The sequence below is a fragment of the Schistocerca serialis genome, chromosome 1 (assembly GCF_023864345.2).
Source record: "Schistocerca serialis cubense isolate TAMUIC-IGC-003099 chromosome 1, iqSchSeri2.2, whole genome shotgun sequence".
Lineage (NCBI taxonomy): Eukaryota > Metazoa > Arthropoda > Insecta > Orthoptera > Acrididae > Schistocerca > Schistocerca serialis.
The window spans coordinates 120,809,996-121,026,393 of record NC_064638.1 but is presented as its reverse complement, the minus strand read 5'-3'; the positions used below and the strand labels follow the sequence as shown (position 1 = coordinate 121,026,393).

The following is a 216,398-nucleotide window of genomic DNA, read 5'->3' as shown; positions in this document are numbered from 1 at the left end:
TAAGCTCCGTATAGTCAAGCCCACAACGCGTGTGTGGTGTACTTCCTTTCAGCCCCATCGACGGGACGAGGTTCTCCTCACTCGGCTTCGAATAGGCCACAGCCCTAGGACGCACGGCTTCCTGCTCCGGCGAGAGGACCCTCCAATTTGTGGTGCTTGCGGCGTCCAGGTCACTGTGCGCCACGTTTTATTGGATTGCGTTTTATTTTCTGACCAGCGGGTCGCGGCTGACTTGCCAGAGGACCTGCCATCTCTTTTAGGCAACACTCGGACGAATGTGGTTAAAGTTTTAAAGTTCTGTGCCCTGTCAAATGTTTTTACAAAGATTTTAGGGAGAGGATTTTAATTTGCTCACTGTGTGACAAGCTCGCCCATATTTTATGTAAGTGGCTAGCCAATAACAATTTCCTGTGACATTCTTGTTGCTATGTTTCCCCTTTCCTTAGGTTTTACTTTCTTATGTAGCATTTTCCTTCTTTTCCTGCTTTCTTTGAGTGTGTACTATAGTTTTCTTAGGTCTGTCCACATTCGTTCCTTTTAATGTGTGTCAGGGCGCTGATGACCTCGATGTTGAGCGCCCATAAGCCCCAACACACCACCACCACACCACCAAAGGTGTCACTTCGGATGCAGAGGAAGGTGCTGAACATTTTAAGCATTAAGTACATTCGTCAGAGATTTCTATACATTTGATAATAAATTTGAGCGCTCTTTACATGAGAGAGTTAAAATGCGGAAATGAAGGACAAATTTATTTTTGTTGTATGTATCAGAAATTCAGCAGTTTTTGTTCTTTGGCATTCAAGAATCTTTGCTGTGTGCATTTTCTTTGCATGTGTCCATATCTTTGTGTATTCTGTTGTATGTATCTGGCCTGAAATGATACATCAAATGATCAACCTGTATATGTTTTGTATTATAAATGCTATCAGGAATATGTAATTGAATGACCTGTTATACACAACTAGAGAAGGCAAACTTAATATACGTCAGTAATTGTGATAATAATCAGTAAAATGTTATCTCTGAATTTTTGTAAGTTGTTCATCACTTGCTTTTAGTCAGTCTTCTTTTTCTTCTTCTTCAACTAGCCTACTCTCTCCTGCCTTGACAATTGTTTTTGTAATCATTTGTAGTACTTAGTTAACAATAATTGCAGTAATCGTAAATGGCGTACATGTCGTTACTTTAAGAGTAATAATCACCATTTTCACAGCTGATGAACCAGAGATTCCGGTTTCTTAAAGAACTTGTGATGCTTTCTGGAAAAACTGCTTGCCGATAAACTATCAGTAACCATTTTCTACATCTAACAATGGAGAATCCAGGATGGAATGTAAGAATACGAGAGAAAGAAAATTGCTAGTTACCATACAGCGGAGATGCTGAGTCGCGATAGGCACAATAAAAAGACTCACACAATCATAGCTTTCGGCCATTAAGGCCTTTGTCAGCAGTAGACACAGACGCACGCACACACACATCAACGAAAGTGCAACTTGCACACACATCTGCAGTCTCAGAGAGCTGAAACTGCACAATAAAAAGACTCACACAATCATAGCTTTCGGCCGTTAAGGCCATTGTCAGCAGTAGACACACATAGACAAAAGCACACACATACTCATCCTAGCGCAACTTCCACACACGTCTGCAGTCTCAGAGAGCTGAAATGGCAGTGTAGTTTCAACTCCCTGAGACTTCAGACGTGTGTGCAAGTTGCGCTTGCATGAGTGTGTGTGTATGTGTGTCTACTGCTGACAAAGCTATGATTGTGTGAGTTTTTTTATTGTGCCTATTGTGACTCAGCATCTTTGCTGTATGGTGAGTAGCAACTTTCCTTCTCTCGTATTGTTACATTTTCTATATCTCATACAGATTGCTGCTAACGGTAGTAAACTTCTTCAGGGCCTGCAACTATCATTTTATTATGAAGTCCAATGTCTAAGTGTGAGTAAAATTAATGTTCCTGTAATAATTAATACTCACACAGTTCTAAATTAAGAATTATCCCAGCAGCAGAGTATAAGTCTACATATCTTCAGTCTCAAGTAATTTCCTTTGTTAATGTAACTCTTCTTCTTGGTTGGAGAGGGAGAGCTATAGACCTTTTGAGTGTTGTGTGTGTAACTGTGTGTTACAGTAGAAAGCAAGTTCATTGTGATGCATTATTTATTAACCCTGAAATAATCAGCTCCTCCATCATCATAGAGAGGAACTTTTAATGTCAGAAGCACACATGGACCAAATGCAGCGCACCAACTAACGAATAAGAAGTTCATAACAGTACAGGCAAAAGGATTAAAGCATTTTATTTAACTTTAGACATATAAGATTGTGATAAAGTCGAGCTGGTGTGTTCAAAAACATAAAGGAGAAAGAATAGGCGAAATTCCACCTTAAATTTGACTGAAGAGAGATTTATGTACAGGAATGCAAACAAATGTAGGCGAGGAAGAAATTGTGATCGGCCCTTGGAGACCTCCAGTCACTTTGCCTCTGTTGGGCTTAATCTGGCAGCAGCAGGAAACATGAGAGACCAGAGAACGAATACGTCTGCGAAGCTCATATATGCAGATATAAAAGAAAGGTGATAGTGCAATGGATACATGAGTTAGAAAATAAGTTAGGGTTACATAGAACAGTAGCAGAGACTGAATTCATTTCCGCAGTTAGCTTCTAACAAATTTAATTCTTGGTCTCCCCTCGTCAACTTCCACACAATATTTATTAATTTTAATAGAACTATTTACTACGCATAGGACGAAATGTTGTTGCAGTGTTACTCAGTTACAAGCTGCTGTTTCTAAACTCCAGTTATTGTAAGCTGAAGTTTCTCCATTTTCAGCAATTACAGTTTAATAAAATTTAGATCATCTCCCCTTTCCCCCCTTCTTTACAGTATTTACTATTTTTAATAACATTTTTTACTACATGCTCGGTGTAATATCATTGCAGTCTTACTCTGCTATAGGAATGTTTTCCAGATTCCATTTTTACTCGCACTAATATTTCTGTTTAGTTTTACGTGCGGCGTTAAATAAGTAATGCAACACATTTTTTCTCAGCCAGTTTCGTTTAAAAAATTCAGAATTTTTTGTTGGGCATCTTGGATGTTGCCACTTCAAACCCGATAATTTCATTGAGTTCTGATAGGTGGCGGCGCATACATAGCCTTCAAAGTGGCTTCTGTAACTGAGGTGTGTTCCAAGCAGAGAGCAGTCATTGAGCTTCCTTTAATGGAAAACCAGAGTGTCGCACTTATTCATAGGCGCTCGCAGAATGTCTACGGAGATCTGACAGTGAACAAAAGCAAGGTGAGTTGGACGTCATCGCAAACAAGGCCCTGCAAACCTGTCCAATCTCCCACGAGCCAGTCAGGCGCACACAGCTGTGAGTCCTGCATTATTGGAATGTGGGGACACACTCATTCAAGGTGATCAACAGATCACAATGAAACATCTCGGTGCCCAACTGTGCATCTATGTTGCTAGTGCTGACACACTTGTCCACCAGTTGGATTACTCAAAGACGTGTGCCCACAGAGTTCCTCGCCGCCTAACAGAAGACCATAAGGAGCAACGAAGGACCATCAGTGCGGAACTGCTTGCATGTTACAAGGCTGATTGTGACTGTTTTTTGTTGAACATTGTCACAGGCATGGAGTGGCGCCAAACCAGCTCTCCTCTGAAGAATAAGCTGAAAGTCGACTCTCAGCCAGTAAAGTCACAGTGATGGTCTTCTGGGACTGTGTAGGCGTTACTCTGTAGAATGTCCTCCCTCATGGTGCAGCGTTCAACTCTGAAGCATACTGTGCTACCGATAGCAAATTGAAGAAACAGCTTCTGCATGTTCGTCACCACAAATATGCAAACAAACTTCTCCTTCTCTATGACATAGCAAAGCCCTATTCAAGCCTGCACAGCCAATACGAGCTCACAAAACTGGACTGTTCTTCCTCATCTACCTTATAGCCTGGATCGCACATCTTCTGACTTCCATCTGGTTGGTCCAATGAAGGACCTATTCCGCAGGAAGCAATACAGTAAGGCAGTATAAGGTCGTCGTGTTGAACGGAGATAAAGTTGAGAAATAGGGTTTTGTAGCAAAAAGAGTGGGTAACAACATCGTGTATTGGAATCCCAAATAAAACTAACTTCAGAAAAAAAAGCTTGTTGGATTACTTACTGAACACCCCTCACATATCGTTTTAGATTAACAATCGTCTTATAGCACACACGATTTTCTTTCCTATTTTAATTTACATAAGGTACTTAATGCACTCTAGGTGCATTTCTCATGCACATGTTTAGCGTCCTCTGCATGAAGCTTTCCTTGGTACTAGAGCCTGCACATTTGGGCAGTTGACTTTTTTCATTTGTCATATGCACACTCTTATTATCCAGATGCCATCACTGTGTTTTAATGTATGTAGGTCAACTTTTATGTCGACAAAAGTCTCTTCCTAACTTGCCACTACACTTTGCATTTAATCTACGAGAGTGAGTCAAATGAAAACCTTAAATATTTTTTAAATATTATTTGTTTTGCAGAAGTGGTACAAAGCTGTATCACTTTTCAACATAATCTCCCCCACGCTCAATGCAAGTCCTCCAGCGCTTACAAAGTGTATAAATTCTTTTACAAAAAAAATTCTTTTGGTAGTCCACGCAACCACTCATGCACCGTGTGGCGTACCTCTTCATCAGAATGGAACTTCTTTCCTCCCATTGCGTCTTTGACTGGTCCAAACATGGAAATCACTTGGGGGGCAATGTCTGATGAGTATGGTGGATGAGGAAGACACTCAAAATGCAGGTCTGTGATTGTTGCAACTGTTGTATGGGCAGTCTGGGGCCTCGCATTGTCATGCTGCAAAAGGACACCTGCTGACAGCAATCCACATCGCTTTGATTTGATTGCATGGCGCAGATGAGAATGGTCTCTCTAGGCATGTAATGCTCCAAAATGACGCCTTTTTGGTCCCAAAATAGAGTCAGCATAACCTTCCCTGCTGATGGTTCTGTTCGAAACTTCTTCGGTTTTGGGGACGAGGAATGGTGCTTTCTTCATTTCTGGTTGGTGGAAGTGAACCCAGGTTTCGCCCCCAGTAACGATTCTTGCAAGGAAGCCATCACCTTCTCGTTCAAAGTGCAGAAGAAGTTCTTCACAGGCATCAACACGTCGATCTCTCATTTCAGGAGTCAGCTGCTGTGGCACCCATCTTGAAGACACTTTGTGAAAATGGATCACATCATGCACAATGTGGTGTGCTGACTCATGACTAATCTGCAAACATGCTGCAGTGTCATTCAGTGTCACTTGGCGGTTTTCTCTCACTATGGCTTCAACTGCTGCAATGTTCTGCAGAGTCACAACTCGTTGTGCCTGACCTGGAGAAGGAGCATCTTCCACTGAAGTCACACCATTTGCGAACTTCCTACTCCATCTGTAGACTTGCTGCTGTGACAAAAATGCATCACCATACTGAATTTCAATAGGTTTCACACCTTCACAACGCAAAAACCGAATAACAGAACGCTGTTCTTCCCTGGTGCAAATCGCAAGTGAGGCGGTCCTCTTTATATTGATACTGCGACGGTAGGTGTGTATCTGCACTGTGCTGCCACCTACAGGCCATTCTGCACGCTGTTTGTAGCATGCTCACCAACTTACAGGATAACAGCGCGAAATTTCGATTTGTTATTACAAATTTAAGGTTTTCATTTGACTCACCCTCGTATATTGTCGCAGTCTTAAGCGATGATTTGTGATTATTTGTGTTTGTAAGATGAATGTTTCATATGACAAGAGCTATTAGAATATGACGTAACAAGTTAGTATGCTTACCTTATAATTTTTGTCTACAGCTGTTACTTCCTTGTTTCATTTGAAACATTTTTATAACCAGTAATGTAAATGTAATTTTTAGGGTCCATTATACCTTCTGAAGAAGACAATTTTAAAATTGCCGAAATCTAGGTCAAGGTTCAAATAAATCTTCATTTTCAATGGGTGGCTGATTCTTTTGAACCATCTCAGGTTACTGGATCCGTTATACAAAAAGTCAGAGTATAGTATCAAAATTGAGGAACTAACAACGATAAAGTTTACTAATAGCCACAGTAAACTTCACAACATACGTTCATTGTCATTTTTTATGATAAAGTGCTGAGAAGTGAAGCAGCATTTCAAAACATCAACACTTGTGTGCTAGCAGGAATATACGCAAAGAAACACATCAAGCAATACTTATAAGGAAATAAATAGAGCCTGTCTATCTTTTCTATTATGTTTTTCTTTCTTACGCAACTAGAAACGTCATAGACAACTATATTTTTCTCCTTTATTAGAGCTGACTTTTTCACTTATAGCTGTTATTTAATAAAAATTACTTCAACTTTCTTATTTACACACATTATAGGTGTCAGCTGTGTTCTTTTATTGTAAAACATAAACCATTTTTCGTTTTCAGGTATCTGACCTTGCTTGCAGAAGAATGCTCATTGAAAAAAAATCCGAGTTGTTATGGAACATGTGCAATTTGTCACAAAAAGAATGCGAAATAATAAATCAAAGCTTAAGAAGAAATAAAGTAACAAAATTCACTGGCCCTACATCAGCGAGTATGGCAAAAATGTTAGCAGACAAAGACATTGTCAAAACCATCCTGAGAAACCTTAATGGTGACATGTGACGTGAGGGTCGGCTGGCCTGTGTGAATGCCGCCATTTGACGTAGAATGAGTCTGATTGCACCATAGAGGTAAGAGTATATCTGCATAGACTGCACGCAGGTAAGGTCAGGTGTGATTATGATGGTTCTAAGTGCAAACTGTTCTTGCAGACGAATTAAAGGAGCAGCTTATTATATCTTTACTTGATATATTCGTTGTTATATTGGACACTACTTGTGTCATTGGTTTGTTTGAAAGTGTGTACCTGCCAACTTAACATAAACATTACCTACTGCCCTTGGATGAAATCTAAGTTCTGTGCAAATATTGAAATGTGTAGAAAATGTCAGATAAGTAGTGTCAACACAACTTTGCATTTTACTGATATAAAGAATCGTTTGTAAATATCGACCATTCACTACTGTAATTTGAAACTGGTATTCGAGAAAAAAAAACTCTTTGCTCACCTATTTTCAACAAAAATGCTGTACACAGAAACTAAATGAGAAGTAAATTTTAGTATTATGATATGACCTCCCTGGTGTCTCTGAGAAAATAAGCAAGACTGAAATGTGTCTTTCACCCCAATGAGATAGAAAGCCTCGAAAGTGTGTTTGAAGGTCAGATTCAACAATCCTTACTAATAAACTGCTATGACAACCTAGAGAACTGCTGATGCAGTTCTTCAATGATATGTGCAATTGGTTGCCGATGTGAAGGGTATCTGTCATATTACACATTGGCATTAGATATTGCAGTCTTCAATGTTAACAACAGAATCATTTCTGAAGATAATTCCGTATGAGCATTGATTTTAACGTCTATTCCATGTCACACTTTGGGGTATTTTTCGCATAAACAAAAGAAAAATCAAATTCACAGTAGGTTTGAACACAGCGCCTCTATCAGTTGAGCCACACTGTCATCGCTTTAGAAGTTCCTAGTTTGATGTTCACAAACCATATTGTGATGTCATTTTTCGAATAATTGGCAGGTTAACACTCTCAAAGAAAGAAAAGACGTCAACAGCTTTCGAAATTGCAATGAATATACAAATTGAAGATATAATGAGCTGTTCCTTCAGTTCATCTGCCAGAGTGGTTACTGCAGCTTAGAGTCTCAAACAATCCCCAAAACCTACACACAGCCTCTATCGTCTTAGATACAGCATGTACCGGCACACATCATAATGATCATGCCTGACTTTATCTGTGTGCAATTTACTGAAATGCATTCTTGAATGTTTTGAAATGATTTGGCTTGATGTGATAGCAAATGTGAATTGGCCTCAACTGATCCTCATTACAATAAATAGAAGCCAGAAGTGTTGCGCAGTCCAACCACAAACAAATTTTCTTTTACAACCAAACTGAAAACACATTTTTACATACTGACATCTTGTGGTGTGCTGTATATGTGAAGATGTTTGTGGCTCGGTATCATATAGTTTTTTACAGTAAATCTTCAGGCTGTTACAGTTTTAGTTTCTATGTCTCAACTGAACGGGCATGAAATGATACAAAATATCTTTCATCATTGTTGTTGTCTCCTGGATATTGACTCCAATCATCCCTTTCAGAGATTATGAAGCTGATTTAGGAATGAATGAAATTCACATACACCATATTTCTGGGCACACAGATTACAGTACCAAAATTATTTTGTTCTTCGATAATTACAATACTAGATTGAAGGTGAAAAAGAAGAAACCATTATGTACAAGGTGTCTGCAATGAAAATATATAGTTGTTTCAACAAACCCCCCCAATTTCTCGAGATGGCGATTTGTGAAGTCTGAGAGCCCCACAGCTTGGAAGGACCACTGATGCTTAATCTTTGGCAGTTCATTTGTTAAAAAATCAGCTTGCTTCTTGTCAGTCCTGAGCGACTTGACACTGAACTTTCCAGCAATCATGATCTCACGAATACAGTAGTACCTCATGTTGTTGATATTTTTTTGAGTATGATGCATAGTGTTGTGACTCAGTGCAAGAAAACACTTATTGGTTTTTCACTGTGTTCAGAAAACAATTCATGGACAAATCCTTGAAGATATATTGCTTCTTGCGCTGCTGCTGTTAAGGGCTACCTATCTTGCTTCTGTAAGTGATAGAGAAACCATTTGTTCCATTTTGAATTACATGAAATTGCTCCCCCCCCCCCCCCCCAGCTAAGTTAAAAATAGTGCCCATCATCGATCAACATCTGGTGTATAATTGGCATCACAGAAGTCTTCATTTTCGGTTGCTCCAATTTTTCAGAAACTTAGTTCTACACTAACTGTGTCTTCCATATCCATCATACTCATTGGATTGTGTAATAAATCAGGATCTGACAAACCTTTTGCTCAGTTAACGAAATATGTGATACCACAAAAATTATAGAAATATTCGTATTCATTTTCATCTATAAATTACATAATCCATAACAGTGGATGTTCACAGAGTTTTCAGGTCATTGGGCGTAATTTTGCCATAAATATATTTTTTCGATTTTGCACTGATATGGTCACAAACTGCATGGATACATGATACACATTAATTTGCAAATAATTAACAGAAAATACTCTAAATACAAAACTACATTATTTGATATTATATTCACCAAACGGTTTTAAATGCAGACAAAAGGAATGTTACTAGTTATTTTTTATTATTTTTACAGTATCGACATGACTGACATCTCAGTATGACAGGAAGTTTGCAGGATGAACAGTGTCTATAGTCTATAAATATTATCAATAAATCTCATTCTTTAAAAGCTTTAAAGAAACACATATTCACAAGAAATGTTTAATAAATTAAATCTCATGTATAATTTACAATCTGAAGTCACACCAGCATTTTATTCACTTACCGAATATTTCTCTATTATTGTTCCTCAGCGCTGATTGCGTCAGATCGATTTCGAAGCTTGTCGCATATTCACCACCACACATCCCTTTTACTTTATATGCAGTTTATATGGCATAATATTTTAATTAATTTTATATTGCTTATTGTTGCGAGCACGACAGATAAAATACGATTTTCACTATTGGTTTCTGCAGTTGAAAATATTTTAACTTTATCCACTTTGACCTATTATGTGGGAATACGCACAACACTGAAAGATTTCCTGCTGTGGACGTACAATCTTTAATTTGCCAGCTATTTTTATATAACACTGATCTGGCTTGTTAGATATGGAACGTGGTATCATTACTGTAAGTAATTATGAAAAAAATGCCTTTCGCTACTTTCATCTCTTGAATGCACAGAAAATTATTCTTATTGCCTGTACAGAAGTTACAGTATGTTATGTTCACTAAACGTAAACGCTGCAATAGATTTTTTTAAATATATGAAGACTATTAACTGCCATGACTAACATGAGAGTATGGAACAAAAAAATGAAATTTAATTATTATGTTATTAGCTAGAACAGGTTTTGCACAGTAGTCTTTGATCACACACAAGTAAAGCTTTATCACTCATGAATTACTTACGAAACTGATGACATAATAGCAGCTGCCCAGTCCACCTGAAAATGACGTAATAAAATCCACAATTTCCCTCTGAAGTCTTCGGGAAGCTGAAAGAGATAATTTTAATGTACCGTTACCTGCCTGCTATATTGCGGGAAAACTGCTTTCATTCAGTTTAATTTGAATTTGCCGCGGCAGCGGCTCCCGCGACCGCTGCACAGGTCTGCATCATGAAAAGTTCCTAATATTCTGAAAAATGCTAAGAATACGGAATGAAATCTTGGGCAAGCTAGCAATAAATTATTACAGGTAATAATTTTAACAATTTCTATATTGAAAAAATCAACATAAATTGGAAGTACACGCGTTTTACAAATATCAAACTCCAATGGCGTCTTTCTCGATCAAAGGACAAACGAAGGCTACCTACGTATTCCAGCGAGCGTCACAGGCTCTTACAACTTTAACGACTACAAGAAGACAGAGAGAGTAATGTTTTAACCTCCACTATTTATAGGCAATTTAATATGCAACTTTGTTCTCTTTGAATTATCATTGTCTGATTTGATACATACATTCGCCGACCACAGTCGTTATTTGTGAAATACAAATACATAAGTATTGCACAAACACAAAACTGAAAAATTGTTATTTCCTTTTATTCATAATCTACAAACATTTATACAGTAATGAAATAATTATAATAATACAGATAAATGTTTATTTTTATTATTTTTTATGTATTATAACGATTTTGTAAGTGTCTTGCCAGGAGATGTCACAAGCTGTGAGCGTAAAGATGCATGAAGCTCTCTGTGATATGGAACAATGTATATGGTTAAGGTGTATATATTGTTTTTCTGTTTTGAAACTGTGGAAATGAATGTGGATCAACCTTTTTTTTGTATAATGGAAACTATTTACTTCGCATCTTTCCACTAAATACCCCAGACATAACAACTGATATTAAAACTACACACTACAAAAGAACCTTTAATTGCCAACGCCATTTTGATGTTAAGGAAGACCTTTAATATACTATGTAACGCAGTGGTGGATACAGAAAAACTTCAAGGAGAGGGGCTAAAAATATCTTGAGCTACCTTTACTTTTACCATAATAAAAAATAATAAAGCTACATGTAAAGTTTAACAAAGTTTTATTTAAACTGATTATACACATATACAAGACAATGACATATTATGATATAAAAAAGTAACAATTGTCGTTCTCTTCCTTAAATGATGATTTCTATATGCCTATTCTTCATGGCAAATTGGTTAATTGTATCATCAATAGGACAATCAATGCCAGGTTGAGTGTTCAACAGAGCTAACCCATTAAGTCAATCCTCCTCCATTGTCGACCCGAGCCATGTCTTTGTACTCCGCAATGTTGAAAAACTTCTTTCTACTATAGCAATAGATGCAGGTAGACAAGCAAATATTTTGTACAGCGTGTGAAAAGTAGGATAGTCAGATCTAGGACAAACAGACAACGCTTGCATGCCAGAATCGCGAACATTATGGGCGTTTATGCTCGTTTGCTTGTATTGGAGAGTCGAGTCAACTGGCGAAAGAAACGAATGAAGAGCATGCGGGCTGAGTGGCGGGGGGCGGCGTGGGAGGCAATGCGAGTGGCGATGCAAGGGGCACTGATATGATGTTAGCTTCTTCAAAATTGGAAATACATTACTATAAAATGACACATATTGCTTTGTAATGTAATGCGGGGCATTACAACTGCTTCCTGGTATATTTCTATAACTGGTGATTGGTCTTGTGCCTTGAGACAAATACAAGAGTGATTCAGTGGCTTGCTGATAAGAATTGCGATGTAATATATGTTATTCCTCATCTGTCAATTTTCTTCCTATTTTTGACGCCTCAAACCAGAGCTAAGTCGATTACGGCCGAACTGCTGTGTTCCATACCAAATTTGTTGAGTGTGTCTGTCATGTATTTGCTGTTGTAGGGGTCACTGAGTCCTGGGCTAGAATCACCTATTGTTTCAGTAGGATGGAGGTTGAGGAACCTCTGTGCCATCGTCACAATAAAACAAGACCCAGTTTTACTTAATTTATTCCTCAGAATACACCTTGTCACCATGTCTTCAGCACTGGCTGGTGGTTTTTAAGCTAGAGCGGAATTTGCTGAATCCAGAGGCGGGCTCAGTGCTGCCAAATATCACTGCATCAGCCTCAAGTGCTGGTTGGTAACTCGAAGTGTGATGGGCTGAAGACCTGTTGGACCAGAGGACACTTCTCATCATCTGGTCTGCTGTGAATGAGGCTGTGACCGTGGTGTGTTTGTCCATCCTGAGACTATCCTGTCCCTCTTTGGTCATTGGCCATGTTGTCCCATCAGATGGATTGTAATGTTTGATGCTGTGATGTTTTGTTGAATGCTAATCCTGGCCCACATGTTCAGTATGCCATCTAACCCAAATGATGCTGGTGTTTCAGAGCAGAAGTGGAATGGTGTTGGTAGACTCATGCTATCCAACAGTGACAGGTTCAGTCTTCGATGCTGGTTCATAATCATTCATAATCATGGATCAGTGATCATTACATCAGACAGAAAGAGTTTGACCAATACTGGAACAATCGTATAAAAGATGTTGCAATATAATAATGAGAGAATCAAGTGCAAATGACATTGATCCTACTGATCGACTGCCTCTACGCTAGTGGGGTGGACTATTTATGGCGTCTTTCCCTTACTATCTTGGTTGTATAACATGCTACTACACTTTAATAATTCTGAATTTTACTCTTTCCTTATCTGCAAGTTAATTATCTTACATAATTACATTCCCCCCCTCCCCCCATGAACCATGGACGTTGCCGTTGATGGGGAGGCTTGTGTGCCTCAGCGATACAGATAGCCATACCGTAGCTGCAACCACAACGGAGGGTATCTGTTGAGAGGCCAGACAACGTGTGGTTCCTGAAGAGGGGCAGCAGCCTTTTCAGTAGTTGCAGGGGCAACAGTCTGGATGATTGACTGATCTGGCCTTGTAACACTAACCAAAACGGACTTGCTGTGCTGGTACTGCGAACGGCTGAAAGCAAGGGGAAACTACAGCCGTAATTTTTCCCGAGGGCATGTAGCTTTACTGTATGGTTAAATGATGATGGCATCCTCTTGGGTAAAACATTCCAGATGTAAAATAGTCCCCCATTTGGATCTCCGGGTGGGGACTACTCAAGAGGATGTCATTATCAGAAGAAAGAAAACTGGCGTTCTACGGATTTGAGCGTGGAATGTCAGAACCCTTAATCGGGCAGGTAGCTTAGAAAATTTAAAAAAGGAAATGGTTAGGTTAAAGTTAGATATAGTGGGAATTATAGAAGTTCGGTGGCAGGAGGAATGAGACTTCTGGTCAGGGGACTACAGGGTTATAAACACAAAATCAAACAGGGGTAATGCAGGAGTAGGTTTAATAATGAATAGGAAAATAGGAATGCGGGTAAGCTACTACAAACAGCATAGTGAACGCATTATTGTGGCCAAGATACATACGAAGCCCACGCCCACCACAGTAGTACAAGTTTATATGGCTACTAGCTCTGCAGATGACGAAGAAATTGAAGAAATGTATGAAGAAATAAAAGAAATTATTCAGATAGTGAAGGGAGATGAAAATTTAATAGTCATGGGTGACTGGAATTCGTCAGTAGGCAAAGACAAGGAAACGTAGTAGATGAATATGGATTGGGGGAAAGAAATGCAAGAGGAAGCTGCCTGGTAGAATTTTGCACAGAGCACAACTTAATCATAGCTAACACTTGGTTCAAGAATCATAAAAGAAGATTGTATACATGGAAGAAGCCTGGAGATACTAACGGGTTTCAGGTAGATTATATAATGGTAAGACAGAGATTTAGGAACCAGGTTTTAAATTGTAAGACATTTCCAGGGGCAGATGCGGACTCTGACCACAATCTATTGGTTATGAACTGTAGATTAAAACTGAAGAAACTGCAAAAAGGTGGGAATTTAAGGAGATGGGACCTGGATAAACTGACTAAACCAGAGGTTGTACAGAGTTTAAGGGAGAGCATAAGGGAACAATTGGCAGGAATGGGGGAAAGAAGTACAGTACAAGAAGAATGGGTAGCTCTGAAGGATGAAGTAGTGAAGGTAGCAGAGGATCAAGTAGGTAAAAAGACGAGGGCTAGTAAAAATCCTTGGGTAACAGAAGAAATATTGAATTTAATTGATGAAAGGAGAAAATATAAAAATGCAGTAAATGAAGCAAGCAAAAAGGAATACAAACGTCTCAAAAATGAGATCGACAGGAAGTGCAAAATGGCTAAGCAGGGATGGCTAGAGGACAAATGTAAGGATGTAGAGGCCTACAGGAAAATTAAAGAGACCTTTGGAGAAAAGAGAACCACTTGTATGAATATCAAGAGCTCTGATTAAAACCCAGTTCTAAGCAAAGAAGGGAAAGCAGAAAGGTGGAAGGAGTATATAGAGGGTCTATACAAGGGCGATGTACTTGAGGACAATATTATGGAAATGGAAGAGGATGTAGATGAAGATGAAATGGGAGATACGATACTGTGTGAAAAGCACAGAGCACTGAAGGACCTGAGTCGAAACAAGGCCCCGGGAGTAGACAACATTCCATTAGAACTACTGACGGCCTTGGGAGAGCCATTCCTGACAAAACTCTACCATCTGGTGAGCAAGATGTATGAGACAGGCGAAATACCCTCAGACTTCAAGAAGAATATAATAATTCCAATCCCAAAGAAAGCAGGCGTTGACAGATGTGAAAATTACCGAACTATCAGTTTAATAAGTCACAGCTGCAAAATACTAATGCGAATTCTTTATAGACGATTGGAAAAACTGGTGGAAGCCGGCCTCGGGGAATATCAGTTTGGATTCCGTAGCAATGTTGGAACACGTGAGGCAATACTGACCTTACGACTTATCTTAGAAGAAAGATTAAGGAAAGGCAAACCTACGTTTGTACCATTTGTAGACTTAGAGAAAGCTTTTGACAATGTTGACTGGAATACCGTCTAAAGGTGGCAAGGGTAAAATACAGGGAGCGAAAGGCTATTTACAATTTGTACAAAAACCAGATGGCAGTTATAAGAGTCGAGGGGCATGAAAGGGAGGCAATGGTTGGGAAGGGAGTGAGACAGGGTTGTAGCCTCTCCCCGATGTTATTCAATCTGTATATTGAGCAAGCAGTAAAGGAAACAAAAGAAAAATTCGGAGTAGGCATTAAAATCCATGGAGAAGAAATAAAAACTTTGAGGTTCGCTGATGACATTGTAATTCTATCAGAGACAGCAAAGGACTTGGAAGAGCAGTTGAACGGAATGGACAGTGTCTTGAAAGGAGGATATAAGATGAACATCAACAAAAGCAAAACGAGGATAATAGAATGTGGTCGGGTGATGCTGAGGGAATTAGATTAGGAAATGAGACACTTAAAGTAGCAAAGGAGTTTTGCTATTTGGGGAGCAAAATAACTGATGATGGTCGAAGTAGAGAGGATATCAAGGGATCACCAATTTAGCATTGGAGGGCAGCGTGGAGGGTAAAAATCGTAGAGGGAGACCAAGAGCAGCTTCAGAAGGATGTGGGTTGCAGTAAGTACTGGGAGATAAAGAAGCATGCACAGGATAGGATAGCATGGAGAGCTGCATCAAACCAGTCTCAGGACTGAAGACCACAACAACAACAAAAGCTAGAAATGTAGGTTTGCCTTTCCTTAATCTAGCTTCTAAGATAAGTCGTAGGGTCAATATTGCCTCACGTGTTCCGATATTTCTATGGAATCCAAACTGATCTTCCCCGAGGTCGGATTCTACTAGCTTTTCCATTCGTCTGTAAAGAATTCGCGTTAGTATTTTCCAGCTGTGACTTATTAAACTATTAGTTCGGTAATTTTCACATCTGTGGGGTCAACGCCTGCTTTCTTTGGGATTGGAATTATTATATTCTTCTTGAAGTCTGAGGGTACTTCGCCTGTATCATACATCTTGCTCACCAGATGGTAGAGTTTTTTCAGGACTGGCTCTCCCAAGGCTATCAGTAGTTCTAATGGAATGTTGTCTACTCCCGGAGCTTTGTTTCTACTCAGGTCTTTCAGTGAACTGTCTAACTCTGAATATGCTTAGTGTATTCATCTCTTGGTCTCCCTCTACGATTTTTACCCTCCACGCTGCCCTCCAATGCTAAATTTGTGATCCCCTGATGCCTCAGAACATGTCCTACTAACCGGTCCCTTCTTTTTGTCGAGTTGTGCCACATACTCCTCTTCTCCCCAATTCTAATCAATACTTCATCATTAGTTATGTGATCTACCCATCTAATCTTCAGCATTCTTCTGTAGCACCCCATTTCGAACACTTCTATTCTCTTCTTGTCCAAACTATTTATCGTCCATGTTTCACTTCCATCAATGGCTACACTCCATACAAATACTTTCAGAAATGACTTCCTGACACTTAAATCTATACTCAATGTTAACAAATTTCTCTTCTTCAGAAATGCTTTCCTTGCCATTGCCAGTCTACATTTTATATCCTCTCTACTTCGATCGTCATCAGTTATTTTGCTCCCCAAATAGCAAAATTCCTTTACTACATTAAGTGTCTCATTTCCTAATCTAATTCCGTCAGCATCACCCGACTTAATTCGACCACATTCCATTATCCTCGTTTTTCTTTTGTTAATGTTCATCTTATATCCTCCTTTCAGGACACTGTCCATTCCGTTCAACTGCTCTTCCAAGTCTTTTGCTGTCTCTGATAGAATTACAATGTCATCAGCCAACCTCAAAGTTTTTATTTCTTCTCCATGGATTTTAATACCTGCTCCGAATTTTTCTTTTGTTTCCTTTAGTGCTTGCTCAATATACAGATTGAATAACATCGGGGAGAGGCTGCAACCCTGTCTTACTCCCTTCCCAACCATTGCCTCCCTTTCATGCCCCTCGACTCTTATAACTGCCATCTGGTTTCTGTACAAATTGTAAATAGCCTTTCGCTCCCTGTATTTTACCCCTGCCACCTTTAGAATTTGAAAGAGAGTATTCCAGTCAACATTGTCAAAAGCTTTCTCTAAGTCTACAAATGGTACAAACGTAGGTTTGCCTTTCCTTAATCTTTCTTCTAAGATAAGTCGTAAGGTCAGTATTGCCTCATGTGTTCCAACATTTCTATCTATCTATATCCGAATCCCGCTCCAGCTACTGCCGGTCTGGGTGCTGACGAGTCCTCTCCATTTGGCTCGGTCCTCCCACCACTTTTCTTCCTCCACTTGCTGCCAGGTCACACCTCTCCTTTCAACAGATATTCTCAAGCCCTTTTTCCACCGTGTTCTTGGGCGCCCTCTAGGTCTTTTCCCATCCAGCTTTAGTTCTTCCATAATTTTGGGGAGTCTCTGCCCATGCATCCTCTTAACATGCCCATACCATCTTAATCTCTTTCTTTCAATTTCTTCTCTCATACTTTTTTGTTTGAGGTCCTTTCTAATCTCTACATTCCTTACTCTGTCCATTCTTGTTTTTCCCGTAACTGCTCTGAGAAATTTCATTTCCCCTGCTTGCGGTCTGCTCCAGTCCCTTTCTGTCATTGTCCATGTTTCTCCACCATAGGTGACAATAGGGATGTAATAATTCTTATACATAAAGAGTTTTGCTCTTTCTGAAACTTCATTATTCCAAATCAGATATTTTATTGTTTGGTAGAAATTGTCTCCCTTCTGTAACCTCCTATTAATTTCGTTAGTTATTCTTCCATCCCTAGATATTTCACTCCCTAAATAAGTCAAACTTTCTACCACTTTGAGGGGTTCTCCATTCAAGGTAATATTTCCGTTGATTCCTTTCTCCCTTCCAAATACCATTACTTCACTCTTATCTTTATTTATTTTTAATCCATACCTTTTCATTATTTCCTTCCACGCATCAAGCTGTAACTGTACATCTACCTCTTTATCACCCCGTATTACCATATCATCTGCAAAAATCATCTTTTTATCTTTTTCTTTTACTATATCTTTAACTGCCCTATTCATTCCCTCCATCACAACATTACAAAGCGCAGGAGATAGAATACTTCCTTGCTTAAGTCCTTGTCTTATTTCGAAGTATTCAGAGTTCCCCAATGGTGTTCTAATTCTACAATTGTGACCTCTGTACATTGTCTTTATAACATTAATGTATCCATGTTCTATATCTATCTTCTTCAGTTCGTCCCAGAGTCTTTCCCTGTTAACTGGGTCATATGCCTTTTCTATGTCTATAAAAACCATTATCACCCTCTTGTTATACTCCCAACTTTTTTCCATCAGTTGACGGATAGAAAATATCAGGTCGATCGTGCTCCTTCCTTTCCTAAACCCATGCTGTTCTTCACTCAGCTCCTTTTCTATCTTTTCACTTATTCGATTTAGTAAAATCCTTTCAAAAAACTTGGCTGTATGGCTCATGAGGGTTATTCCTCTGTAGTTTTTACAAAGTCTTTTATTGCCTTTCTTGAAAGTGGGGTCAAATCCTGAGTGGGTCGTTCCGAGGATCGTCTGTGTTTTAAAAGCAATATATGAAGACTTTCCTACGGGCTTGCTAGGCCTAACGCAAGGAAGTATTTTCTGTTGGGGTTGTCTCCCTTAGCCTTTGGAGTTTCTCCTCCACCACAAGGCAGTGGTTCCCTTCTCATTTAATCCCCAGAAAGGAGGGTTGCCTCATCTGCCACCTACGCCATTCCGAAGTCTTCCTTCTCCGCCATGGCTGCCATTAAGGTCTTCACCCGTAACCCTGGGCATGGGTTCCGTGTTATACCCCACGGGATTGGGTCCCTGCCTGAACTCAGCCATCCTAGCACTCTGGCCTACTGAAGTGTAGGATGCCCACCCCCGCGACGTGGACGCGCCAGGCAGGAATTACCTCAGTGGAGGAATAGGGAAGGGCACCCTACCTCCCTGGAGCCAAGTTAATGATTGTGTATGGTGCCACAATCAAAGGGCTACGGAATCCAAACTGATCTTCCCCAAGGTCGGCTTCCACCAGTTTTTCCATTCGTCTGTAAAGAATTCGCGTTAGTATTTTGCAGCTGTGACTTATTAAACTGATAGTTCGGTAATTTTCACATCTGTCAACGCCTGCTTTCTTTGGGATTGGAATTATTATATTCTTCTTGAAGTCTGAGGGTATTTCGCCTGTCTCATACATCTTGCTCACCAGATGGTAGAGTTTTGTCAGGAATGGCTCTCCCAAGGCCGTCAGTAGTTCTAATGGAATGTTGTCTACTCCCGGGGCCTTGTTTCGACTCAGGTCCTTCAGTGCTCTGTGCTTTTCACACAGTATCGTATCTCCCATTTCATCTTCATCTACATCCTCTTCCATTTCCATAATATTGTCCTCAAGTACATCGCCCTTGTATAGACCCTCTATATACTCCTTCCACCTTTCTGCTTTCCCTTCTTTGCTTAGAACTGGGTTTCCATCAGAGCTCTTGATATTCATACAAGTGGTTCTCTTTTCTCCAAAGGTCTCTTTAATTTTCCTGTAGGCCTCTACATCCTTACATTTGTCCTCTAGCCATCCCTGCTTAGCCATTTTGCACTTCCTGTCTATCTCATTTTTGAGACGTTTGTATTCCTTTTTGCCTGCTTCATTTACTGCATTTTTATATTTTCTCCTTTCATCAATTAAATTCAATATTTCTTCTGTTACCCATGGAGTTCTACTAGCCCTCGTCTTTTTACCTACTTGATCCTTTACTGCCTTCACTACTTCATCCCTCAGAGCTACCCATTCTTCTTCTACTATACTTCTTTCCCCCATTCCTGTCAATTGTTCCCTTATGCTCTCCCTTAAACTCTGTACAACCTATGGTTTAGTCAGTTTATCCAGGTCCCATCTCCTTAAATTCCCACCTTTTTGCAGTTTCTTCAGTTTTAATCTACAGTTCATAACCAATAGATTGTGGTCAGAGTCCACATTGTAGCGGGACTTGGAATTTTGTCGCGCTGCACTCGTTCCCTCAGACATGAATTGTGCCATTGCAGCGGTATGAGCACTCGACGGCAGAGAAAATACTAAAATTGTAACTCTTTTTTGTTTTTCTATCCGTTTCTTGATTGTCTCTTGATAGCCGAAGCTTAAGGCAGACGTGATCTGATGAAGACGTTAAAAAAAAAAAACAATTTATTAGCTAGTCTTGATCTGATTTTAATGTGTAGACATATTGTGGAAGTTGTTAAGAAATTCGGAGGATGGAAGTAGCAAAGTAAATTAAATTGCATACAGTATCAAGATGATTTTAATTGGTATAAATTAATGATTCCTGGACGATTGCAAGGTTTCGGAGCAGACTTCTCACCCATAAATAAGGGAGATTTTTGAAGACCTGGACGCCTCACGAAAGAAGACAAGTTAACCTGGTAAAGGATGAACTCTTATCTACACCACTTCCCCCTGTCAGCTACATTTTGTTATTCTCTGTTTCTTTTCAATAATTTTTGTAGAGGAAATTGGTTTAACTTTTGCTCAAAAGCGCCACAAGGACCACCACAACAGTAGCTTTTCTGTAATACGAAGTCCGATCTGCATTTCTTTCTTTCTTTCCCTTTTTTCACGGTCATTAACGATTTAAAAAACAAAAAAAAACATTTTCCCTTACAATTTCTTCCCACATTTTAAACCCTTTTCTTTTTCTTTTCTTCTCTCTTTTCTTTTTTTGATTAACCTCTACAACATCTGCCCCTGGAAATGTCTTAGAATTTAAAACCTGGTTCCTAAATCTCTGTCTTACCATTATATAATCTATCTGATACCTTCTAGTATCTCCAGGATTCTTCCATGTATATAACCTTCTTTCATGATTCTTGAACCAAGTGTTAGCTATGATTAAGTTATGCTCTGTGCAAAACTCTACCAGGCGACTTCCTCTTTCATTTCTTAGCCCCAATCCATATTCACCTATGTTTCCTTCTCTCCCTTTTCCTACTCTCGAATTCCAGTCACCCATGACTATTAAATTTTCGTCTCCCTTCACTACCTGAATAATTTCTTTTATCTCATCATACATTTCTTCAATTTCTTCATCATCTGCAGAGCTAGTTGGCATATAAACTTCTACTACTGTAGTAGGCGTGGGCTTCGTGTCTATCTTGGCCACAATAATGCGTTCACTATGCTGTTTGTAGTAGCTTACCTGCAAACCTATTTTTTATGCATTATTAATCCTACTCCTGCATTACCCCTATTTGATTTTGTGTTTATAACCCTGTATTCACCTGACCAGAAGTCTTGTTCCTCCTGCCACTGAACTTCACTAATTCCCACTATATCAAACTTTAACCTATCCATTTCCCTTTTTAAATTTTCTAATCTACCTGCCTGGTTAAGGGATCTGACATTCCACACTCCGATCCATAGAATGCCAGTTTTCTTTCTCCTGATAACGACGTCCTCTTGTGTAGTCCCCACCCAGAGATCCAAATTGGGGGACTATTTTACCTCCGGAATATTTTACCCAAGAGGACGCCATCATCATTTATCCATACAGTAAAGCTGCATGCCCACGGGAAAAATTACAGCCGTAGTTTCCCCTTGCTTTCAGCCATTAGCAGTACCAGCACAGCAAGTCCGTTTTGGCTAGTGTTACAAGGCCAGATCAGTCAATCATCCAGACTGTTGCCCCTGCAACTACTGAAAAGGCTGCCGCCCCTCTTCAGGAACCACACGCTTGTCTGGCCTCTCAACAGATACCCCTCCGTTGTGGTTGCAGCTACGGTACGGCCATCTGTATCGGTGCGGCACGTAAGCCTCCCCACCAACAGCAAGGTCCATGATTCATGGGTGAGGCTAGCTTTTGTAGACTTAGAGAAAGCTTTTGACAATGTTAACTGGAATACTCTCTTTCAAATTCTGAAGGTGGCAGGGGTAAAATACAGGGAGCGAAAAGCTATTTACAATTTGTGCAGAAACCAGATGGCAGTTATAAGAGCAAGGGGACATGAAAGGGAAGCAGTGGTTGGGAATGGAGTGAGACAGGGTTGTAGCCTCTCCCCGATGTTATTCAATCTCTATATTGAGCAAGCAGTGAAGGAAACAAAAGAAAAATTTGGAGTAGGTATTAAAATCTATGGAGAAGAAATAAAAACTTTGAGGTTCGCCGATGACATTGTAATTCTGTCAGAGACAGCAAAGGACCTGCAAGAGCAGTTGAACGGAATGGATAGTGTCTTGAAACGAGGATATAAGTTGAACATCAACAAAAGCAAAACAAGGATAATGGAATGTAGTCGAATTAAGTCGGGTGATGCTGAGGGAATTAGATTAGGAAATGAGACACTTAAAGTAGTAAAGGAGTTTTGCTGTTTGGGGAGCAAAATAACTGATGATGGTCGAAGTAGAGAGGATATAAAATGTAGACTGGTAATGGCAAGGAAAGGATTTCTGAAGAAGAGAAATTTGTTAACATCGAGTATAGGTTTAAGTTTCAGGAAGTCGTTTCTGAAAGTATTTGTATGGAGTGTAGCCATGTATGGAAGTGAAACATGGACGATAAATAGTTTGGACGGGAAGAGAATAGAAACTTTCGAAATGTGGTGCTACAGAAGAATGCTGAAGATTAGATGGGTAGATCACATAACTAATGAGGAGGTATTGAATAGGATTGGGGAGAAGAGAAGTTTGTGGCACAACTTGACTAGAAGAAGGGATCGGTTGGTAGGACGTGTTCTGAGGCATCAAGGGATCACCAATTCAGTATTGGAGTGCAGCGTGGAGGGTAAAAATCGTTGAGGGAGACCAAGAGATGAATACACTAAGCAGATTCAGAAGGATGTAGGTTGCAGTAGGTACTGGGAGATGAAGAAACTTGCACAGGATAGAGTAGCATGGAGAGCTGCATCAAACCAGTCTCTGGACTGAAGACCACAACTACAACAACAATTACATTCCCTCTGAATCTTTGGTTCTTTTGATCACAACATAAATCTTACTGTATGTTCATATTATCTTCCTCCTTTGCTTGTTTATACATTATGTCCTCTAGGAACTCTGACTTGTTGATCTGAATCTAGCCCATTGGTACCTCATGGATTATTGCTTCTTCTGCATGAGTGATTTTCTGTCTCAGACAAAAGCAGACTGCACAAATGAATGCTAATATCCCAATAATACTAGTGGTTGATATACTGATCTTAATGATATTCTGTCTACATTTGTCTTCATATTGCTGTACATGTTGTAACATAAGATTAACCGAAATTTGTCATTGCTCTGAAAAGATTAATTCAACAATTTTTCATAGTAAAATGGGTTCCTAGGTACTCTTCACGGAAGGTAGGTTTTAAGTGAGTAACACATTTGAGGTTGCTCCAGCCAATGCAACATTGGTCGAGTTCCTGTAATTATTGTGGTACCAGAACTGCTGCATGAAGGTGAAATAATGTCACACTTGGTTCCTTTAATCAATAACCTACTCTGTCACAATTTTAATTTTATAATACCAATAATCTATCGTTATAGCAGTTAACTACTACTGTCTCTGGTGAGAACACGGAATAGATCCAATGATTGCCCACATCCTGAAAGTATGGTTGTGGTACTGATACTATCCATTCTCATTATGGTGTTCCCATTTTCCCTACGAATAACTGAATTTCACCCAATCGCTTATCGGTTCACACCTCTTGAGCTGGAAAAATGGTGACTGATTCCTTGATACAGTTGCTAATACCTCTTATTGACGTAACGGTGTTCATATACCGTTCTTCTGAAACAAATAATACATCGCTAGTTTGAACCTGTTTCCACTTATTAATAAGCTTTCATTTGACTAGATACGGATGAATTGCAGAACACTGCTATCAAGGGTTTAAATCCACTACTGGAAATTCTGAATTAATGTATACCCTAATCTAATCTAACTAAAACTTAATCGAAGAAATGTGATAGAAAAGTGCTGTGTTACTTTTCACTAAAGATAAAACATGTCGTAACTGTATTGGAAATTCTTCTTCTGCTTGCTGCAATCCTAAATAAAACTGCTGTGATGTCAGTAGTGTTGTACTTACTGTCCACGTGTTGCATGGTGAACTGCTTCCTACACCCTTTCAGTTTCTGTTCTCACATCTTCCAAGCTATTACCTAGTTTGCATAGTACTCTCGCTACTAGTAGTTCCTCGTCTAATGTCTTTTAATGATTTCGTATTAAAATCTTTGTTTAGCGTTTCCATCGTTCCTCTCGCAAACTGCTGTAAGTCGATTGTTACTATGTGCATAGTTTTTGTAATGTTCAGCATTCCCTGTTTCATAGTCGTGACCTGTCTCGTATGCTAACATAAAGTTGTTTCTGTGCTCTTAGTTATTTCCTGTATTGTTTAAATTCACAATATTCTAGTTATATCTCGTCCCACATAGTGTTTTCAATAGCTTTCCACCAGCATCTAACCAACTGCTCTTCTTTTTCTCGCCCTAGCGACTCAGGAATTATCTCTGTCAGTTGTTGCAATTAGGGCTGTAGCCTCTCGTAGGAAAACTTCAATTGCTGGTTTTCACTCTGTATATCCGTTAGCGTTTTCCCTTTGACTGCTTCAGTAAATAAGTCTATGAACAATTCTTGTAATCATGGTACTTCATTTCTCACCTCCCAGATGTCAAATGTGAGTTTTAACGACCACCTGTGATTTGTAAGGCGAATGTCCAGTAGCAATGAGAAGAAGTTTTCATTTTCCAAGAGCTGATTCTATTTCATCTCTGCTTCACATAAGTGTGCATATGTGTAAGATCACTACACTCATAATAACATATTTCAATATCATCTTCAATATCATCTAGGAGAAAGTCATTAAAATGTATCTCCTCCGTCCTCAGGATGAAGGTGTATCTCAATGAAAACTACATATAATACAGCAAATTAAATCAAATAACTTTACCCTAGGTAATCAATATAAAATTAAACACACATAACCCAAGACTATATTACTTTCCCCTAGACCTAAGCCTATGGTTTCGTTTTGTGTGGTTACTTCTTCTTCTTCTACAGTAACAGTGATGGTAACTGCAGTAACACATCAGCAGTACCCTTGAAAGGCGTTATGCAACTAACATCACTTTTGACATTTTCATCAGCAACTGCGACTTGATAACGACTTAAAGCGTTTATGAATGATTATGTTAACAGTTGCAATACTGCAGATGCTCCACCTCCAGTCTTAAGCTCCAAACTTTTAACTGATTTGCACAACATAGGATGGTGTTGAAGACGAAAATAACGAAGCAAAATCAACTGTGACGTCATTGCCTACCTTACTTTAAATGTTGGAGAAGGTTTTAGTAAGGATATCGGTACATCATATCATTATTCTATGATGCGATTTGTAGTGGGACCTGTGGACGTTGCTAGATGGATCAAGACGAAGATATTTATATGTTGTCTGAAGGATCCGGTGTTCGTAAAAATGTAAAACTTGTTGGTGATTTGACTGCATATTATAATAAAGAACCCTGATTCCCAAAATAAAACTACACGTTGATCTTGCCAAAAGCCGAGAAGCGACATCCTGGGATGCTCTCTGTGTGAATCACACATGTGCATCTCTGTGAGTCGCAGCACGGTTGCGTAACACAACAGAGAGCTGTGTCTTTCCCCCAGTTGCAACTGTTTACAGAGTCGTTAATAGATGCTTTAACGCATTTTAAAAAATTGCTGTTCCCTGTCAATAAAATGTTGAAACTGAAGAGTTGACAATGACAGAATGATTAATAAACGCTTTAAGGCATTAAAAAAATTGTTGTTCCCTGTCAATAAAATGTTGAAACTGAAGAACTGACAATGACTGGTGAATCATTTCCACTACCTAATACTGTCCTTGAATCTTCACAAGAATTCCTTAGTTTTATCCTTCGGTGTGTAAGGCTACACCAGTTAGACCCAGTACCGTATTCTGTACTGAGATAGCCTAGTTGCACGAAGTACAACGCGTTCTTGTTGCTCCAGTGCCTTTCTATTACCACTTTTTACTTTTTGCCGCAGCTCTTTCAACGTTTTTGCAAATTGCTTCATATGTTCGCCCTCTGTGCCTAAACTGCGTTTAAAATTAGTCGCGACTGTTGACAGTTCAGCATGGAGCGAGTGGAGGTGACGGTAATGCCAGGCCTGCTCACCACAGAACCTATCAGGCTCTCCTGCCTGCGTGAACGAACAGCAAGCTGCGCAAGCCGGCCAATCCGCAAGGTTTCTCAAACGATTTTAGAGAAACTATTCGGTAATAAACTCTGATTCTCGCACATCTTATAGCTTACTTTGCCAGCTTCGTGATGAACTGCCTATCATATCGCTAATGGGCGTAGTTATTGTGATATTTCGATATTACATAAACTACTGCGAGATATTTTTAAAGTTTGCCATTAAAAATAAGGGTCGCTATGAATCTGCCTTTGGTGCATGTTACATCATATGTTGCTGCATATGAAATGTAGATAAAATATTGAATTATTCTTTAAACCTGAAAGGATATCGCTATTTCTCTCCAGTTTCGATAAAATGGAGTTTATGTAAAGAGTGCTCTGTCACGAACGAATGCGCCGCTGAAGAAGCCAGAATGAAATAGTCACAAATCCCTTGTATCTCATGAATGGTATGAGATATCGAAACAATATTTTGGCAAATGGCAGCACGCAGACAGGAGAGTGTTTTGCCATATGATTAACATCTGAAACTTCCATAAGTACTGCGATATTCAAGCACCTACTGATATTTTAAATGGAATAATGTAACTTTTAAGGACCATAAATAGATGGTGGAACGAAAATTGCTGTGGGTTTTGCAAAAAAAATAAGCGAAGAGGTTACACATTGATTTTTATACTGAGAATGAGGTTTTTCATAAACTGTTTATCTGTCTTGCCCTCAGATACTGTTTCAGGAGTTCCTCGCAATTTCTTTTTTAAATGTATTAGAATGTTAGAGACATTGCTGTGTTTTGGCAAAAGAAGCAGATTTTAACGAGAGAAGTTGCGTATTAGTCAAAACTCGTCACAATCGTTCATGAATCCCTCTTCGCAAGTACGGTACCTTTTTGGTATGGCTGGCAACTCGAGATCAGGCCTGTGGTGCAACATTTGCAATGGCATCTTTTGTCAGCATTTGAACCTCACTGAGCGTAAATTTCTTGTTGTTTTTTGGCACTTTACTTTTCACCTAGGCCCCCTTAGTCGGATTTAAATGATTGTGATATGGAGTAAGCCTGATTAGACTATCCACTTTAGTGTTAGTTACTTCGTCGCCCAGGTAGTATGGAGTGTGTGGCTTGTACAGCCCTGCAAGTTCCATTAACTATACATTATACATGCTGTGATCAACTTTATTCTGTGGACCATTCCTTTCTCCCCAGAGCAAAGTATCCACACTTCTCCACTGCATTGTTGGTCCTTTATCCATCTCAGCAGAGTGGTATGCGCATTACTCATTATTATTGTCGAAATCGAAGGAACGTTATCTTCACAGCCAGTGAACGTGTTCTTTGACGACAACTTTTAACGCGAACTTTGTGTTCAAATACGCTACACTGTTACTACGAGGGCAGTTCAATAAGTAATGCAACACATTTTTTTCTCGGCCAATTTTGGTTGAAAAAACCGGAAATTTCTTGTGGAATATTTTCAAACATTCCCGCTTCGTCTCGTATAGTTTCATTGACTTCCGACAGGTGGCAGCGTTGTACAGAGCTGTTAAAATGGCGTCTGTAACGGATGTGCGTTGCAAACAACGGGCAGTGATCGAGTTTCTTTTGGCGGAAAACCGGGGCATCTCAGATATTCATAGGCGCTTGCAGAATGTCTACGGTGATCTGGCAGTGGACAAAAGCACGGTGAGTCGTTGGGCAAAGCGTGTGTCATCATCGCCGCAAGGTCAAGCAAGACTGTCTGATCTCCCGCGTGCGGGCCGGCCGTGCACAGCTGTGACTCCTGCAATGGCGGAGCGTGCGAACACACTCGTTCGAGATGATCGACGGATCACCAGCAAACAACTCAGTGCTCAACTTGACATCTCTGTTGGTAGTGCTGTCACCAGTTGGGATATTCAAAGGTTTGTTCCTGCTGGGTCCCTCGTTGTCTAACCGAACACCATAAAGAGCAAAGGAGAACCATCTGTGCGGAATTGCTTGCTCGTCATGTGGCTGAGGGTGACAATTTCTTGTCAAACATTGTTACAGGCGATGAAACATGGGTTCATCACTTCGAACCTGAAACAAAACGGCAATCAATGGAGTGGCGCCACACCCACTCCCCTACCAAGAAAAAGTTTAAAGCCATACCCTCAGCCGGTAAAGTCATGGTTGCAGTCTTCTGGGACGCTGAAGGGGTTATTCTGTTCGATGTCCTTCCCCATGGTCAAACGATCAACTCTGAAGTGTATTGTGCTACTCTTCAGAAATTGAAGAAACGACTTCAGCGTGTTCGTAGGCACAAAAATCTGAACGAACTTCTCCTTCTTCATGACAACGCAAGACCTCACACAAGTCTTCGCACCCGAGAGGAGCTCACAAAACTTCAGTAGACTGTTCTTCCTCATGCACCCTACAGCCCTGATCTCGCACCGTCGGATTTCCATATGTTTGGCCCAATGAAGGACGCAATCCGTGGGAGGCACTACGCGGATGATGAAGGAGTTATTGATGCAGTACGACGTTGGCTCCGACATCGACCAGTGGAATGGTACCGTGCAGGCATACAGGCCCTCATTTCAAGGTGGCGTAAGGCCGTAGCATTGAACGGAGATTACGTTGAAAAATAGTGTTGTGTAGCTAAAAGATTGGGGAATAACCTGATGTATTTCAATGCTGAATAAAACAACCCCTGTTTCAGAAAAAAAATGTGTTGCATTACTTATTGAACTGCCCTCATATTAACACAACGCCAACACAAAACACTTGTCCACAATACCTGATTGCTTCAAAACACTTGCGGGCTTTCAAAAATAAATGTGACGTGGTGTGGCCCTTAACTATGTACCCTCAGATACAAAGTTGAAACGTTAAAGTTTTGGCTGGTTTCGTTGTCTAGGGGCTGGGATACACATTTGTCGCATTGCAAGCCAAATACTGCTGAGTGTACAGTATACAATATGAACATACACATGAATCGAATAGTCGAAGGTTCCTATCACTTGAGATCGCGAGTGTAATGTAGAAATTTATAAATAAAAGATTGCAATGAATAAAATCTGCAGGTACTATCTTAATGACTTTAAATGATAAGTACGATAGTAGAAGTACTTTTGAGAATGTGGTATATTTCTGCAAAACACTTATCGGTGTCGATGATCCAGCAATTAAATAAATAACAGGGAAACAATAGATTCCTACTGCACGTAATTAGATGAACGACAACATAGCTCGCGAGATATTCACTTCTAAACGCATACTAAGCCTTACTGTAGAAACCTCGGAAATCTCACAAGTTCACAAGTCCGCATTCCGAAGTATTTCTACCTCTCGCGACCACGCCCAAACCGCTCCACACCCCAAGTCTCTCTCGCGATCGTGCGTCCCTTGCGCTGTCTCGTCCAGCACTTCCCGTGTCCTGTGCCGTCCCTTGCATGGCACTGTTCCTCTCCCCATTCACGAGTGCTGTGATGGTCTAGAGCGCTCCCACCATGTCTTCAACCCAACGCACATTCACAAACGCAATGAAACACATTCGAAATACTGGATTTACATTTAAATAACTTGAAATTTAATAGGTATTCCTACGGATGGACCATAAACACGCTCAAACATTATTAAATACATAAACAAGTTAAATAAACGTATATCAAAGGAATAGGAAGCAAAAGTAGGCCAGTAGCCTAATGTTTCTGTGCTTTCTAAAACACAGTAAATATTTGACCAATTTCTTCATGAATAGTATGTATCGGATATAAACAAAGACATTGATGAATAAATATATTTATAAGCATACCGTTTTCTCGTGTAATTGTGGAGTATTTATGGCCTGGCGCAATCGATAGTGATCGGCCACTTTGACCTTCAATAACTCATGTACTATTCAAGTTACATGCCTGTAATTTATACCAATTTAGGTTTACACTAATAGCTTTCCAAAAACATGTCGATTGACGCAATCGGATGAATCGTTTAGATTTTGGAAATTCGTTGCTGGGTGTTACTCGTATAATTTATCATCAAATACTAAACTTTAAACTAATAAAGATATTGAAAATCTGATTACAGCATCAGAATCGTCGTACAAATAATAGTAATGTAGATGTTTCTTTCTGAAGTATCATGATACATCTGGCTACTATTAATTCCTATACGAACTGTGAAATGTCTGCCATTAAGGTTTCAAGAAGTCCACTATCTTTGGCACTCTCGGCATACAAGTCTCTTTCATCGACACAGCGTCACTGTGTAATTCCCAGCCACGCGGCCGCTGGACCCCTCTTGCTTCAGCCAACGTCCGGCACCACGTGGTCGGCCCAACTTGGAACGTAGAATATTTCCAGGACACCACAACTCGCCCGTTACCTCGCACACTTCAACAGCAGAAAACACCATCTTGCAACAAGAGCTGATGAATGTAGATGTGCATCTAATGCACAATACTACATGGTACTGTTTAACCTTGGCATGGCAATCGGGGTGCTTTCACCCATATACTACTTTTTATGGCGATACACCTGTTCCTGTGCAAATGTTAGAGTTTTACACACCCACCAAATAACTTAAGTATATATCCCTATAAAAGTGTTGGCTATTCACATAATAACAACATATTTGCCGTGGTGGGCCCACTCTGTATTACCATTTGCTCATAGGGGAAATGAACTAAAACGCAACTTCTTCACTTTTAACGAACAATGTAACTGCCTCATCAGGTCAGACATAAATTTGTTCCTTGATCTGTGATTATAGTTTCTGGTGTTCCATATTTAATTAACCAATTGTTCACCATGGGTTGAGCTACAGTGCCTGCTTTCTGATCTGGTACCACTTTCATTAGTAGGTATCTCGACAAATGGTCGATAGTAGTTAGCATATACTTATTAGCCGCAAAGCTCATGTTAAGTGGTCCTTGAATGTCAATTTCACCTTTTTAAATGGCTTCTCTGATTCTGGTAACCTCTGTAGCAGTATTTTCTCGCGACTCTGGTCTCTTGTGTTGAGCACATGGGGTGCAATGTCTAACATATTGCTCCACATTACCAATCATATTCTCCACCAAAATCTCTCTGCATTTCATCTGCAAGCAGGTATTTTACCTCCATGTGCCGACAGTACATGGTCATGTGCATGTTGTAACACTTTGATTCTAATTTCTGCAGGCATGACAACGTGTCATCCACGTATTGTTGATCTACGCCATAAACATTTATGCACAAGAAACAGTAGTTGCTTGCAGTACAGTTGTTACTCTTTGATCATCGTTCTGCCTTCTTCCAGTCTGTTACACTTAATCCAGGTACACTATGTGATCAAAAGTATCTGGACACCCCCAAATACATACGTTTTTATTAGGTGCATTTTGGTGCCACCTGCTGCCAGGTACTCCATAACTACGACCTCAGTAGTCATTAGACATCGTGATAGTGCAGAATGGGGTGCTCTGCGGAACTCACGGCCTTCGAATGTAGTCAGGTGATTGGGTGTCACTTGTGTCATATGTCTGTAAGTGAGATTTCCACACTCCTAAACATCGCTAAGTCCACTGTTTCCGACGTGATAGTGAAATGGAAACGTGAAGGAACACGTACAGCACAAAAGCGTACAGGCCGACCTCATCTGTCGACTGACAGAGACCGCTGACAGTTGAAGAGGGTCATAAAGTGTAATAGGCAGACATCTATCCAGTCTATCACACAGGAATGCCAAACTGCATCAGGATCAGACTGCAAGTACTATGACAGTTAGGCGCGAGGTGAGAAAACGTGGACTTCATGGTCGAGCAGCTGCTCATAAGCCACACATCACGCCGGTAAATGCCAAACGATGCCTCACTTGTAAACATTGGACGACTGAACCGTGGAAAAACGTTGTGTGGAGTGACGAATCACGGTACACAATGTGGCAATCCGATGGTAGGGTGTAGGTATGGTGAATGCCCGGTGATTGTCATCTGTCAGAGTGTGTAGTGCCAATACTAAAATTCAGAGGTGGTGGTGTTATGGTGTGGTCGTGTTTTTCAAGGTGATGGCTTGCACCCCTTGTTGTAGTGCATGACGCTATCACAGCACAGGCCCACTTTGATATTTTAAGCATCTTCTTGCTTCCCACTGTTGAAGAGCAATTTGGGGACGGCGATTGCATCTTTAAACACGATCAAACACCTGTTCATTATGCACGGCCTGTGGTGGAGTGGTTACACTACAATAACATCCCTGTAATAGACTGGCTTGCACAGAGTCCTGACCTGAATTCTATAGAACACCTTTGGGATGTTTTGGAACGCTGACTTCATGCCAAGCCTAACCGACCGACATCGATACCTCTCCTGAGAGCAGCATTCCGTGAAGAATGGGCTGCCATTCCCCAAGAAACCTTCCAGCACCTGACTGAGCGTATACCTGCTAGAGTGGAAGCTTATATCAAGGCTAAGGGTGGGCTAGCACCATACTGAATTCCAGCATTACCGATGGAGGTTGCCACGAACTTGTAAGTCATTTTCAGTCAGGTGTCTGGATGCTTTTGATCACATAGTGTACCTCTACCACTGCAATTTTCCTACCAACTGTGTCCACATTTGTGTTCACAGCACCAGTGCTGCGAACTAACTCATACTGAAGTCACTTAACTTCAGCGTCCATCTTGTTAGTCGACTTCAAGGGTCTTTCAGTGCCAATAACCACTTCCAGGATGCATGATCCTTAACAATTTTAAATTTATGACTATGTAGCCAGCAATGAGAATAAAAAATACTGTATATTAATGCTGTCATATTTTTTGTGTCAAATAGTTGCACTCAGATTTATTTATCTGATGAGATGCATATGTCACTAGATGATCCCTTCCATCTATATTTTGACTTAATACGCCATCTAAAGCAGTACTATTTGCATTACACGATAGTATAAATTTTTTGGTAAAAGCAGGAAAAACTAATACAGGATCTGACGTTAGTATCTCCTTTAAATTTTGAGATGATGTTTGACATTGTGATACACACTGAAACGTAACCCATTTTTAGTAACGTAGTCAGTGGCTGTGCAATATGTAAAAACACTTTGACAAATTTTCAGAAATAATTTTGTAACCCAAGAAATGGTTGTAACTGTTTTACCTCACTTCGTGTTGGCTATTAATATGTCCAAGGTAATTAACTTCTGAATGCACAAAATCACATTTGTTAGTGCATAGCGTGAGACGAGCTGTCCTTAACCTATCAAATACTTCTCAGGCACTTTACATGTTCATCTCAATCTTTAGAAAAAAACTAAGCTATCATCGAAATAGATCACGCATTGTTTAGTTTTCAGACCCTGAAGCACCCCATCCACGTTTTTTTTAAACAAAAAGGCATTCTGTTATATTGGCAGTGACCCAACAACACTGTAAACACTGTCCTTTCGTCTATCATTTGGACATACTTTAATTTACTGGTAACCACTCCTCAATCTAACGTAGAAAAGAACTTACATTGTTCCAACTTATCCCAAGTTTCAGTTATATTATGAATCAGATATGTGTCAGTCACTGTACATTCATTTAAATATCTGTAATCACAACAGAATCAATATTTTTCGTTCCATCAGGTGACTTTTTTGGTACAAATACCATAACTGCTGAGCAAGGCCTATGCCTGTCTTCCACTAAGCCTTCCTCCAATTGCTGATATACGAACTGTTCTATCAGTGGATGGAGATGTGTCAGTAACCTATACTGCTTATGGTACAATGGAATCCAATGCTGTGTTACAGATGTGGCTGGCAATGGACTCTGAATCAAATAAATCTTTCAGTAGCACTAACGATGATTTCATGCCCAGCTAATCATTACCTTTTAAATGACTAACTTTGACACACAACACAGGTGTACTGACAATTTACTTGACTTCATGCTAATGCAGGGGCAACAGTCTGGATGATTGACTGATCTGGCCTTGTAACACTAACCAAAACGGCCTTGCTGTGCTGGTACTGTGAACGGCTGAAAGTAAGGAGAAACTACAGCCGCAATTTTTCATGAGGGCATGCAGCTTTACTGTATGATTAAATGATGATGGCGTCCTCTTGGGTAAAATATTCCGGAGGTAAAATAGTCCCCCATTCAGATCTCCGGGCGGGGACTAATCAAGAGGATGTCGTTATCAGGAGAAAGAAAACTGGCGTTCTACGGATCGGAGCATGGAATGTTAGATCCCTTAACCGGGCAGGTAGGTTAGAAAATTTAAAAAGGGGAATAGATAGGTTAAAGTTAGATATAGTGGGAGTTAGTGAAGTTCGGTGGCAGGATGAACAACACTTCTGGTCAGGTGACTACAGGGTTATAAACACAAAATCAAATAGGGGTAATGCAGGAGTAGGTTTAATAATGAATAGGAAAACAGGAATGCGGGTAAGCTACTACAAACAGCATAGTGAATCCATTATTGTGGCCAAGATAGATATGAAGCCCACACCTACCACAGTAGTAGAAGTTTATATGCCAACTAGCTCTGCAGATGATGAAGAAATTGAAGAAATGTATGATGAAATAAAAGAAATTATTCAGATAGTGAAAGGAGACGAAAATAGTCATGGGTGACTGGAATTCGTCAGTAGGAAAAGGGAGAGAAGGAAAAGTTGCAGGTGAATATGGATTGGGGGTAAGAAACGAAAGAGGAAGCCACCTGGTAGAATTTTGCACAGAGCACAACTTAATCATAGCTAACACTTGGTTCAACAATCATAAAAGAAGATTGTATACATGGAAGAATCCTGGAGATACTGACAGGTTTCAGATAGATTATATAATGGTAAGACAGAGATTTAGGAATCAGGTTTTAAACTGTACGACATTTCCAGGGGCAGATGTGGACTCTGACCACAGCCTAAAATTGAAGTAACTGCAAAAAGGTGGGAATTTAAGGAGATGGGACCTGGGTAAACTGAAAGAACCGGAGGTTGTAGAGAGTTTCAGGGAGAGCATAAGGGAACAATTCACAAGAATGGGGGAAAGCAATACAGTAGAAGAAGAATGGGTAGCTTTGAGGGATGAAGTAGTGAAGGCAGCAGAGGATCAAGTAGGTAAAAAGACGAGGGCTAGTAGAAATCCTTGGGTAACAGAAGAAATACTGAATTTAATTGATGAAAGGAGAAAATATAAAAATGCAGTAAATGAAGCAGGCAAAAAGGAATACAAATGCCTCAAAAATGAGATCGACAGAAAGTGCAAAATGGCAAATCGTATATGGCTAGAGGAAAAATGTAACGATGTAGAGGCTTATCTCACCAGGGGTAGTATAGATACTGCCTACAGGAAAATTAAAGAGACCTTTGGAGAAAAGAGAACCACTTGTATGAATATCAAGAGCTCAGATGGAAACCCAGTTCTAAGCAAAGAGGGGAAAGCAGAAAGGTGGAAGGAGTATATAGAGGGTCTATACAAGGGCGATGTAGTTGAGGACAATATTTTGAAAATGGAAGAGGATGTAGATGAAGATGAAGATGAAATGGGAGATATGATACTGCGTGAAGAGTTTGACAGAGCACTGAAAGACCTGAGTCGAAATAAAACCCCGGGAGTAGACAACATTCCATTAGAACTACTGACAGCCTTGGGAGAGCCAGTCCTGACAAAACTCTACCATCTGGTGAGCAAGATGTATGAGACAGACGAAATACCCTCAGATGTCAAGAAGAATATAATAATTCCAATCCCAAAGAAAGCAGGTGTTGACAGGTGTGAAAATTACCGAACGATCAGTTTAATAAGTCACGGCTGCAAAATACTAACGCGAATTCTTTACAGACGAATGGAAAAAACTAGTAGAAGCCGAGCTCTGGGAAGATCAGTTTGGATTCCGTAGAAATATCGGAACACGTGAAGCAATACTGACCCTATGACTTGTGTTAGATGCTAGATTAAGGAAAGGCAAACCTACGTTTGTAGCATTTGTAGACTTAGAGAAAGCTTTTGACAATGTTGATTGGAATACTCTATTTCAAATTCTGAAGGTGGCAGGGGTAAAATACAGGGAGCGAAAGGCTATTTACAATTTGTACAGAAACCAGATGGCAGTTATAAGAGTCGAGGGACATGAAAGGGAAGCAGTGGTTGGGAAGGGAGTGAGACAGGGTTGTAGCCTCTCCCCAATGTTATTCAATCTGTATACTGAGCAAGCAATAAAGGAAACAAAAGAAAAGTTCGGAGTAGGTATTAAAATCCATGGAGAAGAAATAAAAACTTTGAGGTTCGCCGATGATATTGTAATTCTGTCAGAGACAGCAAAGGAGTTGGAAGAGCAGTTGAACGGAATGGACAGTGTCTTGAAAGGAGGATATAAGATGAACATCAACAAAAGCTAAACGAGGATAATGGAATGTAGTCGAATTAAGTCGGGTGATGCTGAGGGAATTAGATCAGGAAATGAGACACTTAAAGTAGTAAAGGAGTTTTGCTATTTGGGGAGTAAAATAACTGATGATGGTCGAAGTAGGGAGGATATAAAATGTAGACTGGCAATGGCAAGGAAAGGATTTATGAAGAAGAGAAATTTGTTAACATCGAGTAAAGATTTAAGTGTCAGGAAGTCGTTTCTGAAAGTATTTGTATGGAGTGTAGCTATGTATGGAAGTGAAACAGGGATGATAAATATTTTGGACAAGAAGAGAATAGAAGCTTTCGAAATGTGGTGTTACAGAAGAATGCTGAAGATTAGATGGGTAGATCACATAACTAATGAGGAAGTATTGAATATGATTGGGGAGAAGAGAAGTTTGTGGCACAACTTGACTAGAAGAAGGGATCGGTTGGTAGGACATGTTTTGAGGCATCAAGGGATCACCGGTTTAGTATTGGAGGGCAGCGTAGAGGGTAAAAATCGTAGAGGGAGACCAAGAGATAAATACACTAAGCAGATTCAGAAGGATGTAGCTTGCAGTAGGTACTGGGAGATGAAGAAGCTTGCACAGGATAGAGTAGCTTGGAGAGCTGCATCAAACCAGTCTCTGGACTGAAGACCACAACAACAACAACAACATGCTAATCATTGACCTACTGATGTCTTCTTCACTGAGTACTTCTATGCAGCCTCACTTCTTCAATTGCGAAATTGTCAAGTCTTATTTGTACCATAATCTAATCATCTACGTTCCTGCTATAGTCCTTCATATAATACAAAGCTGTTCATATAAAATGTTCTATCAAACATACATCTTGCTCTGGTACATCGACATTTAGCGTAACCAAAGTTAGCTTCCCTGTACTTGCTGGTAGCCTGTCATGTGGAACAACTTTTAATGCACTTGTAACAGTTCATTTTGTACTACCTTAGCAATGGGTGTACCCTGTGACACACTAACATTTGCAACTGCTGTACCCATCAGAAACGAATTTCCGTTAGGTACACCTGTTTGTTGCCAAAGGTCGATTTTAGTATAATGCGTAATTGGATAGTCTACACCAAGTATTGCAGAAAATTCCTGTCCCACATTTGGCAACAGATCCTTCTGCTGATGAAAAATTGAGCTGTGTTGTCACTACTGAGTTTATCCTATTATTGCTATTCAGCACGATCTGTATCTCGGAGTTTTCAGTCTCCTCTTGTCCACATGGTCCAGACCCACAACCAATACCTGTGCCCCAATATACACTAGAAATCTATACTTTTTTTTAAATTCATACACGCAAACAAACAACAATCCGACTCTGTGTATGTTTTTACTGTACTGCAGTTTATTGGGAACGCTTCCCGATAGAAGGAACATTCCTGTTGGCGTTTAACATCTACATCTACGTGATTACTCTGCTATTCACAATAAAGTGCCTGTCAGAGTGTTCAATGAACAACCTCCAAGCTGTCTCTCTACCGTTCCGCTCTCAAACGGCGCGCGGGAAAAACGAGCACTTAAATTATTCTGTGCGAGCCCTGATTTCAATTATTTTATCGTGATGATCATTTCTCCCTATGTAAGTGGGTGCCAGCAGAATGTTTTCGCAATCGGAGGAGAAAACTGGTGATTGAAATTTCGTGAGAAGGTCCCGTCGCAACGAAAAACGTCTTTGTTTTAATGATTGCTACTCCAATTCACACATCATGTTTGTGGCACTATCTCCCCTATCTCGCGATAAATCAAAACGAGCTGCCCTTCTTTGAATTTTTTCAGTGTCATCCATCATCCATCACTCCCACCTGATGCAGATCCACACCACACAGCAATATTCCAGAATAGGGCTGACAAGTGTGGTGTAAGCAGTCTCATTAGTAGACCTGTTGCACCTTCTACGCGTTCTGCCAATGAATCGCAGTCTTTGGATTGTTCTACCCGGCAACATTATCTATGTGATCGTTCCAATTTGAGTTGACTTTACAGCCTTCAGATTTGTGTGATTTATCGTGTAATCGAAATTTTGCAGATTTCTTTTAGTACTCATGTGAATAACTTCGCACTTTTCTTTATTCGGGGTCAGTTGCCACTTTTCGCGTAACACAGATGTCTTATCTAAATCATTTTGCAATTCGTTTTGGTCATCTGATGATGGCGGTAAATGACAGCATCATCTGAAAACAATCTAAGGAGGCTACTCAAATTGTCTCCTATGTCGTCACCGTAGATCAGGAACAATAGAGGGCCTATACCACTTCCTTGGGGAACGCCGGATATTACTTCTGTTTAACTCGATGACTTTCCTTCTATTACTGTGACTGTGACCTTTATGATAGGAAATCACCAAACCAGTCGCAAAACTGAGGCGATATTTCATAGTTACACAGTTTGGTTAGAAGACACTTGCGAAGAATGGTGTCGAAAGCCTTCTGGAAATCTAAAAATATGGAATCAGTTTGACATTCCCTGTCGATAGCGTTCATTATTTCATGAGTATAAAGAGCTAGTCGTCTCTCACAAGAATGATATTTTCTGAATCTGTGCTGACTATGTGTCAATAAATCGTTTTCTTCGAGGTAATTCATAGCTTTCGAACACAGTACATGATCTAAAACCCTACAGCAAATCGACGTTCGTGATATGGGCCTGTAATTCAGCAGATTACTCCTATTTCCCTTTTTGAGTACTGGTGTGACTTGAGGAATTTTCCAGTCTTTAGGTACAGATCTTTCTGCGAGCGAGCGGTCGTATATAATTGCTAAATATGAAGCTATTGTATCAGCATACTCCAAAAGGAACCTGACTGGTATACAATCTGGACCAGAGGCCTTGCCTTTATTAAGTGATTTAAACTGCTTTGCTACACCGTGGGATCTACTTCTATGTCTCTCATCTTGGCAGTTGTTCTTGATTGAATTTCAGGAGTATTTATTTCGTCTTCTTTGGTGAAGGAGTTTCGGAAAACTGTGTTTAATAACTTTGCTTTAATGGCACTCTTGCTGGTGACTTCAACGTTGTTATCGCGCAGTGAAGGTATTGATTGCATCTTGCTACTTGTGTGCTTTATGTATGACCAGAATCTCTTTGGGTTTTCTGCCAGATTCTGAGACAGAATTTCGTTGTGGAATCTATTAAAAGCACCTCGCAATGAAGTAGGCGCTATATTTCAAATTTTGCAAAACTTTGCCAATCTTGGGGATTTGGCATTCTTTTAAATTTGGCATGCTTTTTTCGTCGCTCCTTCAACAGCGATCTGACCGATTTTGTGTACCATGGGGGATCAGTACCATCACTTATTAATTTATTTGGTATATATCTCTCAACTGCCTTCAGTATTATCTCCTACTATTTCCCTTTCCCATTGTATTTGCCATGCTTTTTGGATCCACAATCCCTAACCTGATACCAAAACCATTGGCAATTGTAGCATTGTGGTTGGCGCCCCTGTGGCCTTCAAATGCTCCTGCTGACCACAACGTTAACATTCCTTACGAGACATAGATATCTTCCGTTCATTGTGCGTTTTTGTTGCTCTCTATGTTTCTAGCAAGTGTATGGCAACGTAAAGTGTTGCTACTAAATCCTCAAGGCTTTCCATTCGCGTCTACTGTGAAAAATCTGAGGGAATCACTCTCAGGGAAACAGCTAATGGCCTATTCTCTGCTTCTTTAAGCATGACCCTGTCAGTATCTGGCTTTTATGTCAGCCTGTAAGTCAGTGAATTCAGTTTGTTTATCGTGTCAGAAAACAACTTCCTGTATCAAGCTACTGAATTTTTCCCTAAAAAACTTATTTGCTTTCTACACCTTTGCCTTTAACTTCCGTTAATTCTGCATATTTGGACGCCTTATTAAGAACTTCTTGATGCAAGATATAGGTCTCAGCCTCACCTGTTAAGTAATTTAGCCATCTGCAAGCAAGTTTCATCTGACCAGCTGCTTAACTTGGCCATGGCTAATACATCATTGCTAGTACATCATTTATGCTATGGTTGCAAGCTCAACGAATGAGGAAGCAACATTTATTTTATTTTTAATTCCTCCCAGACCAGATTGTGGCTGCCATATTTTAGTAAAGCCTTAACTGCTAATTTGACTGTTCATTATGGGCTGTCTGCTTTTCAGTGTCCTCTAACAATTAAGAGGTGTTATCTTATCATCAGTATTTGCTGCTTAGATCTGTCCATGTCTGAGCGGTTTACTTCTCCCTTTGTTCACGAATAAATTAGTACCACTTCCAAACACTAACTCAATAACTACAGTTGGACCAAGGCAATTAAATTTAATTCTTATGCCTAATCATTTCCAACAACACTCTGAGCAGTCATCTGCTGTGTGCCTGTATCTTCTCAATGTAGCGCATATCACAGGTATAAATTTATCACAAGTTGCACTAAAAGCCATGAAATTTAAAATTTAACAACATGTCAGAGCAAGATACGTTTACCGAGTATTACCTGTAAATTGAGATAAATCAGCTGGCACACTTGTCCTACTAAAAGTAACTTCCCCGTCTTTAAGTCCTATTCTCTGCATGGCAAAAAATACAGTTTCCCCAAAAACAAGTACAATGTTTCTCTCTGACCCCACCCCAGGTGACTGTTGCAGACATTGGTCCACTGGATGAGAACCACTTCCAGAATCATTGTCCTCCTTAGGGTTGACCACTATTCCTCCCCCCCCCCCACCACACATACACATTTCAATTGGGACTGGGCTTGAGCACTTCTAGCATCCGTTTTGTTGGTGCCAACCACAAACTGGAAATTCCTACTATTTTGCTTCAATGGAGGCCGAGAAACTTGTGTGGTGTCATCAGAAACAATGAAACAAGATTAAATATTACTTATTTTATTCCTCAGAATACATCTTGTAGCCATCTTTTCATTCGCTTCGTAAGACAGAATAGAATCTGCTGAATCAATAGGCAGATTCAGGGCTGCGAAAGATCGCTGTGTCAGCCCCAAGTGCAGGCTAGTGACCCAGAATGTGGTGGGTTGCCTGCCCATTGGTTCAGAAGATGCTTCCTTTCAGTTCGTATGCTGTGGATGAGGCTGGACTGCAGCATATGTGTGTTTGTCTCATACACCATCCTGAGACTACTCTGTCCCTCTCAAGTCACTGCCTATGTTGCCCCATCATAATGACTGGAATGCTGGATGCTGTGATGTCATGCTGAATGCTGATCCTGCCAGCTCAGTAGGCCATCTGGCCTGAATGATACTGAGGTTTCTGACTAGAACTTGAATGGTGTTGGTAGACTCGTGGATTACCCATCAATGGTAGCTTCAGTACTGGATGCAGGTTAACAATCATCTGCAGCAAGAGTATACGAATACTGGAACAATCTCACACAAGATGTTACACTGTAATAATCAGGGAATCAACTGTGAACGACATAAACGCCATTGATCCTACTGATCGACTGCCTCTAGACTAGCAGGGTGGAGTATTTATGGCATTGAAGAACAGCTATGGTATATGCCATAATTTGTTATGACTGAATCAGTCTCGCTCATTATAAGTCATCAGCGGTCTTCACTTTTGCTGTATTGGCTTAATCAATTTGTTTCAGTTTCATAACTGCTTCTTCAAGTGTGTGATAGGTGTTATTGCGTCCTACCTAGCGCTTCTTACATAACGTCATGAGATTAATGGAGGCAGATTTGTCTGCACTTGTCTTAATACTTTTCCACTGAGCCCTCTCACGCTCACACAGAAGCGTTGATGTTGCATTCTTGGTGACCAACTTACCATGTGGAAATCTTCATGTCTAGCAACTGGCCCATGCTGTTACTTTCATGAGCTTGCGCAACACTGTACCGTAGGGACTCCTGTTCCCATAACACTATGATCACTGCATCCTTTATTTTTCTGTCTCATTTTACATAACACTATGATCACTGCTAATCATCCTTTATTTTTCTGTCTCATTTTACTCCCAAGTCAAGATGCCTGCTGTGTTCAGCAAGATCTCTCATCTGAAACTGATTCATTAATTTTTCTTCCAGCTGTTATTTCTGTTAGAGAAGATAGTTAAGCTTTCTGCACAAATGGTCAGAATTTGTATACTTTTCATGCATGGCTCATATTCTTACTTCTTTAGGTTTATTTTACATGATGCTGAATCCCATTTCTTATACCAAACACATGACGCCTATTTCAGATCATAAATAGCTTTCTTTAATTTGCAAACCATCCTCTCCTCTTCACTTAGCATTCAGTTTGAGGAATGTAATCTTTTTTGATATCATCATGTGGGAATGTAGTTCATACATCCACGTGTTCAGTCTCAAAATTAAATTCAGCTACTATAGTTAACAGGGTTTGAATTGAAGAATGACAAACAACAGGGAAGAATGTTTTGTCGGAATCCACTCCTAGTATCTGGGACTAACTTTTGTGACAAAATGAGCCTTATTAAGTTCGGTTTCACCATCTCAACCTGAATAACCATTTCAAATAGACTGCCTTTCTGCCTGGTCGTAAGCTGGTCTCGTTTTCAAGGCACGACTTAATTCATCAATGAAAGCTTCCCTCCATTTTTTGCAGTCATTATGACTCATAGCTTCTTCAACTAATTTGTCCAAGAAACACTAGCAAACCAAACAAAACCCTAATTGATATATTTGGGATTCAGTTTTCTTTGATGATTTTCTAATTTATGACTGCATAGTTTCTGTATCTGATTGCTCTGTGCCTCTATGTTGTCATTCACTATCTGATCAGTGATGCTTTGTGCCAATTCAAGACAAACTGCATTTTTTTGAACTTCAGAAGGTTGTGTTGGTTCTACTACTTTTTCATGTACTGCTGCGATTTGAGCATTGGTCACGCCATTATCAACTATTGCATTAAGGCCAATTAACACTGGCCATCATGACACCATGATGTCACAGCACCATCATGTCAAGATGTATTCACACTGTCTGTCACAGCATGGCCCATCAAGTATATTCAAGTCACATGATCTCAGCTCACATAGATGCAATCAACTCTTTTTTCGCAGGAATTCTGATCTTCAAGAGATGATTATCAACGGTTTTTACGTGCAAAATGTATGTACACAGCATGGTAGCTTATATAGGCAGATATTTGAGTCCACATTTATTGGAATGGGAATTTCGCACACTGTACAAGTAATTCGAGGAAGAGTAATCTTCATTTTATATTTCAGAAAGTTGAAGCATCAGTTTTTTTCATTTCTTACATCAAACTGTACCCAGAATTACTAAGAGAAAATCAGTATTACGAGCTACAATCATATCCCATGAAAAATTCTTTGATTTGAGGTAAAGTTTCGTTGGTAGTTCACTGCAAATTATCATACAATATTCATATCTCTCTCAATACCTTTCCCTTTGAGGTTTATAGGTTTTCTTTACATTTTGTATTTGGCTTTTAACAGCTCAAGTGCCTTATTTGTACTGAGGTTAGCTAGTAAAGCCATATAAATATTGACCATAGATGCCTGCAATACTGCTTCACACACAATCCAGAGCGCTACTTAACAATAAATAAGCCTGTCACAAACACATATTTAAACAAACAACTTGCCATGCTTGAAGGTTTCAGTATATTTCTTCATGAAACGCTACAAATGCCTGACAATGTAAAAATAAGTTTCACATACTAATCAATCTGATTCCACCAACAGTACTTCTTTCTTACTTCTAGTTGTAGTCGCATTGCATGCATTTCATTGTAAAATATCAAATACCATATGAGTATGTATAAAAATCCAATTTATAAATATAGTAGAAGGCAAGTAATTTTGTACATTCATGTCATACAATTCAGACTGCTGCCTCACTGTTTCAATTAATCTTTAGCCATCTATTACTAATTTTAACAAAAGAAATAACGAAACAAAGCAACTTGATAAGAAATAACAAACAAAAACAATTTATATTAACCATTAAAACCACAATGAAATGAAACATGGAGATATGCACGTACCCATGTATTGGGAGGAAAAGAGCATGGGGGTTATATGACAACAGATGGATGACATCGGCCATCAAACCTTGTCCAGAAAACTTGATGGTGCTGTGACGTGATGTGATATGATGACACAGGACAGCGAGTTTGGATGCTGCCATTTGAAATACATTGTGGTATGTTTTGACAGGATGGGACATGACGTGACAGCCAGTGTGAAATGGTCTTTACTGTTCGTGATGCTGTTTCCATAGTTGTATTTTGGATTTTTGATCAACTGTACATCACAGATCTTCATCGTTGTTTTTTGTGAACATGTATCAGTTAGACAGTACGCTTTAGAATTGTCACAACATCCAACAAAGATAGGTTTTTCGGATTTGCCTTCTGACATCGTTTTTCCTCCAGTGCTTACACAAGTACTCAACATCAAAAATTCGTAAGTGACTCAGATTTATTTGATGACTGTTCTATAATTCTTCAGAAGTAACATTTTGAACAGCTTTTGCTGGATCTCGATTCTACAGTTAAACCACTATGTTAAAGGCTTCAGCCCCAAACTGTTTGCTCAGTCCTGCAACTATCAACATCAATCTTGTCTTTTCAGTAATCATCTGATTCACGCATTCTGCAACTCTGTTTTGTTCTGATGTGTTGGGAATTGTCGTTTCAGGTCGCATTACTTTCGCCTTTAAGAATGACTACATACGCTCTTTAACAAATTCTTTCTGATTATCTATTTGAATTTATCAAAATATTTCAATTTTTTGGTAGGTTTCATTTTCTGCTTGTGCTCTGAACCCAATGAAATTGTTACAGACTATGCTTGTCTATTGCACATGCAACCAAATGATTCTTGATATATCATCTGCAAAAGCGAAAAAATAATGTGTTGTTCCCTACAAAGCTATGCTCATTGGTCCAGAAACATCAGAACATACTGCATCAAGTAGATCTTGTACTCCTCTACTTGATGTTTTAAGAGATATTTGCCCAAACTGGTTTTTTTAATCAAGAAATAGATGAATCTAAATTGATGGTCGTCCAGCTCAGCACATAAGCCATTGTTTCCTTTAATAAATGTATACTTACACAATTCAGATGTCCCAGTCTTCGGCGCCATATTTGTAACTGTTGATTTGTACAGCATATGCATTATGACCAACTTCATTTAATCGATACATGCCACCTACTTGAGTTGCAGCTGCAACTTGTTTTCCAGAGATGATTACATCACTTTTGTTGTGTACATTACTCTATACATCACAGACAATATGCACAATCCACATCTTGTCGTCTGAATGGACAGCAAATAGTATCCAAGGTGTGGAACATAAATAACGTAATTAATAGTTATTTGCTTATTTTTGTCATCAGCAGCATATTACAGATGAATGTTGTCCCATGTAACTGCCTCAATATTGCCATTATCTGACACTTAACTTCTACAATTGTGGCTGACTGGAAATTTTTGTACAGGTGTCTTATATGTATCACCGCCAGACACCACACTTGCTAGGTGGTAGCTTTAAATCGGCCGCGGTCCATTAGTACATGTCGGACCCGCGTGTCGCCACTGTCAGGGATTGCAGACCGAGCGCCACCACAAGGCAGGTCTCGAGATACGGATTAGCTCTCGCCCCAGTTGTACGGACGACGTAGCTAGCGATGCACACTGACGAAGCCTCGCTCATTTGCAGAGCAGATAGTTAGAATAGCCTCCAGCTAAGTCAATGGCTACGACCTAGCAAGGCGCCACTAGTAGTTTATTGCCTGAATCTACAGAGTCTCACTTGTATCGTCAATAGCGATGTATCAAGGATGGATTAAAGTTAAGTATTCCAGCAGCTACGTACTTTTCTTTATAGCATTCATTACTTCTCCTGTTACAGACCTATCTCTTGCCTGCGTGAACTAAGCGCGTGCCTTTCGGCTACTTCCGTGGCGTGGCTGTCTTGCTACGCCACAACATATAGCATTTAAATGACTTGTGATTTCGTCCATCACAGTGATGTTCGACTTCTGGTGTTCACTATTCTGCTTCGTAGTTGCCAATGCCGAATCTTTCATTTCCTTTGTTGAAGCAAATTAACATTACATGGATCCTTGCATAAACCACTGATTTATTAAAACAATAGGAATTTTGACACCAGAATTCTCAATCTGTACAATCAGGGGCTGCTAATCTGCTGGATGTCCTTTTAGCTGTGATCGTAGACAACAAATCGTCGTCCATTTTCTTAATGTAACGACAAAGGTCGTAAGCAGCTGCGTTTACATGAGCTGCCAAAGAGTTCGTGCACCAGCACAAGAGATGCCGGTTTTGTTTTCTTTCCCCTGTGTTCAGTGCAGTTTTCCATGAATACCATCTAGAAAGATAGTTTCTTGACACTCACTGACAGTTCTTGTCAGATTCTTCTCTAGCACTAACTAGTCTCAGGTCTCAACAAGTAACTATTCTGTGTTTACTGGGTAATAAATCTTTATTTGTTCCTGTTTCATGGGAATTTATATTTCATATAACTGGTTGAGAATCTCAGAACATGCTGTTATAGTCACTCAGACAGTTAACACCTAGTTGCGCTGACATTAGAGACCCTGACACCATCTTAGCCTACATGATCAGTCTAAATTATCAGAAGAATCATAACTGACTTTCAAGAGTGAAAAAGAATTTTCACGAAATTCAAGATATACCAGCCACTAAAGCATCCATAGTATCGCGACTCTCTGTGAGATTGCCTCCATTCTGGCCACGTAATTCAGCATTATGGTTCGCAAAGGTAGAAGCAAGCCTTCAATTCGACAGAATAATTATGGATTTGAGCAAATCTGACTTGATGGATAGCCAGCCCAATCATTATTATTTCAGCTGAAAATGATGATGTAATAACTGCACCTCCTCAGCGAGATTCCTACGACAAACACAAAGCCAAATTAATTTGCAGGGTTTCCACCTCACAAGAAGAGCGGGTGTGACAAGTCCTAATGTGAGAAGATATTGGTGACAGAAAACCGTCACAATGTATCAGGCACTTACACAGTAAAGTCAACTGAGGCACTTTACTTGATACCTTACTATGTCCATTGTGGAGTAACCGTCTTTCAAGCCTGCTGAAAGCTTTAATAACATCTGAGACAGAAATGCCATTAGACGCTGTTACAGATCTGACCAGTAGGAGACAAGACGCAGTGATGCTGACTGATCAGCTCAGTGGTAGCACCATGCAACAGTGCTTCGTCATCAGCAGTGAACATGCAGATTTGACTGCCTCACAGATAAGGTTGACACTCTGACTGGACAGATTATTGAACTGCTGTCTCACTGCAACTCCAGCAACAGCAGGGGACATTGTCAAAAGAGAGTACATTGTCATTCGTCTACGAATTCCTCGGTCCTGAATGGCACAGAGTAGCTGTCTTCTGTTTCCTGGTATTATAGGATGTTTGGAGGCCAGACACACAAGTGCACTTCGTCTTGTGCTTCCCCAAATGCCAGAAGCAGTTGGATGTAGGCACATATGATTATCAGTCACAGTCTTAGCATCTCCTTATTGGCGATCAGAAGATGATGCAAAATTTTTTTGTAGATACTGGTCAGACTTGTATATTTATCCACGTACCTTACGGTACAATTGCTAGCCATTAAGTTCATTCCGTATTTCCACATCAAACTATTCATCCACTGTGACATACAGCACTCAACTTAATGAGCTAGACTTTTTACAGTGATATGCCTACTACTGGAATTTCACCGTCACCAACGTCATGGTTATAAGTACGCCGAGCTGTTTGAACAGTTTCCAGTAATAATGGCTGTTGAAAAGGCAGAATTCGACTCTATGCTCATTCTTCTAGCTGTCCATGGTCTACCGAATTCCCAAGAAATATGGCACAAGGCGCATGGCACCTGTGTGGTAATTATCAACCGCTTAATGCATGGACAGTACTAGACAGATATTCAGCACCCCTGTTAAGAAATTACAACTATGATCTGCATGGTGGGACCATATTTAGAGTGCTAGACTGAGCAAAGGCCTTCACCCAAATTCCCCTAGCAGATGAGAACATTGCGAAAACAGCCATGTCGTAACATTTGACTTGTCTGAAATGCTTTTTATGATATTTGGTTGACCTACTGCTGCACAATCTTGACAAAGGGTTATTGACATCATGCTGCAAGGACTGTTTCTCTGTTTTGCCTGCCTAGATGATATTCTCGCTTTTTCATCCACTGCAGAACAGCACCAGCAACACTTGGTGGAAGTCCTTAAATGCCCATAGGAAAACCCACATTGCACGGAATACTGCCAAGCCTTTATTTGGTCAACACAGATTACCTTCTTGGGCAATCTGATTTCGTCAGCAAGATCACTACTGCTTCCTGAGAAAGTAAAATTCAGACTGGAAACTCTGCGACCTCAAACCATCAGGAACTATGCCATTTCTTTGCAATGTTAAATTTTTACTGGCGTCATCTGCCCCACTCAAGCAAGGCTTTCTAGACCTGATACTAAGGGGAACTCTCTGGCCCAATGGACAGATGCGATGAACTCTACCTTCGAAACAGCAAAATGAAGCATTCTAAATGCCACACTCTTGGCATACCTCAGATTAAACACGTTTCTTGTGCTGGTGGTAGATGCTATCCAGACTGTTATGGGTGCAGCATTACAACAGCTAGTGGATGGTGCTTTTCACTCGAGCTCTCACGTTTGCAGCAAAAATAGAATGCTTCCACATGTAAACTTCTCGCAGTTTATGAAATAATCAAGTACTTTCACTCCCAGTTGGAAACCTGGAAACCTGAGAGTTCACAATGTTTAATAATTACATGTCTCTTGTTAACACTTTTAGAGAGAGTGACAAAAAATGCTCAGCACATCATTACCCAATTCATCACGGATATTCACCACGTTTCAGGCACTGTAAATGTGGTAGTCAACTGTCTTTCTCAAATTAAAAGTGTAACAAATGCACTTGATTTGGTAGAACTTTCAAAGGCACAGGAATCTGACCAGGAACTCCAGAATCTACTGAAAGATGAATTGTTCACGACTCAGTTACACAGCAGTCTGCAGATGTGCATTTGACAGCCTGCACAACCTGTGCCACACTGGCATTATATCATCAACTCATCTGGTTTCAAAACTTTTTGTTTGGCCCTGCCATGCAAAAGGGTTGTCATGAGTGGACTCATGCATGCTTTCACTGTCAGTGCAGCAAGATATCCTGTCACATGCATGCACCAGTGGGAGACTTTCCAGATGCAAGAAAAAGATTTGCACTTCAACTTAGTAGATCATCTACCTATGTCAAACGGTCAGCGTCATTTGTTACCGGCAATCCACTTTTCCATTTGTTGGCCGGAAGCTATACCAGTTAACAACATTTCGGCAGAAACCTTAGTTTTCGGGATTGTGCTGAATTGGATTTCACTCTTCAGTTGTCTGTTGCACATCACCACATATTGTAGCCGATAACTTGAAACAGAGATATTTGTACAACTTAGCAAATTCTGTGGCACTATTCACCAGAGGACAGCACACAACTACACAGTGAGCAACGACATGCTTGAATGTTAGCGCTTCCCTGAAAGCTGCACTGACCTGTCATGACAGTAGTAGGACGACACCCTTATTCATGGTGCTACTTGGCCGTCGCAAAACATATAAACCAGACTTGGATTCTTCATCAGTGGATCTCTGAAAGTGGCTGGTCCTGGCGGAGGTTCGAGTCTTCCCTCAGGCATGGGTGTGTGTGTTTGTCCTTAGGATAATTTAGGTTGAGTAGTATGTAAACTTAGGGACTGATGACCTTAGCAGTTAAGTCCCATAAGATTTCACACACATTTGAACACATTTTTGATCTCTGATAGGGTGAAGCACTATGACTACCTGGCAAATTCTTTGACCCAAGTTCCGTCCGGCTTCCTTAACACAACCAGACAGATTTCATTCATCACCTGAAGGGAAATTCACCCTCGTGAAGGATCCAAACTTGGCAGAAGACCCACTGTTGAACATGTTGGTTTACAAACATGCACACATCATGTTATGAAGAGCCTGTGTCAGACCAGCACTATAACCACCTTACACAGACCTTCATTGTGACATTGATAGAGGAGCATGAACTCTGGACATTCTACTGAATGGCAAAGTCACCACAGTCTCGACTGACAAGTTAAACGCAGCTTCCGTGCTCCCAGAAGTAGGACCTATCGTCAGCACACTTACGGCTCAACAAACCTCACCCTCAATTACAACCGCATCCATCCAAAGCATATCCGCTACCTAGTGAAGAACACGCTCCAGCCATTGAGTGCACTTCCCAGCAAGAGTTTTGGATAAAGCTTCGCTCACACTAAGGGGCTGGCAAAGCGAACAAGATCGTCAGCTGCCAAAGAGCCTATGCACCAGCCACCAGAGGCACAGTTGTTTTTTCCACTCTTAGGTCCAGAGCGACGTTCCATGAATGGTTATAGAACAATAGTTTCTTCGCAGTGATAGACAGTTCTTATCAAACTCTTCTCTAGCACTAAAGAGCACTACACACGCACCATCCGACCGATCGGAAGACAAACTGGATGTGTGTAGGCGTTTTCGCCAACCGACCTACCGTCCTTTTTCGTCAAGCTGTCGGACGGGTTTGACCACCCGACAGCTGACCCCTCACCACTTCACCCGATAAAGTGATGCATGTGTAGTGGACTACCTAGTACCTCTGGTCTCATCAGGTATCTATTCTGTGTTCAGTGGGTAATGTTTATTCGTTCCTGGTGCCCGGAGGTCGTAATTCTTCCAATATGCTGAGAATTCAGAACGCGGATTACAGTTGTGCGGACAGCTAACACCTACTTGCACCGACATCCACCAGTACTTCGAATTTGTTGAGCATATGGTATAATTTTTGGCGAATACTCTTCCATATATTTCTCAAAAGTCAATCGTACATTCATTAAGCATTGCAGCAGCCGAATACAACTAGATAAAATCTTATTTTTGAATGCAGAGCGTAATTTTCCCTCAGCAGCGGTTACTCCACAAAGTTTTAGACATGCAGATGAATTTGCAGTTAAATGTATATTTTGGATAATGGTCTCTGTACAGTCTTCGGATCTTCATCACCGCCAGTAATTATTTCCTATAGACATTAATGTTTTAGGTATCGCACATTTTGGTTGTAAATTTCTAGTCTCTGTAGTTCAGCCATGATCCAACGTTTCAAAATTGAACAGTGATTGTTCACCCAAAACCACCTTAGATGCGTTCACCTAATAAATCTTTAATTTTTTTCCCCCAAAAGTATCATAGCAACATATCGAATACACGCGAAATACGACAACTCGTGAGTATAAGTACCGTAGCGACAGTTTATGCCACGGCGATCCTTGCAATCTTGGTCTATCAGTTTCTGTGCATATATTACATTATACATCTGTTAACTTCTCTGATCTCCTGGACACATTACCTACTGGATACAGACTCCAGTCAGTCCTTTAAGGGATTATAAAGTTGACTTGTGCTCGATTAAATTGAAACACATCATATTGCCAGGAACACAGATTATCAAACAACTAATTATTCCATGATAATTCGTAAGATAGATCAATGATGAAAAACAACTAACTACTACTGTACGAGGTGTCACCAAAGAAAAAGCATAAATGTTCCCACCACTGTCACAATTCCATACTTCAGCTCCTTTAAAGCCGAACAGCCACACAAATCAACAGCAGGATGTATGCTACAGGTCCGTAGTATGCTTTATTGTAATCGTGTGTAATATGTACTTCGTTGATACGCAGAAAATAATGGATTCTTCGTTACAAAACACACACTACTTTCTTCGGAACACCACTGCCTTCTGAAAATTTTATTTGTGAGTTTCAATTCAACCGATATTGCCAACGTTACGATAACCGAGGTAAATGCAGTACGAGGTAATGATGGTTGGAAGCCATTTTGTTAGTATATCCAATTTTTTTTCTACGGTTAAAAGAAAATACACCTAGTGACCTACTGAAGCAAAGGCTAGAGTGACTTGTTTCTAGATAGGATAAGAACTTATGAAAATTCATAAAATTTGGGAAACAAAGACTCATTTTGCTCCAAATTGTGTTATTTACTTCGTCCAAAGATTGTAACTGATGATTCGTAAATTGTAAAAGTCTTCATAAATATCAAGCAAAAACTAATATGAAATGGTCAGTTGGTCAGAAGCTCACTGTACAAATAATTCAACTCAAGGTTTCAAATTTTATAGATTTCCAAAAGATCCCATTAATTTAACGAAATGGTTAAGAAACTGTGGTCGATTCAACTGGCTGCCGACGCCAGTTTCGTGTTTATGTGAGGTATGGGAAGGTTTGTAATAACTCGAAGGTACTGTCGTCGATGTGATGGATTGTTTTGAAAGTGTGCGGATTGTAGGTTAAGAGTCCTTCAGTATTAAGGAGTGCTTGAAACGAAGAGAGTTTCATAACTCAGGCTTTGCTGCTTCTAATACGATAACTCGGCACATCATACGTGTTTATTAGGAAATAAAGTGCAGTTTATTTCTACCTTTAATGATTGCAAAATACCCAGCGATGACATGACAAGTATTGTTGGACATGCCTTATACCGTAACTACACTTTTAAAGACCTGTAACATGAAAGTCAGCTGGAGCATACAAGAGCGACTCCATACGTAATGGTACCTTAAAATCTCTGTTGATGCTATTTATTTTGCGTAGACTTTCATGTAGTTTAGTTATAACAAAGAGTAATTTTCCACGTAAGACCAGAAAAGAAAGTTCTTATTAAATTTATGACCTAGCTCTGCAAGATTGTTTGTGTACAAATCGCAAATTTGTGTTGTGATCCCTGTCGTGTTTTCATTTAACGAAATTATTTTAGGTTCACTTCGATGACAATCAGTTTGAAAACCATCGAGCAGATGGTTACAGGAGACTAAAACCTACTGCTGTGCCCACTTTGTTTACTCTGGAGAGAGGCCCCACATCATATGGCAGACTACAGAGGACAGATAATATTAATAATGTAAGTGCTTTTGGTATCGAAACCTTCAAAGTTATTAATACAACTAAGATTTGTTCCCATCATCTGTACAATGATGCGAAAAAGCATAACCACCTTATGTCACACTTGTATTAAATTTACAGGAGCCATTGTGCTATGAAGATAGCATAACCATCTTTGAGTCAGATGATGATCACGCAGAGATGGTCGAGGTAAAAATTGTATATATTTTTCTCTCTCTCTCTCTTAACTGGATGTTGATGACAGACCATGAAATGGTACCATTGTTGCATACAGTGAAGACAGACCTACAATGGAGAATTTGTTTGGTGTTACCATGTTACACTTTGAAATTGTGTGTTCTCCTATGAAATTGTTTAATCTGACTCCTTTCTTTTTATCTCACCAATTAGGAATACATGTTATTTTTCTTGTACAGTGTGTGCAGTATTATGAATGTTTTTGCAGTGGTAATGAAGATATTCTAATTAATGTCCCTGTAAATTTTGTGCTTCCCATTACAGAGTCTTCTCTAACATATTTATAACTGCATTAAAATTCAAGGAACTGAGGGATGTAGTTGTGAACATATTAATTGCAGTTAATGTATAGTTTGATACCACACCATCTTCTTTTTTTTTTACAGACTGAAGATCTGTGAGAGAGGTGCTCGTTGTGTGATATTATCTGTGTATAACTGTCTTATGTCCTACATAAGTGTCAAATATAGGTAAAAATTATGTACTGGACTCACCTTACATATTTCAATATAGCAAGGATATAAACATTCTTGCCTTTGATAATTCAAATTGTCAAATTTCAGTCTAACATAGACATTGGGCTGTGTTACCAATCAATCTATCACCACAACCAAGCCAAATGGTTGTACTTTATTTTAATTAAGTGTTTTAGTCTCCTCACACAAAATAGTATCATTATCAGTTCTTTCTTTCTTCAAAGTCATCACTACATAATCTTTTCAAAAAGAAGATAGGAAAACACTTCGAAACTAAATTATAAATCAAAGTAACTTTAATAAAGAACTAGATATACATGAATTGTCACATAGTAACTTATCAACTGACCAAGTCTGGAGAAGCGCCCACAGTGTACACACAACAGCGCTAAAATTTTTGAAATTGGTGCCCACGGTTAAGAGTGTATCAGTAGCCAACAAAGTCTTAACTAACTGGTTCAAAGTTAGAAATATTCAGAATAGTACGTAAACACTTACCTGTATAACTGGGCGAGCACTAGAAGCAGGATACGTGATCCTTCATCTGCAGGCGTAATCTCGATTTGCATACTGATAGCTGGCTGTCTCGCAACTGGACACTAAAGAATGAGACTGAAACCCTTTAGTGTACACTACCAACTGCTAGCTACTAGTTCGTTACTAAAGGATCCTATGTGTGAGCGAGCATCATGTAACCTGCTTCTAGTGCATGCCTAGCTTAGACTCTCTCTGTTTTATGTTCTAAATATTTTCAAATTTCTGGTTGCTGTTAGTTATGTAGTTAACGGTAGCCTTCAGTTTCAACAATCAGAGTGCAGACATGTTTGCGTTGTGAGTGCCTTTGTGCGCCTGTTCAGTTGACAAGTTGATGTGTGACATATTCAAGTGTATATAGAAGTTAAATTTGTAACTTAGTTTTTAGTATGAGGAGGAAAAATTTTAGGAATGTTTGGGTGGCTGTGAAATTTTTGAGCAGTAAGAGGTTGCACATGTTGGACAGGATTCATGATGGAAACATTAGACAAGAATTTGATATATTTGCAGTGAATAACAAAATAGAACAACATAAAAAATTGGAGGCAACATCTGGAAGAGATGAAAGCAACAAGGATTCCAAAGACAGCCTTAAAATACAAACCTAAAGGAAAGAGGGATAGAGAATGGCCAATTAAAAGACGAAACGGAGGCCAGAACAGGTTGATAGGCCTAACCTGTGAAAGGCAGAGGGAGATGAAGTAGTTTACTATCCCCCATTTTTTTCTGTTTAATCATGATGTGAAGACTTTGTAAAAAGTCAGAACCGAGAGTGATTCTGTTGGTGTGATCTGTGGCTGAAATACTCATTGCAGATAATAACCATACTCAATTACCAATGTTGAATGCTTTAACATATTGCAACTTCTCTAACATAGTACAGTAAAAGATTTAAGTATGTATTGTTTGTGCTTTTAAGCCTTCTTTTTTTCTGAATTTAGCTGGCTGTAAGAGACCCAGTCAGTGTGTGTGTGTGTGTGTGTGTGTGTGTGTGTGTGTGTGTGTGTGTGTGTGCTTTTTTTTTAAAAGCAATTGTGGTGATGATATTGGCACATAGGCTAATTGAATGATAAAGAAACATTTTTTTTTTTTAAACATATTATGTCCTTAGGAACTGTGAGTGTAATAAATATATTTGGTCTGCACTTTCTGTTGACACATTGACCCCTTAGTTGTCAGTCAGTCGAAATTAAAGTACTTGAGACAAACATGTCACATCACCCACCAATTTTTATATTCGGACAAAAATTCATCATATGACTGACAGCACCACAGTTGTTAACCATTTCTTCTTGCACTCCTGTTCTGTTGTGGCAACAGCTGGTTATCAGGCAACAGTAGATATTATTTAGCATATTTATTACTCTACACAGCACTTTAAAGTTTTAACTATGTGAAACATTTAACGATTCATTGCCTATATTGTTTTAACTCATTGGTAATATTACAAGAAAAGGTAGGTGGAGCTTACTCCCTTCTCATTCTTTCTTTCCTCCACAGCTCCCTATTAGTGGATTTGAGCTTTATTCATTGGATCCTTGAAACACACTAATTGGTCAGTTAGGTGTGCACACTGTATACATCTTCATTTATTCAGGCTCACAGATGGGTGTTTTTTAATTATTCCTTCTTAAGCTTCTGAAGAGACATTTCAAAAATGTGAAAGTTAAAGAAACTGACATCTCTCTTCACTGCGACTTTGTGTGAAATTTGTAGCCACACCATTTATAACACACAAAATAAGGGAAAGGCAACCACTCACCTACAGCAGATTGATGCATGGAGCAAGGTAACACACAACAAAAGATGACATTCACACTAGCTTTTGAGCATTAGATCTTTTTCCAGCATTAGTAACACACACACTCACACTCCCATTTCCATGGCAAGCCTGACATAGATGATCTGAATTTCTGAGTGCTAGTGCTTAATATAAATTGAAACTCAGTCTCATGTATTAAAGCTGATATATAATTGTTTCTTTCTTTATATCTACAGCAGCAGAGGATGACATTTGTACAAGCTCGTATTGATGAAGTGAGAGACACATTTCGAGGACGCCAGACATCAACACGTGGGCGGAGACGTGGACGGCCGAGGAAACGTCCAAATGATGATCTTGACGAGTGGACTCCTGACAGACCACGTGCTGTGCGGGGCCGCAAACGTGGCAGACCACCTGCCGGAGGTGGAAGGGGAAGGCAGGCAGCGTCAGTGTCCCCAGTTCGAAAGGCTCCACGAGGCCGTGGTAGAGTGGCTAATGAAAGACAACGACCGGGTCCAAAACCCAAGGTAGGTTTTACTAGAACACAGCATTTAAAATGAGCAGTACTCTGTTTACAGAAATTTTATTGTACATTGAAGTCAGAGCTGCAGAATTCATTTCTTGAGACATAGTTGGATCTTAGAAATTGTCAGAAAAACTGTACATACCTCCAGAATGACTCTTTTCTGCAATGGAGTGTGCAACAATTTAAATTTCCTGGTAGATTAAAATGTATGCTGGACTGGAACTGGGGCCTTTGCCTTATGCCTTTGCAGGTCAAGAGTCGTGCTTGGATAGATTACTCAGTAGAGCACTTGCACCTGAAAGGCAAGGTCCCAGGTTTTAGTTGTTGTCAGATACATAGTTTATATCTGCCAGGAAGTTTCAATATGTGCCTCATTTAAGACCTCTTGGATGACGGTTAATGAATATGTGAATAGACACTGTAAAGGCAATGTCAAGCTTGACAGGATGTAAGGGAAAGGGATTGTTTAAGGTGACATACATTATAAGATTTACTATCTGTAACAGGCTGTAATGTTGAATGTAAAAATGTGTTCACTGTGATTTTTTTTTTTTTTTTTTTTTTTTTTGTGACAGTTTCACTGTAGCCGCACAAAAAAAGAAACTATTCTACTCCATATAAAGGCTCTCTCTTTTGGATAGAAATGCTCACTACATCCAAAGCATCCAGTTAGCTACCAAAGACTTCTATGTCGTTCTAAATGTGAAGCTCATTGGATTGCTCAGTCTTCAATGTCTGAAATAGTTTGGTGAATCGGGAGTTCCTGAGCTGTGATCCTGCAGTCTTATAAAAGCACAAGTGCTGGGAATACTTCAGTGACCACCATGTAGCATGCTGATGAAAAAAGTTAACTTCTCAAATGATGAGAGTGGTTACAACTGCTATAAAAGTCCCTCAACCAATAAGTCTGTAAATGCTGAGGAGTTAAACAGCTGTTAGGGTAAAAGTCATTAGCAAGCAAAACAGATACAGGGATCTGTGAACACGGGGTTGTCATAGCGAGATTGAATATTGTAACCCCAAATCCTCCAAAAACAAGCAAAAAGTATATCTTTCCAAGAAAGCAGATAAAAATTCACTCGACGCTATCCTGAGAGGCAATCTCCAGTCCTTCCAAATTAACAATGTAGGTGCAGACCAAATGTGGCTTGAATTCAAAGAAATAGTATTGGCAGTAATTGAGAGATTTGTACCAAATAAATTGACAAGTGATGGAGCTGATCCTCCTTGGTACACAAAAGGGTAAGAACACTGTTGCAGATACAATGAAAAAAAAAAAAAGCCAAATTTAAAAAGATGCAAAATCTCCAAGATTGGCAATCTTTTACAGAAGCTCGAAATTTAGTGTGGACTTCAATGCGAGATGCTTGTAATAGTTTCCACAGTGTAACAATCTCGAAACCTGGCAGAAAATCCAGAGAGATTCTGGTCATATGTGAAGTATGCTAGCGGCAAGACACAATCAATGCCTTATCTATATGATAGCAACAGAGATACTATTGAAAACAGTGCTGCCAAAGCAGAGTAGCTAAACACAGCCTTCCAAAATGTCTTCACAATAAAAGTAAATATTCCAGAATTCAAATCAAGAACAGCTGCCAACATGCGTAACATAGAAGTAAATATCCTCGGAGTAGTGAAGCAACTTAAATCACCTAATAAAAAGCAAGTCTTCTGGTCCAGGCTGAATATCAATTAGGTTCCTTTCAGATGCTGATGCAATAGCTCCATACTTAAGTCACATACAACTGTTTGCTCGACCGAAGATCTGTACCCAAAGACTGGAAAGCTGCACAGGTCACACCAATATTCAAGAAAGGTAATAGGAGTAATCCACTAAATTACAGGCCCTTATCATTAACATCAATATGCAGCAGGATTTTGGAACATGTTACGTTCGAACATTACAAATTATCTTGAAGGAAACATCATGCTTGTGAAACACAACTAGCTTTTTAGTCACACAGTGTTGAGTGTTATCGACAAGCGATTTCAAATTGATTCCGTATTTCTGGATTTCTGGAAGACTTTTGACACTGTACCACACAAGTGGCTTGTAGTGAAATTGTGAGCCTATAGAATATGGTCCCAGTTATGTAACTGGATTTGTGGTTTCCTGTGAGAGAGGTCACAGTTCATAGTAATTGATGGAAAGTCATAGAGTAAAACAGAAGAGACTTCTGGCTTTCCCCAAGGTTGTGTTATAGGCCCTTTGCTGTTCCTTATCTATACAAACAGATTTCGGAGACAATCTGAGCAGCCGTCTTATGTTGTTTGCAGATGATACTGTCATTTATCGATTAGTAAAGTCACCAGAAGATCAAAACAAATTGCAAAATGATTTAGGAAAGATATATGTATGGTTCGAAAATTGGCAATTGACCCTAAATAACGAAAAGTGTGAGGCCATCTGAGCGCTAAAAGGAATCCATTTAACTTCGGGTATATGATGAATCAGTCAAATCTAAATGCTGTAAATTCGACTAAATATCAAGCAATTACAATTACAAACAACTTAAATTGGAAGGAACACACAGAAATTGTTGTGGGGAAAGCTAACCAAAGACTGTGTTTTATTGGCAGTACACTTTGGAAATGTAACAGATCTATTAAAAAGACTGCCTACACTTTCTCTTACTTCTACCCCATGGTAGCTGTTTTTGATGTTTCTGGGTACCACTTTCATTCATTTATACCTGTATCCATTTATTTTACATAATTTTCTGGCTGAAGTAATTTTTGGTCCCCTTTTGGGTTTGACCTACAATTTTTTTTATTTTTTATTTTATTGTGTACTGACTGGAGAATAATGCTACATTGTTGAAGATCATTTGCGCACAATCACTGTGTAAACTCGTGCACTTAAAAGCCGACGTAGTAGCCAGTCTGACAAGGTGGCGGTTGTTGTTTATTTTTTCAATAGAGCACACCTTACCTCATAATGGCTGAAGGATCACACTTTCAATGCCTGAGCTGCTAGCTCCCCAGACTTGCCACAGAGTAGATGCCCTTTGTCTTAGGATATCAGGATTTCTGGCAATCACTATCGTGCTGAATAATGTTTCCTGTGGTTAGCTGATGCCTATGAGGAGAAACCTTGATCCGAATAAGTGGCATCTCCATAGTCATTTGACATATGAAACACATCATTCTAAAGCAATACAATGGCTGTTCTGATCTGGCTATCTCAACAGATATGTATCAGAATTTCAAAGCAGGTAACAATCCAACTGCCTTCCCTACCCTGGCTACCCTATGGGAAGACAGACAAGCCATAAGACTGGTAATGAAACAGTTTATTCAATACCTCGAGCTGTGCTAGAAGAGATGGATGTAGATGGCAATACTTTTTCAGTAATGAAACCATTATTTGGAGAAGTAGACGAATTGTAAAAAAAAAAAGTGAAATGGGTCGTAATGATTAAAGCCTCCTGTGCTGCACAATCTCAAGTGCTGCAGACATACCAGTGAGTATTACTCCACATAAAACTTTGAGTGAATATGGTACAGGGAGTTACTTTTTAGAAAGATCGTAAACTCCATACAGGAGAGGAGCTATGGGCTAATCTAAAAAGGTGAGAAATAAATTTTGTCTGTCTGGTACAGAAAGGTTCAAAAGATAACAGAATAGTTACTGGTGCTTTCGTCTTAGGTTTTGAAGGTAGTGTCATCCCAGAAGAGTTTTTTGATGCTTATGTTTTGGACACACATCATCCCGCGACACGGCAGACCCAAAATGTGTAAATTTCATTAGATCACTACACAGAGGTTGACTTTACGAACAAATTTTTTGTGTAAACTATACGGAATACAATTCCTGACAATATTTCAACTGGACCCCTTTCAGTCACCTTTACGTGTGCCATATGAGACAGACAAAGATGTCTTCTGTTCCACAATATATAGTGTACTGTGGGAATTCCTTGCATGCATCAAAATAAAGTTGACAGCCGCACTACATTAACCAGTGGCAATGCCCTCACTGGTGTAACATGGAACTTGGCTGTCGTAAGCATAGCTGCTCGCCACAGCCATCTGTGCATTTGTAGTTTCGAGCAAATTGTGGATGTGACAGGATTCCACTCATTACCAGATGGTAGCCACTACCATGGTCGCCAGATTTGCCGTCGTGCATATTTCCATGGATTCGTTGACAGTAGAGTCCAGAGAGATGTTGCTGTGGACATACTCCATTAAATAGCTGCTTGAGGTGCAAAGTTTGGCAACAGCAGACTTACTTGGCTGCAAAAGGCAAGTGTGGCATTGATGTTCAGTGCAGTGGGCTTCCACATTGGTACCACCCCTCTACAAAACATTTAGATTTATTTTAAACACCAAGGGCAAAAGAACATACGTAAAATCAAAGATGAAAGAATGCTGGGAACTACATGTTTCTTCAGTGACAGTACATACCGCAGTTTCACAAGTGTGGTCCAAGTTACTGCAGATTTGTGGATTTCAAACCACTGATAGTATCCAGGGAATACTGAAATTAACACCAGTTCCTCTGACATTGCTGAACTTTTAGCAGTTTTTTTTCCTCAGTCTTCTGACTGGTTTGATGTGGCCTGCCAGGAATTCCTCGCCTGTGCCAGCCGCCTCATCTCAGAGTAGCACTTGCAATCTATCCCCTTAACTATTTGCTGGATTTATTCAAATCTCTGTGTTCCTCTACAGTTTTTGCCTGGTCCAGCTCCCTCCAGTAGCATGAATGATGTCTTAACAGATCTACTATCATCCTGTTCCTTCTCCTTGTCAGTGTTTTCCACATAGTCCTTTCTCTCTGATTCTGTGCAGAACCTCCTCGTACTTTACGCTATCAGTCCCCCTAATTTTCCTGGTTTTCCCCACAGTCCATGTTTCACTACCATAAATGCTGTGCTCCAAACATACATTCTCAGAAATTTCTTCCTCAAATTAAGGCCTATGTTTGATACTAGTAGACTTCTTCTGGCCAGGAATGCCCTTTTTGGCCAGGCATGCCCTTTTTGTCTCTGCTAGTCTGTTTTTGATGTTCTCCTTGCTTCATCTGTCATTGGTTATTTTGCTGTCTAGGTAGCAGAATTTTTTAACTTCGTCTAATTCATGACTGTCAATCCTGATGTCACGTTTCTTGTTGTTCTCTTTCTGCTACTTCTTAATTTTTCTGTACTTATTAGACTGTTCATTCCATTCAGCAGATACCGTAATTCTTCTTCACTTTCACTCAAGATAGCAATGTCATCAGCCAGTTGTATCCTAGATATCCATTCACCTTGAATTTTAATTCCTCTCCTGAACCTTTCTTTTATTTCCTTCATTGCTTCTTTGATGTACAGATTCAACAGTAGGGGTGAAAGACTACATCCCCATCTTACACCCTTTTTAATCCGAGCACTTTGTTCCTGGTCATCCACTCTTACTATTATCTCATGGCTGTTGTACATATTGTATATTACCTCACTCTTCCTATAGCTTACCCCTGTTTTTCTCAGAATTTCGAACATCTTGTACCATAATACATTTTCGAATGCTTTTTCCAGGTTGACAAATCCTATGGACATGTCTTGATTTTTCGTTAGTCGTGCTTCTGTTATCAACTTCAATGTCAGAATTGCCTCTCTGGTGCCTTTACCTTTCCTAAAGCCAAACTGATCATCTAACAATCCTCAATTTTCTTCTCTGTTCTTCTGTATATTATTCTTGTCAGCACCTTCGATCAATTAGCTGTCAAGCTGATTGTGTGATAATCCTCACGCCTGTCAGCTCTTACAGTCTTCGGAATTGTGTGGGAGATATTTGATGGTATGTCATCTGACTCGTACATTCTAGACACCTGTGTGAATGGTCATTTTGTTTCCATTTCCTCCAATGACTTCAGAAATTCTGAGGGAATGTTATCCATCCCTTCTGCCTTATTTGTTCTTAAGTCCTCCGAAGCTCTCTTAAATTATCATTCTAATATTCAATCCCCTATCTTCTCTAAATGGTATCCTGTTTCTTCTGCCACGTCAGACAGATCTTCTCCCTCATAGAGGCCTTCAAGTTACTGTTTCCATCTATCCGCTCTCTCCTCTGAATTTAATGATGGCTTTCCCGTTGCACTCTTAAAGTTACCACCCTTGCTTGTAATTTCACAGAAGGTTGTTTCGACTTTCCTATATGCTGAGTCAGTCCTCCAGACAATCATTTCTTTTTCAATTTCTTCACATTTTTCATACAGCCATTTCGTCTTAGCTTCCCTGCATTTCCTGTTTTTCATTCCTCAACAAATTGTATTCTGTGTTCCTGAATTTCCCTGAACATTTTTGTTCTTCCTTTCATTGCTCAGCTAAAGTATTTCTTCTGTTACCCATGGTTTCTTCACAGTTACTTTCTTTGTACATATGTTTTTCTTTCCAACTTCTGTGATTGCACTTTTCAGAGGTGTCCACTTCTCTTCAACAGTGTTGCCTACTGAGCTATTCCTTATTGCTGTATCTATAGCCTTAGAGAACTTAGTGTATCTTGTCATTTCTTAGTACTTCCATATCCCACTTCTTTGCATGTGAGCTGAGTCTACATTTGCTCCTGGATACGCCTTACAATCCAGTATCTGATTTTGGAATTTCTGTGTGACCATGATGTAATCTAACTGAAATCTTCCCGTATCACTCAGCCTTTTCCAAGTATACCACCTCCTGTTGTGATTCTTGAAGAGAGTATTCGCTATTACTAGCTGAGATTTATTACAGAACTCATTTAGTCTTTCTTCTCTCTCATTCTGTGTCCCAAGCCCATATTCTGCTGTAACCTTTTCTTCTACTCCTTCCCCTATAACTGCATTCCAGTCCCCCATGACTGTTAATTTTTTTTTTGTCTCCCTTCATGTACAGTATGACCTTCTCAATATCCTCATAGATTTTCTCCATTTCTTCATCTTCAGCTTCTGACGTCAGCGTGTGTACCTAAACTATTATTGTCAGTGTTAGTTTGCTGTCGATTCTGATGAAAATGACCCTATCTCTGAACTGTTCACAGTAACTCAGTCTGTGCCCTACCCTCCTATTCATAATGGATCCTACTCCCGTTATACCATTTTCCGCTACTGTTGATATTCCCCTGTACCCATCTGACCAAAAATCCTTGTCTTCTGTCCATTTCACCTCACTGACCCCTACTGTATGTAGACTGAGCCTTTGTATTTCCCTTTTCAGATATTCTACCTTTCCTACCACGTTCAAGCTTCTGACATTCCACATCCTGACCCGTAGAACGTTATTCTTCCATTTGTTATTCAGTCCTTTTCTCATGGTCAACTCCCCATTGGCAGGCCCTTTTGGAGGTCAGAATGGGGGACTATTCCAGAATCTTTTGCCAGTGGAGAGATAATCATGACACTTTTTTACTTACAGGCCACATGTCCTGTGGATACACATTGTGTATTTAATGCAGTGGTTTCCATTGCCTTCTGCATCCTCATGCTGTTTATCATTGCTGACTCTTCCGCATTTAGGGGCAGTTCCACACCCCAAGGACAAGAGTTCCCTGAACCTCTGTCCATTCCTCCGTCCTCTTTGACAGTGCTGTTGACAAAATGAGGGAGACTTCTTAGGCTGGAAGTCTTTGGCTGCCAGTGCTGATTATCAATCAAAATTCAAGTGGGGGTGGGTGTCGAACCCAGGACTGAGGATGTTTTGATTACTATTCAAAGATGCTACCCCTAAACCACAGGTGTAATGTGCAGATATGTCGACATCTTAGAATTATCATTGTACTTTTGCCCAGCGTCACCTTTTAATGGTATGTAACGCCATATCTTTCATCTCAATGGACATGGTGACCTACAAAGCGCCATTTACAGCATGGGAACTAAATACTGGTGTAAATCCCCAGGGCCAGATAGCACCCATAATCAAATGCTTAAATGTCTTGGTGCCAGTAGTAGAAACTGCCTCAAATTTTTTTAACAAGATGTGGCAAGACGGTGAATTTCCATCCCAATGGAGAGAGGATATCACAATAACTATACCAAAACCAGAACAAGACCTAAAAAATAGAAATAGCTGCAGACCGATCAACCAAACAATCACACCAGCATTGTATGTTGATGATATTTGTTTGTATTTGCATGGGACTGAAATTTATTTTTAATAACACACATTAATAGTATCATCAATACATAGTCTGATGACTGCAAATGAGAACTCGGTAATTTACCTTAGTTTATTCATATATGAAGTAACTTGTGTGCAATGATTATTTCACATCATGTCAATTCTGCAAATCGGTGGATGATAATGCTGCTTTACTCTGTAAGTATTACAATAATGGGATCAAATTAGTTTGATCACATTTTTAGCTTCAAGCAATGCTACCAATATACATTGTCCCCCCTCTTGCCCCTCAGTGCAGACCATTATCCATCAATTAAAGTTTGTTGACTTCACGAACCCTCTTAGATGTCAATTCCAATTTGGTGGAACAGTGCTGCTGCAAGTGGGTTTGGTACTGGATGCCTCAAAGGTAATTGCAGCATATGCTTCCATCATCGACATTTGTTACAGTGGATCGGTAGAGACCTGGCCAGTGATACCTATTTCAATCTTGAATCTTCACAAATCCCAAGTGATCAGATGTTGAATTGTCTAGGAAATACTTCATGGCTGCTGGCTGCAGATGAGCTAGGATGACGAGCAACCATTCCTGACCATTGGATGATAGTTGCTCTTATTTAACGTTCCCTTTATTAATTGGAATCTTCCTTTGGTCAGTTCCTCATTCTTCAAGGCTTCTGTGGTTTTAAGCAATGCTGGATCTTACCAGCTGGTCAGCAGCAGTTTCACTTAATGCAATGATGACTGAAATTTCGTTCACGCTGTTGTGTTCCGCCAAAGGATTCCTTGATAGGCAGTCAGTATCCTTTTCTTTGCATCTATTTTTGTATTCCATTGTGATGAAATACTGCTGAAGTCTCAGTGCCCATCTTGCCAGCTGAACCAATGAGTCCTAGAGGCTGTTCAACCAGCATAGGGAATGGTGAGCCATCACAGCTGTGAATGGTTTGCCAAACAAATGTGGATGAACTTTTCAGCCCAAACAACTCGGACACTCTTTCAGTGCTCCTCTTGAACTTGGAGAGCACTCTGGAATTTGTGCTAGAACTACCTCTATCCCAAAACCATTAGAATCAGTGTGAAGTACTGTGTAGACATTCTTGTCCTCCAATCCTAGACTGGAGATGATGATAGTGTCTCCATAAGGACAGTGAAAGACTACTTTCATTGCAACTCGTTCCAGAAAAATTAGGCATTTCCCTGCAGTAGTTCTTGAAAGTGAATGGTCTTAGTACAGAAGTTCTTTATGAATTGCCAGTTGTAGAAGCACATTATGAGAGAACTTCTCACATCACAAATGTGTTGAGCAGTCAGAAAATCTGTGATTGCTCTAATTTTCTCCTGATCAGGACAGACTCCAACACTATTCACTTGATGCCACAAGATTTTTATTTCTTGGGTGACAGAGGCACTGTTCTGGACTCAGCTGGAGGACCTGCGTTCTGAAATACTTTAACTTGCTTGTCATTGAAAAAACAATAATGTCATCCAGACAGCAAAGAAAGGCAGACTGTCCATCATACCTTCAAAACGGCTGGAATGTTACATATCCAAAATGGCATAACTTTAAACTTGGAGACCATCAGGAGTAATGAAGGCTTTCTTTTTCTCTGTCAGCCTCATCTTTCCAGTAGCCTGCCTGTATGTTCATAGTTGAGAAATACTCCTTCCAAGCAGTCCATGATCATCATTGCTCAGCAATGGACAAGACAGCTTTCTTAACGATTTTGTTCAGCCTTTGGCAGTTAATGCAAAAATGGCTTGTCATGCTTTTTCTTCAGGAGGACTGACAGAGAGGACCATTGACACTCTGAAGTTTCAATCATGTCATCTTGCAACATCTTCTCTACTTCCTCCTGGATTATCTGTCATTCAGCCAGCAACACACTATATGAGCACTGCCTAATTTGTGGATGATCCCCAGTGTTGACAAGGCATTTTATCGTGTGCCACTTAGTGTGTCGTTTCTTCACTTCAGATCTGGAAACATTGATGCAGAATGGCTGTTACTCGCTGACATTGTTCCTCAGTCAATCAGGTCCTATTGGCAGTTCTACTGTAGTTTCCTCCTCTACATTGTTTGTTGCGGTAGCAGAGCACAGTTCTTCATTGATGACACTATGCTGTCCTTTCTGGATGGGTACAGATGTCCCTCTGCACATAATTGTAGGGATGAGTGGTTGCTGCTAGTGACAGTTAGTGATGAAAAGATTTCCATGACCATCCACAATGCTTACGATCCTAGTTGGTATGTAGATTTCTTTGAGAGCCAGAGTAGCTGTTTTTAACTTGACAGAAGATTCCCAGTTCAACTGTGCATCTTGACTGGCAACTGGAATTCGTCTTGATGACGATGACAAGGACGATGATGATGATGATGATGATGATGATGATGATAGGATAATACCACCTTCAGTGGTAAACAACAGCACAAACCAATCTTTGTTATTGTGCTTACTGGAATAGCTTCATCAGTCTGGAACTGTGATCTTCCACAGTCTGACTGCTTTCGATGCCTGCAAGAAGTCACATACGAGATAACATCATCACTATATTATGTTAAAATGACAAATTCAAGTGGCTGTGTTCTGTCACTGATAGTTATTCTTGAAATACATGTTCCTGTCACCTGGACATATTCCTCATTTGCAACTCCAGTACAATCACTTTTGTATATTGGAACATAGTTTTCCTTAGTGACAATAAACATTAGGTATTACAGGAACAGACGCCTGTGACTCGCCTAGAGCCTTGATGACTTGGCCGAAGATAATGTCAACGAGATTTCCTGTCATCTTGGTAACTCATCCATGGAAGATTTTTGTCTGTGGCAATGTCACCTCCATAGATGGCCAACTTTTTTAGTTTTCTTGAATTCTGTAATAGGGAATGGGTATGGCGTGTTGAGTGGCCTCTTACAGGGTTCAGTGATGAACTCCGGTCAGCAAGTAGATTATGATTGACTGCAGTTGACTGATGTGAATAGGACTGTTGTGATGGTTGCCGTCTTGTGGCATTATAGTTGTCGAGCACTCATAATCTTTCTCTGTGGTAATGTGCAATGTACCCAGGGTGCCCACAATGGAAACAGATTGGCACGATTCCTCGATTTTACTTATTGTTGTTGATTATAACTGCGTTGGTTCTAAGCTAGGTTGGTGTTTGGTGGTGGCAGTTTATATCCTAGTTGACAGTCCATTCTTCATAGCGATTTTGATTGATTGTGGAAACTGGTGCAAAGGATCAATTCACTTCATCTTCAATATTCTCTATTACCTCCTGATGTGTTAGCTGCCACACACAGCTGTCTCTCTTCTCTTATTATCTGGGATGTGAAAAAGGCAAGCTCATGGTGGTCTTCCCCTTCTGCTGTAGGGATCACATTTGACAGTCAATCATACCTCTTTTGTGTGACTCTTTTCTGTTGGAGTTCAATTCGCTGTCACCACTCGATAACTTCCTCTGTCATTGTGATATCATTTACCAGAAGAGTTTGGTACATGTCTTCTGACTCCTATCATCAATTGTGAGATTTTGTTGGGATCTTTCATGTTGGGATTCACAAACATGGCAAAACATTCTGTATGTATGATTGTGACGCTTATCCATGACTTTGGGACCTGTTATTCAGTGGTTGTTCTGATAAGTGGACTTGCTGTTGATTGTCGCAAAATGTTTTCTTCAGTTCCGCTGGAATTTATCCCAGCTAATGCGCTTTTCTTCATTGTTCTTGAATCATTGCTGGGCTGTGCTATCCAAGTAAAAGTATGCATTTGCCAGACATGTCATATCATACCAACTGTGCTCTTCTGTATGGGGTTTGTTGACAGATATTGCCACCTGATTTGAAGCACTGAATGGGGTCAGTGCTCCAGCATAGGTCAGCCACATCACCGTATGCATGTGCCTAGTCACGACTGGTAGTGCAGCCCAGCTAGCAGTGTTTGCCGCAATGGAGGGGAGTGAGCAAGCTCACCCTGCACATCACAGATTTGATGTCCGGCTCTGGCGCAGCTTGCTGCGTTTTAGCAGGGTACAGCCCTGCTCTGCACTGGCACAGATTGTCATTCAGTTTTACTGGCACTGTTGCCGACAACTCTCGGCACATTGGAGACATGAAATAAAAATATATTGCACCTGAGTGTCTGCTACATATTCATCCACTTATACCTAAATTAGGGAACAAACTCTAAAGTGTTTTTGGGTCCCTGTCGTACTACTTTCTTTAAACTCAGTCACTTTTGGCCTAGCATAGCTGCTTACTGAAATATGCTCTAAGAAGAGTATGTGGAATTTTAATATTTTTGTTACAGTACTTCACTGCCACTTTCATCCTCCACTACTTCATTAGCTCCTCTGGCACAGTATTTCATGATGTTTTCTACATATTGCTTCTCATTCTTTTTCTTTTTCTCTCTTGGCTGATGTGCCTCCTGCTCTTTTTTTCTCTTGCAATATTAAACCCATTAATGCACTGAGTTGATTCTGTAGTCCCAGTTAACAACTAGTAGTTCCTTCCTATTGTTGATCAATAAGCAACCCTGAGCAAGGTGTGCTACTTTGTGTGTAAGGTTTTCTCCCACTCTTCTGTACTTTCTAAAGGTCCTGAATCTTTAGATTCATCCCCTTGTTCCATTTTGTTGTCACCATGGTGCTTGTTGATCCCACTAAATACTTCCGTTGTTTCTGCCACCATGATAATTTATAATAGTGCAAGGTTAACAATCACCACTCAGCTCGAACACGGATAATTTCATGCAATGTGGTCTAGAGGTTCCCACATGACCATCATGGATTTTGCTAAAATTTTATGTGTACGTTTGCACATGTTCCCAGTAAACATTGGTATAGTTTCATGATCACTAATTCAGTACTTCCAGAGAGATAATCATCTGTTTGATCCCAAATCACAAATATCAACAGTGATCCCCTGAGTTTTCAGCAATTTTGAGACATACTATCTCCAGAAACAAAACTGGGTCTTCTGGTACAACTGTTTATGCTCTCTTAAATCAAATAATAATAATAATAATAATAATAATAATAAAAAATCCCGTGGAGGCCCGGGAAAAGAATAGGCCTCCGGTATGTTCTGCCAGTCGTAAAAGGCGACGAAAAGAACAAACCACTAATAGGGCTAACCCCCCTTTCAGTGTGATTACTTGGTTCAGGACAGAACTAAAGAAGCCTCGGACAAGCGCCGTCATGGTCGGGGACGACGCTTGAACCCTATGCCCGCCCACAATGGTAACGACACTGCTAGCCAACTGGAAAATGATTTAAATCCAAATAGAGGTGTTTTGCAGGATATGCTTCCTGCAACCAGCCTAGAAGGAAAACAAAGACAGAGGATGAGATGGTCAGATGAAGTTAATCGATACCTCATGTTCTGTTATTACCAAGCAACAAACCTAGGAACCAACACAACTGGATACAGATCACAAGTATACACAACATTTATTACCAGATACCCGGAATTAAAATTTTTAACAGAACAACGACTAGCTGATCAGATCCGTGTAATAATAAAAAATAACAGGATACCCCAGTCAGAATTAGAAAACATCAAACAACAAATACAACAAATACTAGAACAAAATAATGTGCAATCAGAAGAAGAAGAAGAAGAAGAAGAAGAAGAAAATACAGTAATGGACTCAAAACATCCCAGAGCAAACAAACAAAGAACAACACGCACCAATTAAACAATCAGGGGAAAACGAAATTTTAAGTCAGCCACCAGAACAAGCACAAATAGAACACAAAGTGACACAGGTGTTAGGTATAGAAGAAAAATTTCAGCTAACATATATAGAATACAAAGACACAAATACAGACATTAGACCATTCTTGCATAGACCACCAAATAACCCACAAGTCGAAACAACAATAAAAACTATCAACACAACCATACACAACAAAATAAATGAAAAAACAACTATGGAAGAGTTACAACTACTGGTTTATATAGGAGCACTCACTACACTAAATATACACACTAGGTAGAGATCGGAACCAACCAACACACAGAAGAAACCCACAAAACCAGCATGGCAACACAGGCTACAGATCAAAATAGAAAAACTGAGAAAAGACATCGGACAGCTAACACAATTTATAAGAAATGAAATCTCGGAAAAAAAACAAAAAAGTTTAGGTAAAATCTCACAACAAGAAGCGACAGAGCAATTAGACGAAAAGAAGCAGAAATTACAAGCATTCGCCAAACGACTCAGAAGATACAAAAAAAGTGAAAATAGAAGGAAACAAAACCAAACATTCAACACAAACCAAAAGAAATTTTACCAGACAATAGATAACACACACATTAAAATAAACAATCCACCAAACATAACAGACATGGAACACTTCTGGAGCAACATATGGTCAAACCCGGTACAACATAAAAGGCATGCACGGTGGATACAAGCAGAAACACGCATACAAGATGATACCACAAATGCCTGAAGTGATAATTTTGCAACATGAAGTCACCCAAGCAATTAATTCTACTCACAATTGGAAAGCCCCTGGAAATGATAAAATAGCAAATTTCTGGTTAAAGTAGTTCACCTCAACACATTCACATCTAACTAAATTATTTAACAGTTACATTGCAGACCCATACACATTCCCTGATACACTTACACATGGAATAACTTATCTGAAACCTAAAGATCAAGCAGACACAGCGAACCCAGCTAAATATCGCCCCATAACATGCCTACCAACAATATACAAAATATTAACTTCAGTCATTAAACAGAAATTAATGACACATACAACACAGAACAAAATTATAAATGAAGAGCAAAAAGGCTGTTGCAAAGGAGCACGAGGATGTAAAGAGCAACTGATAATAGATGCAGAGGTGACATATCAAGCTAAAACTAAACAAAGGTCGCTACACTACGCATACATTGATTACCAAAAAGCTTTTGATAGTGTACCCCACTCATGGTTACTACAAATATTGGAAATATACAAAGTAGATCCTAAATTGATACAGTTCCTAAACATAGTAATGAAAAATTGGAAAACCACACTTAATATCCAAACAAATTCAAATAATTTCACATCACAGCCAATACAGATTAAGCGTGGAATGCCAAGGATACTCATTAAGTCCTTTCTGGTTCTGCCTTGCTCTGAACCCACTATCCAACATGCTAAATAATACAAATTATGGATACAATATTACTGGAACATACCCACACAAAATCACACATTTGCTGTACATGAATGATCTAAAACTACTGGCAGCAACAAATCAACAACTCAACCAATTACTAAAGATAACAGAAGTATTCAGCAATGATACAAGTATGGCTTTTGGAACAGACAAATGTAAGAAAAATAGCATAGTCAAGGGAAAACACACTAAACAAGAAGATTACATATTGGATAACCACAGCGACTGCATAGAAGCGATGGAAAAAACGGATGCCTATAAGTATCTAGGATACAGACAAAAAATAGGAATAGATAATACAAATATTAAAGAAGACCTAAAAGAAAAATATAGACAAAGACTAACAAAAATACTGAAAACAGAATTGACAGCAAGAAACAAGACAAAAGCTATAAATACTTATGCCATACCAATATTGACCTACTCATTTGGAGTAGTGAAATGGAGTAACACAGACCTAGAAGCACTCAATACACTTACACGTTCACAATGCCACAAATATAGAATACATCACATACATTCAGCAACAGAAAGATTCACATTAAGCAGAAAGGAAGGAGGAAGGGGATTTATCGACATAAAAAACCTACATTATGGACAGGTAGACAATTTAAGAAAAATCTTTCTAGAACGAGCAGAAACTAGCAAAATACACAAGGCAATCACTCATATAAATACATCGGCTACACCACTGCAATTTCATAACCATTCTACAACCCTTTAGATCACATAACATCAACAGATACGAAGAAAGTAAATTGGAAAAAGAAAACACTTCATGGCAAGCACCCGTATCATCTAACACAGCCACACATCGATCAAGACGCATCCAACACATGGCTAAGAAAAGGTAATATATACAGTGAGACAGAAGGATTCATGATTGCAATACAGGATCAAACAATAAACACCAGGTATTACAGCAAGCATATTATTAAAGATCCCAATACCACAACAGATAAATGCAGACTTCGTAAACAACAAATAGAAACAGTAGATCACATAACAAGCGGATGTACAATACTAGCAAATACAGAATACCCCAGAAGACATGACAATGTCGCAAAAATAATACATCAACAGCTTGCCTTACAACATAAACTTTTAAAACAACACGTTCCTACATACAAGTATGCACCACAAAATGTACTGGAGAATGATGAATACAAATTATACAGGAACAGAACCATTATAACAGATAAAACAACGCCACATAACAAACCTGACACCATACTCACCAATAAAAAGAAGAAATTAACACAACTAATCGAAATATCCATACCCAATACTACAAATATACAAAAGAAAACAGGAGAAAAAATTGAAAAATACATCAACTGGCTGAGGAAGTCAAAGACATGTGGCATCAGGATAAAGTTGACATCATACTAATTATACTATCAACTACAGGAGTCGTACCACACAATATCCACCAGTACATCAATGCAATACAGCTACATCCAAACATATATATATAACTACAGAAATCCGTAATTATTGATACATGTTCAATTACCCGAAAGTTCCTAAATGCAATATAACATATACCGTACAGTTAAAAGGAAGTGACGCTTGATCAAGGTCCGCGTCACTCCATTTTTAACCGGACTTAACGTCTGAGAAAGTGAAGGAAATAATAATAATAATAATAATCTGAGCAATTATCATATGAATAATTTGAAGCAATGTCAGTTGAAAAAACATAGACTTGAAAAAAGTTTGAAGTTTAGCTTATTGCATATCCGGGAGTAATTGCAGGATAAAACTGAAACTTGACATGTAATAACTTACTTATATAAGGTCTTAGAACATAAAATTTCATCCTCATATGCTTTCCAGTAGTTTAAAAATTGAGGGCAAAGATGATGATTTTTCTGTTGAAGCCATTTTCATTAGAAAGACCATTTTATAAATCACCTAAATACTAGATTTGGTTTTGCAAAGTGAGTACATAAGGCTCTAAAAACAATAAGGTGAAGGTGCATTCAAATTAGGCCCATATTCCACTGTTACTCAAATCTGACATCTTTTGTTATGAAGTACTTTGAGTTAGTTGGACTTTAACTCGTATGGTACATTCTGGGAGAGGCAGTATCATAAGTGGGATAAAGTCCAAATAACTCAAAGAACTTCATAAGAGGAGTGTGTTTTTGTCATGACTCATCATGACATACTTGTCTGTTTTTCGGCTCTAACTACAGAATCAGACTGGTTATGAACTACACAATTTAACTTATCATTGCCAAGGCAATGGAAACCATGACAGTAAGATTGTTGCATAACAGCTGCCGCACACAACTTATAAGTAGCCTTCAGGTTTTACACCATTGTCACATTGTGTAAATTTTGGTGATGTTCATAGCAATCTGCCTGACATCTTTTGGAATTGTTTTCGTGTTACAGAGAATTATTAGTGTCTCAATTTATTATGTAATGCTGTTGATGTGCTAGTTTAATTCAGATTTAATGTATAGTGTACTTTGTGTTACGATTTATGTGGAACATTAGTGTACTGATGAAAAATTGTATAAATGTGTTGCTGTGGTCCGTGGTTGCTTAGCTACTGGTGTTTCTTTTTAAAGTGAGAAAACCAGCACCCTCATCATCATAGGGGCCATTCCCAATAGCTGTACAACAGCAGCCTTGGGTGAGTTTCTTTACCACAGGTTCCCAAACCTCATTCTGGGTTTCTTTACACAGAATCCCATGCTGATGATACGTTTATGTATGTGTCGAGCCAAAGCTATAAGAGGTCTCTTTTAGGATCCTAAGCTTATGTTTACTTCAAGCTACTTGAATTTTCATAGGTTTCATTAATTTTCTGTAGAATGTCATGATACTGCCGGCTAGGTGAAGTGACTGATGGGATTGTCTGGGAAGAAATTTTAGTAAGGCAAGACTCAAAAAATTACTCTTTTTCAAATGTGATTACCTCAAATTTTTAGTTGCAAAAAGAGGAAACAATTATTTCTATTGGATTTCTTATTCCAGAACCAAATATAGTTTTAGGTGGTTTAGAATGTGGTCTTTCAAATGAAAATGGTTTAAGAGTGTTCAGAAGATTCTATTTTGTAAAAGTGGGCCAAAAATAGCCATTTTTGGCATTTTTAGAAAAATCATAAACTTTGCCCTCAATTTGTGAGCAACTGGAAATCAGCCAGAGAATGAAATTTTGTATTAGAAGACTTCATATTGGTAAGTTATTATACGACAGGTTTCGTGTTTATCCCGCGATTATTTCTACAAATATAAAAGGTAAACTTCACATTTTTTCGATAGTTTTTCGGCTGACTATGGTACAATTTATCTATGTGAGAATTGCTCAGAAAATTTATTATTATTTATTCCCATGGAGGCCCGGGAAAAGAATAGGCCTCCGCTATTATTATTATTATTATTATTATTATTATTATTATTATTATTATTTTGCTCAAGAGTGCAAGAAGTTGTAAGAGATGGCCTAGGTTTGTTTCTTTCAAGAAAATATGCAGAAATATTATGTCTGAAAGTTGCCAAAAATTCAGGGGTACACAGTTGATAACTGCACTATGAGGTCAAACAAATGATTATATCTCCAGAAGAATTGAATTAGTGATCATAAAACATTGCTAGTGCTTATTGGGGCATGTGTGAATGTTCCCACAATATTTCAGCAAAATCCATGATGATGATGTGGGAACATTGTCCAAAATTAGACCACTCAGCATGGGATGCCCCATAAATATGTATATTAAAATTACATCACAATTAGCTCTAAATCTTAATGTACTATTTCAGACCCAAAAAAACATCTGTTACCCCCAAAAATTCTACTGCAACAATGCTAGGCAAAACTGCAGCATTTGCTTCATGCGACATTTACTTTTCACTACATTGATCTGCTGGGGCTGCATGGTGTACTCTATGGCAATGTTAGAAACTGCACCACAGCATCCTTTTGATGGCTGTAGTTGGGAATTTATTTTTTGACTTCATAGTTAATGTTGCTACACTAGTTCCTACTCATTGTCAAATGATGTGAACAGGCCCACCTATTGCTGGCTCCTTTGTTGGTATATAACTTTAGGCTCTTCAACACTACTCACAACTTCAATATTAAGAGTTCAGTTTCTTCTTCCCTTTGTTCATGAAATACTGTCCTGATCACTCATCGTCACTTGTAAGGCATCGATGCGAGAGAGCAGGAACTGAATTGTCACATGCTAGGTCACTCATTACTACTTGAAAGATTTGAACCATTAAACTTTTAGTTAAATCAGAAGTTTTTAGTGCACTGGAATGTGTATTACCGATGACAAATGATTAATCACTCTGGCTACTTCTCTCACTTCAGTCATACTCTTACTCCACTTACCATTCTAACTACAGACCCACTCACCATGATTAAAGTATCTCCAAAGTCAAAATGCTTTTAATATAACGTTACACTGTTTTATTGAAGCAGAGGTTTTTCCAAAGTGTATTCCATGAGGATAAAACAAAGATCTACTCCCTTTGATAACTGGCGTAATTACAGAGGTGTGGTGGAATTTCCATTTCTATAATACTGATGCTTAAATTGCACCTTTCCATGTTGGGACCGTATTGTGTATTGTCTGAGGCCCAGAAAACTGCATCAGTCAGAGACTGAATCTGGTACTGCAGCTGGTGATATCTTAAAAGGCAGACAAGAGAATTCCTCGTGCATTTTTAATAAAATTTGACTGACTGGAGACTTGCTGGGATTAGGAAGGGAGGAAATCTTGTTCTTCCTACTTGAAATCCTAGGAGGCGCATATATTACCACCTAGTCATTATAATGTGGAACTCATCAGCTATGTGTGTTCATTTTCTGACAAGTCTTCCCAGCAAACAACTTGCTCCTGTGTAGGTTCGAGTGATGTATTCTTAAACTCAGTCACTACCGGTATGCTGAAAGTGACAATAAAACCATCTTTCCTCTGCAGGCAACACCTCATTAAAGTATTCTCCAGTACTGAGAGTCCCTATGAACACTAAGAGGGTCTTTGAATATGTATTGAAAAGACATGTTAGACTCTAGACTAGGGGGATTATTCATTGCAATCAATAAAAATATTGTCTGTTGAGGTTGAAATGGAGTCTACTTTTGAAGTTATCTAGATGCAAGTAACTAGCTCAGGTGAGCTTGTGGAGATAACATAGATAATGTTGTGGTGAAAGCAAACCAAAGACAGTGATTTATTGGCAGAACTCTTAGAAAATGTAACAGCTAAAGAGACTGCTTGCACTACACTTGTCTGCCTTCTTCTGAAGTATTACTGTGCGGTGTAGGTTCCGCATCGGATCGAAGTGATGGAGGATATCAAAGTTCAGATGAGGGCAGCTCGTTTTGTATTATTGTGGAATGAGGGAAAGAGTGTCATGGGTATGATACATGAACAGGGGTGGCAGTTATTAAAACAAAGACAGTTTTTCAATGTGGCGGGACCTTCTCATGAAATTTCAATCACCAGCTTTATGCTGAGTGTGTGAAAATATTTGGTTGCTGCCTGTGTACATAGGGAGAAATGACCATCATAATAAGATAAGAGAAATCAGAGCTCACACGGAAAGATTCAGGTGTTCGTTTTCTCGCACACTGGTAGTGTGGAATGGTAGAGAAGCAGCGTAAAGGTGGTGCGATGAACCTTCTGCTGGGCACTTAATTGTGAATTGCAGAGTAATCTTACAAGAAGCAATCTTGCTGTTGATGCACAGGATTACTCATCAGTAAGTAGGAGGATGGGTAGGGTTGCGATTGGAAAGTTGCAGTTTCTGAAGTCATTAGTTTGGCTATACTTCTCGACCTACCAGACACTGATAGAGATGAAGTGAGTTTATCTTGCCTCTAGATGGGACCCCATCCTATGGTGTCTTGGTTCCTTATTCAGCAAGAGAACCCACGTGTTCATAGTTCTTGGAGTTTAAGATATCCATACACCACATTTTAATTGAATATATTTTATATCACGAGTAGAGGGCAACAACCAATCTACAGGATAACTATCTTCTATTTTAGGCGGTAATGAAACCAGTGTCTCATAGACTTTGTAAATGCCTTTGATAATATAAACATGGAATAGATTTAAAAGTGGATAATCACCTGAAAGTTGATAGGACTCTAATCTCTTCCAATGCCACAACAGAAGTTTAAGAATCGGTTAAGAGAACCTAGTTCATTTTGCCGCACAGAATTTATTCAACAAAAATGATTGTAAATGGAGTGCCCGCAACAAAATCTAACAGGACTGTTGATGTTCTCAATAGGCATAAACAGTTTATTAGGTATAGTTGGCAATACTATCAGATTATTCATTTCATTTCTGCAGGAAAGTATCATTGGTGTTTGAACGTAAGAAAACTTGGAACAGCTTGGACAATATTTCCAATAGGTGCAATGAATGATAGCTGTGTTTAACAGTGAATGAATTCAAGAATACATCCATAGCAAAGAGAAAGAGCCAGCTAGTGTCCAGTTACAATATTAGTGACGAACATTAGGGGTCCTTCATATCATAACAGAGTAGTATTAAATGGGGCAAATGCAGAAAAATTGGAAGTAGAGAAAGTAGATGGGAGACTTCAATTTGCTGGAGGGGTCATCGGAAAGTGTGGTGCATCGGTGAAAGAAATGGCATAAAAGATGCTAGTAGTCAGTTATTTCAGGAGTTGAGTAGGCATTATAGCACACATCAAATGTATTAGGAGATACTGCTAGAATTGTAACAGGTCAGTATAGCTTATACAAAAGTGTGGCAGAGATTCTTGGTGAACTTAAATAGGAATACTGAAAGAAAAGTGACATCACGAAACCTTGTGGGGTAAAGTCGGAGAACTGGCGTTCAAGAAAGACTGTAGGAGAATCATGTTCAGATGTCAGTGTAACTTTGTATAGATACTAGTCGTCGGCCGTGTGCGTAAATGGTTAGCGTTGCAATTCTCTGTGACAGGTAGAATGGCCACCAGACAGTATTGTTGTTTGTTTGTTTGTTTGTTTGTTTGTAGTGTTGTTACCAGGCCAGGGGTGTGAACAGTATCGGATGCTGAGTGATCACTGTGAAGGACACAGTAATACTGCGTACTCATGAAGACAGCAGTATCAATACCTGACAGGTTGAAAGGGGTCTTATTGTGGGTCTCCATTTTGCAAGCTAGTCTAATTGTACAGTATCCAGATTTGTGGGCATTTCAGATGTGACAGCGACTCTGATAGTGGGCCACAAGGGAATATGAGGCCAGGCATGTCATCATTAGGGTTCTGGCAGACCACGTCTGACCACTGCAAGGAAGTATCACCATATTATGCACCTAACCTCTTGGCATCATCCATGAACAATTGTTGCACTCCCTGTAACATTCTGTGTTGTCTTGTACCATTGATTGGAGACTAGCAGCTGCTGGTTTAGACTGTTACAGACTGATTAACCTAACAACTAATTTTGGTAAACTATTAGAAAGGTTTGGTAATAGATGGCTTTGTTGGTATTGGGAATCTAGAAATCTCCTTTCCTGATTCCACCATGGATTCCAAAGATCCTGAGCTAGAAACTGTCATATGATTAGAGATGCCTTTGTGCACAATCGACATTTGATTGCAGTATTTATTTTATGTACAAAGACCTATGATACAGCAAGATGACATCACATTTTATCAACATTGTGAGACATGTTTATGAGGAAATTTGCAGTTCTCTGTATAAACTTTGACTTAGGTTGTTTAGAGTAAGGGTGGGCATGACCCTCAGTAGCTTAAATGTGCAGGAAAGTTATGTTTCTTAGGGAACACTCTTTTTGCAATTGCAATAAACAAGCAGTTCACCCTATAGTCACAGCAGCACGATATGTTGGAGATCTTTAAAACTTCCTGGCAGATTAAATCTGTGTGCTGGACTCGGGACATTTAGTCTCACAGGCAAGTGCTTTACCACCTGAGCTACCCAAGCACAAATCATGACCTGTGCTCATAGCTTTACTTCCAGCAGTACCTCATCTCTCCTCCTACTTTCCAAACTCCACAGACGTTCGTGAGGACAGGTCATGAGTCATGCTTGGGTAGCTCAGTTTGTAAAGCACTTGGTCGCAAGAGGCGAAGGTCCTGAGTTTGAGTGTCGGTCCGGCACACAATTTTAATCTGCCAGAAAGTTTCATATCAGCACATACTCCAATGCAAGAATGAAAATTTCATTCTTGATTATCATTACTTATTTTATAGTGACATATCCTTATGCACAGCAGAACACCAACTTCAGGTAGCTATGTGGGAGACACAAAACACTGCTTTTCGTCAATTAGATCACATGTTATGCACTTACGGAGAATACAGTCCAAAGCTTTATATGGACATCCAACTGCTGGAACTACTGCACAGTATAGTATTTTTTAATTTCTTTTTGATAATAAATGTTTATACAGGGTGTCCTATTTATCTTGAACACACTAAATAACTGTTTGTCCAGATGCAAATTACAAAATGTTTCAAGCAAATGTACATTAGCCATCTGGGGGACATCAATTAGCACGATTGCCTTCTTGGTAGCTTTGTTTTTTACAAAGATACAAACAGCGGTATGACTTTTTTAAATGGCACCCTGTATTTTTTATTTGGTAATTCATTTCCTCTCCTAAAGACCTATTCCAAAATATGTCACAGTGTGCCATTCACTGAAACACAAGCTAAAGAACATTTGCTTGAAACAGTTTGTAATTTGCATCTGGATAAACAGTTATTTAGGGTGGTCAAGATAAATGGGACACCTTGTATGTGATGACTCAAGATAACCAGCATGACAAAACATAGCAACACTTTCTGGGAAACAGATTGAACAGTTTTACCAAAATATTACAAAGCATTAATTTTATTGTATTTGGACTATAGGAGTGTTGTTTACTGGTCAGTTGCATTGTCCAGCCTAGTTGTATTAGATCTCATCCACCACTGCGGAATACATTTGTCAACTGGAGTTAGCTGCAAAAACTTTGTCACTAGCCTGAAGTTCCACTGATAACCTGTATGTATGACTGTTTTGCTGCCTCCCTTACCCTTGTGCGGTCCCTTGGCTCACTCGGTCATCCTAACAGCAGCAATGGTGTGTTCCCTGACATGTAAGCAGCAATGGTGTGTTCCCTGACATGTAGTAAAGATGGAAGGTATAGTACCAGGGTGAACAGGACTTTACAGTTAACTTGGTACAACACAAAATCAAATAGGGTTAATTCAAGAGTAGGCATAACAATTAAGAAGAAAGTAGGAATTTGGGTAAGCTATCCAGAATAGTACAGTGAATGCATTATCATAGACCAGACAGTCATGAAGCCAGTAGCTTCCATAATAGTAAAAGTTTATATGCCACCTAGCTTTGCAAATGATGAAGAAATTGGAAGCATGTATGACAAGATAAAGGAAGTTATTCGTGTAGATAAGGAAGATGACAATTTAACTGTGATAGGCGACTGGAATAGGAAAAGGAAGTAAATTAAAAAAGTAAGAGAACATGGACAGGCTGAGGGAAATGTAAGAGGAAGCTGTGTGATAGAATTCTGCACAGTGCTTAATTTAATCATTGCTGATACTTGGTTTAATAACAGTGACAGAAGTTTGTATGTGTGCAAGAGTCCTGTGGCACTGCAGGGTCAGATTGATCATATAGTGGTATGACATGTTTCAGAATAACCAAATTTTAAACTGTAAGGCATTTTCTTCCAGGGGCATATGTAGACTTTCGCGACAATTTATGAACTGCACATCGAAAGTGAAGAAATTGCAGCAAAGTGGAAAATTAAGGAGTTACGAACTGCATAAATTGAAGAAACTAGGTGTTGATAGCTTCAGAGGGAGCCAAAGGCAATGTTGAACCGAAATAGGAAAAGCAGACAAAGAAACTGGATGACTTACTTTGGGAGATGAAATGGGGAAGAGCAGCATAGGTTCACAAAGGTAAAAAAGAAAGGGTCTAGTAGAATTCCCTAGAGAACACAGTAGATATTTAATTTGACAAAAGGCAAAAATATAAAAATGTACCACATGAAGCAGATGAAATGGAATACAAACCTGTAAAAAAAAAAAATAAAAAATAAAAAAAATAAAAAAAAATTTACAGAAAGTGCAAAATTGCTAAGTGGGAATTGCTAGAGAATAAATGTAAACCAGTAGAACCATGTTTAATTAGGGGAAAGATAGATGCTGCCCATAGGAAAGTTAAAGAGACATCCAGAGAAACGAAGATCAGCTCTATGAATATAGAGTTCAGATTGCAAGCCAGGACTAAGCAAAGAAGGGAAAGGGGGGGGGGGGGGGGGAGGCACTGCAGTCTCATGGCAGTTGCCAACTTTTAAAAGTGTAGCAGTATAGTGTGATATTATTAGTACACAAAAACAACTGGAATAACTATTGATGGGGAATGATTGAGTAGAGTGGAGAGTTTGAAGTACCTAGGAAGCTTGATACAGGAAGATGGAAAAAAGGACAGAGAAATAAACAAGTGGGGGAGAAAAACAAGAAAAACAGAAGCATTTCGGAAGAAGTGTCAGAAGCCTGATATAGAGCAACGACGTACCCCAAATCAGTAAAAAGGTTATATACTGGTCGTACTATGACCCTATCCTGACGTATGCATCCGAAACCTGGGTTATGAAAGGAAGAGAGAAAAGCAAAGTACAAGCTAGTGAGATGATATTTGTGAGGAACAGTATTGGAGTGACAAAGATACAGGTTAAGAAACGAGAGGATCAGAGAGTTAATGAAGATGGAACCATTACAAGAGGTGATGGAGAAGTTAAGGCTGAGATTGTATGGGCATGTTAAGTGAATGGAGGAGAAGAGGATACTCAGGAGGATACACGAGATGAAACCGGAAGGAAAGAGATCAAGAGTAAGACTGAGAGACAGATGGCTGAAAGGAGTGGAGGAACGCATCTAGAAGAAAGGAGAAGACTGGATTGAGGTGAAGAGGGAGAGATGATGGCAAGACAGAAGACGATGGAGAGGCTTATGTTCCAAACAGACCCAGCCAGAGGCTGAAAACTGTCAAAGATAAAGATGATGATGATGATGATGATGATGATGATGATGATGATGATGATGATGATGACCACCACATTTCTCCCCCATAACTCCTTGCCGTTGTTGTAAACTGGTCATGCCAGAGATGATGCTTGGGGGGGGGGGGGGGGGGGGGGAGTGAGGTCTGAGTGCATGTGCCACTGAAGAGGCAAGAGCTGGAACTTCAGCACATGAGAAGCTGTTGCCCAGATCATGACATTCATCTTGCAAATGGCTGGAAACATCAGCTGAAAGACCAGCCTTAGGGTTGCACACCATTGCCCAGGGGCAGATCATCATCTTCTATCAGCAGAGGCACAGCAGTAACTGGAGGGTTTAAGGCAGCCCACTGGCAGTGCGAGAGGGACCCAACTCCTGTGACTGGGGTGACTGGCACTGCTGCCGCTTCAGTGTTCATTTTCTCTCTGTGTGCACAGGCAGTTCAGGAGCCAAAGGGATGTTATTGTGCCTGCATCAAACTGGCAAATTACTTAGGTCAGTGACTCAGTTGTGGTACTACTCGCAGTTAGTTTGCGTGTTTTTATATTAGAAGACACCACCAACAAACAACATTCCTGATGTATAACTGCAGTTGTTGTTAAAATTGATTTTTTGTAGATTATTTTTACTTTTGTGAAAGTGCAAGGCTAAGGAGATTCTTGCAATTCTGTTAAGCGAGGATCGAAAAAATTTTTACTGAACTCAGTTTACTCAAATATGATTCAATATTGGAAATATTGATTACTTTTATTGTTTCAATGGAAGAACCACTAATCAAGAGAAATCTCCTACATTTACATTTATTTTTTATTTGTCAAAATTACAGAATATTAAGATGTATTACAACCCTGGGCCGTTATCATTTAGGATGACAACACTGACCTCAGCACCAATGTTCCCCTATAAAATTTTAATAAAGAAGTTAATTTGACCACTTCATGAATATAGAAGATGGTACTGATAAACATTGACAACTCTTTTAAGTAATATTTGATTATATTTAGGCTAAGTATTACATGAAACTTGCACGTTTTTGGGCCTTGCCACAAAATGGCTTCTTACACTATGAAGAAACAAAAGGGAAGAGCAAGTGATCTGAAAAAAACGAAAAAAAAACAGAGATGGGAATTACATTTGCAGATTGTATTAATTTTTGCAGTGTCTTTATTTTCCTGAGGTAATGTTCACGATTAGTTAAGATGTCAGTTTTGGTATATTTGCGAAGTTATTCAATATCATTTTTATCACATTATGTGGTGTACCACCACAGTGTGAAGGGTCTTCCAGTGATTTGCCGTTGCATGGGTTATAACCCTACCACTACTATTGTAATTTAGTATGCTTTTACGTAAATAACAGAAACCCTTCGTCTATGTTGCCACGTATAATCCTCTTACTAAAATTTAGTTTAGCTTCCAAATAAAGTACCCTACAAGATCATAGTCCAGCTTATAGGAAAAGATAGTCAATAGAGTTACCCTTTTTACAGGCTTGGACCGTATGTTGTGTCTAATTGTTAAGTAAATCGGACTATTCAATTCTTTTCCTAAGATCTTACCCAGCGGTTAGATAGAAATGAAGAATGAATAATATTATAGTGAAGCTAGAACAACTCAGTTCAAAGTCCATTTAGTGGTTTAAAACATGTACTAATGGTCGCTAGCTTATCCGGGCAGTGAAACAGTGAGGTATTGGAAAAGCAGAAGTATGAATTTGGCCTATCTTGCTGCTGTTTAATTTGGTTCTTCAAATAAATTTTAGTCCATGTAAACAATGTTGGACTACACCCTTATACAATATGTTTTTAAAAGAGGAAAAAGCCCAGTAGATAACTTCAAGGAAGCTAAAAAAATTTGGCCAGGTGGACCTTAGAAAATAACTTTCCATAATCAACAAACTTAAACACTAAAATACTTAGATACTAAAGCGCACACTTTTTATACTGAACATTTCACTTCAAGGAAACCTCTTTCTTGCTGGAATTTACTTTCAAAAGCTATTATTCTTTGAACTAACTCTGTATACTCATTTAACATATTCTAGTAACTTGCCTACACTCTGATTGAATTTTACATAAACAGACTTTTACTATAACACTTTGCAGTAGTTAAGAAAACAAAAAAAAAATTAAATGGTGCCTCTTCATATTAAGTTGGCCCTTCATAAATCTGTAAAGCAGGATACTCAGGTTAATCACACACCAGGAAGGAACCCTATAGAGGTGTATGATTAGGATGAAATAACAGGGTGAACCAGTTCCTTTAAAGTTAAAGAATGGTCATTAAAACACAGTTTAAATTAATGGTTCACGCTGTACAAAAGAAAAAACAAAAAAATCTTATCCAGTGGCTTTAGGTTTGGGTATGGCAACCAATTATGACAGCTACACTACCCACAGTATGGCCTGCAAGTATCTTGCTGTATGGGCTCAACTTCTCTTCTTGGGGGGTCATTCAATTTTACATACTTTAGCCCAACACCTTGCAGGTATGCCATAGAAGCCATTTGCAGTCTTCATCTGAGGCCATTTTGTGCAAATTTGCAGGCAAAGCTGCTTCTGCTCCACAAAGGTGTGGGCTCAATCATTGCTGCCTACACGCTGTGTGACTTACTTCCAGCACTTGCTCTATGTAGCACACCAGTTCGCCCTTGCCTCCTTTTCCACTCACCAGAGCGACTTTCATTTCAAACAAAAGCACACTGGCTTTTACATAATACCTGTTTCTTACATTGTTCCTAAGCGTGTCCATTTCTTAAATTGTCTAATTTACATTAACATGAACAATTTATACACACAAATATTTTAAATACAAAAGTCATCAGAAAATTATTTAATATACTAAACAATGTACACAGTATTTTACATACATTAATCACATACAATGCAAAAAACTTCAAACTCCAGTATAGCACACTTTACTTTACATCTACAGAAAATATAGTGCCAAGATGTGGAAATTTTAAAGCAAAAAAGTTATAAAAATTTTAATGAACCATAAACAAATAATGTTATAGGCTGAGAACAGTAGGAAGGTAGAAAGAACTCTAAAGCTTGTTCCGATGTATGGGAGGTGTAGAACTTGGTCATGTGTTATTTGAAAATTCTGACGAAATGTTCCATTTCACCATTGGTTTGGGGGTGGAACAATGTACTCATGACATGCTTGATGCTCTTGGCATCACAAAACTGCTGAAATTCTGCCGATCTGAACTGTGGTCCATTCTCCGAAACCAACTCTTCTGGTAACCTTAGATGCAAAAGATTGATGTCAGGGTCTTGATGGTGCTAGCTGTCATGGAGGAGTGCATGGCCACCAAGAACAAAACTTGCCGAAGGCATTTACTACAATAAGCCAATGAGAGTTCCAGCAGGGACCCTCAGAGTCTATATGGAATCATTGCCAAGGGCACAGAGTGTGGGCCAGTTGAAAAATTTTTGCGGTGGAGCAGCCTGATGTTGAACATAGTGAGGTTAATTGTTCTATTTGAGTATCCTTGCTGACTCGTGTGCAGTGCTTAGTGCATACGATTCCCCAATGGTGAAGAATTTCTTTCTAAAGCAAACTTAGCACAACAACGCAGGACTGGTCATTGTTTGTATGTGAGAGGATGATACTCCACTGGGATGATAAGCTGTGCCAAAGCGTAAAATAAGTGTATAATTGGATTGCTGATTTGGTTAATTGAGTGTGACCAACCAGTGCAGAGGCACTGCAACAGAATGTTGAGACTGGGTTTCACAGTCCTGGCTGAGGAATCCATCAGTGGTGGATGGGAAAACCATAAAGGGTTCCATTGTCTTGGACAGAAGTGTGAAAACAAGAATCTTCTGTGGTGTTGAAAGCCAAATCAGTGCTAACTGGTAAGAGAAAAAGTGTCAGCATTTGAATGCTTAGCCGTTGGCCTGAACACGGTTTCATACTGGTAGTTGGAGAGAAACAGGGACCAACGCTGCAACATTTGCACCATGTATAGAGGACTAGCTTTGAAGGGCTGAACAATAAGGTAAGAGGCTTGTGATCAACATAAAATAGAATTCTCAGCCTAAAACTGTTGGTGGAATTTAGTCATCCTATATGTGACAGCAACAGCTACCTTCTCAGTTTGCAAATAGTTGCATTGTGCTTTAAGAGTTTGCATGTGAAGGCAGTTGGCCTCCAGTGATGACACTCGGTACAAGAGAACAGCACCCATCCTACAAAGAATGCATCAACCGCCAGTACAATTTGCTTGATGGGATCAAAATGAACCATACAGAGATTGCTCAGTCAGGTGTCATTCAGTTTCTGAAATCCAAGTTGATACTCGAAAGACCATTCAAATAGAATGTTCTTTCATCAAAGACAATGCAGTGGAGCTGCAGTGTGCACAGCAGGTGAAATGAACTGAATGTAATAAGTGAGTTTACCCAATACAGCTGGCAGTTCACTGACAGAGAAGCTGGGAGGTCCCAGATGGCAGTATAGTAAGTATGACAGCATGTGATGGATACCCTGAATGTTGATAATGTGTCCTAAATTTTCAACCGTCGTCTGGAAGAAGGAACGTTTGTCTTTATTACATTTTCACCCAGCATCTGAATGCGCTTGAAACAATTTCCTGAGATGGGAAAGATGTTTATCACGAGTATGACCCGAAAGTACTTTGTCGTCCAAATAATTTGAAAATAAGGAACTGTAGCAGTCAGCTCTGATAAGTACTGTTGAAAAATTGCAGCTGCAAACACACTATCTAAGGGCAATCGTAAGAACTTAAATAACCCCATGTCAGTGTCAAAAACTCGTTGAGACTGTTTATCTGAGGGAAGCTGGAAATAATCATGTGAAGATAATCTTGGAAAAGAACTGAACTACATCAAACTTGGCCACAAGTTCCTCAGGTAGCGGGGAAAGGAAAAGTTGGTCACAGTCTGTGAATTTATCACTGCCTTGAAGACTGCACATAAGCATAAGTTACCTGAAGGTTCTTTACCACCACCAATGGGGATGCCCACTGACTGGCTGCTACAGGGGAAATAGCGCTATTGTCCTGCCAAGATAAGAGTTTCTGTGTTACTGGGTCTCTGGTAGTGAAGGGCAGGCTGTGATCGGCAAAACTGTGATTGTGCCTTGTCCTTCATGGTAATATGAGCCTAAAAATTATTAGCTTTTAGACCATCTTGAAAAAGTCACAGAATTCGTCACAAAGTTCAGCTAACCTGTCAGAAGGCACAGAGGAGTTCAGAGAGAAAATATTGCCTTGAATGTACAGACCAAACAGATCAAGAGTCAGTGCCGGTATCATTTCCACATGAGCACAAAATTGGGAACGAGTGTGTTTCACAATACGAAACGTGGCAGGTATGCCGTAAATACCTAGTAAAGAAATGTCTGTTGTAAGCAGAAAGAGTTGTCTGTGCCTAACAGTTTGTATGTGCTTCTATTCAGAAGACTCGTGGACACTCATATCCAGTTGCATATAAATTTTGCATTTGATAGTCTGCAAAGTGCAAACAATTTGCTAGCCTGACAGTGGATGGAAGTAGGCTGACTACTTTGCGTTTGTGCAGACAGGCAGATTGAATGTGGTCATGCTTGCCACTATAACAACACTTAGTGTCACAGCAGGGGCACGTCTGTTGCTTGTGTGCAGTGAAACACTGAGGGCAGGACTTAAATCATCTAGCCTACTACCTAGCACACAGGTTTTGTTTATGATACAGCCCTTGCTGAGACTTTGTGTGCTATGGGGCTTGAGCAAAGGGCACAACCCGTTTACCATTACTCTGAACTGCACCAATAGGAGTGGAATCAGTCTACTGCTGCACTATCATAAGAGTCCCAATTCCACTAATTCCAAAACCTGTTGCCAGCAAGGATGAGAGTATTTGGTGCCAGCAAGGATGAGGGTACTTATGAATCTGTTCATATATCTATGGATCAGACACATTTCGAGTAGGGCATCCCTGATCATAATGTCCACATTCAAACTTGAATTGCAATGACGTGTAAGTCCTTGCAGTTCAGACACCCATTGCTTGTGTGCCTGATTAGGTTTACTACACAAATTAAAGAATTTGTAATGCAGCTACCACATTAATCTGTGCAGCTGCCACATTAATCTGTTAATCAGAGTACTTGTCTAGTGCAACAATTAGTTCACTGTAAGGAACACTTTGAGAGTGGGTGGTGGGAAGGGAATTTGCAGAGTAACTGGTAAATGGACAATTTGGTTCTACACTCAGTGTGATGTGCCATGAAGAGAGAGTTGAGTTGTGTGCGATAATTGAATCATTCCTCTTGTTGAGAACCAATGCACAGAATGGCAGTACAGGGGCTGCTTGCTGTGGTGGTGCTGGGGGCAGTGTCTCTGTTTGCTTGTGCAGCGAGCAGTCTGGTCATCGTTTCCATGAGTTGTTGTATTTGCTGTGCCTGAAAGTTCTTGCGGGGTCTGGCCATGATCTAAACACACACACACACACACACACACACACACACACACACACACCACACACACACACACATTATACTTGAAGAGAAATAGTGCAACCTTTAAGCTAAGATGAAAGAAAGTATAAATTAGGGTCACTAGAAATATCAGCTTCTGAAAAGTGCGAAAATACAGTATTGCAGGGTAAATGTTCTGTGTTCAGTGTTGCAGGCGGCTAATGGCCACGATTCTGTAAGAAAACTCGCACAGCTGTTACAGAAACAAAGTAATAAAATGCACATGTAGTGTTGGATAAACTTCCTTATTTGATTTTCAATGCAAGTCCATTGCAATATCCAATATGAGTGTGAGGTAGGAAGAGTATGATATCCACTTGGGACTTTTGGGACTTTTGGTTACATCAGAGATAAGTTATGATTCCTGAGAACTGTTGGGACAAATGAGGCAATACAGACCCTCCAACGTATCTCAGAAGATATGTTAACAAAAGGCAAACCTGCATTAATAGTATGTGGAGATTTAAAGGATGATTTGACAGTTGTAATGTGTCTACCCTCTTTAAAATTTTGAAGGTATCAGGTATAAAATACAGGTAACAAAAGTTTACTTACAACTTGTGCAAAAACCAGACTGCAGTTATGAGTTGGATATGAAAGGGAAGCAGTGGTTGAGAAGAGGAGGAGATAGGGTTGTAGCCGATCCCTAATGTTGTTAAATTTGTACATTGAAGAAGCAATAAAGAATACCAAGCAGAAAATGGCAAAGGGAATTGTTGCCAGAAAGAAGAAATAAAAGCTTTCAGGTTTGCTGAAGATACTGTAGTTCCATCAGATACAGCAAAGGATTTTGAAGAGCAGTTGGCCAGAATGGACATTGTCTTAAGAATGGATTGTAATATGAACATCAACAAAAGTAGAAGAAGATAAATTTATATCATTGAATTAAATCTGGAGTGCTGAGGGAATTAGGTTAGGAAATGAGGCACTAAAAATATGGGTTTTCCTATTTTGGCCACAATATAACCAATGATTCTTAACCAGTGATTCGTCTTCTTCTTCTTCTTCTTCTTCTTATTCTTCTTCTTCTTCTTCTATACACTTATAAATTGAATTCCCTCCACATTTGTGTCTGTATGTTTGTGCTAATCTCTGGAATGATTGTAGGGATCTTGATACAGTTTTCACTACTCAGTGGATTGACTTACCAGGAAGGTTTGTGTATATAAATTATAAATATTTCATATAAATTGAGTGAATTGTAACGAATGAAGTCCCTGACAGTGTGAGAACAGTGACATTGAGGTCAAGCAGTAAATGGCAACTCTCCTTGGAATCGCCCACATATATTATTGCATGGCATGGGGTACTTTGTACCAATGCTACACACCAGAGGGCACTCTGCACCAGCATCGCTTTGGCAAGTACAAGAAAGCTCACACAGGAGCTTGCAGCTTCCATCATTGCCATGAGATGTCATTCTAAATGCCAATTAAATATGGAATAGGTAACATTTGTGCCTCACAAGAAGTTTCTGAGCATGAACTACCAATATTGTTTGTTGTATGAAAGTTATGATATTGTGGTACCTAACATTGTTCACTGACTTTAAATCATAACATGATGCAGAGCCCCATAATCAATATTACCATTATGGCAGACAAGTCGCCTTGCCGTAGACGCTTAGTGCTGCACAAATCTGGGGCATGTCACTAATCTGATACAAATTTAAGTGTTAGACACATGTTGGTGTTTTTTCTTTGGTAGTGATAGTCTGGAGTGTAGCCTTGTACGGAAGTGAAACTTGGACAATAGACAAGTCAGACAAGAAGAAGGTAGCTTTGAATTTGTAGTGGAAGTAAGGGTGAGAGGGCAAAAAATGTAGATGGAGTCCAAGGCAAGAATACGGAGTCCAAGGCAAGAATACAGTAAGCATGTTCAATGGATGCAGGTTGTGGTACTTGTGCAGAGATGAAGATATTTGCACAGGATTGACTAGTATGGAGAACTTCACCAAACATATCTTCAGAGTTAAGATCATAACAACAATATTAGTGGAGATTCTGTGCACTGAAAGACAGCAAGTGCTACCACATAAAATCAGTATTATTTACAGTGTTTAGATTGAAACTTCCTGTTCAGATTTTTTCTCCTGCCAAGTCTCAAGTATCTCTTGAGCCTCTCTGTACATGTCCCATCCCCCCCCCCCCCCCCTCCAATCTCTAATCACCCCCATCTCTTTCCTGGGTTCTGATTCTACTCTGTGATAGCCTTGTACTGTCTGACCAAATTTACCCCATCATTAATTGCCCCCCCCCCCCCCACACACACACACACACACAGGGGGTGGGGGGGGGGGGGGGACTTAAATTGGTTGCTGCAGCTGACCAACTTGGTGCTAAATTGTTTCTCATGTAAAATATTTGTCTACAAAATGAGCCCCGGGTAGTTGAATACTGTCCCATTAAAGGATAAAATCATGACATACTGCTCAAGCAGAAACTTTTGAGGAGACATTGTTGTCTTCCTAGATGCTGAGTTTCACTAAAGTGATTAAAATACAGCAGAATACAAGAGCTTGTTCCAAAGATCACTGTGGCTTTTAATATTTCCTGCTGCAGTGGGCACTTACTGAAAATTATGCAACTGTCCATGTGTTGCCTTGGCAGGGACGTCTTCTGTCCCATTATCCTGTTTTAATCACTTCATTGAAACTCCACATTTATATTTTGATGGCAAAAAAGGGAGGAACATATGACGACACAGCAACTTCTATTTTGGAAAGTACCCCTATGTACGGGGTGTCCAATTAGTATGTTTCCTTATTTTATAAGAACATAGACACAGTTGTCATGTTAAAATAATTTTAACATTTTACAATGTTCTGTTAATTTTCTACATAGGTGCCATGTTTTTTCAAACCTTTTCGATAATGCGAGACAAGTTCTGTTCCAACCAGTGTTATACCTGTGCTTGTGTTGAGGAATCTGTGAGGTGTTGTCAAAAGAAGATGACTTCAATTTTTGCCTCACAAAGTTCTCTTCATTCATCACATTCAGCTTGAATGACCCAGATGGAGCTCAGAAGATAAACACTGGAAAATGTTCCCATATACTCTGTATTCCCCTGACCTTTTCAGATGTTCCAGTTCAAAGGGCATATGTGAGGTAAGGCCTTAACATCAATGGTGAACTGGTTACGAGCACAAGACCTGGCCTGGTGCAGTATTGGTTTGGAAAAATGTGTTGGTTTACCAAACCTGCATGGAAAAAACATGGCAGCTAAGTAAAAAAGTAACAGAAGCCATGTGCAATATCAATAAAATTATTTCAACCTGATAAATTGTGTGTAATGTTTTTTACAAAATAGGGAAGTGCCCCCCCCCCCCCCCCCCAATACATGCTGCATGTGTTAACACATATTGTTCATGGTGATGTTAAGCTTTTTCCCAAATAGTACCATATTTATGACTCATGTGAATCTACTGGTCACAATACTTTGCTACATGGCATTCTTTCTTTAGCGACATGTTTCTGTAGTGCTTGGAGTCATTGATCTTCAAACACTGATTGTACACAAATTCAAAGTTTCTAAGGTAAGTGATAATGGTGAGTGATAGAACGGACCCATCTCATTATTTCCAAAACATTTTTATTTGTATTTAGACTTTTGAACAGGGGTACCTCTCAACTTGGTAAACTTTAACTGATCACCTTCCATTTGACAACGAACCTCCATTGCAGTGCATTAAGTAAATGACATCTTTGTGTCGTTCGACCAAGTGAGTATTTATTCCATGTGTCTGCCTTGACAACGCCAAATACAATCCTACTCTCAACTTCACAGATGGCTGCTGTGCATGTATATTGTTGGCAAATGACAGTGACTAGATTATGTGGGCTAGTGTTCCTCTACTCCGATATCGACATAAACAACTTTCGTATTAGCTGTTTTCCTAATTTATTGCTGTTTGTGATTCCCTGTGGTTTCTAAAAGTCTATCCTTTTGGATGGCCCATTTAATTGGCATTCACAGATATTAGTTTGGTAGCTTGACTCAATAGAAACTCAAGATGATTGTACAATTTGGTTCTAGTTGCCCCTTTTAGAGTATGCAGTAGTGTAACATAAATTAATTTTGCAAAACATTTACCACAGATATCAATTTGCTTGTTCTCGCAGTTAGAAGGACCTGGGCCACCGCCAGCAGTTATCACACCCGGGGGGAAATGCTTTGTGTGCAGCAAAGCCGCTGGATCAACAGGATCGCCCCTCACAGCTGTTACAAACACTACAAAAATCCAACTCCACCAAAAACTTGGTAGAGTTGTAGGAGCAGAGCTGGATCTCATTGTTGATGAAGATGGAGTACTTTGCCATGGCTGCTGTCGTCTGCTGAACTACATGGATCGAATTGAAGTGGAGCATAGTATGCTCACAAAATCAATTCTGAATTGTATGCGACGGACGTTTGGTTTTGGTTACGTGCAAGGTGATAACCGTATGCCAGAAGCTGTTCTCGCCAGTATAGAAGATCGCAGCAAAAACTCCATAAGTGAGTCACAGTATTTGGTTTTTTTGTGTATATGGTCAGTTTGTTTAATATTGCTTGCTAGCAGGAAGTGTTGAAACTAATTTTCAAGGATTTCAGCATAAAATGGCGAAAAGGGGGAGAACCATGCAATTATTCTAGTTGAGTGAGTTGTTTATTTTCTTTCAGGTTTTGTTTGGCGAATCTAGATTCCAGCTAGTGCCTAGGCACTGTCAGTGCTCTGTTTCATAGACTGTCTTGAATGAACTGTGACAGAAGTCTGAACAACAGGGGACTATAAAGTACTGATAGTGGCTAGGCACTAGCTGAAATCTAGATTTGCTTAATAAAACCTGAAAGAAAAGGGTGCCATTGCTGTGCTGTGAAAGTCGTATCACTGTCCTTGATTGCACCCACATTCCTAATGAAAGGTAACTTCCTATTATATGTTATATAAACATTACAAAATATGGAAAGGACTGCTGCTAATCACATAGACAGTGTTGAGCCACAGAAAGGCATACTAGAAATATTTAACCTTTTGGACAAAGTCCTTCCTCAGAAGCACAGTCACACAACTTGCGCACGCACACACATGGCTCCTGTCTCCAGGAGCTAAGGCCTGACTGTGGCTGTATCAGATGTGAGCAGCAACCTGCTGGGTTGGGTGTGGACGGCGACATGCCTCCACCCAGATTGGTGCCCACATCAGACCCAGTCGGGCCTTCGTAAGTGCTCCTCAGTGGTGAGTAGCAATCTATCCTTTCCATATTGTTGTTATTACAACCTGAACTTTCTATTGCTTTTATACACTGCACAACAAAATTAAAGAATCACTTTTTTGCACCCTGCCATTTTCGACCATAGCAACACAGAAATTCTAAATTTGGCTCAGGGACACCTACAACCTTCCTCTGCAATGGTGTAGAAGAGTGGCCCCCTGGACATCACCCCTCAGGCTTAGCGATGCTTAAAGAGCCGTGGTATTGACATGTTAAAAAAAAGAAAAAAAGCCCAGACCTCATAAGTTCCTGTGAGATGTAAGGTGGGTTAATTGACATATTGGCACCACATTTCACCAAAATTCTGCCCAGTGTATCCGTAGGCATGTAACACTATGGGAAGTTCATCTCGCAACCCTTTACCTACATTCCATCCATTCCCTTGATGCCTGTGCAATGGAGATCGGAACCACGGCACGCAGTGTTGAAATCTTGTGAATTTTCTAATGGGTGGCCGACGAAAACATTTTGTAGACATTGCTGTTCAGAATTAACACAAAAGGGCCTCAGGAGGTGTCATAAAGGGTGTGACTGACATTACCCCCTTCCCTATGGATGTTAATTTTCACACATTTCACAAAGGGAAATGACAGTTTGTAACATAATGTGCAACAGGATTATGTTCTTGAGAAACTTTCGACACTCCTGGCACTCCCTGGATGATTCATTCCTCCTCTAAGGACAGTGTGGAGACTACAACCCCATTTAACATGACCCCATCCCTTTGGAATGAGGTGTGACTGTACTTTTTGCTCTGGTGTATAGATTGGAACCACTAGGGACCATTCAACAAAATTTGAACATGGTTGGAAGGAGGAAAGTGTATCTGTTTTTTCATCCCTCCTTTTTTTACACCCTCTTGAACCATGTGCACAGGAGGGTGCGATATTGGCATGCAGGTGAATAAAATGACAAAATAGCAAGAGGTCCCTGTAAGACCCCTTCCCCTTCAGTAACACTCTTGGTACCACCTGCGCACCTTCGCTGGGCACTTCAAAAACGCAAACTGTCATTTTTGGTCACGAAATATGTGAAAATGAATGAGCCAGGAGACTGGATGGTTTCAGTCACACTCTTGTGACACCTCTTAAGGTCTTGTTTAGATTCTGAGCAACAGTATTTCTGAAGTGTTTCCCTCATCCACCCATAAGAAAACCTCCGGATTTTGAGTCTGGGCATCATGGTTCTGACCTTCATCACAGATGCATCAAGGGGTAGGGGGGGGGGGAGGGAGTGATGGCCTTCCCCCTGTGTGACATGTCCACATTTACCTCTGTTGCAGAGGCATCATTGGGTAAGGGGAGGTGCAATGACCTTCCCATGGTGTGGCACGTCCAAGTTGACATCGATCGCAGTGGTGTTGAGAGGGGTAAGAGGAAGTGCGAAAGCCTTGCTGTGGTGTGACATTTGTGGGAGCATTTAGCAAAATTGTGGTGCCAGTGTGGCATCATTAACCCACCTCAAGTGTCACAGGCAAACTATCCTCCAAAAATTGCTACTGCCACATTGCCATTCACTGAGCTTCTGTACCATTACAGAGGAAGGTGGCAGGCACCATCGAGCTAAGTTTCAGATTTCAGTTACAATGGGAGAAAATGACGTGTTTCAAATAAGTGACCCTTTAATTAGATTCTGTAGTGTATAAAATTATGATTAAACCATTACTCGCATCTGTAGTTCATAGAATCAGGCTTAACAAGTCTTGCTGATTGTGTGTTGAATTCGGTAGCTACAACAAAAAATACCTGAGCATAAATTTCTTTAAATTGTATTTATTTTCGGAAAACTGAGACAGTTTCTTGAAATTTTCTTCTTTCTTCCTGCAGTTCCTGTAGAGAAGCACGATCCTGCTATAGATGTGCCTGAAAAGGTAAGAACACCATCATCATAAGTAGTTTGTATCAAAAGCTATTACAATTAGGCTTTATATTCTTAATTGTATCAAAAGGAAAATTCACTTGAAAAAACTATACAACTATTAGCCAGAATTGCTGGCCAGTTATTACCTTCAAGAGAGGAAATACCAGTTCTGCTGATAGGCACAGCAGTGTTTTTATTATATCTTTACTCTTTTATCAGAGATGTGTATTAAAAATACAGAGGTATTTGTTTGAAAACAGTATGACTTTAAATGAGCTCATATTGGTATAAGATGAAATTTGTAGTATTATATTTTGTATGTCCATTAAATAACCCACATTTCATCTTGGAATAAAAACTGCCACCTAAATTTTGCTTTGCAGTAGTATGGAGGTAATTCTCAAGATTGACAATGTGAGATATTGGGAAAGAATGGATTGAAATCGTGAATTGAAACACTGAGAACAATAAGGACCTAGAGCACACCATTGTCAGATCTATATGAAGTGAATGTAGAGAAATTGGTAAGAGAGCTTTTCTTGGATGTTCATGTGTACGATATGGCCCTACACCACAGATAAAACTGGCTCATCAGATCAATAGATGTCAGGAGCATGCATACATGCTACAATATCAAAATCACCAATGATGTGCTTTAGGCTCGAATGGTTCTCTGGGTCTCAGTTAAATTTTATGTGCTGTCCCTGGGTTACTTCAGATGATGGTTACTTTAAAACTTTCGACTGTTGGACATGTAAACCTTGCTGTTTCTTAGAATGCCAGTAATTTTTATTACTGTTTTAGAAACAATATGGCCATTACAACAGAACAAAAAAAGGATAGAGCCCTTCAATATATGTGATTGTGTATATAAAAGCAGAAATTGTACCCTGTCAAATGGCAGGATCAGCTGTCTACCAGCACTTTTACATCCCGTGACGTTGACAGGATTGGCAGTACAAGTGTTGAAGAAGAAGAAGAAGAAGAAGAAGAAGAAGAAGAAGAACTAATTTTGTACCCCATCTTTCTTTCGGGTCTAGAAGTCTGCCTGGGTTGATCACAAGGTCAGCAGAGTGATTGAACTCCGTATTGTTGCAAAGTGTGACATAATGACATTGAAGTATACAGTGACCCAATGTTTAAAAACTTGTGGAACCCTAAGCAGTCTGATCACAAACTTTTGTAGATTGTACAAACTCCAAAACCTCCTATTAGAAAAGTGAAGAGAGTAAAAGTTATAGAGATTGAAACTAAGTGAACATACCCAAAAGTAGCAACCAGCACTTTTATCAGCGTTTGTTCATCCCTCTCACTTCTTGTAAATGGATTTTGAGGAAACGTTGCTCTTTGTTTGTGTCTCAATCTCCCTTACCTTTTTCTTATGGTCTTTCAGTGGGATTTATAGCAGAGGTGGTTCTCAGCCTGTCTCAAATATTTGTTCTTTAACCTTACCAAATAATGTTCTTTTGACCACCAGCTGTAAAAGTTGTCTGTATCCAAACGTAATGAAGCCTTCACTGATCAACTCACTAACCCAGTTCCACACACGGTCACGAGGGCATAACTCAAATAATGACTCCAAAGTCATTTTCGTAAAAACATAAATTTATTTAGAAAAAATATATTACAGAGTGCAGGAACAATGATAATATTAATGTTTTCTTCCCGACATCTCTTTCCTGGTACTGTCTTCCATATTTCAGGAGAAAACTTTCATTCAGTAATTACTTTCAAAACTGACCCAAGGTGAAAGTCTGAAGTTTTTAATCTGACCGGAGATTCATTTGCTTTCGTAATTGAAAATAGCTGCTCATGTCGATAAGTACTTCCAAACATGGGAATAGTTTCACATGCTCAGCTACGATGACAGGCTCAGGATGGTGATCCGTCTGGAAAACCTGGAATTTTCAGAGAATTACGTTTTACCTTGGAAAATTGAGGATTTAATTTTATTGAGCTTCATAAATTACAAATTTTAAAATACTTAATATTTGAAAGCATGTTAATTATTTGAACATTAGTCCATATAAATTATTGATGTTTAAAAATGTGGCCCAAAGAGGGAAGCTGATCCTATCCTTCTCCAAGACCTGTTTCTTTCAATCCTTCATGATTATTCTATAAGGACGGATAAGTGAACAAGATGATTGGTAACAGTTTTGCACATTCAAGGGGACATGAGAAGCACTCCCTGCCAAGTGCCACCGGTGTATACACTACAGAGTTGGTTGCCGTATCTCTGGCTTTGCAGTACATCAAATCCCAGGCAACGATGGACTTTCTAATCTGTAGCAATTCTGTGAGTTGCTTAAAAGGCATAACCCCGTGTTATCCCAAAAATCTTATGGTCGCCAACATCCAGGACCTACTGGTTGACCTCTACAGCTCTGGAAAGACAGTGACCTTCATCTGGACACCAAACCACATAGGCATTCCAGGAATTCCAATCATCTTGCTAAAGGTCCGACTACAGGAGATCAACTTGATTTCAGGATACCAGACCTAGACATAAGATTACAAATTCAACACAATATTTTGAGACTCTGGGAATTAGAATGGCAGGCTTCTACGGCCCAAAACAAGTTGAGAGCGATTAAAGGGTCCATTGGGCTGTGGCATACATCTTTCGAGGCCTCTCAGAAAGATGCCGTTCTGTTGCGCTGACTATGCATTAGCCACTCGAGACTCACCCACGAGTTCCTTCTGCTTCGGGAGGAGCCTACTCACTGCAGCTGCAGCAGTCTATTGATGATAATGCGTGCTGTTGTTGAATGTGCCCTGCTGGCCAATCTGAAGCATTCTGTTTGCCTACCTTACTATCTCAGATGCTTGCAGATGACGAGACAGCCATTGCCGAAGTTTTGCGTTTCCTGAGGGAGAGCGGATTTATGCTCCAAAAGTAGATTCTCAGAAATTTCTCCGTCAAATTAAGGTCTGTGTTTGATACTAGTAGACTTCTCTTGGCCAGGAATGCCCTTTTTGCCAGTGCTAGTCTGCTTTTTATGTCCTCCTTGATCTCCATCCATCCATCGTGGATTATGTTCCTACTTAGGTAGCAGAATTTCAACACTTTATCTGCTTCATGATCACCTGTTCCGATGTTGTTTCTCACTGTTCTCATTTCTGCTACTTCTCATTACTTGCATCTTTCTTCAATATACTCTCAATCCATATTTTGTACTCATTAGACTGTTCTTTACTTTCACTGAGGTTAGCAATGTCATCAGTGAATCTTATGACGATATCCTTTCACTTTGAATTTTAATTCCCCTCTTGAACCTTTCTTTTATTTCCATCATTGCTTATTCGATGTATAGATTGAACGGTAGGAGCGAAAGACTACATCCCTGTCTTACACCCTTTTTAATCAGAACACTTTGTACTTAGTCTCCCTCTCTTGAATCTTGTACATATTGTATATTACTTATCCTGCCCTATAGCTTACCCCTATTTTTCTCAGAATTTCAAACATTTTGCGCCATTTTACATTGTAAAGTGCTTATTCCATGTCTACTGATTTTTCTTTAGATTTGTCTGCATGTTCCTTGACTCTATAACCTCGAGTTCAGACTATTTGCGAATCATCCAAAATTAGGTAGACCAGCTGGGATACAATTCGAAGCTCTTTGCAACAACTGCCTCCTTGTCTGTGTACAAATAGTTGCGCCCCCCCCCCCCCCCCCCACACACACACACACACACACACACACACCACGCCATTCCTTTGCACCCTTCCTCTGTGCTATATACCCAGTCCTACGATTTGGATAGACCTCTTTTGTAGCCCTAAGGAAAATGCTAATCCATGCATTTGACTAAGTCCATTCCAATCGGTACTCGAAACTACCCAATGTGGCAAGTATCTACACAAATGGGTCAAAAGTCAGTGACAGGGTTGGTTATCCTTTCCTGCTCACAAAGGCACCCAAGAAGTGTTCTCTGCAGAGGGCGTGCAGTATATACACCGCAGAATTGGTTGTCATATCACAGGCTCTGCAGCACATTAAAACTCCCACTGCAAAGGACTTACTGGTTTGTAGTGACTCCATGAGCTGCTTACAAGGCATTTCTCAGTACTACCACAAAAACATTTTGGTTACCAACATCCCAGACCTATTAGTTGACCTCCACTGCTCTGGAACGACTGTCTGAATTCATGTGGACACTAAGCCATGTGGGCACTCCACAAAATGAGTTCACTGACAAAAGAAGTAACCACAAGAGACAAAACTTGAACTCGGAGTACAGGGCACAGACCTACATTCACAACTGTTGACATCAAATTTTCAGAATCTAGGATATAGAACAGCAGGCTGCCACATCCCTCAACAAGCTGAGAACACCAAGGCATGGATACTTCCCTCCAGGTGCCATGGAAGGATGCCATCATACCATTCTACCTGTGTATTGGCCACACCAGACTTAACTGTTAGCTGCTGCTGTTTCCTCTTCTTCTTCTTCTTCTTCTTCTTCTTCTTCTTCTCTGACTAATTTCTGCCCTGTAGTGTCATGTTTTTAAACTTTTTATGTATGTCTAACAGTTTCAGCTGATTGTCTCAGGACCATGCAGTTCTCATTTTTTCACCCCATTTCTGTGATTACCTTTCTTGGTGTATAGATTTGAGTTTTTAGCTGCCTTGGTGATATCTTGCTTTTAATCATCTGACTTGAGCTATTGTCATGCAAATTGACAACCGTCACAAACTCTGGAGCTGTCAGTTCTCCTTTCCTTGTTCCACACATCACCTTATGTGAATTTCCAGTGCAATGAGGGACTGGTAACAAAGATTTTTTGTCCCTTTAAATTCATAATGATCATCACCAAACTGTGTAACACTGTGTCTTCCAGAATCCAGTAATAAGATATTTGATATATTTACTAGTGCCTGAAGCAGCTACTTTATTTGCAGATGTTTCCATTATGCTGATAAGTTATGAGTATCATTGTTAAAACTGAGGTACTAAGTGTCATAAGTTTTCCTCAAGGTGTCTTGTCTCCAATCACCAACCCTTACCCTACATTTGGAACTGGTACTGGCTACGTTTAGCTAGTACTAAATCTGCTAAATCCATACTTTAGCTGCTGCAGGTGAAATTGGCAGGTATTTGTTATAACTAAGGATGTGGTGGGTGAACTCTACAGTGGCAAGAGGCAATGGGTGGTTGTCACAATTATGACCAATGGTGGGATAAAGGAGCAGTGTTGGCAACAGCTCCACCAAGGCACTGACCACACCAGTGGCAGCAGTTCACAGTGCAGATGAGCGACAGCCTTGCTGTCCAGGACATAGTTCGCCAAGGCACCGATGTCCCAACATGGGGGAGATGACTTTCATCTAAAATGCCTACACATTCAAGTGGAACCAAGCAGCTTTGGTAGTTGCTTGCGCAGGCAAAATGAGTGAGCAGCTGCACTGTCCCAGGCTCGAACTGTAAGCCTACTGTAGGTAGGAGGCCCGCAGTGTCTGATGGTTGGCCTGCAGGAGGCCCACTGGTCACAAGGCACTACGTTGCCCGCATGGGCTTTGCACAGTTGGCAGGCCTGCTGCAAGTAGTAGTACATCTACATCCACATCTACATCCATACTCCGCAAGCTACCTGGAAAGAAGGATTGTTGGTATGCTTCTGTGTGGGCTCTAATCTCTCTGATTTTATCCTCATGGTCTCTTCGCGAGATATACGTAGGAGGGAGCAATATACTGCTTGACTCTTCAGTGAAGGTATGTTCTCGAAACTTTAACAAAAGCCCATACCGAGCTACTGAGCATCTCTCCTGCAGAGTCTTCCACTGGAGTTTATCTGTCATCTCCATAACGCTTTCGCGATTCCTAAATGATCCTGTAACGAAGCGCGCTGCTCTCCATTGGATCTTCTCTATCTTTTCTATCAACCCTATCTGGTACGGATCCCACACTGCTGAGCACTATTCAAGCAGTGGGCGAACAAGCGTATTGTAACCTACTTCCTTTGTCTTCGGATTGCATTTCCTTAGGATTCTTCCAATGAATCTGTCTGGCATCTGCTTTACCGACGATCAACTTTATATGATCATTCCATTTTAAATCACTCCTAATGCGTACTCCCAGATAATTTATGGAATTAACTGCTTCCAGTTGATGACCTGCTATTTTGTAGCTAAATGATAAGGGATCTATCTTTCTATGTATTCGCAGCACATTACACTTGTCTACATTGAGATTCAATTGCCATTCCCTGCACCATGCGTCAATTTGCTGCAGATCCTCCTGCATTTCAGTACAATTTTCCATTGTTACAACCTCTCGATACACCACAGCATCATCTGCAAAAAGCCTCAGTGAACTTCCGATGTCATCCACCAGGTCATTTATGTATATTGTGGATAGCAACGGTCCTATGACACTCCCCTGCGGCACAACTGAAATCGCTCTTACTTTGGAAGATTTCTCTCCATTGAGAATGACATGCTGCGTTCTGTTATCTAGGATTTCCTCAATCCAATCACACAATTGGTCTGATAGTCCATATGCTCTTACTTTGTTCATTAAAGGACTGTGGGGAACTATATCGAACACCTTGCTGAAATCAAGAAACACGGCATCTACCTGTGAACCCGTGTCTATGGCCCTCTGAGTCTCGTGGACGAATAGCGCGAGCTGGGTTTCACACGACCGTATTTTTCGAAACCCATGCTGATTCCTACAGAGTGGATTTCTAGTCTCCAGAAATGTCATTATACTCTAACATAATACGTGTTCCAAAATTCTACAATTGATTGACATTAGAGATATAGGTCTATAGTTCTGCACATCTGTTAGACGTCCCTTCTTGAAAACCGGGATGACCTGTGCCCTTTTCCAATCCTTTGGAATGCTACGCTCTTCTAGAGACCTACGGTACACCGCTGCAAGAAGGGGGGCAAGTTCCTTCGCGTACTCTGTGTAAATGGTTAGTAGAGCCTGGCGGTGGCAGCTTGCAGACTTGATCGACCCATAGGTTGTTGTAGCTTTCCTTTTAGATGGTAGCTGCCAGTCTGCATACATATATTGAAAAATTATATATATATATATATATATATATATATATAGAGGGAAACATTCCACGTAGGAAATATATATCTAAAAACAAAGATGATGTGACTTACCAAATGAAAGTGCTGGCAGGTCGACAGACACACAAACATACACACAAAATTCAAGCTTTTGCAACAAACTGTTGCCTCATCAGGAAAGAGGGAAGGAGAGGGAAAGACGGAAGGAAGTGGGTTTTAAGGGTGAGGGTAAAGAGTCATTCCAATCCCGGGAGCGGAAAGACTTACCTTAGGGGGAAAAAAGGACAGGTATACACTTGCGCACAGTGTGTGTGTGTGTGTGTGTGTGTGTGTGTGTGTGTGTGTGTGTGTGCGCGAGTGTATACCTGTCCTTTTTTCCCCCTAAGGTAAGTCTTTCCGCTCCCGGGATTGGAATGACTCCTTACCCTCACCCTTAAAACCCACTTCCTTCCGTCTTTCCCTCTCCTTCCCTCTTTCCTGATGAGGCAACAGTTTGTTGCGAAAGCCTGAATTTTGTGTGTGTATGTTTGTGTGTCTGTCGACCTGCCAGCACTTTCATTTGGTAAGTCACATCATCTTTGTTTTTAGATATATTTTTCCTACGTGGAATGTTTCCCTCTATTATAACCATATATATATATATGTTGTTGTGCCAAAGTGTTGATTTCTGTCACATAACTCAAAACAGTACACTGGCTTGGTCATTTGGTAATCAGGGCACCGATGCTAAGAGGCCTTGCCTTCTACTGTGCTTGACCATATTACGCCTCTGGTCTGAGGTAACTTCGGTTCTGTGGCACTGGTTGTTACTGCATCAACAGGTTAGACCTGTTGTAGTTGCATATTGAGATTTATTGTCATAATGGAAGGAGTACAGGTAACAACTCAGTGCGCTATACAATTGAGGTATTGAGCAGTTGTCAGGCGCATGAACAACACTGAAGATATTGATGACGTTTTGGACAATATCCTCCATCAGAACTAATGCACATGCACATGCAGCTGCACTCCCCCCTCCCGCGCGCGTTAGAAGAGTAAGAAAACGTGTAGGGGAAGCTAGGCTGACTGTAGCACAGTGGCTCTTATGGGCAAGTTGTGTGTAGCACATGAAGTGGAGGAATGGGTTAGTGGGGGGGCTTATAACAATGGAAGGAGAAGACCATGAAAAGAAAGGAGAGAGTTTTGATTAATAGATTAAAGAGGAAGACATACCAAATAGTTGTTGAGATGGGTGTGGGTGTCAAGCGTAGATAAAGGCGAGGAAAATCATAGGGAAAAATCAAAGAATCTGTTGTTAAGACCATTTCCATCTACGTAATTCACAGAAACTTGTTTTGAGGGATGGGGTGAGGAGGATCAAGCTGGCTCGGGTTGTTGAAGCAACTATTTTAGTCAAACCACATTGTGCCTGCATTGGATTCTTCAATTAGTGGTCAAACTTGCTCTTGGGCCCATGTTTGGTCTATGGAGAATGATACACATCAAATCTCTGGTATGGCCAATGGCACACTCATAGAACTGTCAATGTCAACCTTTCTGTGGACAATCTAGAAGAATCGTTCAAAGCCACCCAATATCTTTAACACCTTTGTCTGGTTCAGTTCTATTCATGAGTCCTTCCCAGTTGTTCCAAGAAGCATCTGTCAGTATCAAGCACTCCAACCATAACCAATACTATGAAGTATTTGGCAGCCAAACCTTTCACAATATTCTGTCTCTTCCGTACTCTTTGGCCACCCACGGATGGTGTATGTGCAGTAATGAGCAATCGTGAACCAATTATCCTGAAAATCTTAAGTCAGTCACAGTTCATCATAGTTCACAAACAGCTTTCCCGCTTATACACGTGTTTCCAGAATTTTCCAACTCCTACATAAACCAGTTGCAAAGGAATGTCACCACTGAGTGGAAAATTTTAACGACATTCCCTGCCAGGGATTTGGCTATCTTTCATCATGTCCTAAAATGGGCAACATTTTTCCCAAAATTCTTCCCACTCTTCTCAAAATGGTTTCCCTCAGCCCACCTAATGAGGAAACTATGTTCCTCCATACTTACGCCAGAGCTACTCCTGGTCTGTTGCCACATTAAAGACCTTTCATATGAACTCACGCAACACATCCTGTTAAAGAACAATTCCAAGTATATCATACCCTATCATAGACACCTGGGAAAGCAGTCATTTCATGTTGAACTTTAGGCAGCACAGAACTGAGTCCATTGGTGCTTCCAGGTTACTTCCCGTACCTACTGCCTGTTCTGCCTCAACTCTTCCTTTCTTTCTGTATCTTTGTATCGTGTTCTTTCTCCTTTTTTAAAGTATACATTATTTTCTAGCCTTCATTAATCATAGTAATTTTACTGGCTAGTATCCTCCATTGTTTTAATAGCAGTTGTTTTATAGTTGGGGACACCAGCTATGAAAAAAATGTGAATATTTCTAATACCAATATTTTCTGTTACAGGATACATCAGGTGATGCTGCGTTACAGAATAAGACGGTGGCTCCAAGTGATTCAGATGATAAAAAGAAAAATGAAACGCTACTTGTAGACAGAGTACCTGAGAAAAAGACTGATGCTGAGCAGGATAAGAAAAATTATCACTGCAAAATCTGCAACTTTGAAAGTAAACATAAGTCAGTGTTCCTCTTCCATTTGCAGAGACATATTCAAAGTAGTTATAGGTGTGATTTCTGCAATGCATTACTGCCCAAAGGATTTAAAATACTGGATAGCAAGAATGCAGAAACAAGCAATGGAGAAATAGCTAATAAAAATGAGGTCATTCCACACACTGAAGCACCAGAAGTTCAAGCTACAAAAGAAGTGAAGGATTATGTGGAAACAATGATTGAAGAATTACATACCACAGGCATCGTTACCACAATGAAACCAGTTACCCCAGAAAAATTTAAATCCTCTTCGGAAATACAGATTGATAATGTACATAATAAAGAAACTGTTGTGGCGAGTACCCTAAGTGAAACTAAAGATACAAGTGCTATTTATGAACAGCAGAGTGGGACTAGTGTTGAGCAAGGGACACTTAATATCCTTCTGACTTTCCCAAATGAAAGAAGACAAAGTATATCAGTTCATCACGACGTCCCAATAGAAAATAATTTCAGTAACGATGTAGTGGCAAGGCAGCTGAGAGATATATTTGGAAACTTTAATGATGAGCCAATGGATGTAGAAGACAAAACTGATATGTCTGAGGAAAAGAATGTAGGAAGTTTGAATACAGCTTTTGTGAAAACTTTAGCTGATGTTCCATTGCTGGAAAATAGTCCATTAATGGTTGTCAGTAATAATGAAAGTCATAAACAAGAACAGAATGAAGCAGGTTTAAAGAAATTGACTACAGAAAATCCAGATTCTGAAATATGTGCAGAGGAGATGGATGTTGAGCCTGAAACTAGTTCCTGTAATGAAGACACAGAAGAAAAATATCAAAAACAGTTGGCTTTACTGGATGAAATGGGTTTGATAATGTTACCCAAAAGGATTCGGCCATCTGCATCCAAGCAGAGTGCTGAAACCGTTGTGAAAGGAAGTGACGATATGGTAGATGATAGTAGAGACCGACATTGGGGTGACCCGTGTCACGCAGAAAACACTGTAGAGCCAAGTCAAGAACATGAGGATCAAAGCACTCAAGAAAATGAATTAAAAGTCTTGAAGGAGCAGTCTCAATGGCTGCCAGAATCTCTTAATCCTGTAGAAACAATTTCAACCACTACAGCAAGTGTTACAGTGCTAATGGAAAATGATGCACAACTGCAGCCTGTTCAGACAACTGAAAATGGAAATGAGTGGTTGAAATCAAATGTCACACTTGTAAATGAGAATCCCCTTTGGCTCCATCAAGCTGACAATACATCCACTACCACCGATGGTAGTAGTGAAATGGCAGTGTGGACAAATACTGCTAGTCACTCTGATCCACCAGAAACACTTACAGTGGCAGAGACAGAAAGAAATTGGCTGCTACCAGAAAATCAGATTTCTGAACCAGTTTGTATCAATGTAAAGGAAACTGAAATGGAAGGTGTCGATACTATTAGAGACACACATGTTTGGGACCCAGCACAGAATGGTAACACAGACAGTGGTGGTGACATTTCCAGGAAAAGCGATGAGTTGGGTGGTAATATGAACAGTGATAGTCCTGCCAGCAACAACGGAGAAGGTGTTACCAGCACAACTACTATACCTGAAAGTGAAGTTACCAACAGTAATATGTTACTCATTGAAGTAGAAAATGAAAAAAGGGCAGAGAATTCGCTCAGTAACAAGCAATGTGTCAAGGTTGATAAGGAAGACTTAAAGGACAATGTAAAAAGTTTACATTCAGATCCAGCTGAGCAAAATACTGTTGAAGAGCCTTCTTCCCCTATGCAAGATGTTGTTGACGAAGTGATTACACATAGTGTGGAAACAGTGATTGTAGGCAGCACTCATCCGACTGAACTGAGTGCACAGGAACATCTAAGTACGGTGTTTGTAACTGACAATGTACATCTTGAGACAGCTACATCAGGACAAGCTGTTAGCCCCAATAAACAGGAATATACTGATGATACTGCCTCAGCCGACAGTTGTGACGTGAAACAATTTGACTTTCGAACATCAGAGACAGACCTGTGTAATGAAGGAGGAAACAGTGTTGAGACTGAAGAAGTCATGTCCAGTATTAGTATCAAGGAAGATGATGATCATTCCTCACAGGTAAAAGAGTTGGAGGACACAGGCAGTATCAGTAGTGTAGTGCCACAGTCTGAACTTAAAGTGTATAGTGACAAAAGTGATATCATCATGACATTGGTTGAAGGACAGAGTGATGTTAATGAAAGTAGTACTGAATCTAATTTTGAGAGTGTAAAAAGATAGAACTGCAATGTTAGAAAGTATCCATTGTTAATGTACAAAGAATTTTTGTGTCAAAAACATATTTTACAAATGAATTGTATTCATTGTTATATTAAGTATCTGCCACTGGCTATATTTGTTTATATGTGTATATAATCTGTAAATAATGAGTGTTGAAATTAAAAGCATAAAATTTTCACAAGAATAAAATTAATTTGTATACTGTTTCTGCATTTTAATATATAGAGAAATTTTTGAGGTTTTTGATATTTTACTTGCATCTTGTTACAAAAAGCATGTGCCTGTGTGCGTGCGTGCTAAATGTTAGAGAATCGAAATCAAATGTTTTGGTGCATTCAGTAGTTCTTTTACTGTGTCCCTGAAGAACATTTATATTTTGTAAAGCAGTAGACAGTGGTTAAATACAATTGTGAAGAGTAAGCATTTTCCCTACTTAACTAATAGCAGTACCATTTCATTATATTATATGAACTGAAATCCAGTTGGATTCATTTTTTGTTTATTTAGTGTACGCCATTGTACATCACATACAAATAGTCTACAATACACACATTAAGTATGCACATAAAACATGTGGGTCACATAAATAAAGATATAAAACCAAAAAATATATGGGAACACAACTGCAGCTGGATATCCATATTGATGGTATATTCTACTATCTTTCCAGCAGCATGGAGTGGTCACAAGTGAAGTCTGTCAGTGGGCGATCTTCAAATATTATGTTTGACGGTTTGCGTAGCAGCTCCACAGTCACACTTGGGAGAAATTTGTATTCTGCAAGAGTTATCTGTTTTAAAATAAAACAATTACAATATGGACAAACCACATTTTATTACGTACACATTAAAGGTACTCTTCAGCTACTTTTTTACATAATCGCCACTGAAATTGAGGCACTTATCATACTGTGGTAAAAGTTTTTCAGTATCGTCTCTGTAAAAATTTGCCACGTGTGATTGCAGCCACTGGATTATACCAGCGTGCAGTTCAGTATCAAAGCATTGTGTGGTAAGCTGTATCTTCGTTGCTGCGAAGAAGGGGTAATCGCTCAGTGCCAAATCCAGGCAGTATGGTGAATGATCAGACACTCCCATCCAAAACCCCACAGGAGCTCTTGCATATAATTGACCATCTGTGGATGTGCATTGTCCTGAAAAACAACGTTTACAAAAAGTTTTCCCCCAACACACATTTGTATTGCCCCTTAATTTCAGTGTTTGACAAATTTCACTTGGCTTGCTGTTTTTTGCCAACAAAAATTTAAACACAGAATGCACCTCACAAGTTGAAGGATTTTCTATTGCAGTGTATGCATTTTAACACACCACAGAAAGTGAAGTAGCAGAGACACAGATCACATGCTATCACCGCTGGAAGCATACTAAATGTAGGAAAGTAATAGGACCAAGATGGTGGCTGTAGCCCTGCCCACTGCCACGATAGCCAAAAACTTCTGTTACTTTCTGGATGGCCCTCGTATTTAGGGTTGGCCAGGTTTTGTGAGGCTTGTCAAATCGATGTGGTGTGGTGGTGAGGCAAGGCTTATTATGAAAAGTAGGTGGTATGCGTTAGGTTCACTCCACTTCCCAGCAATCCACGATGAATCTATTTTCATCCAGAACTGTAGCACTCGTGAAGGGTGGATATCTAGAGCACATCCAGTTCTCTCTCTGTCAGGGATGTCTTGATGGATTTGTACAGGAGGGTTATTCTTGAACTTTTTGAGTTCTGTAGGAATGATTTCTCTCATCACAGGCAGAGAAGAGCTATATTGCTTTGTGCGGTAAGTAAATAGGTTGGGGTCACCTGTATTGTGCTTGTAAGGTGCATAGTTCGATTTAGTTGAAAATAGATGCAACTAGTATGAGTTCTGTTAAGTCACACTGGCACTCAGTATTCCACAACCAGATAGACTAGGCCAAATGCAGAAGTCCGCGGCGTGGTGCTTGAGGATCTCCATGAAGTGTTGGCACGATTCTGCAAACATGTTGTTAGTTCTAATTTTGGCAAATGTGTTTGACAGATGATTCTTGAATATCAGTGAACTATCTAGAGTGACTTCTAGATATTTTGCATTTCGTTTGTGAGACAGTAGTTTGATTTGTGAGAGAAAACTGAGTTCTCCATTGGCTAACTTGCTGTCGAGATGGGATGTAGAGAATTCTGTCTTTGTGGCCTTGGTTGTAATCTCCAACAGCAACAGTGTTTCCCAATAACTTTTAAGCCCTTTGTCAAGTTATCCTCAGTGGCCTCTATATCTTTAAAACTTACTGCCAGCGCCCAGTTGTCGGCATCTCCAAACTTCTGTGAGGATGTTTCAGGCATATTAGCTACATGAAGGGTGAATAACAGGGGAGGTAGAACAGATCCCTGTGGAAAGCCAATGTTTAGCTTCTGTTGCGTGCTTACCTGTTACCCATCAGCACTTGGAAGTTTTTATTAGAAAGAATGGAAATGACCATGAGTTTTAATATCATGCCCCGTCTCCAGACAGTGTCGTATGCTGCTGTAAGATCAATAAACACAGCTGATGTTTTCAGTTGTTTTTGGTAGCCTGCATCTATGAACATAATTAATAAGAGAAAAAAACTTGATCCTAGCAATTTCAATTAGAGCAAAATCTGATACAGAATAATCATTCCAAAAGTTTGTGAATCGTACAGAGTAGTGCAGTTAATCTATAGCTTTGCAGGGAGTCATTTGTTGTTTCTGGTTTTAAGATAGTGATGATGCTTGTTTGCTCGAGTTGATGGGCTACATTGCCTGTCTGCAAAATACCTGTGAAAAATATGGGAGCACTTTCATGTATTGTTACTGAAATGTATGAGGATTTTGTATGGATACCATTGAAACCAGGGGCTTTTCCTAATTAGCTGTTAGTTCATTCCATAGTTACAGATGTTAGCATTTTGTACAACCGAAACTGAAGTATTAACATGAAAATGAATATTTACATAGACTTGAAAAAGAGCAATATAGAGCGACAGTTTGATGATGCAAGCTGTGTTGATTTGCCCCTAAATGAAGGAGCAGGAAGTGTTACAGACACAATAAAACCTTTACGTTTCCTGGAATTGCCCTGTTCTGAGGGTCTTCAGATCTTTCTTAGCCTTAACTGAATGCTCTCGATCTGGTTGAGCTCTTGAGTTTGCCACAAAATGATTAGCAACTTGATTTGTTATACAGTGTCTCATACAAATCCAGTGGGCTACCAACTCCTAACATTCTCAGTAAGGACCAAGCCTACTAGGCTTTCTGAAATCCAAGCCTCCAATGGTCTCACCCAACTTTTTGCATCATGCTGTTTCAGTGTTTTCAAGTGGTCTCTGCTTTCCTGGAATTCTTCATGCAACTTCTTGCATTTGACAATCCAGCTGGAGATGTATTTCTTCTGATAGGCTCTGGAATGACATTTTTGACTATACTGATAATTGCCTCAGTTGGTGGTATCTGTCCTGTGCATTTGTATAAGTTGACACAGAATGCCTCCGTCAGCTTTTTAAAAATTTCATGTGGCAGCCAGCAAATCAAAGCCAGATATTTTGCCCCTTGAGATAGGTTTTCTTCAGATTCAGCCCTTGTCTCTTGTATGGCAACCAGATTGATATCATTATTATTTGAAATTTTTTGTAGGATTTGACATTTAACTGATCGTATTCCTTCTGTATCAAAGTGACAAACACAGAGAGGATCCAAGCTTCCTAGTCAGATGGTCCTTAAAAAATCTGTTTGTTGGAATCATGTTGTGATATGTGATGTAAGTGACAGGACACATCGATGATTGTCTGGTGCCTGTTGTGCTAGTTCATTTAGCATTATTCAGGATGTGTGTGAAGTATTCTACTATGGTCATGAAGTAGTATTAATCATTTTACTATTTGCAGCTGAAAATAATTTAGCATTGATGTTACATCAGTTTTAACAAGTGCTAATGATCCTGTTATGTAGGCTGTGATATAGAATGTTCTCCTATGTAATCAACAATAAAGACTGAGTGACTTTGACACCCTATTAGAGTTCAAGTGTTATGATTTAATTCTAATAGTATAACCACATAACTAAATCCTGATTTTTGTGAACAGAGAAGGCTGATTACTTATTCTGTGCCACAAAAAGAAAAGAACAGACTGAGCAGTTAGAAATATTTCATGTTATAAATATATATTTCTTTTAAACAGCCAGCTGCCAGGTATTTACTGTTTATCTACAGGAATTAACATACTTTTGGATTTGGTTAAGTTTGTACAAGGGTAACAGTATGATGGAAAGGATAGACTGCAACTCACAGTAAAGATGACACGTTGAGTTGCAGACAGGCACAATGAAAAGACTGTTGTTGCTCACTTACCTTCCAGCAGAGTCTTCTTCAGGAAAGAAAAGAAAAGAAAAAACACGTACGCTCACACAAGCAAATGCACCTTATGCATGCATGAATGCTCCCTCTGGCCGCTGCTGCCAGAATGCTATGGTGTCATCTTGAGCAGAAGCAGCAAGTTTGAGTGGGCAGGAGAAGGGATTGCAGGGTATGTGTGATGGGGAGAGGAGTAAGTGCTGCCTGACAGAGCATCCAGGGACTAGATGGTGTCCAGAAAAGGCTGTGTACCATGACGTCAGGTGGCTGTGGTGGGAGGTGGAAAGGAGAGCAGCAAAAAGGGGAAACATTGGCAGAGAGTAGAGCACAAGGAGGCAGGGGGACATGAAATGGGAGGTGGTGTTAGGACAGAGGGGATGAAAACTGTTGCACAGAGGGTGTGTGGACAGTAGATTACCTTAGGTGAAGGCTGGTAAGATTTTGTGATCGGAGAATGTGGTGTAAGGATAACTCCTATCTGCTCAGTTCAGAGAAGTTGGTGGTAAACGGGGATCCAGATGGCCTCAGTTGTGAAGCAACCATTTAAATTGAGCATTATGTTTCGCCATGGTATGGTCCACTTTGCTCTTGGTTGTAATTTGGGAGTGGAATTCATATTGGTCAGACAGGCAAGGGGATGGGATCGGGAGTGGTGTAGGGATGGACTATAGTGTTGTGGAGGTTGGGTAGGTGATGGAACATCTCTTGGGGGGGGGGGGGTTGTAGGTAGAACGTCTTCCATTTTAGGGCATGATAGTAGATGGTCTAAGACCAGGTGAAGGATGATGTGCAGTTTTTCCAGTCCAGAGTGGTACTGATAACAAATGATGTGCTCCTTTGTAAGCTGGTTCTTGGAAATGGTAGGAGGATTGAAGGTGTATGGCGGTATGGCATGGGAAATCTGTTGCGGACAAGGTATGGGGAATAGTATCTGTCTGTGAATGCCTTTGTGAGACCTTCTGCATACAGGGCAATGGAGTTCTTGTCACTGCAAATATGCTATGCTCAAGTGGCCAGGCTCTATGGGAGGGATTATCTGGTGTGGGAGGTATGGCAGCTGTTGAAATGTAGTTACTGTTTGTGGTTGGTGAGTTTAATGTGGGAAGAGGAGTGGATGGAGTCCTCAGAGAAGAGCTGCTCAACATCCAGGATGGTGGCACGCAAGGCCCATGTGAAGCAGATGGGAGAGAAGGTGTTGAGGTTTCGAAGAAATGAGGATAGAAAGTCCTGGCCCTAAATCCAGACCATGAAGGTATTGTCAGTGAACCAGACCAGACTAAGGTTTGGAATATTTGGAAGCTATTAAGGTTTCCTCTAGATGACCCATAAACAGGTTGGCATGAGAGGGGAGCCTCTGGGTGCCAATGGCTGTGCCACAGATTTGGTTGTATACATTCCCTTCAAAGGAGAAGTAGTTGTGTGTTAACATAATGTTAGTAAGCTGTATGAGGAATGAGGTTTGAAGTCAAGAGGGAGGTAGGGAAAGGTAATGTTAAACAGCGACAAGACTATGGGATGTTGGGTGCAATAGCCAGCTAGAGTGGGGTGTCCAGAATTGGGTTTTGTTGATTCTGGGGAGCAAGGTGAGTGTGTCATAGGAGTGAGGATCAAAGTGGATTTATGGGAGTGTTTCTGGGAAAGGCTTTAAGCAATAATCGAATCAATTGCTCTCCAGCACCTGGAAGAGCGTCTCAGACACCACTGTCCAACCTGTATCCTCCCCAAAGTGTTCCTCCTCATCAAGCCCTTGTAGCACCCAGAGACTGCCTAGCTGCCACTTCAACTTGATACATCCCCCCGAAACTCCTTGCCAACACACAACTAAATCCAGAGCCAAAACAATCCCACAACACTGTTAACCTTTCCACCAAAATCCTCAGCCCCAAAAGAAGTGCCAGGCCTATCAGAAGGTATCACCTTCAGCTGTACACCCAAATTTAAACATTTTGGACTTGTCAAAGACCTACTCCCTTTTCATGATCCGTAAATTTGCCACCAATCCCTCCAACCAAAGCCAGCTAATCCCAGCCTTGAACCCTTACTCTCCCAGTTCATATCACCATCGAGCCACGATGATCCCCTCATCCACCTAACTATCCCTCGTCATCTTCCAGGATCTTTACCTCCAACTTGGCCTCACCATATTTCCCAAGAACCTTCTTAAGGACACCAACCTTAGACAGAAGAAAGGACAGCCACACACAGATCCTTACCTAATCATATGACCTGCAGACAAAGGTTCCAACATTGTCATTATGAACTGCAGTGATTACCTGGTGGGAAGGCCTCTGCCAATTGTCTGACTCCTCCACGTATAAACTCTACCTGACTAATCCCATCCCATAAGCCCAACACAATCTCCAATCCCCGTTCAAAAGTTTAGGCCCATCCCAGAACCTCTTCCCTGAATCCATTTCCCTCTGCAACCTTGTGACACCCTGCGCACGCATCATCTACATGCTCCCCAAATCCACAAATGCAACAATACTGACACCTCACTGTAGCTGGTTAGTGACCCTATTGAAAGAATTTTGGCCCTCGTTGTCAAACACCTCCAACCAGTTGCCCAAAATGTAGCCTCCCATGTCAAAGATACCAATCATTTTCTTCACGGTCTCTCCGCGATCACCACACCTTTACTCCCTGGATTGCTACTTGTCATTGTTCACACCAACATCCCTTATGCCCCTAGTCTTGTCGCTATTGAACACTACCTCTCCCAACATCCTTCAGACTCAAAGTCCACAACCTTATTCCTCACACACCTTACTAACCATCTTAAGACTCAACTACTACCTCTTTGAAGGGAAGGTATACAACCAACTCTATGGCACAGCCATGGGTACCCACATGGCACTCTCCTATTCTAACCTGTTTATAGATCATGTAGAGGAAATCTTCATAACTTCACAAAACTCCAAACCCCTAGCTGGTAGTGTTCATTGACAATATTTCCATGATCTGGACTCCATTATCGTCATTCCTTCAAAACATCAATACCTTCTCTTCCATCTGCTTCACATGGACCCTGCGAGTCACGATCCTGGACGTTGATATCCTCCTTTCTGATGACTCCATTCACACCTCTCTCCACATTAAATCCCAAACCTGTATTTTCACCACTGCCATCCTTCATTAGGGCTTTGATTATCAATCACCACCACCTAAAATGGGACATCCTACCTACTATCCTTCTCACATCTCCTAAATTGGTGTTCTGACACCCACCAGCCTCCACTGCATCCTAGTCCATACCTACACTATTGCCAAACCCTACCCCTTGTCACGGGGTCATACCCTGTGGAAGATCCAGGTGCAAGACCTGCCCAATACTTCGTACTCCAGTCCTATCCCACTCTTACCCTAACCCCATCAGAAACCAGGCCACCTGTGAAAGTTGCCATGTCATATATCAGCTCTGCTGCAGTCATTGCACAGGTTGTTACATTGGCATGACTGCCAGCTAGCTATCTACCAGGATGGATGGATGGCAAATGCCAAACTATGGTCAAGAGCAAAGTGGATTTCCCCCCACCCCTCTGTGACACAAAATGCAGTAAACATAATATGCTTGATTTCAATGGGTGCTTCACAACCCAGGCCATCTGGATCTTCCCCTCGACCACCAGTTTCTCTGAGCGGCACAGATGGAAGCTATCCTTACAACAATTCTCCGCTCCCAAAATCATCTTAGCCTGACCCTAAGGTAACCTTCTGTCCTCACACCCTCCAGCCAACAGTTTCCAGCTCCTCTTTCCTATCACCTCCACCAGTTTCACATCCTCTCAAACTCCTTGTGCTCCACTGTCTACTAATACCACCAGTCCTTTCCCCCTCTCTGCTGCTCTCCTCCTCCACTCCCCCCTACCACCTCCCCCCCCCCCCCCCCCCCAGCCCCTCCCGACACTGCAACAGTCAGCCTTGTCTAGTCCCTTCACACTCCGTCCAGCAGTGCTGACTCCTGTCTCTCCTCCTCCTCCCCCCGCCCCCCGACCTGGATCCTGTTACCCTCCTTCCCCACCTACTCAATATTACTTCCCCACCCAATGGGACACCATTGCATTCTGCCTGCAGCAACCAGACAGAGTGGTCATGTATGTGTGAGGTGTGCTTTGGGGATACACAAGGTATGCCATACACCTTAATAGGAGGAACAAGATATATGTGCAGTGGGAACTGAAGGGACAGGGGAATGCAAATGCAAAAATTACAGGTGTCAAAAGCAATTTTTTTAAGGCTAAATCTCATTCAAATGGACTGCTTTAAAAGATGTCAAGATATATGAAGTGTCACACAACAAACATGTTTGAATAAGTTTGCTATAAAGAGTCAGAATATTAGACAGTCAAAAAACAAAATTAATATAGTTTTCATCTGTTTACATGACCTAGACAGATAAAAACTATATTAATTTTGTTTTTTGACTGTCTAATATTCTGACTCTTTATAGCAAACTTATTCAAACATGTTTGTTGTGTGACACTTCATATATCTTGACATCTTTTAAAGCAGTCCATTTGAATGAGATATAGCCTTAAAAAAAAATTGCTTTTGACACCTGTTTACATGACCTAGCCCCCCTCCCATGAACCATGGACCTTGCCGTTGGTGGGGAGGCTTGCATGCCTCAGCGATACAGATAGCCATACCGTAGGTACAACCACAACGGAGGGGTATCTGCTGAGAGGCCAGACAAACGTGTGGTTCCTGAGGAGGGGCAGCAGCCTTTTCAGTAGTTGCAAGGGCAACAGTCTGGTTGATTGACTGATCTGGCCTTGTAACAATAACCAAAACGGCCTTGCTGTGCTGGTACTGCGAATGGCTGAAAGCAAGGGGAAACTACGGCCGTAATTTTTCCCGAGGGCATGCAGCTTTACTGTATGATTAAATGATGATGGCGTCCTCTTGGGTAAAATATTCCGGAGGTAAAATAGTCCCCTATTCGGATCTCCGGGCGAGGACTACTCAAGAGGACGTCGTTATCAGGAGAAAAAAAAACTGGCATTCTACGGATCGGAGCGTGGAATGCCAGATCCCTTAATCGGGCAGGTAGGTTAGAAAATTTAAAAAGGGAAATGGATAGGTTAAAGTTAGATATAGTGGGAATTAGTGAAGTTCGGCGGCAGGAGGAACAAGACTTCTGGTCAGGTGACTACAGGGTTATAAACACAAAGTCAAATAGGGGTAATGCAGGAGTTGGTTTAATAATGAATAGGAAAATAGGAATGCGGGTAAGCTACTACAAACAGCATAGTGAACGCATTACTGTGGCCAAGATAGATACGAAGCCCACACCTACTACAGTAGTACAAGTTTATATGCCAACTAGCTCTGCAGATGACGAAGAAATTGAAGAAATGTATGATGAAATAAAAGAAATTATTCAGGTAGTGAAGGGAGACGAAAATTTAATAGTCATGGGTGACTGGAATTCGAGTGTAGGAAAAGGGAAAGAAGGAAACATAGTAGGTGAATATGGATTGGGGCTAAGAAATGAAAGAGGAAGTCGTCTGGTAGAATTTTGCACAGAGCATAACTTAATCATAGCTAACACTTGGTTTAAGAATCATGATAGAAGGCTGTATACATGGAAGAACCCTGGAGATACTACAAGGTATCAGATAGATTATATAATGGTAAGACAGAGATTTAGGAACCAGGTTCTAAATTGTAAGACATTTCCAGGGGCAGATGTGGACTCTGACCACAATCTATTGGTTATGACCTGTAGATTAAAACTGAAGAAACTGCAAAAAGGTGGGAATTTAAGCAGATGGGACCTGGATAAACTGAAAGAACCAGAGGTTGTACAGAGTTTCAGGGAGAGCATAAGGGAACAATTGACAGGAATGGGGGAAAGAAATACAGCAGAAGAAGAATGGGTAGCATTGAGGGATGAAGTAGTGAAGGCAGCAGAGGACCAAGTAGGTAAAAAGACGAGGGCTAGTAGAAATTCTTGGGTAACAGAAGAAATATTGAATTTAATTGATGAAAGGAGAAAATATAAAAATGCAGTAAATGAAGCAGGCAAAAAGGAATACAAACGTCTGAAAAATGAGATCGACAGGAAGTGCAAAATGGCTAAGCAGGGATGGCTAGAGGACAAATGTAAGGATGTAGAGGCTTATCTCACTATGGGTAAGATAGATACTGCCTACAGGAAAATTAAAGAGACTTTTGGAGATAAGAGAACCACTTGTATGAACATCAAGAGCTCAGATGGAAACCCAGTTCTGGGCAAGGAAGGGAAAGCAGAAAGGTGGAAGGAGTATATAGAGGGTCTATACAAGGGTGATGTACTTGAGGACAATATTATGGGAATGGAAGAGTATGTAGATGAAGATGAAATGGGAGATACGATACTGCGTGAAGAGTTTGACAGAGCACTGAAAGACCTGAGTCGAAACAAGGCCCCCGGAGTAGACAACATTCCATTGGAACTACTGACGGCCTTGGGAGAGCCAGTCCTGACAAAACTCTACCATCTGGTGAGCAAGATGTATGAAACAGGAGAAATATCCTCAGACTTCAAGAAGAATATAATAATTCCAATCCCAAAGAAAGCATGTGTTGACAGATGTGAAAATTACCGAACAATCAGTTTAATAAGCCACAGTTTCAAAATACTAACACGAATTCTTTACAGACGAATGGAAAAACTGGTAGAAGCCGGCCTCGGGGCAGATCAGTTTGCATTCCGTAGAAATACTGGAACACGTGAGGCAATACTGATGTTACGACTTATCTTAGAAGAAAGATTAAGGAAAGACAAACCTACATTTCTAGCATTTGTAGACTTAGAGAAAGCTTTTGACAATGTTGACTGGAATACTCTCTTTCAAATTCTAAAGGCGGCAGGGGTAAAATACTGGGAGCGAAAGGCTATTTACAATTTGTACAGAAACCAGATGGCAGTTATAAGAGTCGAGGAACATGAAAGGGAAGCAGTGGTTGGGAAGGGAGTAAGACATGGTTGTAACCTCTCCCCGATGTTATTCAATCTGTATATTGAGCAAGCAGTAAAGGAAACAAAAGAAAAATTCGGAGTAGGTATTAAAATCCATGGAGAAGAAATAAAAACTTTGAGGTTTGCTGATGACATTGTAATTCTGTCAGAGACAGCAAAGGACTTGGAAGAACAGTTGAATGGAATGGACAGTGTCTTGAGAGGAGGATATAAGATGAACATCAACAAAAGCAAAACAAGGATAATGGAATGTAGTCGAATTAAGTCGGGTGATGCTGAGGGAATTAGATTAGGAAATGAGACACTTAAAGTAGTAAAGGAGTTTTGCTCTTTGGGGAGCAAAATAACTGATGATGGTCGAAGTAGAGAGGATATAAAATGTAGACTGGCAATGGCAAGGAAAGTGTTTCTGAAGGAGAGAAATTTGTTAACATCGACTATTGATTTAAGTGTCAGGAAGTCGTTTCTGAAAGTATTTGTATGGAGTGTAGCCATGTATGGAAGTGAAACATGGACAATAAATAGTTTGGACAGGAAGAGAATAGAAGCTTCCGAAATGTGGTGCTGCAGAAGAATGCTGAAGATTAGATGGGTAGATCATGTAGCTAATGAGGAGGTATTGAACAGAATAAGGTAGAAGAGGAGTTTGTGGCACAACTTGACAAGAAGAAGGGACCGGTTGGTAGGGCATATTCTGAGGCATCAAGGGATCACAAATTTAGCACTGGAGGGCAGCGTGGAGGGTAAAAATCGTATAGGGAGACCAAGAGATGAATATATTAAGCAGATTCAGAAGGTTGTAGGTTGCAGTAAGTAATGGGAGATGAAGAAGCTTGCACAGGATAGAGTAGCATGGAGAGCTGCATCAAACCAGTCTCAGGACTGAAGACCACAACAACAACAACAACAACAACAACAACAACATGACCTAGATCATCAAAAGGAAGTTGATGTCTTATCTGTCAGAACACCATGTACTTAATGGAATCCATATGTTAAACACATTTGACAGCCTATTTCTGAAGGGAAATTACAGAGAAAAGAGTTTTTGTGTAAATTAGAAATAACTGCAAGTCCAAGTATTTTCTGCAAGTATTAAGAATTTCAAGCTTGTGCCTATAAACTGCTGCTGCTGGAAAAGTCATTTATAATTATTGCAGTACTAGATCCCCAAAGGGAAATTTCCAAAAATTATTAGAAAGAATTGAGTTGTTATGCACCTAGCAGACAAGGAGAAAGAAAATGATAGTCTGTGGGAACTTAATTAATAATTTTCTGAAAGATTCAGATGAGACACTTTTTGGAAATGTTGCTTCGCCATTGTAGCCTGAATCTGTTAATTTTCCCACCAAAATTACAGAGGAAAGGAGTACAGCAACAGACAACATGAGAGAGCTATTCATTTATTTCAAGGTCCAACTGGTCACCCAATCAAGACCACAGTGAAAATCCAATGAAGCTTAAAACAGATGTGTGCTCGTCAACTGAATCACCTTGGACTAGTCAATTCTGAGTGCACAGTGAGCATATAAACATGCTTAGAACAATAGTTCCTCCAGCTACATGTGAAGGGTGAGCTGTCATTAGATTTATTCTTGCCGAGGGGTGCAGTGCAGCCAAAACTCATCAATAAGTAAGTAATGTGTATGATGAAACTTTAGTGAGTGACAACAAAGTGCGACAGTGGTGCAGGTATTTTGAAACAGGATAAACAGAATGGAGGCGGTCAGGGAAGGAAGCAAGTATCAGTGAATGATCTTGTTCTGCGAGTGGATTGGGAAGTTCAAATCAACCATCTGTAAACAATTTCTGTGTGGAGCGATTCATTTCCTGATATTTCAAGGTTAGCCCTCTATACCATCGTAAGTGAGAGGCTTCAGTAATGCTAAAAGAGTAAGATTGGTACCTCATCACAAAACATAGTGAATGGGCACTACCATGCTGAAGAGGATTTTTTGATCAAAATTGCCATAGCAGATGAGACATTTCGAAAATGAAAAACAAAAGAGCGATCTCAACAGTGGGTGCATTATCATTCCCCAAGTAAAGCACAGAAATGCAAGTGAGCCTTCTCCATCAGAACGTGTGTTCTAGGACCAAAACGTTTTGTTGGTGAAATTCATGCAGTGGGAACTGAAAGGGCAGGGTAGCCTCATACAGTGTTACTCTTCAATATCTGCAAAGGGCAACTCAGAACAAAGAGGAATGTTGTCATAAGACATTGTCCATCTTCATGACAATGGTCAGGCTCACAAGGCAGCTGCAACAGAGATACTCCCCACAGTGTTTTTGATGAGAAGTGTTGTCACCCACCATACAGCCCAGACTTCATGCTATCTGCTTTTCATCTCTTTGCACACATGAAACATTGACTAGGAGGACAGCATTTTGGCACAGACAATGAGCTGTAGACCAACATCAAGAGTTGACTGAAAGCCTTCTATGATGAGGGTATTGGACAGCTGGTACCATGCTACAACAAATGTCGTAAGTCAGTGCGGCACTTATGTAATGAAGTAGTTGGAAGGTGTAGCTAAATGTTGCAAATAAAACAATGGGAACTTCATGTTGTAATGTCAACAATACAAGGAAAATAATGGATAAAAGGCTTTGGCAGAAAGCTAAATGTGTAACAGTCTTTTCATTGTGCCTGTAGGCAACTCAACATGTCATCTTTGCAGAGAGTAGTTATCCATTATTTTCCTTGTATTGTTGACATTACAACAAGAAGTACCCATTGTTTTATTATTTTGTGCGAGCGATCGCCATCTCCAGCAGCTCATACTGGAATGGCATTCCAATCCGAGCTGGTCATTTGTTTGTGAGGTGTGCTTACTTGCTTGTGTTTCCTGAAGAGGCTTTGGCAGAAAACTAAATGTATAAGAGTCTTTTTGTTGTGCCTGTGTGCAACTCTGTGTGTCATCTTTACGGCGACTCAGCGTGTTATCCTTATGGTGAGTAGCAGTGTATCCTTTTCCTTATACTGTTGCAAATAAAACAGTTTTGATTTTCCCTGTGGTTTCCATTTCACAACTAATCAGACCTTGAAGAGAAAAAAAAAAGGGGGGGGGGGGGGGGGGGCCCTCGAATTTGTTGCTGAACATTTTATCAACTATATAAATTTTTATCCAGTAGTGAATGGTCTCTATGAACATAGTGCACAACTAGCCATACTAAATAACTTACAGGAGTGATATCAGGGAAAGCAGAGTAATTAACGAACAGACATCAATGTGCAGGGCAGCCTTACTGAAAACTTGGTGAAGGGATGGGTAAAATGTGACATGTAAATTCCAAATTTAACATAATTATACATGGTTTTTATCAGTCTTTAACAGCTGATTTCTTTAGAAAACAATAGACTAAGGCACTAATAAGCCACAAAGAATAAAAATGTGCGTGATAAAATTCTATGAAATGGTTAGGACAAACAGAGGACGATGACTGTTTTTGTATTACAAGCAAAACTGTGCTGTCATAAGAAAAGTCATAAAACCTCTACATGACCACTGAAATTAATAATTTGGATAATAAAATTAAATCTGTACGTAAAATAGTTACGTGAGTAAACAAAGAAATCAGTTAAGAACTATATGAGGAGTTCGTTGTTAAAGGAAACAGCAAAATAGTAAATGAAAGCATACAGTCATACTTTAGATTTCTGCCCCTAAGAACACAGCAGTGAGCAGTAAAGCAAGATGATGATAGGTGCCGAGAGAATGCATGTTGTGCTTGAAATGAAATGCACTCGCATCAATCTGCCGCAGCAGTGTAATCACATTTCAGAATGAAGTCCAACAAAGATCCATCAACTGCCAACTCCATTTGGTGTCGGTATGCACAGTTTGAAGCTTTAGAATGCCTCTGCAAGGGGAAATCAATGGGTCAGCCTGCAGTGAATGAAGAAACAGCAGACTGCACATAGCATAGTCAAAAGCAGAGAACTGAACATACTACAGCCAATAGTTCCTAAGATCTTAAGGAAACAACTGAAGCTGAAGTTTTACCACTTGCAAATGCAGCAAGCTCTAATTCCCAAAGACAGTCAGAGGCTTTGAATTTTTGGCAATGTTCCAACAGCTTATGGAAAAGGATAGGTTTGGTGAGAAACTCTTATTCAGTGATGCCACAACACTGTTTGTGAATGGCACAGTGCACAGACACTTTTTGCTCTGCGAAAAGACAGTTACGGAGCACATGAATCTGGTCATGCTAGAAAATTGGCTTTTGCCGCAACTGGAGACTGACAGTGTGTACTTTATGTATAATCGAGATGGTGCTCCACCTCACTTCCATCATAATGGTTGTGAATTCTTACACAAAGAAGAAACTGAGAAAGCAGATTGATGATTTGCTAATCATGTCATGGCCCTCAAGCTCTCCCAATCTAACCTCATACAGTTATTATTATTATTATTGTTATTATTATTAGGAGGGGGGGGGGGGTTTACGTGAAAGATTCAGTGTTCATAACTCCTCCACCAACAAACATACCAGAACTATGATCTTGCATCAACAGTACTTTTGAACAGATAGCTAGGGATGTGCTGCATCAAATGTGAGAAGAACTTGATTATTAACTTGATATTGTCAGAATCAGTAGAGGGCTACATATGGAGCACTTGTAATATATATGGGGGAGGGGGGTCGGGGGGATCCTTTAGAGATTTTATGTGTATGTTGAAAGTCTTGTGACAATATGTCAAATAATATAGCTACAGAAAATTACTGAAACTGCTTCAGTCATTTGTAGCAACCCTGTATTTTACAACTACTTCCTGGGAGGCAAGCAGAAGCTGGCTTGGTGGGTATAAGGGACAAAGGGGGAAGCAATAGTGTATCCAAGAAACAATCCCTCATACATGTAGAGAAATCACATTTATGCCTTGACCTACAGGGAGGGAGGGACAGACTGGGTACTGGAAAAGATTATGCATGCAACAAACCATAACACACACATATCTCAAAATAAGATCCATTGTCTCAGTTCGGATTTCAAAAGTGTCTCTCCACAGAAAATTCATTTTTAATTCATGAACCAGTTTATACAAAATTTAAATGACAAAAGTTGCCAACCAGTATTTTCTGTGATTTAAGCATTTGACTGTGGAGTTCGCAGTATTCTTCTAGAGGAGCTGAAATGTTGTGATATCAGGGATCTCACTTATAACTGGTTTTCATCCAATCTAACTAAAAGGATGCCAAGTGTTGCATTAAGAATGAATTAATATTCCACAAAACCCAAAGAAATTCTGGTCATATGTAAAGGCTGTTGGTGGCACCAAAGTTAGTGCCCCGTATACAGCAAATGAGACGGGAACTGAAACTGAGAGGGTACAAAAGCAAATCCTGAACTCCATTTTAAAATATGCCTTTACAAAGGAAAACCTAGGAGAATTGCCCCAGTTTAATCCTTGTACCACTCAAAAGATGAATGAAATGAGTATTAATGTCAGTGGTGTTGAGAAACAGCTGAAATTGTTAAAATTGAACAAAGCTTTAGGGACTGATGGAATTCCTGTCAGATTCTATACTGAATTTGTGGCTGAATTAGCCTCTCTTCTAACTATAATCTGTCATAGATCCCTTGAATGAAAAAAAAATACTCAGTTCTTGGAAGAAATCACAGGTCACACCAGTCTACAAGAAGGGTAGTAGAAGTGATCCACAAAACTACTGTTTAATATCCTTGATGCAGATTTACTGTAGAATCTTAGAACATATTCTGAGCTCAAACATTATGAGGTGTTCTGAACAGAATGACCACCTCATTGCCAACCAGCATGGATTCCAAAAACATCGATCATGTGAAATCCAACTTGCACTTTTCTCACTTGAACCTAACCTAACCTAAAGTATGATCATAAGGGGTATCAAATGAAACTAGACTGGACTGAGAACTTTTTGGTAGCAAGGCTGCAACCTATTATCTTGGATGGAGAATCATCATCAATAATCTCAGACTTTTTGCAGATGATGCAGTTGGCTATGATGAAGTACTGTTTGAAAGAAGCTGCATAAATATTAAGTCAGATCTTCATAAGATTTCAAAGTGGTGCAAAGGTGGCAAGTTGCTTTAAATGTTCAGAAATGTAAAATTGTGCACTTTGCAAAATGAAAAAAATTAAGTCTCCTATGACTATAATATCAATGAGTCGCAGTTGGAATTGGCCAACTTGTACACATACCCGGGTGTAACATTTTGCAGGGATATGAAATGGAATGGTCACATAGGTTCAATTGTGGGTAAAGCAGATGGTAGACTTTAGTTTATTGGTAGAATACTGAATGAGGTGTTGCAATGGTTAGTACACTGGACTCACATTCAGGATGACAGTTCAAACCTATGTCTGGCCAGCCTGATTTAAATTTTCTGCAATTTTCCTAAACCGTTTCAGGTAAATGACAGGATGGTTCCTCTGAAAGGGCATGGTCAATTTCCTCTCCCATCCTTCCTTAATCTGAGCTTTTGCTCCATCTCTATTGACCTCATTGTTGATGGGATGTTAAACCCAATCTCCTCCCTTATTGGTAGAACACTGGGGAAGTGCAGTTAGTATACAAAGGAGATTGCTTACAAATCACTCATGCTACTGGTTCTAGAATATTGCTAATGTGTGTGATAGAATTAACAGGAGATGTTGAATGTGTACGGAGATGGGCAGCACGAATTGTCACAGGTTGGTCTGATCCATGGGAAAGTGTCCCAGAGATACTGAAGAAACTGAACTAGCAGACTCTTGAAGATAGATGTAAACTATTCTGAGAAAGTCATTAACAAAGCTTCAAGAACCCACTTTAAATGATGACTCTAAGAATATTCTATAACCCCCTGTGTATGCTGACACAGGGATCATGAGGATAAGATTAGAATAATTATTGCATGCATAGAGGCATTCAAACCATTATTCTTCTCATGCTCCATACATGATTGGAACGGGAAGAAACCCTAATAACTGGTACAATGGAACGCACCCTCTGCCATACACCTCATGGTGGTTTGCAGAGTATCAGTGTAGATGTAGAAGAAACTGAGGGATTATACACAATGAAACAGCATCTTCAGAATGAGCAATAATCACTACAGGCATATTTCAGGCATTGATACTTGATTTCATTATGCAGAAACGATCTTAAATCATATATTCAACGAGAAAAATAGTCCCCCTCCATGACACAAGCATAATAATCAGTTCTAATGGAGTAACCTCCACTCTTGAAAATGTAAATAACATATTTTTTTAAATTAATAATTCGTTCTCTGCAAATGGACTTTCCCTGAAAGCAGACAAAATATAACACATTCTATTCTGTCCTGTACTAAGCCTGAGCTCATCAATAGAAATAACATATGAGCCTATAACAGTAAATGAAACACAATATTATAAATTCTTAGTGTGTTGTATTGATAAGAACCTGAACTGAAAGTCACATGTTACAAGTTCTCCTTGAATGTGTAAGATCTGTCTGTTGCTATGTATGATTTATTTTGCGTCCAGTATTTTCAAAAAATGGTAAAATAGGGTTCAAAGTTACCCCAATAGACTGTAGGGATCGTGAGGATAAGATTAAGTACAGTATGCACAGAGGCATTGAAAGAGACATTCTTCCTGCACTCTATATGTGAATGGGATGGGAAGAAACCCTATACCAGGTACAATGGGACACATCCTGTGCCTTGTACTTCAGAGTATAGCTGTAAATGTAGAAATGACTTACAGTATTCAGGATGCCTTAACATGGCACAGGAAGGGGTGTGCTATTCAGCAATGAAAATCTTTGACTGCATATCCAGTGACATAGGGAATGTAATGAACAGTGTTGATGAACATACAAATCTTAAAATGGACCATTGACTTTTCAAAAATTTCTTTGTCAGTATGACAACAATAATACTGTTGTATGAATGAATAGCCTGGTGCATGTCTTTCAATTGGATGCCACTTCAGGAATTTGTGTATCCCTGAGCCATCACCACCTCGTGTTCCCATGTGATTACCCATCCAAGTACACCACACCTGACATTGTTACTTCAGGGACTGGTGTATCCACCATGACAAGGACATTGACCTTTAGCAGAATAAAGAAAAGGAAATGACAAACAGGTGTTGAATGGAAAGTCATCCACAATTCTGGTTCAAGTGATAAATGTTACAGCAAATGTTCAGGAAACATCAATGGACTGACAACACAGATTTAAATTCCAGAGGACAAATGATAACTTGCTATAGATGATCAGTAAGCCAAAGGCAAAGATTAAACTATAAAAGAAAAAAGAGGAACTGATGAAATAAAATAATGTAAGACAAGAATACATGAGCAGTAGAACGAGAAACGAATGGGCAGATGTAAAGAATGGACTAATGTAGTGTTACTTAAACATCGATAAACTATTGATTAAGCAATAGCATTTGCACTATCATCACTATTGGTAGCCTGATTTAAATATTGACAGTCATATTGTTTATAATTTATTATTATTCTTTTTTTAAATTGGTATGTGAAAAATTGTTGGACCCTATTACTTACTATCAAGGCATGTGGACTGCAGAGGGAAAGTAAACTGCATGGAGGTATTAAATCACGATCAAATACAGTGGCACCATAGCCAGGTTTGTTGTTTACACACATATATTGATAATACATGCCCGATGTGGGGTAGGTACCGATCATATATTTGTGTTAAAAATTACATATATAAATAACATGGATTCATAAATGCACATTATACAGATTATCATCTTCAAATGTGTGAACGTACATACTTGTAGCAAGGAATACAAATGTAAATAAGGCCGTTGTAATACAATGCAATTAGTAGAGAAAAAAAATTACAATTTACAGATTTGTTAAGTACTTGCGAGCATACAGCATAATTCATTTTAAAATAAAGATGACCATTATTATTATTATTATTATTATTATTATTATTATTATTATTATTATTTCTTTACTTTCTCAGACGTTAAGTCTGGTTAAAAATGGGACGTGACGCGGACCTTGATCAAGCGTCACTTCCTTTTAACTGTACGGTATATGTTATATTGCATTTAGGAACTTTCGGGTAATTGAACATGTATCAATAATTACGGATTTCTGTAATTGTATATATAAGTTTGGATGTAGCTGTATTGTATTGATGTAATGGTGGATATTGTGTGGTATGACTCCTGTAGTTGATAGTATGATTGGTATGATGTCAACTTTATTCTGATGCCACATGTCCTTGACTTCTTCAGCCAGTTTGGATGTATTTTTCAATTTTTTCTCCCGTTTTCTTTTGCATATTTGTTGTATTGGGTATGGATATTTCGATTAGTTGTGTTAATTTCTTCTTTTTATTGGTGAGTATGATGTCAGGTTTGTTATGTGGTGTTGTTTTATCTGTTATAATGGTTCTGTTCCAGTACAATTTGTATTCATCATTCTCCAGTACATTTTGTGGTGCATACTTGTATGTGGGAACATGTAGTTTTATTAGTTCATGTTGTATGGCAAGTTGTTGATGTATTATTTTTGCTACATTGTCATGTCTTCTGGGGTATTCTGTATTTGCTAGTATTGTACATCCGCTTGTTATGTGATCTACTGTTTCTATTTGTTGTTTGCAAAGTCTGCATTTATCTGTTGTGGTATTGGGATCTTTAATAATATGCTTGCTGTAATATCTGGTGTTTATTGTTTGATCCTGTATTGCAATCATGAATCCTTCCATCTCACTGTATATATTGCCTTTTCTTAGCCATGTGTTGGATGCGTCTTGATCGATGTGTGGCTGTGTTAGATGATACGGGTGCTTGCCATGTAGTGTTTTCTTTTTCCAATTTACTTTCTTTGTATCTGCTGATGTTACATGATCTAAAGGGTTGTAATAGTGGTTATGAAATTGCAGTGGTGTAGCCGATGTATTTATATGAGTGATTGCTTTGTGTATTTTGCTAGTTTCAGCTCGTTCTAGAAAGAATTTTCTTAAATTGTCTACCTGTCCATAATGTAGGTTTTTTATGTCGATGAATCCCCGTCCTCCTTCCTTTCTGCTTAATGTGAATCTTTCTGTTGCTGAATGTATGTGATGTATTCTATATTTGTGGCATTGTGAACGTGTAAGTGTATTGAGTGCTTCTAGGTCTGTGTTACTCCATTTCACTACTCCAAATGAGTAGGTCAATATTGGTATAGCATAAGTATTTATAGCTTTTGTCTTGTTTCTTTCTGTCAATTCTGTTTTCAGTATTTTTGTTAGCCTTTGTCTATATTTTTCTTTTAGTTCTTCTTTAATATTTGTATTATCTATTCCTATATTTTGTCTGTATCCTAGATATTTATAGGCATCTGTTTTTTCCATCGCTTCTATGGAGTCACTGTGGTTATTCAATATGTAATCTTCTTGTTTAGTGTGTTTTCCCTTGACTATGCTATTTTTCTTACATTTGTCTGTTCCAAAAGCCATATTTATATCATTGCTGAATACTTCTGTTATCTTTAGTAATTGGTTGAGTTGTTGATTGGTTGCTGCCAGTAGTTTTAGATCATCCATATATAGCAAATGTGTGATTTTGTGTGGGTATGTTCCAGTAATATTATATCCATAATTTGTATTATTTAGCATGTTGGATAGTGGGTTCAGAGCAAGACAGAACCAGAAAGGACTTAATGAGTCTCCTTGGTATATTCCACGCTTAATCTGTATTGGCTGTGATGTGATGTTATCTGAATTTATTTGAATATTAAGTGTGGTTTTCCAGTTTTTCATTACTATGTTTAGAAACTGTATCAATTTAGGATCTACTTTGTATATTTCCAATATCTGTAGTAACCATGAGTGGGGTACACTATCAAAGGCTTTTTGGTAATTAATGTATGCGTAGTGTAGCGACCTTTGTTTAGTTTTAGCTTGATGTGTCACCTCTGTATCTATTATCAGTTGCTCTTTACATCCTCGTGCTCCTTTGCAGCAGCCTTTTTGTTCTTCATTTATAATTTTGTTCTGTGCTGTATGTGTCATTAATTTCTGTTTAATGACCGAAGTTAATATTTTGTAGATTGTTGGTAGGCATGTTATGGGGCGATATTTAGCTGGGTTTGCTGTGTCTGCTTGATCTTTAGGTTTCAGATAGGTTATTCCATGTGCAAGTGTATCAGGGAATGTGTATGGGTCTGCAATGTAACTGTTAAATAATTTAGTTAGATGTGAATGTGTTGAGGTGAACTTCTTTAGCCAGTAATTTGCTATTTTATCATTTCCAGGGGATTTCCAATTGTGTGTAGAATTAATCGCTTGGGTGACTTCATGTTGCAAAATTATGACTTCAGGAATTTGTGGTATCATCTTGTATGTGTCTGTTTCTGCTTGTATCCACCGTGCATGCCTGTTATGTTGTACCGGGTTTGACCATATGTTGCTCCAGAAGTGTTCCATGTCTGTTATGTTTGGTGGATTGTCTGTTTTAATGTGTGTGTTATCTATTGTTTGGTAAAATCTCTTTTGGTTTGTGTTGAATGTTTGGTTTTGTTTCCTTCTATTTTCACTTTTTTTGTATCTTCTTATTATTATTATCTTTCCTTTCTCAGACCTTAGGTCTGGTTCGGAATGAAAGTGACGCGGACCTTGATCAAGCGTCACTTCGTTTTAACTGTACGGTATATGCTACATTGCGTTTAGGAACTTTCGGGTAATTGAACATGTATCAATAATTACGGATTTCTGAAGTTGTATATATATATGTTTGGATGTAGCTGTATTGCATTGATGTACTGGTGGATATTGCGTGGTATGACTCCTGTAGTTGAAAATATAATTGGTATAATGTCAACTTTATCCTGATGCCACATGTCCTTGACTTCCTCAGCCAGTTGGATGTATTTTTCAATTTTTTCTCCTGTTTTCTTCTGTATATTTGCTGTATTGGGTATGGATATTTCAATTAGTTGAGTTAATTTCTTCTTTTTATTGGTGAGTATGATGTCAGGTTTGTTATGTGGCGTTGTTTTATCTGTTATAATGGTTCTGTTCCAGTATAATTTGTATTCATCATTCTCCAGTACATTTTGTGGTGTATACTTGTATGTAGGAACGTGTTGTTTTAAAAGTGTATGTTGTAAGGCAAGCTGTTGATGTATTATTTTTGTGACGTTGTCATGTCTTCTGGGGTATTCTGTATTTGCTAGTATTGTACACCCGCTTGTGATGTGATCTACTGTTTCTATTTGTTGTTTGCAAAGTCTGCATTTATCTGTTGTGGTATTGGGATCTTTAATAATATGCTTGCTGTAATATCTGGTGTTTATTGTTTGATCCTGTATTGCAATCATGAATCCTTCCGTCTCACTGTATATATTGCCTCTTTTTAGCCATGTGTTGGATGCGTCTTGATCGATGTGTGGCTGTGTTAGATGATACGGGTGCTTGCCATGTAGTGTTTTCTTTTTCCAATTTACTTTCTTTGTATCTGTTGATGTTATGTGATCTAAAGGGTTGTAGAGGTGGTTATGAAATTGTAGTGGTGTAGCCGATGTATTTATGTGGGTGATTGCTTTGTGTATTTTGCTAGTTTCTGCTCGTTCTAGAAATAATTTTCTTAAATTGTCTACCTGTCCATAATGTAGGTTTTTTATGTCGATAAATCCCCTTCCTCCATCCTTTCTGCTTAATGTGAATCTTTCTATTGCTGAATGTATGTGATGTATTCTATATTTGTGGCATTGTGATCGTGTAAGTGTATTGAGTGCTTCTAGGTCTGTGTTACTCCATTTCACTACTCCAAATGAGTAGGTCAATATTGGTATAGCATAGGTATTTATAGCTTTTGTCTTGTTTCTTGCTGTCAATTCTGTTTTCAGTATTTTTGTTAGTCTTTGTCTATATTTTTCTTTTAGCTCTTCCTTAATATTTCTATCATCTATTCCTATTTTTTGTCTGTATCCTAGATATTTATAGGCATCTGTTTTTTCCATCGCTTCTATGCAGTCGCTGTGGTTATCCAATATGTAATCTTCTTGTTTAGTGTGTTTTCCCTTGACTATGCTATTTTTCTTACATTTGTCTGTTCCAAAAGCCATATTTATATCATTGCTAAATACTTCTGTTATCTTTAGTAATTGGTTGAGTTGTTGATTTGTTGCTGCCAGTAGTTTTAGATCATCCATGTATAGCAAATGTGTGATTTTGTGTGGGTATGTTCCAGTAATATTGTAACCATAATTTGTATTATTTAGCATGTTGGATAGTGGGTTCAGAGCAAGGCAGAACCAGAAAGGACTTAATGAATCTCCTTGGTATATTCCACGCTTAATCTGTATTGGCTGTGATGTGATATTATTTGAATTTGTTTGGATATTAAGTGTAGTTTTCCAGTTTTTCATTACTATGTTTAGGAACTGTATCAATTTAGGATCTACTTTATATATTTCCAATATTTGTAGTAACCATGAGTGGGGTACACTATCAAAAGCTTTTTGGTAATCGATGTATGCGTAGTGTAGCGACCTTTGTTTAGTTTTAGCTTGATATGTCACCTCTGCATCTATTATCAGTTGCTCTTTACATCCTCGTGCTCCTTTGCAACAGCCTTTTTGTTCTTCATTTATAATTTTGTTCTGTGTTGTATGTGTCACTAGTTTCTGTTTAATGACTGAAGTTAATATTTTGTATATTGTTGGTAGGCACGTTATGGGGCGATATTTAGCTGGGTTCGCTGTGTCTGCTTGATCTTTAGGTTTCAGATAAGTTATTCCATGTGTAAGTGTATCAGGGAATGTGTATGGGTTTGCAATGTAACTGTTAAATAATTTAGTTGATGTGAATGTGTTGCGGTGAACTTCTTTAACCAGAAATTTGCTATTTTATCATTTCCAGGGGCTTTCCAATTGTGAGTAGAATTAATTGCTTGGGTGACTTCATGTTGCAAAATTATCACTTCAGGCATTTGTGGTATCATCTTGTATGTGTCTGTTTCTGCTTGTATCCACCGTGCATGCCTGTTATGTTGTACCGGGTTTGACCATATGTTGCTCCAGAAGTGTTCCATGTCTGTTATGTTTGGTGGATTGTTTATTTCAATGTGTGTGTTATCTATTGTCTGGTAAAATTTCTTTTGGTTTGTGTTGAATGTTTGGTTTTGTTTCCTTCTATTTTCACTTTTTTTGTACCTTCTGAGTCGTTTGGCGAATGCTTGTAATTTCTGCTTCTTTTCGTCTAATTGCTCTGTCGCTTCTTGTTGTGAGATTTTACCTAACTTTTTTCGTTTTTTTTCCGAGATTTCATTTCTTATAAATTGTGTTAGCAGTCCGATGTCTTTTCTCAGTTTTTCTATTTTGATCTGTAGCCTGTGTTGCCATGATGGTTTTGTGGGTTTCTTCTGTGTGTTGGTTGGTTCTGATCTCTGCCTAGTGTGTATATTTAGTGTAGTGAGTGCTCCTATATATACCAGTAGTTGTAACTCTTCCATAGTTGTGTTTTCATTTATTTTGTTGTGTATGATTGTGTTGATAGTTTTTATTGTTGTTTCGACTTGTGGGTTATTTGGTGGTCTATGTAAGAATGGTCTAATGTCTGTATTTGTGTCTTTGTATTCTATATATGTTAGCTGAAATTTTTCTTCTATATCTAATATCTGTGTCACTTTGTGTTCTATTTGTGCTTGTTCTGGTGGCTGCCTTAAGATTTCGTTTTCCTCTGATTGTTTAATTGGTGCGCGTTGTTCTTTGTTTGTTTGCTCTGGGATGTTTGAGTCCATTACTGTATTTTCTTCTTCTTCTGATTGCACATTATTTTGTTCCAGTATTTGTTGTACTTGTTGTTTGATGTTATCTAATTCTGACTGGGGTATCCTGTTATCTTTTATTATTACATGAATCTGATCAGCTAGTCGTTGTTCTGTTAAAAATTTTAATTCTGAGTATCTGGTAATAAATGTTGTGTATACTTGTGATCTGTATCCAGTTGTGTTGGTTCCTAGGTTTGTTGCTTGGTAATAACAGAACATGAGGTGTCGATTAACTTCATCTGACCATCTCATCCTCTGTCTTTGTTTTCCTTCTAGGCTGGTTGCAGGAAGCATATCCTGCAAAACACCTCTATTTGGATTTAAATCATTTTCCAGTTGGCTAGCAGTGTCGTTACCATTGTGGGCGGGCATAGGGTTCAAGCGTCGTCCCTGACCATGACGGCGCTTGTCCGAGGCTTCATTAGTTCTGTCCTGAACCAACTAATCACACTAAAAGGGGGGTTAGCCCTATTAGTGGTTTGTTCTTTTCGTCGCCTTTTACGACTGGTAGAACATACCGGAGGCCTATTCTTTTCCCGGGCCTCCACGGGATTATTATTATTATTATTATTATTATTATTATTATTATCATTATTATTATTATTTTCAATTATTCCCATTTAAAGAGAGTGTTTGAACTTGAATTCCTTTATGATGACTGTTTATTCATTATTATTATTTATTTAAACACTCCCGCTGTTTTCCTCCCATGTTTCTGAGTCCACATTGTACGTACAAGTGTTTTCAATTGTACATGTTAATGTGATTCAACAACACAAAACACTGAGGCATTCTTAACGCCTATGTGTCATTTCTGCTTTTGTAGACGCACCATGTTGAGTTCGATTAGCGGAGCTTGTTCCTTGAAGGATACATAATTTCCCACAAAATTTCATGTAATAAAATCACAATCTGTCGAGTCTAAAGTTCTTTATTCACATGGTGGCTGGGCATAATCAATTAAATTTTCAGCTGTATTTACACGCTATCAGCTTTCACAGTATTGCAATGCATACTCGTTCATGCAGGTGAAATATGATGTTTCAATGGATGTGAGGCAAAACTAATCTTTCCTTGCCAAGAGTTGACAGTGAATGTCCGGGAATGTTTTTGCAAAATGCCTAAACCTGTAGGTATTTCTTAAGCTCTTGCCCATTACTGTTGAATTCCCCCGTTTGGAACTTGTGCGGTGGGTGAACTGGCTCACCATAATTTTTATTTTTTTTTTGTTTTTGACTTTATAGCATTCTGTGACCTGATTAACAATATTTTGAGCATCACGTGTAAGAATGTTGCCCCTACAGCATCTAGCTCTTCGAGCTATCGTAGGAGGTGACCTCAGACTGCCAAAAGTGGTTTCTTCATCCTTCTTTTTGTTATTTGAACACCACACAACAGGATTATTCTTTTTCACGCAACTATAGTGCCACAACTGTTGAATTGCTGTCATTGGCAGTGGTGAGACAGAGAGCACTGTCACCATGAAGTAGTCAGTACTTTTCACAGGCCACTGATAATCACTATTGGCCGAGGAAATCTTGCACTTCCAAGATTACTTTATGTAAGAAGTGCAAAAATAGAGTTTTTTATTGTTTTGAAAATGAATTGTAAAAATCAATCATCTGTGTGGAATTTTTTTCAAGAAAGTGGGAGATAATAGTCAGTTTGTGAAATGTACCATGCATTAAGGAATATACATGTTCAGGGAATATGCCTAATTTAAGAGTCCATTTAAAAAAAGCAATATAAAAGCTATTAGACCATGGATTAGTAATAGAACTGAAAGGTGAGGGATCAATTTGAGAACTATATCAAATGCAAGAGGTGCAACCAAAAAATTGGGACGCTCTATAAAAAACTATTTTAACAGAAGTCAGTTGTAATACACATCTTCAAAAGAAGAAAAAGAACTTGCTTCTATCTATGTACAAATGATCGCTACAGATATACTGTCATACAGAACTTCTGGTCATCAAGGTTTGAAAAAAAATTTTCATGCCTCAGACAGCAGACATGGGATTGCAGACCATCACAATGCAGAATCTATGGCCCATGGACTAAAATTTTTTAAAAATGTTTCCTTCTTTAATTTGTCAGTGCCATACTGAGTTCTGGTTCATTCTTGTGATTGATACATGTTGGTATAGGTCAAATAGGTATAGCTTGTAAAGCGTTTCTTGGCAGCTTCACCTTCCACTGCCTCTCACACCTTTTGTTGATAGAAATCTGAAGTCATCGTGCCATTTGTGTTCCATTTATGGACACTGCCACCCTTAACAAATCACTGAATAATTGTGTTACAATAGGCTTAATTTATTTTCTTATTCATTACTATAAACAAGTAACACATTTGAACATGGAGTGCTTTTTCAAAACACTGTTACTTCCATGCACCATTTATAGGAGACCACTTTAAGTTTACACTTAAAGAGTAACAAGTGAGAAATGAATGCAAGCCTCAACGCTGTCTGAACCAAAAGTAATACAGCATAGCAATATCAGATGGTCGTGGCAGTACAATTAGTGTGTTGCTGTATTCCAAGTATATAAACAATGTGCTATGGTGTGTGATCTATATAGACGTGCTTCCATTGTGTTAGCAAATCAGAACAGAATTAATACTTTTGGTGCTTATAAAATGGCATCAGTATTAATGCATATCTTTTGCTGAAAAAGGCTAACAATAGCAAGTTGTGAATATGGACCGTATCAACCGAATCAGAACTTTCCAATGGTAATGGAACACCGCCCAGCTATTCTGTAATGGAAGCTGGTGTATTGCAACTACAGTGAAGCCAATGAAACACTATCTGTTAGGATCTGTCAATTAAAAACTTTGAGAGGCCCTGGTATATTATATAAATACATCAGTATGATGGGCGAAGGCACCAGAACTGCTGTCTCTCCCCACAGTTTTCCTTACCCTTCGTTACTATTGTGCTCTTTATACTGCTCCATGTGCTTCCCCTGAAGACTCCCAAGAAAACTTATACAAGCTGTACATTTTGTGTAGACTACATTAAGATCAAGAGTGCTGCTGACCTCAGCGACGTAGCAGCTGTAGTAGCATGATGGGCCTGTTATTTTGTACTGACGGTCAATGCAACTGAGAAAAAACTGTACTGACGGTCAATGCAACTGAGAAAAAACATCGCGAGCAACAAAGCCACCCCTGGTCTCTTCAATGTGCTTTCACTAAATCTTGTCATTCCCATTTGCAGTTTATACCATACCTGCTGCAGTTCATCAGCAAGTGGCAGTATTGCCTGGCAGATCAGTAAACATTTCCCCTCTTGCACCCCTATTCCTCGTGGTGACCTCCTTCCTCGTCCTCGTCCTCCTCCTCCTCCTCCTCCTCCCTCCTGCTTTGGCCCAGTTTTTGTGAGAATTATTATATATATGAAACTAACTTTTCAAATAACAAGACATTGAAAAAAAGAATTTTTTAGAATATTATGCAAAATTTTGGGCTGCTGGCAGTTAATTTCAACATTACATTTTTTTCAGGCAATCAATCAAATCTTACTAGAATACAATATTTGTGATTAGACAGTAGTAGTGGTTACAGACAATGCTGCAGATATGAAAAAAAAAAAAAAAAAAAAAAAAAAAAAAAAAAAAAAAAAAAAAAAAAAAAAAAAAAAACCTGTCGAAATCTTAGGGATTAGATATTCACCCTATTTTGTGCAGTGCATCAACACAACAGTACAAGATTTTCCAAAATTTTACTGAAAACAAAGGCTACTACTTTCTTTCATAACTCTACACTAAACAGTGACAAACTGTGCAGTATTCAAAAAAGAAAGAACAAAAAAAGAACTAAAACTGATACACAAAATGCTGACTCAATAGAACAGCTCATATACAAAGTATATGCTCAAAAGAATTTTGCAAGTACGAAGTGAGCTAGCGACTGTGATCAACAAAAGTTCCAGAACACTGCCTTTCCTCACAGCAGAAAATTATTTAGCTGTACAAGAGATAATAGGCCTTCTTGAACCTTTTGAAGTAACGACAATAACACTGTCTCAGGGGAGTCATATGACACTGCTTCCTTAATTATACCTCTTATATGATATATTTACAATGGTTTTCCTTCAACCACAGTGAAAGTTATCATACCCCATCTCAAATCCAGTATAGATAGACACGAAGCCCATGCCTACCACAGTAGTACAAGTTTATATGCCAACTAGCTCCACAGATGAAGAGATTGGAGAAATATATGATGAGACAAAAGAAATCATTCAAATAGTGAAGGGAGACGGAAATTTAATAGTCATGGAGGACTAGAATTCGATAGTAGGAAAAGTAAGAAAAGGAATAATAGTAGGTGAATATGGAATCTACATCTACATCTACATTTATACTCCGCAAGCCACCCAACGGTGTGTGGCGGAGGGCACTTTACGTGCCACTGTCATTACCTCCCTTTCCTGTTCCAGTCGCGTATGGTTCGCGGGAAGAATGACTGTCTGAAAGCCTCCGTGCGCGCTCTAATCTCTCTAATTTTACATTCGTGATCTCCTCGGGAGGTATAAGTAGGGGGAAGCAATATATTCAATACCTCATCCAGAAACGCACCCTCTCGAAACCTGGCAAGCAAGCTACACCGCGATGCAGAGCGCCTCTCTTGCAGAGTCTGCCACTTGAGTTTATTAAACATCTCCGTAACGCTATCACGGTTACCAAATAAAAAAGGAAGCCGCCTGATGGAGTTCTGCACAGAGCATAACTTAATCATAGTTAACACTTGATTTTAGATTCGTGAAAGGAGGTTGTGTATGTGGAAGAGACCTGGAGACACTGGAAGGTTTCAGATAGATTATATAATGGTAAGACAGAGATTTAGGAATGAGGTTTAAAATTGTAAGACATTTCCAGGGGAAGATGTAGACTCTGACCACAATCTATTGGTTATGAACCATAGATTAAAACTGAAGAAACTGCAAAAAGGTGGGAATTTAAGGAGGTATGACCTGGATAAATTGGACCTGGATACAGTAGAAGAAGAATGGGTAGCTTTGAGAGATGAAATAGTGAAGGCAGCAGGGTAGGTAAAAAGATGAGGTCTAGTAGAAGTCCTTGGGTAATAGAAGAGATATTGAATTTAATTGAAGAAAGGAGAAAATATAAAAATGCAGTAAATGAAGCAGGCAAAAAGGAATACAAATGCCTCAAAAATGAGATCGACAAAAAGTGCAAAATGGCAAATCGGGTATGGCTAGAGGACAAATGTAAGGATGCAGAGGCATATACCACTAGGGGTAAGATAGATACTGCCTATGGAAAAATTAAAGAGACCTTTGGAGAAAAGAGAGCCACTTGTATGAATATCAAGAGCTCATATGAAAAACCAGTGCTAAGCAAAGAATGGAAATGGAAATGAGCGTTTAGCGTTATTGGCCGGGAGGCCCCTTATGGGGCAGGTCCGGCCGCATTTGCGCAGGTCTTATTACATTCAACACCACATTGGGCGACCTGCATGCCAGATGGGGATGAAATGATGATGAAGACAACACAACACCCAGTCCCTGAGTGAAGAAAATCCCCGAACCAGCCGGGAATCGAAACCGGGCCCCTTAGGACAGCAGTCTATTGGGGTGGACTAAGCAAAGAAGGGCAGGCAGAAAGGTGGAAGGAGTATACAGAGGGTCTACACACAGGCAATTTACTTGAGGGAAATGGAACAGGACGTAGACAAAGATGAAATGGGAGACATGATACTGCGTGAAGAGTTTGACAGAGCACTGAAAGATCTAAGTCAAAAAAAGGCTCCAGGAGTAGACAACATTCCATTAGAATTACTGATAGCCTTGGGAGAGCCAGCCATGACAAAACTCAACCATCTGGCAATTAAGATGTATGAGTCTGCCAAAATACCCTCAGACATCAAGAAGAATGTAGTAATTCCAATCCCAAAGAAAGCAGGTGTTGACATGTGTGAAAATTACCGAAGTATCAGTTTAATAGTTCACAGATGCAAAATACTAACACAACTTCTTTAAAGACGAATGAAAAAACTGGTAGAAGCCAACATTGGGGAATATCAGTTTGGATTCTGTAGAAATGTGAGGCACTACCGACCCTACAACTTACCTTAGAAGGTAGGTTAAGGAAAGGCAAACCCACATTTCTAGCATTTGTAGACTTAGAGGAAGCTTTTGACATTGTTGACAGGAATACACTCTTTCAAGTTCTGAAGGTGACAGGGGTCAAATACAGGGAGTGAAAGGCTATTTACAATTTGTACAGAAACCAGATGGCAGTTATAAAAGTCGAGGGGTAAGGAAGAGAAGCAGTGGCTGGGAAGGGAGTGAGACAGGGTTGTAAACTATCACCGATGTTATTCAGTCTGTATATTGATCAAGCAGTAAAGGAAACAAAAGAAAAATTTGGAGTAGGAATTAAAATCCATGGAGATGAAATAAAACTTTGAGGTTCACTGATGACACTGTAATTCTGTCAGAGACAGCAAAGGACCTGGAAGAGTAGTTGAACAGAATGGGCAGTGTCTTGAAAGGAGGATATAAGATGAACATCAACAAAATCAAAACGAGTATAATGGAATGTAGTCAAATTAAAAAAGGTGATGCTGCGGGAATTAGATTAGGAAATGAGACACTTAAAGTAGTAGACGAGTTTTGCTATTTGGGGAGCAAAATAACTGTTGATGGTCGAAGTAGAGGGGATATAAAATGTAGACTGGCAATGGCAAGGAAAGCTTTCCTGAAGAAGAGAAATTTGTTAACATCGAGTATAGATTTAAGTGTCAGGAAGTCTTTCCTGAAAGTATTTGTATGGAGTGTAGCCATGTATGGAAGTGAAACATGGATGATAAATAGTTTATACAAGAAAAGAATTGAAGCTTTTGAAATGTGGTGCTACAGAAGAATGCTGAAGATTAGATGGGTAGATTATGTAACTAATGAGGAGGTACTGAGTAGAATTGGGGAGAAGAGGATTAGTGGCACTAATTGACTAGAAGAAGGGATCGGATGGTAGGACATGTTCTGAGGCATCAAGGGATCACCAATTTAGTATTGAAGGGCAGCGTGGAGAGTAAAAATCGTAGAGGGAGATGAAGTCATAAATAAACTAAGCAGATTCAGAAGAATATGAGTTGCAGTAGGTACTTGGAGATGAAGAAGCTTGCACAGGATAGAGTATCTGGGAGAGCTGCATTAAACCAGTCTCTGGACTGAAGACCACAACAACAACAACAACAACATATAGTATGGTGTACCAGTGCGAACCCTCACAAATCAAGCACTGGATTGGAGGAAAGAAATCTATACAGTTGGAATAGAGACAAAGAGGTTGGCATACATTACAGCCAGGTACATGGTGAAATCCAGTTTGCTTTTCCAGTATTACGAAGCGCTGGTGCTGTGATGGAGGATCAAAATGATGCATCTACGGACACAGGTGCCCAAGTTTCTGCTGGAACATACTTAGCAACAAGGTATTGGATGTTGCTGGTGCAGACAGTTTTGCAGTCACTCATCCTCACAGCCCCATGGGGGCATAGCTCAGCTAACACAATGTCACTGTAAGATAGTCTGTGAGATTTGTACGAATTACAATTTGCTTACAAAGATAAAGCTAATTGTTGGTATTCATCCATTAGGGTCCCATGCCAGAAATGTGAAACTGAATTGTGTTCACCATAAATTTTTGGGAATGATAAATGGCATTTCTATTGTTTGACCAGAGCTATATAGACATAAAAAATAACACCTGTCCTCCAGTTCTCATCATTTCATTCATGGCTAATCGTAGCTGTGACAATGCATCTAGTACTTTATTTTCTGAACCTTTTATATATTTAATTTCTATTTGATATTCTTGAAGAAATAACACTCATCATATTCATTGGCTATGTAGCAATCTACTTTTGTAAGTAAAGTCAAAGCTTGATGATTTGTATGTATGATGAACTTAGAACCCCAAATTAGTGACTGAAACTTTTGTGTGCTCCATAAAATGGCTAACAACTCTTTCTCTGTAACTGTACAGTTGAGTTCATGTTTATTTAGACTTCTACTATCAAAGGCTATAGTGTTAAGTTCCTCTATCTCAGTCATCCCAGCCATGTCGGAACAGTTCACAAGCAGCACCACATTCAAAAGCATCTAATTTAAATGCTTCGTTCATTACAGGATGTTTTAATATGGGTGCATCCACTAAAGCCTGCTTAATATTCTGTAAAGCCTCCAATGTCCTTTCATTCCATGCCTATTTCATTCTTTGTTTGAATAAGGATAATAATCTGGGACTGTTCATAGGCTGACCATGTATGTCGTGATGGTAAAATCTGGCTAACCACAGGACAAATGTTTTACATTTTTCGGTTCATGACATACTTTAATCATTCTTAATCTTTTTGGACCTGGTCTTATTACACAAATTCCAACTAAATGTCCTAAAAGCTTGATTTCCTCTTTCAAAATGCGATTTTGATAGCTTAATAGTAATGAGCCATTAGTTAACAAAATACAATGTTCTTCCCATGTCTTGGACACTAGTAAAATATCACCTACACATATAATTAGCTGTTGTAATAACTGTTTACCTAAAGGTTCATCTAGTGTTTGTATGCATAGTGAGATTGAAATATTCAATCCACAGGGCAATACTCTAAACTGATATCATTTGCTGTCAAACAAAAAGGCTGTGAACTTTCGTGAATTGTCTTACAATTACCTGCCCAGTACCCGGCTGTCAAATCAAGTGAGCTGAAATACTTGATCAAACTTAGCTTGATCAAACTTAGCTAGTAATTCATCTCTACATAATGGTATCTCTTTCCTTTTATGTATATTTATTAAGTGTTCGTGCATCTAATATCAAGCGAACACTTCCTGTAGCTTTTTAACCACTAGTAAAAGATTTTTATATATGCCTAAACTTCTTTCTGTTACATTATTTTCTACCATTTGGTTTCTTTCTTTGTTTATGCAGGTATTAGATCTATTGGAATAGGATACAGCTTGCAAAATAATGCTTCAATATCTTTTATTTTAAATCCACAGACCACCAAAAAGTCCTTGCTTATCAGAAAACACACTACTATATTTCAGCAAGATATTATACAAACTGTATAATTCATCAGTTATCAGATTAGATTTGTAAGCTTTAATCCTAACTTGTTCACTTAATTCATCAAAATTCATTACTGATTCCTCTTTGCTCACTACCTTATCAATAGCAACTACATACACTTTATCTAGTGATGTGTTAGAGCTATTTATGAAACAATCTATCTTAAATGTCACTAGGTATTTAGAATCTCCACTGTTCTACCATAATACTTTAACATAGAAGTCTAATTTTACTTTATGAACCATGAACCATGGACCTTGCTGTTGGTGGAGTATTTTGTGTGCCCCTGCAGCACAGCTGTAACATGGGTCCACCACAATGGAGGGCTATCTGTTGAGAGGCCAGACAAATGCATGGTTCCTGAAGAGGGGCAGCAGCCTTTTCAGTAGTTGCAGGGGCAACAGTCTGCATAATTGTCTGTTGTGGCCTTATATCAACAACTAAAATGATCTTGCTGTGCTGTTATGGTTGAAATCAAGGGTAAACTACAGCCGTAATTTTTTCTGAGGGCATGCAATTCTATTGCCTGGTTAAATGATGATAGCATCCACTTGGGTAAAATATTCTGGAGGTAAAATAGTTCCTGATTCATGTCTGCAGGTAGGAACTACTCAAGAGGATGTTGTCACCAGGAGAAACAAAACTGGCATTCTGTGGATCGAAGCGTGGAATGTTAGATGCCTTAATCGAGTAGGTGGGTTAGAAAATTAAAAAAGAGAAATGGATAGATTGAAGTTAGATGCAGTGGGAATTAGTGAAGTTCAGTGGCAGGAGTAACAGGACTTCTGGTCAGGTGAATACAGGATTATAAATACAAAATCAAATAGTGGTAATGCAAAAGTAGGTTTAATAATGAATAAGAAAATAGGAATGCACGTAAACTACTATGAGCAGCATAATTAATGCATCAGCCTAGCCAGGATAGACACAAAGCCCACACCCAGCACAACAGGTCAAGTTTATATGTTAACTAGTTACACAGACGATGAAAAGATGGAAGAAATGTATGACAAGATAAAAGAAATTATTCGGATAGTTAAGGGAGATGAGAATTAATTGTGATGAGGGATTTGAATTTGATAGAAAGAAAAGGAAAAGAAGGAAGAACAGTAGGTGAATATGGACTAGGGGAAAGCAATCAAAGAGGAAACCACCTGGTAGAATTTTGCACAGACCATAATATAATCATCACTAACACTGGATATAAGAATCATGAAAGAGGGCTGTACACCCAGTAGAGACACGGAGACACTGAAAGGTTTTGGATTAATTATGTAATGGTAAGACAGAGATTTCAGAACTAGATTTTAAATTGTAATACATTCCAGGGTCAGATGTGGACTCTGATCATAATTTATTAGTTATGAACTGTCAATTAAAATTGAAGAATTTGCAAAATGGTAGGAAATAAAGGAGATACAAATGGATAGGCTGAAAGAACCAGAGGTTGTAAAAATGAAGCAGGCAAAAGGGAATATACATTGGTGAGCCACAACTTACGAGCACCTGCTTAGTAGCTTTTTTGTCTGTCTTTGGAATGATATACATCACTGATTCTGTGTATCTGGGATCCGACAATTTGTTGGTAGGTTTGTGGAGATATGCGGCATTAGATTTCTATGCACATGTCATGTAAATAATGTCCACCGATTTGCGTATGTGGTGATGGCGCCCGATAGCAACCCAGATGGGTGCCATAGGATTTACATCAGGCGAATTTGGTCATCGAGTTCACTATAATGCTTCTCAAACCACTGTAACATAGTTCTGGCTCTGAGACATCAAGAATCACACTATGGAAAAATGACATTGCCACTGGGGAAGACGTCAAGCATGAAGGCATGTAAGCAATTCGCAGCTGTCAGCGTGTCTTCAATTACTACTACAAGTCCCGAGCAATTGCAGAAGAATGCCTCCCATAGCACCATACTGCTCCTACCAGCCTATGTTCATGATGCGCTGCACTTTTTGAACTGCCAGTCATCTTGATGATGGCATTTATGGCGATAACTAGTGCCCTACTGTAGCAAAAATGTAATTCACCTGAAGAGCCGACATGTTCCCATTGATCAACGGTTGAATCCTGGTGGTCGATACCCATTGCAGTCATAATTGATTATGTGATTGTGTCAACATGTGAACACGTATGGGTATCTGCTGCGGAGCTCCATGTTCAACAATGTATGACGAATGGTGTGCTCTGAAACACTTGTGTGTACACCAGCATTGTGCTCTTTTGGCAGAGATACCACAGATCAACCTCTGTCCTACTTTACAGAGCAGACAATCCTCCAAATACCACATTCTGTGAAGGGTTATGGACGTCCAACCATTTAGCCCCTAGTGGTAGTTTCACTGTCATCCTACCTCTTTCTGTTGATGGTCACAACAGCAGCACCTGAACATTTGACCACTTTGCTGTTTTCAAGATACTCATTCACAGGCTATGCATCATAATGATATGCCCTTTGTCAACATTGCTTATCTCAATGCATTTCCCCATTTGTGGCCCATATCTTCCTGAGGGTGATCCCCCATCCATGTCTGCTCTGCTTACAAACTTTTGTCACCATGTCATGTGCCCACAATGCCACTAGGTGGCATCCAACATCGTGGTGGGCAGTGGTGATAATGTTTTAGCTTATCACTGTAAACTCTATAAAACAAGATATTTGAAATGTGGTACTACCGAAGAATACTAATGATCAGATGGGGAGATCATGTAGCTAATGAGGAGATCTGAATAGAATTGGGGAGAAAGGAAATTTGTGGCACATCCTGACTAGATGGAAGGATCAGTTGATAGGACACATTCTGAGACATCAAAGGCTCACCAGTTTAGTTTTGCTGAAGTTATTTGTAGCTATGGGTAAGGAGGAATGGCTAGAGGACAAATGTGAGGATTTGGAAGCATATTTCACCAGGGGAAAGACAGATACTGCCTGTAGAAAAATTAAAGAGGCCTTTTGAGAAAAGAGAAGCAGCTGTATGAATATCAAGAGCTCAGATGGGAAACCAATCATAAGCAAGGAAGGGAAAGCAGAAAGGTGGAAAGAGTATATATAGGGTCTATACCCTGGAGATGAACTTGAAGGAAATATTATATAAATGGGAGAGGATGTAGATGAAGATAAGATGGAAGGTATGAGACTGTGAGAAGAATTTTACAGAACACTGAAAGACCTAAGTCGAAACAAGGTCCCTGGAACAGACAAAATTCTGTCAGAACTACTGATAGCCTCAGGAGATACAGAAAATTCTTCCATCTGGTGTGCAAGAGGTATGAGACAGACAAAATACCCTCAGATTTAAAGAAGAATGTAATAATTCCATTTCCAAAGAAAGCAGGTCCCGATAGATGTGAATGTTACAAAATTATCAGTTTAATAAGTCATGGTTGCAAAATACTAGCACAAATTCTTTACAGAAGAATGAAAAACCTAGAAGAAGCCTCATTGGGGATGATCAGTTTGGATTCTGGAGAAATGTAGGAACACGTGAAGCAATACTGACCCCATGACTTGTCTTAGGAGATAGGTTAAGGAAAGGTAAACCTGTGTTTTTTGCATTTGTAGACTTGGAGGAAGCTTTTGAAAATTGACTGGAACACTCTCTTTGAAATTCTGAAAGTAGCAGGGGTAAAATACAGAGAGCAAAATGCTATTTACAACTTGTACAGGAACCAGACAACAATAATAAAGAGTTGAAGGGCATGAAAGGGAAGCAGTTGGTGAGACAGGGTTGTAGCCTATTCCCAATGTTATTCAATGTGTATATTGAGTAAGCAGTAATGGAAATAAAAGTAAAATTTGGAGTAGGACTTTAACTCCAGGGAGAAGAAATAAAAGCTTTGGGGTTTTTCCAATGACATTGTGGTTCTGTCAGAGGGGGCAAAGGACTTGGAAGAGCACTTGAACAGAATGGAGAGTGTCTTTAAAGTAGGATAAAAGCTCAACATCTATAAAAGCAAAATAAGCATAATGGAATACAGTCTAATTCAATCAGGTGATACTGAGAGGATGAGATAAGGAAACGAGACTCTGAAACTAGTAGATGAGTTTTGCTATTTGGGCAGAAAAATCAGATGATGGCCAAAATAAAGAGAATGGAAAATGTAAACTGGCACTGACAAGGAAAGCATTTCTGAAGAAGAGAAATTTGGTTACATTGAATATTGATTTAAGTGTTAAGAAAGATAAGAAGAGAACAGAAACTTTTGAAATGTGGTGCTACCGAAGAACACTAATGATCAGATGGGGAGATCATGTAGCTAATGAGGAGATCTGAATAGAATTGGGGACAAAGGAAATTTGTGGCACATCCTGACTAGATGGAAGGATCAGTTGATAGGACACATTCTGAGACATCAAAGGCTCACCAGTTTAGTTTTGCTGAAGTTATTTGTAGCTATGGGTAACTGTCTTTCCTCTGGAGAACTGCACCATACTAATCTTCAGAATGAAGGTCACAAAAACAATAAGTCAATAACAAATTAATACCTAATAGTATTTGTATATTCACATCTGGGACTAGTAAGAGAGCTTGTTTGAAGTTATTTGTATCTATAGGTAACTGTGTTTTTCCTCTAATTAATATTCTGTGTAAAAGCAATGAACCTTTCAGTATATGGGTCTATGATTGTGGTGTTATCCTGGATTCCGGCCCATGTTCCAGGATGTTACCCATTTCCTGTTACTATAAGAGGATAATAATCCCTTTCATCGCTCTGTATAGGAAAAGGTATACAAAGTGGTTATAATTCAACTGATGGTGCTGCAAGTGCTGCAATACAGGCTGTACACATTGCTGGATGCTAAAACATCGTAAGCACATTCGTTAATTGGTATGTTTGAGGAGGATGCTGAAAAAAATAGTAATTCCACTTTCTGCTACCAAGTGAAAAAATGGTGCTGTAAGCAGTCAGAATATGGTGTTTGTGCAAGAAAAGAGGAGGAATGATCCAACTCATGATAATGGTGGTTTCGTCACATTTTTTAGGATGCAGTCACAATGTATTCAGTATGGTTTCCAAACTCAGCAATGTGCCACATCCATAACACGGCATGGTCAACAGTTGCTCACAGCACATCCACTATAATAAGAGCACTATGTCATTGTATACTGCCCCTTACATCAGGAGGAGTCTGGACGCATCCCTAATAGACACGATTTTTCAGATATGCCCACAGCCAGAAGTCGCATAGATTTAGGTCGGGGAATCTCGAACACCACACACCTTGAAATTGCCTACAGATGATCTGGTCAATACCAAAGGTTTCTTCAGGCTATCTTTCACCTGGTAAGTGACATGTGGTACTGCCCTACCTTGCATGAAAATATTGATGTGAACACAGTTACATTCTTGAATGCTGGAATCACTTGTTGCACAAGGATGTCCTTGTAACATGCAGATGTCACTGAACACCTAACAGGCCCACCGAGTGCCTTCTCCTCAAAGAAAAACAGACTGGGAATGAAGGAACTTGTGAAACTGCACAGTCACATAAGCTGACTGCAGTGGGTGATCCTGCACAACAAGTGGTGGAGCTTAACCCCATATGTGACAGCTCCTTGCATTCAAGGCACCACGCAGAGTAAAATGTGCCTTGTCCATCCAAAGAATATTTCTCATCCATACACCATCAATTTCCATGCATGCCAAAAAATGGAAGAGCACATTCTGAAACGTGTAGGCATACCAGTGTAAAATGCGCCACTAAGTGTTGTGAACTGCTGACCATGAGAGAGAGAATTCCCTTGACACAGCTCAAGCACTGACTGCAGAATCTGAGGTATGTGCTGCACAGTTGGCTATAGCTACAGCAACTTCATCAGCAGCTGCCATCGGAATGGGCAAACTCCCTCTTTCTCCTGCACCACCTAATTCAACTGTTTCTTCAGATTTCTCAATCATATTCTTTCACACACTTAGTAATGGGGCTTCTTCACAGCTGTTTCTGTTGGTTATATTCCTGCAATGCAGCACTGCTATTGCTGCCATTCTGATAAAACAACTTCACTAGCATTGGACCGTCTTCATTCTTGACAGACATTGCATTTCATATGGAAAAATTCAAAACTTCAACCTTCGTAACCCTTTACATCAACAGTCACTTCAGAAAAGAAATTGACACTTGTTGTCCAGCAACAAACAGTATACTGATGTCAAAACAGGAAACATTTCATATTCTGGCTGTTTACAGCACCATATTTTCACCTGTAAGCAGAGAGTGAAACTATTATTTTTTTTATTAATGAACATACATCATAGGTATCAGTATCCTGCAATATATACAGCCCACACTGTAGCACTCTGAACACTGTCAGTTTGATTATAGCCACCCGGTATTACATTTTACTGTAGTGTCAATGACATTTATGTTTGTGGGTACAAATAATTGAATTGCTATTTCATTCTCTCTCATTTTGTTGCCTCTGTTGTTGTGTCAGTTATCTATATGAGAAAAGTTATTTTCCCTTTTCTTTTGAAACTTAGATGGATAATTATCTTCGTTGTTTTCTTTATGCCAATTCTCTCCCTGAGTGAAATCTCCCCTTTTTTAACTTGTTTGTGTAGGCTTTCTATAACAGTTAACAGATCACTACATTAGTCCATTCCCTATAATAAATTTCTTTCTGTATAGAAAAGGTAATCTCCTAACCAGAGCCTGTACTAACTGTTTTCCCTCTAGTGGGTTGTTCGGATATTTAGATCTTGTCAAATGCCACTCAATATACAGGGTGATATAACTAAAGTTAAACTCTCAAACTGCTGTAGAAATAACACCACTGATCAGAATTACATCGAATTGCAACAGAATATTGTCGGAGAAGGGGGAATACAAATGGCAGAAGAAAAATAAATAGTTACAAAATGTAGCAATAGATGGCGCTGTAAGCATCATAATTTAATAGTGGTCAACTACAAATGACAAATGAATCATACAACAGTGTCTAAGGCCTACATTTGACATTAAAAAAACTGTACTACTCAGTGTGCATGGGTGTACAGGTGTGATACTGTTGGTTATGTAAGACCATCCGCCACGGCAAGGTGATATCACATCGAATGGGAAAAATTGGTTTTTAATTGTCCTGAGGCCAAAAATCACATCAAAAGCTTCTCTCACATCAGTTTTTAAATGTCCTGAGGCCAAAAACTGCATAAAAACCATCAGTCACAATGGTTTTTAATTGTTCTGAGGCCAAAAACCGCACAAAAAGCATCAATCAAACTCAAATCGGATTATTAATTTCCTTGTGACTGGTGCAAAACATTTTCAATATGCTGTCCATCATTTTCTGCATCAAGTTGAAATAGAAAAACAGCATGTTCCACAACTGATCGAAGTGTTTCCTCGGTCACGTTCAGAATTTGTTGTGCAATGTGTGCAGCTAAGTTTGCAATCAGAACATGGAACACAACATCTTTCAGATAGCCCCACAACCAGAAGTCACAGGGATTAAGATCAGGTGATCACGACGGCCAGGCTGTAGGGAAATGGTGGCTGATAATTCTAGCATTTCCAAAATGGTGCTTCAGCAGCTGTTTAACTGGATTTGCAATGTGCGGAGGCACACCCTCTTTCATAAAAATGATCCCATCCACACTGTTGGAGAGCTCGAATGATGTGGTTGTGCAAAAGACACTCATAGTGCTTACCAGTGACGGTACAGGTAGCAGGACCAAAGCACCTGTCTCTCGCAAAAATATGGCCCTATGATAAATGATGCCGTAAACCTGCATCACACAGTGACCTTTTCAGGATGAGGTGGTGGTGGTTGATTTGTGTGTGGATTTTCCGTTGCCCATATTCAACAATTCCGTGTATTGACACATTGTGTCGGATGGAAGTGGGCTTTGTCTGCCCACAAAATCTTCCACGCCAATCATTGTCCAATTCCATGCAAGCAAGAAATTCTAAAGCAAAGGTCTCTCTTGCTGGCAGGTCAACAGGAAGCAACTCGTGCATATGGGTAATTTTGAAAGGGCAGCAAAGAAGGATGTTTCGTAGGGTTTTACGCACTGTGCTCATGGGTACGTCCAATGTTAGGGCAATTATCTGTGCACTACACGTTTACACACCACCACTCATCTCCTCCTGCATTACTGTGGCCATGCTTCCACATATGTAAAATTAATTCGTTTCTTCCCTGCACACGGTTGCACACCAAAAGAACCCGTCTTTTCAAACTTACGAATCATTTTCTCCAGACCTATGGCAGTCATTGAACCAACGCCTTTTTTCAAACCCTTCAGTGTCCTGAACTTCTGCAGAGCGATGTGTGTACAGTCATCATTCTTGTAATATAGCTTTACAAGCAGAGAGCGATCCTGCATTGAGACAGTCATGGTGAACGTTGCAGACGCAAAAGGAGGAAAAGCCACGTACCTGGTGTGTTGATACTAACTTCAATGGGTCGTGCGCATGACAGGTGTTTTCAGTTATGTATTCTGACACATACAGCACCTTCCACTAACCAATTTTCACACTATTTTTTTTTCTTTTCTTCTGCCACTCGTTTTCCCCCTTCTACGATAATATTCCATTGCAATTTGGTGTCATTCTGACCAGTGGTGTTATTTCTACAGAATTTTGAAAGTTTAGCTTTAATTATAATCACCATGTACTTCTTATAGCTACCATATGTACTATTATAGTACTATGGATCTAAATGTGTACTTGGTGACCAATACTTTTCTTTAAATTTCTCCTGGACATCATGCAAAGACTCATATTCTTCAGATTGAGCAGCTAATAAATGACTCAGTGTAAAATCTATTTTCTTGGAATCCTCCCACTTCTTGGGTAGACACTGAAAGAATAATCTTAAGAAATATGTTGGATTTATCTCACCATCTGGTTTAAATTTCGGAAAATGTTTTGACCATTCCTTACCATTTCCTGTACGCAATTCTTCTAGAAGATCATTCGATAACCCTGAGTTAGATACAGTGGTCTTACTGCTTTCTAGCACTTCTGAAATTTATTATGATGATTAAAACTCTTCTGGGTGTTCCACCACATCATTGTATGACACTCAGTAGTGTCATCCACAGAACTAGTTGTAGAGAAAGTGGAGTCTACTTTTTCTTTTACCTGTTGTTCTACTAATGCCTGCAAATGCTTCTCCAAATTGGTCAAAGCATTTGGGTCACTAGTTATTTCAACAAGTTTGATTCGGCTTGATTTCGTTTCTGTGAGATTTGACTGTTTATACTTTCGAATTCATGAGTTTTATTTTGCAGTCTGACTCTTTAAACTGCCACCTTCCTGACCAAATCACATTGTTTTACTATTTCAAGCTGTAACCCCTTAGGTAATTTTAATAAGGTTGGATTTATATTGGAAGTTTTACCATTTAAAGATTCTACTTTTGTAGGTAACTCCTCCCCTTGTGTTTTTAAATTTGTAATACTAGTTGACAACTCTCCTTTATTGGCCTTCATACTATCAGATAACTCTTGTTTAGTGGTTTTCATACTATCAGATAACTCTTGATTAATGGCTTTACGGCTGTCTGACCTTCCAGTTTCCTTAGTACTTCTGACAGACTTATCCATTTTGCATGTCATGAGAGGCATAAAGTAATAACAACATCATATATTCTCAAGACCACTGTAATCCTGCAATTTTGTTTCGATATCAACACAAAGAATCAGTAGGATGTATACCTACCTCACACACAGATCACTAAAGAAACAGAAATAAATAATCTTGGAGCTGTTTACAACTCACCTAATTGGTCACACAGTAAGCTGCACTGCTCTGATGATGCATCATGCATGGGCGAAGCGATGTCATGATGAGCTGCTTTGCAACCACTGCCGTAGTCAGCTAACCGACTGCCACATTGCAAAGTGAATCTGTGCTGCCTTTGTGATGGGTGACTGCTGCCAATGGCTTTGGAAGTTGCTGCTGCACTTATAGATCCATATCAGCATGCCAAAATCTTACATTTCCTCAATGTATTATTTCTTGACTCATATGTTGACGATTATTTCAATACTTAATTTCTTGTTGTTGACCTGGTAGTTATGGTCAACTTATTTGTTTAATTCTTCTATTGTGATAATTCACACTTATTTGGCTTGTACCAAATAAAAAAATTACTACTTCTTAAATACCATAATTGCATTGGGCGTCACAACATTGTGTGTTTGCCCATTTCTTCTTCACCGTTTACTTATATTGCTCTAGACAACGTCATATATTTTTCTGTTATTACCTAAAAATTCTTTGTATTATTGCAAAAGCACACTTATTTCAGCACCTCTTATCTGCATCCTTCATCTTGGGTGTCAAAATGAAATGTTCAATCAGTCCTGTCACAGAACTAAAAATGAAGTGTTTATGTTTCCAGTAATTTGCTGTAACTGAATCAACAAATTCATCAATGATCTGTCACCCTGATGCTTTTTGTGATCATTTTTTGTCTTACAGTCACCTGGTCATAGTGTCTTGGTGCTGTGGACCTTCTATGCATTGCACCACCTGACTTCTTCCCCATCTACAGAAGGTCGAGAACTATCACATCCATTAAGACACACAAGAATTACAGACATTGTGTACAGGGTGGCAGCCAGTCAAGGAATGTTTTAGGGGATTGGTTTAAAAAAATGTATTCCAAAGGCCCAGTCAAATCTTTACAAGTTTTCTCCCAGAGCTGTGTGTACATGATAAAAGTTGCCCACCTTTCAGAACCAAGGCAGTTCTGTCCAGTTAAACCTGCTGACAAGAGACCCTTGAGCCCTCTGCTGGAATTGCTAGTGAATCACACCATTGGTTTTAACCAATAGCGTGTGTGGGATACAGGTTATGTTTGTGGATGCTGGAGCATTCTGCAGTACAGAACACAGTTGCTTCTTTCTTGTGATTCAGACCTTGAGCAGAACAGACGTCTTTCTTGGGAGGTGGAGCCTCTGGCTCTGCATTCCATCACCAGTCACAAACATAAGTTAACATGAACTGACTCCCCACCTGTTGCCAACAATTAAGTTGTTTGTCCTCCTAGACTGGCCTACACCTGGTAACTTCCTATCCTAGGCGCGCCCTTGGTATATTGTACACTGAAATATACTCTCTTTATTTTACATAATTTCCTGTTCTGTCATTTAACAGCAGCCCTGGATGCCCACTCACAAGTCCTAACCACTCAACCTACTGTACATTGTCATCAGAAGCAGAATCCAACAACCTTCCCCCCCCCCCTCCCCCCCTCCTGCCAATGTACAATTGGCTCTGAGTGGGCATCAATTGAAATCAATAGGGGAAGTTGAAAATTAATGCCGGACCAGGATTCAAACCCAGACCTCCTGCTTACTAGGCAGATGCTTTGACCACTAACCCATCTGGATGTAGTAGACATTGCAACTGCACGGACTGCCCTAGCATGCCTCCCATCAGACTCAAATTCACAACTTATCCACACTCTACTTATGTAGTGCGCCTTGCCCATTAGCCTCATTGCTCACAGCATTTTGCCAATTCCTTACATAGACAAGCTCACAGCCATTGTCACCAACCCCTCTTATTCCGTGCCTTCCATGACACCTCCAAGCTGTGACACCAAAGTATAATCGACCCTCCCTCCCAGGTGGAAATACTCAATGGCCATTGCACTTTGTTGATGCTCTGTGCTCATCCTTCTCTCCTCACATCAGTACATGGATCAAACAAACATGGGCACAGTGGGAAAGTCTTTCTATATGCTACTTATTTAAATAACTTTTCTCCATGTGTCTTTCATTGGATTAACAGAATAAGTGAAATTTATCATAAAATAATAACAACATGTTCCACTACAACTTTCAGTAAATGGGGTAGGGGAAGGGGATGTAACATAGGTTGCTCATGCCAGTATAAAATGCTAGACTTCATACTGACAGAGTGCATACAGCAGGTTTTAAAGTGATACCACCTTGAGGTAAAAGCCATGTGGTCATTTGACATAATGAATGATGGTGAGGTTCAGCAGACCAGGTAAGATCACTCTGGGGATGTCAGAAAAACTAACAACAGTTCTGGCTCATTTCAGAGTATGAATTAAGAATTACAGATTTTATGTAATTCCAAAACTGCTTAGGACTGCTGATCATTAGAAAGAATATTACTTTCAATTTCATTTTTGTGTCTTGCTTTTCTGTTCTCTCCAAAAAAATAGGACTTGTGTAGTTTTAAAGTGTGTGCAATGCTGTGCTTAAAATATAAATAAATCCTTCAGGAATAAATAATTCTGTAGTGTTTCATTTGTAAGGTTCAACAGTAAATAAAATATGGGATAGACAACCACTCACTGAATCATGGAACACAGAAATACATAACAGTAAACAGCGTTCACACTAGCATTCGAGCTCTTGCTCTTCTTCTAGCAAATGTACACACACTCACACACATAACCACACAGATGCCAAAATGTGCATTCTTGTGACCACAGCAAAACTGGTTACTGATACTCAGTCATTGAAAGCATTTTCCCAAGCTGATGGAGGTGGGAGGGGGTGAGGACGGAGTAGCAAAAAAAAAGAGGCAGATCTCTGGACAGATGACACCGTGGCCACACAAGAAGATGAAAGGAGTACAGAGGAGAGGGCAAAAAGAGATAGAGGAAGGGGCTTGCTATGTGGCTGCTGAGTAATCTGTCCATAGGCCTGCCTCTCTCCTGCTGCCCCCTCTTTGCATCTTTTCTTACCTCCACTCAATCTGCATCAGCCCAGGACTCTCAATAATCAATCTTGCTGTGACAGGCAAGGGAGTGTGCATTTCTACATCTGTATCTGCATCTATATCTACATCTACATTCACATCCACATCCAAATCCACACTCTGAAAACTAACATAAAGTGCATAGCAGAAGGTATGTCCCACTGTACTAGTATGAGGGTTTCTTCCCATTCCATTCACATATGGGGTGTGGGAAGAATGATTGTGTAAATGCCTATGTGTGTGCTTTAATTAATCTAATCTTCTCCTCACAATCACAATGTGAATGGTATCTGGGAAGTTGTTGTGTATTCCTAGAGTCTTAATTTAAAGCTGTTCTTGAAAATTTCTCAGTGTAGTTTACATATATCTTCAAGAGCCTGGAGTCCAGTTTCTTCAGCATCTCTGTGACACTCTCCCATGGGTCAAACAAACCTGTGACATTTCTCTGTATGTGTTCAATATCACCTGTTAATCCTATCTGGTATACATCCCATACACTTGAGCAATATTCTAGAATGGGTCACATGAGTGTTGTGTAAGCAGCCTCATTTGTAGACCAGTTGCACTTCCCCAGCATTCTACCAATAAACTGAAGTCTACTACCTGCTTCCCCAAAACTGAGCCTGTGTGGTCATTCCACTTCATATCCCTACAATGTGTTACACCCTGGTATTTGTATGAGATGATCAATTTCAGGTGTGATTCACTGTTATTATAATCATAGGATACTACATTTTTCGTTTTGTGAAGTGCACAATTTTACGTTTCTGAACATTTAAAGCAAGCTGCCAATCTTTGCACACATTGATATCTTATCTAGGTTTGACTGAATTTTTATGCATGTTCTTTCAAAAAGTACTTCATTGTAGAAAACTACATCATCCGCAAAAAGTCTGGTTGCATTTGGGTGTCTGAGTGGTTGCGTGTGTGAATGTGTGTAATTTTTCTACAAAAATAGAGCAAAAACTTGGAAGCTAATATGAATACTGTTTCCTGTTACACATTTCTGTGCTCCAAACATTGGTTCACTATAGGTGAATGGTTGCTTTCACCTCTTTTACGTTTTGCTCTGTAGTGCCTCAACACCTATCAGTAAGCAGACATGTACTTAAAAAGTTCTAACAGTGTTTTTAACTAAAATAAATAATCTGACAGTCTTTACTCCACTTCCACTTATAGACTATGAGATTTCCCTCACATGTGACTGCCAACTCCAGCAGCTCAGATCAGAATGCAACTGTCACGTGGAATGAAAGCAGCTAGCTTAAGGTGGTGGGGAAGGGGAAGGGATAGCAGGGTGTGGGTGGAAGGCAAGAGCACTGTCTGGTGGAACATGCAGGGGCTAGATTGTCAACAAGCACAGTGTCAGGAGGCCGTGGGGCAGGGAAGTGGAGAGGGAGTGGATGAAAATGGAAAGCAAAAAAGGAGAGGAGCGGGAAAGGGGAAAGAGAGGCAGGTGCATTAGCAGGGAGCAGCTCACAAAAAGGTGAGGGGACAAGACTGTGGAGGAGGTGAAAGGACAGAGGGGGTAGAAACAGTTAGGTGGAGGTTGTGGGGAATGTAGGTTACCATAGGTTGAGGTCAGGATAATTTCAGGAGAATGTGTTGTAAGGACAACTCTCATCTGATCAGTTTACAAAAGCTGATGGTGGAGGGGATGATCCAGATGGCTTGGGTAGTGAAGCATCCATTGAAATCAAGCATGTTATGTTCAGTTGCATGTTGTGCCAAAGGTGCTCTACTCTGCTCTTGGATACAATTTGGCAGTAGCTCTTAATCCTGATGGACAGCTGGTTGGTAGACATGTCAAAATATAAAGCTGTGCAATGATTACAGCAGAGCTGATATGGTTACTTTCACTTGTGGCCAGCCACTGGTGGGATGCAATAAGCCTGTGGCAGGACTGAAATAGGAAGTGCTGGGTGGGAGGATTTGGCAGGTCTTGTACCTGTGGCAAAGGGTTGTGATTGAGAGCTGCATAGGGATGGACTAGGATGTCATGGAGGTTTGATGGGTGACAGAACATCACTGTAGGATGGGTGGGAAAGATAATGGGCAGGATGTTCCTCATTTCAGAGCATCATGTTAGGTAATCAAAGCTCTGATGAAGGATGTGGTTCAGTTAGTCAAGTCTGGGGTGGTATTGGGTGACGAAGGGGCACTTCTTTGTAGGTGGTTCTTGGGAGCGATGGGAGGACTGGGGTGTGTGGAGAAATGGCACAGGAAACTTGTCTGTGGACTACGTATGCGTGTTGGTGCCTTTGTATGAAGACCTTTGTAAGACCCTCCAAATACTGAACAAGGGCGTTATTGGCACACCAGATCTGCTGTGCCCAGATGGCCAGGCTTTATGCAAGGGATATTTTGGTGTGGAAGAAATGAGAGCTGTCAAAATGCAGGAACTGTTGGTGGGTTTAATGTGGACAAAAGTGTGGATGGAGCCATCAGAGAGGAAGAGGTCAACGTCCAGGAAGGTGGCATGCTGAGTTGTGGAGGATCAGGTGAAACAGATGATATTAAGGTTGTGAAGGAATGAAGATACAGTGTTATGGGCTGGAGTCCTGATCACAAAGATATCATCAATTAACCTGAGACAGACCACGGGCTTGGGTTTTAGGAGGCTAGGAAGGTCTCCTCTAGATGGTTCATAAACATGTTGGCATAGGAGGATGCCATGTGGGTGCCCATGGCTGTGCTGCAGAAGTGTTTGTAAACCTTACTTTCAAAAGGGAAGCAGTTGCGAGTTGGTAAGGTGTATGAGGTATAACATAGTGGGTTGAAGTCTGAAGGATGTTGGAAAAGGTACTGTTCAATAGTGGTAAGATCATGTGTATGAGTGATGTTGGCACTGTTGTATACTCGCCTTGAACATGCTACCAAAATCCACAAAGCCCCTACAATCCTGGACGCCCAATTGTAGCTGGTTGTTGTGCTCCCATTGAAAGAATTTCAGCCCTCATTGACCAACACCACCAACCAAATGCCCCTTAATCTAGCCTCGCACATCAAAAACACTAACCACACATCCTACACCAACTCTCCACCATCCCCACCCTTTACCTCCTGGATCCCTACTGATCATTGCTGATGGTCCTTCGCTGTACACCAACACCCCTCATGCCCACAATCTATCACTATTGAACACTACCTTTCTGAACATCCTTCAGACTCCAAACCCTTTACCTTATTCCTCATACACCTTACTAGCTTTATCCTAACTCTCTACTACTTCTTCTTTGAAGGGAAGGTATACAAACAAATTCGCTACACAGCCATGGTGCCTGCATGGCACCCTACTATGCCAACCAGTTTAGGTACCATCTAGAGAAGACCTTCTTGGCCTCCCAAAACACCAAACCCATAGTCTGGTTCAGGTTTGTATATGGCATCTTCATGAGCTGAACTCAGGTCCAAGACACCCTATCTTCATCCCTTCAGAACCTCAACATTTTCTCCTGCTTCACATGATCCTCCACAACTCAGCAATGCCACCTTCCTGGACATTGACCTCCACCTCTCTGATGACTCCATCCACACTTCTGTCAACATTAAACCCGCCATCCACCAACAGTTCCTACATTTTACAGCTCTCGTCCCTTCCACAGCAAAAAATTCCTCTCATACAGCATGGGTACCTGAGTATGGCATATATGCAGTAAGTACGCTGAGGGTTTCACCAAGACCTTCACAGACAGGTACCAGCTGCCAAACCTAGTTCATAAACAGAGCTCCCATACCATTTCTCCACACAGCCCAATCCTCCCATAACCACAAAGAAACAGCTACAAAGGAGTGCTCCCTCCATCACCCAACACTACTCCAGACTGGAACAGCTGAACCACGTCCTTCATCAGGGTTTTGATTACCTATCATCGGGCCCTGAAATGAAACACATCCTCCTATCCAAGATCCTTCCCACCACTCCTAAAGCAGTGTTCTGTCACCCATCCAACTTCCACAACATCCTGGTCCATCCCTATGCTACTCCAAAACGCAACCCTTTGCCACAGGGATCATATTTCCATGAGAGACCCAGGTGCTAGACCTGCCCAATCCACCCCCTCGACACTTATTCCAGTTTTGTTGTAGGCTTATCCTATCCCATCAGAGGCCAGGTCACCTGTGAGAGTAGCCACACCAGCTCCACTGCGATTATTGCAAAGCTTATGACTACCAACCTCCCCCCATGAACCATGGACCTTGCTGTAGGTGGGGAGGCTTGCATGCCTCAACGATACAGATAGCCGTACCGTAGGTGCAACCACAACGGAGGGGTATCTGTTGAGAGGCCAGACAAATGTGTGGTTCCTGAAGAGGGGCTGCAGCCTTTTCAGTAGTTGCAGGGGCAACAGTCTGTATGATTGACTGATCTGGCCTTGTAACACTAACCAAAACAGCCTTGCTGTTGTGGTACTGCAAACGGCTGAAAGCAAGGGGAAACTACAGCCTTAATTTTTCCCGAGGGCATGCAGCTTTACTGTATGGTTAATGATGATGGCATCCTCTTGGGTAAAATATTCTGGAGGTAAAATAGTCCCCCATTCGGATCTCCGGGCGGGGACTACTCAAGAGGACATCGTTATCAGGAGAAAGAAAACTGACATTCTACGGATCGAAGTGTGGAATGTCAGATCCCTTAATCGGGCAGGTAGGTTAGAAAATTTAAAAAGGGAAACGGATAGGTTAAAGTTAGATATAGTGGGAATTAGTGAAGTTCGGTGGCAGGAGGAACAAGACTTCTGGTCAGGCGAATACAGGGTTATAAATACAAAATCAAATAGGGGTAATGCAGGAGTAGGTTTAATAATGAATAAAAAAAAATAGGAGTGCGGGTAAGCTACTACAAACAGCATAGTGAAAGTATTATAGTGCCCAAGATAGACACGAAGCCCATGCCTACTACAGTAGTACAAGTTTATATGCCAACTAGCTCTGCAGATGATGAAGAAATTGAAGAAATGTATGATGAGATAAAAGAAATTATTCAGGTAGTGAAGAGAGATGAAAATTTAATAGTCATGGGTGACTGGAATTCGACAGTAGGAAAAGGGAGAGAAGGAAACATAGTAGGTGAATATGGATTGGGGCGATGAAATGAAAGAGGAAGCCATCTGGTAGAATTTTGCACAGAGCATAACTTAATCATAGCTAACACTTGGTAAGACAGAGATTTAGGAACCAGGTTTTAAGTTGTAGGACATTTCCAGGGGCAGATGTGGACTCTGAACACAATCTATTGGTTATGAACTGTAGATTAAAACTGAAGAAATTGAAAAAAGGTGGGAATTTAAGGAGATGGGACCTAGATAAACTGACGAAACCAGAGGTTGTACAGAGTTTCAGGGACAGAATAAGGGAACAATTGACAGGAATGGGGGAAAGAAATACAGTAGAAGACGAATGAGTAGCTCTGAGGGATGAAGTAGTGAAGGCAGCAGAGGATAAAGTAGGTAAAAAGATGAGGGCTAGTAGAAATCCTTGGGTAACAGAAGAAATATTGAATTTAATTGATGAAAGGAGAAAATATAAAAATGCAGTAAATGAAGCAGGCAATAAGGAGTACAAACGTCTCAAAAATGAGATCGACAGGAAGTGCAAAATGGCTAAGCAGGCATGGCTAGAGGACAAATGTAAAGATGTAGAGGCTTATCTCACTAGGGGTAAGATAGATACTGCCTACAGGAAAATAAAAGAGACCTTTGGAGAAAAGAGAGCCACTTGTATGAATATCAAGAGCTCAGATGGAAACCCAGTTCTAAGCAAAGAGGGGAAAGCAGGAAGGTGGAAGGAGTTTATAGAGGGTCTATACAAGGGCGATGTACTTGAGGACAATATTATGGAAATGGAAGAGGATGTAGATGAAGATGAAATGGGAGATATGATACTGCGTGAAGAGTTTGACAGAGCACTGAAAGACCTGAGTCGAAACAAGGCCCCGGGAGTAGACAACATTCCATTAGAACTACTGACGGCCTTGGGAGAGCCAGTCCTAACAAAACTCTACCATCTGGCGAGTCAGACGTATGAGACATGCGAAATACCCTCAGACTTCAAGAAGAATATAATAATTCCAATCCCAAAGAAAGCAGGTGTTGATAGATGTGAAAATTACCGAACTATCAGTTTAATAAGCCAAAGCTGCAAAATACTAACGCGAATTCTTTACAGACGAATGGAAAAACTTGTAGAAGCCGACCTCGGGGAAGATCAGTTTGGATTCCGTAAAAATGTTGGAACACGTGAGGCAATACTGACCTTACGACTTATCTTAGAAGAAAGATTAAGGAAAGACAAACCTACATTTCTAGCATTTGTAGACTTAGAGGAAGCTGTTGACAATGTTGACTGGAATACTCTCTTTCAAATTCTAAAGGTGGCAGGGGTAAAATACGGGGAGCGAAAGGCTATTTACAAATTGTACAGAAAGCAGATGGCAGTTATAAGAGGCGAGGGGCATGAAAGGGAAGCAGTGGTTGGGAAGGGTGTGAGACAGGGTTGTAGCCTCTCCCCGATGCTGTTCAATCTGTATATTGAGCAAGCAGTAAAGGAAACAAAAGAAAAATTTGGAGTAGGTATTAAAATTCAGGGAGAAGAAATAAAAACTTTGAGGTTTGCCGATGACATTGTAATTCTGTCAGAGACAGCAAAGGACTTGGAAGAGCAGTTGAACGGAATGGACAGTGTCTTGAAAGGAGGATATAAGATGAACATCAACAAAAGCAAAACGAGGATAATGGAATGTAGTCGAATTAAGTCGGGTGATGCTGAGGGAATTAGATTAGGAAATGAGACACTTAAAGTAGTAAAGGAGTTTTGCTATTTGGGGAGCAAAGTAAGTGATGATGGTCGAAGTAGAGACGATGTCAAATGTAGACTGGCAATGGCAAGGAAAGCTTTTCTGAAAAAGAGAAATTTGTTAACATCGAGTATAGATTTAAGTGTCAGGAAGTCGTTTATGAAAGTATTTGTATGGAGTGTAGCCATGTATGGAAGTGAAACATGGACGATAAATAGTTTGGACAAGAAGAGAATAGAAGCTATCAAAATGTGGTGCTGCAGAAGAATGTTGAAAATTATGAGGGTAGATCACGTAACTAATGAGGAGGTATTGAATAGGATTGGGGAGAAGAGAAGTTTGTGGCACAACTTGACTAGAAGAAGGGATCGGTTGGTTGGACATGTCCTGAGGCATCAAGGGATCACAAATTTAGCATTGGAGGGCAGCATGGAGGTCAAAATCGTAGAGGGAGACCAAGAGATGAATACACTAAGCAGATTCAGAAGGATGTAGGTTGCAGTAGGTACTGGGAGATGAAGGAGCTTGCACAGGATAGATTTGCATGGTGAGCTGCATCAAACCAGTCTCAGGACTGAAGACCACAACAACCACAACAACAACAACAACAACAACAACATGACTACCAACCAGCTGTCCATCAGGACAAATGGCCATTGCCAATCTGTGACCAAGAGCAGGCCATCCGGATCCTCCCCTTCACCACCAGCTTTTCTGAACTGTGTAGATGGGAGTTAGCTTTACAACATATTCTCGATACCCAAATTCATCCTGCCCTCAACCTATGATAACCTACATTCCTCACACCCTCTAGCCAACAGTTTCCACCCCCACCCCCCACCCTCCCCCTGTCCTATGAACTCTTGTATGCCTGTCTTCACTCCCCTCCCTACCTCCCTGTCCCACAGCCTGTCGATGCTGCACCTGTTGCCAATCTGCACGGTCTGTCAGACAGTGCTCTTCTCTTCCCTGACCCATATCCTGCTATCCTTTCCTCTTTCCTGCCCACTCCAGATGGCTGGTTCCATTCTACATGACATATGCAGTCTCATTCCTTTCATGATTCTCTCATTTTTCACTGTGGAGTCTCCTTCTGTCCTCAGTCCACTTTGTTCTTGGTTTCTGCGGAACTTTATTCTTCGACCTAACATTACACTTGTATATCTTGTATCTGTATAGGTTTCTATCATGAATTTCCATTGGATGAATTTGAACTCTTTCTAGGTTATCCATGCTATTGTTGACTTGACCCCTTGTATGTATGAGAGAATTCGGTTTGTGTATCTTGCTGGTAGTAGCCTGCTGATGTGTCCGTATAATTTTAACTTTATGTTTCTGACATCTGCTGCTAGGCTTGATATCTTCTCTGTTGTTTTCCTAGAGTGTCATCTGTGACCCTCTTCTGCCAGCTTTGGCCAAGAATTTTCCTCATGATTTTGCATTCTTCCTTCAGTATGCTTTCCATGTCACTTTTTGTATGGAGTATTAGTGTCTCACTTGCATACATTATTTCAGGCTCGATTATTTTGTTGTAATGTTTGATCTTCGTTTGAATGGACAGACATTTCTTAATATATATGTGTTGTGTTCTGCCATAGCCTCTCTTCATTTTTTGTATCTGAGTCTTCTGTGAGACCTTTTCTCCTCCTTCAGGTTTGTAGATTTCAGCTGTGTATTTAAAATGTGTAACTCTATTTATCTTGCTGTATTATGTGTCTAATTTATGTACATTTAATTTTGAGCAGACAAAGTCACACTCCTTGAAAGAAATCTGCAGGCCAACTTTTTCTGCACATTCTCATAGTATTTCTATTTGTTTGGTTGCTTTGTTATCTGGGAGTATGGTCAGGTCATCTGTGAAAGCTAGTTTTGAGATTTCTATCCCATTCCGGTGTCATCATAGATGTGTTTGTTTCCATTGCCCTTGAATTTACAGTCCTTTTTCTCATTCCCTCACTACTTTGTCCAGAACTAGGTGAACAACGGTGGGGATAATCCATTGCCTTGTTGTACTTTGATCATGAAAGAGCCAAAGATGATGTCACCCATGAATTTAACAGTTGATGTGCCAGCCAATATCTGTTTGATTAGTCACAATGTTTATGGGTAGAGTTCCTGTTTTTCTAAGATGCTGAATAAGGATTGTTGGTCAACAGAAGCATATGCTGTCTTGAAATCTATGGAAGTACGAATGATTGGAGTGTTCCTGATAGCCTTGTATTTTAAAATTATTTTCAGACTGAAGATTTGTTCTGACATGAATGACTGGGGTGACTTGTAGCAGAGAGAGTCCTCTGTAATTCTTCACATTCACCCTCTCTCCTGGATATGCACACATTTCCAGTAATCAGAAAGTTTTTCTGTTTTCCAGATGGTTTTGATTATTTGTGTAAATTCCTGTAAAAACTTTGGTCTGAGGTTCTTTAGTAATTCTGTGATCTCCACTGGGTGTCTTGTTGTTCCTTAATTTATGTATGTTTGTAGATCTCTTCACATGTTCCACATCCCCTCTGAAACTAAAGGACTAATTTCAGCCCCAAGTGGTACACACGTCACCCTTCCTCTCTGGTAAGAACCACTGTAGAGGAAAACACCTACCTATCAAAGGAGTGAGGACAGCTGTGTGCATTGTGTGCAACCAGCCAGTGCCACCCTGCCTCAGATGGGCTGGCTTGGTGTGGGCTCACAGATTACGCTGTTTTCCCAGGGCCTGCTTGGCCCTGGTGGCAAGCCGGGCTCCACTGTACCAGACTGACCCCATGGGCTACCGGGCTGACAATGGCACACGTATCGCAGTGCAGGCTGGACTCATTGAGTGACTCGCTAACCTACAGAACCATTGCCACTTGTCATCTTCAGATGGACTGATTTCTTCTGTGTGTTCTGCCATGAACTGTCACTGACTTGGTCAAAATTAAGTAGAAATACAAATTATTTATCGTGTCTTTCTTTCTTATAATAATGTATTATCATTCACCTTTTTGAAGTTCCTCATGAGAAAGAAGTTGTGCAATCCAACAAGTATTTCATTTTATTTGCTGTCCCAAGGTGAAGCATTTGCACCTAGCACAAGATGTGATTGCCTGATAAAAATAGATTTTCATGATATCCAAAGAAATTGTTCAAAAAATAAAGTAACAATTGTTGTAAACATGTTTTACATGGGCTGGTTTATCAATGCAAGCTTGGATGGCAGAAACAAGTGAACATCTTGGACTTGTGATGTGAAACTGTTACATGGTCCAGCATTTGGTCCTCCTGTCATCGTCCCAGGAAGTTGGTGGAAATGGTATGCTCAGAGAAAACAATTTGTGTCAGTTGAAAAATCTGGTCAATAAAAAAAAAAAAAGAACAGCTACCATTACAGTTTCATATGTACAGTCAAACCTCAATATATCGAATGTCTAAAGAAGACAAAATTCATTCAATATATCGAAGGTCTCATATAATGAGGTTTCTGAAAATAAATAAATAATTGTATTACTGTACTGTGATTTTTTTGTGTTTGTGTGTACTATAGGCCTATGTTTAGTTTTGGTAATATAAAAAAGAAATCAAGATAAATTGTTATGTATATTGTTTTATTTCTTCTGAAGTAGTAAACAATCTATAAGTTCAAAATAAAACACTGTCATCATAAAAAAAAAATTAATTCAGTAAATGAATATGCAGTGCATACATAAAAGTTTCTAGAAATCATTGGTTTTAAAAGTAATTCATAGTGTTGGCTTGCTTTAAACTTTTGATCACATGTGAGTCAATTTTGTTGTCTCTGATTACAATGGCCGGGAACACATTACCTCTATCTCCACACACTTCTCCACATACGCTCAGATTGTGTCGAGAGCCACTTTGGCCTGCCTGGCCATCACTGGTGGTGCTTCTTTGACATCAATCTTTACCTCCCCCTTCTCCTCTCCCCCTTCCTCCTTGTCATTATTGCCGCTGCCTTTTTCGTTTGCTGTCTTCATGGAGTCAGCAATCTCAGCTTCTGATAGTGGTCCTGCTACTGCAACATTGTTGTCCACATCCACAAAATCTTAAAAAAAAATGTGAGTGATGTTAAAGTGAGTCACCATTTTCATTCATTCAGCTCACAGATACTGATGGTGGGTGCATCCTGCATGTACTGTACAAATAAAAACTTTAATCAAAATTCCCATAAACCAGTGTCAGAATCAAACTAAGATTTTATAATCTTATCTATTAAACCCACCAGCTGCTCAGATCCATCTGTTGTCAAAAATCCTCATGTTCAGAAACAATTTAGAACTGTTTGCTCCTTCATGTTTCTCCATGCTTTATCCAGCATTCTCATAGCTTCTAGAACACTGATTGTAGGATTGTCATCATCAATATTCTGGACTGTCATTTGGACCACTTCATACTGGTACTGTAGTTTTCTTTGGCATTCTTGATTATTCCTTGAGCTAAGAGCTGCAATTCTGGTGTAATACTAGGTGGTAAAAATTGTACTGTCGGCAGTTTTAATGGAGGGATAGCATTGTGTGCACTGCAGCTGTCCACAGTCAACACAACTTTTTGGTTTTCACAAGTCATATTCCTATCAAAATCCTTTAACCAGTTGGGGAAAACACTTCTGAAGTTATCCATGCTTTCTGGCTGTAGTGTATTCCAGTGTATTCCCGCAACTACCCTCCCGACCTGGTACAGAAGCAAATAACCAGAGCCACTTCCTCATCCCCTCAAACCCAGAACCTCCCACAGAACCACCCCAAAAGTGCCCCACTTGTGACAGGATACTTTCTGGGACTGGATAAGACTCTGAATGTGGCTCTCCAGCAGGGATACGACTTCCTCAAATCCTGCCCTGAAATGAGATCCATCCTTCATGAAATCCTCCCCACTCCACCAAGAGTGTTTTTCCGCCGTCCACCTAACCTTCATAACCTCTTGGTTCATCCCTATGAAATCCCCAAACCACCTTCCCTACCCTTGTAACCACCCCCGGTGTAAAACCTGTCCCATGCACCCTCCCACCACCACCACCTACTCCAATCCTGTAACCCGGAAGGTGTACATGATCAAAGGCAGAGCCATGTGTGAAAGCATGCACGTGATTTACCAACTGACCTGCCTACACTGTGAAGCTTTCTATGTGGGAATGACCAGCAACAAACTATCCATTCACATGAATGGACACAGGCAGACAGTGTTTGTTGGTAATGAGGATCACCCTGTGGCTAAACATGCCTTGGTGCACAGCCAGCACATCTTGGCACAGTGTTACACTGTCCGGTTTATCTGGATACTTCCCACTAACACCAACCTATCAGAACTCCAGAGATAGGAACTTGCCCTTCAATATATCCTCTCTTCCCGTTACCCACCAGGCCTCAAGCTCTGCTAATTTCAAGTTGCTGCCGCTCATACCTCACCTGTCATTCAACAACATCTTTGCCTCTGTACTTCCGCCTCGACTGACATCTCTACCCAAACTCTTTGCCTTTACACATGTCTGCTTGTGTCTGTATATGTGCGGATGGATATGTGTGTGTGCGCGCGCGAGTACCTGTCCTTTTTTCCCCCTAAGGTAAGTCTTTCCACTCCCGGGATTGGAATGACTCCTTACCCTCTCCCTTAAAACCCACATCCTTTCGTCTTTCCCTCTTCTTCCCTCTTTCCTGATGAAGCAACCGTTAGTTGCGAAAGCTTGAATTTTGTTTGTGTGTCTATCAACATACCAATGCTTTCGTTTGGTAAGTTACATCATCTTTGTTTTTAGATATATTTTTCCCACGTGGAATGTTTCGTATATGTGTGGATGGATGTGTGTGCTAGTGTATACCTGTCCTTTTTTCCCCCTAAGGTAAGTCTTTCCGCTCCCGGGATTGGAATGACTCCTTACTCTATCCCTTAAAACCCACATCCTTTCGTCTTTCCCTCTCCTTCCCTCTTTCCTGATGAAGCAACCGTGGGTTGCAAAAGCTTGAAATTTGTGTGTGTGTTTTTGTGTTTTTTATTGTTTCTATCTACCAGTGCTTTCTCGTTTGGAAAGTCACAGCATCTTTTTTAATATATAATGCTGCCTCAAATTGCACCTGCACAGAGGGTGTGGAAACTGCAATGTGATGCAGATCTAGCTGACCCGCATCAATGCAGGGAGAGGTAGGTCTGGGATTCCCGTTTGTGCAAATTTCAATATACAGGGTTACCATACAAAGACTTTGATACATACAGATGACTTCAACATAAAGAGTTTTTGTCAACTGAACTTTGATACATAGAAGTGAAATCTGCACTTCTCAGGCCTTCCAAAAACTTCAATATAATGATGTGTTATCACAAAATATCAAGGTTTTCGGCTTCCAAGGGAAAGGAATGGGGAAAATATTTGATATAGACAGGCCTTCGATATATCTAGGTTTGACCGTAGTATCACTGAACAAAGGGAACTGATGTTCATTGCATATTTTTAATTATTATTGTCTGAGTTGGCCTGTTTGAGATAGATGTAATATATAGAGCTACAATAGCTAGTGGTGATGTAGGAACACTTTGAACTCCCTTCTATAACAAATAAAAGAATGAGCAGTTGCTCACTATCTGGTTGGGTAATGTGTGAAAATGTAGATATTCAAAGGAAATAAATACATGAGGTAGAGGTGTTTTCAGACTGGAATAAAGCCTCCAGCCTTTGAAAGCTTCCACAATTGAAAGTTTGTGATTTTATCCAAATTTGACACAGCAAGTTAACCAAATATTTTTTACCTCAGCACACCATTGCGAAAGACTTCATAGACATACAGAGACATTTTTATGAGTGAAAAGTGGTGGTGTCAAACAGTAATCCTTTTGGCTTTATTATTCTGATGATGTGACTAGATTTGGTGATTGGAGGCCAATATTAGGGTATAAAATATTGACTTTGCTGGTGTGCTTCTATCGTTCTGATTTCTTTGCATAATTTTAATTTCTTCTTCTACTGAGCGACGTGGTGTGGTGGTTAGGCCACTGGACTTGCGTTCAGGAGGATGATGTCTCAAACTTGCGTCCAGCCATCCAGGTTTAGGATTTCTGTGATTTCTGTAAACCGCTTCAAGCAAATGCTGGGATGGTTACTTTGAAAGGGCACGTCTGATTTATTTCCACATCCTTGACATGATCCAGTCTCCATTTGCAAAATATTGCATGAACTGTCAATGTTTTGAATGCTGCCCGTTTCTGACTGTAGGTCATTAATAGTGGTTTCTGTTAACAGCTGATGGTCAAATGCATCACAAGCCTGCCACTTATATATGCTGCATTTGTGTAAGGCACAAACACGCTCGTCAAGGTTTCATTTTTGCCAGGCACTCAGTCTATGACACAAAAACTAAAACTGTCTCATTGTACATCACAGCAATGGAACTGACAGCATCATCATCAATGCTAGTCTCCTTTTTAGCAACACACTGTATGTTCAAAGACTGCTTCATCAGAATGACAACACAATGTTAACATAAGTAAGTCCTTTTGGTTTATGTAGTTTGTCTTCTCAAGTCAGTATGTTATCCACAGAACAAGTCAAACATTGTGGACGATCATAATCTAAGGAATTCATTGACTTTGTGCAGCAAGAGAGCAAGAACAAGACATTAATTCCTTGACAATGCAGTGAAAATGATGCTGAGACACAGTGGAATATAGTCAGGGCCATTTCTACGATTTGGCAAAACTAGATGGCCACCTCGGCTGGCAAAATTTTAGGGGCAGCAGAGGTGGAAAAAGTTATTTACAAATCAAAAAGCAAGCAAATTGAGAAAATGAGAAGAAAAATGAAAAAGATGAAAAATTGAAACACCAAATTCTTTTCAAAAGCATCTGGAACAGTCACTTAATAAGTGTTTACTTACTCTGATGACAGTAAACACATTGCCTCTACTTACCTCGAAACTAAAGCACCAATACTGAGTATAAAATGGAAACAAACATGACCTTGCCTTATCTCGGTCGAGTGCTGGAGTGGGCACATGCATTGGCTTGTGATCATATTGCAGCTTGATACCATATCTCCCTCAGTCCCTCTTTTTGTTTTTGGCTCTGAAGACCATTTGTCAAGCATCAGTTGTATTGAGTAGATCTGTTGATGTTTCCAGTTCCACTATTATTTCCTGTGGATAACTGATCACATCTTCAGAAGCTAGGTTTTGTACTTCTCTTTCACCATATCTAAAAGGAGCAAAAGGTAAGTGCAGTTCATCATAACTATTGGTGTTTGTCTGCAACTGTGCCTCTAAGTGTCTGAGACTCGTAGCATGAGAAAAGAACTACATTGAGAAAAGACAAACAAATTAACTGTCTTTCCTTAAAATTTGATGTATATGTAAATAATAACGAAGAAGTGTGTCATGACTTGTTTATCGATGGGACATAAATGTAGAAATTGTGTGCCTTGGGCTTGCAAGCTGTTGTCTCAGTATAATTTGCCCATTAGTGCATACTGCAATCTCTGTGTTACATATTGTACTTTGCTAATGGTTGCATTTACACAAGTAATGTGCAAAAGAACTTTTTCTGCTTTAAAGTGTATAGAGACTAGGCTTTGTTAACTGTTAGGACAAGAAGTCTTAGAAGCATTCCTAATCTTGAACATCGAAACAAATATTATTAATAACACTGATGTGTTTAACAACAAAGTGGCGCAGTGGCAAGACACTGGACTCGCATTCGGGAGGACGACGGTTCAATCCCGCGTCCGGCCATCCTGATTTAGGTTTTCCGTGATTTCCCTAAATCACTCCAGGCAAATGCCGGGATGGTTCCTCTGAAAGGGCACGGCCGACTTCCTTCCCCATCCTTCCCTAATCCGATGAGACCGATGACCACGCTGTCTGGTCTCCTTCCCCAAAACCAACCAACCAACCAACAACAAAGTCATAAATGAGTTCACTGTGTCTTCCAAAAGTTTGGCAAAGTTGTTGACTGATTAGTAAGGTTCCAATAAAATGCACCAGGTGTGACAACATAGTAAAAACAAGTTCTGTTTATTTTATAATCATTAAATTACAGTTTACATTACAATTTTAATTGAACTGTTAACTGTATTAAAATATAAATATCAGAATTTGTAAGAATTTTTTACTGCATTTGACCTGAGCCCTAAAGGCATACCTCTTTCTCATTGAACAATTACTATTTTGGAATGTGCTAAAAGTAAGAACACCATTTTGAAATTTTAAAAAATTGTTGCCTTCGGTTGCCCAGGATGACAATACCTGCTCCCAGCCTCCTTGTACAATTAATACTTTCTGCGAGCCCCCTGGCATCAATATGCCACCAGCACTCCTTGTACCAAGTCTGACCCTAATTGTTTCCATTAATGTTACTGGCTTCTTACATTATTTAGTAATTTATTACAAATTTCTAATGAAATAAACAGAATTATTCGATACAATATTCTGATTTATTATTGTCCTATATATTTTCAGGTGGAAAGGATGAAAAATGATACACAGGAAAAAACTCTCAGGTGCTCAGTATAGAAAAATAAAAGCAGATAGAGAAATAGAACTGTACAAATTGAAGGGGTGTTTTGAAAAATTCCTGCATCCTCTATAGTCCTGCAGTGCTGCAGCATCAACTTCAACCAGACAAAAAGATGATAACACAGGTCTACCAGAAATGGACACAGAAATTAACAGATAAGAGCAAGAAGAACACATTGTAGTGGATACTGCTAAGTATAGCCTTGAATATGAAGACAGTGATCAAAGTAAATGCCTGAAAATAACTAAAGAAAGCATTAAAATAGATCACCCAGATCCTGCTTAGACTTACCAGTAGGTGAAGAAAAAAAACTTTTTTGGCTGAAAATGGCCAAAACAAGTGAACCACAAATTCCCTTTATATAAGAAAACAGGAAGGTTTCACTTGTACAATATACAACAGCCAAAGGAAGAAGTAGTTTACTGTGAAAACCTCCAATATCCTGTGTCAGCCAATAAAGTTTTCTGTTTTTGCTACAACGTATTTAATAGAATTTCGTGTACAAGTATAAATCTCACTCAGAATGGATGAAATGATAGGCATAACAAATCAGTGATTCAATTTGCATATGAAAACAGTGTCAAACATAGCAGCAGCCTCCATATCTCGAAGGGCCCATATACAAGACATAACTATAGACAGTATTAATACAAAAAAGCCTGACTAAAATGAAACATACTGGCATCAGAGCTTATGTGTGTAATATCTTCATAAAAGTTTCAGGTGCACAAATTTTGGCCTACCACGGCAACAATGATAAACTGCATGTCCACGATAAAAGCAATTTTCTTAAAACTGTGGAACTTCTCACCTTGTTTGATCCTGTTATTAATTAACATTTTGGAGGGTTAAAAACAAGGATAGAAGACATCCTCACAATTTAGGCAATATTATTCAAAACGAACTGATTAAAGTGTTCTCAAAGACAAAATAACTTCATTGGTAAAAAATGCAAAGTATTTTACATTCATTCTTACTTGCAACCACATATCAGCCACACAGAACAAGTGACCAGGATCATAAAATTTGTGGGCATCATGCTGTCTTCAGGAACAGCCATTTCAGTCTTCTGGTGAAGGATTCTAAGAAAGTAACCTCGTTCAAATAAAGGGGCAGTTCTTGGGATTCATACAAGTAACTGAAACCACTGGTAAATTGATGAGTCTTGTTCTGATCAATCAGCTACAAAGCTTGTCATTATCAACTGATGACCTATGAGTCAGGGCTATGATATGTGGTAGCAACATGAAGGACAAGGAATTTGGTCTCCAGAGGTAAACTCTGGATATTAATCCCTGTGGCTTCTATGTCCCTTGCAGCTCCCACACACAGAATACCGTGCTCAATGATGCTGCTTTGTGTTGCATAGAGGCAACAGGCTTTTTTGATGCCATACACGACAGTAAGTATTCTCTGCTGCCCTGCCACATTGATGGGATGTACTGCAACATCATGAGTGATACTCAGTGCTCAAGCAGGATCAAAGCCTTGACACCCATCAGGGGACAAGTTACCGCATACATACAATGCATTGTTTGAATTTTCTGAAGAGTCAACTCTCAAAGGGTCTTCTGGTACCATAACTAAGGTAGAAGCTGAAGTTGTTCTAAACAGCATATCTTCATTTTTAAAAAATTTACTCACCAAGCGGTGGCAGGGGAACACACACACAAAAGTCTTGAAGTTTCATATGCTTTTGGAGCCAGGGGCTCCTTCTTCTAGCAGAAGAGTTGAAGGGGTAGGAAGAGGGGTGAAGGGAGAGGACTGGAGAGGTTTAGGGAAAGGGGTACAGTTTAGAAAAGTCGCCTAGAACCCCAGGTGAGGGGAGATTTACTAGATGGGATAAGAAGGGAAGACTGATTTTTGTTGGGGACTGCACTGGACGAGATTTGAAATACTGAGAGCTTAAGGTGGAAGACAGGGTAACATGCAAGAGACAGATTACTACTAAAACATCATGCATGAGTTAATAAGAGTGAAAAGCTAAGTGCATTGTTTCTAACGGAGACACAAAGGGGGACAGCAAAAAATAGACATGTCAGAAAATGAAAGATGTAGAAAACTGAAATGGAGTGAAGAAAGGAGTAGTTACTGTGAATAAATGGAGTGAAGAAAGGAGTAGTTACTGTGAATAAATGCTGAGACAGAAGGAACTGACATAAATTAGGGCCAGTTGGCTGGCAAGAACTGAGGACATGTTGTAGCGCTACTTTCCCCCTGCGGAGTTCTGAGAAACTGGTGTCTGGGGGAAGAATCCGGATGGTGTGTGTGGTGAAACAGGCACCAACATCATAACTGTCATGTTGCACAGAATGCCCTGCAACAGGATATTGTGTGTTGCCTGTATACACCCTCTGCCTATACCCATTCATCCTGACTGATAACTGGAAGGCGGTCATGCCAATGTAAAATCCTGAACAGTGTTTACATAACACGTGGTATATGGCATGTGACATTTCACAGGTGGCTCTCCCTTTGAGAGTATATATTTTGCCAGATACAGGGCTGGAATAGGTGGTGGTAGGAGGGTGCATAGGGCAAGTCTTGGACTGGGGATGGACACAGATGTAAGAGCCATAAGGTAGGGAGATGGGTGAAGAAAGAGCATAGGATCTGACAAGGATATTGCAGAGATTGGGAGGGCAACGAATAGCTATTCTAGGTGTTGTGGGCAAAATCTCAGACAGAATGGATCTCATTTCAGGGCATGATTTTAGGAAGTCACGACCTTGTTGAAGTAGCTGATTGATACATTCAAGACCAGGATAATACTGGGTGACAAGAAGTGTGCTCCGATGTAGGTTTTTTGGGAGGGATCAGCAGTACCAGGATCGGATGTGATGGCCCGGGAAATCTGCTTTTGGACTAGGCTGCTGGGATAATTATGCCCAGTGAAGGCTAAAGTGAGAGTGGTGATGTATTGCTGCAAAGAGTCTGCATCTGAACAAATAGGTTTGCCTTGAATGCCAAGGTTGTATAGGAGGGGACATTTGACATGGAAAGGATGGCAACTGTAAAAATGTAAGTACTGTTGTTTGTTAGTGGATTTGATGAGTGGACAGAAATGTGTTGCTGGCCTTCAGTGAGGATGAGATCAACGCTGAGGAAAGTGGCATGCAATTAGGAATAGGACCAGGTGAAATTTAATTGGGCAAAGGCATTTAGAGGTTCCAATATTTTAACAGAGCATACTCACCATGGGTCCATAGGGCAAAGATGTTATCAATGTATCTAAACCAAACCAGGGGCTGGAGACTTATGGATCCCAGGAAAGCACCCTCCAAGCGTCCCATGGAAAGGTTGGCATAGGAAGGAGCCATCCTGGTTCCCATGGCCAGGGTTAACTGGGTCACTTTCAATACAACAGCAGGCTACACTGGAGGAAAGTTACAAATTTCAGCAGCCCATGTAGCGTGGTTCCAAGCAGACAGTGCAAATATGTCTAAGAAAGTAAAGGCTGTGGGAGCAGACCAGACAGGTATAGCACAGAAGGTAAGAGTTGAGAAGGACAAGACCTTCGCTTTGCACAGTGAAATTACTCCAGAGTATGCAGAGAAGAGGCAGCATGACAGGTATGATGGGTTGAAAACAGGCACCTGTATGATCATCTGCTGATAAGTTATGACAGGTTTGTGCAGTTTACTACGAGACTAAAAAAGAAAAGTGCTTGCATGGAAGCAGAAAGTATGGGGCAAGAAGTTAATGGTGTAAGTTTAAGTGATACACACAGCACTAATGTTGTAGCAGTTAAGGAGAGTAATATAGAATTATTAGCTCCAATATATTGTGGAAAAGCTGAGTCTAAATTAGTTGCAGTGCAAGTCTGAATTAGTTGAAGTGCCAAACATAGTAAGTGTGTGCTGTACCAAAGTAAATAAGTTTGTGGATAGCAACATGGATGATTTACATGCAGTTGTATTTCCCCACTTTGTGATGAGTGTAACGTATGGTGGCCTTGGAGCCTGTTCCAGACATTTGGGGAAGTAAATGTGCCACTGATTTTTGTCTTGGTTGGTTGGTTTGTTTGGGGGAGGGGACCAAACAGCAAGGTCATTGGTCCCAACGGACTAGGGAAGTATGGGGAAGGAAATAGGCCGTACCCTTTCAAAGCAACCATCCCAACATTTGACTGAAGTGATTTGGGAAAATCATGGAAAACCTAGATCAGGATGGCCAGACACGGATTTGAACTGTCATTCTCCTGAATGTGAGTCCAGGGAGCCAACCACTGTGCCACCTCACTCAGTGATTTTTGTCATGCAAAGTGGCACTGCAGTTGTAGATACTATGAGGGATGCACAGAAAGCTACTGATGATGTTAGTTATGCTAGGAATGAGGAAGTGGTACTGGCGCATTATTTCCATTGGCTGCAGATTTGTCACCTCCTCAGAAGTGGGGAGCAGGCGGGGGTGGAAAAGAGGGAGGGGGGGGGGGGGAAGGATGAGAAGAAAGTGTGGAAACATGTTTGTAAGGCTAATAATCAAACTGACAAGACTGAATTATTTTATGAGTGTGTACATAAGGGTCAGAAGGTGCATAAAGTTGATGATACTTGCAGTGAAATAGGTACTGAGGTTAAAAAAAAAAAGTTACATCACAGCTCTTCGGCAGCACACTGTCGGATTCAGGGAACATTGGTTCAGCTGAAGGAGTCTACTACCAGTGATACACTGTCACAAGTTCTTCCATCACAACAGTACAACTAAGCTGCAAACAAAATTGTTAAGATTTAATTCATGTGACAAGATGACAAAGGGCACAAGGAAGTTGTTTTTGGTGTGTGGAGGGATAAGAAAGAATAGCAGTGCAAGTAATCAGTCTTTAATTAGCTTTGAAGTAATGGTAGTAAGTGCAGCTTCTGACCAGTATAGTTTGTGTGGTAGTATCTTGCATGGATATTGTGAGAGCTAACCATTACATATGTATTTTCTAGGAAAACATAAAGTAAATTTTTGTTGCAAAGACAAAATTCCAGATGATCATAGAAAGCAGAGAGTTAAGAAAACAGTTGATAAACAAGGAGAAATTCCAAGCATGAGAAATTAACCAAATGGTACCATCTGATGTTAACTGATCAAGGAATTTGTTAAGATGGGAGAATCTCATAATTTTATTTTACCTTTTATGTAATTATACAAAATAGCATTTACATCAAGGAACAGTTAATGAACCATGCTGTATACATTAAATTAGAATAAGGAGAAGAGGGGAATCCTTTACTTTTTATGTCAACTTATAAAACATGTGTTAAGATATTTTTTGTCCAGAAATCTAAACAGGGAAAAATCTGGAGACCAGATTTTTCTAATGGAGGGAGGAATATTGTACTACACTTCTGCAGGGGTGATCAACTGTCTATGGAAATCAGCAGAATGACATCATACAGCAGGAAGTAATCATCTACCCAAAGTCCAGATACCATTATTCAAGAAGGTGTATTCAGAGTACAAAAGCACTTATTTGGGATGCTGACATTGTGGAAGATGCCAACCTATGCCTCAGAAGGCAAAGTTGAGACATCTTACAGTTCCAGCAGGGCTCCGGAGGAGTTGAACAAACAAGAAATTAAGAGAAAATGGCGCCATCGCTGTCAAAAGGGAATACTCTGCTGCTCCAGCATGGTACAAGTGCCGCTGTTGGAGGAATACTAACCGGCCAGTTCACGTACGTACTCCCCGAGATTTGACTCTCACTCTCAGCCTCAAGTGCTCAATGACATTCTCGTACATGACAATAGTGATGCTGAATGTGACAATCTAAGCCAGCTGTTAACTTCAAGATGGGACCACTGCAGTACTGACGAAGCAGCCAGCCACATTCGACGGAGTCTGACTCCAGTAGCTGCAGGTATGTGCTGAGCTGGCATTTGTATGTAGACTTCGCTCTGCTGGGGGGCACCTCCCCAGTGGGTCGAGTATTCGAGTCTGGGCTACGGGCTGCCTGGCTACGCTGCTGCTGATCGCCAGTCTCTGTAGGTGACCATTGTTGCTGGCCACTGCCTAGTGTGGGCATACACTTTTAAACACAAACATACTGGAACTACAGTTTAAGCACTGTCTTTTCTTGCATTGTACGCAGTGACCACGAGGCATCCAAGGTGCCAGGAGATGTGCCTGTCACACATCGCCGGCAGCAGGTGGCCATTGTCAGCCTTCTATGGCCTCACTGACGTTGAAGCCCATTGCTGCCACACTGTTTCATCATAAGAATAAACCTGATGCAAACGACATCTCATGTATTCTTCCACATTTGCTGGAATCTAATTGGATTTCATTTCACGTGGAGTGGAAGCCACGCTGTCTTGCGCAGAGTCAAGTATGGTAATAGGGATATAGTTTATGCTGTGCATTATGTACACATCAACTGAGTGATAATATGGGACTCAGTTTTACCTGTGTATTTAACTTGAACAGAACTGGCCAGCCAGCTAGTTCAACTAACCTGCACTGATGTGAGCTGTTGCAATTAAGATGTAAAAAGAGACAAGCAGTGAAACAGTAAAGCTTCAAATGTCATTTAATTTTTAAAGAGAATGAAATAATATCTGACAAAACTCTGGTAACACCGCACACTTCTTGGGGGACCACACAGAATGTGTAACATGATCTCGTTCTTAGCTTAGTATTGTACAGTAATTACAATCAAGAGGGACAAAAATTTCTAGAAATATCACTTAAACATAGAATTGATAAAAAAATCTACTCACCAAGTGGTGGCAATAGAACAGGCATATAAATGGTATTATGTATGCAAGCTTTTGGCGCCATAGCTCCTTCTTCTGGCAACAGACCAGACAGTGAGTCTATCCTGACCCAGGGTTCTGGGTGACTTTTCCAAACTCCATCCCTTTTCCTAAACCTTACCAGTCCTTTTCTGTCATTCCTCTTCCTTCTCCCTTCAATCCTTCTGCCAGAATAAGCAGCTTGCAGTTGTAATGCCTTTTATATGTGTTTTCTCCTGCCACTGCTAGTTGGGTATATTTTTTTATATATCCAATTACATTATAATTTCAAAAACTAATTATCTTTGTTGATATAACTTAGACACAGGGTAATTTTTCTGAGCAAGCTACGTGTGACACAAAATCATATTTCACGGATTTCACCATAAAGTTAAAGATTGAAACCACTGAAGGTATTACTTAAGTCAGTCATCTGGTAATCTCTTAACTCCTTCCATATTGTTCCGGCGTAACATCAAGCGCCGGCATGCCGATCAATAACGGAAGAGGAGAGAGGGCTGTGAGATGACATTAGCCAACAGTACGCTGACAGACCCCTCTCTAGGACTACACCGAGACAGGAGTGGCCTTTACACGAAGAGAATATAAGTGCCGCACCACCTGACCGCAGCCCGAGTTGAAGATGAGCTGTCCTACAAACACTACGGCAGTGCCTTATGAACTGTATTGTTTTCGTTGTATTGAAATTGTATATCCTGAAGAACATTGATTATAAGCATGTCGCCATTTGCTTGCGACACACCTTTGTGAATATGCAAAGTTAAGTATTATCATTTATCTTACTGTAATAATCTTTATTAATATGATTTGGTTGAATTGTTGTCTAGCGATCTGAGGAAGCAGGTTTCCTACTCACCCTATATTAGATGAGTGGGTGGAACACAACATATATCTGAACCCAAGAAATACATTTCAGTACTGCGACTGCCATCTGCTACACTGATAACGTGTTGACCAATAACAGAATATGTGAAGCCAACAAGGTTCACATTTTCTCATTTTCTTTTATGAAGTGCCATTCTGTATCCCACCAGCATTCAGCAGTGACATGTGACAAAACTTTGTGCATTAGTTCCAGCGTATCACACAACTTAAATGTCTTGTTATTTCTCGTGACAAATCCCTTAACTTGGTTCCGGATCAGCTCTGTTGGATTTATTTTGTAATGGTACAAATGAAACAGTACAAATGCAGCTTTTGTAGGGTGTGCTGCGAAAGTTGTTTTTCATGTTTCTACTATGCTTATCACTCTGGCATGTGAGACCACATTTGTGGTATGAAGCAGTGGGCTTAGTCCAAATAAAGAGTATTTGATTTTTGATTTTTCATTTTTGTTCTAAAAATTAGTTTGTTGGGTTTTCTTAATATAAACAACCTTTATTAACAATATTTTGTAAAATATCAATTATTCAGAATTTATATTTTCAATTAAAATGAAACTTTGCATGAAATACATAATGAGAAACAAGAAGGCATGCGTGCTTTGCAAAAAGTGATGATTATGTATGTCACTTAGCGTCAATTTTATAAATTTTGAATTTAAAAGATATAAGAGTTCCAAATTAAATGAAAAAGAAAGACCAAAGTGACATTTGAGTCATGGGTCGATGGACTATGTGAGATAATCATTCTAAGATGCATTGAGCTATACACCCTATTTTAGAAATCATGCTGATTGTAGAAAATACAGTTCCTTGAAAAACTTCACAGCTGATACAAAGGGAGGTAGGTCACTGGATTGGGTTCATGCACTTATCTCCTTCATAGATCTGCAAATTGAAGATCAAGCAGATGATTCTCCACTCTCGCTACCCCACTATGTCACAAGAAGCAACTACAGGATGCCCCACTAAGTGATGTCGACCCTCCACAATGATTCTTATGAATCACTGTCAATGCAGTGCGCAGACATGCCCAAGGAGTGTTTACTTTGCATAAAATGTGTTAACACTACATGCAGATGTGAGTTACTAATAAGACACAAGAACTGCTAATGGAAGAATCTACGTAAATCTCTGCACACTTTTCTACACTCTACACTACTAGATGGAAAATTGATCCTGGCAACCTGTACGACATCTGTATCATTCTTCCAGGAAAGGCAAATCCCCCCCCCCCCCCCCCCCCAACACCACAGGTGGCAGACAGCCTGTACCTCTCCAGTTCTCTTAAGGGAGCAGACAAAACAACTTCACTGGGCTCTTGTCTAACTAGGATAGTTATTTTCAGTTTACTAAGTGAGTACTTATTTGCAGTTGTTAAGTGAGCTATGCTGTAAAGAAGCTCAATGGTTTGAGCTGTCAATTGTCTACCACAATGAAGAGCCTCCCCCAAGTGTAACACGCTGTCAAAATGTCTTCAACAATGTCAGTTTCATTGTATCTGCTATCACTGTCGAAAATACTTTTCACAGCAATGCATCCCTCCATAACAGAGGTGGACACCTAAGTTCTATAGAGGAGGAGGAGGAGATTAGTGTTTAACGTCCCATCGACAACGAGATCATTAGAGACGGAGCACAAGCTCGGGTTAGGGAAGGATGGGGAAGGAAATCGGCCGTGCCCTTTCAAAGGAACCATCCCGGCATTTGCCTGAAGTGATATAGGGAAATCACGGAAAACCTAAATAAGGATGGCCGGAAGTTCTATAGAACTTCAGGTACGAGGGGTGTTTGAAAAGTCCATGCAAAGTCCGAGAGATGGCACCACTGGCACGTACCGAGGTCATGTGTAGTTAGTAGCATCTCTGAAAGGGACGCACACCAAGTTTCAGCCATACTGATCTATTTCTTTGTGTTTGGCATTCGTGTGAATCAAGGAAGTTGAGTGATTGTCAAAAAATTGACGAAAAATAATTTCGTGTGGTGATTAAACATTACTTTATGAAAGGCAAAACACCTCAGGAGACTAAAGAAAAGCTTGATAAACATTACGGTGACTCTGCACCTTCTATTAGAACGGTTTATAAATGGTCTCAAAATTTTTGGAGTGGCCATATGGGCACAAGTGATGCTGAACGTTCTGGACACCTTGTCAAGGTTACGACTCCAGAAATCATTGATAAAATCCATGACTGGTGATGGATGACAAAAGAGTTAAGGTGCGCGAGATTGCTAGTACTGTGGGCATCTCGAATGAATGGGTACATAATATTTTGCATAAACATTTGAACATGAGAAAGCCATCCGCAAGACGGGTTCTGCAATTGCTCATGCTTGACCAAAATCGGAATTGTGTGAAGTCTTACAAGGATGGTTTGCAGCTGTTCAGGAAGAATCCGTGTGACTTTAAGCATTGTTTCGTCACTTTGAATGAAACATGGATAAATTACTATACTCCTGAGACCAAACAACAATCTAAACAATGGGTTACCAAGGGAGAATCTGCATCAAAAAGGGCGAAGACCATTCCTTCAGCTGGAAAGGTTATGGCGACTGTCTTTTGGGATTCGCATGGGATAATTCTCATCAACTATTTGAAAACAGGTAAAACTATTATAGGTGAATATTATTCATCGTTATTGGACCATTTGAAAATCGAGCGGCAAGAAAAATGCCGATGATTGGACCGCAAAAAAGTCCTTTTCCATCATGACAATGCACCAGCACACACCTCAACAGTTGTGGTCGCAAAATTAATGGAAATAGGATTCCAACTCATTTCACATCCCCCCTATTCTCCAGACTTGGCTCCCTCGGACCATTATTTGTTCCCCAATTTGAAGAAATTACTGGCAGGACAAAGATTTTATTCGAACGAGGAGGTGACTGCAGCAACTAATAGCTATTTTACAGACTTGGACAGTTCCTATTACTCGGAAGGGATCAACAAATTAGAACAGCATTGGACGAACTGTATAAGTCTAAAAGGAGACTATGTCCAAAAATAAAAAAGGTTTACCCCAAACATCTAAGTAGTTTTTATTTTTGCACGGACTTTTCAAACTCCCCTCGTATTTCAACATAAATCAAGCACTGCATATAAGCGGATTTTAGACTTGAACATCATCATTCCCATTCCATTCTATGTTGGGAGACACACTGTGCATGTATCATAAGTGGCTCCGCTCAGTGAAGCCAACTCTACAAGTGCCAGCATTTCCTGAATGTAAGAGATTTATGTAGTTTACCAGTGAGAGAAGTGTAGTAACTTTCTGGCCATTCATTACTTCACCACCAAGTGACTACAACACAATTACATGGAAATAACGTTGATCATGTTTAGCTTACAGCTGACGCCAATGTTAATAATTAATAAAAACCATTTCAGCTGCATTATTACACATCTATTGTGTTATGACTAGTTTTGTTCTTTGACCATCAAAAACACCAATCCAAAAAAACTGTTCATAAATATTCTGCTGACTGCCTGGCAGAAGTATGGCAAGCATACAGTTTAGCTCACCATATTTCCATTAGGTGGTCAGCAGAATGTTTATAAGCAATCTGCATTTGCATCTACTTTTACATAGTTACTCTGCAAATCACACTTAAGAGCCTGGCAGAGGGTTCATTGAATCAGCTTCACAATAATTCCCTATTATTCCATTCTCAAACAGTGCGCAGGAAAAACAAAATCCTATATCTTTCCACATGAGCTCTGATTACCCTTATTTTATGATGATGATCATTTCTCCCTTTGTAGGTCAGTGTCAACAAAATATTTTTGTATTCGTGGGAGAAAGTTGGTGCCTCAAATTTTGTGAGAAGATTCAGCCGCAATGAGAAACGCCTTTGTTTTAATGATGGTCACCTCAAATCCTGTATCGTGTCCGTGGTACTCTCTCCCCTACTTGTCGGTAACACAAAATGTGCTGCCCTTTTTTTAACTTAAACAATTTACTCCATTAATTCTAACTGGTAAGAATCCCTTTTACCACTCATGTGGATGACCTGACATTTTTCATTACTAGGGTTAATTGCCAATTTTTGCACCATACAATTTTGTAAACTGTTTTGCAAATGTTTTGATCTTCTGATGAATTCACTAGATGATCAACAACAGCATCATCTGCAAACAATCTACGAGGGCTGCTCGGATAGTCTCCTAAATTGTTTATATAGGTAAGGAACAGCAGAGGGACTATAACACTACCTTGGGGAGCACCAGAAATCACTTGTTTTGCTTGATGAATTGCCGTCAATTATTATGAACTGTGACATCCCAGACAGGAAATCATGAATTCAGTTGCATAACTGAGACAATATTCCATAAGCACGCAATTTGATTACAAGCTGCTTGTGAGGTACGATGTCAAAAAGCCATCTGGAAAACTAGAAATATGGAATCAGTTTGAAATTTCTTGTCAATAGCATTCAAAACTTTGTGTCACAAGAACAATATTTCCTAAATCTGTGCTGACTGTGTGTCAACAGACCATCCTCTTCAAGGTAATTCATAATCTTCGAACACAATATATGTTCCAAAATCCTGCTGCATATCAACATTACTTATACTGGCCTGAAATTTAGTTGATTTTCCCTATAATCTTTCTTGAATATTGGTATGACATGTCCAACTTTCCAGTCTCTAGGTACGGATCCTTCGTCGAGCAAGTAGTTGTCGTATGATTGTTAAGAATGGGCATGCTCTGAAAGGAACCCAATTGGCATACAATCTGGACCAGATGACTTGCTTTTATTAAGTGATTTAAGTTGCATCACTACTCCAAGGATATCTACTTCTACGTTACTCATATTGGTAACTGTTCTTGATTCAAATTCTGAAAAATGTACTTCATCTTCTTTGATGAAGGAATTTTGAAAGACTGTGTTTAGTAACTCTGCTTTAGCAGCACTGTCATTTTCCCTTGCTATTGCACAGAGAAGGCACTGATTGTGTCTTGCTGCAAGCAGCTTTACATACGACCAGAATTTCTTTGGATTTTCTGCAAAGTTTCATTTTGGAAACTATTATAAGCAGCTCACTTTGAAGTCCGCACTACATTTTTAACTTCCGTAAAAGATTGCCAGTCTTGGGAATTCTGTGTTCATTTAAACTTTGCATGCTTTTTTCGTTGTTTCTGCAACAGTGTTCTGACCTGTTTTGTGTACCATGGGGGATCAGCTCAATCATTTACTAATTTATTTAGGGTAAATCTCTCTATTGCTGCTGACACCATTTCCCTGAATTCGAGTCACATCTGGTCTATACTTACATTGTTAATTTGAAAGGAGTGGAGATTGTTTCTCAGGAAATTGTCTAGAGAATTTTTATCTGTCTTTTTTAATAGATTAATTTTTCGTTTATTTTTGGAGGATTTGGGAGTTACAGTATCCAATCTTGCTATGACAACCCTGTGTTCACCAACCCCTGTATCCATATATATCTATATATATCTACAGGGTGTCCCAGCTATCTTGTCCACCCAAAATATCTCTGGAATAATAACAGCTATTGGAAAACGACTTTCACCGGTATCAATGTAGGGCTGGGGCCCATGAATGTACATATTTGGAAACATTCTAAAACGAAAGCATATGTGTTTTTTAACACAAACTTATGTTTTTTTAAATGGACCTCCTGTATTTTTTCTTCAGCAACCCATAGCATGACAAAGCACATACACAATGGCGTTGATTGCATCGCAATATTCCCATTACATCCTGAGATATTAAGACGCGAAGTTGACGCTTGAAACACCCGTCATACGCTGCTAGCGCACGTCCTGAGGCTCAGGCGTGAACCCCATGCTGCCCGTAATCGCGACGCGATTGACATGCGTAATCACACTTCCATACTTATCAAGAGGTCCGAAACGAATAATACGGTCTGCTGGCATCCTGCATTAACGTCGTACATTCCAGCAGGTATTTATCCCACAGGCTAGGGGTGATGCGGTTCTGTAACATATCTGTGAACCGCAACGTTAGTCACAAAGTTAACTTCGCTTATCTTTAATCTGTTACTAAAAAGGTAGATCTAGTGCAAGTGACAGTTAATCATTCACTCGTAATAGTAAAATTCATGTTGATGGTTTTAGTGAAACGAGCAAGTGGACTAAAAGTTTTACTGTTGTTTAGGTAAAAATGTTTTGATTTGGGAAGTTCAGGTAGGACATAGAAGATGAATGTAAACATGTTTAACCAATTAGTTTTATTATCACATAATTATCAATGTTATGTTTATCTAATGCGTTAAATGAAAAATTGTTGCAAACAAATGTTTCTTAAGATCACTGGGTAAAATGGCCCTTTGTAGAAACTTCCACCGTGATACCAGCACTACATACTAAACATAGCGTTCACATCTCATGCTCAAAGTGATGCCCGTTGGCTTGCATACATAGGGTCACTCTGCGGATGAAGGATGCCCTACTTCGTGCTACTGTTTCCTCTTTGATGGCTGTACAAGCATCAATAATGCGTTGCTTCATGTCCTCTGGTGTTGTTGGTTCATGTTGGTAAACAGCATCCTTCACTGCTCCCCAAAAAAAATAATCCAGCGGTGTAAGGTCTGGAGATCGGGCAGGCCACCTAACTGGGCCACCTCATCCAATCCACCTACCAGGACGTGCGCTAGCAGCGCATGTCGGGTGTTTCAAGCGTCAACTTGCGTCTCAATATCTCGGGATGTAATGGGAATATTGCGTTGCAATCAACGCCATTGTGTATGTACTTCGTCACGCTATGGATTGCTGAAGAAAAAATATAGGAGGTCCATTTAAAAAAACATGTTTCCGTTAAAAAACACATATTCTTTCGTTTTAGAATATTTCCAAATATGTACATTCATGGGCCCCAGCCCTACATTGATACCGGTGAAAGTCGTTTTCCAATAGCTGTTATTGTTCCAGAGATATTTTGGGTGGACAAGATAGCTGGGACACCCTGTATATTAGCTAAGAGGCCGAGTGCGTTTTCACAACCATTTACAATCTGGGTAGACTCACGAACTAATAGCTCAAAATAATTTTCAGAGAACGGATTTAGCACAATTTTGGATGATGTTCCATGCCTACCTTCTGATTTAGACATGTACCTTCACCATCATACTGAAGGTAAATTAAAATCAGCACCAACTATTATTGTATGACTCGGGTGGTGTTTGAAATTATACTCAAGTTTTCTTTGAAACTTTCAGCAGCTGTATCATCTGAGTTGGGAGGTCTGCAACAGGATACAATTATTATTTTATTCTGGTTGCCAAGAATGACCTCTGCCTGTACAAACTTACAGGAACTATCTACTCCAATTTCAGCAATACACACACCACTGCACCTGTGTTTAGTCTATCCTTTCTGAACCCCATTAGGTCCTTCACGAAAATTTAGGCTGAACTTATCTCTGGCTTTAGCCAGCTGTTAGTGCCTGTAACAATTTGAGCATCAGTGCTTTCTATTAGTGCTTGGAGCTCTGGAACTTTCCCTACACGGCTATGACAGTTTACAAATGTCAGAACGATGGCTCCTAAAGCTACATTCTTTTTGTGTTTGACCAACAGCCTTTGAGCCTGAAGCCCTTTTTATGTTTCCCTGATATCCTCTAACACAAAAAAGGCCCAGTCCATGCCACACAGCCCCCACTACCCTTGCAGCTTCCTTCTGCATGTAATGGACTCCTGACCTATTTGTGGTGTTGTTGTGGTCTTCAGTCCTGAGACCGGTTTGATGCAGCTCTCCATGGTACCCTATCCTGTGCAAACTTCTTCATCTCCCAGTACTTACTGCAACCCACATCCTTCTGAATCTGCTTAGCGTATTCATCTCTTGGTCTCCCTCTATGATTTTTACCCTCCACGCTGCCCTCCAATGCTAAATTTGTGATCCCTTGATGCCTCAGAACATGTCCTACTAACCGGTCCCTTCTTTTTGTCAAGTTGTGCCACGTACTCCTCTTCTCCTCAATTCTATTCAATACTTCATCATTAGTTGCATAATCTACCCATGTAATCTTTAGCATTCTTCTGTAGCACCACATTTCGAAAGCTTCTATTCTTTTCTTGTATAAACTATTTATCATCCATGTTTCACTTCCATACATGGCTACACTCCACACAAATACTTTCAGAAATGACTTCCTGACACTTAAATCTATACTCAATGTTAACAAATTTCTTTTCTTCAGAAACGCTTTCCTTGCCATTGCCAGTCTACATTTTATATCCCCTCTACTTCGATCATCAACAGTTATTTTGCCCCCCAAATAGCAAAACTCATCTACTACTTTAAGTGTCTCATTTCTAATCTAATTCCCGCAGCATCACCTTATTTAATTTGACTACATTCCATTATCCTCGTTTTGCTTTTGTTTATGTTCATCTTATATCCTCCTTTCAAGACACTGCCCATTCTGTTCAACTACTCTTCCCGGTCCTTTGCTGTCTCTGACAGAATTACAGTGTCATCAGGGAACCTCAAAGTTTTATTTCATCTCCATGGATTTTAATTCCTACTCCAAATTTTTCTTTTGTTTCCTTTACTGCTTCGTCAATATACAGAATGAATAGCATCGGGGAGAGGCTACAACCCTGTCTCACTCCCTTTCCAACCACTGCTTCCCTTTCATGCCCCTCGACTCTTATAACTGCCATCTGGTTTCTCTACAAATTTTAAATAGCCTTTTGCTCCCTGTATTTTACCCCTGCCACCTTTAGAATTTGAAAGAGAGTATTCCAGTCAACATTGTCAAAAGCTTTCTCTAAGTCTACAAATGCTAGAAATGTAGGTTTGCCTTTCCTTACTCTTTCTTCTAAGATAAGTCGTAAGGTCAGTATTGCCTCACGTGTTCCAATATTTCTACGGAATCCGAACTGATCTTCCCCGAGGTCGGCTTCTACCAATTTTTTCCATTCGTCTGTAAAGAATTCGCGTCAGTATTTGCAGCTGTGACTTATTAAACTGATAGTTCGGTAATTTTCACATCTGTCAACACCTGTTTACTTTGGGATTGGAATTATTATATTCTTCTTGAAGTCTGAGGGTATTTCGCATGTCTCATACATCTTGCTCACCAGATGGTAGAGTTTTGTCAGGACTGGCTCTCCCAAGGCCATCAGTAGTTCTAATAATGGAATGTTGTCTACTCCCGGGGCCTTGTTTCGACTCAGGTCTTTCAGTGCTCTGTCAAACTCTTCACGCAGTATCATATCTCCCATTTCATCTTCATCTACATCCTCTTCCATTTCCATATTATTGTCCTGAAGTACATCGCCCTTGTATAGACCCTCTATATACTCCTTCCACCTTTCTGCTTTCCCTTCTTCGCTTAGAACTGGGTTTTCATCTGAGCTCTTGATATTCATACAAGTGGTTCTCTTTTCTCCAAAGGTCTCTTTAATTTTCCTGTAGGCAGTATCTATCTTACCCCTAGTGAGATAAGCCTCTACATCCTTACATTTGTCCTCTAGCCATCCCTGCTTAGCCATTTTGCACTTCTTGTCGATCTCATTTTTGAGACGTTTGTATTCCTTTTTACCTGCTTCATTTACTGCATTTTTATATTTTCTCCTTTCGTCAATTAAGTTCAGTATTTCTTCTGTTACCCAAAGAGTTCTACTAGCCCTCGTCTTTTTACCTACTTTATCCTCTGCTGCCTTCACTACTTCATCCCTCAGGGCTACCCATTCTTCTTCTACTGTACTTCTTTCCCCCATTCCTATCAATTGTTCCCTTATGCTCTCCCTGAAACTCTGTACAACCTCTGGTTCTTTCAGTTTATCCAGGTCCCATCTCCTTAAATTCCCACCTTTTTTCAATTTCTTCAGTTTTAATCTACAGTTCATAACCAATAGATTGTGGTCAGAGTCCACATCTGCCCCTGGAAATGTCCTACAACTTAAAACCTGGTTCCTAAATCTCTGTCTTACCATTATATAATCTATCTGATATCTTTTAGTATCTCCAGGATTCTTCCATGTATACAACCTTCGTTTATGATTCTTGAACCAAGTGTTAGCTATGATTAAGTTATGCTCTGTGCAAAATTCTACCAGATGGCTTCCTCTTTCATTTCATTGCCCCAATCCATATTCACCTACTATGTTTCCTTCTCTCCCTTTTCCTACTGTCGAATTCCAGTCACCCATGATTATTAAATTTTCGTCTCCCTTCACTACCTCAATAATTTCTTTTATCTCATCACACATTTCTTTAATTTCTTCATCATCTGCAGAGCTAGTTGGCATATAAACTTGTACTACTGTAGTAGGCGTGGGCTTCGTGTCTATCTTCGCCACAATAATGCGTTCACTATGCTGTTTGTAGTAGCTTACCCGCACTCCAATTTTTCTTATTCATTATTAAACCTACTCCTGCATTACCCCTATTTGATTTTGTGTTTATAACCCTGTATTCACCTGACCAAAAGTCTTGTTCCTCCTGCCACCGAACTTCACTAATTCCCACTGTATCTAACTTTAACCTATCCATTTCTCTTTTTAAATTTTCTAATCTACCTGCCCAGTTAAGGGACCTGACATTCCACACTCCGATCCGTAGAACGCCAGTTTTCTTTTTCCTGATAACGACATCCTCTTGAGTAGTCCCTGACCGGAGATCCGAATGGGGGACTATTTTACCTCCAGAATATTTTACCCAAGATGACGTCATCATCATTTATCCATACAGTAAAGCTGCATGCCCTTGGGAAAAATTACGACCGTAGTTTCCCCTTGCTTTCAGCTGTTCGCAGTACCAGCACAGCAAGGCCGTTTTGGTTAGTGTTGCAAGGCCAGGTCAGTCAATCATCCAGACTGTTGCCCCTGCAACTACTGAAAAGGCTGCTACCCCTCTTAAGGAACCACTCGTTTGTCTGGCCTCTCAACAGATACCCCTCCGTTGTGGTTGCACCTACGGTACGGCCATCTGTATTGCTGAGGCACGCAAGCCTCCCCACCAACAGCAAGGTCCATGGTTCATGGGGAAGCTGACCTATTTAGCAAACCGAAAACACCACCACCATATGGTGCAAGTCAAGAAATCTGCAGCCTACTTTGTCGCAGCACCATCTGAGCCTCTGATTCAGACCATCAACTTGGCTCTGTACCAGATGTCCACAATTGGCCCTGTGGACTTTGCTGCAAATGATGAGCTCTATTTTCATCTCACAAGCAAGACTGGCAGCCTTTACAACTTCTGATAGTCATTCGAAACCAGAGAGAATCTCTTCCAATCCAAAGTGACACACATGAGTGGTACTGATGAATGCCACCACTTGCAGTTGGCTGCACCCTGTCCTCTTCATGGTATTTGGAAGGACCCATTCTACACCTGGAATGACTCTATCTGGCTGAGGGACAGTGTCAGCCACAGACAGTACCTGGAAACTGGTTGTGAGACTTACCAAGAAGGCCTTATGTTCGGCCCCCAGGAAGTCTTTTGCAGCCTGCCACAACCCAAGGTGGTCTCCCACTAGATTACAGGTGAGAAGTCAACCTCAGTACAAGCAGTGACTGGGCTGGCCACCAGGGCAGGCCGATTGGCGAACTCGTGGGTCATGATGGACGTCTGTTGGACTCCCGCTGCTGGCCCATAGCAGTGACACCCATCTACTGCAAACTCAAGTAGTGTAACTGAAGCCTGGAGCTGAGAGTAAAGTGTCACCAACTTAGCTCATATCCACACACAGCAACCACAGTCCCTATCCATACTAAAGACCACAGAAGACAGCACAACACAGACAAACAAAGCACTATCAACACGTGATGCAGAGCTACTATAGACTGATAAAAACACAATAAGTGTGTCTAAACAATTAGGTAACACACAGAGATTCAAAAACTAAACTACCAAAGTACTCAGGTGAGACTAAATAATTTGCTCTTGTTTAGGTACTTGCAATATGTCACAAAATCGGTTTACTTTTCAACACAAATGAAAACACGATAACTGCATCTATCAAATATTAAATTAACAAGCAGTAATTTAAAAACTAAACAACCAATGCACACATATCAAAGTATATAATTTGCTCCCAGTTGGGAACTTATAAAGGCCACAAAAATCAGTTACTTCCCTGTTGCTGCCCTGTCATGGCCAGCAGCTGCTGGCTAAAAGTCTTCTGGATTTGGTCTTTAACATTACCTACGACAACCAGACCATTTATGTCATGACTTTAGCACAATTCTGTAATCTCAAGATGTTCAAAGAATGAAACCAGTTGTAATACAATATTACAATACATCTGAGGTGGTATTTATCTACCATTAACAAGTACACTGCATTGCGGTTGACAATACACAGCAGCAAGGTGTCCAATTTATCAGTTCAATTCCTTTCCCACCGATACTACATAGGTCACTGACAACATTACATTTACAGATCAAACACTTTTCAGCTATTGCTTTAAGGCTGTCCTGTTGTGGACTGTGGGAACATCCACTATGATGAAAATCTTGCTGTCACTGCTGAAAAAAACTAACAAAGGTGTCCCAGTAGGACGAACACATGGGGTCTAGGGCAGCACGCACGCACACACACACACACACACACACACACACACACACACACACACACACTGAAAGTATTTCAGACTAGTGAATAGTAAAATATATTATTCAACTTTGGTAACACTGGTTACAGCAATTGTAGAATGCAGGTTTAACCTATATGTCCTGTGTTGACTACAGGTCCACGAACACAAACTAAATAAGGTTCTCTGAATTAAAGTTGGAAAAAATTAATCTTCTGTCTTGATGCACTATTCGAAGAACAGTTCCAAACTAACAGCACTCATTTAAATCTCTAGGCAGGTGGTCTCTGTCCATACTCAGTTATGCTATTCAATGTCTGTTTCTACTGAAGACTAACCACTGTCAATCTGTCAGCCATTGTTTCTATCTCACTTGAAGACATGATGAACTTTCTGCAGGAACTCCCTAGCACGACTTGTCCTGACTCATAACTTGCAACTGACAATTTTTGCTTGCGCACGGTGACTTAAGCACACATCTCTCTTCCCGTTGTCATTGCCCCCCCCCCCCCTCCCTCCCTCCCTCCACGGACGTGATCTGCACAGCGTGATTGGTTTGTGCACAGCGACATTCCTGCTGCAAACATACATACATGATAGTTCTGGTACTAAATGTCACAAACTCTTCTTGTGCGGTACCACAGTACACCAAACACACAGAATGACAGAGTCAATTTCCCCTCTTGCATTATAGAACAGTGTGTAAAGATTTACATAAATTCTGTCTATTTGCATTTATTATGTGTTGTTAGTAACTTATATCTGCATTCTATGTTGTGTTAATGGATTTTGTGGAAAATAAACATCCCTCAGGCCTGGTGGCACACTGTGTGCTGTGGGGAGTCAGGAACACTTTGTGAGACAACATGTAGTAGCTTCTTGTGATGTAATAAGGTAGACAAAGTGGGGAATTACCTGCTTCACCTTAAATTTGCAGACCTATGAAGGAGGGGAGTGTATGAACACAACCTGCCAACCTACCTTCTTCATTTGTGCTTCTATCCCCCCCACCCCCTATCCAGTTACACCCCTGGAGTACAATTTGTCCCTTAATGCGGCTGTACTGCACTTAGATGTGGTACACTCATTTAACATTTGTTTTCAACCCACTTCATTTATAGATAAAATTTAATTTTAAACATTAAAACAATATTTTTAACAGCCTTTGATTTTTGTCCCCTGCAATGCGAAAACTATTACTCCTTGAGGAACAATGAATAGGACCTTTTTTGTAGGAAACTGAATGTAATTTAGTTTTAGACCAGGAAACATCTATGCTACAAGCCATGGTTTTCAATTTATTTGAGAAAAACAGAAAAATGTGGCCTTCAAATGCTCCCCCACCCAAATGCTCACACCTCACTGGTCAGGATTTTAGAACATTGCTCCTAGCACTGTGACAAAATTTGTGACTTCACGATTTTTTCCTTTAATTTTCCTTCATTAACTGGACTATTATACCAAAAGCAAGTGAGGAAAAAGTTGCAATCACCATGAAATCAGTAAAAGATATCATGTCTCTTGGAAGAGCTGCAGAACTATTCGGGCTAAACTATTCTACTTTATTTGACATACTAAGAAGAAGTAACACAGCAGATATTAAGTTAAGAAATAGTAATCACACATCAACATCATACATTGTTATCACTCAAACTAAACATTTCAACAAGTTATCATTGTTAATGAAGAAAGTAAAAATATGAATCATGGACTGCCTTATAAACAAATATGACAGCTTGCTTACTAATATGCAAAAAAGCTGGGCTCAAGCATACGAAATGTTGAAATGCAAATAAAATAGCTGGAGCTGATTAAACCAAGGGTGCATGAAAATACTTGCCTGTCAAGAAAAACAACGTTCAAAAATTTTGATGGCAGTATTGTGCACACCTTTCTGTATTACAGTTGACCTTAATGTAGAGTAATGAATGTCATTTTTTTATTCTGGTATTTTAATTACTTACATCATCGTCCCTTTCGAACTCTAGTAGCTTATTTACAACAAACTTCATAATGGAATAAATATGCTGTGAAGTAGTAATCAAAATCCCTAACTTCTTAAACAGATGTCTACAAGCTGATCTTGGGTGAGCACCACATATTATTCTAACAGCGCATTTTTTAACATAAATGCCATCTTTCTTACAGCTGAGTATTACCCCAGATCACTATCCCTTATGACATTATTGAATGGAAATATGGAAAATCAATTATCTTACTGATTTGTCTCTCCCCACGATTTGCAATGACTGAAAGTACAAATGTGACCAAACTAAGTTGTTTTAGGGTTCCATTCCCCCCCCCCCCCCCCCCCCCCCCCGCCCCATTTAAATGCAAATTAATATGGACACCTAAGAATTTTGAAGTTTCTGCCACGGTTATTATTTCCTCACAATGTGTTACACTTACCACTGACATTGTGCATCTTGATGTGCAGAACTGAGTCTTCCACGTTTGCTTTTTTTTATTTATTTATTTATTTATTTTTTTTAAATTGAGAGTAATTTCATTTTCAGAAACACCACTCAATAATATTTTTAAGAACTTAGTTTACCATTTCTTCTGCTCCTATATATATGTTTTGATTGATTACAATACTAGTGTTAGACATAAGTTCCTTTACTTACAAAGTGTGTGAGAAAAGTCATGTAATTGCAACACTGCAAGCAATCTGACAATGTTGTGTTGTTCTACACACGGATGTGCAGACAGATGTGTTCATCCTTTCCAGATCCTCTGTCTGAGTTTCAGCTCCATACAGCCATTACGTGATTTTTTAGAGTGCCATCAGTGAAGTTGTGTTTTCATTGTGTGTTACAAAAATGGAACAGCACAATATAGAGCAACATTACGCCGTCCAGTTTTGTGTTAAAAAATTAGGGAATCCATGAGCGTGACATTTCAAAAATTGAAATAGGTCTATAGAGAACATTCCTTATCAAGAACACAATTTTTCTGCTGGCACAGATCATTCTTGAAGAGGCACCTCACTCACGGAGACTCTGTGAGATCAGGCTGATGGTTAACAATAAGGACAGTGTGTAACCTGTTAAACTTAGACACTTTCACCATATATCAAATTCTGACTGAAGTTTTACACATGTGAAAGGTTTGTGCAAAAATGGTGCTGAAAAACCTCACAACTGAGCAGACGGATAATCGAAGAAACGTGAGTGTTGATCATCTTGAGATGACGATGAAAGGTTCGGTCGTGTGATCACAGGTGATGAACACTGGATTTTTTAGTACGATCCTGAGACATAGTGCCACAGTAAGGAGTGGAACACTGAGACATCTCCTTGACCAAAAACAGTTTGAATGAGCAAATCAAATACCAAATCAATGCTGATTTCCTTTTTTGACAGTAAGGACACTGTGCAAGAATTTGTTCCTCCAGGGCAAATGACTGACCAAGTGTTTTTACAGAGATGTCTTTCCATGCCGGCATCCTTTAAATCCAAATCAGAAATTATTATTATTCTGGATTTACAATGTGAGTACATTTTTCCAGCACCTATTCTAGATTACAGTAAGTCACTAATTATTGTTCTCCACTCTTCTCTATTTGCCCGATAAATCTTCAGGAATGTTGTTCTTCCTCATTGCTGACTGAACTCCCTGCATCCATGTATCAGGTGGTCGTCCCCTTTTTCTTCTTCCAATTGGTACCCAGTCGATTATGCATTTTGGTAGCCTTTCCTGTTCCATTCGTCTGATGTGTCCATACCATTTAAGTTGTTTGTGCTCGATGAAATCAATAACTGAATTTTTACATTTCATCTTGTCTCTGATTACTTCATTTCTTATTTTTTCTCGTCTTGATATTCTTGCTGAACGTCTCCAGAAATCCATTTCTGTGGCTAATAATTTTGATTTCAGTTGCCATTTTGTTGTCCACACTTCTGAACCATATGTAATAATGCTCCTAACTATTGTTTTAAAAATCCTTATTTTGTTATCAGTTATGTGTTTGTCCCAGAGAATTCCATTCAATAAAGAGATTGTCGTCTTTCCAGAATGTATTCTTGATCTAATTTCTTTGTCCTGTTTCCCATTCATTTGTAATTTTCACACCTAAATATTTATATTCCTCAGTAGCTGTTATTGTTCCCATCCCTTCTTCTAATATTAAGTCTCCATTCACTCCACCAATTACCATGTACTTTGTTTTTATTCATGTTTACATTTAGACCTGATTTTTTTATATTCTTGAATCAATTTTCTGGTCATATACTCTGTCCTCATAGTCTTGGGCTATAATCAGTTGGTCATCTGCAAATTGTAACGAGTATATTGTTCTATCATTTATTGGTATTCCCATAGTGTGACATTTTTTCTTCCAATTCTGTAAAGTTACTTCTGTATATATTTTATACAATGTAGGTGAGATGCTACATCCTTGACGTAATCCTTTTGTCACTTGGAATCCATGTGACAGATATTTACCAATTTTTATTTTTGAAATAGAATTTTTATATAAATTTTGAATTGCTTTAATTATTCTTGGATTTATTCCTATTGATATTAAAGCTTTCCATAAACTGGATAAAGGCACACTATCATAGGCTTTTTCTATATCTATGAATACTAAATGTATAGGTTGTGCCCGAACCATTTTTTTTTTTCAATAATTTGTTGTAGGAAAAAGATATGATCAATTGTTGATCTTCCAGCTCTAAAACCTGCTTGTTCTTCAGCCTCCTTTTCTTTGTATTCTTGTTCTAACAAATATTTAATAATTCTTCCATATAATCTACTGAAGGTATTGGTCACTGTTATTCCCCTATAATTTTTACACTCATCTTTCGCTCCTTTTTTATGTATCACTGAAATATATCCTACTTTCAAATCATTTGGGACATCTTCCCCATTTAAACATCTTTCGAAAAGGTTTCTTAACAATTCCATTAATTTCTTTGTTCCTAATTTTAATAATTCTGCAGGAATACCTCCAATGCCTGTAGCCCTTCCATTCTTTAAGGATTTTATTGCAGTTTTTACTGTCTCTATTTCCAAACGGATGTAATTCTCTGCTTGTAGATCTATCATTTCATTATATTCAGGGTTTCCCAAGTATTCTTCCCTGTTTTCTGTTAATAAACTTTTAAAATATTTTTCCCAAGAGTCATGAGTAATATATTTAATATGTGTTGTTTCTTTGGAATTCCTTCTTAGATTTTTTATAGTTTTCCATGCTTCTGTGTTTCTTTTACCACCAATATAGGATTCAATTTTTTGACATGACTGTTCCCAAACTTTGTTTTTTGCTTCTGCAACCTTTTTCCGGATTTTCGCTTGTTGTGCATTAAGCTCTATTTTATCTTGAAGATTTCTGGTATTTAACCATTTTAAATATTTTTCTTTCTTTAATTTCACTTCCTTTTTAATTTCTTCATTCCAGTAGTATAATGGATGGTTTGTACGTGTTTCTTCTGTTTCTCCTAAAGCTTCCTTGGCGGCTTCATGTAGTTTATTTACAATATAATGATATTGATCTTCTGTATTATCAAACTCTGTTTCTACCAGTTTTTCATCTAATCTCTTTTGATATAAAAATATTGTGCTTTCATTCTCAAAACTATTCAAATTATATTTAGGAATTTTGATTTCTGTTTGTATATTTTCTATAGGACAATTTCGATTTTCTTCAGTGCTTTTTCCTCTGAAGGGGAATAAAAATTTGGAATTTACCAAAAATCAGAAATAATTGCTACAAAACATGTTAGTGTTTTAATGGCTTCATTTGCATTTGCAGCGAATATTCTACGTTTTCGCCTCTGCCGACGGAATTGAGCTTAAGTAGTGGTAGTGTGTCAGGAGGGAGAGGAGGTAAAAAATTGATGAAGGTTTCTCGGGTCTCCAAAAGGGGTATTTTTGCAGTTTTACAGACTCACAACATCAAAAACATGGCTCCATTAAAATCTGTAGTGCATTAAATTCTGCATTGAATGAGATCAGATGCATATTTTTTGGGCTACCCATTCCCATACTAGCACTCACCAAAGTAGATGAAGTTTACATATTTACAAAAAATTTTCATTTTAATTTCTACTTTTTGGTAATATCATCCAAACTAATCATCTATTAAAAAGTTGTTGATACAAAAGTTGTAGAGGAATAAATTCTGCATTCAATGAGACTGAAAGTGAATTTTTTTGACCACCCATTCCTGTGCAGCTCTATCTGAAAGTTGGACCAACTCACATTGATTGTGTAGGTTGTGGGGAAGAGTAGGGAATTTTCGTTGCACGCTATTTCGTATTGAAGTTAGGTAAAGGGTAAAACATAGCACTATAACACACCATAGTACTAGTCTTGTACTTAGTAAATATAGTAATATGTTATTTAACTAAAATCTGAAATTTACAATTAATTTTATTGAATGTTGGAAAGACGCAGATGTAAAAATGATGCACCTGTGTCCTGTGTGTGAAAAGAAAATGAGGAGAATGAGGCAGTGACCGTGAAAGCAAGAGGAATCAGCACTTTGTTGGAGTGCAGTAAGAAGAGACGTGATGAAAAGGATGCTCTTTTTAAGACACGTGATACCGTAAAAGTAACGCCTAGTGTCATAAATCTTACACCAGAAAGAAAAATGTGGCGTCTGCAGAGAAAGTTAGTGGAAGTAGAGTTGCACATCGAGTCCGATCAGGTCAGTCAGCATGTTTCTTTGTAACACGGATGCCAGTGATGATTTCATTTCCAAAAAGCTAAGACTGAGTGCTCATTGGTGGGTTGTTGTCAGTACCATAACCACTAGAGAATTTGGAGACAGTGCCTTGGAAATGGTAGCTGCCCAGAAGACCAGTGGGCAGAAGTGAGGAATGATTCGATTGCCGATGAGGGGACATACCATCAGAATTGCGTGAGAAAATTTTTCTTACCGGTATGTTCAACAAACATCAAAGGTAGACCCCCAGGATGAAGGCGTCACTACTGTTTTACAATATGTTTACAACTACAGTGAGGGAGATGAATGCCAATTTTCTTTGAAAGAGGTCCTGAAAGATTTCCCAAAAGTAAGTGAGAAATCTCTGAAAAAAAGATTGCAAGACCATTTGGGACTGACATCATCATACCAGTTGGTCAACACTGAGAGACAATACTCTTCTTCCACAATACTAGTTACAAAATCTTGTCCCAGCAATAGTATAAATCCTACAGCCAAATGAGGAAGAAGAATGCCTCAAAGTTGTTAGGGAAGTGGCTGACATAGTCAGAAAACCACTCATATTTCCCCAACCAATAAGTTTATGTGACATAACTTCAGCACCATTCCAGCAGGGCAAGAAGAAGGTGGTCAAGCTGCTGATCGAAAATAAATGTCCTCTAGAATAAATCAGACCTTTCTTCGAGTATGACACTCAATCTGAAGCTATTGCTGAAACTGACCTACAACTTTTAATAACCCTCTATGGAGGTAGTGTGGGATATACTTTAGATAAATTGAATTTCAACCTGATTTCCAAAGCCTTCATGAAATCCGAATTCAACCTGTTATCCCTAACCACCAACATCTGAAGCAGCCCGCCAACACTGCTTGAGAACTTACCTACTTGAGAACTTACCCTAAATAGGTGTGCCCTACACATCAGAGGCTACTACTCAGGCAGCTTACTGAGTGTGGGGTGCACACAAGGGTTTCTTAGATTAGGGAACTCGGCATCCAATCCAGGTAACGACAGCTGTAGAAAACCCAGAAGTAAAAGAGAAGGATAGAAAGAAATGCCTCCCACAGCTGAAAATATTAAAATCCTAATGGTAAACTTCCGAAGCATTCGCAACATAGTGCCAGAGTTTGAAGCATTCATGGAAAGCAGTGAAGCTAACTGGTACAGATGACTGGTTGAAACCTGCAGTTGGTAGTGAGATTTTCTACATCTACATCTACACCTACATGACTACTCTGCAATTCACATTTAAGTGCTTGGCAGAGGGTTCATCAAACCACAATCATACTATCTCTCTACCATTCCACTCCCGAACAGCGCTCAGGAAAAACGAACACCTAAACCTTTCTGTTCGAGCTCTGATTTCTCTTATTTTATTTTGATGATCATTCCTACCTATGTAGTTTGCGCTCAACAAAATATTTTTGCATTCGGAAGAGAAAGTTGGTGACTGAAATTTCGTAAATAGATCTCGCCGCGACGAAAAACGTCTTTGCTTTAATGACTTCCATCCCAATTCGCGTATCATATCTGCCACACTCTCTCCCCTATTACGTGATAATACAAAACAAGCTGCCCTTTTTTGCACCCTTTCGATGTCCTCCATCAATCCCACCTGGTAAGGATCCCACACCGCGCAGCAATATTCTAACAGAGGACGAACGAGTGTAATGTAAGCTGTCTCTTTAGTGGACTTGTTGCATCTTCTAAGTGTGCCAATGAAACGCAACATTTGGCTCGCCTTCCCCACAATATTATCTATGTGGTCTTTCCAACTGAAGTTGTTCATAATTTTAACACCCAGGTACTTAGTTGAATTGACAGCCTTGAGAATTGTACTATTTATCAAGTAACCGAATTCCAACAGATTTCTTTTGGAACTCATGTGGATCACCTCACACTTTTCGTTATTTAGCATCAACTGCCACCTGCCACACCATACAGCAATCTTTTCTAAATCGCTTTGCAACTGATACTGGTCTTCGGATGACCTTACTAGACGGTAAATTACAGCATCATCTGCGAACAACCTAAGAGAACTGCTCAGATTGTCACCCGGGTCATTTATATGGATCAGGAACAGCAGAGGTCCCAGGATGCTTCCCTGGGGAACACCTGATATCACTTCAGTTTTACTCGATGATTTGCCGTCTATTACTACGAACTGCGACCTTCCTGAAAGGAAATCACAAATCTAGTCGCACAACTGACACGATACCACATAGGCCCGCAGCTTGATTAGAAGTCGCTTGTGAGGAATGGTGTCAAAAGCTTTCCGGAAATCTAGAAATACGGAATCAACTTGAGATCCCCTGTTGATAGCGGCCATTACTTCGTGCGAATAAAGAGCTAGCTGCGTTGCACAAGAACGATGTTTTCTGAAACCATGCTTTTGGAGAAAACTTAAATGTATATCAAAAGGATAGGCAAATTGGAAATGGAGGTGGTGTATTTGTCACAGTGGACAAGAAACTCAGACCCTCCGAGACAGAAACTGAAGCTGTATGTAAGATTGTTTGGGCAAGACTCATTATCAGGGGTAGGCACAAAATGATAAGTGGATCCTTCTATTGCCCACCAAGCTCATCTCCTGATAGAACCAAAAACTTTAGGAAAAACCTCATTGCACTTGCACATTTTCCAATCATACTGCAACCATCAGTGGATACTTTAATCATCCAACAAGTAATTGGGAAAATTGCAATTTTATTAGTGGTGGGCATGATAAGACATCCAGTGAAACATTACTAAATGCCTTCTCTGAAAACTACCAAGAAAAGATAGTTAGGAACACACTCACGATGACAACACATTGGATTCTAATGGCAACAAATAGATCTGACCTCTTTGAGGGTGTCCACATTGAAATTGGTATTAGTGGCCCTGATGCTGTTGTGGCAACAATGGCAGCTAAAACGAGCGGAAAGACATACATGTTCAGTAAACTAGATTAAAAATAGTAGTGTCATGTCTCAATGAGGAACTTGAAACTTTCAGCAAAGGACAGGAGCATGCAGAGTAACTATGGCTCAATTTTAAAAGGATAGTTGACCATGCACTGGATAGATTTGTACCCAGTAGTACAGTTCATAATGGGATGGACCCTCCATGGTATACAACCACTGTAAAGAAATTTCTAAATAGAGAGAGATTACTGCATAATACGTGCAAATCAAAGCACAGGGCTATAGATAGAGGGATGCTGAATGAAACATATTTGGCTGTCAAGACAGCAATGCATGATGCTTTCGTTAACTACCATGGCACTACTGTCAAATGAATTTTACAAAGCCTGAAGAAATTCTGGTCTGATGTAAAGGCTTTGTTATTTGGTTCTGAAGGAGGGGACCAAATAGCGAGGTCATCGGTCCCATTGGATTAGGGAAGGATGGGGAAGTAAGTTGGCTGTGCCCTTTTGAAGGAACCATCCCAGCATTTGCCTGAAAGGATTCAGGGAAATCACAGTAAACCTAAACCAGGATGAAACTTCGGTAGCTCAGATGGTAGAGCACTTGCCCGCGAAAGGCAAAGGTCCCAAGTTCGAGTCTCGGTCGGGCACACAGTTTTAATCTGCCAGGAAGTTTCATATCAGCGCACACTCCGCTGCAGAGTGAAAATCTCATTCTGTAAACCAGGATGGCTGGATGTGGAGTTGAACCGCCATCTTCTCGAATGTGAGTTCAGTGTGCTAACAACTGCACCACCTCACTCATTGTAAAGGCTGGTGCTGGCACCAAAATTAGTGTCCCATCCTTAGCAAAAGAGACAGGAACTGAAACTTTGGGCAGCAAACCAAGAGCTGAAATGCTTAACTTCATTTTCAGATGTTCATTTACAAAGAAAAATCCAAGGGAATTACCCCAATTTAATCCTCATACAACTGAAAAGATAAATGAGATAATTATTAATATCAGTGATATTGGGAAAGCTGAAATTCTTAAAACTGAAAAAAGCTACAAGGCCTGATGGAATCCCATTCAGATTCTATACTGAATTTGTGGCTAAGTTAGCCCCTCTTCTAACTACAATCTGTCCCAGATCCCTCGAACAAAAAGAGGTCACTTCTTGGAAAAAAGGCACAGGTCACACCCGTCTACAAGAACAGTAGTAAAAGTGATCCACAAAACTACCGACCAGTATCCTTGACATCCATTTGTTGTAAAATCTTAAAACATATTCTGAGCTAAAACATGATTAGGTATCTTGAAAAGAATGATCTCCTCAGTGCCAATATGCATATGTTCGGAAAACATCATCCATGTGAAATCCTAGTTACACTTTGCTCACATGACATACTGAAAGCTTTGGATAAAGGCAGTCAGATAGATGAAGCATTTCTTGATTTTCAAAAAGCATTTGACTCAGTACCACACCCATGTTTATTGTCAAAAGTATAATCATATGGGGTAGCAAGTGAAATTTGTGACTGGACTGAGGACTTTTTGGTAGGGAGGACACAGCATGTTACCTTAGAAGGACAGTCATTGTTAGATGCACAAGCAACTTAAGGTATTCCCCAGCGAAGTGTGTTAGGACCCTTGCTGTTCATGCTATAAATTAATGACCTTGCAAACAATATTAATAGCAACCTCAGAGTTTTTGCATATTATGCAGTTATCTATGATGAAGTATTATCTAAAAGAAGCTGCATAAATATTCAGTCAGATCATGACAAGATTTCAAAGTGGTACTAGACTAGGCAAATTGCTTTAAATGTTCAGAAATTTAAAATTTTACACTTTACAAAATGAAAAAAATTTAGTATCCTATAATATCAATGAGTCACTGTTGGAATTGGCCAACTCATACAAATACTGGGTGTAGCACTTTGTAGTGATATTAAGTGGAATAATCACATAGGCCCAGTTGTGTGCAAAGCAGGTGGTAGAGATTTTGATTTATTGGTAGAACACTTGGGAAGTGCAAACAGTCTACCAAGGAGAATGCTTACAAATCACTGGAGCAACCAGTTCTAAAATCTTGCTCAAGTTTGTGGGATTTGTACAAAATATGACTAACAGAGGATACTGAATGTACACAGAAAAGGGCAGCACAAATGGTCACTGGTTTGTTAGATCTGTGAGAGAGTGATACTGAAGAAATGAACTGTCAGATCTTGAAGATAGACATAAACTATCCCAAGGAAGTCTATTAACAAAGTTGCAAGTACTGGCTTTAAATGATGACTCAAAATATACTACAACTCCCTACATATTGCTCACATAGGCACTGTGAGGATAAGATTAGAATAATTACTGCATGCACAGAGGCATTCACACAATCATTTTTCAATTGGTCCATACGTGAATGGAACTAGAAGAAATCCTAATAACTGATGCAATGGGATGTACCCTCTGCCATGCACCTCACAGTGGTTTTGAGAGTATAGATATAGATGCAGATGTAGACAACTACAAATGTGGTTAGGACACCAAATGGGTCCGCTACTCTGAGGATGGCAGGCTTCAAAGTTTGGTCTTGACCCCATTGGTACCTCCAAGGATCCAGCACCACAGTCTGTTGTCTCCACAATTCTCTGCAATTGCAACAAAGGGTGTGCAGGTGGTTGTGGGTGTCAGAAGGTTGGGATTAAGTGCTGACTAATGTGTGCTAACTGCAAGGAGAATTCCCGTGCTAGCTCCTTTCAACTAGATGAAATTGACAAACCCGATGTTGATGAAGACCTGGACTGTATAATATTGGGTGAGAAAAATTTCAGACTTTGAGAAGCCGACTGAGGCAGCGATGGACCCCAAATCGAAAATTACTGACTTTGAGCAGCTGAGTGGCCCAATGACAGTCAAACATCAGCACCTGTGAAATTTGTGTACCTATCAACTTTTTCCCTTTTTCATCTTCATATCTTTAACTACAATTTTTGTTATTACGAAATATAACATCACTAATTCATTTCTAGAACTGTGTTTCTTATCCTGCTTCCATCTTCATATCAGCTGAATGGATCTCATCATTTCTACAGGAAAACGTTTTTCAGTATTGTCTTTTTATGTATTCTACAATTTTAATATTTTATTGTAGTACTATATCTCCTAAGTAAAAGACTGGAATAGTGGAGTGCTACAGTACTATGTTTAATACAGTGTAAGTAATGCTTATTAAAGTACTTCAGTACAAACAGTCTTCACTGATGATGAGAAATGGTTCACTTTAAAGAGATGTATGGAAACAGGTGCTACAAGACATTCACTTTTGGTTTCATAAATGCTAAATTTATTCCTCTAAAACTTTTTTATGGACCACTTTATTCACACATGGGCTAGTTTAGATGACATTATGAAGAAAACAGAAGTTGAAATGAGAATTTTTCATAAATATGTGAAATTTGTCCAACTCTGATGAGCATTAGTAAGGGAATGGGCAGTCCAAAAAATATGCATCTGGTCTCGTTTAATGCAGAATTTAAGGCCCTACAACTTTTGACAGGACAATGTTTTCGATATTGTGAATCTTTAATAAGGTGTAACCGAAAAACCGCAAAAATTTCCCTTTTGCTGGCACATTTTATTTTTACCAGCCACCATTTAAGCACAACATTGCCAGTGAGAGGGGGGGGGGGGGGGCGAGGAATCTAGCTCTTAACTACTAAGGACCATCTCTCAGGCTGCTATGATTTTTTTGCCTATATTTCACACATCCCTGCGAAGCGAACTGGAATCTTCTGTGTACCTTCCTATTGGATGGCAAGCTACATGTGCCAGAACTCCTGCAGTGTTGCTGCTCTTTGTTTGTTATTTATGGCCCTTGAGAAATCTTACAGAAGAACCATAGTGTTTATGTGTCATCATTCTGTTGAATGCTACCGTTTCTCCACAGCGGGAGGAGCTGGACTTTCTATGCAACATGTTTTACGTAAGACAGATGTGGATGTTCAAGAGCATCTCAGTGAATCCTCAGGTGAAGACTTTGATGGCAGTGATAATGACTTTGATTTTGAGATATTTAGTGATCACAACACTAATTTAGAGCAGGAAATTGAAAGTGATGAAGATGTGATAGCTGATGACAACGGAGAAGATTACTACTTCGACAAGAACAGATGTTTTTACTGGAGAAAACAACACCCGCCAGCTAACGTAAGAACAAGGCAACACAACATCATCTTGCAGCTTCCTGGACTGCAACAGACAGCAAAATGTTTCGGAGAAAACCCTCCTGTTTTGGAGGTACAGTATGGAAACTGTTCTTTACCCAAGATATTGTAGACAAAATCATTACATGGACAAATCTGAAAATATCTATGCAAATGATCACTTGTCCTATCTAAAGATGTTGATGTCATTGAATTGAAGGCACTAATTGGTCTATTAGTGTATTCAGCCATTTTCAAATCAGGGAACAAATCAGTTAACAGGTTATTTGCAACTGATGGAGCTGGCAGAGAAGTTGTTTTCAGATGCACTGTTAGTAAAGAAAGATTTCTGTTTTTATTATCTACCTTACAATTTGACACCTTAGATGCTCGGGAGGAGAGAAAAAAAAAGTACATGAGTGAGCAGCAGTTTCACAAATCTTTCTGCGTTTCATCGAAAACAGTCAACTTTGCTACTCTGTAGGTGCAACAGTGTGTGTTGAAGAAACGCTTGTACATTTCCACAGAAGGTTTCAAATGTATATGACAAACAAACCAGCAAAATACAGCTTGAAAATTCAGTGCTTGATTGATGCTCATACAAATTACTTGGATAATGCACACATTTATTCAGGAAAAGGCAGTGATAGTCACTCCTTTTCAAACTATGAGGAAGGTCACAGTATTCCCACATAGGCTGTTCTTCGATTGGTGGTAGTGATGATATTAGGGTTGTGGGGCGTTCAACTACTCGGTCATCAGCGTCCGTACGAAATCTCAATTTTTACACTGTCCAATTTTTTTTCAGTCCAATTGAGCCTTTGTCATGAATGATGATGATGGTGGTGAAATGAAGAGGACAACACAAACAGCCAGTCCCTGGGCAGAGAAAATCCCCAGCCCAGCTGGGAATCAAACCCAGGACCCCTTGAACCAGAGATAGCAATGCTAGCCACTAGACCATGAGCTACGGACTCTTCAATTGGTGAAACCTATTGAAAACACATGGAGAAATAGTACAGGTGACAACTGATACTCTCACTAGAACTATCCAATGAACTTTCGAAAAAAGGCCTCACATAAGTTGGTACACTGAAAAGAAACAAAAAGGATATGCCACAGCAGTTTCTGCCAAATAAGAAATGAGACATGAAGACAACTGTTTGTGGTTTTACAGAAGACATGACACTGGTTTCCTTTGTGCCCAAGAATTCCAAAGCTGCAATACTAATCTCTTCTATGCAGCATGGAGTAAACAATGATCCTGAATCAGGAAACCTGAGGTCATCCTGTTTTATAATACAACAAAGGTGGTGTGGACTGTCTCAACCACAGATGTGCAGGTTATTCATCTAGTTGCCAGATGAGACATTGTTTGGAGTGTTCTACTAAGATCTGCATGAAATACATGCAGGTTGAAAGTGATTGAAATATGATTCAGAGACTCATAAGACTGCATGAGTAGTTTGTACGTGTTCTTTTGAAAGAAAAACATGGCCAAGTTCCTCCCTTTATTGTATCATGGATCCCAACTGTCACTCTACATTTAAAAAATGAGCAGTAAACTTAAAGGCAACTTTGCATGCAATTTCTTATCAGTGAAGTGTATTTGCGAATCTGTAATATTGTCTCTCTGATGATAATCTGTTAGTGAGGAGACAGCTAACTATCAGAACTCAGAAATTAAAAATAATAGCAAATTTTGCTGCTTTTTTTTGGGCCTAAATGTTTTAAAGCCTGCACTGTTTAAAAACCTACTTCAAAGAAGTGAAATGACCGCTAGGAAGTTATGAAAAAAAAATCAGCAAAACACTGGTTTTGTACATAAAAAATAAAGAGACAGTCTGAGAGTCCCCTTCATAGTAACTGTGGTCCTGTCAATGTCCACAGCAGTTAACGGCTAGGACAGTCATATTGGACCACAAATGAAGCAATTAAAATAATAAAACCTTATGTAGCAATTATTCCCGATTTGTCTACTTTTTTTGGTTTTATACTGCTGGTATACTCAGGAAAAGGAGGAATCAAGTGAGAATGGACTTTGCAGTCAAGTGGATGCTGCATCATGACAACACTGCATGTCACACGGCCACTTCTTTCACAGAATTTTTGACCTCAGTTGTTCCACAGCCCCCCTATTCACCTAACTTGAGTCCTTGAGATTTTTTTTCTTTTCCCGAAATTGAAAAATATTTTAAAAGGATGTCAAAAGAATGTGAATGAGGTCCTCAAGGTCATATTGGTTGAAGCCATTCAGTGCTGCTACCAAGACTGGAAACATTATCCCATTGAATTAAGTATAACTTCCTGCATTCTTTTAGGTAGATATGACATTATCCATTGTCTGCTATACCATCAATTCCATAAAACTCAGTTTATCTTTGAGACTATAGTAATTCAGTCAGGTGAGCGAATGCATAAATGGCATTCCCAGTTGAGCAACTCCTCTGAAATCCAAACTGTGATTTACTGGGGATGATACTGTTGCTCAGGTGGGGATATATAACCATCTCAAAAATTTTGGAAAATTATGTCAGCAGTGAAATGGTTTGGCAGTTATTAACATCTTTCCCATCACCTTTCTTATAGAGGAGTTTAAAAACATCATATTTCAATTTCTCTGGAAAAATGTCCCGAGTTAGTGATGCATTACATATTTCAGAAATGACAGTGCATATTACATGGGGACAAGCCTTTAGTACTCTGTTGGAAACCCCATCAAATTAAGATACACTTTTATTTTTGAGAGGATATATAATTTACTTAATTTCACAAGGGGAAGTATGATTAAAATTTAATGTCAAGTTGCTTACTCAACATACTCTTTTGACTTTTCTTTCAGATTGTTTGTCAGTATAATTTCTACTACATGTCAGAAATGATTATTAAACATATCTGCTGCCTGTGACTGGCAATTTACAGCCCCTTCATTTACATTAATAGTGGTGCTATCCTGTTCTGTGGCTTCTTGTCCTGTCTCTCATTTTACTGTTCCATATAACCTTAAGTCTGTTGTAATTATTGATTTCTGTCAGAATGTGCATATTCCTTCATTTTAATAAGTTTTCTTAGTATTTCTTGGTATTTTTTATGGTATGTAACTAACGCAGATCTTTGCTTCTCTGTGCCAACAGATACAATTCTCTTATCCTTTCACAAGGTACTTTAATCCTCCTAGTGATACATGGCTGTTTAATGTATTTCTGATTACCTTATGTGGGAAACTATTTCCATGTAATGACATGAATTTATCAAGGAATATATTATGTCTTCGATTCATTATAAATTTCATCCCAAGTCATCTCTTGTGACTTATTCTTAGAAATGTTTGTCCTGGAATAATTAATTTTCTGACTGACTTCCACTGAGTGGTATTGATACTGTAAGGCACTTTCTCTTTTATCCTAACTGAGCTTCATGATCAGAGACAGCATTTGCTACTGCATATAAAGCTACTATCTTGTTTTGAGCTTCATCACAGAAAGTATCCTACTCTCTTTCATTAACACGTGTTGGAAAGATAATTATTGAGATCGAATTGTGGGTACAAATAATGTTTCCAGATCATCTTTCCTATTAAAATCCTTTAGAAAATCTACACTGAAATCACCACAGACTATTTACTGCTTGTTGCTGTCTGGTCAGATAACATAGTAGGGAGTCCATATTCCTCACAAAATTTCCAAGTACCGAACTGTATACAGTGACAATTAAAAGTGAACTATTTTTCAATATTAATTCACAAGTACACAACATGCTGATGGCTAAAAAAACTAATTGTTTCAATGTTTTTGAATCTGGGTTCTGTCTTCATAAATCCAACAAATCCTCCTTTTCCCACATTAGTTCTACATGGATTTAAGATGACAGATTGTAATCTTTTATATTTAACCTCCGTAACCCTGTAGTTCTGTGGTGCTCACATAGGCACAGGATGTATCTCTTCCATGCTCTCTAAATTTTCCAGGAAGACAAGTAGTTAGTTCTCTACATGCTGAGGTGAACCCTACAAGTGAACATGATCATAGCTAGCATGAACAAAGAAAATACACCTGTTTTGAGGTGTAGTCCTATGCCTACAACAGAAAACACAAGAACTGTAAGCAAGCAAAAGTGAAGAACACCTGTAGATGAAGATATCTGGCCTTTTCCAATGCCCACAGTAAAAGGTAAAATTGGGGGGAAGAAAAAAAAAAAAAGAATGACAGAAATCATTGATATTAACTAGAAAGCTGAATGAACTGAGCAGTAAAACTTGAAAAGACTGGAAAAAATGAAGAATGGATGTAAAGAAAATGAAATTGGAAAAATAAGCAAAAAATTAATTGCAAGGTTACAAGGAAAATAGTGGATGAAACATTTGATAGTGAAGGTATTTTAAAAGAATTACAGAACAGAGAAAATGTGGGGATTAAAAATAATGTAAATTCTTGGATGGGAAAATATGTAAAATAAGGTAGAGGCAATCACTTACCTGTAGAGGATTGGTGTGCGACACACATAAACACATCACAGGAAACTGTTAACAATAGCTTTCAATCTCTTGCTCTTTTTCTAGTAAGAGTACACACATTCACAATCACACAGAGGCCCAACCATACAAACACACTAGTGGTGAGGTAAGTGGTTGCCTCTCCCTTATTTTATGTGATTTGAAGATTAAAAATAAGATTTTGAATCTGTGGAGTTTGCAGGGAAGAACAATTAAGTCCTATTTGAAGGGTAAGTACAACATCAAGAAAACAAAAATTACAAAATAAAACGAATGTGGCCCATTCTATTTTTTTTTATTTACTTACTTCTTTTTGGACTTTGTGTCTGTAATTTGTAAAATGAATATGGCCGTGCGTGTGTAATTTTGCTGAATTTGTATCCTTAGATATATTAATGGCACCAATAGAATATGTGTTATTGACTTATAAGAAGCACTGTTGTTACTCCATTCTCTATTGAAAAGTCCTGCATGGTTAGGTTGAATTAAAAAAATATATATATATATTCTTCAACTCAAATCTAAAATTCAATTTTTGTTTATTACAAGGAATTGCGATAAAAATTTACAACTTGCCCGACATACTACAGCCAATAGTGGTAATTACAAAAAAGTAAAATATCTTGTTTCACAGGAAAAAAATTTAATCCAAAATGTGCTGAATCACACCTCCCTGTAAAGTTACTCTAACTGCATGCCCCTCATCTTCCATAAAATGAAGCTACTATAGTTATGTGTAGTGCTTCATACTGAGCATCTATTCTTCCTGCAGACAGTGAACTCTGTCGTACCCGCAACCATAATGGACTGGAAATTGCTTCATCACCTATCTTAGCAAAAAATGAGTTGAAGACAGTATAGAGAGCCATTCAACAATGCCAGTGTCACTGTACTGCATATAACGTGTTGTACACCTTGGGCCATTCATGTTTTGCAGATGCGTTCAGAATTTTACATGAGAGCAGAAAGATACAGCTCAACATGGTAATGGTTGGGCAACTGCTGCTATTGTGCGGTATCCCGGAGATTGTTAAGGTTGGCAGTGGCCAAACACACAAAATACTAGCTTGAAGTTGTTCCACATGTACTAATTCAGAACTATGGAGTCGTCAAACACTATGTAGAATTTTGCAGATTGTAAAGTGCATTGGCTTCGTACAGAGCATCACAGATAACTTGCAAGAATACGCTTTATACTCATTCATAATTTGGACGGTGCAATACGTGTGCTTAATATGAAGCTCTTCCAGCAGAAATATTATATATGACAAATTCGAAATAAAGCAAATGATATCAAGCATAAATAATACAATGAGTGGCAATTTGCAGAAACTTACAAAGAATACCTTTAACTGGGGGCTTACAGATTTGCTAGCTCATTACTGCTGCGAAGATAATCAGTGTATGCAATAACAGCTTTTTCTTGTTCATATGTTTCTACAGACCCAGGTCGCATGAGTCTAACATTTGTTATTGCTCTCTCTGGTGATACATCATGAAACCTCACAAGATAACATGCTGCCATTACACCTGTTCTTCCTCGTCCCATTCGGCAGTGGACACCTACTGGCTGAAAAAGAGAAGAGTGATCTTAGGCATTCCAATGCATACACATTTAGTTTTTACAATATGGTGTCGTACATGTCTTGCAATGCCATCAAAACAAAGCAGTTTAATTTTATGAAACTATAAACACAAATATTAAGCAGTGTAAAAGTGGTTATTGCACTCTATTAATAGCCCTTAAAAGCAACAATTTGTGAACATGAACGATGACAGACGATTCCATAGTACATAAGGCTTTGATGAAGAAAGATTATTCTGGACAAGGCAGCTGATAGGTCGCGAAACTAGCTTGAGGATATTAATTCCTACCAAAACACAAAGAAGTAGGTGTGCAAGCAACTGCCAATAGTACAGGAATGTTGACAGCGACGCAAAATCATAGAGGTCTCAGCTCCACTGTGTCATGGTAGGTTGGGGACGAAATACTGAAGGCAAAACAAAATTGTGGACAGTTCTTGCTTGTGCACCAAATGCTAAAATGTGCAATTTTGAACGTAGGATTAGCATACGTAATAATCCAAGGCCAATATAAACATTAAACTAAAGGCTGTGATAAAGATTAAAAAGTGCGTTAACCTTCTGACAAAATTCCCAAGGCCGCGACCCACAATTAAAAATTGTGACAACGGACAGCTATTAATTACTAGCTCACAGTAAATAAATTATAATTAAAAAAGTGCGTAGTAGCCTCGCAACACACCATAAATTGACCTAACCTAAATGAAACTGACCTCACTCTTTTTTAAGGCAAATTCGCAAATTTTTATAAACTTTTTAATCTGGGTTATCGATGGCGATCGAAATTCTTTTATGGGAATTTCTGTCCACGCGATGTCTGGAAATGCGTGAACAGGAGGTTTCTTCTCTGGAGATAGTGTTACAATGTGTTTTATTCCCTCATTAATCAAGAAACGAATATTCGCAGCGGTCTGTGGCCATGCCATTCCAGCTAATTCATTCTGAACGATCCACGAAAAGTTCCAAGGTGGACAACAATAATTATCTACTGACTCTGCCATATAACGTGCCAACACTCATGTACCCCGCAACAGTACTTAACTACTTCGTAGCTCGTACTACCTTACGGTATAAAAAAAGCAGCAGTGTCAAACTGAGCAAAGATCACCAACTGACAAATTACATTAGATTTCCAGAGATGAAGTACGACACAAGATCAAACCGTCTAGCGTCGATTAATGCGCTTCTCTTGAAATAATTGATAAGAATATACTAAAAGGTGAACGAAGAGGATGGTCAACGACATTTATGAGGCAAATAAGCTAATAATCTGTCATATGAGGCTGTGTGTGAGAGCACTCGTCAAAATGGAAGTTTGATGAAGTGTCACCGCAAACAGAGCTAGAGAATTTATTTAGAAGCAATTTGGGCTCTGTATTACCTTTTGTTGGATGCCTCATTGCAGTACTTCTATAAATCAGTATCATACGGGTGTTAGTCTAACAAGTTAATTAGCTCAACTACTTGGGAGGCATTTGAGGTTAATTATTTTCTGAACCGTTTGTGGCTACACTACACACCTGTTACAGTGGAGGACGCTAACTTCACGCGATATTTTCTATAAGAGTTGAAATGTTGGTCTTGTTAGTGATTTGTTATGCAAATGCCGACGGCAAAAAACATCAAATAATGCGAACATGATACATCGCTGTTTAAACCGGCGCCCAAGCAATTTTGTTTCTTGATACACTCTGCCAGCGGAATATCGTTCCCTGATTGGCTGACGAACTCGCGTGCTGTACAGACTCTGTAAGTATTTACACCTATACGATTCGGAAAACTATTTTGCGCTTGCCGTAGTAAGATAAGTGGTGAAGTTGAAAATTTTGGCAATTCGTTCGTGACATATGAATCTAGTCGCAGTACTCGAGTGTACTTGCGGAAAAGTATTACACAAATTAGCCGTGCTATCATGATCACAGGTAAAATTTGATCTGTTATTAAGATTCATAACATTGTACTGCATACAGATTACAATTTAGTTTAAGTTTTCTATTATTTAGCAAGAAGAACTAGGGAATATTTGAGAACAGATTTTGCTACTAGTTTCTGATAAATCATTTTTCACAGTAATTTGTGCAACTAACATTTTTCCTTCTAGCATACTACTAGATTTATCCATTGACAGACTTTATACGAAAAGAAACAAACTCGTGAAGAAAATTTCTGATAATTAAGAAACTTAACCGCCGAATTAATGGGCAAAATACAAAGTTAATTGCTAAAACGGATGCTAGACGGAATGTTTACCGTCATCGCCCTGTCACGGATTTCACTTTCCTTTAGATTATATAGATATAGACAATACTGAAGTATTGCACACTGCTTCTTTATATATTACAGTTTATTCCGTTTAATTTCCATAGAATTGTTAGTTCAGAAACGTAGTTCACATTATTGCACCAGAATTTTGCTTTGTTGGGGTATCGTGTTAAAAGTTAGTGATGTCAATTCACTTTGCCCTGACATAGTACAGGCGCTCCGAACTTCCGTCGGAATGGGAACGAGCGTCGTTCATAAAAATGCTTTGCCTCCTAGGTACGTATGTATTGTGTAGAAAGCAAATTACCTGTGCAGCCTCGACATAAAAATTACTTCACTGCTGAACAATAGTGTATTATGAACCGGATTTTCACAGCAGCGCTCATTTATTGGCAATCCAAATACAGTATAAATAATCTGATATCTCTCATTCCATGAGTGGCCTTATTAATTGTACCCTCAGTATAGTAAAAAACTAAACAGTAGCATCCAATTGGTTATTTTTGCTGCAGCTTGAGTCCAGTTCTGCCAGAAATGTTCACAATGGCCAGAATTTTCCCTTCACTTGTAAATACAACGCTCATTTTCTGCTGTAATGAAATTTCTTGCATTATATTTGGTTTTGGTCAGTGGGAGTGTATCTTGTAATTCACTGTCTGTATTTTGCAGTAATCCATTAAGAGATGCTGTAGCTTCAGAGCAGGAATGTTAGAATTCCACTGTTATGTCCATTCTCAACCAACATTACTTTGTCACTTTATGGGAAACTGTCTTTCATATTGCTTTCTCAATTCCACGTGCCATTCAAAAACTCTCAGTATATCTTCATTATAGATTGGATTTTGTGTTGACCAGATATAAGTTTTAAATGTAGGCCCTACTTTAAAAATGAAATTTCTGTCTTATTTATAATTTAGTGAATCATCTTATTTCTAACCTGCATTTCCTCCCAAG

General features: G+C 39.6%; 2 protein-coding genes across 8 annotated transcripts; one reads left to right on the top strand and one right to left on the bottom strand.

The window, feature by feature from the left end:
• The first annotated feature begins 52,507 nt into the window (after positions 1 to 52,507).
• LOC126463726 (uncharacterized) lies at positions 52,508 to 109,215 on the top strand. Of its 7 annotated transcripts, none has more exons than XM_050096183.1 (7): positions 52,508 to 52,541; positions 53,500 to 53,643; positions 53,766 to 53,834; positions 56,891 to 57,184; positions 94,095 to 94,467; positions 97,052 to 97,095; positions 106,582 to 109,215. In XM_050096183.1, exons 1-7 carry the CDS (start codon positions 52,530 to 52,532, stop codon positions 109,009 to 109,011), a joined length of 3,366 nt encoding a protein of 1,121 aa, XP_049952140.1. In that variant the 5' UTR covers positions 52,508 to 52,529; the 3' UTR covers positions 109,012 to 109,215. The 7 variants fall into 7 exon arrangements, with proteins under 7 accessions (XP_049952140.1, XP_049952139.1, XP_049952138.1 ...); XM_050096182.1 differs by having other exon boundaries at positions 52,539 to 52,565; positions 56,894 to 57,184; XM_050096181.1 differs by having other exon boundaries at positions 52,539 to 52,565.
• Positions 98,670 to 214,238, bottom strand: LOC126463802 (dual specificity protein phosphatase 23-like). The gene is made up of 3 exons (XM_050096189.1): positions 213,896 to 214,238; positions 212,963 to 213,168; positions 98,670 to 98,983 (listed from the first exon to the last, which is right to left on the bottom strand). The coding sequence occupies exons 1-3, from the start codon at positions 214,181 to 214,183 to the stop codon at positions 98,944 to 98,946; spliced, it is 534 nt and encodes a 177-aa protein (XP_049952146.1). The 5' UTR covers positions 214,184 to 214,238; the 3' UTR covers positions 98,670 to 98,943.
• Positions 214,239 to 216,398: the final 2,160 nt, after the last annotated feature.

Bases quoted from the DNA above. Each gene is read 5' to 3' on its own strand.
- LOC126463726 (XM_050096181.1), top strand. From the start codon at position 52,545: ATGATGGTTGGAAGCCATTTT. The intron at 57,185-94,094 runs GTAGGTTTTACT...TTGTTCTCGCAG, and splicing joins GACCGGGTCCAAAACCCAAG to TTAGAAGGACCTGGGCCACC. The intron at 97,096-106,581 runs GTAAGAACACCA...TTTCTGTTACAG, and splicing joins CTATAGATGTGCCTGAAAAG to GATACATCAGGTGATGCTGC.
- LOC126463802 (XM_050096189.1), bottom strand. From the start codon at position 214,183: ATGGCAGAGTCAGTAGATAATTATTGTTGTCCACCTTGGAACTTTTCG. The intron at 213,169-213,895 runs GTCAGTTTCATT...TCTCTTTTTCAG, and splicing joins TTGCCTTAAAAAAGAGTGAG to CCAGTAGGTGTCCACTGCCG. The intron at 98,984-212,962 runs GTAAGCCCCCAG...TGAAAATTCCAG, and splicing joins AGTAATGAGCTAGCAAATCT to GTTTTCCAGACGGATCACCA.